The sequence below is a fragment of the Panthera onca genome, chromosome A3, assembly GCF_046562875.1.
Source record: "Panthera onca isolate mPanOnc1 chromosome A3, mPanOnc1 haplotype 2, whole genome shotgun sequence".
Classification (NCBI taxonomy): domain Eukaryota; kingdom Metazoa; phylum Chordata; class Mammalia; order Carnivora; family Felidae; genus Panthera; species Panthera onca.
The window spans coordinates 123,532,365-123,776,157 of record NC_138341.1 but is presented as its reverse complement, the minus strand read 5'-3'; the positions used below and the strand labels follow the sequence as shown (position 1 = coordinate 123,776,157).

General features: G+C 46.3%; 1 protein-coding gene and 1 long non-coding RNA gene across 6 annotated transcripts; both read right to left on the bottom strand.

Moving 5' to 3' along the window:
• Positions 1-319: 319 nt before the first annotated feature.
• Positions 320-135,163, bottom strand: TOX2 (TOX high mobility group box family member 2). Of its 5 annotated transcripts, none has more exons than XM_060618365.3 (9): positions 134,976-135,161; positions 83,842-83,907; positions 48,762-49,007; positions 8,203-8,442; positions 5,582-5,809; positions 5,055-5,135; positions 3,983-4,378; positions 3,158-3,288; positions 320-669 (listed from the first exon to the last, which is right to left on the bottom strand). In XM_060618365.3, the coding sequence occupies exons 1-9, from the start codon at positions 135,072-135,074 to the stop codon at positions 633-635; spliced, it is 1,524 nt and encodes a 507-aa protein (XP_060474348.1). In that variant the 5' UTR covers positions 135,075-135,161; the 3' UTR covers positions 320-632. The 5 variants fall into 5 exon arrangements, with proteins under 5 accessions (XP_060474348.1, XP_060474361.1, XP_060474334.1 ...); XM_060618378.3 differs by lacking the exon at positions 134,976-135,161 and adding an exon at positions 133,634-133,968; XM_060618351.3 differs by lacking the exon at positions 134,976-135,161 and adding an exon at positions 107,949-108,075.
• Positions 135,164-204,364: 69,201 nt separating this feature from the next.
• On the bottom strand, positions 204,365-216,896 carry LOC132669018 (uncharacterized). Its single transcript, XR_009605936.3, has 5 exons — positions 216,416-216,896; positions 211,067-211,114; positions 207,891-207,974; positions 207,566-207,776; positions 204,365-205,531 (listed from the first exon to the last, which is right to left on the bottom strand). It is a non-coding gene; the product is annotated as an uncharacterized LOC132669018 (long non-coding RNA).
• Between the last annotated feature and the right edge of the window lie 26,897 nt (positions 216,897-243,793).

The window sequence follows — 243,793 nt, the reverse complement described above, 5'->3', positions numbered from 1 at the left end:
GCCGGTTTGGCCGCTGCTTGGTGCACCTCTCCCATAAGAGAAGACTTAAACAAAAATGTGCTAAGGGTCATAGAAAATGGTTGTCACCTTAAAAGGAAACTACTCCCCTCCCCCACAAAATAATCTCACAGCTGTCTTCACGGTTCTAAAACACTTAGTCAACTACTTACGTGGAGGCAATAGTCTAGACGTTTCATAATCTTTGTTCACACTGTAAAACCGCATGTGCACGTCTGTGGCCGGGCGGCCCTGGGCCCGTGCATCTGGGGGTGGGTTTCTGTCAGAAGGCGACCCCTCCGGGGGCAGCCCACGCGAGCCTGGGCTGGGGCCAGACGTCCAGACGCAGAGTACAGCGTGCAGGGCGAGGAGCGGGGTCCACGGTAACCCTGGAGCAAGCAGGTCGGGGGCAGAAGGTTCCTGCAGGTTCTTTGGGCTGGCGGCGGGGCGGCGGGCTGCCTCTGCAGAGTCTGGTGTGAGGTGGAGGAAGAGACGAGGCCCCGGGGCGTCCGTGTGTCACTGCCGTCTCCTTCCGGTCACCCCGCTTCCTGCCAAGGCTCCCCTTCTGCTGTGGGCCCTTCAGGCTCGGAGCAGTACCCCTCCAGCAAGCCTCAGGGAGGAGAGGGGAGGCGGGATTAGGTGAGGTAGAGCGATTTATCCCTGGGGAGCAGGCTGGGGAGAGAGGAGGGGCTGTCAGAGCCGGGGGAGCCCAGCCAGGCGCCCTCCGGCTCCCAGGGACCTGAACGCACGCACGGCCTGGAGCGGACGGTGCCAGGCCACCTGTTCGCTAGCCTTCACCCTCACCCTGGATGCGCTGCCCCTCTGGAGACCACTGGTCCCTCCCTGATGGGCCACCAGGCAGAACCAAACTCCCCTCCTGGAACCCCGGCTGGGGACCACGAGGTCCTCAGCGCTGGGGAAAGGTGGCTGCGAGTGCCTGTCCTTCAGAGAAGGTGTTCCAACAACACCCCAGCTCTCAGGTCCGTGTGGAGTCGGTTTCCATTTGTAAATTCCACATGGAATCCGAGGAGGGCAGGAAGGTGCCTTCTGTGTTTTTAAAATAGGACGCTCAGGGCGCGTGGGTGTCTCAGTCAGTCAGGCATCCGACTTCGGCTCAGGTCATGATCTCACGGTTCATGGGTTCAAGCCCCGCATCGGGCTCCATGCTGACAGCTCGGAGCCTGGAGCCTGCTTTGGATTCTATGTCTCCCTCCCTCTCTGCCCCTCCCCTGCTCTGTCTCTTAAAAATCAATAAACATTAAAAAAATTTTTTTACAAATAGGATGCCCATCTGTGAGAGCGGGAGACCTTGAGGGCCTTGTGCCAAGTGACATAAGTCCGAGAAAGATGAGAAAGACCAGTATCAGATGATCTCACTTACATGTCGAGTCTAAACAAATCCCAAACCAAGCTGATAGACACAGAGAACAGACTGCTGGGTGCCAGAGACGGGGGGGGGGGGGGGGGGGGGGGCGGGGGGATGGGTAAAACGGGTGAAGGCTCCAAAGGTATAAATAAACTTCCAGCTCGAAGATGAATACGTCTTGGGGATACCATGTACAGCAGGGGACCTCGGTTACTAATACTGTATTTTTGTACATTTATACGCTTGAAGGCTGCTAAGAGAGTAATCTGAAAGGTTCTCAGGACAAGAAAAGAATCTGTAACTCTGAGTGGCAACAGATGTTACCTAGACTCTCTGTGGTGATCATCTCCCAGGAAGCGCGAGTCTGATTCGATCACTCTGTGGTACACCTGAAACTAATGTGCCAGTTCTACCTCCACTTAAAACATAAGTAAAATAGGGCACAGCTGTGGGCTGCCCTCCGTGTTGGGGGGAAGCTCGGACGCATTCCCTAATGTCCATCGTAGAGCTCCCAGCCCCACACTCTGACTCTTGGGAAGGGAGCCCGTGGAGGGAGGGTCTGCACCTGCCCAGGTAGGGGGACAGGAATTCCCGCTGAGCGCAGTCTGCCCACCCAGGCAGAGTCTGTGGCCGGGCACTGGCCCTCAGCAGCGGGGCACGAGCCCTGTCTGCTCGCTCCCTGGCGGGCTTGGCCGGGTGAGGAACAGAGAGGCCGACAGCCAGGCTTAGGCGGAGCTGGAGCCCGGCCACAGAGAGCACCTCCTGTCCACCAAACATGACCATCCAGACTTCCAGGGTGTGGGGTTGCTGCTGGGACCACATACCCAGGGTGTGGCCACAGGGTTAGTTCTTGCCAGGGGATGGCAGTCAGGGCTGGTGGGTAGAGGAATAAGGTGACATCCGTACCCCATTTCCCTCTTCTGAAATGAGGGGTCACTGTCTCTTGGGTCAGGAAGACCTTCTAGAGGAAGGAAAGTTAGTGTGGCATTGACAGGCTAAGAGGCTGAGAATGAAGGATGGGAGAGGAGGTTGGAGGACGAGGTCCACATGAGGACCAGGGACCAGCCAAGTCGGGGGGGGGGGTGGGTGTCAGAGGGGGTGCTGGGCTGCAGCGGGCGGTAGGGGTACCAGTAAGGTCTGAGGCTCCCCGTGTTGGCCACTTGGCCCTTCTTGCTCGTGCCTCCCCCAGACCCCCTCTCCTGCCCTCCCCAGAGAGCTGCCCGGGGGTGGACGAGACCTGCCTTGCCTGGGGGCCACACCCCTGGGGCAGCCCAGAGCCAATGGCTGACAGACATGGGTACAAAAAGCCCTAACCTCAGAGCAGGACCAAGTCTGCAGGGCCATCTGTGGCCGAGCTCCGAGCTCACGGTGGGATCAGGCTGAAGTGAGTCTGTGGCTGAGCTCTCTCAGCTCCCTCCGGGGGCCCTGTCCTGCCCCTCTCCCTTCCCTTCTCCCACAAGCTCTCCCTCGGCACCATCGAAAGCACCCGCATCAGCTCTGCTTCCAGGGAACCTGACTGAGGACAGAGGAGCCATCGGTGAGTGTCACATGGTGGCACCAGTGAGACAACCAGGACGGAAGGAGGAAAAGGAAGACTGAAGCTGGCCCCGTCTCCCAGGCCCTGGCGTCAGACCAGCGGAGTCCTTCTGGGGTCTTGCTTCGTCCTGTGTCTTCTCGCAAGACTGCGGGCACCCCCGGGGCACTCCCGCAGGGCTGACAGTGACCCGCAGAGCCTTGCCCCTCCCGTCCCCTGGCAGCCCCGGGGCTGCGGCGGAGGCCAGGGTGAGGACCCACCTGCACGTGCTGACGCCACACTCCGTGCTGGGGTAACTGCTGTCCCAGTCTCCGCTGCTGCTTGGGGGATTGGACGGGCCGGGTGAGCGGGATCCGGACCCACTGGGGAACTCGGAGATGTGAGGGAAGTCCTGCCCAGGGGAAAGGAGGCAGGTGAGCAAAGGGGAGAAAGTGGGGTGCACATCTCCAGCAGCAAGCAGGGGGTGGGAACTCTATGTGCCTGAGGGTGTTCACGGAGACACTTCCTCCGGCCTCTACAAAACTTCCACTCTGCCTCTCTGCCTGGAATGCTTCTTCCTTCTCCCTAGCGGAGCACCTTCTGGAAAATTCAACCCTTCTCCTGGCTGCATCAGCGGGGTGAAGGACTCTTGCTTTCGGGGCCTTTCCTTTTCTGGCCTTGGTTTCCCAGTCTATAAAATGGAGTTATCGTGCTGAGCCACACAAGTCTCGTAAGAGTATCTGTGGAACAATCAGTGGGGTCAGACTTTGAAGGCGCTGGGGAGAGTCAGGGGCTGGGGCTGGTCTGGCAGAAGCTGCATGGCTTTCAGCCCCTCGGGCCAGAGAGCAGAAATGGACAGAGGAGAAGAGGAGGGCCTGGGACATCCTAAGGATCCAAAGCATCTGTCTGGGAACTTGTCAACTGTTCACTGTAGCCGGTGTATCTCGGGGAAGGTATGCTAGAGCCAGTTCATAGATGTGACTGAGGTTCAGAGAGAGGTAAGGAGCCTAGGTTAGTGAGGGGCAGGGCCAGTATCTGAAATCCCAAGCCACCTCCCTTCCCCATGAGGGGTCCTGAAGGGCATGTTCCTACTGGGCCGTCCTTACCTGTGGCCCTGGAGGTGAGGGGCTCATAGCCAGCTGCACCTGCAGTGCCATGGGGGTGGGCAGGACAGGAGCCTGGGGGGCTGGAGACATGCTAACAGGCGGACTGAGGAGGGCACCCTGGGCATGGGGCGGCAGCGGCAGCTGCTGGTGCAGTGGAGGGCTGAGAGGGAAGGAGGGGGGCGGTGGCGGGGACGCGCTGAGGCCAGGCAGCAGTGACTTGGAGCCCAGCGTCCGGGCAAGGCTGGCGGGAGAGGCCCCGCTGCGGAAGGCCTGCAGGTCCGATGGCGTCAGGAAGGAGGCCAGGCCCGGCATGGCATAAAGGGGCTGCTTGGGTGGCAGCATTTTGGCCGGTGGGTTTGCCTGAGTGCCCTTGGTCTCACCCTGGTCTGGGGAGCTCTGCAAGGAGACAGACACCAATTATTCTGGGGAAGACGGATAAGCCAGAACTTGGGCCATGAGACCAGCAGGGTCTGCAAACCACTGCCATGGCCCCTGGCTGGCTCTCTGACCCCTTGGCAGGGAGCTATGAGCTAACCGGAGGTAATTCTGGGTCATCAGTGCACTTGGCTCTGACCATCCAACCACCTCCTGCACTAATCCCTGGGGTTTCCCTGCCCATGAGGCCCATACTCCTCAGCCTGGCCCGTGAGGCCAGCACCATCCAGCTGGGACATCCTCTATTTATGCTCCTCTACGGCCTCTATGCCTTTGCACGTGCTGTTCCCTCAACTTGGAACACCCCCCTCCCCCCACCCGACGCTTTAGGGCCTAACCCACCTGCCATGTCCTCTAGGATAGCTTTCAGACAATGCCCCTACGCTCATCATGTCAGGCAAGTTGCTTAACCTCACTGAACGCTGGGTTCTTGGAAGAATTAAATGAAACAAGATACATGTAAAGTGCTCAGCATGAGCGCAGCACATAGTAGGCACACCGGAGAAGTGACCACATTGGTCTTATCCACTCTCTCCACAAACTGTAGCTCTGACCGTTCCCATGGGCCTCAGTTCTTGCTCTATCCCTTGGGCGGTGCCACCCTCATCACGGCCGGGCCCACGGTCCAGGGTGTTACCTTGGATACGAGGCTGGCCCTGTAGGCTGCCAGAGCCTTCAGATACTCCTTTTTTGCTGCCTCGGTCTTCCTCTTGTAGGCCTGAAAGATTCAAGACATGGGCAACACTGGGGAGGGCTCCGGCGATCAGCCCGAGGTCCCACAGCTGGTAACTGGAATCTGCCTAGGGCTGGTTCTGCTCCCTATCCTCCCTGGACGCCCATGAGAGGAGCCATGGGCACACGGTAGGTGGGAGAGGAAGCTCTGGTCTGGACTCCAGACTCACACAGTTGGAGCGACAAGACGGACGGAGATGCTTATTCGTGTTTTACAGATGAGGAAGCCGAAATCCAGACTGGTTAAGTCACTAGAGAACACAGCTGGCAAACAGCAGAACTGGAATAGCTTCCCAGATTACAGATGGGCAAACTGAGTCCAGGAAAAGACCTCCGTAAGAGTGTCTTCCTGGTTTCAGACATTCCAAGTCTGTCACTGGCTCCAGGGCCTCAAAGCCTCGGGGGACGGTCCCAAAAGGGACAGAGACTCACCTGCTTCTGCTCCTCTCCCAAGCTGTCCCACATAGAGGCCACGATTTTGGACACATCTCCAAAGGTGGCGCTGGGGTTCTGTCCCTTGATGGCGGCCTGAGTGTCTCTGAAGAAGAGCGCATAGGCCGACACAGGCTTCTGAGGCTCGTTGGGGTCCTTCTTCTTCTTCTTCTTTGGGTTCTTGGTCTTTTTTCCTGGGTCAGCCGAGGGTCTCTTCTCTCCGGACATCTGCGCAGGTGAGAGGAGTCAGAAAAACAGAGAAGCTGGGGGCCTCCTGTCAAAGGTTACCCACCCCAGCCTGAGGCAGAGGGGACCTTCCTCAGCACCCCACCACCTCCCTGTCTGACTCCACGCATGCATGGGCGGTGGTGGGCTGGCCACCACCCTGGGCTTGAACACATGGTCATGCTCCTCACTCTCTAGGTGAGGGAGGCAACAGACATACGCACAGGCTGGGTAGGAGCTAGGAACTCTGGGGTTTGTGCTTAACTCATTAATGAAAATCAGCAAGGCAGCAAAGTTGATTCAAAGAAATATAAGCAAAACTGCCCTACAGAGTAATGAAACTATCGCTTTGGGGGCTTTTAATCTTTTCTACGGGGCAGAAGTCATTTGCATCTCTATAGGGAAAAATTCATTTGCCTTGTAATCAGACGAAAATTGTTTACATCTCTACCACTTCTTTCCCAAGTTAACATCTGACTTTACAGGGTGTAAAGTCCCCTAATCGATCATGAGTAATGAATCACAACAGCGGCACATTCTCCCAGAGGACCGGTAATTCTGGAGCAAGCCTGCTGGACAATGCTGTGGTACGCCACTGAAGGAGCGTGCAGCTGTTGTTCAGGGCCCGATTTCCAAGTTTTATATATATTTTTCTTAACAGCTCTCCTTTCTTGTGATCACAAATCATCCCCAAAGATGATCCTTAACCACAGAAGATCAGTGTCTCCCGCCAATTTTCAGGTGTGCAACTTGGGGCAGGGGGCATAGTCCCCAGGGGCCCCTGTGACATGGCTGGATGGGAAAGGGGTTATGTGACTCGCTGGGTGTGGCCTCACTCTGGACACCTGGCCTTCAGGAGCAATCAGACTCCAGGACTGCAATCCCGTGAGTGTCGGACTCAGGGCTTGCAGGATGGGTACAGTATAGGGATGCTCACCACAGACCTCAGCAGGTCCCCAAAAGGACCCTTCAGGCCACACAGGAGGGACCAGGAACTTTGGTCAAAGGCCCTGGATCCTGCAATGAGGACTGTCAGCCTGCACCAAGCAGATGAAAGTGACGCCGGGAACTGATAGGGAAACCGTGGGCCACTGGACAAGATTCAGGCCTCTGAGTCTGCGGGACAGTGAGGGGCAGTCTGCAGCAGAGCCCGTTCTGTTCCTGCCTCTATGTGCAGCTGGCCGCCCTCCGGGCCCGGTTGTGTCCACCCCAGGAGAGGCTCTAGCAGGAGGAGGGATGCAGATACACCGCTGGATGAGGAAGAGATGACAGGGCACTACAGGTGGCCAAGAGCACATCAGCTGGAGCCAGACTGTGACCACCTCAGTCTGAATCCTGTTTTGGTGATGCTGGAGAAGTTACACAATCTCTCTGGGCCTCAGTTTTCCCATCGGCCAACTGGAGATAGATGATGGCACCTACCGCCAGGACTGTGGTGAGGATTACATGGATGCATACTTGTTATGTGCTTAGAACAGCGTCTGGCCCCAAGTGTCCGTTAAATAAAAAATAAAATAAAAACGGCTCCTGTCTGGCCTATGGCAGAGACCAAATTATCCTGAGGATGAAGCTGAACCGGATCCAGATGCGCCTCCCCCTGCGCCCCGCCCCCCCCCCCCCCCCCAGGCCCAGGAGGTCAGGGTCTCTGCTAGAGGGGACAGGCGCCATGGCTCCTGCTCCCAGGCATCTGCAGGGCCACTGTGTGGAAAGGGGTGAGAGGCCCTTATGAAGAAGGAAGGGAGGCGGAAGTGGTGGGATCAAGTTTATTCTGCCACGGGCTCATTGGGAGGCTCCCAGTGACAGCTTCCATCCTGGGCCTTTCTGGGCCTCTGTTTTCGGCCCCAGTAAAACAAGATGCTTTCCAACAGCCAGGGGGATTTGTCAGTGCAAAGAAAGGACAAGCCTGGACAGCTGGTGACCTCTCCCCTCCGACCTGTTCTTAAGAGGCAGGACCACCCATGACTCCAGGGATGTTGGGGGGGTGTGTCCCCAGTGACTGGGGTGGTGGTGTTCATTTTTAGTGCCCCATCCTGCGGTCAGCGCAGTCCAGAGATGCCTTCTGCTGGGCCACCCATTTTTATCAGAACATTTTCTCCTAAAAGGCCAATGTGGCCCTAAGATGTGACCCTGAGGATCTTGTCAAAGATGCTCAGCAAATTTAGCAGCTGAACCCAGGTATCCCGAGTTCCAGTCACCACCATCCCCACTGCCCAGGCGTTCCAGCCAGTGGGCCCCGTTCTACCTGCTGATTTTCCTCCTCCGTGTCTTCCAGCAAAGGGTACAGTTAGACCCTTCTAGTCTTGTCTAGAGGTAGGTGATGCCAATTTCCACACAGGGCCCACCCACCTGCTGACAGGAGGGCATCAGTTAGGGCTCTGCATCTCCACCCTCCCTACCTTGAAATGCGCTTCTGATTCCTCCTCCTGAGTTGAACTGGAGGGAGACGGCGTCGCTGACTTGCTCCCTGGGGGTGACGGGGAGCTGTGGGCGATGCCACTCCGGATGCCCATCTGAGAGATGAGCTGGGATTGGCTGAGGGCACTCATGTGGCTGGCCAGCATCGCCGGGCGGCCCAGGAGGGGCCCAGGCCGGCCTGAGTCGTAGGCAGCAACCTCCGAGTGGACCATCTCCTGGATCTAAGAGAATAGGACAGGGCATTGTGAGCTAGGGAGGACCCGCCGGCCACCATCACCTCTGCACCGTGGGACTCAGAGCAGCGGCATGCAGATGAGAAGGCTGGGGGGCTCCACTCCCAGCTGGGCTTCCCCAGGCTCCAGCGGTGGGGTCGGGGGGTGGGCAGGGGTGAGATTCGGTGCACCCGGGGGCAGCCTAGAGCTCCCTGACAGTTTGCCTTCTGTTGACATTCACCCTGGACAGATGGTTAGCAGTTCAGCCCTCGCCAGAGAGCTCAGGCCAGCAGTGAATTGATCATTTTACTGATCATTTTCCATTTACTGATACTGAGTCCTCCCTCCTAGAACACGGTGTGTCTGTTCATTTACTTGCTATGCAGCGCTACAGCAAAGAGCACAGGTGCTGGAGGCTGGCTGTGATTTGGATCCCGGTTCAGCCACTTATAAGCTGTGTGACCTTGGCCCAGTTATGTATCCTCTCTGTGCCTCAGTTTCTTCATGCAAAAAAATGCAGATAATAATTAAAACTACCTTTTAGGTTTGGGTAGGACAAAATGTGCCTGGCCCCTAGTAAGCCATATATTGTGTATAAGTGTTTGTTAAACACATAGAAGAAATAAATCCCTTAATAAAGCTTTGTACTTTTCTTCCTCTAAGTCAGTAATTTCCTCATCAAATCTTCCTTATGATATTTCTAACTTATTATTTTTGGAATATAAGAAAGCTCCTGATTTTTACATACAGGCATTTCTCATACTAAATACATCTGTAGAACGGTGTGTTCTTTTCACCTAAATATTTTATATATACACGCACACACTGTTGAGTGAGGCATAACAATTTGCATACTCATAATTATTTTTATTTCATTTTTTTTAAAAGATTTTATTTTTAAGTAATCTTGACACCCAATGTGGGGCTCGAACCTACAACCCCGAGATCAAGAATCACATGCTCCACCGACCGAGCCAGCCAGGTGCCCCTATTTTTATTTCCATTGCATCTGTGGTTATTTTTCCTTTTGTTAATTTCTCATGTCCAGGAGCTGTTTTCCTCCCATGTTCTCTTCATTAGGCAAGTTCATGGATTTCCCATTTTATTATGTGGGAGTTTTTTTTCTCCTCAAAAGAATCCAATTTCTTTTTTTTCTAATTAAAAAAAAATTTTTTTAATGTTTATTCCTGAGATAGAGAGACAGAGCACGAGCAGGGGAGGGGCAGAGAGAGACACACACACAATCTGAGGCAGGCTCCAGGCTCTGAGCTGTCATCACAGGGCTTAATGTTGGTTTTTGTTGGAAAAAGAAAACTGTCTTCATTATGGATTGAATGTTTTTATGAAATTTTTAAAAGTTTATTTATTTATTTTTAGAGAGAGAGAGAGGCAGAGCGAGAGGCAGAGGGAGAGGGAGAGAGAATCCCAAGAGAGCTCTGCACTGTCAGCAGAGAGCCCAATGTGGGGCTCGAACTCACAAACTATGAGATTGTGACCTCAGCCGAAACCAAGAGTTGGACACTTAACTGACTGAGCCACCCAGGTGCCCCATGAATGTTATTATTATTATTATAAAGTGCCTCCTTTTGCCTTGAATTCAGTGGAATCTGATCGGAACATCGCCGTCTTTGCCTGGATGTGTGTTTGTTTCATTTTGTCTGGTATGTCCTCAGTTCTAAGGAACTTTCTTTTTTAGGTTTGTCCTCGTTTCCATTTTCTGGGGGGTTATCTTTAGCCAATGTTGGCATTTGTGTTATGTGCTTTTCGAAAGACTGATTTTCACAGTATTTTCCGTGGTTATTTTAGTTTCCATATTCTCTTTAGTTAATTCTGGTAAGTTACATACATATATACTTCAACTGTCTACTTTGTCCACATTTTAACATTAATAGCATATAACTGGGATAATGTTATCATATTTTTAACCTACTCTATAGTTTTTGTAGTTAAATCCTCATTCCCAATTATAATACTGTGAATGCATGTTGCTTTTTTAAAATTTCCTTCTCAAAAAGTTTATATGTTTTAATTATCTACCAAGGAACCAGTTCTTATATTAAAAAAAATAAATTTGACAAGTTTTCTGATTATTAATTTTGCTTTCCTCTCTATTACTGTTGACCTCGGGTATCATAAGTTGCTTTTTATGTAGCTTTTCAAATTAAATAATTTATTTACTTTCACATTTTATTTTCTTAAGTTATTTATTTTGAAAGAGAAAGCGAGCACAAGCAGGGGAGAGGCAGAGACAGAGAGAGGAGAGAGAGAAAGAGAGGGAGAGTGAATCCTGAGCAAGCCCCATGCTGTCAGCACAGAGCCTGATGCAGGGCTCAAACTCATGAACCATGAGATCATGATCTGAGTTGAAATCCAAAGTCAGATGCTTAACCGACTGAGCCACCCAGATGCCCCTCAGATTTTCTTTTCTAATAATATTACTATCTAGGGCAGAGGTTCAGACAGGGACCATTTGCAGAGAAATCTGGAAATATGTAGAGCCATTTCTGGCTGTCACAACTGGTCTGTGTGTGTGTGTGTGTGTGTGTGTGTGTGTGTGTAGTTGGTGCTACCAGCATCTAGCAGGTAGAGGTCAGGGATGATGCTAAATGTCCTACAATGTGTAGAATGCCCCCTCCACACACACACACACCCAAAGAGTTACGTACCCCAAAATGTCAGTAGTGCTGAAGTTGAGAACCCCTGCTCCATAACTATGATTTTTCCCTCATTGTATACCACACAAATATTTTAAAAAATATTCTACAGTGTTAGGCAAGGGGGAGGGGGTTGCCTGGATGGCTCAGTTGGTTAAGTGTCCAGCTTTGGCTCAGGTCATGATCTCACAGTTCATGGGTTTGGGCCTCACATCGGGCTCAGAGCCTGGAGCCTGCTCTGGATTCTGTGTCTCCCTCTCTCTCTGCCCCTCCCCCACCTGTGCTCACTCTCGCTCTCGTTCTCATTCTCTCTCAAAAATAAACATTAATTTTTTTTTTAATTCTATGGGGCACCTGGGTGGCTCAGTCGGTTGGACATCTGACTCCTGGTTTTGGCTCAGGTCATGATCCTGGGATGGTGGGATCCTGTCCCACGTTGGGCTCCACACTGAGCATAGAGGCTGCTTGAGACTCTCTCTCTCTCTCTCTCTCTCTCTCTCTCTCTCTGCCCCTACTCATCCCCCCCAAATAAAAATATATATTCTACAACTGAAGGGTTGTTTGTTGGTTTTTCGTTTTGTTTTGTTTTTTACCTTAAGTTATTTGGAGAGGAGTCTTCATTTAATATATTCTTTTGTTATTATGGTCAGAAAACATGACTCCTAGAATTTTATCTTTTTGGTATTGGGGTTTTCATTATGGCTTAGGGTATGATGAGTTTTTGTAAAATGTTCATGTGTATCTGAAATCGTGTTTATGCTCCAATATACACATTTCTCTATATGTCTATTCAATCAACTGTTTTGACTACTCTAGCTGTGAGATTTCAAGAAAAATGAGTTAAAGCAGCTCCCACTGCTATTGTGTTCCCTTCAGTTTCTCTACGGAATTTAAACAGGTTTCTTCACATATACTGATGTGACGCTATTCATTCCCATAAATGTTCCAGAATGCTATACTTTCATGATGGCTTCTTCTTCTTAATAAAAAAAACCCAGTATCTTTGCCTCAATTAATGTTTTTATTTTAGATCCAACTTCACCTGTGATCAGTACCTCTATTTTCCCACTGTTTATTACTGTCCTTCATCATTTTAAGTGTGCATCTTGTGAACAGCACGTAAGTAGATTTTGGTTCTGAGTTCTTAATATAATATATTGTGAAATCTATATTTTATTATTATATTAATCATAAAGAAGCCCAGGAAACAGACTTCAAGTGAACTATTTCAAAGAGTAGAAACTTTTACAAAGAATTCAATTTAAAAATGGGCAAAGAACTTGAATAGATACTTTGAAGACTTACAAACGGCCAACAGGTACATGAAAAGGTCCATAACATCACTCATCATCAGGGAAATGCAAATCAAACCCACAATGTGGCACCACCTCATATCTGTTACAATGGCTATCATCAAAAATATACGAGATAAAAGTGTCGGTGAGGCTGTGAAAAAAAAAAGGGAACCCTTGTGCACTGTTGGTGGGAGTGTAGATTAGAGCAGACACTCTGGAAAACAGTCTGGAGGTTCCTTGAAAAATTAAAAACAGAACTACCATGTGATCTGGCAATCCCACTTCTGGGTATCGATCCAAAAGAAATGAAATCACTACCTTGAAGAGAGATCTGCATCCCCGTTGTTCACTGCGGCATTATTTACCATAGCCAAGGCATGGAAACAACCTAAGTTTCTCTGAACAGATGAACAGACAGAAAGTGTGGAATGTATGTACAATGTTATTTGGCAACAAGCAAGAAGGAGATCTGCCTTTTGCAACAATGTGGATGGCCCTTATACCAAGTGACATAAGGCAGACAGAGAAAGACAGACTGTGCTCTCCCTCATGTGGGGTCTAAAAAAGCCAAACTCAAAGAAATAGAGAGTAGGATGGTGGCTTCCAGGGCCAGGGGCTGGGAAATGGGTGAAGGCGGTCAAAGGGAATAAACTTCCAACTACAGCATAAATAAGTTCTGGGTACCTAATATACAGCACGGGGATTATAACTAACAATACTATATTGTATACTTGAAAGTCGTTAAGAACAGAGATCTTAAATCATCACACACACGAAGGTAATTATGTGAGGGGATGCAGGTATTAACTAACCTGACTGTAATAATAATTTCACAAAATATTTGCATGCATTAAATCATCATGTTGTATACCTTAAAATAATATACGTTAAATGTTAGTACTATCTCAATAAAGCTGGGAAAAAAATTTAACTCTCAAGAAATAAGAGTCGAAGGATTTAAAATCTCTAAACATCCCTCTTTCCACTTCCATGCGTAAATACCCTTCCTTCCCTGAATCTTAAACAGAGTCTGACATTATTTCCTGAAGGGCAAAATGGCCTTGGGGTTCTGTGTTTAGGACTTGTTTTTTCATTTTTCTTCCCAGCAGCGTGCTTAGAATTCTTTAGCCAGAGATTCCTGACTCTGTTATTTCATATTTTGCCAACATTTGATAATGGCAGACTTCTGAATTTTTGCAAATCTGCAAAGTGCGAAATGCTCTCAAACTTGTTCTAATTTGCATTGTCCTGACTACTAGAGAGGTTGAACACCTTTGCATAAGTTTACTGGCCATTTGGGTGTCTATTTATACTGCTCTTAGAGTGTAAGCTAGTAAGGTAAACATTTCAAGAGGCAATGATAATACCCAGGTACACTGAAGACATGTAATTCGGTAATTTAGCAATTCTATTCTAAGATATTTATTATAAAGAACTTTCCCAGATGCACAAGAAGAAATAAATACTGCAGGATAAATCTCAAAGACATTAGAATGGGCAAATGATTGTCCTTTCGACGGAATGCTGAGCATGGCTCTTGGGCCTCTGGGGTTATCTGTGTCTACAGGAATGTGTGCCTTTGTCTTTGACTAGGCTATTTTACAACTTTGTAAAAAAATGAAATTAGTGCATCTTTTTCATTGTTACATTTTTTCCAGTGTGGTAAAATACACACAACATACAATTTACCACCTTAACCAATTTTAAGAGTACAGTTCACTTTCCCATTGTTGTGCGGCCATCCCCACCGTCCATCTCCAGGGCTCTTTCCATCTTGCAAAACTGCAACTCTACCTATAAAACAATAACTTCCTATTCCTCCCTCCCTGCTGCCCCTGGCAACCACCATTTTACTACTGTGACATTTGGCTACTATTCTATGAATCTGACTACCTTAGGTGCCTCCTGTAAGTGGAATCATACAGAATTTGTTCTTCTGTGACTGGCTTATTTCACCAAGCAAAATGTCCTCAAGGTTCATCCACGTTGTAGCCTATACCAGACTTCCCTTCCCTGCATTATTATTTAATTTTTTTTCTTCTTTTCTTTTTTTAAATATAATTTATTATCAAATTGGCTAACATATAGTGTATCCAGTGTGCTCTTGGTTTTGGCGGAAGATTCCTGCGGTTCATCACTTACATACAATACCCAGTGCTCATCCCAACAAGTGCCCTCCTCAATGCCCATCACCATTTTCCCCTCTCCCCCATTCCCCCACCAACCTTCAGTTTGCTCTCTGTTTTTAAGAGTCTCTTATGACTTCCCTTCCTTTTAAAGGCTGAATAAAATTCCATCGTATGTGGATGCTGCATTCATCCATTCATCTATTAATGGACACTTGGGTTGCTTCCACATTTTGGCTGTTGTGGATAATGTTGCTGTGAACGTGGGTGTTTAAATATCTCTTCAAGACTCTGCTTTCAATTCTTTGGGTTATAAACACAGAAATAGAGTTGCTGGATCATACAGTAATTCTACTTTTTTTTTTTAATGTTTATTTTTATTTTTGAGAGAGAGAGCACAAGCGGGAGAGGGCAAAGAGAGAGGGAGACACAGGATCCAAAGCAGACTCCAGGCTCCAAGCCATCAGCACAGAGCCCAATGTAGGACTCAAAGCCATGGACTGTGAGATCACCACCTGAGCTGAAGTCAGATGCTTGACCGACTGAGCCACCCAGGCACCCCACAGTAATTCTATTTTTGAGGAACTGCCCCGTTGTTTTCTCTAGTGGCTGCACCATTTTACATTCCCACCAATAGTACACAAGGTTTCAATTTCTCCACTTCTTGACCACCACTTGTAACTTTTCTTTTATAGGAGCCATCTTAGTGGGCATCAGGTAGAATGCAACTGACTCTTGTCCATAAAAACGCAAATAAGTGTTGTCTGGCAGAGGTACAATTGATTCTACCTTGTAGAAAGAAGATTTCAAACACGGTATTCTGTTGCCCCAGTTTTATCTTTATTACAAAATTTATTTTATCATTCTGGGTTGCTGGTATATATGTCTATTCATCAGATTCTCCTTTGAGCCAATTGTAATGTATTATTGGCTTTCTCATTAATTAATGAGCTAAATAAATTGACATGTCTTCATTTCGTATTTGTGTAAGAGTCATGAAGTTACCTTTCAAAAATTATATATTATAATAAAGATGATCATTACTATGGCATTTTCTAAGTTCCAGAAAAACTGGAAATAATGTGAATGTTCACCAATTAGGAAATGGTGAAAATCCGTGATATATTCACATAACGGAATTCTGTACAGAGTTCAAGGGAATGACCTGTAGCTACACCTGTCAGTGAGGTGGATGAACTCAGGAACAATAACGAATAAAAAGAGTTTCAAAAGGATCCATGCAGTAAAATACCTTAATGTACATGTTTATAACATAAAACATTACAATAAGGTGTTTAAGGACATATAAAAATGCAGTAAAAACATTAAAAACAGGAAAAGCAGGAAAAGAAAGACAGATACAAAGGCTGCTTAATTTGTATCTGTAGTATTTTATTTTTTCAAAAATAGACCCCAAACTAACAATAATAATAATAATAATAATAATAATAATAATAAACAGGGGCTCTTCAAAGCCTGGTGTTGAATGTACTAGGTTCTGGGAAGTCTGGGAAGGCAGCTGGCATCCACATCACTTAGTTGGTTATGTGATGCATCCTGAAATAAGATAGGATTGGTGCCCTGATCTCCAGCTTGGGCCCCAAACACCTTCATTCCATTGCCTCGCTGTGTCTTCACTGGATGCCCCACAAGCACGTCAAACTTTACATGTTGAAAATGGAACTCAATTCTCCTTCAGTCTGCTTCACCAAGCCCCACACCTGGGTCCCAACCTTGATTTCTCTGTGTTCCTTGCACCCCTCTCCTGCCCCAGACACACCTGTGTTGGCTCGGCCTCTGCAGCGAATCCGAAGTCCCACACACACCTTTCCCCACCCTACCCCCCAAAGCCACTGCCATCTCCCAGTTTTCCTGTTCCATTGCCTGTTCTCCCACCTCCCACCAGCCTATTCCCCCACAATCACTGGACGGATCTCTCAAATAAGCGAAGGGGACCATGCTATTCCCCTCCTCAAAAGTCTTCCTCAGCGTCCCCATTCCCTTAGGCTAAAATGTGCTCCACTTTCCACGGTTTTCAAGGCTGTGCATGATGGGCCCCAGTCTGACGCTCCAGCCCTTTGTATACACTGTCCCCACCGCACCTACTGCACCTCTAGCTTGCTTTGGCCTCCTCTCAGATCTTCAAATGCAGGAGGCCTACCCCGGCCTCAGGTTTCTGACCTGAGCTTTCCTCCCCTTGGTCTCTGCACGTGGCTCATCTTTCAGTTCTTTTTTTTTTTTTTTAATTTTTTTTTTTAACGTTTATTTATTTTTGAGACAGAGAGAGACAGAGCATGAACGGGGGAGGGTCAGAGAGAGAGGGAGACACAGAATCTGAAACAGGCTCCAGGCTCCGAGCCGTCAGCACAGAGCCCGACGCGGGGCTCGAGCTCACGGTCCGTGAGATCGTGACCTGAGCCGAAGTCGGACGCTTAACCGACTGAGCCACCCAGGTGCCCCTCATCTTTCAGTTCTTAACTGGAATGTTACCTCTTCCGAGAAGCCTTCCCTGACTACGTTGTCTAAAAACCTAACCCACGACCATTATTTTGTATCATCATATCGTCTCTTTCTTTCATAATGGTTATTTCAAGCTATAAATTATTTCGCTCATTTATTTGTTCATGGTCTCCTGAGAGCATCCTCTGCCCAGGGCAGAACAGAAGTGCTGGACAGGTGAGGGTCCAGGAGTGCCCTTCAACCATGAGGGACCAGGAGCGTGTGGGAAAGCCTGGGCTCCCTCTCTCCTCGGCGGGGCGGTTCCGAGTTGTGTTCCATGCTCTCCTCAGAGTGTCCAGCGGAACTGTGTTCCAGTGGCCACGGTGTCACAACTCACCAGCCCACCCTTTCCTGGTTTTCTTCTCTTCCAGTCTCAATTCCCTTCATCCTTTGCATGGCTTCCTGGGGTCACCCCCAAACAAAATACTTGCACCCAAACCTTTGCATCAGAGTCTGATTTAGGGAGGGGGTCCCAAAGTAAGATACCAGCCCCCTCTCTGGTGCTATGCTGGCCACTGGAGTGACCCCACTCAAGTAGAAAGGGTGTCCTCCCTGCTCAGAATCTTCAGAAGCTCCTTCAGGGTCTGCTAGCGTTGTCTTAGCCTGTGAAACAACGATTTGCATGCACCACCTCTGTCTTCCTGACCTTTCCAGATCCTTCCCAGAGCCCATGTGGGCTTCCCTCTAAATGGAGACTTTCCCCTGTGGCTCACTGCTCCCTCCCTCCATGTCAGCATCCTTTGAGGCTTACCTGAAACATCGCCTCCTCAGAGAGGCCTCCCCTGACCTCCCTTTCCAGCCACACTCCTTTCCTGAGCTTTCCCAGGGCTCAGCATGGTGGGCATCAAGCATCTGCTTCTGTGCAGACATGGCCCGGCATCCAGCTGGCACTTAGGAGATATCTGGTGGCCAGGGGCACCAAGCCTCCTGCTTCTCTCATGGAAACATATGGGCACACTTAGGAGCCGCTCCTGTGGCCTCTCCAGGAAGGATGAGCCAGAGGAAAGAGTAAGGAGGCATCGTTGTGAACTTAATTAGATTCGCCTGGCTTAATAGATTCTCGGAGGGGCAGGAACACAAAGGTGTTTTTCACAAATTCCCCATTTGCAGCCTCTGTGGAGAGGAGCCCCAGGTGCCAGGGTGCCCCCACCCAGACGGGAGAGGATAAGAAATCACACCTACTCCTTCCTGCCTTCTGATGATTCGCAGAACTAACACCCCGCCTGCTTCCTCTGAGGCAGGGACGTGTATCATTAAACACAGCCTCACACTCTGCCTGGAGAATTGGGACTTTTTTTCTGAAGGCGACAGCAGCTCAGCTCAGTTGTGTCCTTTCACTGAAGCTTTTGCCTCAGCTCTAGAGGGGCCAGAAACTTCTTAATTTCAAAGCACATTCAGACCCCAAAGGAAAACTAACGAACCACTGACCAGCATTTTACAATCCCTCCCACGGTCCAGAGTGGTTCTTTCCAACAGATACTAATCCCTCTCTTCTACAGAGGATGGTAACAATTGTGATAATGATTAAAAATACTTATTATTTCACTGGATGTGTGCTCACTATGTGCTGGGCACCATGCCATGAGCTGCATGAACACTGTTATCATCCCCATTTTACAATAAAGACCCTGAAACTCAGAGAGGTTGAGTGACTCTCCCAAGGTCACACAGCCAGGAAGTGAGAAAGTCAGAATTCTGGTTGTCTCCTGAGACTGAGATCTTTTCATGGCACCCACACAGATCTTAATGGCTCTATTGTGGGTGGAGGGTAATGAACCTGCTCTCATAGGGCAGCTGTGAGGATCCAATGAAAAGGTAACTTTGCACAGAGCCTGGCACTGGTATGTGTTCCTTTCCTTCATCCCCTCACAAACTTGCTGGAGGTATAAACTTGATGTTTGAACCAGATCTCAACCGGGCTAAGAGGTGAGAAACAATGGAAGTGTCTGGAAAGTGAGAGAAGTATGAGAGAAGCCAGAAAGGAGGCTCCAGTGAGAATAAAAATAACAGCATTAGGCTTGGCACTAGGGTAGTACTTCACAAATATTTATTTGTTATATCAGGAGTTGGCAGGCTTCTTCTATAAAGGGCCAGATATTAAATATGCTAGGCTTTGCGGGCCAGATGGCCTCTGTTACAACTATTCAATTCTACCATTGTAGTGCAAAAGCAGCCCTAGACAATATGTAAATGAATGATCGTGGCTGTATTCCAATAAAACTTTATTTACAAAAACAAGTGGAGAGCCAGAATTGGCCTATGGCCATAGGTTGCCAATCTCTGCATTTTTTTTTTTATTTTGTTTTTGTTTTGTTTTTGAGAAAGAGAGAGAGTGTGCGTGAGTATGCCGTTGGGGAGGGGCAGAGAGACAGAATCCCAAGCAGGCTCCGCACTGTCCACACAGAGACTGACTCAGGGCTCGATCTCACGAACTGTGATGTTGGCCTGAGCCAACGTCAAGAGTTGGATGCTTAACCAACTGAGCCACCCAGGCATCCCGCCAATCTCTGTTTTAGCTGAACGTGAAGTAAACAGAAATAGTGGTAGAGGCACTACCCTTCAGGTGGCAGTTACATCTGCCAGGCACTGACCTTCTGAGCGCATTTAATTCTCACCCAGCCATGGGAGGAGGTAGGTTTATCATCAGCATCCTACAGATGTGACAGCTGAGGCTCAAAAAGGGAAGGAACATGACCACGGTCATTTAGGGTAAGTGGTAGAGCTGGGATTCAAGTCAAGGTCTATCTGCTTGCCATGTCCTTGTCCTCAGGGACTACACCTCCAGCCCGCCGTCTTGTCCAGACCTGGCCCCAGGAAACAGGCACTTGCTGCCGTCTCTCAACTAAACCCTGCTCTGGGCATCATCTGGGCCCTTGCTCTGACTGCATTACAGCCTCTCTTTAAAATCAGAAGGCCTGGACTGGCCACAGAGACCTTATAGTTAGCCCCCGTTCTGACGCTGGCCTTCCTTTGCTGCCTGCAGCCTCCTTCTCGGGTCCTTGACAGGGCCTTTGCCTTGAACTGCCCTTAGCAGAACCGACCTCTGTGGTCATCTTACTTCTCTAGTCCTCTTGGGTCCCCAAGTCTGCTCCTGTCACTCATTCATTCAACAGACATTCCCTGAGGGTTGCTGTGTCTGGGACCCTAAGAGCAGACTAAAAGAACACCCCATCTGGAGTGCACAGTCTGCTGGGGGAGGCAGAGATGCACCCACACTGTTTTAACCAGTGCAGCAAAGGGACCTGGGTGGAGGGGGTCACAGAAGGGGCCCCTCCAGTGCCTGGTGAGCCAGAAAGCATTTCCATGGGGGAAGACTGAGCCAGCTCTTGAAGAGGAAGTTTGCAGAAATGAGGAGGGTGCAGAGGGCATGCCCAGGAGCAGGAACAGCCTCGGCAAGGGCACAGAGGCATGGAGTAATGTGATGGTTAATTTCTCTGTCAATTTGACGGGGCCACAGGGGGGCCAGACATTTGCTCCAACATTATTCTAGATATGTCTCTGAGAGTGTTTCTGGATGACACTAACATCTGAATCAGTCAACTGAGTACAGCTGATTGTCCTCTGTAAGGTGGGTGGGCCTCATCCGGTCCACTGAAACCTTAATGGAACGAAAAGGCTGAGTGATGGGGAACTTCACCAGCCTGAGTGCTGGGACATTCTCTTTCTCGGGAGAGCTCTAACATGAGCGGCACAACCAGCTTGGCAAGATGCCCACAAGCAAGCCGGAGTGTCGGAAACAGCGGGAGATAAGGATGAAGGGGCATCAGAAGCGAGCACTCGGGGGACTGAGGTGGAGGGCCCATGCCTGCAGGTGCTAAGTGGATGGCCACGGGCTTTAAGCAGAGGAGGGTCAGAGCCCAGATCTGTGTGCCACCAGCCTCCAGGGAGTCCTGGGGTCTGTGACAGAACTGCCTGCCTAGGGAAAGCGGCCTCGGGACTCTGAGAAGGGTCTCAGGACACTGGGAAGCAGCAGAGAGCCAGCGTGGCTGTTTCCTGTCGCTGCTGTAACAAATTACCTCAAACTTGGTGGCTTAGGGGCACCTGGGTGGCTTAGTCAGTTAAGCATCTGCCTTCGGCCCAGGTCACGACCTCACCATTCGTGAGTTCGAGCCCCTATTGGGTTCTGTGCTGACAGCTCAGAGCCTGGAGCCTGCTTCAGGTTCTGTGTTTCCCTCTCTCTCTGCCCTCCCCCCCTCCCCCACTTGACCTCTCTCTCTCTCTCTCTCTCTCAAAAATAAATAAAACATTTAAAAAAAATTTTTTAAAAACCTTGGTGGCTTAAAAGAACACAAACTTGGGGCGCCTGGCTGGCTCAGTCAGTGGAACATGTGACTTTTGATCTCGGGGTTGTGGGTTTGAGCCCCACGTTGGGTGTAGAGATTACTTAAAAATAAAATCTTAAGAAAAGAAAAAAGAACACAAACTCAACCCCTTATAGTTCTGGAGGCCAGAAGTCTGGAATCAGTGTCACCAGGCTACCGTCAAGGTGCAGGGATGGCCGGTTATTTCTGGAGACTCCAGGGGAGACTCTGTGTCTTCACTTTTTTTTTTTTTTTTTTTTTTTTTTTAGGATGGCTGCTGTCCTTATTCCTTGGCTTGTGGTCCCGCATCACAAGGGCTTTTCTCCCTCTGCTTCCATTGTCACACCACCTAGTCTAGGTGTTGGACCCTTCTGCCCCTGCCCACATAAGGACTCATGATTACATCCCCAGGCCCACCCAAATAATCCAGGATAATCTCTGCATCTCAAGACTTTTTTACTCAGTCACATCTGCAAAATCCCTTTTGCTATATAAGGTAATATATGCACAGGCTTCAGGGATTAGAACATGGTCATCTGGGCAGGGTAGCATTACTTAATCTACCACACCCTGGAATCAATGATGTGTGAGGTCACAGCCAGAGCCCCTCCTCAGCCAACCAAACCAGCTCTCTGAGGCTTCTTTGGGCTTTAAGGGTCAAAAATTTGAAAATTATTTTCTTTTAGGAAAAAAAATTTTTTTCAGCACAAAAGAGAGGAAAAGAAAGCCAATAGGAAGCCTTCCCCAGTGCCTGCCTCTCACTCCGAAGCCTTTTGTGAGTAAGTATTTCTAATAAACTTTCATGCTTGGTGGGAGATCCCTTGCACGCTGACAAATTTCTCCTGAAATTTGAGATGTCTTGTTCAGAGTAATAGCTATAGTGCACAGGTGCCCAGCTGCTATTGTAAAATCAGTAAGCATTTAATTGAAACAAACGACTATAATAATAGTACATTATCCCTGCAGGCCGAGCGCCATCACAGTTTTAATTATTGAGTTAAGAGTCAGACTAATTTATCCTTTTAAAGCAACAACCCCATTCCTGGTTACACTGATCATCCTGTTATGAATATGAAGGCACCAGCAGGGAAGGATGTAAATGGAAAGCAATTTGTCCCCTTCAGGGCTGATTTGGTCTCTGAAGAAAGGTTTGCAAACAGGGTCGCTGAAACACTGGGTCTGGGACTGCCCTGCTGGGGGAGTGACATTTCTGCCTGGGTTGGGGTGGGGGCTGTGGTCCTGGTGCCGCGCAGCTCTGGGATGCAGGCCCTTGTTCCTCTGCTCAGAGCCTGCACCAGCTCCCTCCCTCCCTTCCTCCCAGAAAAGCCCAAGTCCTTGCTAAGCCGCAAGCTCTGAGAACAACCCCAGCAGCAGCACCTGATACCTCTCTGCCCGCCTCCCCGCCCCCCCATTCACTCCACTCACACACATTCCCACGCAAGCATGCTCAAGGCGCAGGGCCCTTCTCTAGCTCAGTGTGACTTTGCACACACACCCCAGGGGACATTTGGCAATATTTGGGGACACTGCCAGTTACAGCTGGGAGATGCTACTTGTATCTTCTGGTTACCAGGCCAAGGGTACTGCTCAGCATCCTACTATGCACCAGACAGCCTCCCACCATGAAGAATGACCCAGCCCAAAATGTCAACAGTGGCAAGGGTGGGAAACCCTGTATATTAGCTGCTCCCTCTGTACTGGATGGTCTTCCCCAGCGAGGGGGTACCTACGCCAGCTCCCTCACCTCCTGCCGATCTTGTTCAGGTCTCCCCCTTCCTATGAGGTCTTCCCTGACCATCCTCCCAAAACCGCCCTCTGCCCACCCCCAGCCATCCCAATCACCTTCATGCCACTGTTTTCTTCCTTCCAATGCACCGAGCACCTGTGAACACACTATATGACTCATTTATTATTTTACTGTTTCTTATCTTGCTCCCCCTGCCAGTTCCACACAGGCTCACATCTTCATTGTTCCAGAATAGCACCTGACACATAGCAGGGATTCAGTGAATGTTTGTTGAAGGAATTATCTGTCCCTACTCCTTCCTCCTTCACTTCCTACAACCTCTTGGCCTCGAGGTTGGACAATACCACCTCTTCATGATGTCCCAAGTCCACCCCCTCTTGTCAAGGTTCAGAGCCAGCGATTGTTAATTTTATGTGTCAGCTTGGCTGGGTCAAGGGGTGCCCAGAGAGCCAGTATAATGTTATTTCTGGGGTGTTCCGAAGGTTGCTTCCAGAAGAGATAGGCATTTGAACTGGCCAATGATTGTAAAAGTCGCTCTCACCAATACAAGTGGGCATCAGCCAATCCACTGAAGACCCTCACATGGAACAAAACAGAACAAAAAGACAGAGAAAGGGCAAATTCTCTCTCTTCTTGAGCTGGGACATCCATCTTCTCCTGCCCTCAGACACTGGAGCTCCAGGCTCTCGGGCCTTTGGACTTGGACTAAGTCACATCCCACTAGGTTTCCTGGCTTATAGACAGCATATCATGGGACTTCTCCGTGTCCATAACCACAGGAGTCAAGTCCTATAATAAATTTCCTCTTATCTGGATGTCTATATACCCTGTTATTTTCCTCTGGAGAACCCTAACACAGACCCCATTTCTTTTTCCTGAACAATGAAACGTCTCTTAATGGGCTGTTTAGGGATCTGTCCAGTAAGAGTTTTGGGGTAACTCCCACATACCACATGGCACATTCTTGGTTCCTCAAGGGCAGAAATGGAGGCCTGTGATCTGTCACAACCCCAAAGCCCACACGATGACTGCCCCTGAGCCACAGACCCTGAGACACAAAGAAGGCAGGCACAGTCCCTGTCACTCAGGAAGGACCATCAAGTCCAGTGGAACAGGAAGACAAGTGAGCCAGCCATGTCATGCAGTGTGACACGTGTTATTAACGCACCCACCATTACTGCACTGCGGACACTCTCACCCACTCAACAAATGCGGTGTGTTCCCTATGGCCTGTGTTCCTGGGACACAGACTATCTCATGCCTGTCAACAGGGGACAGCTGCTCCACAGAGAGGTCCTGTTCAGGCCTACAAGATTCTTCCAGCACATTAATATTTTGTGCCACCAAGGCCCAGCCTCAATGCAGAGTATGCCAACCCAGCTGAGCCCAGCAGGCAATGGAGGGGTCAGCTCCTTCTACGTGTTTCTTTTTGTCCTTTTCTACATAACCCAGCAGTGAAAAGGCATCCTCCTACCTTCTCCCATGAAGCTACCTTCCCAGGTCTTATGAGAGTTTCTTTTTTCTTTTTTTTAAACGTTTATTTATTTTTGAGAGAGAGAGAGAGAGAGGCAGAGAGAGAGGGAGACACAGAATCCGAAGCAGGCTCCAGGCTCTGAGCTGTCAGCATAGAGTCCAACGCGGGCCTTGAACACATGAATTGCCGAGATCATGACCTGAGCCAAAGTTGGATGCTTTGCTGACTGAGCCACACAGGTGCCCCCTGAGAGTTTCTTTAGTAAGAATTTAACACGTGTTTTTTAATTGTACAGGTATCTGAATTAGTATCACTATGATTTTCTGTTAATGCTGTGGTTACAAAGTTACATAGACCTTGAGAGGTTTGCCCTAACCCTGTTTTCCCCACAAGCTCTGTTGATTTTAGGAATTTGCAGGCTTTGTAGAACTGTGTCTCTCATAGAATAGCAGAAACATCTGTATTTACTAAGTATCTGCTATGTGCCTGCCAGGCACTGCAGAACACAGATTTCATGGTGAGTAATACAGGCGCGGTCCCTGCCCTATGCAGCTGACGGTCTTGTGGCGGAGACAGGCATCAATCAATTCCACACCCAAATCAGTATGCAGTCACAATGGTGATGAGCACTGAAAGGGAAGCCACGGACCACTGTGAGCTTGTGCAATGCAGGCTGGGGCTATGTAGTGGCCCCAGTTAGAAGGTTAGTCGGGAGGGGGGAGGAGGGCTGGAAAGATGAGCTTAGAAAGCCAGGAAGGGGCCAGGCTGGGTAGGACCTTGAATGCCAGGTGAAGATATTTGGACTTCATCCTGAGGGTCACAAGGAACCCAGAAATATTTTAGGAAGATCAGTGACTTCAATTTTAGAAAGGCCAGCTTGCTTGCTATGTGGCAGGTGGCAGGTGAGAAGTCACATAATCACTACTCAGATTCGGATAATGGAACGTAAGAGATGGCTGTGAGAGACGCCAAGGGCAGATCTGGGATTTGGGACTGGTCATGGTGGGTGGTCCAGGATGACACCAGATCACTAATGATATTCATGGGCTGGTCACATGAGAGAAGAGACGTGTCCAACCAGGTAGGAAGGAGTGGTCAGCTGTGGGCAGGCTGAGCTTGGGCCCAGCATCCAAGTGGGGTTCCCCAGGTGGGGATGGTCGACTACATGGTCTGGTATTTAGAGGTGGGGACCAACAGGTACCCAGAGAGAGGTACCCACTCACCATGGGGGAGAATCAGGCCAAGAGGGAGGGGTGTGAGAAGGGGTGTCTGAACAGGAGTTCTAGTCACACTGAGGAAGCAGAACAGGAAGGCATCTCAGGAAGAAAGGAGTGGCCCCTAAATGTCAGGGGCGATAGAAGCAGCACGTACCTGATGGATTTGGCAATTTGGAGGCCACCAGGGTCCCGAAGCGGAGCAGTTTTGTAGTTGGGGGGAGGCAGAAGCCATAGTGAATGGCAGGGGAGGAAATACGACCACGGTTGATGACCCCTCCTGGGAGCTTCACTGGGACCATCAGGAGAGAAACCAGACAGTGGCAGGGTCCAAGGATGACCTTCTACTTAGATGCTAAGGGGAAGCACAGAAATGCCCCCTTGGAGACCTGAACCGCAGAACTGAGGGGCCACAGCACCACTATGCATGCCTCTTGCTGGCCACATGCTCATCTTTGGTCTCAAGTGAGCCTCTTAACAAGCCCTGTGAGGTAGATGCTGCTGTGCCCACTTTACAGATGAGCACGTGGAGCCCCAGAGCAGTAACATCAATTGCTCCCTGATCCCCACCCGAGTCTGGGGGTCTGAGCTCTTTTCACTACTGAGGGCAGAGGGGTGCAGCCCAGGCTGGGCCGGGCCGCAGCAACAGAGCATCTGAGAGGGAACGGCTCTGTTATCACCACACGGGGAGTCGGCACAGCAGGTCTGTCTTATTTTGACTACAACTGAGCTCTCCTCTGTCTTTGTGAAGAACTGGGGCAGGGGCTGAGTGTCAGGGAGCTACTAGGACTGGGGGTACACTGGGGCCCAGGCAGTGACGAAGCTGGGGGCAGATCACACACACGGTGAGGGCTTGGTCCTACAGGCTCTGGAGAGCCTGGGTGGCCATGAGCAGCGGATGGCCCAGCAGGTTTCCTGTTCTCAGGGCAAGAGGCCAGAGATAGGGTCAGGAGGCACCTGGGGCAGACGTCATGGACAGGAGAGAGCTGAGGAGGTGGAGCCAGCGCCCACGGTCAAAGGGAGCTGATAACCACAATGACCTGCCCAGACCAGGAACCCCCGCTCTTCCCGAATTTGATCTTTGGTTCCTATTTCGAAGGGGGCCTGATGCCTGTGCCAGCAGCACTAGGGCTGAGCCACATTCTGCAAGGATGCACTTGGTTATCTGACAGCCAGCCTTTGCCTCTCCATCTGAGCGGCGGGAAGGGTGTATTTTATTTCCTTATCTTGTTGTCTGCCTACCACACTGGAATGGAAGCTCCATTGATCAGGACTGTCATCTGCTCGGGGCTTGAGAGAGTGCCTGGTACACAGTAAGAGCTCAATAAAAGGTTCTAGAATGAATGAACAAGTGCATGAGTGAACCCAATGAAATGAAGCTGAGAAATTCCACTGGTCTTGCTCAAAGTCTCACAACTTTAAGGACAGGAGCCAGGGTTTGGGACCAGAAAGGGGGCTTGTTTCCTTTCCAGCAATAGCTTCCTGTGGACAGATGCCCCTTTCGAATGACCAGTCCAGCCCCCACCCCCACCCCAGGCCACTGCCAGGGACTCTGCCCTTCCCCCATCCTCAGCACCTCTCTCCAGGGCAGCTGTGACACCCTGCTGGCCCAGTGCCATGTGCCTGGCAACCCAGTTTGTCTCTCTAGCCCCTACTCATTCTTCAGGATTTAGCTCAAATGTCACCACCTCCAGGAGGGCTTCAACTGGCTCTCTCACCTAAACCAGGGCCCCCCCGTGGACTGCCTCTCACGGCACCTTGTTAGTTTTTTCATTGGCCTTGTCATGGTTGGGATAATACTTTCGCTGCCGGTGTGCATGATTCTGGCTCTGTGCTCCAGCCATGAAGGTGGGGACCGGGTTGCTTTGCTCAGGGTGGTTCCCCCGACGTCTAGCCCCAGGCCTGACACACAGCAGGTACTAAGGAAATGTGGAGGGAATGAGCCAGGGTGCTTCCCAAGCTCCAGGCCAGCCCAGTAGACACCCGGCCCCTGAGTGGGAACTGCTTCCGCCCCTCCCCCTCTAACACCAGAGACTCCACGCCTTTGCCTTCCGGGGCTCCTGTTCCTTCAAGCCTTGTCTGCTCCCCAGTGGCAGATCTGCCTCTTTGCCTTTGCTTATGCTGTTCCTCTGTTTCTCCAAGTCTGGAGACTGGCTGAAGTCAGATGGTCCTGGTGTGCTCAGGGTGAGAAGACCTTAACCTAAATGACCTGAATGACCCTGACCAGCCACTTCACCTTCTGGGCTTCCTCAATGGGAGGACTCTAAATGCAGTAGAAGAATCACATCTGCATTTCAGAAAGCTACGCTAGCTGCCCCTGTGGGAGTGAACCGGCTCATGAATGAACCAGATGGGGAGAGACAGAGGCAGGGGGCAGAGGAGAGCTCAGAGGCTGCTGAGCCAGCCCAGGCCATGACAGGGGAGGTCTGAGCTGGGATGGGGCAGTAGGCCCGAGGCAGGGGCGGTGGAGGTGGGAGTGACTCAGGAGGTAGGCTCTGCGTGGCTCAGAGATTCCTGGCAGGTGGCTGGGACCCACAGGAGAGGGAAGCACAAGGAGAGTGAAGGGTTACTCACCCCTCCTGAACACTGAACATTCTACATTCTGAATTAGCACATGTGCTAATTAAAACCATCTTTCCAAAGAATTTATTATAGGATATTCCAAGCTAATTATAAATTCTCTGTAGCTGATCCTGAGCAGTTTGCTAATGCGGTGTTGAAATCTCTTTGGCCACCCTCGTTTAAATTATTCATCAGGCCCTGCAACAGTTGTGAACTGTAATTTAAACAGTCAGCTCATGAATATTCAATTAACACAACAAACACTGGCGTGTTTTACTGCCTTGCCGCTCAATATTTTGTATCCTCATCCGTGTTTACATGTTTTTATGAACTCTCGAGAAACGCGTTGCCTGTTGAAAGTCCCTGGTTAAGCCAAGATTGAAATGCCTGGGAGGGGCTGGAGGCAGGAGGCAAAGCTTCTGATACCCCTTCTCAGAAGAGCTGCAGGTGGTCAAGCTGGAAGGGTCCAAGGAGGGGAGGCCCAGCGAGGGCAAGGACTGGTCCTCAGGTAACAGTGCATCCAAGGCACAGACAGGACTGAGAGTTCTGGTGCAATTCCCACTGCCACGGCTGCTACAAAGTAATTGGGAAAGGGGGGTAGGGGCATCTGGCTGTGACTCAATGTTAGGAACAGAGGAAGCCTGGCATTCTTTGGTGCCCAGCCTCTTAAAGGCAACAGCCAACTGTTGCCAAAGCGGTTCAGGGACACAGGCTGTTTTAGAATCCAGGCTGGCTCCACCCTTAAAGATCAGAGTTCCTGCCCTTCCAGGACCCGGTCACAGGACTATGTGCCCTTCACTCTGGCATGAGTTTTAGGGCCCCCACAGCCTGTATATAGTTTTGAAGTCGCCACAAATGGCTCCTCATTTATTCCCACATCTCTCCCGTGAGGCAGGCACCATGATGACTCCCATTTTTACAGATAAGACTGAGGCTCAGAGGACGAAGCAGTCTGCCTGGGGTAAAGCTCTCTTCTCCTCCCTCTCTGAGACCACACCTTCAGAAAAACACTTCCACGATGCAGGAGGAACACATCCCAAGACAGTGTTACAGTACAGAAATGTCAGAAAAAGCCCAGATGCCAACAGAACATTGTTTACGTTCACAATGAAACATCCACACAACGGACTGTTATGCAGGCACTAAAAATACGGGCACGACCTAGAATTACAGACATGGAAACACATCCATTAGCTACTCCTACAGAAAATCGTCAGGCCACACAACAGCTCTAACAGAACAGGCTAAAAAGTACAGGAAAAGGCCCCATACTATATCTTGTTTATGTAAATGATATTCATATGATGTTCAAAGATATGACTGAAAAGATACCCAACCAGCAAATAGTTAGGTTAATAATAGTTACTTGCGGATAGTACAGTTTAATGACCTTTTATTTCTTCTTTGTATTTGTGTTTAATTTTTCTTTTACAGTGAACATGTGCCATTTTATAAAAATCAACACAGCTCTGTTTTTGGAAGATGTAGAGGATGTAAGAAGGCCTCACTTCAAAATTTATAGGATACAGCCAAAGCCATACTCAGAAAAAATGCACAGCCATAAACTTTTTTATCATTACACAATAAACAAAAGTAAATGAACTAAAGAATCTAAAATGACAAATTTAAACATCTAAAGAAAGGAAGAAGAAGGAAATAATAGATAAAAAAGGGGAGGGGCGTCCAGGTAGCTCAGTCGGTTAAGTGTCTGACTTTGGCTCAGGTCATGATCTCATGGTTTGTGGGTTCAAGCCCCGCGTCTGGCTCTGTACTGACAGCTTGGAGCCTGCTTTGGATTCTGTGTCTCCCTCTCTCTCTGCCCCTCCCCCACTCACACTGTGTCTCTCTGTCAAAAATCAGTAAACATTAAAAAAAATTTTTTAAGGGAGAAATGGATATGTTAAGAAAAAAGATAAGTAACAGAATTGAAATGTAACTCTGATGGTTGGTTCTCTAAATAAAATGAGTGAAATTGGATAAACTAGTGACACAGATGAACCTCCCATAAAGAAGAACATGAAAAAAGAGCAAAACTACAATATACAACTTTAGGAATATGAATGGGACATAATTACAGGTACAAAGACTATAAAAATTATAAGACTACTACTAAATGTAATTCAGCGGTAATAGCTGTGTAGATCTTAGTGTAATGAACTATTCATTTTAAGAAGATGGTATAGCCTTGATAATGGTTATATAGATTATAGTTATAACCTGTGTTTCAATACAGGAATATGAGAAAGCTATCTTGTATAAAGAAAACTACAGATCTATTCACTATAAAAAATGTTAAATAAAAACCTTAAGTAAAATAATAGTGCTTTAAATTTAGCCTCATATGAAAAAAATATATGTGTATGTATGTTTATTTTTTTTTTAATTTTTTTTTTAACGTTTATTTATTTTTGAGACAAGAGAGAGACAGAGCATGAACGGGGGAGGGTCAGAGAGAGAGGGAGACACAGAATCTGAAACAGGCTCCAGGCTCCGAGCGGTCAGCACAGAGCCTGACGCGGGGCTCGAACTCATGGACCGCGAGATCATGACCTGAGCCGAAGTCGGATGCTTAACCGACTGAGCCACCCAGGCGCCCCTGTGTATGTATGTTTAAATATATATGTATACATGAATATCACAACCAAGTAGAATATATTAATACTGGGGAATCTATGAATAAAATGCATCACCCCAGTATACTAAGGAAGAAAAACCACATGATCATCTCAATTCATACTTAACAGGCATTTGATACATGGAGCGGTCTTGTACAACCAGCTGAAACAAGAAGAAAAGGCCCAAGGACAATTTACACATGGGTCAGTATACCCACATGGGTACCAGCCAAAAAGTGGGCGGGGAACCCCATTTGAGCAATGTACACAGTGGGCCTTGAAAGAGAACAGAGCCGAAAGATGTTCCCCACAGCTGGGGCTGTGAGCCCTGAATCCTATCACCTACTTTGTGTGGAAGGAGGAGCCCCCCACCGTGACACTAAGTCGATTCTCATTATTCACGGTAGTTAGTTTCTGAATTAGCGAATGTTGAACAATTGTCTTTCTAGAGGAAAGACAGGGATAGGTTCCTGCAAGCCTCTGGTCACACTGTTTTCATCTGCTGACCCATATATAACCTTATGCGTGTTCCCGTTTTAAAACACCGTATTTGATATTGTTGACTCATTAGGAATTCAAGGCACCATAAGTCATACCTGAACACACCTATTTTCTCCGTGAGGCCTATCTTGAGTTGAGAAGCACCAGACAGCACTTCAGCACTGTGCTTGGGGACCACTTTAAACAGTGAAATAAGCCACAAAATGCAAAAAATGTGGCACCGCACAGACTGCAGAACAGATTCTTGTGTAGAGTATGAGGGCTGAGACTAGAAGGCAGAGCATCCGTTGCCTTGTTCGACCTCAGCTGGGAATGTGCACATGGGGATGACATGAATTTTTTGCTGTTTTGTGCATGTCCACAGATGACTACGAACACCCCGTGAATATTGATTTTGGGGTTATAAAAAATTTTGAGCTAGTAGATGAAGTGGCAAATGGAGAAATCTGCCAATAATGGGGATGGATTATATACAGATTCATAGCAGCAGCTAAGGGCCTGGCTGTCTGGTCAGGGGTCTAGAAGGAAGAGAAATGTGACCTTGGAGGCAAGCTGGTCTCGGGGAGAGGTATATGGATGGAGATACAAGAGTGAGCACGAAGTGTGATCTTTGAATCACGTTTTGCCAACCAGAAGGCATTCATCATAGAAGAAGCACTGAATAATCAAGTGGATGAAATGGCTCAGCCCATTGCCACTAGCCAGCCATTATTATCAACCACCCCCCAATGGCACCGAGCACATCAATCTAATAGCCCACGTGGCAAAGATGGAGGCTGTTTATGAGCCCAATGACATGAACTCCCCCTTCAGGGTCAATTTAGCTGCTGCTGCCTCTGAATATCCACCCGGTCAACAATAGAGACCAATGCTGAGACCCAACATGGCACCACTCCTTGAGGAGAATGACCAGCCCTTGGATGCAAAGTTTACCACTCTGGGCCCCCTCTATCATGCAAGAGCCAGCAGTTAGTCCTCTCAAGGATAGATATTCTGGGCATGGTTTGCCTCTATCGGCAGAACTCCAGCCAGCACTGCTCTCTGAAGACTGACAGAAAGACAGGCCCACAGGCATGGAATCCCGCATGGCGTACTATACAACCAGGGGGTCCACTTCACAGTGACATGTGTGGGAATGGACCCCCGTCATGGGGGGGTCTACTGGCCATATCACATGTCCCACCAGCCCGAAGCTGGATCACAGAATGCCTCACAGAATTCTGGAATAGCCTTCTAAAGGTGCAAAGTGCTAGCCTGAAAACACTGAAGGGATGGGGTCCTGTCTTTCTTGATGTGGTATGTGCATCAGATCTGGGACCTCCATATGGTTCCATGAAGAATACATGGGTTCAGGAACCAAGGGGAAGAAGCAGAAGTGGCCCTACTCATTATCACTCCAAGAGACTCACCGGGGCAGCTTGTGCTTCCTGACTGCAGTTCTGGGTTCTGCTGGGTTGGAGGACCTGGTCTCCCAATGGGGCGTGTTCTTGCCAGAGGACACAGCAGCTATATCTGCTGTCATAGAAGCCTTTGGGCTTCTTATGTCTAAGGACTGGCAGGTGAGAAGAGGGCTCACCATAAGGGCAGGGGAATCAGTCCTGATGGGCAGGAGGAACAAGGGTGGCTGTGACCCAGTGGGGGCAGAGAGTGTAATACACATGTAACCCAGGGGACCCACCTGGATGCGTCCTGCCACCCCCTTTCCCATTGTAACTGTGAAGGGGACAGGTGTGGCAAACTTGAACAAGTGCCAAAGACTCGGACTTTTCCAGAGCCCGTAAGACACATAAGCCACCAGCTCCATCAAGGTGATAGCTGAGGGAGAGGGAAACTGTCATTTGTTCCACTAAGTGTCCTTCGGGAAAAGGGGCCCAGGGAACCATGGATCAGATCTGTGTGGCACAAGGGGTGGACTGTGGCGGGCCATGGAAATGCACTGGTCAGCCCTTCTGCTTTGGGAATCGCAGTGCTGAGAGCCCCAGCCACTGCTCCTCTGGCTCCACGAACGTGCTCTCACCAGGGCCACCCCCAGTCAATGACTAAGCACACTGGGGATACCAAGGCAGGACCCTCTGGTGAGACAAGAAGCTCCTCCAGTGAGCGACTTTGGTTTGGGGACCCCCCCACTGGCCTGGCCAAACCTTTCTGGGAACTGCACACTGTCCAATACTCTTTATACTGAAGCCTCCTCCTTCCTCTCCTCTTTCTTCAGGCATCAGGCCTGCATTGTGGTCTGAAATTCCCCCCACCTCCCACCATCTCTTTCTCCCTCTCAATAAATCTCTTACCTGCCTAATCCTGTCTAGTGCTGCTTCTTGGTGGATTCAAACAAATGCAACCAGAATCTCTCTTTGAGAGAAAACTGTACTTAACTTGTATTGAGAAACACACCATGACCTGCTCAGGGTAGAGGGTGTCCCCAAAGATGCTCATTTCAAATGAAAGGGGCCCTAAACTAACTTCTAAGGAAGTCAGGTGCTAGTAATGGAGGAGCCTTCATTCAGCTGACCTCAGAGGATCTGTAGACCTTGGGAGAGATGCAGAGGCTAAGGGGAACACAGCGGGAGACAGAACAGAGGGGAGCCTGACACTGAACTTGCCATGTGGGCAGGGATAAGAGAGAGAGGTCATCACAGTGTCAGTGTGGCCAAAAAGGGGACTTGGCAGCATAGACATGTGCAGCTGTCTGTGGTGGGTGCCCCCCCCCCCCCGTAACACCCCCAGGAAGCCGACTTTGTCCACCAATACTTGGGCAGGTGGATTTCTTGGGTTCCAGAAAGGATACAGAGTTCTCCGTGTGGGTTGGCGGGGAAGAAAAACAGAGGCAGCTCATCACAAAGTGCTTAGAGACTAATATCATTGTTATGGCTACCATGCTGAGCATTTTATAAGCATTATAGCATTTAATTATCAAAACAGCTCCATACAGTAAGAATTATTAACATATCCACTTTACATATTAGAAAACTAAAGTTCAGAGGGGGTGGGTAGCTTGCTCAACACAGCAAGCAGCTGGAAGAACTCAGGTTTAAATCCATTTCCCTTGAGGTCTAAAGCCAGTGATATCAATTCTGGCAAAGTGCTGATCCCCTTCCAGCATGGCAGTGGGCACAGAGACATGATGTGAGTGTCTAGGTCAAGGGGCCACAGCAGAGGCTAAGCCCCTATTCCCAGAAGATAGTTTTGTCTCCAATATCATTGACTGGCCACTGGTCACCTGCACCGTGAACACCTTCTTGGGTGGCAGGCTTCCACCATATGCTGGGGACACAGTGAGCCTGTTCCCTACTCCTTTTAGGGTTATGGGAAGATACAGTTCCAATTTAGTATGACCAAAGTCACAATGGTTAGGACATGCAGAGAAGGGTACAGCCAATTTGCTGGCTGGAATTCTGCTTCTCCTTAGCAGGCACACAGCAAGTAAGAATATGTCAAGTTCACAAGGCAGGTGAAAGGGAACAAGGAGGAGGGGTCTTATGTGCAAAGGCATAGGGGCCCAAGGACTGGGGTTCCCAAGGGAGAGGAAGAGTCCTGCGGGATGGGGGAGTGACCATTTTGGCTGACCCACTGGGCCCTGGATGTCTGGTGGGGGCCCTACACTTTGCTGTCACCTTTGGTCAAAGCCCCATTCTTCTTGTCCAGCTGCTGCCAGTGCTGCAGGTGTCTAGCTTGAGTCTGTTTGTCTGACTGCCCACACTCCATCCTTTCATGGTCTCCAAGAACAGGTTCCACTGATTGCCCCACACCTGGTACACAGGCACAGTCCCCCATAAGCAGCTGGCAGAACCCTCCCTCCCGGTCATACAGAGGTCCCGGTGACCTCCCCTGCCCTAAGTTTCCCTTCTTTTCCCTACTGCCTTTTGTTTCTAATTCTGGGCCACTCCTGGTGCACAATTACCCATTAACCTCAAAAGGATAAGACAGTCTACAATCTAAGGAGAGCTGGCCTTCAGATCCTAAGCTGGGGATGGTCCTCATGCCCAAGGGTCTGTTTCAAGGCCTGTGCCAATGGGAGGCATAAGGTGATGAGAAGAGTCTGGAGCCACTGGCAGAGGTGTGGATTCTCTGGTTTCTCTGGGGGATAAGGTTTGCAACTGTCACCAGTGTGATAAAATCCTCAAGGCAAACTGACATATGAGTGACGGTTCTGTGTACCCTAAAAACATGCAGAACCTGGGCCCCCGCTGAGGATGGTGGCAATCCAGTGGTGCTCAGCAGGATCAGAATCCCCCGGAGGGCTGGTGAAACACAGGTTGAGGGTCTAGGGTGGGGCCTGAGAGTCTGCACCTGTAACACATTCCCAGGTGATGTTGATCCTACCAGGAACTCATTTTAGACACAGATGCTGCCCGAGCCCCCACCAGATGGATTCCTGGGTGTGCCGGCTGCCAAAGGTTCGCAGTTGCCGTCTTCTCTCAGAACTGTCCTTGATCAGCAGGAGTCGTCTTGCCTAGGAAGCTCTGCACAAGTCCCACCCCCATCCTAGCCTGTGACCAATGACTGACTCACACCTCACCCAAGGGCACCAATGCTGGCAACTCTGTGGTCTGATTCACGCTTGAGAGTTCCCTGTGGGACCAGGCGGACCTCCCTCTAATGCGGATCTGGACAGCACCTACCATTCACTCCTCACAACAACCCCGTCAGGAAACTGTGGCCCAGACAGGTCAAGTGGCCTGGCTGAGGTCACACAACTGGTTACACGTGCAGATGTCTGACCCCAGAGCACTCTCTCCCAAGCCCCTAGGCTCCTTGACCTGTGGCTCTGACCTGCAACTCCAGTGACAACAACCCCTTGCAGGGCCCATGCAGGACACATTTCAGAGATGCTCTCTATACCTACATCCTCTCTCCTCGACTCCCTGTGGCAATGTGGGGTTTGCCCACTCAACATATGAAGAATGTGAGGCCGGGAGGAAAGTGGCTGGCCTTACGTAATCCATTAGTGGTGGCAGAGGTAGGACGGGAACCCGGGTTTCCTCACCCCAGGTCTCTCGTCAGTTTCTGGGGTGACAGGGAAAACTCACAATGGCTTATTCGGGAGAGACTCCTCAAGGCTCCAGCATCCCAGGCCCATGGCTCCATGTGACAGGCTCAGCCCAATGACAGGCTCCAACTACTCACCCCAAAGTTCCTTTCCTTTGACCTTGCTACCAAGAGTTTGGAGAAAGAGCCCCGGGGGCCATTTTTGTCCCTCCTACTAGCTCTGTCTCAGGTGACAGCTCTGACCGCCCCTCACTGGCTGGACTGACAGGGGTGAGGGTCCTGCCCCCAGTTCAGAGGTGCAGGGCGGGGGCTGGGGGCTGGGGTCAGGAATGCTTCTGTACAATGTTGAGGGCACAAGATACTTGGGGTCAAGAGAACAAGGTTCCCATCATGCCTCCTCCACTTCCTGGCTGTGTGTCTTCAGACAAGCCACTTGCCTTCAGAGTCTCAGGTACACATCTGTAAAATGAGGATAATTCCATCTCCCGCCAAGGTTAGATGAGACAAGGTGGATTTTACTGTGAGACGGAATAAGCTATTGGGACCCCATCTGGCTTGCTCGCCACCTATGACGTAGGCAACGCCCTACAGTTTGTGACACCGTTTACACAGGCAGCATTTGCTGTTCATTCATTCATTCAGTCAGTCAGTCCACAAACCCATATGAGACACTGCTGCAACCCACACATAAAGCTAAGCACCAGAAGCATTTTATTAGCACATTTGACCCTAACCACCACCCTGGTGGGTAAATAGCATCAGCTCCACCCTACTTGAGGCTCAGAGAGGGAGAATAATGCCCCCAGACCACCCAGCAGGGCAGAACAGGGACCTTGGGACTCCAGGCTCCCATGATGCACTATTGCTTGGACACCAGGAGGCAGCACCGCAGCCGCGGCCACAGCCCATCCCCACCGGTGAGCGGAAATCTCCCACGGACACTCCTCGAGGTGCTCTTGGCCCCTCGGCTTCAATAGTGCACCGACGCTCTCCTCTGGAGCCTTAATATTTAGATGAGTTTTATTTGTCTTGCTGCCTTTTCTAAAGACTCTGAGTTCTAAATGGACAAAGCCACAAGACGAGAGAAAGAGCGGAGACTGACTTTTTATTATCCAGCCGGAGCAGGGGGAAAATGACTCCAATAGATCTCAAGTTTTATGTGCTCCAGACACTCTGCGGAGCCGGAGATGGCTTCTGAGCAATGCCGACGGTACATTAAAAGCTCATTTTCCCAAACATGGTACTGAATATGCACTCGGAGGAAAGGGCCATTATGCCGGGTAATGCTGCAGCTGCGGCTGACGGATGCTGCTGGGACTTTCCCTGAACTCTCCCTCATGACTTGGAGCAGGTCTCAGGGGGAGAGGTAGTCTGCCAAGCTTGGCATCTTGCCCAGAATGGAAGTTAAATGTCTGGCCCTTGCACTGTTTGCAGCCAGAGGGTCATGGCTCCAATTAGGAGCCCGGCAGGGGGTGGAGAGGGTGGGCACCAGAGGCTACCTGGGCAATCATAAGACATCACAAACTGTTTTGCGAATCCCAGCAGAAACGGTGGTGACGGGGTCTGAACAAGGAAGTTTGGACAGGTGTGAAATTTCCTTTTCTCAGGCTTCTGCTGCTTTTCTCCGGCCCCTGAGGCCCACCTCCAAGGCCACCTCTTCCAGGAAGCCTTCTCTGCTACTACTCTCCTCTGAACTCCTCGGGATTCATGTGTTCCTTGTCCCAAGCTAGCATTTCATGCTTCATGCTGTGCTTACTTATGAACATGAATGGCCTGACTCAGAGTCGAATAGATGAAGTTGGTCTCAGTCCTGACTGGCTCACTCCCTTGCTCATTCTTCATTCACTCACTCATCCGAAGGGTATTCAGGTTAGATACTACAATACCCAGGAGTCAGCCTGCCAGGGTTCAAATCTTGGGGCCACCATTGATAGTTGTGTGGCCAAGTGATTTGTCTCTCTAAGCCTCTGCTTTTTCATCTGTAAAGGAGCAACAATAAGAATACCTCCTTCTTGGGGTGAAGGACCAAATGAGATGACAAATATAAAGGGCTTAAGTGGGTGCCAGGCACATATAAGTGCTAAATAAATGTTAGCAGACTACAGTTAGAGGTAATTCAGCCACTCGTTTAGGAAAAGTTTGCCAAGAGGATATGGGGTCCAACAAGATGTGGTCCTCGCTCTCCAAAGGCCAAGATAAGGAATCTGTGACCACAGTGAACGTGGACAACAGTGCTCTGAGGGGCTGGCCACCAGGGTTCTGTTCTTGGAGATGCTCTGCCTCAGAAAGCTGCCAGCTGCTGCCTGGGAAGCGGGTTATAAGCCTAAAGTGAGCTGTAGAGAGAGCCAGGTGGACACCAACCTAAAATCATGGCTGCTGTTACCTGGCCCCTCCTCCACGTTATGAGCCCCCCAGGGCATCTTTGAGTCCTCCGTGGCTTAGGTACCAACAGCTCTGCAGGCAACCCCCATTCACCTGTACACAGCCAGAAGGGTGCAGAGAGCACTGAGTTTGGAGCCAGAGGCGCAGGTTCAAGTTCTCGCTCCCCCTTTCTTCTCACTCCATGACCTTGGACAAGCCATCTCTCTTCTCCCATTCATTCAGTCAATTAACAGATGTTGAGGGTTATCCGCTAAGGTAGGCCCTTTGCCAGATGCCGGTGCCAGAGGAAGGCCTAAGCACAGACCCAGCCTTCAGGCCGTCCCAGGCTGGTAGCACAGACAGCTGCCTGTATCCATGAACTCAGACTGATCTCACCTTTATTCAAACTTTTCATATACTGCTCATCATAGTTTTTTGTGGTAATTTTGATTAAAAAAAATACTGCAGTAAGATACTGTTTATCTTGATCACTGAGTTTTTTGGCCCTCTCTTAAATTTTTAGATGGAGGCAAATGCCCCACTCTCCTCGCCCTACTCCCAGCCCAGAGGGTCCAGACAGCCTCAGAGAGAAGATGACTTCTGAGCTGGGTCCTAACACAGGAAAAGGAGTTGAGCAGGTTGACAGGGGGGAAGAGCCTTCCAAACAGAAGAAACAGCATGCAGTGGTCCTCAACAAGGGTTGATTTTATGCCCCGGGGGACATTTGGCACCCACTGGAGGCATTTTTTATTGTGATTTTGACTGACAGAGAGCTCCCAGAGGCCAGGAATAGTGGGTGGAGGCCAGGGACACTGCTGGACGTCCTACAAGGCACAGGGCAGCCCCCACCACAGAGAGCCTTCCTGCCCCAGGTGTCAGTGGTGCTAGGTTGAGAAACCCAATGCTAATGAATGGACATGTGAGACATCATGGCATCATGCTACCTTGGGCTAGTTGCTTGGCCTCTCTACGTCTCAGTTTCTGCAGCTGAAAAATAGGGGTAATAACGGGTTGCTGGGAGGAAGCAATGGGACCAATCTATACACAGCAGGTATTCAATAAATGCTTAAGCCCCCACCTTTTCCCCTTTGAACACATCTCAAACTTTAGAGCAAACAGTTTTCAGAAGAGACAGCACCCCCAGGTTCCAAAGGAAACTGGGACACAGAAAAGAACACATTCTGTTCTTTTCCGACCTTTCTTTTAGTGAAAACCACAAGTCTTATCTCTCAACCAACGGGAGTCTGCTCGCAGAGAACTAGCCTGTGTGTTGGCTTATCACTGGCCTGAGTTTTCACAGGGAGTGAATTTTTATGACCGAGTTATAAACCTTTGCAAAAACCATTTTTAAACTAAAAAACGCTGACAGGTTCTTAACTACTATAGCTGCTAAATTAAGCATGAGGGATGGGGTGGGCGGGGGGAGAGAGCAAAAGGAAAACAAAAGTGCCCTAAAAGAGTTAGTGGAGGTAAAATAATGTTCATTAAAAATAGAAAAACAAACACACAAAAAAATCTTTTGTGTTCAACTTCACACTCGTACATCATAATGTTCCAGTAAAAGGCCATTTCCCCCTGAGATAATAAAAGAATTGAATTTTTCCTTATCGGTCATCTATTTTTCTAGCTGAAGCTATTACTCCCGCTCTGGGGTTGCTAGGCAACAAGAAATATTAATAGCAGCTTTTATTAGCTTAGCTTTTGCAGCCGAGTACCAGAATGAGAAAATGGGAAACATAAATGTGTTACATAAATCTTTCAACCTTTCAGAGCTGGTGTTAGTCTCTGTTTTCATAATGATTTATTGAAGTGATGGTTCATTTATGAGAAAAAGGAGTGCAGGATAAGAAAACGGAGCAGTCCCCTGCAGGAGTGTTTGAAAATAAATAATTATAGCAGGAGAGCAAAAGCTGTTTAAAGCCATTTTTCTGAGTTTTATAAAATGTAAAAAGACATATTTCTTTTGCTTACTGCCTCTGAAAAACAGGGGGCGGGAGTCTCATCCACACTCTGCTGAATATAAAGAAACCTCTGGGCGTCTGGTTACCCCCACTTATGGATCCTCAGAGGCCCATTTCAGAGACCAGCACCCCCATTCCCACCCCCCGAGGGGAATTAGACAAAAACATGGCACCCAGGAAAAACCCAAGCTGGGGTATCCCCGTGAGCCCCTTGTTTTTACTGAGATGGATCCTGCTCCCCGTCAAGCATCCCAGAAAAGTTGGGTTTAGGGTCCTCGCCTTCTTTTTTCTGTCTTTATTTTTATTTCTTTTAGAGATAGAGTGTGAGTGAGGGAGAGGGGAAGAGGGAGAGAGAGAATCCAAAGCAGGCTCCATGCTCAGTATGGAGCTGGTCGCAGGGCTTTGATCCCATGACCCTGGGATCATGACCTGAGCCAAAATCAAGAGTTAGACACCCAGCTGACTGAGCCATTCAGGCTAGGGGCCCTGCCTTCTTGGCAGGTAGTGGGACTGTCAATTTGCAGTTGCTTTTAAGCTCTGAGCCCCAACTGAGGTCCCAGTGGACGTAACATGCTTTCCTCCAGCCCGCTCTTGAGCTGGGGCCCTCTCCCTACCCACTCCACTTGAGCTTCTGACCTGCCTTTCCCAACACCCAACCCTGGGCCCGGGCCCCTGCAGGTGAGCCAGCCTGACTACTTACTGCCCCAACAAAGCCGACCCCCTAACAGTTCAGGCTGGACAGAGACGAGGCTGAAGCCACCCAAACTCCACCAGCAAAATTAATAGAGTAGCTCACATTTATTATGAATGCCCAATGTGTGCCAGGCACTGAGCTGAGCACTTTTCCTACATCTGATCATTAAATCTTCACAAGTTCCTACAAGGCAAGTAACATTCCCTCCATTTTACAGATGAGGAAACTGAGCCTCATAGAGGATTAACCTCTTGGTCTGAGTTTCAGGGTAAAAGGTAACAAATAGTGAAGCTGGGCTTTGAACTTGGGTCAACTTAACTCCAGAGCCCATGCTCCTAACTAGTAGGTGATACTAAACGTCAAGAAAACAAAAGCACATAAGCCAAACAAAACACTATCACGACAGATTTCAAAAACAGCCACAAATTCCTGCCCTTCCTGCATCCACACCTTTCTGCAGTGTGACACTGATATTTCTCCCTTCAAGAAGAGGGGCTGATTTCTTCACTCCTGGAATCTAGGCATGGCCATATGCCTTGCTGTGGCCAGTGGGACATCAGCAAATGTGATGCAAGCAGAGGTTTGAAAAGTGATTCAGGGCACCTGGGTGGCTCAGTTGGTTAAGAGTCCGACTTTGGCTCAGGTCATGATCTTGAGCTACGTGAGTTCGAGCCCTGCATCGGGTTCTGTGCTGACAGCTCAGAGCCTGGAGCCTGCTTTGGATTCCGTGTCTCCCTCTCTCTCTGCCCCTCCCCTACTCACACTCTGTATGTCTCTCTCTCAAAAATAAATAAACATTAAAAAAGAAAAAAAAAAGAAATGTAGTTGCACTTGGGGCCTGTCCTTCCTTGATGTTGTTGGGAACCCTGTGGCCATTGCCATGTAAACAGGCCCGGCCACTATGGGATGAGAGACCACTGGCCCCAGCCAGTATCAGGCCAACCGCCAGGATGTGAACAAGGCCGCCCTAGACCAGGCCGTCCCAGCCAAGGTGTACCCTGGCCCCAGGAATCAGACAAGCTAATCCAGATAAAAGACCTATCGACCCACAGAATCACAAGAAATAGTAAAAATTCATTGTTTGCTTCAAGCTTGTTACACAGCAAAAACTGCTACAATCATAAACCAAAACAAACAAAAAAATAAATTAAATGCATTAAGGGCAACAAAATGAATAGTCTGATTGGTGGTCTTTACTGCCCACTGTGGCTCAGTAATCCAGACAAGGGTGGGGGGCGGTGTCTTTGGTCCTTTTTTCTCAGACTGAGGAGGGGAATCCCCTGCATCTCAACTTGTGAGAATCAAATAGAGGTAGACCAAATCTCCTGGGGGAGGAGGAATAAGGCAGGGAAGGGAGGAGAGAGAGAGAGGAGATTGGAGGGGAAGAGCAGAGAACAGGAAGAGAAGGGTGTAGGTGTTAGGACATATATCAAGGACCTCCCAGAGTCAATACAGACTTTGCCCCAGTCCCCAGGCCCTAACCCAGAGCTGCAGGCTCTCTCATGGGAACCACCTCTAAACAAGGGGGAGAAGTGGAAACTAAGAATGCCCAGCTCCCTCCCCAGCAGCCTACCCCAGGATACTAGTCTGGAAAGACCTTTCACTTGGCATGGGGTCCCTGAACCATGGCCCCTAGCCCACTCTGTGTGGGAGAAGGACCAGTCCTACCAAGATGCTTTGGGACAGGGACATAGAACACAAAGTATCTAAAACTACCAGTCTAGCACCCAGGATTTTAATCCAAGTTGGTAAGATCTGAGGCTCCTGGGCCAGTGACATGTGTGGTGGTGGTAGTGGAGGGTCTATCCAACCTCAAACCCATATACTTGTTCAATGTGTCCTAGCGGACAGAGCAATTATTCCCATTTTCCCGTTGGTGAGTTCACCAGAGCTGGAATCTCAATCCCCATTCAATAGATGGGAAAACTGAGGTTGGGAGAGACAGCAATTGTCAAAGGCCCCAGAAACAGTAAACAACAGTCAACTCTGGAAGAGAACGCTTGAATGACACTTGTATGCCACGCCTGTGCTGAGGACTAAGACTGGACCACTCAGTTCCAGTGACTCCCAGGGCTCGGCTTAGGGAAACCCCACATTTCCCAAACCACCAGAACCCATGGCTGGGGCGGGGACAACTTTGCCAGAACTCATTTTCCATCACACCCATCTCCACCCACTCAAGACTCTCCCACAACTCTCTCTGGTCTCACAGAAGGTGCAGGTTCCCCGGGACTTGTCTGGCAGCATCCAGCATTGGCCCTTCCCAGGAGAATTCCTCTCCTGGGTGTGCCAGGACCGTAAGCTTGAACGTTTCCCAAGGACGACTCCAAAATAAATTATTTCAGACTTAACAGAGGCCGCTTAATAAATTCCACTCTTCCAGTTTCTTTGGGTATTTTAGAAACTGATTTATACATACAATATCTCTCTCAAAATGAGACAATCAACACAGGATAAAATTATTGAGTTATGAAAATAGGGGTCAGATGGAGGTGCAGTGCTTTAAATTAAACCAGCAAAATGTATCTTTCATACTAAATTGACTCTTTTTGTCTTGGAAATGAATGTTTAATCAGTTAAGACGCTGAAGTCGAGGGAGAAGCTTTAAGCATATTTAATTTTGTAAAAGGGGCCCAATTCCAATACTGCACAGGATTCCTGCCAGTAGCCATACCTTAAAAGCAGAAAAGCCGGCGGCCACGCACATCAGGAGGCCACCAGGCCAGGGTGGGGGACCAGAAGGAATCGGCGGCCTCTGGACCAGAGCCGAAAGGGCTGGGCATAAACGAGATGGCTGTCAAACGCTCTGGCCTCAACCACATCTCCAGGAACAACATCCTTGATGCATCTCAACCTGTCCAAATAGCATCTGTGACCTCCTGCCCATCGGAACACCTGTGCCGCCTGCGGCCCTGCAGCCCAGCTGCTCCATCTCTCAGGCACCTGGTGAAACTGAGAGGTGTATGGGAGCAGACAGAGCTGGGCTGGAATTCTGGGTTTGTTTCTCAACAACTGTGTGACATTCATTCATTCATTCATTCATTCATTTATTCATACAGTGTTTGTAGAAGCTGCTATGTGTCAGCTCATCACTTCCTAAAGGTGCCTCTTCTGGGCACACATAGCAGAAACAGAGTCTTCACCTGTCTCTCTGCCTGCTCCAGGAGTTCCTCAAGGGCATCTTGTAGGGGCGGCTGGGTGGCTCTGTCGCTTGAGCATCTGACTCTTGGTTTCTGCTGTCACGATCTCACGGTTCATGGGCTCGAGCCCTGTGTTGGGCTCTGTGCTGCCACCATGGAGCCTGTTTGAGATTCTCTCTCTCTCTCTCTCTCTCTCTCTGCTCCTCCCCTACTCATGCTCTCTCTCTCTCAAAATAAATAATAAACATATATTTACATATATGTTTATACATATGTTTATACATATATTTACATATATAAACATATATTTACATATATTATTACATATATACATATATATTACATATATACATATATACACATGTATACACATGTAATATGTAATATACATATACATATGTAATATACATATATATTACATATATTATTTACATATATTTACATACATTATATATGTGTGTGCATAAAGGGCGTCTTGTAGACCCAGGGCTCAGACAATGCCTGGTGCTTAGCAGGCTCTCAATAAAGGCTGCTGCATGGTCGATCACCATACCACAGGCTGAAAACAGCTCCCTAAAAATGTCAGGTCCTAATCCCTGGAAGGTGTATTTGGGAAAAAATCTGCAGGTGTGATTAAGGTAAAGCTCTTGAGATGGAGGGATTATCCTAGATTATTCCTAAATGCTATCACAAGTGTCCTTATGAGAAAGGCAGAGGAGACTATACTGACATAAGAGAAGGCCATGTGAAGACAGGCCAGAGGTTCGAGTGTTGTGGCCACAAGCCAAGGATGGCCAGCAACCTTCAGAAGCAAGAAGCAGCACGGGATGGAATCTCCCCAGAGCTTCCGGAGGAAACTCACCCCTCCAGACACCTTGAGGTTGGCCCAGTGACACTGATTTCAACCTGTAGCCTCCAGAGCTCTGAGAGAATCACTTTCTGGTTGTTTTAAGCCATCATGTTTGTGACAATTTGTTAGAGCAGCCACAGGAAACCAATACAATCACCTGCCTGCTCCAAGCCTCCGTTTCCTTATTATAATGTGGCACTCGGTTCTTGGGAGCAGTGTGTGAGCAGTTTGTAAAGCCCTCTGCACCAGGCTTGACACCTAGCAGGTGGTGAAGCAAATTCCAGCCCCACCCTCAGTGTGCACGTCCATATGCACACAGACACACACCTGCGTCCTACAGCTCAGACAAATTTTAAAAACTTGTCTCTAAGGGCGCCTTGTCTCTCTTCACCAGACAGTCCCGACAGATGGACCTGTGCTTACCCGGTTTCCCATTTGCTCCAGTAGCCCTCCCCTGGATAAGAAAGTTTAGCTTATCTTTCATTACATAACAAGGGAATATAAAACTCAGCAAACCCTTGAAAACTAATGAAAGAATTCAAGCTATCTGAATTTGTGAAGCATTAACATGAGCTAGTTTTAAAGAAATATGGAAAATGACTCAAAGTGCCTATTTGGACCGAGCCCAACCAAAACATATCCTAGGAGGAAGGATCAGAAGATCATTTTTGATTAACAGACAGCATTCTTTGTAATTATCAGAGCTACTGTAATCAGGTGGCCCTACAAAAGTACCTGAGAGTATCTGCAATCTGTTCCTTTAGGTAAGGGAGGTTCACGGAAAACATTGCCATTTGGTTCCGGTGGGAATTCATTGTTATTACTACTACTACTAATAATAAATATTCCCTGATCGCTTGCTCTCTGCCAGGCATTTGCTAAGACTGCACACATTATCTCAGATACACTTCACTGCAGTCTTGAGGTGGGTACTGTTATGATTCCAAGATAAAGGAATGAAGCTCGGGAGGTGGAGCCAGGATCTAAGGCAGGTCTGTGAGACTCTGGAGCCCACACGCTAGCCACTAACCCACTGTCTCCCCTGTCCACCACACCAGAGGCCCGCAGCACTGCCGCCCAGGACTACAGCCATACTCACCCCTGCATTCACAGCCCTTCCCAGGGCACATGCCAGAGGCGTCTGCGGGCCCTGCCCTTGCTTGTGTTACCATAATTCCCCAAAAGAGATGGTCTGGAGTAGTGATGCCTTGTGAGCAATTAGCCGTGCAGGCAGCTAAGGCACAGCATTCTAAAAAAGTGGAATTAAAAGCATATGGCTCTGGAATCCTGAGGTCTCTTAGAGAAGAGGAAACCAAGGACCTGCATTATTGATGGGCCCCAAAGAAAAGCATTCCTCAAAAAATGGAGGATCCATTTCCACTGAGCACTTGAGTCAGACCCTGAACGTTACAAGATGTGGAGCTTGAGTTGGCTGCCTCCCTCTCCCCTCTGCCTCTCCCTCCTTTTACTTCTCACCTGGATTCAAAGAAGAAAAAAATGTGATGTAGTTTACAACAATACATAGAGGATACCAGCTTTTTTTTTTTTAAGCAAGAAGATTTGGTGATAATAAGAGTAAGGAATAAATAAAACACAGTCAAGATTGTTAGAATACACACTGCATGCCCAAAGGTCCCGGGCATCAGCTAGAATTGGGCCAAACACGTGGCTGTGGCCTCTGAGTATCCCCTGCAGAGATGAAAGTGATCCACCCAATACCAAGTGATTCTGATAGGAAATCAACTATGAAGTCCCTTCTCCTCTGCCACTGGTGAGTTTGTGACCCAAGCTGACAATATCAAAGATTGTTCCTCCTGGACACAATGGTTGGTCCAGCCATGCTCCGTCGTGGTCCCTCCCACCTCCATCCAGAAGACCCAGACTGCCACTTGCCAGAGATGTCAGGGAAGATGTTGGTTACCAGCAGCCACCATGCCTGCTGCGTGTAAATGGGCATAGAATAGGGACCTAATGACACTACTGGGGTTTCTGGATCCAGCCATGCCTGAAACCCCGTGTCCGCCCCTGGATATTTCAGACTTTTTTGCGTAAGCTAGTTTGAGATTGGTCCCTGTCACTTAGAAATGAACTTAAGACTTGTGACTAGTATATAATATTAACTGTGAAGGAAAAAGCAGAAACTAAACAGGAATCATAGTTACTCAGGAGAAGTACTACAATTCCCTTAAGGGTCTTTTTCTATTATACAAGCAATGCTGTGCTAGTTTTCTATAGATCTTGATTGTTCAAATCCGCCATTATGCTAAGAAATCATACATTTCCTTTTCATGGGATTCAGGACCCTTGTGGTCCAGGCCCTGCTAGCTCTTTCACCTCCTCTTTTTCTCTTGCTCCAAGTCCTTTCTCTCCAGACCTATAAAGAAAATGAACCACATGCTGTCTCCAAGCATGACGCGAGCCCTCCCGCCTGTTACTTTTGTACATGCTGTTCTCCCAACCTGGAAAGTACTTTCCTGCCCTAGTCTGCCTGCCGCATTTCTACTTATCCTGAAAACTTTAACTCAGGAACCACCCTCCTCCCTGGTAGTTTAAACAAGATACAAAATACAATTTTTTTTTAAATTTTTGTTAACATTTATTCGTTTTTTGAGAGACAGAGAGAGACAGAGCGTGAGCGGGAAAGGGGCAGAGAGAGAGAGGGAGACACAGAATCTGAAGCAGGCTCCAGGCTCTCAACTGACAGCACAGAGGCAGATGCGGGGCTCGAACCCACAAACTGTGAGATCATGACCTGAGCCGAAGTCAGATGCTTAACCGAGCCACCCAGGCGCCCCCAAAATACAATTATTTTAAAACTATTATGATTCTATTTATATAAAATGTCCAGAATAGGCAGATATCTAGAAATAGAAAGTAGATCAGTGGTTACCTAGGGCTGGGGGTTGTAGGGCTGGGGGTGTTGAGAATGATGACTAAGGGGTACAGGGTTTCTTTTCAGGGTGATGAAAATGATCCAAAATGGACTGTGTTGATGTTCATACAACCCTGTGTATCACCTACTGAGTTGTATACTCTAACAGGGTGAGTTGTATGGTGTGTGAATTCTATCCCAATAAGGCCATTATAAAATAAAAATAAAGATGAGATTATACCATTAGAAATAATGACAAAACAAATAATACCAAGATATTATAAAGAGAGTTCCAGAAGCTACCTGTGTGAAGACACAGATTATTCTCCATGCCCAGCCCTCATATTCTTCAGACCCCCATGCAAACATCCAAGCCCACACCTTGCACACAAGCACACAAAACATTGGCATTCTGCTTTCTTAACCCATTTCCCTACTGTAACCAGCAGGAACAATGGTGGGGGAAAAGGACTCACCGTGGGCAGCTGGCCCGACAGCAGGTGGCTGTCCTGGGCCAGCATGTTGGACACCATGATGGCTGGGAGGTCCATGGCCTGGTAGGAGTAGGCAGGGAGGAGTCCGTTGGGCGTGAGGCCGTGGCACAGCGAGTGGTAGCCAGCTTCGTGGTCCCCCAGGTGCAGGAGGGATGGCTCAGGGAGGTTGGGAGGTGTTATCGGGGGGATCTCATAGTCTTCGTTGCTCTCGCTCTGGCTGTTGTAGGTCTAAAACATCAAAGGGGCATATTGTTAGGAGTCAGTGTCTTACAACCGCAGAACATGTTTAATAGCACCAATAAGAGCAGCAACAATGGTAACAACTTCTTGGCAAAGGAAAGAAGGGATGATCCCTCTGCAAGGCAGACAGTCAAAATGGCCCTATGACTTGGTCAGGTTCCTGCCCCATCTCTAAATGGGTGCTCCCTCTCACTAGAGGGTCTGTATACAAAAACCTGCCCTCTCGGAGAATGGGACCAGCTCTTGTTCCCTCCCCTCTCTTCTTCATTTTCCATTCAGATCTGGCCACTGCAGTCCACTTTGATCCCATCTTCCTATACCCACCCATTTTACAGATGGGAGAATTCAGGTCCAAGAAGAAAGTGGCAGAGGAAAGACACCAGAGGAAAGACACCAGAGGTACTGGCTCCGTTGGAAGAGCATGCGCCTCTTGATCTCAGGGTTAAGTTCAAGCTCCATGTTGGGTGTGAAGAGATTACTTAAAATCTTAAAAAGACCAACAAACAAACACCAAGAGGAAAGTGGCCCATCCAAGGTTGGTTGAAGAGTTGGGATGGAGCTGAAGTATCCTGATTTCCTGCCTGGTAGGCTTCCACAGCAGTTGGATGCCTTTCCCTTGTGTGCCCTGAACACCCAGTCCAACTGGGTCCTCTCTTGGTCTTTCGCATCTTGGTAAATGGCACAAACATCCCCCAGGAGCACAAGCTAGGAGCCATACTGGGCACCTTCCTCTCTAATCCTTGTTTGTTGTTTTCTCCACCTTACTGCACTGATAAGGAAGCTCCAGGACGATGCTGAATAGAAATGGTGAAAGTGGGGACCCTTGCTTTCTTCCTTATCTTAAAGAGCTCAGTGTTTTACCACTAAGGTCAATGTTTGCCATAGGCTCTTACAGGAATTCTGTAACAGAGTGAGGGCATTCCTAGTTTGTCAAGGTGTTTATTTTTCTTTCAACTGTGCATGGGTTTTTGTTGTTGCTGCTGCTGCTGCTGCTGTTGTTGTTGTTGTTGTTGTTTTTATTGGACTCCTGCTCCCTGCATCTACTGAAAGGCTCAAGTCACTTTTCTCCTTTAATACAGTTAATATGGTAAATTACTTCACTTGGTTTAACATTAGAAAATGTTCAAGCAACCTTGCATTTCTGGAATAAACTTGGTCATGATGTATTACTGTTTTTATGCATTGCTGGATCTTGATTGCTGACATTTTGTTCAGGATTTTTGCATCTAGTTCATGAGTGAGACTGGCCTGTAGTTTCCCTCTTTTCCTTCTGCCCTTATTGGGTTTTGGTACCGAGGTGATGTCAGCCTGGGGGATCACTCCCCTTTTCTATATTCTGAAATAGATCAGGGCTCAGAGAAAGGATGTGTGCAGACGGGAAGATGGATATGAGAAAACTTCTAGGAAAGAGCAGTTAGGGGACACTGAGGACAAAGGGAGGGTGTCCAAAGGACACCTGTTCAATCAGCATTCTGGAAGAGTGACAGAAGGGAAGAGGAATAACTGAAGAGATAATGGTTGGGAATATTTCAGAACTGAAGAAAGACACCAGAGGTACCGGCGAATATAATGGTAAATCTTAGAACAATCATAATACATAATGTGTAAAGGGGGGGAACCCCACAATACCAGAGTAGAACATGGGAAATAACATCTTTCCAACATCCTTGTTTTCTTTGATAAGTTAAATGTGTATGTTAGAATAACTAGGGTAGTTGAAGCCCAACACAATACCTGCTTCCTGGTAAGTAGGCTCCCAGTAAATACTTGTTGGATGAGGCCACTGAGTGCTAAGGGTGAGTAGGATTTGAGTAGAGGTGTGGCGAGAGCAAGGAGCACATGGTATCTAAACACCTCTTTGGTGTCAAAACTTTTCTCCTCAGGCACCATGTTTGAACCTCACCACAACTGCCCGGGGAAGAGCCCTGCTTATCTACAGAAACATGCTCCGAGAGGATAAGCGCCTTGCCACACTCACACCCATCCTTGGACCCAGAGCCCAAGCCATCTCTTGCTCACTGGCTCCCTCTGCAGGGCTGCTGCGGGCTTATTTCACAGATGGACAACGTGCAGTCTGGGAAGAAGTGATCGTGCTGGTGGCAAAGGACATTCACAACCATCAGGAACGGGACCTAGTCTTCTGCCCCCAAGATCTGGCTCCTTCCCATCACATGAAACTGCTTCCAAGATCTGGACCAGGACTCAGGATATGGGGCGGGAAAGGCTTGCATAGGTTTGGGGACTGACCCCTGCCTCACTGCTCTATATGTACGCTCCAATCTCTTTATTGCATGATCATTGTCCCTCTCTGGATTCAGTTTCTCCATTTGCATAAAGAGAGGGGAGGATGGACTCATCTCATCCATCTCAAGCTCCGTGGCTAAAAATATTAGCTACTCGATCAATATCTGTGGAATTGAACCTAATTCAATAAGGGACACACAGCTGGTACCTGAGGTTAACAGAATAGCCAGGGGAGGAGACCAAGGAATACTCAGTCCCTCTTGATGAAGCTCAACACATAGGTGGAAACCATGTCCTGGTAAGTCTCAGATCTTTTGTAAACAAATTCCTCAAGCTTTTTTTTTTTTTTAATCAAAAAATGTAAGTATCTAGCATTTATTGAGCATATAGTATATGCCAGGTGCAAGCACTTTACAAACATTTAATGAGTTAATTCTTACAACAACCCAATGAAGGAGGTTTCTGGTATTATATGCTCCTTTTATAGATAGAGAAACTAAGACACAGAGAGGGGAGTTTACTTGCCCAAAGTCACACAGTTAGAAAGAAGCCTAACTCCAGTCACCTTCCCCTTCCTCCAATTTATACTGTCTCCAAAGGAAGGTAATGTGTCCTTTCCTGTGACACAGATCCTAAGAATCTGGGTGCACATAATCCTTAGTTGCAGTGCCAAGTCATGGCCAAATTGAGGGCTTGGGGACCAAGAAACAGGCTTTGATCCAGCCTTGTTATTGAGGAACTTGGCAAAGCAACACCTCCTTCTAAATGGTGCAGATCAAAAGCACATTTCCTTACACAGGACCCCAACCCAGCCCTCTTTCTTACTGTCTCTTACCTAGAATAATAACCCTCCTGACCCTTGACCACCCATCATGCAGGGTGTTTTATATGCATGCCATCTCCAATTCTGTCTTTGCTCCATAATCTCCTAGGCATGTGACACAAAACCTGGAATGTGCTCATAATACCCCAGGCATGTCTATAATGACCTCCTATGTTTCCCTAATTACAAATGTGTGCCTAATATGACCTTGGATAGCTCTCTAAACTCCCCAGGTATATCTACCCTGGTGTGGGTTATCTCCCTAATTCTCCAGGTAAGTCTACCTTGACATGGATGTCTTCCAGGTTCTCCCGGGTTCCCCAGTTTTTCCAGCTTTATTAAGATGTAATTGACATGCAATTAATTCTCCAATTCTTAAAAGAATCCTGTATTTATCCCCATTTGACAAATCAGATAATCAAGATCTAGAGGCTTCACCCAGGTTACAACACTAGGAGGGAACAGGGTCTGATCTGTATCCTCTTCAAGGAGTCTCCCGGCACCATCCCCCACTGAGACTCTGTCCACTCTGCACCCAGTGCCCACCTCCCAAATAAATACATTCTGATCATTCCATGCTTAAAAACTAGTACACCTCTACTGGAGAGTGTCTGGGGGTGGGGGAGAGAGAGAGAGAGAAAGAGACAGAGAGAGAGAATCTTCCAAACATCTTAGCATGGTTCCCTGGGGGGATGAAAATCGTTTTTCAGGTTGCGTTTTGATGCACTTTGGTGGGTGTCAATGCAATTTTGCCTTTGAGCGCACCTCCTCCAAGACAAGGCGCCCACAGGTCAACTGGCATACTGTTATGGTTAAGGCTATGAGTGGTACAGGGCTTGGTGAAGGGAGATGGCTATAGAGGGGCAGAAAGGACAAGGGGCCAGAGTACCACCAAGTAATCAGAAATGGTAGAGGAGAGAAAGCTCTCTGTGACCCTCTTTGCTCTTCTATGCCTAGCACCTTGCTTATAAGACCCCCATCATGATATGAACCCAACTACCCACCCTTTCTCACCCTCACCAAGAGAACTGAGCAAGCTTCGATCAAATTTCACCAGAAATCATGGTCACCAGCTCTCTGTGGTGTTTCCATACTTCTGGGAAACACTCCCTCCCAGCTTGTTCATTTCCACGGCGGTTCTCCCTAGACTGTCTTCTTTCCTCATCCTCTAGCACCTTCTCTGCCCCTTCGCCCAGTGCAGATGACCAGATGACCTTCTACTTCCCAGGGAACACAGAAAATAACTCTAACAGCATCCTGATGCCAGAACCACAAACTTGCCCATTTGGTACCAACTTGCTTCCTGTTGTGATGCCAGAAGAGCCACCCCTCTTTCCTAAGGCCAAGCTCCTTGCTTCTATAGGCGATGATCCTTCCCCATCTGTCCAAGGACCTTGGGCATCCCATTAACCCTTCTTGCTCCTGGCTTTTTGGCCTCCCCCTCTGCTGGACCACTGTCATCAGCACTAAAACATGCCCATCTGTCTCTGGTCTTGCACACTCCCCCATCCCTCTCCAGCTGCTACCACCTCCTTCTGGTCCATACCTGTCTTCTTAAAAGGGCTGTCCTCACCTGTAGCCCCCTCTTCCTCATCTCCCAGTCACTTCACAGCCCACTGGGACCTGCCTCCTCTGCCATGTTTCCAGCTCCAATCTTGGCACCCATCTGAGCTCCAGATCTGAGCATCTAAACACCTCCCCTCACCCAATATTTTCACCTCTTGTCTCACAAACCACTCAGGGTCAACATGTGCAAAGCTGTAGGTAGTCATGTTGCCCTCCCCTACCCTGCACCTGTGTTTCCCTCATCCAGTCCTCCATCCAGTTAATAAAGCTACAGACTTGGGGCTTACCCTTGGTCATTCCTCAAATCTAGTGAAACTCCTCTAAACTATCTTTTCAACATACCCATTTTTCTCCATTCCCACCGCCACTGCCCTGGTCCAGGCCACACTGTCTCTTACCCGGACAAATGCAGCAGCCTCTGTCCTGGCCTCCCACAGCCCACTCCTTTCCCTGCCAGTGCATCCCCTCCATGTGGCCAGAGGGGTCTCTAGAAAGACGATCACCCCAGCATGCCACTCCCATGCTTACAATGCTTTTGATGGCTCCCCACTGTCCTGAGGATAAAGCCCCCCCAGTCCCAAACATGGCTCTGTCATCCTCACGTGGCTGCTCCCCACCACCCCTGTAGCCACAGTGACCTTGCCTGCCTCCAGGGCCTCACGTAGGCTGTTCCCTCTGCTGGAATGCTGTGCCCACCACACGCTGTCCCTTCATCTAATTTCTACTCACCTCTCCACAACAGGTTGGTTTAAATGGTTTCCCTGATACTCTCTAGAGTGGCTCACAGCCCCTTACATGCCTCCAGGTGGCTCTGCATTCTCTTTGGAAGCACTCATCAAACCTGCAGTTAACTAACTGCTTACATAATTATTTGGTTCAAGTTCAATGTGAGTTCTGCTAGGACAGCCCTTGTTGGTCCTGTTTCCCAGAACCTGACACAAAGTAAGAGCTCAAGAATAATTAGTTGAGCGCAGGTATGAGCCAGGCCCCAGGGCAGACGCCATGAGCATACACCTCACTCAACCTTTGTGACTGCCCTGGACACAGGTGATATTTGTCCCCACTGCACAGGAATACAGTGTGTGGTGAAGCTCAGGAGGGCCTGAGTTTGAATCCTGGCTCTGCCACACTCTAGGTATGTGACTTGAAGCACACTACTTAACCTCTCTCTGCCTCAGTTTCCTCATCTGTGAAAGGAAGGTAATAACAGCAGGTGCTACAGGGCTGTGTAAAAAGTAACTGTGTAAAAGTCCTGACTCACCCCTCTCAGTGCCGGCTGTAATTGTCGCCATTGTTGCCCTTGATCAGAGTTCTAGAGATGTTAAGGAACTACTCCAAGAACACACAGCTCATGTACTTGGTACCCTCACTGTGAATGGTCTGCACTCCTCCTCCGCATGCCCCAGGCTTGCACACCATGGGGTGATGTCTGTCTTTGGCCTGATGGGCTGAGGGATGACTGGTTTTAGGTGGGACTCAGCCATGGGCCTCATATCATCCCAGAAAGCAGGGTCCCAGGAAGCCTCCCCCTGCTCCCCTGCCCATCCCGCAACAAGACTCCCCTCTTCACATTCCCCCTCTTCGGCCCCTTGCTTGTGCTCCCCACAGTATCACACACATCTCCAATTATCTTTTATTCTTTACTTCCCTTTTACTTGTGACCCCCTCCAACCCCACCCCGACCCCCTGAAGACAGGGACCAGACTGTCTCGTCACCAGCACCTAGCATAGCACATGGTACACAGTAGGTGCTCAGTTAGAATGTGGTGAGTGAGCACATCAGATGGGGAGGGTACCAGGCTTCAGGTTGAGAGCTCACCTAGGTCCCTCCCGGCAGACTGGAAACCCTTCAGTTATCCATGGCTCATGTCTCTCTCCACCACCGCCTTCCTGCCTGCTCCCTGCCCCCACAGCTCCCAGAACAGGTGCTAGTACGGAGCATGTGCCCAATGAGATTTGAACGACTGCACGAGTCCATTCCTTTTTTTAAAACCCAAAACCTCAACACACTGGAACCAGCCCAACCAGCCAGAAGCCTTTTGCAAAAATAAGCATATGTTGTATCCAAATATTGGAATAACACAATTATGACAATTCATTTAAAAAGGCGATTAGCACACTTAAAAATAACTAAACATGCAAACACTACATGTCTCCCTCGGATGCAATCAAATCCTAAATGCGTGACACCTGAATACCAACCCGCTTGGCTACTGCTTCTTACTGAGCACCTAGCGTGTGCCAGCCATTGACCCCAGCTTTTCCACACGCGTTCTCCATTTAACCCGCATCTGTTCTGCAAAGAACTCACATGACTATTCTCTCCAGGTGAAGAAGGGGAAGCTCAGAAAGTGGGGGTGTCGTGTCCCTGGTACGTCCTGGATGGGATTCAAACCCAGGTCTTGTGACTCTGAATTCAGCACTGTCCCACACTGGATCAGAGGCTTCTTCAAGATTCATTTCTCACTCCTCCTAAGAAAGAGATGGGCTTCCCTGCCTCCACCCTTGCTATGGTCTTTTCTCCCTCGGGGGCCAGAATTATCCTGTTAAAATGTCAGATCGCAGCACTCCTCTGCTCACCACCCTCCAGTGGTCCCCTTGTCCCTCAGAGGAAGAACAGGGTCCTTACAATGGCCTCCTACCACATGCCATATGGTCTAATGCCCTCATGCACACCTCTGTCTCCCTCACCTCCCTGACATCCCCCACCATTCTCCTGGTTCATGCCACTCTGGCCACACGACGCATGATTCTGCCTCAGAGCCTTTGCACTGCTCTCTGGAACACTCTTCTCACAAATACTCACACAGCTCCTTCCTTTGCCACTCATGTTTACTGAAATATCCCCTTCTCAATGAGTTCGACCCTCACTGTTCGATTTAAAATCGCAAACCATGGCCATGATGCATTTTCTGTTTGTTTTGATCACTTTTGTGTGTTTATCAATTTCTAACACCTTACACATTTTATTGATTACCTGTCTCACCCCATTAGAATGTCAGCTCCATGATGGAGGAGATTTTCATCTGTTTTGGTCATTGCTGTATCCCCAGTTTCTTCAACAGTAATGAGTGCTCAAAAAGTAAATGAATGAGTGAACAAATGAACTTCTCACCAAATGCCAAGAAGCAAGAATAGTAAGAAAATGAATGGACTGGCAGACCATGAAGATTCTCCATGTGGGGGAAGGCTTATCTTGGCTGTGACCCAGGGGAAGGACAGGTGGTTTGAATCAGGCCAGCATTCCTCCTTCCCCAGAAGTGGTGCATGAAAAACCATAACTGATTGTCCTTTGTGGGGAGTGGTTGAGGAGAAGAACCATTGAGGCAAATGGCAGGGCCAGGTTGTGAAGTTTACAAACACGCAAGAAGTTAGAGCTCACCAACCACACAGAGGTGGGTTATGAGGCTGCGAGAATCACCTTGTTCCCCAATTTCCCCATTTGTGGTTCTCTTTCCAAATAACTAAGGAATGGGAATTCAGAGCAGAGCAATATTTCTCGGGTAGAAGGGGCATGCAGAAGGACAGACTGCCACAGGCTCTTCATGCACCAGGAAGGGAATTCCAGGAAGGGAAGAATGCTAGGCTGATTCCAGTATGTGGCTTTCCCTTTGGGTCAGGAAAGGGTAAGCCTTCCCCTGTAGTTTCTAGGAGGAAGAGTCTTCAGTAAACATCAAAGGCAATGACTCCTTGAGATGGGGCGGGGTAAACAGGGGCAAAGGGGAGGTCTCTGGGCCTTGAGGAGGGGCTAGAGAAGAACAAATCCAAGAATAGCCAATGGGCCAGAAGCCTGTTGTGGTGATAAGCTTATGTTCTATGAAATCATCAGAATATACTCTTTCACTTACTACAACAAAATGACAAATCAAAAATTCATCCATAGGGAGTAAAATATACATACTGTGTGCATGTGTGTGTGTGTGTGTGTGTGTGTGTGTGTGTGTGTGTATTCTTTCAAATTGTTCCTTTCTGAAGCAAATACTGTCAAAGCTCAAACCTAGAGAATGAAAAGTAAACCCAAAAAAGGAATTTTAGAAGGAGTGAGCTCAGAAACCACTACAGTTTATATTCATTCAAAATAGCTATTGTTAAGGTGACTGCAGGATTTAATGTGACTATTTTATAAGGATTCCTAAAATAGAAGAGATAGCATAGGATTAAGAAGTTAATAATGATCACCAACTAAAAATCTGGAGGATTTCAGCTAGAAGCTGTGTCTTCTTTCCTTAAAGAAGCAAATTACAGATACTGATTAATTATTTACAGTGTAAGGAAAAGTTGTTTAAATATATTTGTTACAATTTTTAAACTTTATTGAGGTGAAATTCCTGTCACATAAAGTTAACCATTTAAAAATTAAGACTTCAATGGCTTTTAGTATGTTCCCAGTGTTCTGCAACCATCCCTTCTATCTAGTTCCAGAACATTTTCATCACCCCAAAGGGAAACCTCATAGCCATTAAGCAGTTTCTATTCTTCCTGGCCCCTCCAACCCCTGGTAACCACCAATCTGCTTTCTCTTTCAGTGGATTTACCTATTCTGGATAGTTTTATATAAATGGAACCATATATGTGACCTTTTGTGTCTGGTTCCTTTCACTTAGCACAATGTTTTCGAGGTTCATCCAGACTGTAGTGTGTTATCACTTCATTCCATCTTCTGGCTCAATAATATTCCATTGTATGTAAATACCACAATTTGTTTCTCCATTCATCCACTGATGGACATGTGGGCTATTTCCATCTTTTGGCTGTTGTGACTAGTGCTTCTTTGTGTATATATATTTGTTAAGAGTCCCTCTTTTCAGTTCTTTTGTGTATATAGCAAGGAGTGGAATTGCTGGGTTTATGGTAATTCTACATCTAACTATGAGAAACCATCAAACCATTTTTCACCCAGCAACATCTGAGAGTTTCAATCTCTCCACATCCTCACCACCAACAACTTATGTTCCACTATTTTTTTTTACAGCTATCCTAGGGGGTATAAAATGGTATCTTCTCATAGTTTTGATATGTATTTCCCTAAAGACCAATGATGCTGAGCATCTTTTCATGTGTTTCCTGGCCACTTGCATATCTTCTTTGAAGAAATGTCTGTTCAAATCTTTTGCACATTTTAAAATTTGGTTGTCTTTGTGTTGTTGTATTATAAGAGTTCTTTATGTATTCTAGATACACACTCTTATAAGATATAGGATTTGCACAGGTTTTTCTCCCAATCTGTAGGCTGTCTGTGGATGCACAAAGTGTGTAATTGTCATGAAGTCCAATTCATCTAATTTTTCATCAATTCATCTTTTGTTGCTCATACTTTTGATGTCATACCTAAAAATCCACAGCTAAATCCAATATTATGAAGGGTTATCCCTATGTTTTCTTCCAAGATGTTTATGGCTTTAGCTCTGAGACTAAGGTAATGAGTCCATTTTGACTTAACTTTTGCATGTGGCAGGAGGCAAAGTCCAACTGCATTATTTTGCACATGGCCATTCAGTTGTCTCACAACTATTTGGTAAAGACTATTGTGTCCCCACCGAAGGGTGCTGGGATCTTTGCCAAAAAATTAATTGGCCATATATGTAGGTAGAGGTTTATTCCTGGACTATTTTGATTCTATTCTATTGATCTGTATGTCTATCCTTGGAACAGTACCACACTGTTATGACTATTGTGGCTTTGTAGAAATTAGGAAGTGTGTGTTATTCAACTTTTCTCTTCTTTTGCAAGATTTTTGTGGCTACTCAGGGTCCTTTGGAGCTTCATATGGACTTGAGGATCATCAATTACATTTCTGCCCCAAAAGCTTGGTAGAAATTTGATAGAGATTATACTCAATCTGTAGCTTGCTTGCATGGTATTGCAATCTCACCGAAATTATGATTTCCCATCCATGAATATGGGATGTCTTTCCCATTTTTTAGGTCTTCTTTAATTTCTCTCATGAATGTTTTGTAGTTTTCAGTGTTCTAAGTCTTTCACCTGCTTGGATAAATTTATTCCTCCATATTTTCTTCTTTTTAACACTATTATATATGGAGTTGTTTTCTTGGTTTCCTTTTAGGACTGCTCATTTCATTGTATATAGAAACATAACTGATTTTTGTGTGTTAGTCTTGCACCCTGAGACTTTGCTGAATTCACTGATTAGCTATTTTTGTTTATAATTTTAAGGGAAAGCAGAAACTCCACACCGTTGGAGGAACCAAAATAAAGGAAAAGAAAATGGAATCTGATCAACCTAACAAAAATCTGAAAAGAAAAAAAGAAAATAGGAATGAACTATGAAACATGATAATAAAGAACCTTCATAAAATGACAGCACTAAGGTTAAATATTACTAATCACAATAAATATGAATGATTTTAATCTGTTTGTTAAAAGATCAAAATTAATGTTTTAGTTAAAATAAATGAATCCAGCATATGTCATTTATAATAGACATGCCCAAAGTAAAATGACACAGAAGGTTAAAAATAAACAGATATGTCCGGTAAGTAAAAAGCAGACGTGGCAAAATTAGTAACAAATCAGGTACAATTCAGGGCAAAAGCACTGAGGGAACTAAGAGAAATACTTAAGTTGATAAATGATACATTCTACTAAGAAGAAATGACAGACATAAACTTTTATGTAGACTGATAAACCACAGGAATATAAAATGTAAAGGACTGTTAGAGGCACAAAGAAGATTCAACAAAATCGTAAACACAACAAGACACTAACACTCCTCTTCAAAAATTGATAAATCAATCAGATATAAATCAGTAAGGATACAAGAGCTGAAGAAGACGATTCACCCTCTTGATTTCTTCCACTATTTAAAGAACACATATTCTTTTCAAACGTCCCTAGAACACTTAAAACACATGACAATGTATTAGCTACATAGATAATCTCAAATTTTTCAAAAGGTAGAAATGATATAGACCTCACTCTACTATCTAAATGTACTAACCTAGTTTTTAACAAAAAACAAAGAAGGTAGAGAAAGAAGGAATAGAAAAAATTGGAGGGAGGCAGATGCTCTTAAATCCTTGGACCCTTTAGGAGCAATCTTTTTTTTTTATTTTTGAGAGAGAGAGTGAGCGTTAAGTGCGGGAGGGGCAGACAGAGAGGGAGACACAAAATCCGAAGCTGGGTCCAGGCTCTGAGCTGTCACCATAGAGCCCTATGCGGGGCCCAAACTCACAAACCATGAGATCATGACTGGAGCCGAAGTCGGACGCTCAGCAAACTAAGCCACCCAGGTGCCCCAAGAGCAATCTTCTAAATAACTTTTGGGTTAAAGAGGAAACCAAAACCGAAATTACAGACAATGAGAACACTATCTGACAAAACCTGTGAGAAGTGAACAATGAAAAATTTATAACTTTTTACCTAAGTAAACTTATCAGAAGGCAAGAAAAACAAACAAACAAACAAACAAACAAACAATAAACTCAATACTCAACTCAAGAAGCTAGACATGGAAACAAAATAAACCAAAAGCCAGAAGAAAGAGGAATAAAACAAAAATTTTGATAAATTTAAGGAACAGATGGGTGTTTTTAAAAGGCTAACAAAAGGGAAAACCACTGACAAAAAAAGAAAAGAGAGAATACCCAAAAGGGAATGAAAAATATACCGATCCTTTGAAAGTCAATAATTCCTTTGTAATATAGTATAAAGCTAATTTTCATAAATGTTTATTATCTCCAGCTTAATTCTGTTACTTAAATTGTCTAAATCACACTAGTTTTATTTTTCTGCTTGATCCTTGGTTTATGAGGTAAAAATGTCTGCTGTGATTGTGATTTGATCAATTTCTTCTTGTATTTCTGTTTCATTTCTGCTTCATCTGTTTCAGAGCTATGTCATTAAGTATTTACAGATTGCTGATATCTTTCTGGGGAAGTATGCCTTTCACAATGTGATGGTTTCCTACTTTATCCAGGTAATGCTTCCAGAAGGTTCTCAGACTGAAATTTGGACTCCACTTCCATCATCCACCCCCATGTTGTATAAGACAAAGGAGGAAGATTCACTGAGAGGGAATCTATAGCAGTAGGGGAGCCCCACCTTCGAGCCGAGCAAGAAAGGTCCCCAATGGCACAGCTCGCTGGGACTCAGGATACAGCACAAGACAGGAGGTGGTACCTCACTCCCTGGTGAAGCTTGGCAAAAAAGAGCTCTCAGGAGGACCCAGCTTGTGTCCCCAGAGTTGAGAGGCTCAGGAGGTTTTGGGGAGATGGGAGGATAGCTGGCACTGCCTGAAATGGCAGAGATTGAGAGAATAAAAGAGAGAGACAGGTTGAGGGAGACAGAGACAGACAACAATCTGCAGGTGCGTGGTTTGGCAAGGCAAGGCAAGGATGTGTGAGTGGTCCTAGAGAGCAAGTGAAAGCTGAGGAAGGCAGGGGCTGAAGGCCTCTGAAAGGGTCCCACCCAAGACAGCGGCCTGATACGATATGGAGGCCTCGGCAGTAGGTGTACCAGCCGCGGAGCAGGTCATGAGCTGCAGTGTGAACCCCAGCTCAGTGTGCCTCATGGAAAGAACCAGTGTGTGAAAATCGGCTAGAACAGCAGGCATGGATGGTAGGACACTAGTCGGCAAGATGTTCTGACCCTACTTCTTGAGCCCCACCTCGCCCTGCCCGATCCCAGGGTCTCCAGCAGCAGCAGAGGAAGTAGGCGTGGTAGGAAAGGGAACAGACCACCCTCATTATCACGGCAGGTTCCCAAGGCCATGAGCCCGGAGGAAAGAGTGAGGGATGGATCTCTGCCTTCTTGTACAGGTCCAGCCTGTTGAATAACCTGAGTGACAGCAACAATACCTTGCACTGACACAGGACTTTGGGGTTCCAAATGCTTTTATGTATTTCAAATATTTTTCCCCAAAAATGCTTGAAGTTTCTTGGAATACATAATCAGTGAGTACTGGGTTGTTGGCTTTCTTTCTCTTTCTTTCTTTCTTTCCTTTTCTTTTCTTCTCTTCTCTCTCTCTCTCTCTCTCTCTCTCTCTCTCTCCCCCTCTCTTTCCTTTCTTTCTCTTTTCTTTTCTTTCTTTCTTTCTCTCTTCCTTTCTTTCTTTCTCTCTTTCTTTCATCTGCAGACAGAATGTTGGCTTTGGGGTTAGTCTGACCTGGGGGAATTCCAGTCACTTACTTGCTGAGGGACCTCTGGCAACTTATCCAAAACTGTCTACTCCTGAGTGCCCTTATCTATGAAACTCCACCTAACTGCTGAGAGAACGGCACAAGGAAACAGATGTGAAAACACATGAACAGAAAATCAACATGATCCCCTCCCCCATACCCAAGGAGGGGGAGAAAAGACATCAGGTGGTAAGCACAAGTGCTAAATATCTTTTCCACTTTACAGATGAAGAAACTGAGGTTCAAAAGGGCAAAATGACTTATCCAAAGTCGCACGGGTAGCACTTATGGAAATAAAGACAGGAAGCCCTATCTGGAGCCAACACACGCTCTGCCGTTATTTGCACCCCTCCCAACACACACATTAATCCTGATTAGCCCGGGTCAGTCCTGTTTATGCCTCTTGTCTCAGGGTAATCTTTCATAGCGCCTTCTTTCACCCCCAAATCATCCTGGTTTGGTGGCGCCTGGGTGGCTCAGTCGGTTGAGCATCTGACTCTTGATTTTGCCTCAGGTCATGATCCCAGGGTCGTGGGATTGAGCCCGACACTGGGCTCTGCACTGCATGTGGAGCCTGCTGGAGATTCTCTCTTTCTCTTCCTCTGCTCCTCTCCCCTGCTCGCACTCTATCTAAAATAAAACTTAAAAGGGGTGCCTGGGTGGCTCAGTCGGTTGAGTGTCCGACTTCGGCTCAGGTCATGATCTCGCGGTCTGTGGGTTCGAGTCCCGCATCGGGTTCTGTGCTGACAGCTCCGAGCCTGGAGCCTGCTTCTGATTCTGTGTCTCCCTCTCTCTCTCTGCCTCTCCCCTACTTTCTCTCTGTCTCTGTCTCTCAAAAAAAATTTTTTTTTAAATTTTAAATAAAAACTAAAAAAATAAAATTGTCCTGGTTTGGACGATAAATTACACGGCTACCCTATCACCCTACTATTTTCACAAGTAAAATCCACACCCTGTAAGAACATCTCAGTGAAAAGACTGTCATTCAATTCAGTGTTTCCTGGCTCTGTTTTCAAAACAAGGAAACCTTATCCAAGGAAAACCTTATCCAAACCTGAAATCCCATCAACAGGAGCAGGGCACCCAGCGCTATAACTTATTATGTGTACAGCAATTTTATGAATTCAGTGGGGAATGAAACGCAATTTTGTCAGGCTTGTCTGTGTCCATAATGACCAAGCCAAATTAATCATCTTGGATAATACCCCTGTGTCGCCTGTCCCAGAGATGTGTAATAGAATCTTTCTGATTCATGTCTCGCAGTACATTGGAGCTGGAGTATTGCTGCACTTCTGAAAATCAGTACAATTATGCCTTCTTGTTGGGCTATCATTTTCCCGGACTCAAAATGCTTCTTAAAAATAAATAAATAAATAAAAGCTCATACCATATATAAACAAAATGGAAATGAAAAAGCCATATTGTTAAAATTACACATGGATTCTGGAGGAATGGGAGGGGGGGAGTAACATCGTTTTAAGCCTTTATTTACAGGCAGAACTCCCAAGCTGTGTCAAGGGAGTGAAGGAGGGAGTAGAACACTCCCCTGCTGGTGGTTCTGACCCTGAAAAGCTTAGATCAGAGGCATCACAATGTGACAATGGCCGCCGGTCACATTAGCCATGAGGGTTTAAAAAAATTTTTTTTAATTTTTATTTATTTTTGAGAGAGAGAGAGAGACAGATTGTGAGTGGGGAGTGGTCAAAGAGAGAGGGAGACACAGAATCTGAAGCGGGCTCCAGGCTCTGAGCTGTCAGCACAGAACCCGATGCAGGGCTTAAACTCACAAACAGTGAGATCAGACTGAGCTGAAGTTGGATGCTTAACCAACTGAGCCACCCAGGCGCCCCAGCCATGAGTTTTGTTTACTAAAACTCTATCTGGGAACAAACATGATCATCTCCATGTGTTTTTGCTTGAGAAATCATCTGACACTCTGAGCTTGAGGTAGCTTTCCGGACTGATATACCTGGGGGGAGGAGGGGGATGTTTCTGGAAAAATGATCCATGAGTGGTGGAGCTGCCTTCTTCTTTAGGAGGAAACAGTCCCAGCAAGTAGCAAAGCTGAGGATAACTTGGGACCACAGCATTCCAGTCAGGGGGGTGCCTGAGCACCAGGCATCACTCCATTTTATAGATAAGGAAGTTCATTTTTCCAGTAAGTGGCAGAGTTTCATTTATTTTAATAACATATTTTTAAAATATTTATTCACTTTTGAGAGAGTGAGCAGAGGGGGAGGGGCAGAGAGAGAGGAGGACTGAGGATCTGAAGTGGGCTCCATGTTGACAGCAGCGAACGAGCTCGACGTGGGGCTCAAACTCAGGAACCACGAGATCATGAACTGAGTGGAAGTTGGATGCTTGACTGACTGAGCCACCCAGGCTCCCCTTAATAACATATTTTTTATAACCACCTACCCAACTGCCTCTTTGACAGTTTCCCTTGGATGTCCTAGAGGACAAGTCAGCAAACTTTTTCTGCAAAGGTACAGACAATAAATCTTTTTTGGCTTGTAAGTCATGTAATCTCTGTCACTATTCATCTCTGTTGCTGTAGCATGGAAGTAGCCATAGACAATATTTAACCTAACAAATACAGCTGTGTTCCAATACAACTTTATTTACAAACAACAAGTAGAAGACCAGATTTGACCTATGGGGCCATTGGTTTGCTGAACCCTGTCCTAAAGGTGGTTTCTCTTTCCCATCAAACCTCTCCCATCTAACACACAAGAGTCTTGACTTTTAAAAAAATGCATATTCCCCATTCCCTTCACCAGAATGTATATTCTGCTGTAACGTCACTGATTAACCCAGGACCAAGAACAGCGGTTGCACATAGTATGGCCTCAATAAACATTTGCAGAATGAAACAATACACGAATAAATGAGAACCGGGGATTGGACTGCCGTGTTCACACTCGTATCTCTAGCACCTAGAACACTGCCTGACACAAGGTAGCTGCTCAGTAAATATTGTTTTGAATGAATGATTGCACGAATGAATGTACTGACAGCCTGCTGTTACACGGGGCTGGGCTCTTCACCACCTTCCCCGTAAGCTCTAAGAAGTCAGCAAACATCTGAAGTGGTCTTCCCCTTAGAAAGGCTTTTCAGAATGAAACAATGCTCACAAGGGCTTCCTGGTTCCATGTTCTCATCTTAGAAATCATCTTCCTATGAAGGCGCTTGAGTCCCAGCTCTGCCCCTGATGGGCTGTGTGGCCTTGGGAAAGTCACTGCCCCCCATTTTAGTGTTCAGTTACACCACACACGAAAGGAGAGAGTTGGACCAAGGGATTTTTAAACCCAAATTGAATTCATGTATGTGCCATTGGTTTGCAGGTCCACAGGCAGGCATGAGGCAGCACTAATTTTAAAAGCATTTAAAAATGATGAGTAGGCTCTCCAGTTATTTCCGTGTTAAAATAGCTTCTGGAAAAAAAAAATTATGTCTATTTGCAGCCTTTTTTTCTTTTCCATCTCTACCTTTTGAAAACTACAGAAGTGGCATCATCTAAAAATGTGCTAAGCCAGCTGCCTGAATACGAAGGCGCTGAAGTTTTCAGAGACTGGCCTTTGTGAGTGCTCTAGGCTCTGTGACACACGGCTAAGTAGGCAAGTCCCCCCATCCATGCTGCTCCAGGGACACTGCCCTGCTCAGACCCTTCCAAGGCTCACTGCCTTCAGAGCAGGGTCCCAGTATCTTTCTGGTATATGAGGCCTCCTGGACCAGATCCTGCAATATCACCTAACACCAATCGTAGTGAGCCCACTGCAGCCCCCAGACAATGCATACTCTGGTATCACCAGACTCCTGGAGATGCTGGACCCTCCACTTGGGCCACTGTCTACCCCCAGATGACACTTGCTCCTGCTCAGGATCACCACAACACCCTTGTGCCTTCCCAAGCGGCAGTACCAAGGACTATGCCCAGCACTCTAAGCCTACTCTGAGCAGAATGGAGCAAGGCCTCCTCCTATAGCCTGGACCCCCATGCTCCTGTTAATATGCCCCAAAGTCCCCACAGGAAACCCAGAGCTCATCCACTCCCCTAAGGCTTATTAAGTGGCCCTCTGTGAACGAAGCTTGTGTAGTCCTGCTTCTCTGCACTTTTGTTCAAATAATAACAGCAAGCATTTATATAGATAGTGCTTGTGAGGTGCTAAGTGTATCCCTGTTCTACAGACTTTTCATACATCAATTTATTAGTCTTCACCATAACTCTATGAGGCAGGTGCTATTACTCCATTTCACAGAGAAAGAAACAGAGGCACTGAGAGTGAAACTCAATGGAAGTGACACCACTGGGAAGGGACAGAGCCAAGTCCCAACTCAAAAGTTACACTCCAGGGATCTGAATCCCGCTAACAACCACCAATGAGCTCAGGAGCAAACCTCCCTTCAGTCGAGCCTTCCGATGAGGCTGCAGCCCTGATCACCACACGAACCGCAGCCTAGTGAGAGGTCTGGAGCCAGAGGCACCCCGTTAATGCAAACCTGGGTTTCTCACCTATGGGAACTACAAGATGATTAACATGTGTTGTTTTTAAATGTAAAAGTTTAGCTCATGAATTGGTACCCTTAATGACTGTGATTCTGCACCTTTCTAAACAGCAGGGACTAGGCCCCCACATGTGCAATGCAGAGCCTCCGTGTTGATTCTGTCTCCACAGGTAGCTCCTGGCTGCATCCTCTCTCGTTCTCTGATTGCTCCTCTCTGGTGGTCCTCAGGGTGTGCCTACACCTGTGCTCTACCCGCCTTGTGAACCCTACTTCTTCTTAATGCTTGAGGGAAACAGTGTACCTTAGGCCCTGCTTCTCAACCCATAATGTGCACACAGATCACCTGTGGAACTTGGTAAATGCAGGTTGTGATTTAGGAGGTTGGGGTGTGACTTGACATGCTGCATTTCCAACAAGCTCCAGGGGACGCTGCTGGTCTGTGGGTCACACTGTGGACAGCAATGCCATAGGCATTAAAAGCATATGCTTTGACCTGGACAGACCATGGTTCAAATTCCAATTCTGTCATATCCTGGCTAGGAGTCCTCAACCTCTGAGAGGTGGAGAAACGGGAACCCTCTTGCACTGTTGGTGGGAATACAAACTGGTGCAGCCACTCTGGAAAACAGTATGGAGATTCCTCAAAAAATTAAAAATAGAACTACCCTATGATCCAGCGAAAGCACTGCTAGGAATTTACCCAAGAGATACAGGAGTGCTGATGCATAGGGGCATATGTACCCCAATGTTTACAGCAGCACTTTCAACAATAGCCAATTTATGGAAGAGCCTAAATGTCCATCAACTGACAAATGGATAAAGAAGATGTGGTTTATATATACAATGGAATACTACTTGGCAATGAGAAAGAATGAAATCTGGCCATTTGCAGCAACATGGATGGAACTAGACGGTATTATGCTAAGTGAAATCAGTCAGAGAAAGACAGATACCATATGTTTTCACTCATATGTGGACCTTGAGAAATTTAACAGAAGACCATGAGGGAGGGGAAGGGGGAAAAAAAGTTACAGAGAGGGAGGGAGGCAAACCATAAGAGACTCTCAAATACTGAGAACAAACTGAGGGTTGATGAGGGGTGGGGGAGAGGGGAAAGTGGGTGATGGGCATTGAGGAGGGCACCTGTTGGGATGAGCCCTGGGTGTGGTATAGAAACCAATTTGCCAATAAATTATATTTATAAAAATAAAACAAGGAAAACAATACAAATAAATAAAATAAAATAATTTTTTTAAAAAGACCTACCCAAAGTCACATAATAAATGACAGTTATGTGGAACCCCAAACAGAACCCTGTGTTCTGACTTCCAGGGCAGAGTCTTGAAACTGCAGCTAACCCCACCCTCCTGAGCTCTGGGCCTGGACATGTCTGGGTGTGTGCATGCATAACCCTTGGGTGCTTGCATACAAGTCTACACATGTGATCACATGCACAAATGTGTACGTCAATGTGTCTAAACATCAGCACGTGTGCCAGTGGATTTGTGAGAGTTGTCCATTCATTCCCTCCCTCCCTCCCTCCCCATTTTTTAACTCAGCTCCTACTACGTGTCAGGTCTCTGCTGCCACAATACCAACAGTCTAGGAGGGAGGCAGCCAGTAAACAAATAAACACAAATAAAAATGTAATTTGTGTGTGCATCTGTGTATAACAGCCCCAAGGGCTGGGTGCTATTATTCTTGCCATTTCATTGGGGAAACCGAGGCACCAAGAGGTTAAGTAACTTGCTCAGAGTCACAAAGCGATGCTTAATACGTGAAAAGGTATGTATCAGCAAGCGTGCCCATATGAGTGCGACATGCACATATGCTCGCATTTGTGTGTGGATTCTTTTCCGCAGACATCCTCACATATTCCATAAATAAGATTTCCTGGTACCACAACACAGCATCCCAAAAACACACACATGCACACACACTTTCTTTTATTAGATGTTTATATTTTCAGTCATTTCCTAAAATTCTGTAGAGAAATAGGAGTGAAGGTCAGGGCCCACAGAGCTGAGTCGATCCAGATAAGCCCATACCACCTGTTTCCCTAGAGCAAGCCATGGCAGGAGCACTTTCACAGTTCATCATCCGTTATGAGGCTAAAATAGTCCTTCCCCTCCCAGCAAGTTAAATAAATTTCCCAAGCTATGAAGGATCAGTCCGTCCACACCCCTACTGGGAACACACTATACAAGATATCTGGCTAGGTCGCCTTCCCCATCTTACCATGTCTCTAAAAATGGAGACACTGGTGCAAATACCTTGAAATTTTTTTACTCTTTTTTTAAGCACAAGATACCAACAGAAAGGATACAAGTCATAAGTATATAGCTCAAGGACGAATCCTCACGAAGTGAACAGACTTACGTAAACAGCACCACACCAGACCTCTGAAGCCCCTTAAGACTCCTCACTACCCACCCTCAAGCGGGGTAACCACAATTCAGAGTTTTTACCACCACAGATTGGTTTTGCCTGTTTATGTGCTTTAAGTCAATGGAATCATCTAGAATGTTCTGGCTTCTGGATGTGTCTGGCTTCTTCTCTCAACCTGGGGTTTGTGAGATTCACCCATATTATTGCATGCGGTTATAAACTGCTGGGTCTTCTATGCTGCATAATACTGCACCGTGTAAGAATACTCTGCGATCATTCACGTAGTCTACTGTGGACGGACATTTGAACTGTTTCCAGTTTTGTGCTCTTATGAAAAGTGCCACTATGGACATTCTTCTACGTGTCTTTGGGTGAACAGATGAACGTGTTCCTCTTGAGTGAGCACCTGGGAGCTGCATTCCTGGGTCACAGAGCTTCAGACACTGAGAAATGGTTTTCCAAAGTGGCTGTGCTAATTCACACAACAACGTGTGAGGGCACCGTTCCTCCACATTCTTGCCACCTTGGTACTTTCTGTCTTTTCCGTTTTCTACCTTTGGTGGTGGTGGGGAGTAGTTAATACATTTCAAAATGCTTCCTCACCCCTTCTCCTGCCGTCCGGCTCACATTGCCATCCCTGGCAATTGTTAATGAGGCCAGCAGGACGCTTAGAACTAGCACTGCCCCGCATTTATGTACCGCACAGATATAGCCTCTAGCCACGACCCCCGTGCCCCTGAGGGCCACTCCAGCATAGGACACAGCCAGAAGCAGCCCAGATCAACCTCCAAGGCCTGTGCTGTTACAGAACACTCTATTTAAGGGTTTCTCAAGGGGGCTTCCAAGAAACGATCCCTCACAAAGCAAAGCCAGACTTCCTCAAGGCGCTCCTTCCCCATCTCCAAAGCCAACAGTCGTTCACACGGCCCACCTCCCCATCCTCGCCCCGCCTGACACACCTCCCCCTCAAGCACCCCAGCTCCCCCAGGTTCCTGGGAGCCACCCTCCCAATGGCTCAGTGCCCCTGGGTGCTTGTACAGACTGTGCCACGAGGCGCACAGGTGCATCTGAGCTGAGGGCTCCTGGGCTGGATTTGTGTTTACCTGAACCACCAACCTCGTCTTGTTCATTCCACCCCGGTCCTACGTAACACACATTCACAGAAAATTAGAGCTACTCAACATGTTCCCAGCTCCTTCACTAGTTCACTTTTCTTCTCTAAACTGTAAATTCTAAAAACAACAACAAAAACTTTACCAAGCTCCTATATAATCAGCACTGGCCGGGCTGGTTACCTTCTACCCACTTAACCAGTCCGCTCAACCAGCCTACACTTAACTAGTCTAACTAAACTAAACTAGTTAACTAAGCTACACCTATTTCTGGCTTTCTTAACCTGCAAGGAAGGGAGTCATACTCCCATTTTACAGAGATAGAAAGCAAGCCCAAGAGAGGCTAAGTAGTTTGGTCAAGACCACACAGCAAGAACAAGGCAGAAGGAGGAGTCACGCACAGACCACAGGCCTGCCACTCACTCTCACCTGAGCCCCTTGCGCTCCACACTGTCCAAGGAGGATGCCAGGCCCAGCATGGGCAACCACCTCACTCACACCTGGACTTTTGTTCCTCATCAGAGCCAGGGGCTTTGGGTATTTGAGACACAGAGAAATCGGCTGTCTGGACCACATGAAGGCCTTTTAATGTTAATGAGATGTGAATCAAGGAGGCTTAAATGGCCCAGCTGTTCCCTGGCACACTGGGCTGGAGGTCTAATGGAGGGGGCTGGGAAGGGATCACACACCTTCGGTGAGCTGGTAATTGCCAGGAAGCATCTACTGTTTTTGTTATTTGAGGGGGAACATTTCTTGGCACATTTTAAAAACAAGATAGTTCCAATATCATCTTTTCAATTTCAACCCTTAACATAATTTGATTTGTATTAGATAAAATAGCTGACAGGCTCCTTGCTGATATCTCTGATGCCGCATTGACTCCTGGGTTCACCACACACCCTAGGTGGATGACCTTGGGCAGGCTGTTTTATCTTCCTGAAAATCAGTTTTCTTCATCTGTAAGATGGATACTTTTTTTTTTTTAACATTTTATTTATTTTTGAGACTCAGAGAGACAGAGCATGAACGGGGGAGGGGCAGAGAGAGAGGGAGACACAGAACCGGAAGCAGGCTCCAGGCTCTGAGCCGTCAGCCCAGAGCCCGACGCGGGGCTCGAACTCACGGACCGCGAGATCGTGACCTGAGCTGAAGTCGGACGCTTAACCGACTGAGCCACCCAGGCGCCCCTGTAAGATGGATACTTTAATAGCACCTCATGCAACTGTCATTTGCCATGGACCAAACACTGTAATAAAAAGTCAGGGTATAAATACATTTTATTTACTTATTTCTCCCTGCATCACTCTGAGGAACTTCTAAAGACAAAATTGAGGTTCAGGAAAGCTGGATGATTTGTCCAAGGTCATCCAGTCATGAAACTTGAAGACCATAATTTGAGCCCAGGTCTGTCTGTCTTCTCATGTCATTACCCTTATAACCCATCCGACTACCAGCATCTGTTTACTGTCACCAGTGGTGGGCTGGAACCCTGCTCAGAACCACTGAGCACCATCTCCGAGGGTCCCTTAGCATTGGTGCTATGTGGGGGAGGGGAGCTCTGGCTTGTTGGACAGACCAGTGTCCTTCCTAGAGACTCAAACAGGAGGTGGAGGAAACCAATCCGTTGGCTACAGATATAACCTAAGAGGTCTCTCAGAGACACCCATTCAGACTCTCATTCACAGACACAAAAAACAGGGCTCAGAGAGGACAAATGACCTACCCAAGAGCACACAGTGAAAGAGGCTGAAGGGGGCCAGAACCAGGCTCCTGACCCTCCAGAAGCTAAGAACCCTGCACCATTTTGGAAAGGTCTCACATCTGGCTCTCTGGCTCTCACATCTTGATGACAGGGTTAGCTTTCTTGTTTTTGTTTTTGTTTTTTTTTAATGTTTATTTATTTTTGAAGAAGAGAGAGACAGCGTGTGAGTGGAGGGCGGGGGGGGGGGGGAGGGCAGAGAGAGAGGGAGACACAGAATCGGAAGCAGGCTCCAGGCTCTGAGCTGTCAGCACAGAGCCCGACGCGGGGCTCGAACCCACAAACCGCGAGATCATGACCTGAGCTGAAGTCGGACGCTCAACCGACTGAGCCACCCAGACGCCCCCAGGGTTAGCTTTCATTTAGCAACAAACAAATGTGTTAAACCAGAGGGCTCTCCCACACTCCCCAGCAAAGACCCAGGCCCTATAGAACACATGCTGAGTTCAAGGTGGCTGAGAGTGGGAGAGGGGTGCTGTTTTAAAGAAAATCCTTACATTTCCAACCCACTGCTGTTCCCTCCCCCAACCCATAAACTTCCTGCACCATCTTCATTGTTTCCATCCCATTTAGAGAGAGGGAACGTTTCCAGGGATTCAATTTCTCTCATAATAGTTGGAAGGAAACAAAACTATATGCTGTAAACATTCACCGCATTGTATGAAAAATATCTTTACTACAGGGGAGGTGTGGTAAACGCAGACCAAGATACCCCACCCCCAAGCCCGTTCCCTAACGCCTCTATGCCTGCGCCCTCAAATATTTAAACATCTCACAGCCAGGAATGCAGAGCTTTAAAGTGAATATATTTTTAGCCACTGGAATGCAAAATGAAGATCTGTGAGGTGTAAGTACCAACTCCTTCTCAGCGGTTTTCTCTCAATGAAAACAAGAGAGGCTCGTCCATTTTTCTAAGCACGTGTGTAGGACTGATGAGGGAAGGCTCATTAGTTCAGTCTGACATATACTCAATTCTCTCCATACACATAGGATGGGTTTTTTTTCCCCTCCTTGCATTTTATTCTCCAGCTGCGAAATGATATTAAATTTCATCAGATTTGAACAAAATCTATGGTCTTGAAACAGTTTCCTTCAAGGCCCCCTCATATTTATTCAGAATTCATGAATCATGTTCCGATAACACAACCATAATTATTTTTAAAGTGTGATGTTTGTGGCTTTAATAGGAAATGCTTGCAAAAGGCCTTTTCTCTTTGATTGTTTGTAATCTTAGCAGTAATCACTGCCGGTCCCTTCTCGGCACCTCGGCCAGCGAAACACAATTTCATTTTAATATGAATCGCGAGCTCTTCACCCAGGTTTTAATTAAAGCAATAAAAGCCGTGTCTTCTCTGCCCTTTACCATGTACACAGATTCAGAGGCCAGAATCTTAGATTTGAACAGTGACAGGAGGGAGGCCTGCCTCAGGTGCATTTACTATCCGTGCATTTATTCCCAGCACATTGTTTGTTTGGTTGGTTCAAAAACACTCAACCACCTCCCTGTCTCTCTGCTCTGCAGTTTTCTCATCTGTAACATGGCATAGCAACAGTAGCTACCTGATAGAGTTCATGGAAAACATTTAGCTCCAGTGCCTGAGCCCACAGAAATGCACTACGAAAGCAGCAGCAGCAGCAGCAGCAGCAGCAGCAGCAGCAGCATGGGCTGGGAAAATCCCACAGACCATCTACCCTCATCATTCACGTGAGGAATAGGCTGGGAGAGATAACAACAGAGGTGAAGGAAACGGAGCAGACAGAACCCGGAACTCAGAGCTCTGGGCTTTCCCCCCATTCTGGGCATCCTACACCATCCCTTGCTGGAAGGAGGCTGTAGGCGTGACTGTGACCAGCTCTGGTCTTCTGGGTTCCTGGTTATACCATCGGCCCCCTCTAGGCCTATGCTTGATGTAAGTGGTAAGCAAAACAGACCAGGCATCCCTGGGGATCTACGAAGGAAGCTGGCCGCACACACACACACTGGTGTGCAGACCCAACGGCAAGAATCTGCTTCACTCAAAGTCCTTGCGTGTCTGTTGTGTGCCGGGTGTGGTGCGAGGCACCGCAAGGCCTCATTTGGTAGCGTGGGAATCTTGGCCTTTAAGACAGAATTCCACTACCGCACTCGCTCTGCTGGAACGTTAGGAAGGGGTGCAAAAGAAGCAGCGGCAGGCAGGGCCCACCCTGGACACTGCTCACACCTGGCAGTGCTGATGGTTGGTGGTGCTGACCGTGTTCCATGGGTCCTAGAGTTCCCCAGGGAGCACCTCAAACGTGAGCCCCCTGAACCTCTCGCCTCGCAAATTGTCCCTGGACCCACTGGGATTCCTACTCTAAGAATAAAAAATTCCCTACTTCCCCAGAGCTTCTTAGAACATGCCTTCTGCTCACTTCCTGTCTCCTCTGTGGATGAGCTGTCCATCCCCCACTGCTCACACATGTCAGGCTGGAAGGCAGGCTTGACATCCTCCTCCCTCTCCACTGCCCCACCTGGACCACCATCCATGTTCCCCACAAATCCCACCCCACCCCACTCAGCTCCATCAGCATCCGGCCCCACGTGCTGCTCACACACCTCTGCTTGTCCCCCTACCCGACAGGCTCCCAGCCTTTGGCTCCGGGTGCCAGAGGCCTTCCCATCAACCCCACCTCGGCTTCATCCTGGGTCCCTCCAGCTCAGACACCATGCTGATGCTGGGCTTGCTCCACTCAGTGTCAGCTGCCCACTCTCCAGACACACCCAGGACCCCAGCAATGCCCACAGCTGCTTCTCTCAGAATCATCACCCACTTTGCACTCCATGACTAAGATGTCCTCACTGCCCAGGTCCCCCTTACCGAGCTTAGATTCCCCGGTCCTTCATTTCAGTCTCTCTTTTGCAAAAAAAAGCTTGAGTGTCCTTCTGGTACACCTGCCTGACAAATCCCCACTGTGGATCCACCCAACTGTCTGCACCCATAGCACCCGTGCCAAGAGCTCAGCCTCCCACAGGCCACACAGATGTCCCAGACCTTCTCTACCCCCGCACACCTCTGGCACCCTGACTCAGCGGGTGACCTGCCCACCAATCTCTTGGAGAAGACAGATGCTTTCAGGTGCAGCATCCTCTCTTCTGGGCAACCCTCTACAGAGACACACATTCTTTCCCACTTTGTCCCCACTCTTGGCTAAGGCCACAGCTTCCACCTCTTGGCAGGACCCGGCCCCTCCCACCTTCTCCCAAAACTTAAACCATCAATTAACTCTTCCCTCTCCTGAACGCCAAACTTTACCCTCTCTCTTGGATGCCTTCCATTGGCAATGAAACATTCTAAAGACTCTCTTGTCTTCAAAAAAAACAAAAAGTCCCTCCTTGGGAATGCAAGCTGGTACAGCCACTCTGGGAAATCGTATGGAGGGTCCTCAAAAAGCTAAAAATAGAACTACCCTACGACCCAGCAATTGCACTACTAGGCATTTATCCACAGGATACAGGTGTGCTGTTTCGAAGGGACATATGCACCCCCATGTTTACAGCAGCACTATCAACAATAGCCAAAGTATGGAAAGAGCCCAAATGCCCATCGATGGATGAATGGATAAAGAAGATGTGGTCTATATATACAATGCAATATTACTCAGCAATCAAAAAGAATGAAATCTTGCCATTTGCAACTACGTGGATGGAACCGGAGGGTATTATGCTAAGTGAAATTAGTCACTCAGAGAAAGACAAAAATCATATGACTTCACTCGTATGGGGACTTTAAGAGACTTCACTCATATGAGGACTTTAAGAGACAAAACAGAGGAACATAAGGGAAGGGAAACAAAAATAACATAAAAACAAGGAGGGGGACAAAACAGAAGAGACTCATAAATATGGAGAACTGAGGGTTGCTGGAGGGGTGGTGGGAGTGGGGGGATGGGCTAAATGGGTAAGGGGCACTGGGGAATCTACTCCTGAAATCACTGTTGCACTATATGCTAACTAATTTGGATGTAAATTTTAAAAAATAAAAAATAAAACAAGTTTAAAAAAAAAGTCCCTCCTTTGGAGTCCTCATCCCATCGCCCTACGGCCCTTGCCCTGGTCCTGCACAGCCAGACTTCACATAAAAGCTGTCTACACACACTGTTTACATCCTTAATGCAGGCTCCCTTCTTCATCTACCCTGGGACCTGCATGAAGCCCACTACACATCAAGGCTGCCTTTTCTGAGATCCAGGATGACTTCTTGTTCTTAAAACTATTGGACGCATTTCAACTTTTATCCCAACCAATCCCTCAGAATCATTTGACCCTCTCCTTCTTGTTTACATTTTATTCAACTTTTTGAAATAATCATCCCTACAGTTAAAAACCCCTAAAATCTAAAAAGGTACAATGAAAAGTCTTTCCATCCCTGTCCACCCGCCCAATTTGCATCACTCATACACACACACACACACACACACACACACACACAAACATACACACAAATGTGAACACACACATATAGGTACACACACAATGTACAAAGCCACTGTTATTAGCTTCCAGAGTTACTTTAATTATATACAAGCACCTAGAAACACATTCTCAGTACCCTTTCTCACAAATGGTAACATACTGTACTTACTATTGGCCACCTTGCTTTTTTCAGTAAATAATGTATCTAAAGAACTTCTATATCTATTCACTTTCTTCTTTCTTTATAGCCATACAGTATTCCACTTGATAGATGTATGTAATTTATGGAACTACTCTCACATTGTTGCATATTTGGGTTGTTGCCAATATTTTGCCATTATGCCAATACCAAAAATGAGTAATCTTGAGGCCATCACTTCTCATATAAGCAAATATATCTGTGGGAAATACTTGCAAAAGGGAAATTGCCGGGTTAAAGGTCGGTGCATTTGTAATCTTGATAGATGTTGCCAATTTGCTCTCCACAGGGTTACACCAATTTACTCTGCCTTCAAGCAATGTACAAAGTGCCTCTTTCCCCACAGGGCTACAACAGAGTATATTACCAAATCTTTGGATTTTTGTCAAAGAGGTGGAAAATGGTAGTTTTGTTTCTCTTACGAATTTTAGCATCTTTTCATAAATGTAAGGTCCATTTGCATTTCCTGTTCTGTAAACTATTGGTTCATATCTCCCATTTGTTTTTCTACCAGGGTTTTGAATTGATTCCTGGGAACTCTATATATTTATATTGTGAGTTGAAAATAATTTTGCCCAATTTTTCATTTGTCTTTTGACTTTTTTAGCCATACAAAAGTTGTTTCACATTTTTATTTGTGGTCAAATATTTAAGTCTTTTCTTCTAAGACGTTGAGTCATAGAAATGTCTTTCCCACTCCAAAGCTGTAAAGTATACCTTAAAGGCTTTTTTTCTGGTGCCTTTATGGTTTCCATGAGTACATATAAATCTTTGATTTATTTAAAAGTTATCCTTTGACAGGGAAGAAGCTGTGGATCCAACATCGTTTTTCCCCAGATTCCTGACCTCCATCTCAGAACACTGTGTGTGCCCTAGGCTTCTAAGCCTCCATGTTCTCCTCCTGTTTCTCTGGTCTACTTCTCAACCTATTTCACAGTCTTCTCCTCCACTTTGCTTTCAAATATTGGAGCTCAACATTTAAGACTCATTGGTCCTCTGCTCTTCTCTGTGGTTCTCACTATTCTCTTTCTGTCTTTGCAAATTTGATCCTCACCATGGGCTAAGAACTTCCAAGTTCACTTCCCTAGAAGTTCCAGACTTGCACAGCCTTGGACATCTCCCCTCGGAGGAGCGTCTCAAAAGTAACATGTCCAAGTCTGACCTTGTGAAACCTGCATCTCCCCAGGCCTTCTCCCACTCACAAAAATGCTACCACCATCTGGAAAGTGCACTATGCTTTACTCCTTCATTTCTCTCTCCCTCTAGATCCATCCATTGTCAAGATGTACCAACTTTATTTCCAAAACAGATCCCAGATCCATCCACTTATTTCCATCTCCTCTGCTTCTACCACCATAGAGGACAACACCATCCTTCATTTACCCTCCCATGTGGTCTCTCTGTATCCACTCTTGCCATTGAGAGCTGTTAAAACCACTATTTGATCATGTTATTCAATATCAATCTCTCTTTCTCACTAACAAAGCCCAGTGACTTGCTTTGACTAATAGAATGTGATGAATGTAGTCATGTGCCAATTCTCTCCTCTCTCCTTTCCCTCCCTCTCTCTCTGTGTCACACACACACACACACACACACACACAATGTCCTTTCAATAATTCTTAGCATGAAGTCAGAAATCTTCAGCAGAAGTCATATTTACAGCCATGAGAGTGGAAAATTCTACCTACAGCCAGGAAGGGTGGACTGAAGAGGTGACATTTTCAGCACCCCTGGAAGAACAAATAGGCATTTGTTGGGTGAAAATGGCTAGGAGATTCCTATCAGAATCCATGCATACAAAGGCATAGAGCTATAAATGAGCATGAGAGGTGACCAGAGATTCATCTGTGTAACCAAAGCATTATTTATGATAAGAAAACCATGGAAATAAGTCCCAGCTAGTTTTATGAAACACTGGTAGTTTATATACTATCTTAGGTTAGATTCCCTTGAAGTAGAGACTGAGATGGGGATTCCTATGACACTGGCATTCCTTTTGAGAAGTGACTCAGAGGGGACGGGAGGGAAGCAGGACAGAGCAGGGGAAGGAGCTAGGCAAGGAGGCCATGCCAGCTGAAGGTCCGTGGGGAGTTGTAGAAACTGCTCCCTGCTTGAGATGAGGACCTTCCTGGTCTTCTAGGCCATCCCCCACACCCCTCCCCGTTCACAGTTCCCATCTGGCAGAGGCCAATTCTCCAGAGAAGGGGCAGCTGTGAATAGTTACCAGCCAGCATTCACAACAGCTGGGTGAGGGGTGCCCCAGCCTGGTGACGGGAATCCACAACGCTCACACTGGGTACTTATAACACCCTCGGAGGCAGAAGTTACTTCTCCCATTTGACAGAAAGCTGACACAGCTTGCATAGGGTTAGAGTGGGCATCTGGCTGGGATGTCCAAGAGCTGGCTTTGAATCTAGGTCTGCTGAGCCCACGGCCCAGTTCTTTTCCTCTTCACCCTCATCCCAGGAAGAGGGAGACTCTTCCCAGCATCACATAACCAGGAAACATTATCCTTGTAACTCCTGACCAGGGTCTGCTCTCAACAGGGAGAAAAGCTGATCTCTACCAGGCCTTCCCCTCCCAGAAGCTGCTGATGAGCCAGAGCCAGGCCTGAGAAGTGCATCTCGATCTCAGACCACCCAGGCAGGTCTGGTGCAAAAGAAACACAGGGTCCAGGGAGGGGGAAAGGGGATACTGCATGAAAGCTAAGGCAGCCAGGCAGGAGTTTTGTGGAAACTTGCAAAAACCAAACAACAAAGGATCCATTTGCAAAAGAAACTTCGAGCCCCTAAGAGCTGGTTTGAAAATTTTTAAAGGGGGCACAGCTGGCTGATATATACCCCATAGGAACCTGTGTCTCCAATCAAGTTTCTAAATAAAGAAGATGGTGTTTCAGGAAAAGGTTACATTAAAGAGCAGGTTTTTTAACATGACGAAATTGTACGTTTGCTCAGAAAGCAAACGTCTCCCAGAAATGGCTTCCTGCCTATATCCAGAGCTTTGCACATAAGTGCCCAATAAACATTTGCTGAATAGGTGAAACTTACATTTAACTGTATTTATAAAATGCATTTTATGCCATTTAGAGTGTTGGTACTCTGAATCCGCTATTGGCGAGGAGACTCTCATTTTGCCCACATGTTTATGTCAGTCCCCCCATGACTAGGACCATATAATTCCTGCCGTTGGTGAGTACCACACCATGACAGGGTGTTCATGTATATATGAGAGTGTGTGGGTTCAGGAAAGCACTCCAGGGAAAAGACTGGATGAAAAAATTAAGAAGTAGGGGTCCTGGAGCCCCACCAAGACACTGCGGGCTGCATGTCCTGAAGGGGCCTGCTGTTCTCCAGTAAAATCAGCACGAACGACATACCATGTTCCTTGTAGGTGGTAGTTTGTTAAAAGACCATGATACTTTTCAGCGCCTCCCATCAAACAGATGGGATCTATTTCACCATTCCTTGAGTCTAGACTGGCTTTCTGACTTGCTTTGACCAATAGAATGCGCTAGATAGAAGTAGTCATGTGCCAGTTCCAAGCCTAGACCTCAAAAGGTCTGGCAGCTTCTGCTCTTGCTGCTCTGGGAACCCTTCTCCAACCACATGAACAACCTCAGGCTAGCCTGCCAGGGGGTGTGGAAGAGAAGTGAGTCTCCACACCAACCAGCCCACAGCTGACCTGGCAGCTTACAGCTGCCACTTACATGGGTCCTAGCCATGACCGGAAGAGCCATCCAGCTGAACCCAACCAACTGCCAACCCCTGGAACTATGAGCTAGACAAATGTTTGTTATTTTAAGATGCTGAGTTTTGACATGCTTTTTTTTTTTAATTTTTTTAATGTTTATTTATTTTTGAGAGAGAAAGAGAGAGACAGATAGAACATGAGCAGGGGAGGGGCAGAGAGAGAGGGAAACAGAATCTGAAGCAGACTCCAGGCTCTGAGCTGTCAGCACGGAGCCTGGCGTGGGGCTTGAATCCACGAACTGAGAGATCATGACCTGAGTCAAAGTCGGACGCTCAACTGGAGGCACCCCAATTTTGACATGTTTCTTATGCAGCAAAAGCCAACTGGCACAGTGTAAGAGTCTAGACTATAATTGCTAATCTGTTCACATCCAGGTTGGCTCATGGCACCAGGGGTACTTAGTTAATCACGGGGAATCCTGATGTTTTCTTTATAAAGTGCTAAGTTAAGGAGACTCTGAGTGACAGCACACGAGACTTAAAGGGATCCTTGGGGAATCCAACTACCTCATTTCACTGTCAGGGAAATTTAAGTCCAGAAAAGAGAAGGGGCCATATTTACCCATTACGCAAACCTTTCCTGAGTGCCTTCTACGTGCCAGGCTTTGTAACACATTGAGGGACACAACAGTGAATGACAGACTGGATCCTGCCCTCATGGAGGGCACAGTCTAATGTGGAAATCAGATATTTACCAAGTCGTCACACAGATAAGATAAGCAGGCCATCATAAACAATGACAAATGCTATGAATTAACAGCACATGGTGCCACGAGAGAGAATCAAGGGGATGGGACCTAATCTGGATTTCAGGGTCACCAACAGCTTTCCGAGAAAGTGACATTTAGGCTGAAGCAAGTTGGTGGCAGGCGTTGAGTGGGAACAGAGTGTTCCACAGACACAGCAAAGTGATGTGTGGAGCTTTGAGCCCCAGCTGTCCCACTCCCTGGATGAGCCAGTCAATATCCTGAGGCTCAGCTTCCTCATCTATAAAATGGGATTAATGGCAACCTAGTAGTTCTCAAGACTGTTGTGAAATAACTAAGGAAAAGGCTTTGCAACCATGAGATGCTGGGTAGGCAGGTGAGGGTGCAGCTGTTAACAGCTTGTTGGGGCATAATTTGCCCTGCGTCTCCTCTCCAAAGGACTGCACTCCCCTGCCCAAGCCTGGAGCAGACACGGAGCCCCACCTTCCGTTCTCACGGGGGTTATAGAGCCAACACTCTCCATCAGGGTTTGAGCCACACCGATCCCACCATGCTATGGCTCTGAGAGCCAGGGCTCAGCGTGTTAGCAAGATGCACCTGAAACACTGTGAAAGGGCTCAGATAAGATGTTCAGGAGGAAGCTCTGCTCTTTTGAGACAACCATGTTTCCAAGCTGATTATGGACAATTAAATGACTTCAGTGGTCTCTTCCAAAATGAGCATTTCCAGGACCTGGAGTCTTGCCCAGCAGAGTGTCTTTTAGGTTGGCACGAGTCAGTGCAATATAAAAGCTCTGCAGCAGCACTGTGATGCTCATGTGCTCACAGGCCAAAGAAGGGGCATGGCACGGTGGCCCCAGCACGCACACCTGCCATGGCAGGGGAGGGGGTTGCAGCACCCTGCAGCGGAGCTGAGAGTATCTTCCCTGACTGGCAGTGCGCCCCTAAGGGCAACAGGTCAATGCCTTACTCATCTGAGTCTGCCACTGGGCCTGTCACATAGGAGGGCACATAAATGTTTGTGAACTAATAGCATTCTGGCTCCCCAGCTAGAAAATGTGGGCCCAGCCACCCAATTTGGACTGCCACAACCATCACTGCTGCACAGAGGATGGAGGTCAGCTCCAGGGACAGGCTTGTCCTTCAGCTTGCCAAGTTCCTCTGCACCCTGAGCTGCTGCCACACTGCAGGCACCACTGCCTTAAGGAGCCATCCTCCAGGTTGCCACAGTCTGCAGTGAGGACCTCCCCAGCATCCCAGTCTGCAGTGAGGACCCTCCCCTGTATCCCAGTCTGCAGTGAGGACCCTCCCCAGCATCCCAGCCTGCAGTGAGGACCTCCCCAGCATCCAATCTTGCAGTGAATACCCTGCCTGGTGTCCCAGCCTGCAGTGAGGACCCTCCCCAACATCCCAGCCTCCAGTGAGAACCCTCCCTCGCATCCCAGTCTACAATGAGGACCACACCCCCAACATTCCAATCTGTAGTGAGGACCCTCCCTGTATCCCAGTGTGCAGTGAGGACCCTCCCCAGCATCTCAGCCTGCAGTTAGAACCTCCCCAGCATTCCAGGCTGCAGTGAGGATGCTCCCAGATGAAAGAAAATTTAACTTCTGGAGACCAGACTCAGTGGAAATTCATATTCTAGCTGGCATCTGGGACTCCCAGAGGGCTAGGGACCAGGACAGCCTTGCCTAAGGATGACTCCGTTTCCTTCAAGAGCAGGGAGGACTGCAGAGGAAGTCTCTGCTCTCCTCCCTGTGTACCACACCCCACGATCCGCCCCCCAGTGGCACTAGACAACTCTAGGTGGGCAGGAGAACTCTGTGTGCCTTTTCATGGGTGTGTGTGCCTATGTGCCAGTGTATGTCCCATGGGTGCTGCGTCGCAGCAAGAGGCCTCACTACAGCTGAAAATTTCTCCTCTGTGCACCGGGAATGTGGGTCACACCTTTTGAGTTTTACCAAGTTTTCAAAGGTGCTCACTTTAAGCCAACAGTAGCCAGGTCAGTGATCTATAGAAAATACTGTAGTCCCAGTTGGACTGTCCCTTTTAAGGGGACTCTTGATATTAATCATTGTGAGAGAGGACAGTAGTGGGCTATGCCCCGCTGCTCTGCACCATCCCAGCCCCACCCTGGAGCAGCTGAGCTCCAGCCAGCTCCAGGCTGGACCCCCACACAGGGAGGGTGGAGCACCCACCTGGCTGGTCGATAGCAGCTCTGGGTTCCCGTCACTCATCCCCACGTAGGCACTGTCACCATCAAACTGGAACAGAGAAAGAGAGAGAAGCGGGTCTGAGTAAAGTTTTCAAGAAGGCCCCTGGAGAAGCCCAAGTAGGTCAGGGGACTGAATACACTGAGGGGCAAGGTCTGTCTGTGGGGCCTAGAGAAGCAAAGTTCCAGCCCAAGATGCTCAAATCCCATTTCAGCAGGATTCCCTCTGGGGTGAAACGAGCAGCCCCTGTCCTGTGGCCCCTGTGGGCTTGGATTAGCACCATTAATCACAGTTAGGATGAAGAGAGGAAAACCCTTCTGCCCTGTCCATAGATGCAGCAGCTGTTCCTTGTCAGATACTGAGCTCCCCTTCCCTCGAAGTATGCAAATATCTCTCTTGGTCAAAATGACATCAGACTATCAGCTAGAGCTAGAATTCCACATGATGGAGAGAGGCTGAGGTCTTCAGAGCCCTTGGGGGTCATGACACTTCCCCCAGACATGCCCTCCAGGTCGTACCATCCTAAGAAGCTTTGCCCCCCCTCACATTTGCCCTTCAGGCCACCCGTGTTCACACGCAAGAGAGGACTGTGGTAGAGACCACACATAGAAACTGTAATCCTGTGTTCTGAGAAGCTGCCAACTCTGGATTCAGGAAGATCTCCCTGCAGTAGGAGGAAGATATAGTGGGAGAAGTGTGGGCTTTGGGGCCACTGGCTGTTTCCCCTGATGCGTGATCTTGAGTAGGGGTCTGAACTTCTGAGGTCCCTCATGTGTTTAATGAGGATAATGACAGTAGTCTCCTCTCCATGGGGTGCTTCACGGAAACATGTGGAGCACTTAGCTCATTTCCAGTAAGTTCTCTTCCATTGAGATAGGTGTCTTGGATCAGGTTCCCTAAATTTAGAGCCTAAGACCAGGATTCAAATGCATGTGATTTTTGAGAAGTGCTCTTTAGGAAACTATGAGGGAGGGAAGGAAGCAGGACAGGGCAGTGGAAGTAGCTAAGCAAAGATACAATCTCAGCTGGAGGCCTGCTGTAGCCTGATCCCAGGGGGGGCTGTGGGGCATGAATTGCACCACGGAGTTAAGTCAGTCACTGGCTGTGGGCTGCCCTTAGGGGATAGGGGAAGGCATAATCTTCTGAACAGGGCAGCCCCCATTTGGCCAAGGACAGTTCCCCAGAGAATTGTGCCAGCTGTGAGCCATTTGCAGCCAGTGTTCCTGGCAGATGGGAGATTGCTGTGCAGGCTAGTAAAGGGATCCTGTGTTCTGGGTGGGGCCCCAATGGCAGCTGGCCATTTTATTTTAATTGAAAATTTAATTGTTTTATTAGGTTATATTCACATGGTTCAAAATTTCCAAAGCACAAAAAGCAACAGAGTGAAAAGTCTGCTTCCCACCCCACCTCCCAGCCATCCAACGCTCCTCTCCAGAGGCTACCACTGTACCTACAAGCTTCCTTTATATCCTTTCAGAGATGGTCCACATATATACATGTTAGAGCAGTTTCTTTCACATAAATGGCAACATACTATACACACTGTTTTGCACCTCATTTTTATCCTAGCAACACATCTTGGGAACTCGTTTATATCAGAACATAATTCTGTCTTCCGGTACCTAGTATTCCATAGTAGGGATGTAACAGATATATTTAACTAGGTGAGCTCACGGGCAATTGAGCTGTTTCTAGTCTTTCCCTATTCCAGCAGTGCGCTCACGAATCATTTCGCATGGGTGTGAGTTTATCTGTAGGATTAGTTTGAATAATAATAACAGGTCCAACTGTGTGTGCATTTGTAATTTTGATAGGCATCGCCAAGCACCTTCATGGAGACTGTAAAAATCGACCCTCCCACAATCGCGCACAAGACGTCTGGACCCTTGTCACTCAGAGAGGCCTTCCTCAACAACTGGCTCTGATGCCAGTCTCCTACCTGTGTGGGTCCTGCGAGCGCACCAGCACTATCCTTCCCAATTCCCTTGCCCTGCTCTACCTCATTCTTTGCTCCATAGACCCTTTTACTTTCTAGCGTTCTATATCATTTACTTATTTACCATGCTCGTGGCTTATAGTAGATTCCCCCTATTAAAACTGAGGCTCTCAAAGGTCAGGGATCTTAGTCTTGCTACCTCCTAAGCACCTAGAATAGTGCCTGGCACAAAGCAGAAAGTCAATTATTGCTTGTTGAATGAATGAATGAATGAATGAAGCAACCACTGCACCATTCATATTGTCTTTTCCTAGTGCAGTCTCCCCATCGAGGCAGTAGGATTAATGACTATTCCCAAATGTCTTCCCGGCATAGGGATGGGCAGAGTCCCTCAGTGACTGCAGGATTAACAGAAGAAAAGGCTGCAGCATCCCTAGAGCCCCAAATGCAGGGCTCCATCCACCACATTGCACCTTGAGCTCACACTTCAAGGCCCTGCTCAGAAATCACCTCCTCAGGAGGCCTGCCATGCTCTCGCCTCCTCTGGCTGTCTCTCTTACAATACAGATTGTCTCCACATCTGTCTTCCGCCCCAGAGTGGGAGCAGCATGGAGGCTAGGACTGTGTCCGGTCATCTCCAAACCCCCAAGCACCTGGAACAGGCTGGCATCAGAAGGGACTAAGCTCTTGGGTACTTTCTGATGTGTCACCATGGCCATTTGTTACTTTGATAAAAGTAGAACGTTTTTAAAAACCACACGTAATTTGTAAGTATGTCCTAAAAGAAAGAATGACTAGAAATGGAGGGGGACTAGAGTTTAATCAGATATCTGAAACATTTATAAAGCAACAGTAATCAAACAGTATGGCAGAGGTTAAAAATACAGGAACATGTATCAAAGAAGCAAGGGAAAGCTGTCCCCCCAAAGCCCGAGAAACAGCCCAGTTATTAACTGCTGACTACAACGGAATCACCGCAAAAGGAGGAACCCGTCTGCTCTCCCCAATGCACACAACAGGCGCTCAACAAATATTTGGTTAATGAATGAATATGCTTGGCACTGAGCAAAATACTTTCCATAAAAGATCTTATTCCATCCTCAGAACAACCCAGTGAAAGCAGGTATTATTTTCCCTGTTTAAAACCAAGGAAACAGGTTGGAAGGATTAGCAGCTGCCTCAAAATTGCACACTTAGTGACAAGCTGGGCTTCACAGCTTCTTGACAGCTTCTTCACAGCTTCTTGTCTGCTTCTTTGGTTTGGTTTCTCCCACTAGGCTGGAAGCTCCTCAAGAGGGGGGATCAAGGCTTTGCTGCACCCTACTATGGAACCAATCATTAGCCTGGGCCTGGCACCTACTAGGTGGCACACAATAAGTATGTGTTAGTGGTTCAGGGAGGGAGGCATTATCTGCAGTGAGCCGTGGGGAATGGCTCTGGGGACATGAGGAGAGAAAACCCTGGGTTTTGATGTGTGTATGCTGGAGGATGCAAGGGGGTTGGCCCGTGGACCACATCAGGTCACCAGAGCCTGCCTCTAGGGGGTTATTCATTCACTCGTTTATTCACCCAAGAAAGAGCTGCCCCACACCAAAGTAAAGCTTGCTTCTTGCTTTCAAGGGACCTGAGAAGTTGGCAGAGGTTCCCAAGGCAGGGCCTGGGTCAGCCTCTGGTTACTGCCAGGTGTCTTGCAGGTGCACTGGGAGCACACTGCGCTTGGGACCTGGCTACTGAGCAGCCAAGAACCCGAGGTGGGGGTGGAAGGCCCCCCCCCCCCGGCCTTCCAGTGTTCTACCATGCCAGACTTCTTGCAAGGAGGAGGAAGGAGAGAGGATGATCCCGAGGGTCCCAGGCTTCCTCTGGCTTGACCCTCAAGGTCCTATGGCCTGGGGCTTACCTCCTCAGCCCTTTTGGGGAGGTTGCTTTCTGGGGGAAAGAAGCCAAGGGGAGAAGTCAAAGGGCAAAGCAGGGCTACTTCCTCCTCTGTGTGCACAAGATCATGAATGCCCATATCGACAGCCACCACACAGCAAATGCTGAGTGTGTATGTGGACACAAGTGAACACAATGGACGCAGCGTGCCCAAGCATGGTGACCACATACACACCACAAACCAGTGGGGGAACCATGTCACACACAACACAGCATTCAAGAATGCATTTGGTCACACACGTACCACATCCATGGATAACACAAACCAACACAAAGGCGTCTACGGCACAAGCATGAGACTCTTTACATGACTGAACCACAATGCCCACAGGATGCACACACGGACAAGAAACGTTGCCCAGATGTATATAAATATACATTCACCTGCAGCTGTATAAATAGAACTCCATAAATGTGCACACAAACATATAAGGCATAAGCATGTAGACACATACACAAAGCAAAGACACACAAGAACTTAAATTCTGTGCATATTTCACAGTCTATCAGTCCCTCAGCCAAAAATATTTTTTTCACACCACACAGCCTTCTGTATGCTTTAAAATCGGGGAGTGGGGGAATGCAGGGGAAACAAGGGCCTAAGAATTTCCACGAAACGCCAGGAGAACATCCTCTCACCACTGACTGGAATAGATTAATTTTCCCCATTTCATATTCTAATTATAATTCCTTTTCCCATCGCCATCTTCAGTCCTCATTACAGCTGGAAGATTGTTCTGTAAAAGCCAGACCTTCATCTTCTCTTCCCAAGAGTTTTGTCATGGAAATGAGTTTTGGAATCTGAAAGGACCCACATTTTTGCAAATATCGAATGTGTGGGGATAACCCTTTCATGACGGCCACCAGGGACTCTGCTCACAGAGGCTTCTAAAGAGTCTGTATCTCCCCCCACGCCATGTGGTCCCTGGGCAAGAGGGGTTCCTGGGCTCCTATTCAACAGCTCTCCCAACCTAGATCCCATTTTTATCTTTAAGGACACTTAGCAAATAGGCAGCCAAGGTGAAAGTTGGGAGCCCTGATCTTAGAGTCAGATGATGCCAGCTCCATCAGCACTACCCTGAGCAAGCGCCCTAGCTGCTCTGTGCCTCAGTTTCCTCATTCCTATGACCCACAGAGTCATTGATTCATATTAGCTGTAAATTAAATACCTGTGGGATGGACAAATGAGATAACTGGATGGATAAATGGATGGGAGAAGTGAGGGAGTGAAGGATAAGATGGATGGATGGATGGATGGATGGATGGATGGATGGATGGCTGGCTGGCTGATAGATAGTATAGGTCAGCACAGTCTAATAGGAATATAATGCAAGTCACAAATGCAAGTTACATTATATCATTTTAAATTTTCTAGCGGTCACAGTTAAAAAAGCAAATACAAGCAAGGGAAATTAATTTTAATGACATGTTTATTTAACCCAATATTTTTACCATACTATGATTACAACGTGTGATCAACATAAAAATTGTGAATGAGATGGTGTACAGTCTTTTTTTTTTTTTTTTTTTGGTACTGTCTTTGAAATCTGGTGTGTATTTTACATTATAGCACCTCTCAGTTTAGACTTAGTCACACTTCAAGTGTTCAAAAGTCACGTGTGGCTGGTGGTTGACATAGTGAAAAAAGAAGGAAATAGTTGTAATGGGTAAAATGAGTGGATGGATGGTGGGTAGGTATATAGGTGGGTCGGTGGGAGGGAGGGATTGATGGATGGGTGGATGACAGGTGCGTAGAGAAAATAAGTGGTTTGGAGGAATGAATGGAATCGATGGGCCAGTAGGTGGATAAACAGATGACTCAGTGACTGGATAGCAGATTTAGAAGACAGGACATGCGGGAGGGTAGGAAGGATGGATGGATGCATGGAATTTGTGATGAGATGGGATGCTGGGGTGAGAATGAAGAGGTAGGTGTATGAGAAGATGCTTGGAATGGTGGGTGAGACAGAGAGATGGGTGGGATGCCCGGTTTGATGGAATGGGTTGAATGGGTGAGTGAGATGGATACGTGGGTGGATAACTGTATCTGGTATTTCCTTCTCACTGGAGCCACACTTTCTCTGGACAATGTCATGGCTTCTTAGGGTTATAACACAGCACTGACTCTCAAATGCTTATCTTCAGCCAAGTTACCTCCAGATTCTGACATACAGTCTCCCTCTGGACATCTGGTCCATGAGCATCTCAAATTCCACACACCCCACACTGAACTCATGACATGGGCATGAACCTGCTCTTTCTCCAAGTGGTCTGCCACCATGAGAGAAGATGTCACCCTCTGCATAGGACACAGGCAGTACCTCCAGGATGACTCTGGACCCTGTCACTCCTATGTCCCCCTAATCCAAACACCCACAGTGTCTTTGTGCTCAGCTACCCCCACTCCCAATCCACCCTCCACCCTGGCTATCACTAGTGATCACTTCAGTGCTCAGATCAAAACCCTGCAGTGACACCACATCATTAGCTGTGCCATACAGGACCCTCCATGACAACTGCCCCTGAGCCTCAGCTCCCACAGTGTTCCCTAAAGCTTGCAGGAACCTCCAGAGCCTCTGACTTTACACATATTGTCCCATAGACAGTGTGGAGCATCCCCCTCCTCCCCTTCTCTACCCACTGAAATCCAACTCTCCCTAGGTCTTTTGTTTCTGGCTGTGCGCTCCACCCTTAGTGGTCTTGCTTGCTTCTGTAGACTTGCATTCTTGGGCCCAACCGTAAAGCCTCCATCTCAAGTTGCTCTGGTCTTAATTCAACTTCTACATGTAGTGTGGTACACTGGGCAACAGCATGGATTCCTGAATTGGAGTTTTACTTCCACCAGTAACCAGTTGTGTGTGACCTTGGATTTAAACTATCATTGCTATTATGTGCTAAACTCCTATCCCTATGTCAGCCACAACCCCCTCCATCTAGTACAGGACCATGTCTCCTATGTCACTGAGGCTGTTAGCTACCCCTTCAAATCTCTCCCCTCCCCGACACTGTTGACAGCTCACCCATCCTGACCTCCTTCCTTTCTGTCTGAAAAGGTGAAGTATCTCCATCTTGTTCAAGGTCAACTCATTCACCTCGACCCCACCCTCCCATGTCTTCCCCTCATTCACTCTTACTCTCTGTCCTGGGTCTAGGATCTAATTTAAATACGCAGAAGCAAAATGAAATCAGTTCATGCCCTTGTATATCATATATTAAGCACCCAGAATGTACCAAGTAATAAACTCCCAACCACTGAGTATTTACAATAAATAAAACTTGTCACAAGGCACAGAAATGTAAAAGCAAAGGGATTCTGAGGTTACAGAGGGGGCAACTGCTGTTTATTGAACAACGTCTAGAGAGTGTATACTATGTGCCCAACATAGTAGTGACACACAAGGCACCCGGTAATGATTCTGACACAGTCCCTGCCCTCAAGGAGTCCCCAGTTCTATGGAGAAGTTTCAAAGAATAAAATGTTCCCATTCTCCAAATGTGAGAAAGACACGCGGTTCTGGTCCTAAGATGGGAATAAGTAACTATACAAACTTGTTTGAAGCCTGTCCCAATTGGTCAGTGACAGCTTCTCATTCACCCAGCCTCTGAAAGTCTTTAATCCTCTGAAAGACTGGCAATCAATGCCAGTCTTACTCCAATAGCCACACGTCCACCTCTAGGGCTCAGCTAGTCCCAGAACCTCCTGCTTATGAAAGTCCCTCTACTCTAGGACTCTGTGCTTCCCCGGAGCCCTACAAAGCTCAGCTCATGCTTGATTTGGAGAGACTAACATTGCAAAGTACGGCAATGAGTTTTCAGCACTCCAGATATCAAGTAATGGCTTCTTCTTTGATGAATGTGACAATGGCAGGATAAGGTTATCACAGGGGAGCGGAAGCAAGGAAGAAGGCCTCTCAAGAGAGGCGTCCTGAAAAGGTAACTTGGAAGCTCCATGACAGATGACACACAGGAGCTGGCGAGGCAAAGAGCAGGGAACACGGCATCCGAGGCTGCTGCGAGCTCAGGCCCGTGAGCACCTACCAGACCTCATTTGAGAGCTGTGCCTGGTCATCGCTGGAACCCTCCCAGAAATGCCAGGGCTGCATGACCAGCCCTGTCGTAGAGATGACCAAGGCAGGGCTCAGGGTGGCTGGAGAGCTTGCCCAAACCCACCCAGCCAGTTATGAACCTGGCCTTGACTCCAGGTACCAAAGCAATAGTTGTTCTATAGAAGCTCTTCCCCCTGCTCCCCACTCCCACACAGAGACACAGATCAAAGACCAAGGATGCACAGCCCCCAGCACAGCCCGTAGCAGACAGGGAGAGATGCACCTCACAGAGATCTAAAGAGGAAACAATCAAAGCAGCTTATACTGCACCTGCCTGCCCCCACGTCGGGCCGTGAGAACATTCCTTCTACACAGATAAAACACGGCTCAAAAGCTAGAGGCAGCGAATGTGGCAGCTGCACCCTGGGCCTGCCGAGAGTGCGGTTTTACGTGGCAGAATCACAGAGAGATGCACATCAGGACCAGGGAGACAGGAGGGAGGGGCAGAGAGGCACAGGGCAGATGGAAGGGGGCCAGCGATAGAGCCTCGGGCGCAAATGCACTTAGAGAAGCATGATAGTGTTGTGGTTACAAACATGGGCCCTGGTGCCGGGCTGCCCAGGTCCAAATCTCAGCCTTGCTCTTCAAGCTGTGTGACTTTTTAACTAACTTACTGTGTCTCAGTTTCCTCATCTGGAAAATGGGTATGACTATCATTTTGATTGAATAAGTCAATATACAAAAGTACACAGAACATTGCCCGGTACACAGAAAGAACTCAATAATTGTCAGCTATTACTTATATTTAATCCTCAGAACAACCCTGGGAGGTCGTTGTAACTACCTCTATTCCATAGGTGAGGAAACAGTGGGGCTACATGCAAACCTCTGAGGTCTCAAACATGGGAAAGCCCCCTAATGCCTCTACCTGCCATACATAATTTGAAATAAAATTTGTAAACTAAAATCTCTAAGACAGTCTGAGAGCTGATTCTTTTCCATGATGATGACTTTCATGCTTTGTTTCTAAATATCAAGTATCATTTCTCTCCAAAAAAAGTTTTTCTCCTTACTGGTGTACCTACATTGCTGGGCATAGTGCACATTCCTATTCTGCCCAGAGAAATCCAGCACTATGACTGGCTGAGAGGTTAGGGGATCTGCCCAAGGCCACACGGCCAGGATATGGCAGAGCTGAGTCTGTAGTCCAGGCTGCTGATCCCCTAAAAGCCTATATTGGCTTCCCAGCCCCACCGTTTCCCAGCTGTGTGAACCAGAGCACAACTCTGGGCCTGGGGCCTCATCTACCAGTGAGGGGAAACAATGCCCAGTGGGGCTGGGAGCAGGCTTGTGAGCAAGCCCAGAGCTGTGGCTACTGCAGGCCCCTCCTCCCCACTGCTGACAAGAGTTGGTGTGGATGGTGCTTCCTGGTTCAGTCTTAATATACATTGAGAGGTAGCATAAAAAGACAGTGATCACTACAACTCCCGTGGTGGGGTTACCTGGCACCTGCCACCTCTGGGAGATAGAAGTCAGTGTCCCCATTTTACAGATGGAGAAGCAGACCCTTCTCAACTGGCTCTAGCCATTCTCCATCTAGACCTGTGCTGTCCAGTATGGTGGCCACCAGCCACATTTGGCCCCTGAGCACTTGGAACACGGCTAGTCCAAATTAAGATGTGTGTTAGTGTAAAACACACACCAGTCTCAAAGATTTAGAACAACAACAAAAGAATGTAAAATGCCTCATCAATATGTTTCTATTGATTACGTGCTGAAATGATAACACTCTGGATGTATGAAGCTACCTAAAATATATTGTTAAAATTGATTTTACCTGTTTCTCTTTACTTTTTTTATATGTTTATTTTTGAGAGAGAGAGAGAGAGGCAGAGAGAGGGGGACAGAGGATCTGAAGTAGGCTCCACACTGACAGTAGACAGTCTGATGCAGGGCTTGAACTCACAAACCATGAGATCGTAACCTGAGCTGAAGCCGGATACTTAACTGACTGAGCCACCCAGGCGTCCCCCGTTTTTCCTTTTTTCAATGTGGCTACTAGAGAATTAAAATTACAAATGTGGTTTGCATGACATTTCTGCGGGACGGCACTGCTTGAGATGCAGCCACTCTCTGCTGTAGACCCAGAACCTTGGGGATAGAAGAGTGCACATCACCAATAGCTGAGTTCTCTGTGATAGATATGGGGAAACTGAGGCGCACAGAGAGTGACTTAAGGCAAGAGTTTGGGACAGAGGCACACCACTCATATTTTACTTGAGTTCTAGGTACTGGGTTACAGCAGAGAATAAAACATGGGGCAACCCCCCGGCCCAGGGGTGATGTGGTGGGGGTGCAGCATTCCTTGCTCGGCCAAGCCCTCACAGGCCGGGGCAGCTGGACTCGGCACCAACCCTCCTCTCCGCACAGTCGGTTCTGATCACAGTGCTCAGAGACTGCAGGCAGGAAGACACACGGGAGCTCCCGCTCCAGCCCGGAGCAGAACCACCTCAAAGACCCCTGCTGAGTCCCACACAGGCCATCAGCCAGCTGTGGCTGCCAGGAGAGCCGGATGGACAGGGCAGCCCAGCGGGCACAGCATGGCTGCCTGGTGGGCCGGTGGTGGCTTCCACACCATCCGAGCTACCGCAGATTTATGGCAAAAATTATCCTCTCTCTCAGCTCCATTTAAAGCCATTTGGAGCTCGCTCCCATCCCCGATTATAAATCTAATTGCACATTCCAAACAGACAAGCGCTCATTAAGCTTTAATTATGCACATGTTGTTTTCAACAAACATTTTCATTTGGCCGCTGAGAGGGGGAATGTTTCCGAGGGGACTGCAGACGCTGCCTGTGGCTGGAGAGAGCAGGCTGGGAAGTGGGTCAGGGTGTGGTCACATAAGGCTGTCCAAGAGCAGGGCAAGGACCCCATCAGATCTGGCTCAGACTTGGAGGGCCTCCCACCGGGCTTCTGTGGCAGGAGATGCCGGTGTGCGTGTTCTCAGCTGGTCCCACCTGCACCCCTCGTGTGCCCACAGTCTCCTCTCAGCTGGCGCCAGTGGGCCTCTCTGGGGTGGGAGGAGGGAAGACAGGGACCTGAACTCCCAGCTCAGAGCCGCATACCCTCCCCAACCCAGAACTGGTGTCTTCAAAGCCTCCGCTCGGCCCTGCCCACGCTGCAGTGGAGCCATCTTTCTCCAGCACAATCTTCCCTTCCCTCATCCGCTCACTCATTTCTTCTATAACTATTCCCCGAGCAGCGACCTGAGCTGGCAGTGAGGGACAAGAGTAGGTCAGGAGAGATAAGGCCCCTGTCTGGTTCTGCCCAAGACCCTCTCCTTCAAGTCCCATCCTCCCCACTGGGGCAAAGTCTTTGAAAGCACTTGAAAACCTGCCCCCTGCCAACCCAACCTTGCTGGTGGCCTCCTGGCCCTCATTGGGGCTCCTCCCCTGCTCTGCCTTTCCAGGAGGTCTCTCACACACACACCCAGGCTCTGCACTCCCCCCACCCCAGCCCCAAACCTCTCTTCCCTTCCCTTTCTTTGCAGTTAACTCCCACTCACTCCATGCCGCCCTGTCCAGGAAGCCCCCAAAGAGACTGGCTGCCCTCTGCTTGGGGCACCATAAAAGCATTTATTGGACCATAACACCATACTCGACTATGTCATGTCTGACTCCTAAGACCAGCCTGTCCCACTTTTTCCCAAAGCACTATCTCCTCTGGGGGGAAAAGGAGAGGCACCTGTTCGCTGTGTGGCTTCCAACAATACCTTCCTCTCTCTGAGCCTCACTTTCCTTTTTTGTACATAAAGGGTTTGAATGGGTGAGGCTCTGTGGGTCCCTTAAACAGTTTGGTTGGTTTTAACTTTGGTGGTTTGTCCCAGAGTTAGACCTTCCTCTTCTGCCAGAAGAGGGTCCTGAAATCACCAACCTACCTTCAAACGTTCCACCAGGACCCTACAGAGCAGGGGAAGTTTGCCAAGGCAGGTCAATGGTGCACACAAAGATGTGGGGGGACAGGGATGGTGCAGAAACCCCAAAGCTGTTCCTCAAAGACCTTCTGGAAATGCAAGCAAGTGACATAAATGTGTTTTAAAATGGATGTCAAGATCCATTCAACATCTGGTGGTTACCTGTGGTTTTAGGGCAGGGTCCTGGGAATAGACCTTGAGAGTGAAGGTAGGAGTTTCACTGGGGGGCACCACAGGAAAGGCAGGGAGGCAGGACTGGGCAAAGGGACAAGTTGAACTGTGATAAAGTCACATCAGAGGCAGCAGCCTGTCCACAGGAGAGCTCTGGAGCTGGAGAAGCTCAACAGGAAAGCTATATTCCCAGGTGAGCCAGCCTCGGGACTCAGGCTGCCCCAGGGGAGGGGGAGAAGCTTGGGAAAGGCCCCCTCCTTCCACAAAGGCAGTACCCAGAGAGGCGACAGCAGCCACCACTCTCAACGGCCAGCAGAATGAGTGTCTCAGTTGAGGAGGGACATGGGTGACTTAGGATAATGTCTGCTACCACTAAGAGCGTTTATTTATTGGGGTACCTGGGTGGCTCAGTCGGTTGAGTGTCCCACTTTGGCTCATGTCATGATCTCGCGGTCCGTAAGTTCAAGCCCCACGTCAGGCTCTGTGCTGACAGCTCGGAGCCTGGAGCCTGCTTCAGATTCTGTCTCCCTCTCTCTCTGCAACCCCCCCACCCCCACCCACTCATGCTCTGTCTCTCTCTCTGTCAAAAATAAACATTAAAAACATTTTTTAAAAACAGAGCACTTATTTATTTTAACTAATTTGTGCAACATTTACACAGTGCTTGCAGAAGCCAGGCACTCCTTTAATTGATTTGTAAATTTTGACTCACACCATCTTCTCAAGGCTCCCATTTTACAGATGAGATGACTGAGGTTCAGTGAGGGTAAGTGGCTTGCCCTAGGCCATACAGCCGGTAGGTGGTAGAATCAGGACTCAAACCCAGAAAGTCCACCTCCAGGGCCGATGCTCTAACAGTTAGGCTGCTCCATTTTTGTGGTATTGCCCTGCTATGCTGCAAGGGCAGAGCTGGCCAATCCCAGTCTCCTCCCCAGAGGCTGGGTTGTGGTCAGCGGTCTAGAGCCTCAGGTTGCCAGTACTGCCAGTATTCGTGCTTGACAATTATCTTTCCTCCGAGCGGTTGGGAACAAGTCCCAAAACTGATCCTTGCCAAAGACAATTAACCAGAGGCCACATGAGCGTGTGTTGGGCGGGACTGGGGCATGGAGTGGGGGGTGGGGCGAGCAAGTGCCTGAGACAATGAGCAGCAGATGATTTGGGAGATATTTTCTCCCCGGCTCTACAAAACAAGCCCTCAATCATGCCACAAAGGGCTTGCATTGTTGGAGGGGAAATATGTCTCAACGACAGCATCGAATTGTGGGACGGTTAAAAAAAAAGGAAGAAAAGAAAAAAAAATCTTTTGAAATAGTAATTTGACCTAGAAAGGTTTTCTAGGTCACCTGAACTTGGCATTTATGCATCTAACCCCAAAACCTAACACAGACAAAGTACCAAGTTCACTTCCTTCTGTCAGTACCAGATAAAACAGGAAATGATATTTGTAAACACTGCTGCTTCATTTTTTAAGGGCCGTCTTAAAACCAGCCTTTGGACTTGGGAGCTGAGAACACTGGTGCGGTGCAGCTCTGGAAGCCTGCAGCCCTGAGTTCACTCACTCCCAGGCTCGCACTCAGCCAAGTGGCCCTGTGGCCAAGGGAAGGACCTCACCTGTCAGAGCCTCAGGCTTCTCCCCCATAAAACAGGACTAGAGCTGGCAGATTGGGAGGGCAGCCTGGCCGCGTGAGGGCACACCAAGGTGCCCTAGAAGGCTGCATTCCCACCCCCATCCCTCTGCTCTTGACAACTGAACCCTTATACACCAAGTCTGGGTTCTCCTGAGGTCCCTGAAGCACAGAGGCCAGGAGGGCAATGGAGGACCTGTGTCCTAACAGACCTTTTCTCCCCAGAAAAGAGAAAGAGAGGGCAACCCAAACTCCAAGGCACAGCATATGCCAGTGAGTTCTTCTAATTCATCATCACTTTATAGCCACCCAGTTTAAGATAAATCAGGGGCCTCAGAGACCTTCTCCTTATCTCATGGAGAAACCTGAGGCCAGAGCTAGTAGATGGCCTACAGTTATTGGCAACAGCGTGCTGAGGGTTACAACCACTACGTTACTAGGTCCCCTGAGCCTGTGCCTCCAAAAGAAGCCAGAGTTAGCCCGGTTGTCCTCAAAGCTGAAGGTCATGGGGATTATCCTGCCTTCCCCAATCCCTGATCTGAGTACCTATGATGTACCTGACCATGGGCCAGGCTCTGAGGACTAGACACAAAAATGATCCCTGGGGATGGTTGGGGTCCATAGGGAGTGCAGGCACCAGCACTGATGATGGGGGAGTGGGGGTGACAAGGCACTAGATTGAGACAGGCCAGGTAAGAGCAGTTGACACACACCTGTCAGACAGAGGGACCACAGTGAGCAAAGGCAAGGCAGCTGGGAGGGGTATACATGAATGATGGGAGGCGGGAGGGTGTCTATAAATCACTGAGGTGGGCTGCAGTGCGGGGGGGGGGGGGCAGGAGGAATCAGCATTCACTGAAAAAAACAGGGAGAGTTTGCAGCAATATTCCTAAATGAAGACTAATGGATAGGGGTCTCACTTGGCCAGAGACTAAAACTTTCTGTGAAGCCACAACCAAAGGAGAATGATAATGATGCCAAAGAAGAACTTTAAATCAGTGCAACAGAAGAGAAAGTGCAGAATCAGACCCAACTCTGTATGAAAATGTATGATGGGGATGCTTGGGTGGCTTAGTCAGTTAAGCATCTGACTTCAGCTCAGGTCATGATCTCATGGTTTGTGAGTTCGAGCCCCGCATCGGGCTCTGTGCTAACAGCTCAGAGCCTAGAGCCTGGTTCAGATTCTGTGTCCCCCTCTCTCTCTCTCTGTCCCTCCCCAGCTTGGGCTCTCTCTCTCTCTCTCTCAAAAATAAATAAATAAACATTAAAATAAAAAAGAAAATGTATGGTGAAAGAGGGCACTCACAATGTCAGGTGCCATGTGACATGCCTTGCCATACGATATTTCACTCAAGCTTATGAGGGAGATATTATCCCACTTTACAGAGGAGAAAATTAATGGTAAAATTGAAGCAACAAAGGTCACACAGCTAGAAAATGGCAAGACCAGCATCTTAACTCTGCCAAAGTTCACCCTCATAACAACTATTCTATTTTGTCTCTCCTTTTGGAGACAAAGAGACAAAGACCAATTATTTAAAAAACAGAATGGGGATAACAGGGCTATCCTGTTCCTATTTAGGAACACTTAACTAGATACCCACTGCAAGCCACCCACCAAAATGTACTCTAAACAGATTAAAGAGTTAAATATAAAAAGTCACGTTATAGGGAAATAATCAGAAAACAGAACAGAATGCTTATCAGATCTATGGCACCAAGATAACTTCCTCAGCCCTTGAAGCAATCACAGAGGAAGGGAGATTGACAGATTCAAATATATATGCATTAATATCTTCTGTAGAAGGAAGCATAATAAAACCAAAATGAAAAGGACATCAGACTAAGAAAATATCAGCACCAACTACGAGACAGTTAATACATAAGACGTAGAAACATATCAGTCAAATTAAAGAGACAGCAAGATGCTGATAAACAAAAGGACACAGGACACAAACAGGAAAGTCATGCAAGAAACAAATATATAGGGAAACCGTACACTTGATTCGATGATGACAGGAGAAAAATACACACGAAACACACCTACTATAATGAAAGGGATATTTCATGCCACTGCTGACATGGAAAACAGTTTCCAGCCTACTGGAAAGCAATATGGCACCCACCCCCAAGGCAGACAGCCAGCCAGAAGCAAGGTAGATGAAAACCCAAGACCCCCGTCTCCTGCCTTAGGAGTCACCCTGTCAATACACTGCCTATTTGTCTCAAGTACATCCAGTCTTGCTTAAAACAGTCTTCTGTCCTAAGGGCTGGAGATGGTACCAGCGATGGATGGGACCCAGTCTCTGTCCTCCTGAGCTTGTGGTGTACTGAGGGGAATGGGACCAGGTACTGTAACGTGGGTGGTGAGTGTATGGGGAGCCAGAGTTCACAGGAGCCTAGAGATGGGCCGTGTGAGAAGACTTCATGAAGGAGATGGCTTCTAAGTAGACCCACCTGCAGCATGAGCATAACTGACCAGGTGACGAGAGAAGGTACCAATGGAAGGGAGAGGGCATGGGAACAGCACTCACCAAGACCTGGGGGCTGGAGAGGGGGCCCATTCACTGAACAGAGAGGCAGTGAGAGCCGAGATGCAAGGCAAACAGGACCTTATCATGATAGGGCTTTCAGGGCTACACCAAGGAGTTGGACGCCCAGAATGAAGCTGCATTTTACTTTACTTTACCTTACTTTACTTTATTCTACTTTTGGCAGTGGCAGGGGGGTGGGGGCTGCATTTTAGAAGCTGGCCTCTGGCTTCAGGATGGAGAATGGGTTGGAAAAGGTAAGACTGGAACCTGTCCAGGAAGCCAAGCAGAAGCTGCTGCAGTGATTGGGCGAGGGTGGGGAGGACCAGGAAGTAGGACTCTGAACAGAGCCTGGGCAGAGAAGAAACATTCGATAAAGCAATAAGAAGTAAAACAGTGTGGCAGTGATTCAAAGAGAGACATTTATGTTGATGGCTAGAAAGGGAAGCGGGGCTGGAGCCAGAATAAAACCACGGCAGTCCCTGGTATGTTTTCCAAGCTACAGAACCGAGAGTCTCAGAGATGAATGAAAACTGCCAAGAGCAAGGGATCACCCAGGAGTCAGAAAGGGGGTGACTCACGCAGTTCGCAAACCCTAATTTCCTCTCTTTGGTCACACACTTCCTTCTGATTTCTTTTTCTGATGATTCATAAGAAAAAAAATTCTCCTTTTAAATTCAAACCAAAAAAGCTCGAGCACCTGAGCTCACCCTGCCCAAGCCATAACCTCTGCCCCTGAGCAAACAAAACCCAACATAACCCCAGACAGCTAAAAAGACACTGGCCACCAAGAAACCGAGAGGAAACAAGAGGTTTCTGGCTATGCAACAGCTGTCACAGGCCCCCCGACCCTTCCGGGCCCCAAGAGGGTCTTCAGTATCAGCTCGCACACACGGATCCAAGCCCCTGAGCCAGACTCATGGGATTCCAGAATTCAGAATGTGTTCTGATTTCCAAAAAGGAAGTGAAAATCCCACAAATTACATAGTAGCCAGAGTGGGGTCCGGGGCCACACCTGCAATAAAACACATTCATATCCTGTGAATATCCACACAAGGATTAAGTAAAAATTATGAAGAGTTTTGTGTCAGTTCAGATCAGGTTCTGGGGTCAAATGAGTTCACAGCATATTTACAAACCAGTATTTGTTGGTGGAGCTTTTTGGATTTCAGATAAGGGACTTTAGAGCTGAACCAAGCACTGGGCACACAGGTGATAGGACCTTGTTGACAGACCATCCCTCTGTGTTCCCATTTTACAGAAGAGATAAGTGAGGCTCAGAAAGGGTAAAGGAAAGTGCTCAAGATCTCACAGCTATTAGGTGGCTGAGCTGAGATTCGAGCCCAGACCTGACATCTTTCCACATATATTCATGGATTCTCCAGGCAGCTGAAATGCCAGGTAGAGCATCTTATGGGGAATATGGTGGCATTGGGAGTGAGTCAAGACCAGGTGCAGCAGGAATCATGGTGCTACCCACCCCCCTCCCAGGGGTCCCCGTAAGGCATTTGCCTTCTCGGGCAGGTCCAGAGGCACGCAGCCATCCAGGCCACACAGGCCTAGAGCTCCCCGCATCCTCCACAGACATGATCCCAGCCCCCACAGACCTTAGAGCCTACTGGGGAAGGCAGGCAACAAACAAGCAAACACACAAACATGGGCACAACTGTGATAAAATGCTGTGAAGCAACCCCTTGTTTGCAGAGATAGAAGACAACAAGGAACAACTTGAAAAGATCTCTCTCTAGAGATAACAGTTAAACTGGGGGAGCCCTAGGGGCTCAAAAAGTACTGTAGGCAGAGGGATTACCAAGGGCAAAGTCCTTGAGGTCAGCAAGCAGAAAGCTGTCACATGGGGGAGAAATAATGTGGCTAGAGCACAGGGGAGGGACAAGGTTGAGATCAGAGCGGTCGGCAGGAGCCAAAGCATATGAAAACCTGGGGCCATAGTAGGGATTTGGATTTTATCCCAAATGGGAAGACCCTGGAGAGTCCTTGCAAAGGAGTAGCATGCTCTGATTTACATTTTAGAAGATGACTCAGGCTGTCATATGGAGGATGGATTCTGTGAAACTCCCTTCCATGAGTCTCAATTTTTTCACCTACATAATGGGTTCATGAGAAACCTCATGAAAAGCACAGCCAAGAGTGTCTGGCATATAGTTGACTCTTAGAACAAAGACTGAATTTTCCCACCTAGTCACAAACCAGGAGAACCCCGTCTTAAATCATCAATAAGTCACTCCCTTGATTAAAGTCCTTCAAAGGCTCCCACCTCTTTTCTTTGGTCCCAATGTTCTGCTTGACCTGATTCCTGCCACTTTCTCTAGCCCCATCCCTTGCCATCTCCCACTGGACCTCTCCTCTCCTGCCGGCTGACCCACTCCTGGAAAGGCCCTTTCCCTAAAGCACGAGGTCTCCTTCACACTGGCCCAGCTGTCAATCTCCCTTTCCTTCCTACAAACATTTGATGAGCCATTTGATGAGCCATTTGATGACCTCAGACCAGCCCTGTCTCAAACATTGAGAGGCTCAAAAAGTGGCTAGAGATATCTATGCAAGCACACATGTGTGTTCATACATGTGAGTGTGCATGTGAAATAAGAATCCAAACAAATCCAGCCCGACCCCCTTCTGATGGCTGGGCTGGTTCTTATCCCCTCACTCATGCATCCATTTCCTGAAATAATACTTATTAAGTATCTACTTGGGGTCCAGGCACTATTCTAAGACCAAAGATCCCTGGAGCCTGCCTCTTGCATTGAAGACAAAAAGCAAACATTAAATATGGTAACTAAGTCACTTCCACAGTATGTTAGAAGGTTCAAGAATTAGGGAAGGAAGGAAAAGGTGAGCAGGTGAGATGAATCAGGAATGCCTGGATGGAGGCTATGTGAGTTTAAGGAGGGTGGCCATGGTGGGCCTCACTAAGAAAGGGGCAGTTGGGCAAACTGAAAGGAGGTAAGGGACTAAGTCAGGCGAGTAAATGGGGGAGAAACCACCTGTGCAAAAGCCCGAAGGTGGGACTGTATGGGTGAAGACCAGTAAGGTAAGCAAAGCGAGCAAGGAGGCAGCGGGGAGAGATGCCAGAGAGGCAACAGAGAGTGGAGTGCACCCCACAGATGGCACTGAGATTACTCCTCCCCAGAGAGAGGAAGCCAGCACTTTTTTCCTCGGCCTTATCTGATGGCTGTGGTCAGAGGAGCCAGTAAGGGCAGGCGTGAGGCCTGCAATAGCTCGGTACATCGGAGGAGCCTCGGTGGGGCCTCAGAGCAGCTGACATCCGCTTGGCCTGCGGCTTCTTCCTGTGGCTTCTGCATCTCAGGTTGCCTGAATGGGTGCTATTTTTGCTCCTGTTTGAGGTTCTGTGCAGGGCTCCTCTGTGCACGGTACTGGGGGCCGCTGGGCCTGGCCCCTCTTTGGGTTTGCTCTGTTCAGAGCAAAGTAGGGGAGCCATTTAAATGTTCTAAGTGCCTTTGGGGACATTTACAGTCCAGCAGGCGGGAAATAACAGGAAATTTGTTGTAAGTGTCATCGTGTCCATCCTCATGACCCTCCAAGATCAGAGAGGTTAGATGGTTTCTCCAAGGTAACAAAGCCAAATCAAACCACAGGCTGAGGATCTAATCCAGTCTGCCTAGGTCTGAAGGCCCTTAATTTGCAAGGAGTTCTTTGCATTTACACCTAAATTAATGTTTCCTAAGCAGATACTCTGTGTTGCATCACCTTCCAGAGGGTGTGAGGATAAAATGCATCATACCCAGCTTCAGTCCCCCAGAGCATCAGAGCACTGATGAGGAGGATTACAATGGGGTGGGGGCAGGGAAGGGTCCCTGGCCCAGACTGTTGGGGGTGGGAGAAATGAGCAATCAGAGCAGGCTTCTGGAAAGCAGTGATGCCACAACTCTGTCTGCAATAATGAGCAGAAGTTCAAGGGGTAGAGGAAACATTCTGGACAAAAAGGTCTGCATGTATAAATCCAGAAGCATGACAGCTTGGTTAGTGGGGGAGGGGGCTTCAGGAAGCTGTACAGCAGCAATGATTCTGCTTGGGAGGGAGGAGGCAGAAGCTAGCTTGCTGACTGCAAAAACTGAAATCAGACAGGTGCCCCAGCCCCCCAAGGGGCCACATTAATACACATTAAGGGTATCGGAACAGGCCCAACAGGCTACAAGCAACCATCCAACAAAAGGCTTTCAGCAGGGGAGTGGTTCACAGAGATCCTGCTACCTGTGTGAGGAGAGAGGACTCTACAAGGAAGGCGGAGGCAGGGAGGCCTGGGCAGAGGTTCCTGTATCACCCAGCAACAGGTAATAGTGAAGTAGGGAGGTGGGGTTGTACCCTGCAGGTACAGCCATCGGGTAGTGAGGCAGAGAGAAGGGCCAGGAGTGATGCAAGCCAAGGAGCAGACAGTCACAGTGTTTACCAAGATGGGCATGACAGGGGAGGGCATGTCGGAAGGTGGGGCGTGTGAATCAAGACAAGGACCATTTAGAGCCACTGTCTTCTTCAGATGAATCCTCTGGGGAGAGAAGATGTAAATCAAAGCGGCTTTTCTATACGATCCCCCCATTCATAACAGGCTGCTGCCCCCATGGCTGCACAGCAAGGCAGACCCAGAGATGGTGAGCGCATTGCCTAAAGTCTCAGCCAAAAATCAAGAAAGGGAAGACTGAAGATCCCAGCCTACCTGATTCCTCTATCAGTGCCCATCTGGACAGACACCCAAGAGCAGGAGGACCCCACACCCTCCCTGGAAAACAGCACCCCAGGGTCTGGGAGAAACTGGAGAAACCACTTCCCATCTATGATATTTCAGTGCTCCATTCGTGATTATCCATACACGTGAACACTTGCCAGGCCCCCGGACTGGACAGAGATGGTGACTCCTGGAGGCAATCACAGCAGGTACCACAGAGGGAGCCCCAGCCATGCCCGCGCGGCCTCCTCAGGAAACCTCGCATCTCTGCCTCTGCTCCCAATTTTGTTAATTACTGGTTTGCGAATGCAGGAGGCAGCAGGAGGGAGACAGTCATCACGGGTTCCACTAATCGCAGAAAGGAAATTAATTTCAAACATGAGTTTATGTTTGAATTTCCAACACGGAACAGAATAGTAGGAGTTTGCAGGACCAGCCTGAACTACTTTTTTCTAAGGGAATCAGAGACCAAAGGAAGGCAAAGAACTTACTCAAGATCGCAAAGCAATTGCATAGGAGGATATAAACATACAACTCTGACTTCCCACTCCCTGGGCACCTTCATCCGCTCCATAAATATTCATTAGGTATCTGCTGTGTGCCAAACCCTGTGTGCCAGCAGATACCCTGGGCCCCAGTCAAAGGCTCCAGGGTCCATCCCCAAGAGGGAAGAGTATTTTTATTTACTGAGCACCAACACAGTGCTTTATATACCTAGTCCCATTTAATTCTAATAATCTGTCATTTTATAGGTAAGGAAACTGGTTCAGAGAGGTAAGTGACCTGCCAGAGACCACACAGCAAACCCAAAGCAGAGCCAGGACTCAAAGCCAAGTCTTCAACCTGGCTTCAGGGGTGCCTGGATGGCTCATTTGCTTAAGTGTCCAACTCTTGATTTAGGCTCAGGTCATGATCTCACAGTTAGTGAGTTTAGAGCCCGCATCAGGTTCTGTGCTGACAATGTGGAAACTGCTTAGGATTCTCTCTTTTCTTCTCTCTCTGACCGTCTCCTGCTCGCTTGCTCTCTCTCTCTCTCTCTCTCAAAAATAAATAAACTTTAAAAAATAAAATAAACCTAAAACATTAAAAAAAAAAAAAACCAACCCTGGGTTCAGCTTCTGTTCTCCAGATCTGGGGGTATTCAGGAATGGTGATACTCCAGTCACACCCTCCCTTCTAGGACTACTCCCATCTCCCTTCCAAAGTCTTTCTTCCCACCCTGGGCTCTCAGCAAGCATTAAAAATAAGACTCAGCCTGTTTCAAGACAACCAGTAAGTCCCTGTAATTAACTCCTCCTCTCCCAGTCAAGAGCTATGGATGTGACCAGACACATAGAGAAATTCGTACCAGACAGGACTGTGAAGCAGAATGTGGCCCTGCATCCAAGCTCCCTAAGAAGAGAACCAGAACACAAAGTCTCTGGCTGTAAGCACAAGGGGGAGAGCTCCCCAGGTCATATGTGTGTGTGCACACGCGCACACACATACACACACACACACACACACACACACACACACACACACACACAGTGTTAGCCATGAAGTTCTCCTAAGCAGAGCTATGGGTTCTGGGTCATTTGCTCCTTCATTCACTCAACATTTATGGAGGTCCTACCACATACAAGGCAAAGTGTTAGGCAGCACATGTGTGTGCACAACACACAATCATCACAACACAAGGAGGGAGGTATCAGTGTCCCCATTTTATGGAAAGGCAGACAGAGACTTGCAAAGCTCCAAAAGCTGGCCCTATGTCACAGACTGTATGTGTGGCAGAGCTGAGATCTGAAACCAGTACCTAACCCAGACCCTGGTACACAGGAGGCACTCCGTGGCTATTTCCTCAGTGGCTGACTGGCTCCAAGGCCATCCCCCACAGACTAAGGGGCTGCGTCCTCTTGCCTTTAGAACCAGCATGCAGAAAGTGGAGATCACGCCAGGGGGCACAGAAGCTCCTCTTTCTTGGTCTCTCTTGGTTCCCTTGGGACATTCCAAGCAAGGGAAAGCAGGCTTGAGAGGGCGGTTTCCGTTTCTGGGACACACGTGCACAAAGCCAGCTTCTCCACAACGACTGTGATAAATCAGAGCACCAGAAGAGGTCAGGCCTCCTGCTCAGCTGGGTGCAGCCCTGTCACCTGCAACGAGCCCCACCTCCAGCTCAGCCAACTCCCTCCACAAAGACAATCTCCCCAGCGACAGCTGGAAAATGTCATTAGTAGTAGGTTTCTGCATTCAAAATCTCTGTCGCCTATTATGTGTGTATGTGTTTGCCTTTAAATCTGTAACAATGTCAGGGCACCTGGGTGGCTCAGTTGGTAAAGCCTCCGACTCTTGATTTCAACTCCGGACATGATCTCATGGTTCATGAGTTCAAGCCCCAGGTCAGGCTCCATGCTGATGGTGCAGAGCCTGCTTGGGATTCAATGTTGCCCTCTCTCTCTGCTCCTCCCCCACTTACACTCCATCTCTCTCTCTCAAAATAAATAAAAATAAACTTAAAAAAAAATCTGTGACAATGTCCTTCCTTATCTTTTGCTGTCCTTGCTTTTACAACAGGACAGCAACTGGAGATCCCAACTGCTTATTTTTCAATATCCTTAACAGGCAAAAGGAAAAGGTGGTACTTGCAAATCTGGGGAGGAAGTTTTATTGATTCTACAAACTCCAAAATCCAATGGAAGCAGCAGCTCAAACTTGGTTCCTAGTGACAGCCTCAGCTACTCCTCACCCCTCCTGCCTTGAAAAGCCCTTCCCACTCCTCACCCTAGGTATCTTCTGGGCCCCTGCCATACCATGTGTTATCCCCACCCTTGTTTCTGGTCTGAGTTGGCAGGCCCCCCACCCACACCTGGCCAGGCCCACTGCGGGGTGTGCTGAATGGATGAATGAATGAATGAGTGAATGAACAAATGCTTCCTGAGTACCCTGGGCAGCTATGATGCTCAGGGCACCAAGACCTGCCCCTCCAGGGGCCAATCCCAGCCACTTTTAGAATTCCCTTTCAAGAAGGAGCTGCCAAGTGCAGGCCTCCTGGAACCCTCCAAAGCATCTTCATTCCACAACGTGACAGGCACCAGTCCAGTTCGCTGCCTGCCCCCACCCAGGCACTGTCTGTCTTCACCCCGCAGCAACGGCCTGGCCGCCTCCACCTCAGGAGGTGGCAGGCACCCGCTGCTTACCTTCTGCTGAAACACACCTGCAATGCACCAGCGTCTCCCAAGTAGAAGGAGCCCGAGTCTCATTCCACAGAAGCCCTGGCAGCGAGAGAACGCGCCCGCGACAGCCTCTGTGCGATTCTGCTGCATAATCAGCAGAGAAAGAGAAAAAATGCCAGAAATAGCAAGCTTTATAAGCCCTCCTGACAAGTCTTGGTCCTCTATTGGCTGGAGGCCCGGCACCCCCACCCCCCCCCATCCCATTCCTATAAGGTGAAATGGAAAAACCTGTTATTTAATCTCTTTTATCAAAATCCATCTTCTATCCCAATCTGGGCCTGAGTGTTCGGAGCTCCTGGCAGCGGTCTCCACACCAGGTCTCAGGGAGCGGAAGGGGAGGCAGCCTGGCTCTGCATCGTTTGTGGCTTACGAGCCTTCCCCACTCACGCATGCTGCCTCGGGAGCAGGTATTGAGCTGGAAAAGCTTCTGGAAGGCAGCCTGGCAGCACCTGTCAACACGTGAAAGTTGCATGCCGTTTCACTTGGCAGTCAGACTTCTGAGCATCCGTCCTGCGGAAATACCTGCACTGGCGTGCACAGTGCACACCCACAGATGTTGTTTGTTACAGACAAGAATCGGGGGCACGCTGAATGTCTCAAAGCAGGGCTGCGTTGAACAGATTAAAATATATCCATTCTGTGGAATACGATGGGATGAGGAAGGTCTGCAGGTACTGACTTGGGACTGGTTGGGAGAAAGAATCAAGGACGTGATCCCATTTTTATAAAAACAACAACTGTGTGTGTGTTTGGATACACACTGTAAAAGATGCCAAACTGTGAATAGTGGTCACCCTGGGGAGTAGGATAAGGAGGTATTTTCAGTCGTTGCTTTTTCTTTCTTGTCTTGTTTCTTCTTCTTCTTCTTCTTCTTCTTCTTCTTCTTCTTCTTCTTCTTCTTCTTCTTTTCTCTTTTCCACAAGCATGTATGACATTTGTAATTTAAAACAAAAACATGAAAGCCTGCCCGGTTCCTTCTCACTCCTGAGGGGTAGCAGGCCAAGGCCCAAGGTCACCCACCATGAGGCTGGATCAGGCTTGGGACAGGGCTGGTCTGAAGCTCGTTAGCTTCCACACAAGTGCAGTTAACTCGGCTCCGTGAAGAATGTGGACTTAGGAATAAGACAGAACTGGGTTCAAACCCTGGCTCTGCCTACTGGAATAATTAGCGTCCCCACGCCTTAGTCTCTTCATCTGTAAAATGGGGATGACAGTGCCTATTAAGTGCCATGTACTGTGCCAGGCCCTGTTAAACCAATTTTCATTTTTGGACATTTTAGAAACACCAGAGGCTGCTGAGGAAGCCTCACAGAGCTGAGGATGCTCAGAACTCAGTGAGAGGAGTTCTGGGAATCACCCCAATATTGAACACTTGTAACAATAATAAACTAAGTGACAAGAAAGACCTGGGGAACACATGGTGATAAAAGAGACTGATGACCAGCATATCTGCATGAGGAGGGGGCAGGGGGACTAGAAGGGGCTCCAGAGAGGAAGAGTCTTGCACCCGTACCTCTACACCCTTCTCATGCCGTTCCCTTGCCCAGGCCTTCACACAACTGACTTCTCATCCTTCGCATTCTGCTCAAAGATCTCCTTCCTTCCCAGAAAGGGCTCCTCTGACTCACCCACCCTGAATTACACTGTTCACAGCACACCCCTCCAGCCAATGTTTTCTGGTTGTTTGTTTTGATGGCTGCTTTTATTTGTTTATTGTTCATCTTCTTCACTAGGCTGCGAGCTCCACGATGGCCAGGAGCCCTCTGCCTTGCTCATCTCTGGGTCTCATCTCCTAGCAGAGGGCCTGACACACAGCAGATGCTCAACAAATAGAAAGTACACACAATCTGTAGATCCAAGGCCTAGTTCCAAGCACACGGAACTTGTGTGAAGGAGAGGGAGATGCACATTTTGCACTACAATAGAGAGGTGGAAATTTCAGATATACTGAAGATCTGGAAACATACACACAAAGCTGGGGGAGTGCTAGAAAAGTCCATCCTTGAATGCTTATATGGGCTTAAGATGGAAAAGGACTTTCTAGGCTCAACTTTATTTGCACAGGGACATTTATTTCTTTATTACAACATTATTTATAAGAAAATGAAAATGAGAATAAAATCCATTGATAGGGTATAGGCTCAATAAGCCACAAGTCTCTGTACCATGGAATAGTATGCAGCCAGACAAATGACCTGCGTTCACTGATCTGGAAAGAAGCCCATAGTGCTTGCTGGATGTTAAACTTTCTAACTGGGAATCAGAGACTGAGAAGAAAAAGGTATAATTTATTGTGACTGAGAAAGTGTGAAGGTAAAAAGCCTTCAATTATCATTTATTAATTCATTCAGTCAATAGCATTTTCTGTTCCCTCCCTCTGCCTATTTCCTACTCTACGCAAGGGACGGTTCCAGACACAAGGGCAGTGTGTAATTAGGACACTGTCCTTGATCCCAAAGACATCTCAGCTCATGTATGTAGGTAAGAAAATATTATATAAGGGATACAGTGCTCACAGCTAAGAACCTCAGTGTCATTGGCTGAGTGTGGAAGGAGGGGCAGGGTTGGGTACACAGAGACAGGAGGAAGCATGTTAAGAGGCAGAGGTGGGGTGACACGGGGCAGGTGCAGAAAATCCCTGCATTCTCCATTAAACACTGAACTCCATTACGTGCAGGAATTCTGGGGTTGTGACCATGCTGTCCCCATGCATTCAGGCACAGAACAGCTTCCCGACCTGGACCCATTCACCCTGAGAGCGCCTGCCCCATTAAACACTTGGGCCAAGGTACCCAGTGCAGGGTGGCAGGGGTCCCAGCTCTTCGGACCCTCTACTCAGCTCCTCTTGGGAGAACTCAGCATTTTTTATTTTTATTTTTATTTGGGGCATTTTGAGGCAGCTTGATGGTTACGGTTCAAAACACAGAGAGATGACTCAGCTTCATGTGAAGGAGCCGAAGCCTTTTGGAAAGATATTTCTGTTTTAATGCTTCTCTCTTCTCAGCCACAGAAGCAGCTCATCCAGGCTGCCTTGTTTTCTTGACATTCAACTGCTCCCAGAGTTGGGGGCAGGGGCAAGGGCCAGACTCTGGGGGCCTGACTGCCTGAGTCTGAATCCTGGCACCACCCCTTACTAAGAAGACCTGGACAAAGTCATACCCTCTCTGAGCCTGCATTTACTTAAGACTGCCTTGTGCGGTCTTTGTGCGAAGCCACCGTCACTCATGGCACAAAGTGAGTGGACAATAAATATTAGTGTTAGTAACAAAAGCCACCTGTGCTGACCTTCTACTGTGCCTGAATTATCTCACTTAATCTTTACATGCTGCCGGGTACAAGTTCCCATTTTACAGATGAATTGACTGGGGCTCAAAGCAATGAGGTGGCTTGAGTTTCCATCTTCCCATTCGAGAGGGTCAGTGCACACACCCCAGGCCGACTCAGCAGCGAACCTGTGTTAGTTCTTTCCTTCTGTCTGCCTCTCTCAGCACCAGTAGCCAAGTGCACACCAGCTCCTCACTGCCTTTATCTGCAAAATGGGGACAGTATTCTGAGGTTGTTGAAATATTCTAGTTATGGCTTAATAAAAATAATTCCATGAGGGTGCTCAAAAACCTTCAATAATATCGCATGATTCCTTTCTCCGGTACCAAGAGTCAACAAAACGCTGAGCTCTTCATGTGCAATATCCCAAGGAGAGATACGAAGCTGTTTGGGAAAACAACTCCTCACAAGTCAGGAGAAACCCAAAAATGAGAAAGAGGTGCAAGCTCATGCCAAAAAAATTTAAACAAAAAAAAGGACTTTAAAATGATCCATAATGCAAATGGGAACACTGCACCTGCACCATGACATTAACACAGGGTCTGTCAATCTTCTGCCCCGGAACAAACAGAAAAAGCTGGTGCAGGCAAGCACATGGTAACCCGAGACAGTCAAAACCCAAGTTTCCATCCCTGTTCCCCTGCATTGCCCTGCAGTATATGCTGACAGGGCAACCTTAATAGTAACTGACTAATTGTAAACCCTGTGATTACCAGGGTTGATTTCCATGGAACTTCCTTTTACAGCACCGAGAACCTCTCACGAGCCTAATTGCCAAGTTCAATTTTAGCTCTGTCACATCCAGCCATCGCTGCTAACTAAGGCAGCTGCCTCCTTGCCAGGTAGGCTGTAATGAAGTCGGCTCCCTGCTTAATTTCACAATATTGTGATGCCCCCGTCAGCACCTGTAAATGCTGGAGGCTCTGAGCTGCTGTTGAATAAATCTCGCCCAAGGGAAGTGATTAAAGCCGCTTTGCGCCTCTGTGGTGCCTGTCTGGATCCTCACACCCACTGGAGCACCGTGGTTGGCTTCATCCCATGTGCCTCCTCGCCAAAACTGCCAGCCAATGTGGGGCCGCACTGGACACCTGACGGTGCACAGGACCCTGCCTCCCTTCATCCTCTGTAAATGCCTAACACTCTCTCCGCCACCCCGCAGCCCTCCCGGAATTCGAACTCATGTCTGACTGCACCAGGTGGCCTTCATGTAGTCCTCAGACACACTGCACATGCTCATTTGTGGGGCTTATGCCTCATTGTGTCACAGTGCCCACTGGCCTTGGCATCTGTCCTGTTATTAAACAGTCACCACCTCCCACACACGAGACTCCCCCTGACTGGGTCCCAACAGCAGAGCTGTGCTCTCCAGGCACTGCCGGGTATGTTTGGACTTCAGCTTTCGTCCAGAAATCGGCAGGAGTTAGCCATGACAGGGCACACGGGTGAGAAGTGTGCCCTCCGAGTGCCCACGACTTGCTGGGCATACACCAGGTACTTTATACCCACATAATCCCCACAATCAGCCGGAGTAGCAAGGAAGAATGGTCTCATCCCCATTTCCCCCATTTTACGGGAAACTAAAGCCTGAGAACTTCCATGAGGCTGGTGAGAGGAATTTCTTTCAGCTCCAAATGCCAGTTAAGACAGTATTTCTTGTGAGGACCTGTCAAGCCTCTTCCCCCTTATCAAAGAAATCCTGGGGTAAATCTATTTCCCTTTTCACTCATCTGCCAGGAAGCCCAGAGCTGGATTTTCTGATTTCTATAACTGCAGAGCCCCAGGACCAACATACCTGCTTTCATTTTTCCACCTAGAATTTTTTCTATTTTATATTTTCTTTGCCTCTAATTTTGAAATGTATTAAATATACCCTTATAGCTTCATATGTGTTCTTGTCACTGAATAACCAAAAATAAACAAGGAACCAGCAAAAGTGAGACTCTGAGAGGTTAGGTGGGTGTCCCCAGGTCCCACAGCAGGCTCGGGGGTATCACCTTCTTCCTCCCCTCCTCAGCCAAAAGCAGTTTCTGAGCATTGGCTTCCTGCCAAGCACAAGGACAGGTCCTGTGATAGCCACACTAACTTCCCAACACAAGGTAACGCTTACAGCAGCACATACTCTGTCCCAGGTACTGCTTCCTGCATTTACACATATTGGTTCTCAAGACAACCCTGTTAGGTAGATGCAATTATTATCCCCGTATCACAGAGGAGGAAACTAAGGCACAGAGAAGTTAAGTAACTTGCTGGATGCTCACAGCTAGTAAGTGTCACAGACAGGACTGGAAGGAAGGTTCTGGGCCTGCCGTCCACGCTCACTGTGGTGTTGTCAACTGAGTCACCAGATCCCTCATTTTACAGATGAGTCAAGGTTCCAAGAGACAAAGGGATCACCCTAGCCTGGACTTTGACTCTCCAGTCTGGATGGCTGCAGATGTAGAGAGAGAAGCCAGTGGCTCCAGGAAGCCCCACTCTCAACATCCAGCCAAGGCAAAGCCATGCTTCTGGAAGTAAAGGTCTAGGTCCACTCCTGCCAGAGGTGCATAAGGAGGCTGACAGGCTGAAGCACAAGGACTGAAAACCTTCTCAGTCTCCAAGGCCACCTTAGCCGCCCCTCCACCACCACCACCACTGCCCTGGACCCCTGTGTGGTGGGGCAGGCATCGCAAGCCAGCGGCCCCCACATGGGGAGCTGACAAACACACTCTTCCTAGCTCTACTGGTGCCTGAACCCCCAGTTCAACCAAAGACAGTATGGAAATGAGTTCCGAAGCATGAAGACCCAGGTTCAAATCCCAGCTCTGCTAGTAGCTGTGAACCTCTCAGGTAAGGGTGAGCCTCTCTGCAAAGTAGGGGATTAATGCCACCACCTTGCTGGATGTCTGTGGACACTGGCAGAGACCACTGGCCCTGTGCCCACACTCCCAGAATAGACGCGTTGCTATTTCGGTGCTGATCTCCAGCAGCATCCTGGCAACTCCGTCCAGGGCATCCAACAGGAGATGACAGAGGGAAGGAGAGGGCAGGGAGGTTTGCTCCAACTTATCTCATTTAGGACATGCTTTCTGGGACAAGACGGAAAAAATAAAATTCAATAATAAAATATGAGGTTGGAAAAAACCCAAAGTCAGGATTGATTTTGCTAGAACTACTAGGTCCTACCTCAGGCAGAGAGGAGGGCTAAGGGAGTTCCCAAGGGTCACCCCACCGGTGGTGGGCCTCTGTGACATCCCCTGGCCATCAGCAGCAAGATGGGCTGCTGGCCATGTGATGCATCTCAGTTGCCGTGGTTTCTGTTTATTCTGGGGCCCGGTACAGAGGAGTGTTTGCTATACTCCGACTTGGCAGTCACCTAGGCCCCTGCACTGTCCTTGGCTGCACACAGGAAGAGCCTGCATGCATAGACAGGCACTAAGATTAACTCCGCCCCACAGGGGCTCAGTCCAACCCAGGGTGGATGGGACCAGGCCCCCATTTTCAGATGAGAAAACCAAGGCTTGAGGCCGGTGGCACTTGCCTGGAGGTTCATGGTGATGTCACAAGGAGCAGGAATTCAAACTTGAATTTGTCTGACCTGTCCCATTTTTCCACTTCTGTGCTGGCTCATTTATGATCAGGCCTTTCTAAAACTGCACCGTCTGATATGCCTTGAGAGAGCCTGCTGAAGGCTCAGGGACATCGAAGGCAGCTCACGGGAGTAAGTAGGTGGTTCCCCAGGGGGCTGGGCACTCAGGTCCCCACCCCAGATCTGATACCATTCTCAGTTCATGGTTCAAAGATCACTGACCAACAGAACTAAATCCAAACCCTTACTTAACCCAGCACCCTAGACCTGCCCCTCAATCCTATACCTATGACTTCTCCCTCACTGCCTCCTTGTCGTTTCCGACGCCCAAATCCCTCCTCTTCCACAGGATTTCCTGGGTGCCTACATGAGCATTAATCTCTCCCTCTTCCCAAAGGCCACCAAGCCCAGCTGCACAATGTATAAGCTGCCCATGGAAAGGTCTCTCACCACCTCCCTACTGAAACTGTGTCACATGGGGGCTGCTCAAGGGACATCTATGAACCAAAGTTCCTTTCGCAGCCCAAGCATGCTGACACTTAGAGGGAACTGGCACATCAATGGGTGCTTAAATGTGCCAAGTCTCTCCTTCCACAGGACCTTTGCACATGCTGTTCTCGCTATCTAGAATGCCTACCCTGCCCCCACCACCTAGCAACGCGTCTTCCTGTAACTCCTGAAGTCCTTTCTGACCTTCCGTTACCTGGCCTCATAGCACTTGTGCAGCTCTCCTGACCAACCTTGTCATGCTCCCATTTTGTGTTCCATTATGTCATTATAGGTCTCTTGTTCACCCTGGAGTTCCTGCCACAGTTCCTGGCACACAGCAGGGGCTCCATAAATGTTTGCTGCCAGCCATGATAGATTATAAAGATGAATGCAGGTCCTCCCGTTTCTACACATGGGCCCTCTGCACAGTGACGTCACTGCTCCTCTTATCAAGAGATGGAGTCTTTCTTCACACCTTGAAGGCGGGCTTAGCCATGTGACTTTATGCGGTCACTGAGACAGCAGCAAGTGTTTCATAAGGAAAAACTTGAACAGCACTTGTGAACTAGAGCATCTTGTCTTGCTGCACCAGGAGCCCCGAAGCGCTAAGTGAAGGAGCCCGAGCTGGCCTGCTGGAGGAAGAGGTTTTGGGGAAAGCCCAGCCAACATTCAGCCAGCTCCCGGCCAGCAGCCTGCCAACCACCAAACAGGTGAGTGTGGCCATCCTAGATCATCCAGCTGCCAGATAAATGACCGACTGATCACAGATGCAGGAGGGAGCCCCGCGGAGACCAGCCAGCCCATGCCCAGAGAGTCTTCCAGCTAACCCACAGATTGTGAGCTAAATAAAACAGTTGCTTTGAAGCACTAATCTTAGGTGGCTTTGTATGCAGCAACAGACAACTGATACAGGAGCTAACAGAAGAGCATTGGCCATGATACGCTCACAGCCAAAGAACAAGTGTGTCTGGTCTATACAACATCAAGCTGAGAACAACAAATGCCTCTTGGGACGTAGAAAGCAGCTCAAACCCTGGGTTTGAGCCCTACTGACGTATGACCTTGGTTTGAGCCTGGACAAGGCAGGCACTCACCTCTGTCTGTGCAGTGGGAATAACACATCCTATGCCAAGTCTCCTAGGTTGAGATGGTTTGAGTCTAAGCAGGGAACACATGCAAAAGGGCCCCTCAAAGGAAGCTAAAGATACTTTGCATATGGTGCAGAATAAGCATCATGACTTCAGAGCTAGATAGATTCTGGTTCGTGATCCATTCTGCTACCTGCAGGCTGTGTGACCTTAGACAAGTTCTCTATCCGAGCTTCTGGTGTTACCTGACCAGGTGTCAGGTGTCTGTGACATGGTAAAAATAATATGTACCTTGCAGGACTATTGTGAGGGTTAAGTAAAACAGTATACATAAGACCCCTGGCACATAGTATGGATCCAGTAGATAGTAGCTCCTCCTCTGTCCCCACCCCCACTTAGCGGGTACCTCTCACACCACTCCCCTTGCCACCCAACTTGGCAGTAACAGTTTCCATGTTTGATATCAACATCTTGTGCCAGGTGCCAAGTTGTGACTGTAGCTTACATAACATCCAGAGAGAGAGAGAGAGGTTTACATGAAGAATGAGAAAGAGCTGGGTATTGCCAGATTCTACTGGGGGAGAAAAAACTCGGGCCACGGATAAGAGAGTAAAGAAGGCTGAAGATGTTTCAGACCTGAATCCTCAGCCTCAAAGTCTTGACACACCCAAGCCCACATCTACCTTCATCTGGGATAATTGTCTGTGGTCCTTCCTCCCTTTGCCTCCAAGGCACGGGGTGTGCGGCCTGGGGCTGGCCACGCAGGAAGGAGGGAGGCAGGAAGGGGGGCTTGTCACAGTGGCAACCAGCTCTTCCCTACACTGAGACTGCTGGGTAGCAGTGTTATTCCAGGCCTTCCGTCCCACAGAGCGCCTACAGCAAAAGCGGAAGCCCCTCTGCCCCAAGGACCCCAAATGCCCAGAAAATGGTCTACAGAAAGGGTCGAGGATGGACTCCATCCCACCCCACCCCAACCCACATGCACATGTACACACACACACACACACACAAACACACACGCACGCACACAAACACACTGATGAATAAGTTGAATCAGGGAAGATAGATGCACCAGTGTGGGGGCAGGAAGGGCCCCAGAGCAGAGGGGCACAACACTGGCTCACTCCCCTTGCACACACCACGCCTGCCCCAAAGCCCTCTGCAGCTCCCCCCATAGGACCCAAACTCCAGGGCCTGGCACTCAATGCCCTTCCCAAGTTGCAGGTTTTGCCTCTTCTTCCACACGAGCCTATACCCATCCAGACAGCTCTGCCATAGTTCCCTAAGCCACTGGTCCCCTTGGCCTTGGTCACACCCCCTCCCTGCTTGGTGCAGTCATGGAGGCCAAAAAATGGGGGTCCTAGCTCACAGGTTTGGGTTCCAGTCCCAGTGTGACCAGGGCCCAGTCACCACACTCCCGGTGCCTCAGCTTATCTGCACAGCGGGATCAGCTTCTACTCCAAGTGTGGTTGCAAAGAGTAAATAAATAATGTAAGTGAAATACCCATCCCATGATAGATACTAAATTAATGGCTCTTCTGCTCTCCCCTCCTCTATAGGTCCTCATCCTATCCTTCTTGGAGGTCCTGCCTAAATGCCTCCCTCTGCCAGGAAGTCCTCCCTGAACACTACGGGTCTCAGGGATTCTCTCTCTCTCTCTCTCTCTCCCTCTCCCCCTCCCTCCCTTTATCTTCCCTTCTCCCACCCTCTTCCCTCTCTTTTTCCTCTCTCCCTCCTCCCCCCACCTTCAGCTCTGAAGTAAGAGTTGTCTTATCCTGTACAGAGCCCCACCTATCTGCCCATCCCTACCTGCGGGCTCCATCACAACCTAAGGACAAAGACCAAGGACCAATCATGAGCAAAACCTTGTGAGGCTGCAGCACAGTGCCCAGAGAGCAGAAGTGGCTTACCCAAGGTCTCACAGCAGACTTCAAACAAGAGCAAACAGTCCTGCCTCCTTGTCCACACTCTCAAGGCTATCAGACAAGGATACAGTGTGTGGATACTGATGGGGTCTTACCCAGATCTCCCTTTTCAGCTCTGTACCCATCCCCCAGTAAATGGGTGCTAATATCCCTTCCTCTGCTGAAGAGCCCTTGGCTGATAGGAGAAAAGCATAGGAAGCATATCACTCCTCCCCCACCCCTCCCTGAGGAAGCCTATGGCCAGTAACCAACTGACAAGGGTGTGCAAAAGGCCACCCGCAGCCCTGACCTCAAGACGGGACCAGCTCTGTAGTGCCACTCTTGCTCCAGGGTTCCCCACAGGATCAGGCTGAAGCAGGTCTCCAGCTGAGACCACCTCCTTGCTCCCCTCCTCCTCCAGGCTTGTCCTGGGCCCCCATGACCCTTCTCAGGAGGGCACCCCACTGGATCTCTTTGACAAGCATCCTTGTCTCAGGCTCTGCTTCTTGGGAGCTCATCCTGACACAAAGGACTTGATTCTCAAATTGTGGTCCGCTGACCAGCAGCCCAGCATCTTCCAGACCTTGTTAAGAGCTGAAAAATCTCCGGCCCTACTCCAGGTCTCCCAAATCTGGATCTGCATTTTAACAAGACTCTATGTGATCTACATGCATGTTCAAGTTTTGAGAAGCTCTGGCTTAAGGTAGGTAGTCACCAGCCAACTGCGGGACCATCCAGCAAATATGGTATTAACAACACGCGCCCATCTGTTACAGCAATTATACAGCTAACGTGGGCATTATCCAACCCTGATTATTGACTGTGGAGGTGAGCCAGCTAGTGTGGACATAACCACCCCACACACCAGTGTGTTATCTCCATGGCCCACCTTCTGGTGAGTGTGAGTTACAACATTAGCAAGATGCAAGCTCCATGTCCTTCTGGCCTGAGCTCCAATCCCACACCCTACTTGGTCACCAGAATTCTGTTTCTCTTGGAACGAGTCCAGTGTCTGCATTAGTCAGTTAAAGCCTTTGCCTCTACCCCTTCTTGAGGAGACCGCACCCCTAACACCAGACAGCGAAGAAAAGTTCCCCAAGGGCACCCCTGCAGAAGATGCTAGAAAGAGGGGAGGTTAGGATTCTCCAAGATCCTGGTGGGTAGGGAGGGGGAACAAGGCCATAGATGTCTCTGCCCTGGAAGAAGCAAATTCCTGGCCTGCCCTGAGTCAGAAACCCCTCTTCAGAGGCCCCATCCAGCCACCCCAGGGTATGAGCCCCCTCATCCTGGTGTGAGTCCCTCAGAGACCCTCTAAGGGGTTGTCCATGACCTTTGCAAAACTAAAGGCAATAACCAAGTCCTATGTGCCGAGCAGACCCCAGGGCCAGCCCCGGAGACTGCAATAATCCAGACGTGTGTTTGGACAGGAACACCCTGCAAAGCTCCGTCAACTCTGCCTGTTGCCTGAGGAGGGAAGCGCTTCACCTTTTGCTAATCGTCCTAATTCATTTTTTATTACTAACTTTCCTGTTTTCTATTTGCCATCTGATTGAAGATATTACCAAAGGCATTTAAACAGCATCAGACCGTACCACAATGGCAAACATAACTCTTTTTATTGAAATCTGCATTAATATACATATAATTCCCTGATCACAAAGACCTCATGGTCCACATGTTACACCCTAAGTGAAGGCAGGTTTGACAAGAGGCATATACACAATTGAAGGTTCCTCAAAAGACAATAAGCCACGTCAGAAGGGTGGGACAAAATGGACGCTTTCTCGTGCTGCTAGGGAATGTGGATGACTCTTCTGGAAAATGACATGACAATCCAAATCAAGAGCCATAAAAATGTTCACTTTGGGTTCTACTTTGGCCCACAGCCAACAGCCTGGGTCTTTCTGCAATGGTGGGAATGTTCTGTATCTGCACAGCCCAGTGGCTATCGAGCACTAGTGAGACCTAGGAGTTCAATTTGATTTGATTTGATATTAAATTTAAATAGCCACATGTGGCCAGTGGCTATCATGTTGGACAGTGCAAGAAGCCATCATCGAGTCTCTCCTAAATAATAGTAATCACCTGCATCCACTCTCACCCTCATCCAAAGTTTTCCCCAGAAGACAGCTGCCAAGATTCTTCTAAAATGCAATACACCTCAGCTCCCACTGCCCTTTGAGACAAAGTCCAAGCTCCTAGACATGGCCTTCAAGGCCCTATCTCCTGGGGACAGAGAGCATCCCACCTCTCAGGGAGCCTAAGGTGTTCCAGATGTTGAAGGGGCAATGACAGCGGCACAGAGAACAGCAGTAAAGACCTGGCGGGGGTGGGGGGTGGGGGGGTGGCCCTTGAGAAGAAACCTAGAAGACACATGGGCAGGAGTTTGCCAGGCAGGTGGGAAATGCCCAAACCAGAGGCAGAGCAATCAGAGCTGCTCCCACAGACCCCCGTCCTTGTGAAGCTAATATTCTAGCAGTGTGGGTGGGACATAAACAAGAAATGCAAATTATGGTCCAAGAAAAGAGAAAAGATGAGACAGGTAAGGGGTTCCTGGAGGATCCAGGTGGGGCAGAACAGTCTGCACTGAATATTCAGAAAGGAAAGGACCCAAATCAACACTGTTCTTTAGTCTGCACGGTGGGGTCGTGGCAGGGGATCTCCCCCATTCCCTAAACGTTTGGGCAGGTAACATAATCTTTATAATTTACAGTTTAATAAAAAGAAGGGGGTCATCCCTTCTGGAGAGAAGTCACCCAAAACTCCTGCTTGCTCAACAGAAATGTTCCCACGAGCTGGAGATTGTGCTATCTCTGAAGGCCAGGCCCACCGTGCCCCAGATACCCCAACCCAGGCAACAGGGAGTGATACCCTCCCCTCGAAAGCGGCAAGGTCACCACCGGCCGGGAGATGGGAGGCGGACAAAACAGGGGGCTGAGGTCTACCAGCCCTTGCCCCAGAGAGCCAAGCATTGATTAAAATCCAGACGATTTTAAACGTCATCCCTCTTGACTTACACTTCAACTTTCTTTCTTGGGCTCAGCTGGAGGGGAGGGTGGCAGGTGGTAACGGTGGGAATTCACATTTATTAACAGTTGCAGGCTGGGGCGCCTGGCTGGCTGTCGAAAGAGCATGCGACTCTTGATGTCGGGGTCATGTGTTCGAGCCCCATGTTGTTGTGTAGGGATTACTTTAAATAAATAAATAAATAAATAAATAAATAAATAAATAAAAGCTAAAACAAAAAACAAACAAAACGCTTACAGACCCCAGACACTGCCTCTCACGTTTATATGTTTAACCCTCCTGACAACAATATACACATAAGACATGTAAAGGCCCAGAGACAGCGAGTGACTTATTCTTGGAAACACAGCCTAAGTTATGTTATAGTGGCCATCTCTAGAAAATATAACCTCCACACTGACTCATATATTCTTTCAACAATTTTTTATTGAGCACCTACTCTATAGCAGACACCATTCTGAGGTGCTGGGGACTCAGTGGTAAAGAAAACAAACATGACCCCCAGTGGTCTGAAAGGTGGAACAGACACTCAAGTAATCTCACAGACACATTGTGCGATGGGGAAAAAATACACTAGAGGCTGTGATGGAAAATGATGGGATAACCGCAGTGATTAGAAGGTCAGAGTCTTTGAAAAGGCGAAAAAAAATGAGTAAGAGCCAGTCATGTGAAGAGTGAAGGCAAGAACATTCCAGGCAAAGGGAATAGCATTTGCAAAGCCCCTCAAGCTAAAAAGAGGATGGTGGGGGAGACTGGAGGCATGAGGGGGCTGGAAGCAAGAAGGCCAGGACGGCTAGAATGAGGTCAGCCATGGGGAGGTTGTCTTTGCTCACCACCGTATCCCCAGCACAAAGTCTGGTGCCTTGGACAGAGCAGCTGGGAGTAAGGCTGGAAAAGCAGGCAGGGGCTAGATCACACCAGGATTTATGCCCCACCCCCCGCCCAAAAAAAAGGTATTTGATGTTATCTACACACCAGGGGGAGCCACTGGGAGGTTTTAAGCAGAGGTCTGATTTAGGTTGGTAAGAGTTCACCAAGCTGTAACAGAGAGCCGTTGAGTGGTTTCACCCAGAGAAATGACAGGACCCAATTTACACATCAGAAAGATCTTGATCATGGCCGGGATAACTCCTCAGCTCATCCTAATGTGACTTGTGGTCACTAGATAGTAAATGTCCCCCAAAGCTAAGCATCCCCAGCTGGCGTGTGGGAGGGGGCCGCCTTTCAGAAAAGCAAGACAAAGCAGCAAATGACAGGATGTGTTGACAGAGCATCAGACGGGCACAAGGCTGTTGGCAGATGGAAAATTGTCCCAAAGAACGCCTCAACAGGGTCGTGGCTTATTGTTAATGTCGAGCCATTAGGAAAACACAATTATGTGCTTCACTGATATTGTAAGACATAATCTGAGACAGAGCGCAAACATTTAGTGCTTCATCCAAAAAAGAGGTAAGACAACTAACAGAAGAGTCACTGGAGGAGAAGCTTGCATTGCACAGGTGGGTGGCCAAGCCCTCCAGGTTGTTTGTTTGTTTGTTTCTCCTTGTCTCATGTCTCTCATTCAAAGTCAAAGTTTGGCTCTTAGGCATCCATAGACAGATTTGGAAAGGGAATTAAAATTAACCTATCCCGGGTGCTTAAGCAGACATTATTATCTCATTTAATTTCATAAGCGGGAATTTAATCCCATCCCAAAATGGTAATCCCATTTTGTAGATGAGGAAACTGAGGCTCTGAGATATTAAGTAGCTTTCTAAATGCCCTCGTTTCCCTCTTGAGCTTTATCTCTTGACACTCTCAACCCCTTCTACGCCTTTGTAAATGTTGTTCTTTCTATCTGGAATACTTTTCTCAATGTTCTTCACCTGGCCAATTCACCTTCAAGCATAGACCAGGTGTCCCCCCTCCTCTGGGAAGCCTTCCCTGACCACCTCAGCCTGGCCTGGTAATCCCACACCCATTTGGAATTGCTTATTTTTGCCTATCTCTCTAATATGACTGTGGCTCCTCAAGGGTTAAGGACCAGGTCTTAATCACCTGTTCCTGCCTAGCATCTACCATAAAGCCCTGCAGACAGCAGTCAGTGAATGTTCTTTGCATGGCTGAATGAATGAATGCACTCTTAATAAGTTGCAAAGCCAGGATTTGATCCCAAGCCAATATGACTCCACAGGATATCTCTTGGCCAGAGTTTATGTCTGTGTCTTATATAGATCAATCAGAAAACAAACAAGCATGGAATATATCATAACCATACTAAGGACTTCATTCATGGCTCCAAAAGAGATGTCGAAAAGCACCACTTCTCTGGGGAAAACAGGATGATGTATGTGGGGTAGAGGGTTAAGCAAATCCTTTTCCCTTCTGCAAGAGAATTTCACCTTTGTTAATTGTCTAGCATAACTCCCTGGAAACCTGATTAAAGTAGGATGTTAACTATGTTACTAGGCAACTCTGCTTATGGTAAAAATGACCTCTGACTGGTAAACTGTACCTGGACTGGAAGTAACTGTACATAAATTATAAATATCTGATAAAGAAACCAAACTTTAGATTTTCCTGAGTGCAGTGACTCTTGTAACTGACATGCCCCCTTGCAAGAAACCCTCGAACTAAAGGCTATGGAATTGCTACAACAGATATGGGTCCTTTGAGGAATAAGGCTTGTGAGCCAGGGTGACTTCCAAACCTACCCGTTGTGGGTCTCATTCCCTTGCACCTAAACTAAAACCCCACAGGGTGGGGAGGCAGGTAACAGAGGAGCTGGTGGCTACCTCCATGGACTAAGGCAGAGACTGTGGCTAGAACTACTCCTGCAGAAGAGGAACAGATCCTCTTCTGCTGGCAGGTGGCTCCTTCAAGGAGACAGGAACCAAGTGTCGCCCATGTGTGTCTTGTGAGTCTGAATGTTTAATTGAACCTCATCAAGTCCCTGTGGGATATACAACCAGAAATAAGGGAACTGATACGGAGAGAAAGGAAACCATCCCAACCAAAACCACCACTACACCTATTCTGAACGGGAAAGCTCCTGAGACTCAGCCATTTATAAAAGACAAAAAAACCTGGGATGGAGCCTATGTTCGCTGTCCTACAGAGGGCCCAGATGACCTGAATGGTACTAGGCAGCAGGAATGAGGGAGGTCATGTAAATCATGGAGGCCTCACCACAAACCTGAGATGGAAGTGTGGTTATGTGAGAACACAGGAGATCAGAGAAGTTAAGTGACAGGTACAAAGTCACACAGCTTGTAAGCGGAAGGATAGGAAGCCAGGCACTTCCGCTGAGCTCAAAGTCACATTTGAGTCCACGGATTTTGCAAAACAATGAACTTACAGCTCAGGTGAATGAATAGAATAGAAAAAAGCATGGGGGTTGGGGTGAAGGGACCTCCTTAAATAATGTAGATACCACCCACTAGGCACTCAGTAAATATCTGCAAAATAAATGAGCAACGAAAGGCCCAGCGTCCATATTCCACATTATCAAGTTCAGTTCAAGTCAAAACACAGCAAAATGGAACAATAAAATTTATGCATGAGATTGACCCTGGGTTATACTACTGAGTTGGATTCATTTCCAACAAGTTTCTAAATCATTTCTGCAAATGAGGCCCAACTTCGAGATAAGCACGTTTTAATTAGCTGTAATATGAAGGCATTCTATTACCAAGGGATGTTTGAAGTTGAAAACCAAGGCAGAAGGCCCAGCTGGGAATCCCCTGGCCCCTAGAAGAGCCAAGGTGTCAACAGTAAAAGCAAGGGGCAAGCTGATCCACTCTTCCATCCCTGCAGAGGGCAGGAGCTCCACCCGGCACCATGGAAGCTGCAGGAGAGAGGAGGAGAGAGAACACACTCTGAACTCCAGCTCTGCCAACCAGTTCCTCTGCTGCCTTTTGTAACGTGATCTACTTGGATCTCAGTTTTGTCACCTACAAATGGGGACACATGTGCCTGGCATAGTTAGGAGGCTTAATGAGATGGTACGAGAATGAGCCTGAGATGGGTAAATGCTCAGCAAATAAATCTGCACTTATTTCTACCCTACTTTCCTTCATAAAATAGCACAAAATTTAAAAAATAAAAATCAGTGAGAGGGGACTTTTTGTTCAAGACGGCAGAAGGAGCACACACTTTCTGCCTCTTTTCTAAATAACACTAGAATAGAAAAAAAAAAGATATACACACATATAACACATATATTCATAATTCTTATATACACACATTAATATTCATAATTCAGACAGATAGATGGATTAAAGTGGAGTAACTCCAAAGAGCTCCCATAAGAACACAAGAAAGGGCTGGGGATCAGAAACACCAAGAGTGCCAGGCAGTAAGAAGTCAGACTGACAATGAAAGCCTATCAGCTCCGAGGCACCAGCACACCAACACAGTCCTTTGGGAAAACTATTATCCTAACTGAACCCCAGAAAATCCCCGAAGAGAAGCAGCAGGGACTGGAAGCCCTGGGCCAGGGATGTACCTGGACCTTTGTGTCAGCTTAACAGACCTCACAAAAGCTGACTGTAGGATCTGCCTCCAGCCAGGGAGGAGAATTCCAATTAAATGAGAGATCTGCCTCAGGGAATCCCCACTGTGGGTAGGCATGAGGCAGGAGAAACAAAGTGTACCAGTACCCGTGGGTAACTGCTGGTCTACATGGGAAACAGATGCCCCCAACCTCTAGTGAACTTGTCCCGTGTGCTAATAGAAGTCCCCAGCTTCAAGTATCCACACACAAACCACATCCAGGGCACCTAAAATCAACTTCACATTGCTTATCCACAAAACTATGGATTTCACAGGCATTGAGGAAACTTACAACTACAGAGCAGATCAGTCTAGACCTCTGTTTACAAGTAAATGTCCATCAAGAATCACCAGACATGTGTAGAAAATATCAGCATAAAAAGAGGCCTAAGGTGAAGAGAACTAACCACCAAGAAAACAGAGTTAATGCAGGAAACAGAAGATAAGTTAAAAAAAAAAACCAACTGTATTATAATCTTCAAAAAGACTCAAGATATTCACATAACCATTTTATAAAAGGAATGGGATACTCTGATACAAGATCAATCAAGAAATAATACAAAATTCTGTGAATGAAAAAGTGATTACAGAATAGAGACAATAAACTTATTAGAAGTAAACTGAAGAGTAGTGATGACTAGAAGTACCTCCACCCAATACCCTCAGGGGTTAGCCCTAGGGAGTAGGGCAGGGAAGGCAGTGGGGAGAGGGGATGAGAATGAGCAGGACCCCCATGTTTTCCTTTATATTCTACCATATTTCTGTGTATCTTACAAAGAACAAAAACAAATTAAAAAAAAAAAAAGGTGGGACTCAAGATCAAGTGGGAAAATGACAGAAAAGCAAAATGAAATTGGGAGTTAATAAGCAAGAGATGTGTGTGCTATTTATCCTATGTTATAGCTACAGATGATCTGCTCATTTACCTCTAGGCTTCCTGGGAGCTCAGAGAAGGTGAAGACAATGGGGATAGGACAGCCACGGACAAGGGCTGACACTGAGGCAGGGGCCAGGTGAAGAGCCTCTTATTGAAGCTGTGACAGGACTCCAGCCCAAGGAGAAAGCCACTGTCCCCTGCCCAGAGCTGACCCCCTGAGGCATGGCCCAGAAGTTTCTCAGAAATCAGTGTGGAGTCCTTCCCACCACACAGGAAAGTACGTGACATCTCAGTAATAGAATCTCTTTGGGCCCTAGAAAATCCCATTAATTATAATTTTTCTTCACTCAGACCTAAGAAGCAATTATCCTACAGTTCTCACCCACATCATGAGATAAGGAAGAATCTTCAGCAAGTGACTCAAAGTCTCTATAAATCATCAACATGCTGGCCCTTGATTTCCTGGGAACCAAGAGAAGGATGAGTTTTCTCCCTATGTTGCATCTCCCTGAAACAGGCACTATAGTGCTCCCCTTTCTATGCATTCATGCCCAGCTGATGGGGATGTCCCAGCTGTAGCCCCCACTGGGAACCTCTCTGCTATACGGAGCCACCTGGGCCAAGGAGATGCCCTGCAGCTAATGACTGGATGTTGCAAGAACCAAAGACACAGGTAGCCCTCCTTGCCCCAGTTTGAGACAACGAACGCTACAAAGCCACTCCAGATTAGTGACCATGCTCCAGACCAGCTTCTCCCTCCATACAATCATGCTTCCCTTACTTCCTTACAGGTACACTTCCTGGGAACTTCCCCCCAAAAAAACTTTCCACAGGCAACCCTCCATCTCAGAGTCTGTTTCCAAGAAGCCCAATGTAAGACTCTCCAAGGTGAAGAAGACTCTCCCCATAACTACAGAGGGCCTAAAGAAGGCAGGGGTCTCTGGGATACCTGACTGTGTCTGAGCCAAGGCCACATGGCCCAGTCCAACAATATGTTCCCAGCAACATCAGCATCACTTGTTATTAGCGCTGCACATTTTCAGCCTCTCCCCAAACTTCCTGAGTCAGAACTTCTGAGAGCGGCACCTAGCAATCTGTGTTTCAACTGCCCTCTGTCCAGGTGATTCTATTGCACTAAAGTTTGAGAAGCAGAGCCTCTATGGCTACCGGGTGAAATGAAACACAAGTCATTAAACTTTTCCATCAGCAGAAGACCAAGGGACAGCTGCTGATAACAGCCTGATTCAGCAACATGAAGCATTCCCTACTCTGCTCCACACCTCTGGCTCCAAGGCACTCCTTTACTTAAAACCCAACCAGCTGGGATGTGACACCCTTTATGACAATCTCTGCTGGTGTCTCAGCTCCCCTGTAGGCAGGCCTCCCTGCCTTAGGCTACAGTATCCCCAAATCACCCTCCAGGCCCCCTTGCAATAATTGCTCTCCCCTCTGCCCAGGACACCATTCCAAGAATTCTACATGCCCCCCACATAGCCTGCCTGGCGTATCCTGTAAGACTCTGCTGTGTGAGGCCTTCCCACAGCCCTGCCACATCCCCAGACAATTATATATTTAATTATGACTCTGCATTTTAAGCCATGTTACAGACCCACACAGCCTTTCATCTAGCAAATAAAAGTTTCCCGTTGAGTGGCTGAGCCTTCAAGACACGGCTGCATCCCCTGGCACACAGTAGGCACGCAATAAAAACCTGCTAAACATCTGAGAAGCCCAGCAGTAAATGGGTAATTACATAGTGAAAAACCACAGTCTTATTGCTCATTCTAGCAGGACCAGAAGTTTGTTGTTAGACAGTAGCAAGTTTAAGCATCAGGATAATTGATCAAAATTTATTATCCTGTGTTATACAGCATGTTTTCACTAAGAGATAGAATTACAATTTACCACGACTCATTAAGTTAATAATTATTTACCATATGTGTTTATTGCTGCTCCCAAACCACACTGAAAAATCACTACGCGGGTTTTTGGTCCATGTAAATAGGATGACTGCCAACCACGTGGGCACAGAATTTACTGACAGGGAGACACAGGACTAAAATACTGAACAGAAAGCACAAGCTCTAAAGCTCTGTCACTCTCATCGCCATCACTTTCTAGTTTACCTGTGTCACATTTTCCAGGCCAATGGTTCTCAAACAGGGGCACTTCTGCTCCTCAGGAGACACTTAGCGAAGTGTGAGGATATATTTGGCTCTCACGACTACGGAGGAGAGGCTGCAGCCCCCCAAACAAGGAGTTATCAGGTCCGAAGTGTCAACAGTGCCGAGGCTGGGAAACACCGTTCTAGATCAAAGGGAACTTCCATGTCTGCTTTTTTAATCTGAGCTTCATAGCAACAGTATGAGGAAGGCATTACTGCCCCCTTGTACAGATGAGAAAACTGAGACCTGCAGCAGTTAAAGAATGTGCACGAGGTCACCAGCCCACTCCAGAGAATGGTGAGGCTGTAATTAACCAGTCTTCTCTGCCTCATGAATCCAGCTCTGCTCCCACACAGATTCAAAAAGGAAACAGAACCCAAGGAAATGAGCAGCGCCTTGTCAATTCATTATGCTGAGCAGTCCGGTGAGAGACGGCTTCAAACCAGATGCAGGAAAAATCAGATCCAGAGACCCAGGTTATGGAAACACCTGATGTTAGGAAGACCCTTCCCCTGCAGCAGCTGGGATTGGTCAGTCCTCCAGCATCTAGTGCTGAAACAGGTTCCTCCAGCATTTTAACTTTCAACTGTGCAGCTCTTTATGAATAGAAATGAAAGCATTTCCTGCTGGGGCCACATGCTATATATGCATGATCTTCAACCTCAAGGCAACCCCATAGGGGAGGTGTTGCTGTGCGCATTTTGTAGATGAGGAGACTGAAGCACAGGGAAATAACGGGCCTATGCTGATGATGGTGAAGGCAGCATTCAAACCCAGTTCCTCTGGGTTCCAGAACTCACACTGCCTTCATATGTTGAGACTAGTTCTAGGAAATCAGAAGCAAGATAGCTGACCCTATGGAATCACAAGGGGCCGGCAGTCCTTAAGGGGGATTCTTGGGACAAGGGTGAGGTGTGGGGCCCTGTCCTGTATGCATAGTCTCAACTGCTCTTCAGGCTTTCTGACTGCTCTCTGTGCTGGGCTCTGTCCTCCAGGCCTACTTGGGTAAGCTCTTCTAGGAATGACCAGTCAGCCAAAAGAGTCTTGGCCCCTGCCCTGCCTTGGATTTGATGGCTCACTAAATCTTATAAGAGCCAAACAGATGCTAAGTGCCTCAAGCTACAGGGGACAACTGGTGAGCCCTGAATTTATTCATTCAGTCAGTCAGTCAGTCAGTCCGTCAGTCAGCAAATATTGATTGGGCACCTATGTGCCAGGCCAGCTCTAGGAATACAAAAGTGAAAGTAGGCACAGTGGTTCCTGCCCTCTGAAGCTTATGAGGGCCCATCTCCTCAAAAAGCATCGTTCTCATCCTTCTTAGGTAGACCACACTCTACAGTCACAAAGGCCATACCCAGCCTTCATTCATTATATCTCCACACCACAGCTCTCCTTCTCACTAGACCGATGTTCGCTGATTTGCTTGCCCTTTGCCAAGAGGGGAACAGAGGCCCAGAGAAGGGTACTGTTATGCTCAAGGTCACCCAGGAGACTGGAGGCAGCAGTGCCAAGCCTGGGCTGTGGCTCCTGACATTCATAAGGTACAGGAGTTTTGGTGTAAGGACCCTTCGAGACAGACTAGGGGAGGGGCTACAGAAAACACATCTAGGTGAAAAGTAGAAGAGCTTCCTAACAGCCTCCAGAGTCCCCGGGACCGGCCATCTCAGCTCAGAGCTCACCTGGCTCACAGCCACCCGTGCCCCTGCAGAGAGAAGCAGTGGGACCTCATCCACCAGAAACACAGAGCAGGACTAATAAACCTCAAGTACAGGTGAGGCGGAGACAGCAACCCCGCTTCGTGGATCTTCATCCCAAGGAGACTCCAGTGATTCACTGGCGGAGCTTGTGTTTATCCCCATCAAGATATAAGATGCTGTGCCCGGGGCTGTGTGGGTGGGAAGTTGCATCACTCACCCACCAGCACATACTTCCTGAGTAGTTATGGGTCAGGCACGGTGCCAGGTGCTGGGAGCCCCACAGAAACCTGTACACAAACAACCAAACCACTGCTACATGAAGTGTGGTCACTGGACCGCCTGGCGCATCACCCTGGAGTTCATCAGATGTGCAATTCTCACAAAAAGGCTTTTGTAAAAATGTCCACAGAGGCTTTATTTACCACAGCCTAACCAGGAAACAAAGCCAAACGTCCATTGGCAGGTAAACAGATAAACCAACTGAGCTGTAGGCATACAATGTAATATTTCTTAGCAATAAAACACAACTCTGGATATACACAACACAGATGAATCTTGACACTAAGTCAAGAAGCTAAAGGAAACCAGATGCAAAACTGTACATGCTGCCCATGAAATTCTAGAACTTAAACATACTTAGTACACTTAAACTGAACTTAAATAAAGCGCTGATAACAGAAATCAGATAAGTCATTTCCTATAAAGGTGGGGATGAAGAATGTAGGCTGGAAAGGAACATAAGGGAACTTTCTGGGGCATGGAAAATGGCTATATGGGGATTGGGATCATGGTTACATGGGTGTTTACATTTGTCAAAACTCTTGGAACTGTACACTTAAAATTTGCATTTAATTTTATATCAATCATATCTCAGTAAAAAAAAAAAAAAAAGAGCTATAAGTCATGTGCCCTAGGTCACAAAGCCACAACTGGAGATTTGAACCCAGGTTTGCCCAATTCCAAAGGCCTGTTTACACGAGTCTGCCATAGTTGAGTGGGAAGCCCTAAGCAGTGCCCTCAGCCCCGTAAAGTGCCTTGCCAAAATCCAAATGAAGGCACTTCGCAGATACCCTAGGAGGATGTCACAATGCACTCCCCACCCCTAAACCACGGCAGAGACTTGAGGGCCACAGAAGTGTCAAGCTGGGAGTCAAGAAACTTGGGCTCAGGCCTCAACTCTGCTCTTCACATGCTATGTAACCTGTGAGTACACTACTCTGTGACTCAGCTGCCCCTTCTGTGAAGCAGGGGAGAAGGAGAGGATCAGTGGTTCCTAACATGGGGCCACAGATCCTGGGAGCCACAGGGCCACAGGCCCCTATGCTCACCAGGCACTGTTATTACATGAAATGAGTAATGTGCCCGCCTCATGTCTGGTAAGCTATTTTTCAAATGCATGCTAATATTACTGTGATTAATAAAATAACATCTATTTCAAAGCAAAAATGAAACCATAGCAGCTTTTGCCATTATGTATTTTCTCAAACAAAAGATACCAAAAGAACAGCCACTGCTCATGACTTTGGTTTAAAGTGGCTGGAATCTCTGTGTAGAGGATCACTAAGGGGACAGTCACCAAGGGAACAGTCGCCAAGGGCCCTTCCAGGTCATCTGTCCCATGGTTATCAAGCATCACTTGGGCAAAAGCTTGCCCTTGTGTTTCGCAGGCCCAGCTCCCTGTGGAGGCAAGCCTCCTATGTGGACTGCCAGGGCCAAGCCCCCAGTGTGCAGGCTGTGTCCTAGCTCTGCAGCCCAATTCACAGGCTCCAAGTGTGGTCATGGCTGTGCCTTGGGCCTTAGTCTCCCCTCCAGTTCTGATAGTGATCAGCTGTACGAAGGGAGCCCGGGCAGTCCCTCACCATCAGGTCCTGGCCACAATGTGCTCCACCTCCAAACCACCAGCACTAAAGCTGACGGCCCACTTGACATCTGCTACCAACAGGCATCTGACCCACCCGAGCTGAGCCAAGTGACTTCCCCGGCCTCATCCTGACACAAGCCTGAAGCCTGAGAAGCAGGGCTCACATCGAAGTACAAGGTCAGACCTTTCTCTCACCTATCTTAGTGGCCCAGCTGCCACCCTCCTTCATCTGGACATGCACTTAGCTCTGGTCCAGGGGTCCTAGGTCACAGACTTTAGAAACCAGAATCACCTGGCTTCTCATTCCCTGAGCGGTTCTCTCCCTGGCCAGGTTTCACACTGGTTCTTGGTGCTGAGTCAGAGCTTTGTGGAGTTATCCGAATAAAGCTGGGGCCTCAACTAAGTGCCAAAAGGCCCCCCCTCAGAGGTCCCCCCAAAGGCCCACATATGGGACCACCCCACTCTGGAGGGATTTACAGAAACACCACCCCAGAAAGGAGCACTCCAGGCTAACGGTCATCCACCCATCCAGACTTTGAGGCACAAATCCTGCATCCCCAGCACACCCTGAAACCACGGACTGGAACCTTGCCAACTTGATATTCAAAAAAGTAACAAAGCCACGGGCAGAAGACAGACCAACTGCCCCCTCATCCAACGGTGTTCTTCTCCCTCAAGACTCCACTTGCTACTTGTAATCAATTTTCCCTCCATCCGACTGAAAATAGCCCCAGAACAGGCCTTCTCTTAAAGACACCATCCCCCTCTCCCGCTTCTAACTTTGCCAGTCACCGGACAGAAGATAATCACACCCACCTCCCGGGAGACCTCACTTCTCCCCGACCTCGTCCCCACGCCGCCCAGGTCCTGGCGGCCCAGGACCCCACTCCCCCACCCTGGGCGAACTGCGGAGGGCTTTGCCCTGCGACCCTAGAAACCGCTCCCCAGCGCCCGAGGACGCGCTCTGCGAGGCCCAGCCCACAGGCCCCGCGGTCCGCGCGGGGCCGCCCCCTTCCCGCAGCACCCACACAGCAAGGGGCTCGGTCAGGAGCTCCGGAGGTGTAGGCGGAGGCCGAGACCCCGGGAGGGCCGCCCAGCCGACCACCGACGCGCACTCACCACGCAGCGCCGCGGGGCCCGTGCGTCTGCGGCAGAGCCGCGGGGAGACCCACGCGCGCCGTTCAATCCGGGCTCCGAGTGACGAAAAGCCGCTCCCAGCTCCGGCCCCGGACCAACGCGCCGACCGCCGGACGCACCCACCGTCGGGCCTGCTAACTAAGTTTGAAAGTTCCCTCCCCGGCAAGGCGAGAGACGCGGACGGCGCCGCCGCACCTCAGCGTCCCGGGCCGGCCTCTGCCTGGGCAGCGGGGGTCGGACGCCCCTGGTTCGGGGAACCGGGCACGCGAGCTTCCATCGGGAGGAAGCGCCAGGACAGCACAGCGGGGACCCGGCCGCGGGCTGGGGCGGCCCTCTCGGAAAAGGCCGGGGGTGGGGGCGGCTGGCCGTCACCGCAGGCCCCAGCCTGGGGGCGGGGGGCCGGGGGAGGGGGGTGGTGAGGACTCCCGCTCACCGTCCCCGGGAAGCGACAGGCCTCGATTGGCCACTGTCAACTCGGAATCCCAGGCCCCGCCGGGCGAGTGACGGCCAATTAGTGAACGGCCAATTAGTGCGTCTGGGCGCCGGGAAGTTGAAGCCCCGACGCGCGAGTTGGTGACCGGGGTGAGGGCTGGGGCGGCGCGGAGGCCGGGTGTGACCGCTTGTGGCTGTGTGGTTCTCGTGTTCACCGTGCATGGGTGGCTGTGCGTGACAGTGCGCGCCCGTGTGAGTCGTGGGGAGTGTGAGCGTGTGACTGTCGGAGCAACTTCTTTGTGTGCCTGTCCCCAGTTGTGGCTGGGTGTGACAGGCGACCGGGGGCATGTAACGGCGTGTGTGGCATCGTGCTGTGTGGATGGGTGACTTGTGTCTATGTGACAGCGTGCGTGGGCGAGTGACTACATGTCATTGTGTATCAATGACTGTCAGGGTGACTTGCGCGGGACGGTAAGACAGCGTGCAAGTAGGTGCAGGGCTGTCTGTGTGTGCGACAGTAGGTCCCCGTGTGTCAGCCTGGGAATGAGCGTGAGGCTGTCAGGGGGCCGTGGGAGGGCGTGTCACTGTGTCATCGTGTGAGTGGCCGTCGAGGTGACTCCTGCCGGTGAACGGAATAACTCGGGGCCGGAGGGTAACGGCGAACGTATCGGTGTGACCGGCATGTGCCCGTCGGCGGGGCGGATGCGTGCGGGTCCCCCGCGCGCTGGCACCGCCGGCACCTCCCCCCGTGGGTCTCCGACAGTGCCCGGTCCCGAGCCGCCAGGTGTCTCCTGCCCCGCGCTCCAGCCCGGGACGCTCCAGCCGCGGCGCGGGGTCCGAAGGCGCGGGCAGGCCGCGCCCGCCTCGGCGCCCACCCCCGGCCCCCGCCTACCTTGCCGCAGTGGTAATAGTCCAGGTGCGCCAGGCCGGCCGGCTCGGCCCCAGGCCGCGCGCCCACCGCGGGCGCCGAGGGGTACAGGCGGACGTCCATGGCGGGCGCGGCGGCGGCGGCGGCGGCTCCCGCGGGCAGTGCCTGGGAGGGCGGCGGGTGGGAGCCAGTGTGCGAGCGGGTGTGCGAGCGCGGGGGGCGGGCCAGGGGCGGGGCCCGGCGGAGCGCCCCGCCCCCGCCCCGCCCGCGCGCGCTATTGTTCCGGCCTCGGGCGCCGCGGAGGGCCGGGGGCCCGGGCCCAGGGGAGGGGGGCCCCCTCCTTCGGGCCGGGCCGCCGCGGGGTCCCCCGCCTGGCCCTGCACCCCTGGGGGTCCGGGAGGGCTGCGCGCCTGTCCAGACGGCCCTTTCCCGTCCCGCCTTCCGCCACCAAGGGCGAAGGGAGGGAGAAGCCCGGTTGACACCCCTCCCCAGAAGTGGGACACTGCCCACCCTAAATAATTAGGGCGTGGGGGCGGGGGAGGAAGGTGGTGACAGGAACACTTTCGAAGATGGGTGCTGCCTTGCCTGGGGGACCAGGCCCAGCGCCTGCAACTGATCTTAGGATGGCTTCCCTCCTAGTCCCACTGATCCTGAGTCACTGCCATTGGAGGTCTGGGAGTTGCTGCTGTTAAACTCCCACTTTACCTATGAGGAAACTGAGGCAAGGACGGTGACTTCAGTAACGGAGCTCCAAGTGTGTGGGCCCACGGCCCCCAGAGGATCCAGGTCTGAGACAACTGGGAGAAGGCAGAGGACCCTGACCCCTTTAATGATAGTAGAGGGAGGGCCACAGAGATGGCCTAGAAACTGAAGTCCTGAGGAGGGGTCCAGAATTTACCCCTCCACCCCTACCCCAAGGTCTCCTGAGAACAGAAACGCGATGGCTCCCATGGTGGAACAGAAAGGTGAGGGAAGCGGGCTCCTCTCCCACAGAAGAAAAGCTCCCTAACTCTTCACATCACAGGCAGCTGGCCTGTTGCTCCTCCCCTTCTCAACCAAGAATTGTCTACACTAGCAGTCTCTACTCCCTCACCTCTACCGACTGGTGCACTGGTTCCTGGCTCTGACACACTGGGCTACCGGGAGCCAGAAGCGGGTCACAGTGACATTGTTGGATGGCAGCTGGACATTTGATGCTATTTGGAGAAAAGGGAGTGAGCCTGTTGCCTGCTCAGGAGACAACTTAGAACAGAGCTCCCAACAGCTTCTTGACCAACAGCTTTGTTGGTCCTGACCATGAGCTGTGACTACTATTTGTAACCACAAAGATCCACTAATACAAGACTGGTGTGGGAAACAGGCTTTCGCTAAAAGTCTGGGAACAACAGAGGGAAATTACTGCTCAGAAAGGAAAAAATTCCAAATAAATTTCAGCAGTCATTGTTTCTAGAAATGCACTGCCATATCTCATCAGAAGGAATTTCCCATTGGCCCCTCTATTTTTTTTTTTTTTTTTTCCAATCTGGACATCCAACCGACCCAGCACTCTTTATTGAAAAGATCACCTTTCCTCCCACTTCTCTACAGTGTTAATTTTGTTGTAAATCAAGTCGTCCATATGTGTATGTATTGTTTCCGAATTCTCGAGTCTGTTCCATTAGCCTATTTTTCTCTTCCTGTGCCATTATCACACTGTCTGAATTTCTGTAGCTTTATAATAAGTGCCCCATAGAATAAGTCTACACACTCTTATCTTCAGGACTGCCTTGGCTATTCCTGACATTTGCACTTCCACAGACATTTTAAAATCAGCCAGTCTGTTTACACACACACACACACACAGTCCTGCTGGGATTTTGATTACTATGTTGCTATCACATTGAATCTTTAGATCAATTTGAAAATCAACATTTTCAGTATTAAGTCTTGCTATCCATAAACATGGTATGTCCCTTCATTTGTTTAGTTTTCTTTTTAAGTTCTCTCAGCAATGTTTTGTAGTTTGTTTGGGTTTTTTTTTTTTTTGTAGTTTTCTATGTAAAGATCTTACACATCTTTTATTAGATTTAGTTCTGAGCGTTTTATACTTTTGATGCTATTATAAATGGTTTCTTTATATAGCTTTTTATTTTTCTGTTTGTTGCAAGTACAATGTGGCAATTTTAAGACAAGTCAACAAATTCCCTCACTCTTCCCATGGAGTGGGGGTCTAATAACTTTCCCCTATAAAAGGGATGGGTTTAGTGAATGGTTTTTAACAAATAGAATATGGCAGAAATGACACATGGCTTCTGAGTCTAGGTCATGAAAGTTGATACAACTTGTGCCTGGCTCCCTCTCTTGGGTTATTTGTTTTTGGAACCCTCAGCCACTAGGCAAGAAGTCCCAGGCTGTTGTGCTTTAAAGAAGCCTGAAGTACAATCAAAAAGAATGAAATCTTGCCATTTGCAACTGCATAGATGGAACTGGAGAGTATTATGCTAAGTGAAATTAGTCAGTCAGAGAAAGACAAAAATCATATGACTTCACTCATATGAGGACTTTAAGGGACAAAACAGATGAACATAAGGGAAGGGAAGCAAAAATAACATAAAAACAGGGAGGGGGACAAAACAGAAGAGACTCATAAATATGGAGAACAAACAGGGTTCCTGGAGGAGTGGTGGGAGGGGGGATGGGCTAAATGGATAAGGGGCACTAAGGAATCTACTCCTGAAATCACTGTTGCACCATATGCTAATTAATTTGGATGTAAGTTTAAAAAAAATAAAATTAAAATAATTTTTTTTAAAAATAAAGAAGCCTGAAGTAACTGACACAGAGAATCCATACACAGCAACCCCGAGACTAAAAAGGAGAGTAAGATGGCTTGCCAGTCTCCAGTTGGATCATCCCCCTGCGGTTCCAGTTCTAGCCACTGTTTGGCTACAGCCATATGAAAAACTCTGGACCATCCAGCTGAGCCCTTCCCAAATCCTAAATGTACAGAAACTATTAGAGATTATTAGTTGGCAATGTAGATCTGGAACATATATATATTTTTGTACACTGCCCTTGTATTCAGCAACATTGCTAGACTCACTTAGGCTACCAATTTATCTGTAGATTCTGTGGCTTTAAAAAATATATATACCACATTCTGTCTCATTTGTAACAATGAGAGTTCTTTCCTTTTCAATCCCTATACATTTATTTCTTTCTCTTGCTTTGCTGCACTGGCTAGTATTACCAGTAGTGTTGGAAAGAAGTAATAATAACAGACATCCTTATCTCATTCCTGATCTCAGAAGGAAAGCTATCAATATTTCACAATTGATTATAGAGCTTGCTATCATTTGTTGTTTAATTTCATTACGTTTTTTTGTTTTGTTTTGGGTTTTTTGTAGACACCTCTGCTGTGGGCTGGGGAAGTCAATCTTCACAGCAATCCTCTGGGTCAGCAAATAAGACTACTTTGGCCATTTTGCAGATGATAAGAATAAGGTCCAGGGAGGAATGCTCAACATCACAGTCTTAATAGCAGGACTAATTAGCAGTACGTAAACCTAGATATCTCACCTGGAGCACTTCCTGATGCCCATATTTCCACAGTCTTGGTCTCACTAACTCTGACCAGAGCTATAGAACTACATCCATGAGAGGCTGGAGGCCATGTGCAATGAATCAGCTACAGACAGCCATTGGCTTCTTTAAGGGTCTGCCAGGAGCAACACCACCAACACAGTCACTTTTGTCCACTCCCTTCCCTAAGGAGAGGGTCAGCACCAAGGAGGTCTCCGGGAAGGCCAGGAGGGAGCCCAGCAAGGAAGTCACGCAGACCCAAAGCTTGGACTTGCCCTTTCACGTTGGCAGTTGATCAGATAGGAAGTTGATGACTCAGTTCCCCCAAAGAAATAGCCAGCCTCATTTGTTGTCCTGAGGATGGGAGTCGGGCTTGAGCCTTCCTCTCTTCCTCTTGACCCCATACAGAATCTGAGAGAGGGGAATCTCAGGTGTCACCCAGTGACCAGCTGGCTCAGGACAGCTTGGTCATGCCCTGCCTGCAGCAAGCCAGTTAGGGGACCCAGAATATCTGCTTGTACATCTTCCAGTTCTCAGCTTCTAGTATCATAAATAGCTGAGATATCAGAATACATATATGTCTTAATATGTTTTATTATGTAGATATGGCAAGGCAAACAGATCAGGAGACAATGGTCATTGAAAAGACAGTTTTTTACAGCTCCCAAGAGGAGGAGGCACACCATGCCATGGAGGTGGGGTGGGGCAGGGCACACAGGAAAGCATATGCATTGTTCAGGAGGCAGAGGGAGAGAGGAGAAGTGTGGGCAAAAGCGTTTACTGTCTGGAAAAGAACTTCTGTGGAAAAGAACAGGCGAGGCAGGAAGATTTAGGATTGGCTAATTCGAATAATTTCAGTGGGCTCTGGGCCTAGGGACTATCCCTCGTTGTGTGGTACCTGGCCCTGGGTGATGAGGGCAGGTGGATAGCCAGCAGCATGGGGTGTGAGAGCTCAGTAAAGGAGGAGGTTGCTGGTACGGGCTCTGGATTGGCTGGTGTACATTTGAAAACTACATGCACAGCAGAGCTGTTGACTATCTCTAGGAACTGGCTAACCCTAGAAGGGGCAGTCCGTCCAGGGTGTGCAAGGCCCCAGATGTCAAAGCATCAAATACAGAAAAGACATGGTTAATACAAGGCACGTCCACTTAGCCATGGGATCCCAGAGAGAAATGAGTCCTACTCCAACTATGGCCCCTTTACCTGAGGAATGTCTTGGCTTTAAATCAAAACAGCCAACATTTCAGAAACAACTGTGGCAGAGAAGCTATGTAGCCAGCTGTGGGAGTCCTTAGGTCTCATCATTAATACTCTGTCTCATCCTTCTTATGGGCATTTGGAGGAATTATACTTCCCCCCCCCCGCCCCCCTTGCACTTAGGTATGACAGCATGACTCGCATTAGCCACGGGAACATAAGTGGAAATGCTATTTGTCCCTTCTGGGCAGGAGCTTTAAGGATCTGGGCATATTTGACCCTATTCTCTTTTCTGTCCACCATGGAAACACTAACAAATTCCAGCTCTGCCTCTAGGACCCAACTCAAGTGACACCTCTTAATGAAGACTTGGCTGCAAGACTCCAACTCAGTGTTTCAATCTGCTGCCCCAATAACGGCCTGCACACAGAAGTGTTACCAAACCATAATAATGCATTTGCTCCATGAGTATCTTCAGGGCAGGGACAAGGGCTCACTCATCTTGGTGCCTCCAGGGATTAGCACAGGAGCTAAGACAGCATGGATGCTTCATGCCCTCTTCCAGGGGAGACAGAGCTTTGAACGACCTTCCCATCTACACACACACACACACACACACACACACACACACACACGAAGAAGTAGCCTCTAAATGGTTCAGATTCCAGGATACACTTACCGGTGAGCAGGTGGGGGGAGGGGGTCACAATTTAGAAGCCCAGCTATGGCTGCTCCTTTGTCTCTGCATTCCTGGTGGCCACTAAGATCTGACTTGGGTTAAGATGTGGTGAGACGTGTTAAGCTGGATTGGGGTGTGGAAGACGGAGGAACCCAGGGGAAAGCTCACCTCTCTGAGTTTAGCAGATCCTGACACAAGGATCCTAGTGCAAGTAGCTGATTGGAGAGTGATCCCAGGACACACAGGCAGGGGGGTGGGAAAGTAAGAGGAGAAAAGGAAGACAGTCAATAAAAGGTAAATGACCACTGTGGAAAATTAACTCCACTGCACAATTCTGGAAAACAACGTGGAACACGTGCCCAGAGTTATCTCACTTGAGGGGCAAGGAGTTGGGTCTTTACCCACCAACTCCTAAAAGTTTTGGTTGCAGGCTTTTCCCAGAGGACCTTAATTCCCAGGCAGTTCAGCCTGGCAGGCAGAATGGGGCTCTGGCAACCAGAGAAAGCCATTAGACGAAGAGACACAGGTACCAGCACTCAGCAGCTGGTCGTGTGCTGGAGTGGTGAGGTTTGTGGGGATGTGGATAGAGCACCGAAAGTGTCTGCCACAGGGCTCCGGGCCATCCAGTCACAGGGCAGAACTCCCGCTCCCTCAGGCATGCTCACTCTATGTGTGTGCATGTTCTTTGGGCACCTGGTTGAGGTGGGTGACTACCATCCGGGGCAGTAGCCAGGCATTCCTAGGGCCCTGGCCATCGTGTCCCCAGCATTCCAGTCTGTCCTTTATCTCTGAGAAGCAGCCAGCATGGCACACAGCTCCCATTCCAAACGTCTGCTGGGCCAAAGAGCAAATGGACCAATGCCCACGCGGCAGAGGCTTTGGCACAAGACGATTCACTCGGGCCCCTACGCAGAAAAAAAGCGTGAGATGCCAAGGGCTCCGAATTCAAGTCCTGAGTTCTTTTCAACTCCCTGTTTGACCTTGGCCAAGTCACTACACCTCTTTGAGTCTCAGTTTCCACTTCTGCAAAATGGGGTGGTAATGCTGACTCCATGGGTTTGTTGTAAGAAGCAATGATGAAATAGCAAAGCACTTTAAATCTCTGAAGCACTATTAACTTGTGAGTCATTAAGTGATGTTTTCCTAGTCAAGGATTCTTTAGTCCCCACCCTTGAATTCCTCTCCATCTTTCCTGAAAGGCAATGCCAAGGCCCATCTGGGAGATTCCACGCTCCTCGGGGTTTCCCACAGAGAGGAAGTGAAGGCTGGTTGTAAGGAGTAAAAGTGGAGAGTCCATGGGAAGTTCATGGAGCACCTGCTGGGAACCAGCACCTGAGCTTTTGGGACGCTCTCGCCAGCCTTCAAAGTGAATGATATTTATAAAGCATTTTTTACAAATGAGGAAACTGAGGCTTAGAGAGAAGGCCTGGAGCCTCGGCCATACAGCCAGAGCCAAGACTTCTTCTTCCTTTTGAGTGCAGTTGATGCACAATGTTACATCAGTTTCAGGTGTGCAACATAGTGATTCCACAAGTTGACACATTACGGCGTGCTCACCACAAGTACAGCTATGGTCTGTCCCAATATATTGCTGTTGTAACAGCCAGGACTTCTTGGAGCTAGGATTCATAGTTGAAATCCATGCTCCTTCTACAACACACTACACTTGAGTTTAAATTACATGGTGCGTATTGTCTTACAATACAAGGAGCTTCTAACGGGTGAGTTATCTGAAACACACTCCCTGAGAATTGTCAAGGTCTGAACTTTGTCTGCCAAGTGCACACCTGTGTATTAGAGTGTGCTGGTTAAATACGGAGAGAAGCCAAGAAAGTTAAATGTGACTGAACCCCATTCAAAAAAGAAAAAAGAAATCACTGGGTGCAGCTATCTGCAGGGAAATCAAAAGAAGCATGCCTAACAGCTAAGAACTACTGAGTGCCAGACGTGTGCCAGACTCTGTGCTAAGTGCTGTACCTCTAGTCATCTTGATAAAACCCCATGAGGTAGGTACTACTATTATCCCTGTTTTCCAAGTAAGGAAAATTCGGCACAGAGAGGCCAAGTAACTTACGTACAGTTAGTACATACATCTTGTGGCCAGGATTGGCTCAAAGCCCACACTCCTGACTGCTGGACCTCACTACACCTCTGATCTTACATATAAATTTCAGCTTCAGCAAAAAAGAAAACCCTGTTCATGTTTTTATTGGAATTACATTTAATTGATAAACTGGGGAGAACCAAAATTTCTTAATAAAGCCTTTCAATCTATTGAGGCTGCATATATATTTATAAATTATATTTTAATATGTTTAATACAATGTATATTTAATTTATGTAATGTAAATTTAATGTAATGTATTTAAAATATTCCATAGTCAATATATATTTGACAGTGTAATATATATTGACAATAGTCAATACAATATATATTTTTATATAGATTTATATATGCACATGTACATATGTGTGTGTGTATATATGTACACATATATCAACATATAAGGATACTAGGAAAACTTTGAATGCTTCTCTTGTACCCAAGAAACTTACAAATTCTCTTACTTGTGCCAACGGTTTTTTTTCTTTCTGTAGATTAGCTTGGATTTTCTGTGTAAATGATCATGTAATCTGCAGAGAGAGAGATTCTTCCTTTCCAAGCATCTTACCACTTGTTTTTCCTTACTGCATTATCCATCACCTCTAGAATCAATGTTAAATAGAAGTGTTGATGTCAGGAATTTTTGTCTTATTATTTACTTCAATAAACACACTGTTTACATTTAAGCCATTAAGTAAGATACTTCTGTGAACTTTTGGTAATTCTTCTTATCAATTAATAGTATCTTTTTGTTTTTAGTCTGCTAAGAAATTTTTTTCTGGCATTAGTTAGGGTTTACAATGCTTTTTGAGCATCTATTGAAATAATCATTTGGATTTTATCTTCTAAGCTATTATTGAACCATCCTTGAATTCCTGGCAAAAACTGCTGGAACTTATATATGGTTGTAATTTGTTTTCTTAATTCTGCTAAATTCCACTTGATATTATTTCATTTAGAATTTTCATTTAGAAAATTATTTCAGTTTATAACTATGTTAATAATTAAAATTGGTTGTACTTTTTTTATGCTGTTGTTGCCAAATTTTGCATGTCAAGGTTATCATTATTTTTGCCTAGTGACTTGGGGAAGAAGAATTTTAGTAACTGGTTCAACTTCTTAAATTATAATTGGATCATTATGTCTTATATTTTTCTCCAGTAAGTGTTGGTAAACTATACTTTTTTAGAAAGTTGTTCATTTCCTCTAACTTTTCAAATGGATTGGTGCAAAGGTACCTTTAGTACTATTTTACAGTTTTATAAATCCTTCTGTATCACTTCCAGTTCTGGAGTGAATAAGTCACAGGGATGAAAGGCACAGCATAGGGAATATAGCCAATGGTAACTGTAACAGTGTTGTATGCTGACAGGTGGTGGCTACACTTGCCGTGAACACAAGCTGTAGAGACTTGTCAAATCACTAAGTTGTACACCTGAAACTAATGTAACACTGTGTGTCAACTATACTTCAATAAAAAAATTCTACTGTATCTATTATCAATGTTTTTTTTCCTTTTTTCTTTTTTTTAAAATGTTTTTTTAATGTTTTTTTTTTTTATTTATTTTTGAGACAGAGAGAGACAGAGTGCAAGTGGGAGAGGGGCAGAGAGAGAGGGAGACACAGAATCCGGAACAGGCTCCAGGCTCTGAGCTGTCAGCACAGAGCCCGACGCGGGGCTCGAACCCACGAACCATGAGATCATGACCTGAGCTGAAGTCAGACGCTTAACCGACTGAGCCACCCAGGTGCCCCTCCTTTTTTCTTAATCAATCATGCTCAAGGTTTGTCTATGTCACTAGACTACATTTTTTCTATATTCTATATGTCACTAGACTATATTTTTTCATATTCTATATTTTCTGTATTTTCCTTTACTCTAAATTTTCTACAGTTACTTGGGTTTTTTTATATTAACATTAAAAAAATTTTTAACATTTATTTATGCTGGAGAGAGAGAGACAGAGTGTGAGCAGGGGAGGGCAGAGAGAGACGGAGACACATAATCTGTAGCAGGCTCCAGGCTCTGAGCTGTCAGCACAGAGCCCCATGTGGGGCTTGAACTCAGACCACAAGATCATGACCTGAGCCGAAGTTGGGCGCTTAACTGACTGAGCCACCCAGGTGCCCCTAATAATATTTTTTAAAACACAGAAAATAGTTATAAAGTAACTGGAACTTAGCTTTTGGCAAATACTCATTAAGTTTATATAGGAAAATATTTTTGAGCACATGGCAGAGACTAGTCAATTATAACTGAGACATAGTTTATCCTCTCAAGGAGCTTACAGCTGAACTGGGGAGACAGACAAGCAAATAGTCACTTAAATACAATGTGATCAACATAAGAAAGGTGAGTACAAAGTGGAATGGGAACAGAAAGGAGGGCTTCCTGAAGGAAGTGATGTTGAGTGGGGCACGGCAGGATGAGTAGGAGTTAGGCAGATGAAAAAGATGGGTGTCTCTTAGCTCTACCCTTGGGCCCATTGTCAGTTGACCCACCTGGTATTTTCTATCACCTACAGTGGCCTCAGTCATGTACTGGCCTGGACAAAGGAGAATAAAGATAGAAATGGTTGCTACTTTTCACCTTAAGGAAGAATTTGGCAAAATTCCTTATAGTGACAGTTACTCCCAACTGCTGGTGGCTTTGTAGAGGCACAACCTTATGGGAAACATCAGTACATTAAAATAAAAGATGTACAACTTTCTGACCACTCCCTTCCAAGTCTCCTCCGGGAGGCGTCAGGAAATCATCCTGCAGAAGCCCTAATCTCCTAGCCCAGAGGAGTGAGACTTATGTCCTAAATAGGACAGAGACAGCAGTTTGGTTAATGGACATGAAAAGAAGGGTTTCACAGTCCCGCAGTGCTGACAGCAACCACTTAGCTGTGGACTCTCTCAAAGAAACCATTTATTGAGCACTTACTACATATTAAGCGTTTGACATGTATTACTCCCCTAATCCTCCCAGCCACCTATGGGAGGTTGCTCTTACCATCCATCTCTAGGCTAAGTCAGGAAAGCAAAGCTCAGAGAGGTTAGGTGAGGTTAGCCCTACACAACTCTGGCCCTGAGACTCAACCCAGACAACCTGGCTCTGGAACTCTGATCCACCAGCTCATATGGGTTCATGTCCCCAGCACATGGGAGGAGAGCAGACCCTGGGTGACCAAAGGGTGAAGTGAGTTACAGAAGAATGAATTACTATGAAGACCAGGAAGCAACATGGGAAGTAATTATACTGTAATAGTAAGTGTGAAGCAAATGACAAAATGGTATGTGTGTGTGAGAGAGCTTGTGTGTGGCAGGGCTTGACTTGGGAGGAGCACGGGGGAACTTTCTGGAGTGACCATAGTGTTCTATACCTTCATAAAGGTTTGGATTACATAGGCAGATGCGATTGTCAAATCTCAGTTAATGAACATTTAAGATTTGTCCATTTCATTGCATGTAAATTTCAAATCAAAAGAAAAAATGTAAACAAATTCTGGACTCTCGTTAATGATTTCATACTGATGTGTTTCAGGGTCAAAGGATGTGCTTGAATTGCGTCCAGGAAAAAAAAAATAAGATGGACGATGGATGGACAGAGAAATGGCTAGATGGATAAATGTATTATGATAAAGCCAGGAGAGTAAAATGCTAACGCTAACTAATCTAAGCAGTGCATAGTCAGGTGTTCACTTGTAACATTCTTTCAACAGTGTTTGTTAAACTGTCCAAAATAAAACGTTGGAGGGGGCGGGGATGTCTCCAGTGTTGCACCAGCTACTGTGAGAAGACATTTGTATTGGACACTTTCACCTGCCTGCTGCTGTTTACTATGCTTTCTCCTTTAAAACAACACAAAGATAGCCCTTCCTCCCTCATTTCATCCAGCAAATAGCAACAAAGTGCCAACAAAGTGCCCAGTTGGCAGCAAATCACTTCTCGGATTTCTCCTCCCCCATAAAGCTCTGCTCACCCCCTTTCCCCATACAGCATCGGTTAGTGCCTGTGATGGGCACTGTCTAGACCCCAAGGAAAGGCTGAGTAGAGTTGCATGGAGATCACACGCACACGGGCACCCCCACTATACCAACACCCTTGCAGACAAGAACCTCATTTATCTTTGCATCCCCCGCCCCAGCTCTTGGGCTGGCATGGAGTGGATCATCCACGACTGCTGAAGGAGTGCAGAGACAGAGACGAGGAAAAAGTGTCCTGGGTTCAGCAAGTGCAATTGCAGACGATTTTTTTTTCAAACTTTCTGTAATGGTGTCCAGTTGCCTTTTGGATAAGAAGAACCCACAGCTTGCTCCAACGATGGCTTTTTACCCATTGAGGGAGGATGAAGCAGCATGCTGACTGGCAGTGATGTTTGCTTGCTTGGTTATGTGTTTATCGCTGGCTTGTTTTCATTTCATTTGCCACATTGTTTCTTTAAAATATCCAGAGAGGGAAACCACTATACATAAAGAAATTTGAATTTTTGATACCCGCTTCCCATCTGAAATGTCACTTGCACGCTAAGTCTGTGTCCCTGAGTTGCTGTGGCAACCTCTGCAGCACTCTTTGCCCGGGGTGACAAAGGGGCCCTTTGTCAGCCGGGAGGCCAGGTCTGGGTGCAGGGACATCCTATTCAGCCCATCATGACAAAGGAGCACACGTCCCCCTCTCGGAGCAGGGCAGCGGCCGGCCTGATTATGCCTGTGCCGTTGACAACCCTCCATGGGGAGACTGAGAAAAGCAATCCCCTATTATTGGCATCTTTGAACCAAAGTTGTTTTTCTCTTTTCTCTCTCTGTGCCGTTTGCTGTACAAAAACCCCTGCAAAGGGCCCCACTCATGCTCCTGAAAAGAAAAACACCAATTGTAAGGCCTCCCTGGAAGAGGGATGAGGCTCCCAATCTTAATTGAATCTCCTAAACTTGGTTATTAAAATGGCAACTCTAGCAGCAGTAGGTGAGCAGATGGGCTCTTCAAATTTTAGCAAGCAGCCTGGCCCCGGCCCAGAAAGGGAGCCTGACTGCCCTCGGCTCTGGGGTAGCCTCTGTACTTGAGAGCAAGGGGCTTGCGTTAAGGGCAGCCCCCCACTCCGACCAGGTACTCCATCCGATCAGACCTGGGGCTCAAGTGCATTCAGCCTGGGACGCTCCTCCCTCCTCAAAGGTGCAGTGGGGAATTGGGGGGCGGGCGGTGGTAGATAGTGCCCGGCCCAGGCTGGCTGAGCTGGTCACCTGAGAGGAAGGCCTAGCTCTTAAAGGTCACGGGAGGGTAGGAAACAGCATCCAGCCCGGGCTGCTGCCCTCCTCCCGCTCCCAGAGCCGTGGGCTCCACGCCCTGTACCTGCCAGGTTAGGCCCATTTGAGGCTCTCAGAGCCCCTTTTCTTCCCCCTGTCGCTCCTCTGAGCAGAATCACCACTTCACACTTCTCTCTGTCCCAGTGATGTGTGTGGAAGCTGAGACCCCAGCAGAGCCGGAAACAGTATCTTGTTACTCAGTGTGCACCAGGGGCCAGCACAGGGCCTGGCACACGGCATGTACTCAGACAGCGTTTGTTGAACCAACGAATCATGACTGATTTTATCTACAGTGTGGACTCATTGCATCCTATCAACCACTTTTTCAGGCTGAAGCCATTTCCTCATCTGATTCCATTTCCTGCTCTCCTCTGTGGCCAGGTCCAGGGCTGAGGCAGGCTACCAAGATGGCAGAGGTGATCCTTGCCCTAGAGCAGCTGCGTTTAGACAGATGTGTGGGCAGACACAATAGTGGAAGGCAGTGAGTGCCAAAGGGGGTAACCCGGGGGCTGCAGGTATTGGGGATGGAGGCTGCAGGAGGTAAGAAGGGAGGATGGAAGGAATACAGATGGACTTGCAGGATAAAGACCTTCCCAAACAAAGTCTTGGGAATGACCGGGGCTGGCTGAGCTTCAGTCAGAAGAAACAGTAAAAGCAAGGGCAGAGTGGTATGAAGTAACTTGTTACACGCAGAGCACCCCATGAAGCCAGCTATTGGTAGAGAAGATAGAACCTGGAAGACAGGGTCTGGATATAGCTGGAGAGGCAAAGCCAGAGGGAGGAGCCCACAACTGGGGCTTAGGAGCTCAAAGCCAAGGTGACCATGCACAGTTGTATAGGTTGAGTACTGTACAAAGGAGGTGAGTGGAGTTGAAATCCAGCCTGCATTCTGCTAGGGAATAAAAGCCCCTCCTCCCAGTTGTCAGTGGGCAAGGCTTAGCCAGGCTCACCCTGCTGTGTCAGGAATTCTTCCATTATTGCTCAGCAACTCAGTTACAAAGTATAAGATCTTTGAACATGTTTTTAAACACTATCAACTCTGCCCTGTGTTCATTACATTTCCCTTTGTCCTGAAGTTGGACCCACACAAAAACATCTCCTCCATTAAAAATTCAATGGGACTCGTACAAAGTGACAGTGGATTAAATAGCTGCATTTGGTAAAAGTCTTTCTGTCTGTCCCCCACCCCTCACCCCCCCTCCCCCGCCACACACACACCTTTTTCTGGCCCAGCACCAAAAGTCAAATGCCAAAAAGGCAACTGATCTCAACTGCTTTGAAACAGACTGTGTCACAAAGGCTGTTTCACTTTGGATACTCTGTGACCCTGTTTTGGGACCTCATATTAAACTAAATAAGCCAGGGGCGCCTGGGTGGCTTAGTCGGTTGAGCATCCGACTTTGGCTCAGGTCATGATCTCACAGTTTGTGGGTTTGAGCCTTGCATCAGGCTCTGTGCTGACAACTTGCTCACAGCCCCCCCCTACCCCCCACCCCCACCTCACTCTGATGCCCAGCAAGGCCTCAAGTCCCCTAGGTTCATTCTCTGAGGGGAAGAGGACTCACAGGACTCCTCCTGGTCCCCATGATGACCACTTGGGGAAGGGGAAGGAGCCGTAGGGTCCGGGGTGGGCCCCCTGGATGGAGGATTGGTTTGGGGACAGGAGGGTTCAGCTTCTGGTATTTAGAAACATCCTGATGGCCCAGCCTGCCCACTTGCAAGCTACTAGTAGGGGTTCAAAGAGGCGAACACCTGTAAGAAGTGGGGGTGGACAGAGCCTAAGGCTCTTCCTTCCCCACCTAAGTATTTATTTGCCCCCCAACTTTATCCCTACTCCTAATTAATAGTAATGATATTAACCCTTTCCTTCATATATATTTTATTTTTTTTAATGTTTCTATTTATTTTTGAAGGAGAGAGAGAGAGACAGAGTATGAGCGGGGGAGGAGCAAAGAGAGAGGGAGACATAGAATTTGAAGCAGGCTCCAGGCTCCAAGCTGCCAGCACGGAACCCAGTGTGAGGCTCAAACTCACGAACTATGAGATAATGACCTGAGCCGAAGTCAGACGCTTAACCAACTGAGCCACCCAGGCGCCCCTCTTCGTACATATTTTAAAAGTTTTTCTTCCACATTGGTATTTATCTTTTAACTGTATAACTTCTTTTGTTCTGTAGAAATCTATCTTCAGGCAATTAAATGGTGCATCTTTTCCTTTAGTTTTTCTAAAGTTTTCTAAAATATTCTTTTTTTTTTTTAATACTGCATGGATTTACAGATCCATTTTTTTTTTTTTCTCTTTTCATCTTTGATCTAGTTCTGAAGTTTATTTTGGAGTAAAGACCTGAGAATAGTTTCTAGCTTAACTTTTTAATCCAAATGACTAGCCAATTTAGATACGAGTTACTGAATAATTCATCATTTCCTTCCCAAAGGTGAAACACCAACTTCCTTCTATGCCCAACAGCTAGGGGTCCTTGGGTCTATACCTACACTCTGGGCTCTGTTCTCAGCATCCATGTCTCTTTTGTGGTTTTCATTACTTTACAACATGGTTTGGGAAAAGGATAAGGTAAGTCCCACTGATTATGCTTCCTTTTCAGAAAATTTCATTCTATTTCTTCATACCCATTGTTCCAGATTTACAATAATCTCATTAAATGCCATCAATGTGAGGGTATGTGTATGTGTGTTTATTGGGATTACATTGAATTAAAGGCTAATATAAGAAGAACGAACATCCTTATAATACTAAATCTGCTTATCCAGATAGGAAGTCCTATTGTTTACTTACCATTATATTTATTAAGGTCCTATTTTACATCCTTCAGTGCAAATTCATCATTTTCTCCGTATAAGACCATTTCCTGATCTTGTTTCTAAGAATCCTCCTTGCTGCACTTTTTACTTGACTTTCAGGACACCACACTTCTCTGTTCTTCCTTCTACCTCTCAGGTCACTCCTTTTTGGTATCTGTTCTGGTTCCTTCTCTTCCCCCAGAACCTCTTAACATTGGACCCTGGAGCCCAGACTTAAAACTCTCAAGGATTCTACCAAGTGAGTAATTCCATGGTAAATATTGTGTAAATGGGTCTTCCCATGGTTTGTGTATTTTCCTCCTTATGATTCCTCACCAGTGCGAACAGTGGACATAAGAGCCACGGAGGGTACAACTCCTCATCATGTCCATACCAACAACAGCTGTGTGGTTTCCTTCAGGGTTAGCTGGGTCCAGAGCACAGAGTTTTGGGAGACTGGGGTAAGAAAGCCCCTTTGTCTTCAAGTTAAGCTTTCAGGTTGCTCTATAAGTACAGCAATCTCGATTTGAAATGCAAACGCAGGAGCAACATTTAGAAGGAAATTGTGGTAGACTGCAAAAATGGCCCCTCGTCCACATGTGGAAAAATGATCTCTGGAGTATGTCAGTCCTAATTTCAAAACTCAGCTTTTCTCTCAACTCATGGTGTGGTCTTGGAAAAAAATAACTCATCTTCTGAACTTTCATTTCCTGGTCAATAAAGTGAAGACAAGAACGCCTAGATGTTGCAGGCAATTCATTTATTCATTCAACAAATATATATTGAGTGTCTGGCATGGTTTTAAATACTGGGGATCCAGTAATGATAAAAGAGACAAAAATCTATGCCTTTGTGGAACTTATATTATCAGAGTTCAGACAACCACAAAATAAACAAAATAATGAGAGCTAGTAGTAAGTGCAAAAAAGAAAAATAAAGCAGGAACATGGAATGGAGGAAGGGGGCTGCACCTGAGGGGGACATTTGTGGAAGGACTCCCATTAAGGTGGCAATGAACAGGGAGATCGTGCAGATGTTAACAGCACTTATTCAGGAGACAGGTGACAGTGGCTTAGGATGCAGCGGGAACCATGAGGAAGGTAAAGCTATCTTACCATGAGTGTGGAGAGGACCAAAACGTTCAGCCCGAGAGACTGCAAGAATTGCCATGAAGTGAGTTGCCCCTGAGACTGACGGTGGAACAGCACTGGGGAGATCGGGAACTTTGCTGGGACAAATCCCGCCGGAGAGGAGTGTCCACTTCGAAGCGGAGAGAGCCGGCAGGTAGCTGGATACATGGGTCTGGAGCTCAGGGCAGCAGCCCAGACCAGCAATAGAAATTTGAGGTTAAATAAGGGAGTCAAGTAAAGTGTGGAAACCATTGTGAGCCTGAGAGAGACAGACAAGTCTATGCTGGGCACTTGGCTAGGCTCACTCTTCGCTAGTTTGCTCCAACAGAGCAGTGTGCACACTTGAAACTGATGCCTCTGCAAACTCACACATTTTTTTTTTTTTTTTTTTACATGTCACAGTCCTTGCAAGTCTCTCAGAGATGGGTTTCAACAAACGGTGTCCCTCAGGAGGGCCTGCAGCGCTTTCTTCCAGTACCCATTCTCCAAGTAGTTGGGTCCTCATGGATTTCCACTCAACGGATCTAGGTCTTTGTTTCATAAAAGTTCCCCAGGTGATTTTCGTGGACACCTCAGTGTGGCCAGAACCTTGAATGCTGAACTGCTCGTGCCAAGAAAAAAAGAAGAAAACAACTGGAAACAATCTAAATATGCAAATAAGAGAGGTGAGCATCCTTAGCCTCATTTTACAGATGAGGAATCTGCAGCTCGGAGATTAAACAACTTCCCTGAAATCGCATAGCTGATGACTGGCAGCCAGGAACTGACACAGGCTTTAGGATCAAATGCGTGTTCTTGTCACCACACCACTTTGCTGCTGGTCACTCATAATCCCGCTGAGATAGGGAAAGCTGTTCGTGCGGTCTGAGTGACAGAGACATGTCTCAGCCAACTCTTCGGCATGGAAGAGGTAGGGAATCGGTCAGTGTGTCTCAGATCCTGGTGCAGTCAAAATCCCCGGGAGCATCCCTGTGCCTCGGTCCCGAAAGTTGGCGTGTTGGGTCTGGGAAACACAGAGTTAGATGCAAAGTGCTCGCCGACCCAAATAGTCATTCTGTAAAATCTTTCTCCCACCTCCCTGGATGCCCAGCCCCAGATCATAAACCTCCCCCACCTCAGTGCTGGTCCTTGGGATCCTGGCAGGAGAGGGTTAAAGTCCCGAGAACCCAGGGGCTCTTCTCTCAGGAGAATGGAATGTGGAGGGGAGCGAGCTGAGCTGCTGGCTGTCCAGTGCTGAGCATGGCCATTGTTGCAGAACAATTGACCTCAGGGAACAGAACAGCAGACGCTAATTACGGGACACTTGTGTTATCCTGTCATTATGAGGCCTCTATGACCATTAACACAAGAAGCGAAGTTCACTGGCTTGCTTTGGTCATAACTTTCCCTAAACTGCTCTCTGCTCAGGGGTCTGAAGGAGTAAAACTATTAACTCAAAGCATCAGAAAAAACCCAGCTCAGAGATTCTCTAGTTCTGGTTATATTAAAATGTCCCCGATGCTTGACAGACATGCAGACTCTCAGCTCCACTTCTAGAAACGTGCATTTGGTGGATCTGAGTGGAAATGAAGGTAGTTTAGCCATTGACATTCATAGAAATCCAAATTCAGCCCTCCTTGGAAGCTGGCAGAGGTCCTGGAAACCACACTGGAGCTTTCTAGTATCTGCTCCCTGGCAAGGACTCTGAGGGCCTGCTGACGCTGTCTGAGCCTGTGAGTTAGTAAACTCATCCTCAACCACTGACATCCCCATCCTAGCTCACCAGGAACACCAAGTCAGATGACTATTTTTCTGCTCACACACAGCCTCGGGTCTGGTGGGAAGATAAGAATCAGACGGGACAACAAGACAAAACTGGCCTGATGAGGGCGCTGAGGAGGGGAGAGAATGGACGAGGAAAGTGACCTCATCTGGGAGTCCCTTGATCTCTGACCCCTGAGTTAGTCAGGTGACTTCACGCAAGAGTCAGAACCAAATAGCAATCTAGCTTGGGCAAAAAGAATCATCGATGGGTGAATTTGCTTACTGTGGAAAGAGCTGCAGCTGGCCTCAGAAATACCCAGATCCCAAAGTTAAATGCCTCCAGAACCCAGAGAGGCTTCACTCTGAGGTGGGCTTTCTGGGCCCACTAGAAACCCACCAACACCAACACCCTGCCTCGCACTGCCAGCTCTCCCACCTGAGAGATGCCGTTATCTCTTCCTTTAATTCGAATTTAAAATCTCCCAGGAAGGCTTCTGATTGGTCCAGGGAAGTAAGCTGCAATGACTGACATCCCACACAAGCCAAGGGCGGAAGCAGGACAAGAAGCCTCTCCTCCAAAAGAGAGGAATGCTGGGCTAAGCAAAATCTGTCCTCTGTGGCTCTTCACATACCCTATTGCATTTCAGCCTCACAACCACAGAGTGAGATAGGCAGACTGAGTCACCATTGTGACAGCTGACCAAACTAAAACTTGAAAAGTTGAAGCGACTTTCTCAAGGTCACACAGCTGGTCAGTGGCAGGTCTCCTGTATCTCAGCTCCATGGTCTCTGCTGCGTTGTGTGGAATGGCAGGTTCGATGCCCCGTCTGAAGGGTGAACCAAAGACGGATGGTAGACGCCGGGGGAGAACTGCACAGGAGGCCGAACAGGTAAGTTGGGACCGTATTCTGGAGAGATAGGAGTGTCAGACCAAAACTCAGGCTCTTGTTTAGAATGCAATGGAAAGCCAATCAAGATTTTTGAACAGTGCTTTAATATCAGATTTTTGGCGCAAACCCAGACCTCTCAAAAGAAATAGGCAATGATACAGCATACACAAAACCAGCAGAAACAACAGATAAAGAGATGGTCCCACAGCAACTCTGGATTTTGGAGTACTCAGATACAAATGTAAAATAAAAGGAAACATGAAGAATTTCATTATAGGACTGGACATTTTATTTATTTATTTATTTATTTATTTTTCATGTTTTTAATGTTTATTTTTGAGACAGAGGGAGAGAGACAATGTCAGCAGAGGAGGGGCAGAGAGAGAGGGAGACACAGAATCCAAAGCAGGTTCCAGGCTCTGAGCTGTCAGCACAGAACCAATACGGGGCTTGAACCCAGAAACAGGGAGATAATGACCTGAGGCCAAGTCTGACGCTCAACCGACTGAGCCACCCAGGCACCCCAGAACTGGACATATTTTTTAAATAAAAATAGCATAGTTGTAAAAGAACTCAATATTAATACTAGAGCCTTAAAAAGACAGTAACCAAAATGAGGAACCCTATGGATGGGGTTAAAGAACATAAGAGACCCACCAGAACACAGAATTACTAAACTGGAAGTCAGAACAAAAGAAAATACACAGAGGTATATTCACTCTGTAAGAGAAGAATGGAGGGAAGACGCAGGAAAGAGAACAGTGAGCATAGAGAATAAAGTGAGAATATCCAGCATATGTGTAATTGGAGTGTCAGGAGGAAAAGAAAGAATGGCCCTTAAATAATCCTTGAGGAGACAAGGGCTCAGAATTTTCCAAAACCGATGAAAGATATCAACCTATAGTTTCTGGAAGCATGGCAAAGACAAAGCAGAATAAATAAAAAGAATTCACACTTGGGCACAATAAACTGAAACTGCTGAAAACCAATAACAAAGAACATCTTTTGTAAACATCAAGGGAAGAAGACAGACTACCTTTGAAAGAGCAACACAGACTTACAACTGCCTTCTTAAAACCAGAAACATGAGCTGAAGAAAATTGAATGGCATCTTCAATATGCTGTAGGGGCCAAAAAACAAACAAACAACAACAAAAAAAAAACCCCTCCAACCTGGAGTTCTGTCTCAGAAGTCCTAACAAACACAAGATGTAGAAAATCTGTCATTAGTAGACTCACACAAAGAAAATTACCAGGGGTCTTGCAGAAGGAAAATGATCCGAGAGAAAAGCTCAGAGATGTAAGAAAGATGAAGAGCAATGGAAAGGATAAACATATGGATAGATTGAAATAAATTATTCTTTATAAAAAAAATAATAATGATAATGGCTTATGGGGCTCAAGATATATATTGAAATAAAATATGTGACAATAATAGCATATAGGCTGGGAGAAGGTAAGCAGTGCTGTGGGGTTCCCAGTTGCATTAACTGGGAAGAAGATAAAAGTACCCACTAACATTAGAGTTTGATAAATGAAAGATACATGCTATAATCTCTATGGTAGCCTTTAAAACAATAGTAAAAGAATGTATCATTACTAAGATAACAGAGGGGGAGAACACACACACACACACACACACACACACACACACACACACACACACCAAATCCAACAGAAAAAAATACATGACAGAAAAAAAGATAAATCACATAGTAAAATGGTAGATATAAACTCAAGTACACCCATAACTACATTAAATACACATGGGCTAAATGACCAAAATAAGAGACAAAGATAGACTATATAAAAAGTGTAACACTCATGCTATATGCTCTTTAACAAGAGATAGATCTAAAATAGGACACAGAAAAGTTGAAAGTGAGTGTGACCAAGCTATAGTTGGGAAGAGGAGATCTAAGCACAGACCTGAATGAAGTAAGAGTCCTGTGTGTATCTGGAGGGAAAGTATTTAAGGAAGAGGAGATAGCACAGGAAGAGGCATTTTCATGCAAGAGGAAGAAGCCAAGGATGGCTGGTACAAACTGAGGAAGAGCCAGCGTGGTAGGAATGAGCTCACAAAGACAGCAGCCAGGTTGTGAATGGTTTTAAAGACCACTGTCATTCTAAGTGCCATCTGTAGACCAAGAGCATGGGCGTCACCCGAAAGCTTAATGCAAAATCTCAGACTCTGCTCCAGAATTATGGCACCAGAATTTGTATTTTAACAAATCCCCTGATGATTTGAATGCCTGTTAAAGATGGAGAGGCACTGTTGTCAGCCACTTGAAGGCTTTGGATTTTATTCTACATGTGAAAAGAATCCACAGGAGGGATGTGAGCAAAGGACTCGTGTTTTAAAAAGGATCCCTCTGGCTGTTGTGTGGTGTGTAGGCTGTTTGGAGTCAAAAGTGAAAACAGGGAAGCCAGTGTTGACGCTTTTTACAAAAGTCAGAGAAGAGAGAGGAGCGCTGGAACCAGGGTGGGGGCGGTGGAGGAAGTCAGAAGTGGTCAGACTGGTGGTGAGTCTTGAAGATGGTTAATAGAACTGGGGAGGAATCCAGTGTGGGAGTTGATAAGGGAAAGAGAAGACTCAAGAATACCTTTTAGGTGTCTGAACGTGAGTAACAGGATGAATGATGTCATTGTTAATGGAAATGGGAAGGCAGAGGGGGAACAGTTCTGGAAGGGGCAAGAAGGTCCACAGCTACTTCTGTGTTCTGTTTTGGACATCATCAGTTGGAGATGCCTAATAGACATCAATCACATCAATCAGAGGTATTGAGTTGCCAGGTGAATATGTACCTGAAGATGAAGGGAATGGCAGGACTTGAGGTAGAAAATAGAGTGTATAAATGATATTTAGAACCCCTATCCTTAAAAGCTGCTGATTGATGGATCAAAATGTGCAACCAGAAAGGAGAAGATCATAAGAGGCAACTGAGAATAAGCAATAAAACTGATTTAGGATGAAATTCACTCCAAATATCATATATTTCTAAAAATTATCTCTCAGAAAAGAATTGCCCCAAATCTGAGTTCTTACAAAATCCCTCACATTATTGGGAATATATTCTCAATTTCCTTATTTTGAACAAAAATCCTGTTTGGGGAGGAAACATCAACCTGAAGTGACCTCAATTAATACTGGCTTGGGATGATTAGGGATGGCACCTGACAGAATCAGTAAATAAAGAAGGCAAAAGAAATTTGACACAGATTTAGTAATTATTGCTGGAGGTAGCACCTCACAATTACAAGTGTCACATGTCTTTGTAAACAAGCCTTTAACACTCACTTTAAAATCAATACAGGGAATGGTTGTCTGTGGAAGTCATGCACATATACCACTAGGACAAATTAAACAACCAAAACCCTGTCCTGACATGGATTATTGTGGCTTGGGATACAAATTTCAGTGATAGCAAAAATATAGATTCAAAGATTAATGTATGTCAAATGCCCCAAACGGAAGTAAAGACGATGTACTGTGGAGTTTCAAAACATGGCTTTACTGATGATGAAGACACGGATGTCCAAGATGCTGGTGAAGAGTCTGAATACAATTGTTTCTTAAAATGTAAGTGGAGGGGCGCCCGGGTGGCCCATTCGGTTAAGTGTCTGACTTCAGCTCAGGTCATGATCTCACAGCTCATGAATGCTGACAGCTCAGAGCCTGGAGCCTGCTTTGGATTCTATGTCTCCCTCTCTCTTTGCCCCTCCCCTGCTCATGCTCTGTCTCTATCCCTCTTTCTCAAAAATAAATAAACATTTTTTTAAAAGTTAAAAATATATACAAGAGGAAAAAAGCAGTACATTAAGTTGTGTGTATATGTAATGAAATTATCCCAATAAAATTTAGAAGTAAATATCTATTTCAATTACGTTGCAATGGTTTTTTATATGTAAGTTGGCCAAGAATTTGGAGACTATTCTAAATAGGAAAATGGATGGAGGTGCTTTACATTCTGATTGTCCTCAATTTAAGCATATGTGGTGTTGGATATTCCTATGGCTATAAAACTAAGTGAAAAGTTATGGCACTATCTCCAATTTGGAGGCATGAGGACAAAGACACAAATGGGCCATGAGAAAATCAGAGACCCATTTTCCTACACAGACAGCACTCTGAGGCCATGGTAATGGGGTGAATGATGAAGACCATGTTCAGATAATAAGGACTACCAGACATCTGAGGAAATCCTCTAATGTGAAAATCAGAGAAAAAAAGAGAGAGAGAGAGAGAGAAGGAGATTAGACAGATAGGATAGGGGTGCCTGGCTGGCTCAGTCAAAGGAGTGTGTGACTTATGATCTCAGGGTCATGAGTTCAAGCCCCACACTGAGCATAGAGATGACTCTAAAAAAAAAAAAAGGCTGGCAGGATAATGGCACCCACAAAATGTCCATGTCCTAATCCTAGAACCCATGAATATATTACATGACACGGCACTTTTGCAGTTTGAAGCCTACAAATGCAATTAAGGTTGTTCATCAGTGGATTCTAAGATGAAATTATCCTGGAGTATCTGGATGAGCCCAGTCTAATCACATGCCTCCTTAAAAACTAAGAACTCGTCCTGGCCGTGGTCAGAGAGAGAGATGACAACCAGCAAAGAGCCAGAGAGATGTGGGTTACTAGTTTTGAAGATGAGTCGAGGAAGGTGGGTGGTCTCTAAAATGCTGGGAAAAGCAAGAAAACAGATTCTTCCCTAGAGCCTCTAGAAGGAAACAGCCCTTCAGATGCCATGATGTTAGCCCAGTGAAATCCGTATTGAACTTCTACCTATGGAATAGTAAGACAATACATTACAGTTGTGCTAATTCATTGTAGCATCAATAAAAACCAAATACAGGGGGATTTCAAGAAACAGATGTTTCAGAAGAGGAGAATCTTTTTTTAAAAAGCATTCATTGCCTCAAAGAAATGAAGTATTGCAAGCATGATCTAGGAACAGGATTCTCTTTTAAGAAAAGCAACATTCGCACAACAAAAAAGTGCTCTTGAAGTTAAAAGATAGGAGAAATTTCAAAAAGTCAGCAGCAGAGTTGGAAGAAACAGGTGAGGAAATTTCCCAGAAAGTACATTAAAAAGATAGAGAAAATATGCAAGAAAAGATAAGAAACTCTCTAGAAGATGCCCCATTTAAATAAGAGGAGTTCCAGAGAAACAGAGGGCAATATGTAAATAGGTTAAAGCACCAGTTTGAACACCAACAAACAACTCTTGGGCACCAGGTGGCTGTCCTACAATTCAACTCTGTTCCAACACCACCTACCTAGAGACAGCATCAGATTCCACAAGATAAAATTTCAGTCCTACAAGACTGCTCCCTGCCCCACTTCAGACACCAATCACAGGCCCAAGTTATTACCTGTACTTCTCACCCACTGGCTGTAAATCAAAGGTTCTGATGACCCCTCCTTTGGCTGGATTAATTTGCTACAGTGGCTCACAGAACTCAGAGAAACAATTTACTTACCAGATCACTAGCTGATTATAAAAGGATATAACTCCGGAACAGCCAGATGGAAGAGTTGCATAGGGCAAGCTCTAGGGAAGGGGCACAGAGCTTCCATGCCCACTCTAGGAGCACCACTTTCCCCACATCTCCAGGTGTTCATCAACCCAGAAGCTCTCCAAACCCCTTCCTTCTGGGTCTTTATGGAGGCCATGGTCAAGATGGTTAAATCACTGGCCATTGTTAATAGATTCAACTTCCAGCCCTCATCTCATCCTCTGAGGGTGGGGTGGGGTGGGGTGGGGTGGGGTGGGGTGCTAAAAGTTCCAAACCTCTGGTTACATGATTAGTACCCTCCACCCCCCACCCCACAACGAGCCCCCATCCTTAAGTTACCTAAAGGGCTTTCTAAAAGTCACCTCATTAACATAATAAGACACTTTGATCATGGGTAATGTCAAAGATTTTGAGAGCTCAGTGCTAGGAATTGGTTGAAGACCGAATACATATTTCTTATTATAATTCACAATATCACAAAATGTCATTAACAAAACAATAACAATTTCCCCCACAGAGAAGGCCATCAATTGCCACATCGAAAAAAGCCTGTGAGGACCCAGCAAGATGGACAAAAATGGACTCATGCTATAGCACATCATCATGAAATTTCAAAACACCAGTAGCAGAGATTTTTTCAAGATAGCTCTGATTATTTTTAGACCACTAACTAATCTGTCCACTTCTGAGAGGAATATGATAATACATCCAATGACAAATAATGATTACCAGCATCTCCCTGGGATTCTGTGAATTGTTGATGTATTTGTACACTTTTAAGGGCATATAGTTTCCTGTTGGTAATGATTTTTTTTACTATTCCTTTTACTAGTATACAACCTCTTGCTATGTTTATTGTATTTTTATACTAAATGTTGTTTTGTCTCATATTAAAATTGCTACCCTAGATCTCTTAATATTTGCCTAGAATCCAGTCCTTGCTTTCTTTGCCTTTTCATGTTAAGTGTATTTCTTATTTTAAAAAATAATAATATTGACTGTTTCTTTAAAACATCTAATCTTAGGTATCTTTTAATAAGTAAGTTTAATTCATTTGCATTTATTGCAACTATTGTTAGATTAGAACATATGAATTTCACAACTTATAAGGATTTTTTTCTTTTTCTTTCTTTCTTGGTTTCTATTGGATAGGGAGAATTTCCTTTTGCTGATTTAAGAAGCTACATATTTTGCTTTTGGTCTTATTGTGGTCAGTAGTAACCACTACAGTAGTCTTTAAAACTCATACTCATGGGGCACGTGGGTGACTCAGATGGTTAAGCATCTGATTCTTGATGTATAGTCGTGAGATTGAGCCCTGAGTCAGGCTCCACGCTAGGCATGGAGCTTGCTTAAGATTCTCTCTCCCTCCGCCCCTTCCTCTCCCCTCCCCCGCAAAAAACAAAACAAAACAAAAAAACCTCCTACTCAAGTTTAATTTCCTTTATTTATTTCTTGAACTTGACAATATTTATACCTACTCCTCCTTGTTTTCCATATTACTTGTAGTGTCTTCTTGATGTCAGTCTGATTCTTGTTTGTTGACAATCTGCTTCATTTCCAGAAATATTTAGGATGTGTCTGTGCTGTTCTTATGTTTTACCCTAAAGCAGGTGAAGGTTTTTCTCTATCTCTTTTTGTATGGTGTTCTAGAAGCCTTTTCAAGCCAGGACCTCTTGTCTTTGATTCAGAAAGTTGAACTTTTACTATTTCTCCAAATATTTTATCCTCTCCATTTTCCTCTTCTCCTAGAGTTCTTATTTTTCTGAATGTTGGCAATTCTACTTCTATCTTCCCTATTTTAAAGAATTTTTTGAGAGAGAGAGATAAAGAGAGAAGGGGCGAAGGGCAGAGGGAGAAAGAGAGAGAGAATCTCAAGCAGGCTCCACGCTCAGCACAGAGCCCAACAAGGGGCTTGATCCCATGACCCTGGGATCATGACCTGGGGATGCTCAATTGACTGAGCCACCCAGGCGCCCCTCAAAGCATTTTTAATAGTATATATTTTCCCCCTTTATCATTTGCTACTGCTTCTTGGGCAAGTTCTTCAACCTGATCTTCCATTTCATTAACTTGTTCTTCAGCTGTTTCCATCCTGCTATCAATTCCAATTCCTGTATCCTTTTACCTCGACTACTATATTTTCCACGCTTAACATTTCCACTTGATTTTTAAACAATTTCTTAATTTTTCTACATATTCCTAACCTTTCCCTTTTATTTCCTTAATTCTTTTTATAATGTTTATTTTAAATTCTAGATCCATCTGTCTCAATAATTCTGCTTCAGCTGGGATACATTCAATTTCTCACCTTTCTTTCATAACAGATGTACTTCTCCAGTGTCTCGATGCTTTGGCCTGTGAGTTCAAGGTTCCACCTGGCCAGCAGAGCAGCTAGCTGTCCCTGTTATTCCATTGACACTGGAGGTCTGGGCTGCTGCTTCCAACTTCTGTGGTGAAATGGCTGTCAAAGACAGCAGGGCATTTCAGGAGGAGTAGCAAGAACAGAACTTTTAAAAGCTTTCCTCCAACCCAACAGGTTTTAACCCTGGTTCAACATTAAAATTGTATGTGAAGTTGAAAAAAAAAATGCCACCTCACCACACATTAATAAAATCAGAATGTCTGGGATTGGGTCAGGAGGTGAGCATACATTTTCTTGACATTGTATTCTGAAAAAAAATTTTCAAACCTATAAAACAGTTGAAAAAAATAATACAATGAACACGGGTATGGTCTTTACCTTGCTTCACCAAATGTTGCCACATTTGCTTCCTCTCTCTCTGATGGGAGTGAGGGTGTTGGTTTTGTTTTGCTGAACCAGTGAAAGTAGGTTGCAGATGTCATACCTTTTCATCCCTAATACTTCAATACAAAGGTCGTAGGAACGAGGACATTCTCCTACATATCACTGTTATCTGTGAATAGTTTTAAGAGCTTTCTCAGATGACAGTTAATGTGCAGCCAGGATTGAGAACCACTGCTCTATCTTCCCACCATTGCCTCTGTTTGCCCTGTCTCCTACCCCTCAAAATACATGAGCTTGCACACATTCACACAGAACCCCCCCACACACACACCAGAACACACATCACACATACACACATAGATTACATGCATCCACACATCACACAGCACATGTGCATGTGCACACACACACACACACACACACACACACTCCAGCTCAAGGCAGCCTTCAGGCTCCCCAGGAATTTCCATCAGTTCTTTGTTAATTCCTTGACTCCATGTTTTCTCCCATTTCTATCATTTCTCTGGGGTACAGTTTGAGGGCAAGAGCCATCAACCCCAGCTACAAGGTCACCTTAACAGGAATTTGAAGTCCTCAGACTCTGTATATATCTATTTTATAATGTTGATGTATTTGGCATTTGATAAAGCAGTGGAGAAATCACCATTTTAGGCAAAACATAATAGTTTAGAAAAACTGAAGGCAATCCTAATACAAAATAAAGTCTGATCTTGAATTTGTTCATAGTGTTCTTAAAAGGATATGAAATATTTCTTTAGTCAAAATACACAAAGACTAAATTAACCCACTCTGTCCATAGCCCCATTTCAGTCTGGGTTTTAAATGCCTGAAATAGTATTTTAAGTTACATGATACAGTCTCCAAGTTCCCTTTTTTAAAAAAAAAATTGGGGGGGGGGGTGGTGCCTGGGTGGCTCAGCTGGTTGAGTTTCCAACTCTTGATCTGGGCTCAGTTCATGACCCCAGGGCCATAGGATCAAGCCCCATGTCAAGGCCCACGCTGAGTGTGGAGCCTGCTTAAGATTCTCTACCTCTCTCTCCCTCTGTCTCTCTCCTCAGCTCATGCTCTCTCTCTCTAAAATAAAATAAATTATTTTTTGAAATAGTGCATCTTCCCCATATCTTTACCATATTAAATATTATAAAATTGTAATGCTTCCTTCCAATCTGATATGCAAGAGATGATGTTTCAGTGTTGCTTTAATTTGTATTTCATTGGATATCAGCAACGTCAAGCATTTTTTTACAGGGTAATTCAGTCATTTATAAATTTTATCTGATATTCATAATATTTGTCCATTTTTCAAAAAGAGATTTTTAAAGAAATAGTCTCTCCCTCCAAAATTACCTTTAAGTAACTAATATTTTCTGTTGGTTTTGTAGCCTTTCAACTCTTTCTCCAAATGCATCCAAAATATACACTTATATGGTTCTAGTAAGATGATGCCAAAGCTATTCAAATACCGAGGGGTAAAGTGTGAGGTATGGGGAATCACCACGGAAAATCTGTCCGTGCAAGTGTGAGGCAAATAAAAATCCTAAAAAGAATCTTATTCAAAGATGACAAAAGGGGACACAAGCAAAAACTTGGCAACAAAAGATAATGAAACAAATATAGCAGTCCAGAGAAATGAAGAATATGTTTCTGAAAATTGAACCCATAAAACGGATGAAAATTTGGGGCAAATCCACTTTCAATGGAATGGAAAAAAATCATCAAGGACTCCAAAGAAAAAAGGATGAAAAATAAGATCCTATAACAACAGATCAGGTTAACGAAAGAATGGGTGATGGATGCTAAGAAAAATCAGTAAGGAAATAAACCATGCTATTGCAACATTAAAAAAAAAAAAAAAAAGGTATACAAAGCAATGAAAAACAGACTCATCATTGAAGAAACCCAAACCAGTGAGGTGGAGAGTAGACTTGAGAAAAATAATATAGGATATAGGGGCAAAGGACAAAAGAATAAGAAAATCCATACAGGAAAGACAATGGAGATTCAACGTAGAATGACTGGTATTCCCAAAGGAGAGGCCAGAACAAATTGGTCAAACAAACAGTAACAAGGCCAATTCTGATAAAATTATTTCATTTTATGCATAAATAAAAATTTATGTAAATATCCATGTAGAAGAAGCAGGACCCTGACTTCTCTGCCATACAATTCGCTGGCTTGAAGAAATAATAAGAACATGGCCCCAGATCATTGTCAAGGCACCAATCACCTGGTAAGGAAATGGACAAGATGTTATGAAACACTGGAGAATCTGAGGAGGAGACCACAAACACTTTTCCTCGAGAACTAGCTGAATAAATACTTTTGAACATGGAAGTTGTGTCATGGGGGAGAGTCAAATCCACCCAATTCTAAGCATGGAATTAGGACTTAATAACTGTAAGAATTATACTTATAAAATAGAGTGGAAATATTCAATTCCTGGATGGAGAATGACACATAATATAATTACGAATAATAACTTCATTATAACGCCCCGGGGCAAAAATTCAGGATACACTAATCTGGTCCGGTAGATTTGGAGTTGAGATTGACAGAGGAGGGGACAAAAAGGAGTAAAAATGTTCCTCCCTTTCATAGAGAGAGACAAAAGACAAGATCTTTCTTCCAATATTGATGAACTAGAGAATCTAGGATTAATCATTCAATTATTAACAGATCTAGAAAACAGAAACTACAGTCACTATATTACTTTAAAAATTGTAAATGTTATAGTAGAAGATACAGGGCAAGTAATACTGCAGCGAATCACAACAAAAAACAAAATAATCAAAGAACATTCTTAATAGAAATTATTATGACAATAAATGAAAAAGGGATAAACAGATTTTTTTTTAAGCTTGCTTAGGTGAAAACACATAATACAGCTTGCACATGCCTGCAAAACACTTGAGTAAAACAAAATGATTCAGAAAGATTATGAGTAAGACAAAAAGCAAAGAGGTTCCCAGGAATGCAAACAGGAAGAAAGCATAGCTGCAACGTGGACATCAGACAAAGCAGAAATCTCTCAAACATTCAAATATCACAGAAGTCAATTGCCATTTAAATTATTCTGATGCATAATGAAAGAAAATTTCCAATTATTTTTACAAATTATGCACGATTCAATATAGAAAGAGCAGACAAAGCACAAAATGAAACACTACAAACCCAATTATGAATACACCTACAAAACACTAACTAAAATATTAGCAAATAAACTAAATAGTATGTTAAAAGAAGAAACGTGAGATCAAGCAACAATTGTTCAAAATTTTATAGACTATTAATGTAAAAAGGTAAATAATCATCACAATAAATGACAAAAAACCTGATTTTTAAAAACAACATCTATCCCTGATAACAATGTTTCGTAAAATAAGAAATAAGAATAGAAAGATATTTCCATAGCATAACAAAAAAAAAAAATTACACATGCACGTAGAATGACTGTTAGCATCATGTTCAATGGGAAGACACTCAGAAGCATTCCCCTGAAATCATGAAGAAAGACAAAGCGACAACTATTACCACTCATTTTGCCCTCTCTTCTGAAGTGAAGAGAATAAACAAGAGGTATAGATATTTGGGGGGAAAAGCAAAGTGATCAATATTTGCACATTATATAATTTTCTCCCTAGGGAAAAAAAACCAAGAAAATCGATTAAAAACTTATTAGAAATAATAATAGATTCAGTAAAGTAGATGGTTTAAAATAAACATACTAAAATCAATAGTTTTCTTACATTTCCAGCAATGACCAATTAGAAAATATAGCAGATTTTTAAAAAAATCACATTCATTCCAGCAATAAAAAACAAAAGATATACCTAAAATTAAACTTTTTAAAATGTGCATGATCTATACAGAAAAAAGAACAGCTACCTAATTCTACCCAACTAACTAAATGAAAAGAGAGAAAAACAGGCATGTTTTTGGATAAGAATATTCAATTGGTATAAATACATTTAAAAGAAGATTTGGCAGTGTTTATCAAAACACAGGAAACAAGCATAAATTTTTATTCAGCAAACCCATTTCTGGGGACCCTACAGAAATCTTGTACAATGTAAAAAATTACAACATGCAATACTCAAGAACGTCAGCCTCAGCTACTGGGCAAACAAACAGTTGTGCAAGTTCCCAGAGCTAACAAAGTTTATCACACTGGCAATATGTACTAACAGCCTTAAAAAGTGCTTACACTCTTAGCTAGCAATTCCATTCCTAGGAATTTTTTCTTAGGAAATAATCAAGGTCATACTCAGAGTTAGTCTCCAGGAAATTTATTACCATGGTGTTCATAATAATAATAAAAAAAGTGCAAACAATTTAAATGTTTAACAATGGAATATTGTGGAGCATTTAAGATTTATGTAGAATATTCAGTGATTTGGAAAGATATACATGATATACAGTAATGTGAAGACAAAATCATTTTATAGGCAGGTATGTTCTGCATGTATAATGTGATTGAAATTTTCCTGAAGAAAAACTATGTGGAAAAAATGATATGGAGATTACAGATATAGATATAGATATAGATATAGATATGTAGATATAGATTAGATATAGATATAGATATAGATACAGATATAGATATATGCCTAGAAAAAAAAGCCTAGAAAGATACAAACCAAGTTGTTGACAGCTACAGGTGTGATTTTTACTTTTCTGTCTATATTTTCTGAATTTTCTCCGATAATCATCTTTTACTTTTGTAAAATAAAAACTATTTTAAAAATTGTTTTATCTTCTGTGCAAGGGACACAGCCTGCTATCTTTACTGCACTGGGTCCTTTGTTGTTTTGGAAGAATCCTTTTCCTTGGGGGGCCCTAAGTTCCTCATCTGTAAGCCAAAGGGTTGGTGAGGGCTGAGATCCTTTGGGCACTTATGCTCTCTGGCTACCTTTAAACTACCACCATTATGGCTCAGTTGGTTGAGAGTCTGACTCTTGATTTCGGTTCAGGTCATGATCCCAGGATCGTGGGATAGAGCCCCTTGTTGGGCTCGGTGATAAGTATGGAGCCTGCTTAAGACTCTCTTTCTCTCTCTCTCTCTCTCTCTTTCTCTCTCTCTCTCTCTCTCTCAACAAACAAATAAATAAAACAAACTACCATTAGCCCTGAGGCAACCTTTATGGCATTGCCCAGCCAGCCCACTACCTGTTGCTGGTGAATTCACTCTCCTACCCATGAGCCCTGGACCCTGACCATTTCAGTGCTGACTCAACTCCTAATTGCCATCATCTGCATGTCTTTGCCTAAGGGCTTTCTTTGGTGGCCAGAGGTCTCTTCCTACCACTGTAGCCTATGTAAATGCTAGGGACCTATGGAATCCTCAATCAGGAGCAGCGCCCCCCCCCCCTCCGGAGGGGTGGCTCCCAGAATCCCCCAGTGGGATTGACCTTCAGTTGTCCACCATGGTAACAGACTTGACCATGAACCCTTTACCGGCTTCCTTCCCTTCCCTGCCCCACTTCCCCATCTCCCACCTGTGTGTCCTGGGATCCCCTTCCAAATTAACTATATATAATACACCCTTGTCTCAGGGTCTGCTTTTGAGCAACCCCAAGTGAGATAACCTACCCTCCCCATTTCCCCTCCCCTCAAATCTCCAACTCCCACCACCTTTCACTCACAGCTGTTGACCTTGCTTGTTATTTTGTAGAAGTAGAAGCAATGAGAAGACAAAAATATCAAGACATTCACAGAAAAAAACTTTTTTAAAGGCCAATAAATAAATGAAAACAGGCTCAGCTTCACTGGTGACCAGAGAAATGCAAATTAAAACAACTGACAAACCTTTCATAATTACTAGTAGACTAGCGGGTGTGGGGGGTCAGGGGGTATCTAACAATATAGAGAAGGTGGGAAAAATACGAGCTCTTGTACAGTCTGAGTATGGGTACTCTCCTTGGAGAGCAATTTGGCAATATTTAGTAAAGTTGGAGATGTGCATGCCCTACAACCCTATGACCCAGCAATTCCACTTTCGGGTAAATACCCTAGAGTAACTCCAATACACAGGCTCGAGAATATTCCCTGCAGCACTGATATTGTTAAGAAGAAAGAAAGAACAATCTAATTGCCTACCAACAGAGGACTGGATAAGGGAATTTTAAAACGTTCATATACCACAACACTATATAAAAGCAAATGGACCACACCTACTTGTAAAAAGGTGAATACATCTTTTTTTTTTTTTTTTTAATTTTTTTTATTTTTGGGACAGAGAGAGACAGAGCATGAACGGGGGAGGGGCAGAGAGAGAGGGAGACACAGAATCGGAAAGAGGCTCCAGGCTCCGAGCTGTCAGCCCAGAGCCTGACGCGGGGCTCGAACTCACGGACCGTGAGATCGTGACCTGGCTGAAGTCGGACGCTTAACCGACTGCGCCACCCAGGCGCCCCAAAGGTGAATACATCTTAAAAGCACATGTTGGGGCGCCTGGGTGGCTCAGTCGGTTGAGTGTCCGACTTTGGCTCAGGTCATGATCTTGCGGTCTGTGAGTTTGAGCCCCGCGTCAGGCTCTGTGCTGACAGCACACAGCCTGGAGCCTGCTTCGGATTCTGTCTCCCTCTCTCTCTGCCCCCCCCCCCCCCTCCCCGGCCATGCTCTGTTTCTCTCTCTCTCTGTCAAAAATAAATAAAGCATTAACAAAATAAAAAAAATAAGTAAAAAATAAAAGCACATGTTGAGCAAAAATAAGTTGCAAAAAGTGTCCTACACTCTGGCACTGTTTTATGTAAATATCAGAAGCCCCCCCCTCCCCCACAATGCTGTGTTTGTGATCATACACAATGCAGTAACAGTTTCAAAATGTAGGTAGGACATGTTACCTTTAAGACACAGGCAGTGACTGGTTACCTTTGGGGATTGAGATGAAGAATGCACCAAGTATATCTATAATGTTTTGTTTCTTCAAAAGAATTTTATTGCATTTCTTTAAAAGGGAAGGTGGATAAAAGGAGTGAGGAGAGAGGGAGAAGGAGAAATGAGGCTGGAGCAAAGCAAATATGGCAAAGCAGTAACATTTGCTAAATCTTGGTGGCAAGTCTGTAAATGTTACTTTGTAATATTAATCTCTGTTCTTTTCTGGGTGGTTGTAACATTTCTGAATTCAAAAGAAAAATTATCAGGGTGATGAAAATGTTCCATGTCTCGCCTGTGTCGGTAGTTAATGAATGGGGGCTTCTGACAAGGCTCCTTGAACTGGACACCTAGAACGGGTGCATTTTCTCACATGTAAATTATATTTCAATACAGCTGATTTTTAAAAGAGAGAACAATTAAATGAGACATTGATTGGCAGGTGCTCAGCCCCTCCCATGGGACCTGGTTCAACATAGAAGGGGAGGGAGGTGAGAGATGCTATGAACTCTGGGTCAGCCTTGAGGGTCTGGCCCCCAAACTTCAGGTCCTCAGAGCAAATGGGACACCCTCTGCTTTGGGGGCAAGAGAGAACTGAGCCCTCCTCACAGGGTTGGCTGAGTCTAATTTTAGAGCTTTGGCAGTTGGGGGAAGGGCTGACTCTGCTTCCACAGTGAGCTCATCATGTTCTTGGCACCTCAATGTTCTCTCCATTTAATTTTTTCAGAAGCACCAACATATCAGAAAAGAAGTTATGTCCTGAAATTGCTATTTGGACGAACGTGACATTTGTAGGCCAGCAACGGAAACTGGAGGAGGTGATGTGTTTGCAACTCACGGCCTCATCTCACAGCCCACACTCCAAACAATGCACACACTTATGGCGGAGAGCATTTGCCTGGATGGAAAAGTACAGCTCAACAGACAGATTCTCCACGAGGCAAGGAAGGAAGGAGGGAGAAACGACATGCAGGGCTGGCTAGAACACATCAACTGCTTACGTGTGCCAGGCCCACTGTGTCATTTCATCCTCAAAATGCACTTTATCGCCCCCACTTGAGAGATGAGGAAACAAGGATGTGTTATTTTGCTAAGGACACAGAGCTGAGAAGCAGCAGAGTTGGACCTGACCCCATCTGGTTGATGTCAAATTCTTTATACTGTGCCTACAGTTAAAAAGAAGGGGCTCGGTAGCTGTTTCCTTCATTTTATCTTGCCGTCCAGTCTTTTTCTTCCTTCCAGAGAAATCAGGGGAGATGTGAAAAGTTACTGGGCTGTTTTAAGGGCAGATCCAGGACAGGGGAACTAAGCGGATGGTGAAGCTGAGGATGATGGAAGAATCCAGGGTGAGCCACGGGTTTCTGTCTTGGGGTCAGGCACAGAGATGAGGAGCCTTTGCAAGAAAAGGTGCTGTTAGTGGGAAGCAGAGACAGAGTGTTGGATTTGAAGTATCCCTGACAACAACCAATAAATGAATCCGGAGACAACGGATTTGTGAAGACAGAGGTATGCTAGGGGGATGTGGATGCCCCTAAAAATGAGCCTCACTGTGGTCAGACTTTCTTGTCAGGGTCTAGAATGATCCCTCAGTGCAATAAGTAAGGACATCAGACAGCCCAATGGTCATGGGCAGGAGAGGAAATCATTAGAAAAACAGACATACAAACTAAAGAAGCACACTCACAAGGGCACAGTCCATGAAGGGGTGACAGCTGCTCACACCGTAACCAGGTCCTCAAGGTGTCACTGTGTCACGCTGATATTTGTAATGATAATCCTTAACATCAAGAAAATATTCATATTCAGCCTCTTACATTCAATAAGGCAAGACATCTAAATCCACTTGATATTCATTCCCATTCAATATCAAATCAAAATGATGCTTAAAGGAGCAAGTTTTAGTTTCTAAAAATGTTTACACCTTTCAGGGAAGACACTGTCCTGGAAGGAATAGCTGGTATCTGAGATCAACTTTTAAATTTGTAAATGATAGAATACTTGTTACAAATGTAGCCTTACCCAGTGCTCAACCATACAGAGAACCCAGGGCACCTGGGGGACTCAGTCGGGTGAGTGCCAACTCTTGGTTTTGGCTCAGGTTATGATCCCAGGGTCATAGGATCGAGCCCCACATCAGGCTCTGCACTGAACCTGGACTCTGCTTGAGATTCTCTCTCTCTCTCTCTCTCTCTCTCTCTCGCTCTCTCTCTCTCTCCCTTTCCCTCTACCTCTCCCACTCTCCCCCTCTCCCTCTCCCTCTCCCTCTCCCTCTCCGTTTCCCTCCACCCCAGCTCATGTTCTCCCTTTCTCTCTAAAATAAAATAAAAACCATATAGAGCACCAGCCACAGTTCCTGGGGCTCCTCGGAACACAGTTTGAAAAACACAGGGCCCATTTAACAAGGTTATTTTACTGATGGGTAAAATGAGGACCAAAGAAACTTCTCCAGGGCCACCCAGAAATGCAGCAAAGCCCAGGCTGTGATCTGGGGCCAATTTCCAGGTATGGATTTCATGAAATCTGAAAACTTAAAGGCAAAAAGAACATACAACAATATACTTTTCACTTTTACCAGGAGAGAGATGAAGCCCAGAACTATTATATAATGGGTTCTTGGTCACACAGCTGAGACAAGGAATACAGTGTTCTTTCCTCTGGGTAGGCCGAATGAGGTGATGTGTCCCATAGTAGATTGGGAAAGGGGTCTAGGTGGGAAATTCCAATCCAAGGTGAGCTAATACATCTGTTAGATTTCTTCCATTTCCAATAGGCAGAGGGGGAGAAACACATTCACATATAGCTGTACATATAATAACACCTGCTTTTTTTAATTTTTAAATTTTATTTAAATCCAAGTTAGTTAACACAGAGTATAATAATGATTTCAGGAGTAGAATTTAGTGATTCAACACTTACATGTAATACCCAGTACTCATCCCAACAAGTGCCCTCCTTAATGCCCATCATCCATTTAGCCTATTCCCCCCACCCCAACACTCCCCAGCACCCCCCAGAACCCTGTTCTCTGTATTTAAGAGTCTCTTATGATTTGCCTCCCTCTCTCTTTTTATCTTATTTTTCTTTCCCTTCCCCTATGTTCATCTGTTTTGTTTCTTAAATTCCATATATAAGTGAAATCATATGATATTTATCTTTCTCTGTCTTATTTTGCTTAGCATAATACACTCTAGTTCCGTCCACATTGTTGCAAATGGCAAGATTTCATTCTTTTTGATCACTGAGTAATATTCCACCATATATATATGTGTGTGTGTGTGTATGTGTATGTATACACACACACATATATTCCATCATACACACACACACACACACACACATACACACACACACACACATATACATACATACCACATCTTCTTTATCCATTCATCAGTCGATGGATGGGCTCCATCCATAAGAGCCCATATGGGCTCTTTCCATAATTTGGCTGTTGTTGATATAAATATTCGGGTGCATGTGCCCCTTCAAGTCAGCATTTAACATTTTTGCAGTTGCTTAGCAATGAGATAGAAAAGGTAATGTTGTGGGGCGCCTGGGTGGCTCAGTCGGTTGGGCGTCCGACTTTAGCTCAGGTCATGATCTCGCAGTCCGTGGGTTCGAGCCCCGCGTTGGGCTCTGTGCTGACAGCTCAGAGCCTGGAGCCTGTTTCGGATTCTGTGTCTCCCTCTCTCTCTGACCTTCCCCCATTCATGCTCTGTCTCAAAAATGAATAAACATTTAAAAAAAAATTTTTTTTAAAGAAAAGGTAATGTTGTAATTTTTAAAACCTGGGATAGGTATTCCAATTAAGTTCAATTAAATATGCCCTTAGGTAGAGCAGAGGTGGTGAGCAATGTCTTGAGAAAACACACTCACCAGAAGACAAGGAGGTCATTACTTCATTTGTTGAAAAGGAGTGCCACATGGTGGAAAAAAGACAAAAATCTGGAGTCGGACACATCTAATCCACATTAACTTACTAGCCACAGGTGATTGAAAGCCACTATAAAATGAGCATAATAATATTTACTTCAACAGGCTGCTAGAGGGTTAAATGAGATAATGCACAGGAAAGCGATTTGAAAATGTATGCCAAATGGTCCTTAAAGCTGCTTCTGGAATATGAAATCAAATGGCTAAATTATTTTGTGAGGTTTTCTTTAAAATTATCTGAAACATTCGAGAAAAGATGATACAATAAATGCAGACTTACTAAATGTCCCCTCTCTGAATAGAATGAACAAAAATTAATTGGGGGGAGGGGGTTCAAAATGGCTTTTATGGAAAAACTAATCTGTAACAAAATCTTGGCATTGAACACGAAGGCTCCACCAGTTTTGAGCAAATCCTGCCAACCAAAGGTGTCTCTAGATTTTACCAAGTGTCCCCTGGGGGTAGGAGGCCATATTGCCCCAATATGAGAACCAGTGGTCTAGAAGACTCTTCCTTACTCCACAAAACAGTAAGTTGGCCAAACTCAGACAAACCTGCGATACGTCTTCTAGCTGAAGGGGAAGCAGAACCCTTTCAAGGGGGTAACCACCAGGACAAAACACTGTGATGACAAACAAAAGCTTTACAGAACAGAGAGAGGCAACAGCATCTCCCGTGGGCTGAGGGAGCTCCAGGAAAGATGTGGAATGTGAAGAATGACTCACTTGGCCTCTCTCCCTCCCTGTGAATAGGCAGAGGAGCAGAATCCCTAGAACTCAGCCTTATGAGAAGGCAGAAGAACCTGGCTGGACTCGTGGCCTGAAACAGACTGCTCTTATGGCAAAGACTCAGCCTCAGAGGGAGACCTTCTCTGAAGCTGGGACCACCTGAAGGAGGTGAGGGAGAATCCAGCTGTTCTAAATTCGGGTAAATAATAGGCCTGATGAAACCACTCTGGTTCAAAAACAAATAAGCTTAAATAACAACATCAAACATCAAAACTATGGAAATTTTCAAAAGACAACAGGAAAGAAAGGAAGAAATAGATCATGCTAAAAACAGAGACTCCGTTTTGGAAAAAGATACAGCCAAAAAGACAGGAAACAGAAAAAAACATTAGACCACAAATGTATCACAGCTTCAAAGAAACAAGATAAGGTGATAACAGATAAGATTAATAGGATTGGTTGGAACCAAGGTAAGGAATTATGCACCAGAATAATCCCACTGTGCCACCATCAAATAGGTGAGAAACAGGGAGGACTATTAAGATAGCCCACAGGGGCACCTGGGTGGATCAGTGGGTTAAGCATCCGACTTCAGCTCAGATCATGATCTCATGGTTCATGGGTTTGAGCCCCAACATCGGGCTCTGTGCTGACAGCTCACAGCCTGGAGCCTGCTTCGGATTCTGTGTCTCCCTCTCTCTCTGCCCCTCCCCCACTTGCACTCTGTCTCTGTCTCTGTCTCTCAAAAATGAATAAACACGGAAGGAAGGAAGGAAGGAAGGAAGGAAGGAAGAAAAACATACAGAAAAACCACACGAAATGCAAAGGAAAAATTCAAAGATCTAGGAACAATTTCAAGAAGATGACTGCCATGGATGCCAGACAATGGTAGTAAACACACTGATGACTAGCCTTAAAGAACAGAACAGAACAAATAAATCATAAAAATAATCCATCATATAATAAAGGAGGGAAAGCTGAGTATGGAGATTGCAAAAACATAGAGAAGGGGCCAAATCTACATCAACTCTGATCAAGACGTTCAACATAAGGATTTAACAAGAAATTATCTGAGCATCCAGCCAGGAATACCAAGTTATCCACAAGGGGAAGAATATCAAATAACCCTCAATTTCTCCACACTAACTGATGTCAGAAGACCAAAGTAACATCTGCAAAGTTTTCAAAGCAAAAGTATGGCTTAAGAGTTTTACACCCAACAAATACTTCACTCATATTTACTGAGAGACTATAGGATCTATCAGCATTTCTATTAAAAAATGTTTTGATAGGGGCACCTGGGCATCTCAGTTGGTTGAGCATCCGACTCTTGATTTTGGCTCAGGTCATGATCCCAGGGTCATGGGATTGAGTCCCACATCAAGTTCTGAGCTGAGCATGGAGCCCACTTAAGATTCTCTCTCTGTCTCACTCTGCCCACCCCACCTTGCTCGTGCTCTCTCTAAAATATAAATAAATAAATAAATAAATAAATAAATAAATAAATAAATATTAAAATGTTTTGATTTAAAATTCTGATAATAAAATTTAGGCAGTCAAAAGATAATTCAAAATAAGAAATAGGAAAGCTAGGGGCGCCTGGGTGGCTCAGTCGGTTAAGCCTCCGACTTCAGCTCAGGTCACGGTCTCACGGTCCGTGAGTTCGAGCCCTGGGTCGGGCTCTGGGCTGATGGCTCAGAGCCTAGAGCCTGCTTCCGGTTCTGTGTCTCCCTCTCTCTCTGCCCCTCCCCCGTTCATGCTCTCTCTCTGTTTCAAAAATAAATAAACGTTAAAAAAAAATTTTTTTTAATAAAAAAAAAAAAAGAAATAGGAAAGCTATTGAAAGAAAGGATAAGATGGGGCGCCTGGGTGGCTCAGTCGGCTGAGCGTCCGACTTTGGCTCAGGTCATGATCTCATGGTATGTGAGTTCGAGCCCTGCGTCGGGCTCTGTGCTGACAGCTCAGAGCCTGGAGCCTGCTTCGCATTCTGTGTCTCCCCCTCTCTCTGCCCCTCCCCTGCTCATGCTCTGTCTCTCTCTGTCTCAAAAATAAATAAAACATTAAAAAAAAGAAACAAAGGATAAGAATTAAGCTTTGGGTCCTTTTATATATAAAACTAAGTCTCAACAACTGTGAAAAGTCATTTTAAATCAAAATGAAAACTCATAATTCCTAAATAAAACCTATGTTAGTGCCTGGGTGGCTCAGTTGGTTAAGCATCTGACCCTTGATTTCAGCTCAGGTCATGATCTCACAGTTGTGAGATCAATCCCCTAGCAGGACTCTGCTCTGGGTGTGGAGCCTGTTTGGGATTCTCTCTCTCCCTCTCCTTCTGCCTCCCTCCAAAATAAATAAATAAACATTTTTTTAAAAAAAAGAAAGAAAGGGGCGCCTGAGTGGCTCAGTCAAGCGTCCGACTTCAGCTCAGGTTATGATCTCACAGTTCAGGGGTTTGAGCCCCGTGTCAGGTTCTGTGCTGACAGCTCAGAGCCTGGAGCCTGCTTCGGGTTCTGTGTCTCCCTTTCCCTTTGCCCCTCCCTTGCTCATGCTCTGCCTCTGTCTCTCAAAAAATAAATAGAAATGTTAAAAAAAATTTTAAACAAAGAAACAATTCAAAACAAGAATATAAAAATAATAAAGCAGTAATTCAGAAAATGTATACATTATAATAGCTCAGGAAAATAGTTTATTACAAAAATTTTAAATAATAATAGCTACTGGTTATTAAGAACTTACTACGTACCAGGGGCACTGCTACCAAATAGGCACTATTTTTATCCTTATGTTAAAAATGAGGGAACTGAGGCTCAGAGAGGCAAAGTCACCAGCCCACAGTCAATACAGCTTGTGAATGACAGAATCAAGATGGAAATCCAGGTAGCCTCATTCCAAAGCCCATCTATCTAACCATCAGGGACTGCTTCCTCTCAGTATACTTTTGTATATATGAGTAATAGCTAACCAGAAAATACAATGGAATAGAAGACTCATTTCCTAACAGCAGCAAAAGTAAGAAAATACTTAGGAATGAACATAACAAGAAACGTGCAGAACCTATAGTGCAGAGAAATATAAAATGTTATGTAGGGACATAAAATTTAAGTAAAGACTTGCATGAATAGTAATAGATACCTTCTTCTATGAGGATTCTAATATCATAAAGATATAAATTCTTCCAAATTCTGCTAAAATTTAATGCAATCCAAATTAAAACCTCGAAAACATTTTTTGGGATCTTAGCAAAATAATTCTAAACTTTGCCAAGAAAAATGAATGTATAGAGCTGTAAAAATTCTTTTAAAAGAACAATGAAGGGGGATTTTTTTCTTTATCAGGTAATTAAAATATATTATAAAACTACAGCAATCAATGATGTGGCACGTTGCCTAAAGAGATAGACAAATCGGTAGAACAAAATGGAGAATCCAATTAAGTTCAAATATATATATTGAAGTTTAATCTGTAATAATAGCAACATTTTAAGTTAGTCAGAAAATTATGAATTATACAGTAAAAGATGTTGGGACAACTGTCTGGCCCTTTGGGGGAAAAATATTCCCAATTTTTATCCTAACACTAAAATATATTCCAGACATCAATGGCTTAATAATTTTTTAAATGATTATAATGCTAGGAAAAAAATATATTGGGGAATATGAAACCTTGAAAAAAAAAAGGCTGATTTTATCATGTAGAAATTTTTAAATGGTAATGAACACCATAAACAAAATCACAAGATAAACTGTAGCATATGACCAAAGCCAAGGTCTCTACTGTACAAAGAACTCTTTCATACCGGAAAGAACATAGCTGAACTTAGTAGAAAAATGGGCAAAATAAATAAGCAATTCAATAAGAAATCACATGAAGAGATGCTCAACCTCACTAATGATTAAAGACCTCAAATTACAACACCAACATTCCTGTTAAACTATAAGATTTGCAATATTTAGTAACTGAAAACACTGAGGGGGAGTAGGAGCATGGAGGTGCTAGTCAGTGGCCAAGGATTCAGGGCTGGCAGTGGGGAGGATCACACAGAAGTCTGGGGCCAATGTGCCTGATGGCTGAAGAGGCTGGGTGGTGAGGGAGGCTTCAGGAACTGCATGGAGTGTGGGCTGACAGAGTAGCCAAAGTCGCAAGATGGTGAGGCAGATGCTGGGCTAGTGGGCAGAGAAGACAGAAGGCAAGTTAGGAGATGGGTTACATCAACCAAATCAGTAAACTAATTGAGCAAATATAAATATTGAGGATAAGGAGAACCAAGATTTTAACTGCCTAAGAAGATATTTACAAATGTAAAAGGAAGGATAGAAAGAACCCTGAGGTGCTGGATTGGAAATGGAGGTATCTATATGAATTCATGGTTCTATAATATGCACACAAATAAGTATGGAAATAATTTAAAGATGAGTAAATGACTATATGTGTATATGTGTACATATATAGATAGGTAGACAGATACACATACGCATGGATTACATTGATTATACAGATAGATACACAGATAGGTAGACAGAAGCAATGAGCATATGAGTGTGTTCATATCTTGGTTTTAAATATCATCCTCCACTGAAATATACCAGGGCCAATCAAAGAAATGACGGATTCCATTTCCAAAGAAATGAGTCAAGGAAAATGCAACATGAGAGGATGAGCCTAGAATATCTCATTGTGCCAGAAGGTAAGGAAATGATTGATGAATGATGGAGTCAAGTCAAAAGGACACAGAAGATACTGTGTCCTTGAAGCAGCTCCCACTGAGCAAATCTGGGACAATCTGAGCATCAAAATAAGTGATGATAGAAATGGATTATAAAATAGGGATCCATGAGCTCCTGCTGATACAAATAAATGGGACAAAAGGAAAAGCTTTTCCTTACAACAGAAGGCCAACTAATTAGTATAGAAGGAATGATGGGAATAGAAAATTCCCACTTGGCAACCACCATGGAAGTGGTTGATCCAGACAGGAGCTGTCCATGGAGGAGGTTTGACAAGGAACAGAGTATTGGCATAATCTCAGACAATATACTGATCAGAGACAAGAAGGTAATGATAAGTTTAAGATAGAAAAACCTGTCAGGCACCAACAGGACCAGGGACCAAGATTAACATCTCCAGGATGGGATGGGTCACTGCCACGTGCCTCCTGACACAGTGCACTGAAATTGCACAGCATCATTTCTATGGTCTTTCTGCCCAAGAAGCATGACCTGAGTGCAACTGAGGACACATCAGGTAGATCTGGGTTGAGGGTCAACCTAGGGAATGTAAGGCCGATACCCCCTGGAACTATGGAGGCCTCAAAACACAGGGGGAAATGGAGGAGTTGTTCCAGACTAGAGGAGATTGGAGGCACATAAGAACTAAAGCAAAAAAAAAAAAAAAAAGAACTAAATGCAATACATATTCTTTGAGAAGATCCTGGACCAGAGGGAAAAGGCACATGGTTGGGACAATTGATTTGAATGCGGTCTGTGCATTGGATAGGGGTACTGGCACCAAAGTTGGTTTCTTGATTTGGAGAGTTGCATGGAGTTTACATAGCAGAACACACATGGTTTGGGGAAACACACACTGCAATGTTTAGAGATGATAGGATATTATGTCTGTGGTTTGCCCTCCACAGATGCAGAGAAAAAATAATGGTGAGATAGCACAGATGTGATAAAATGTTAACAATCTGGGAATCTGGGTGAGGGGTAAATGGGAGTCCTTTGTAGTCTAGCAACTTTTCCGTAAGCTTGAAATTTCAAAAATATGTATATTTTTTTAATATTCAGTGTTAGAGAACAGAAAAGCAGATTCTCTGGTGATAGATAGTATTGCAATTTGGTACAACCTATCAAAAGGGCAACCTGGCAATATCTATCAAAATAAGCCTTTCTCTGAGTCTAAAAAAATGCATAAAGAAGTATGCAAAGATACATATATATATGTACATATACATATATATATACATTTCTATATTTCTATAGATAGATAGATACATACATACATACTCAGTGCAGAACAGATAAAAACTTGAAAAATTGGAAATAATCCAAGTCCAAGTACCTATTAGTGATTATTGAAAGAGTTCATCACATCCGCACAGCTTAACTCGCAGCAACCCTGAAACAATGAAGCATTGTTCAATGGACAAACACAGAAAGGTGTTTATGATATCATTTTGGAAAAAAAATCATTTATTCATTAATTTGGTTGTTTGCCAAATATTTATTAAATCCTATTATTTACAAATTATTGGGCAAGGTATTAGCTTTATAGATTAATAAAAGTACAGGATTTCCCTCTGAACCTCAAATTCCTAGTTAAGGAGACAGATATATAGACAAATAATAATTGTGATATCTTAGGTGAAAGGTGTAAGCTGTAGAGCAATTTTCATAGGATGCTATTTGGAAAAACAAAAATCTACGTATGGTAATGTGCGTAAGTACACGCGTGGCAACAAAAGGCATGCATGGTATATTCTACTCCATTATCAGTGGTTCTCTCCGGGGAATGAGTTAAAATGGGGGAAATTTCACTTTCTGTAGTGTTTTGAAATTTTTACAATGAGTATGTATTGCTTGTATCATCTGGGGGGCGAGGGGGGAAGCAATACAAATATCTACGACTAAGAAGAGATAAGCAACATGATGTTACCTGAACACAAAACAAGGAAAAGATTGGTCTTCCTCTCTAAAATCAGGATGCAGCTTCACCCCAGGAGAGACTGACCTAAATTATTATTAATTGCAGTTGTAGGCCTGAGTGCTCTGCCATGTCTGCAATTTTAAAAAGTAAACAAACATCTTGTTCTCAAGATAATGCTGAACTGTTTATATTTGGTCTTCCTGAGAAAGGACGTTTTGTGACTCACCAGGGCTGCAGGGAGGAAGGGGCAGGGCCTGCACAGATATCGGGTTTGCCCGCTGCTGGGCTTGTCCCCTCAAATCCCACCCTCCTCCCCGCCCCCATTCTAGCCATGGAGGGCAAGCTCCTCAGGGGCACCTCTCTGTGTTGAAAAGTCCTGGGGTCCAAGCCCTTCCCGGCTCACCTCCAGCTCCAGCAGAGATGGGGGAATCTTAATGGAGGGGGGGTTGGCAACTTTGGAAGTAAAAAAAGATTACATCTTTCTCTTCACTCACCTCTAACTGAAATGTATCATTTCCTTCCCTTGTGAATGCTAACAGCAAACCACAGTATTTGCAGTGCCCATGACTGTTGCCAAGAGAAATCACAGATATTTTCATGCCACATTCCTATCACTGCTGCTATCTTGAAAGATTGTTTACACTCATCATGGCTTCTAAATTATGATACTAATTAGACCGTCCTTAGCCCTTGGTATTTAGTGTGTTAATAAAGAAGCACATTTATTATTATATCAAAAATGTTTTCCTAATATTTTGGTAACTGCATTTTTTTTTTTTAAATTTTTTTTTCAACGTTTTTTATTTATTTTTGGGACAGAGAGAGACAGAGCATGAACGGGGGAGGAGCAGAGAGAGAGGGAGACACAGAATCGGAAACAGGCTCCAGGCTCCGAGCCATCAGCCCAGAGCCTGACGCGGGGCTCGAACTCACGGACCGCGAGATTGTGACCTGGCTGAAGTCGGACGCTTAACCGACTGCGCCACCCAGGCGCCCCGTAACTGCATTTTAATATACTCAGAATCCTTTGTAATCTAATCCATTTTGTTTTATGCACTTAGAAGGCTTGTTCGGAGAAGAGGACCATGGCTCAGAAAAGTCAGGAATCTTTGGCCTTGAGGACTGCAAGGAATTGAGGGTCCCAGAAGGCGTTACAGATCACCTTGAAGCCATCCTGCTATGCACTGAATGTGTGTTTCCCCCCACCCCAACCAGTTCATATGTTGAAGTCTAATCCCCAGCCTGAAGGTATTTGGAGCTGGGGCCTTTTAGAGGTGATTCAACTTGGATGAGGTCAATGGGTTGGAGCCCCAGGATGGGATGTGCACCATATAAGGGGATGAGAGCCTCGAGCTCTCACCAGACATGGGACCTGCCTGCCAGCGCCTTGATCTTAGGCCTCTCAGACTCCAGAACTGTGAGAAATAAATGTTCATTATCTAAGCCACCCAGTCTAAATGCCCTACCCCTGTGGAATATAATCCTAATGGGCCAGGGTTGGGGGGGGGGGGGAGGAGGGCAACGGATAATGATCAAGTAAGTTAAATACATAGCTAGAGGTAAGTACCATGGAGAATAACAAGGTTGGGCGGGGAATCAGAAATGTGAGGGTGAACAGGAGATTGCACTTGGAAATCAGTCATCAGGGAAGGCCTTTGGGCAAAGACCTGAAGTCAATGGGGAGACAAGTCATGGAGATACCTGGGGATATCTGGTGAAGCGTGTTCCAGGTGGAGGGAACAGTAGGTGCAAAGGCTCAGAAGCTTGAGAGAACATGCTGATGTAACTGCAGCAGAAGTGGTGAAGGCAGTGGTGACGAAGGTGCATGGAGAGTAGGCGGGGGAGTGCCAGGAAAAGCCTTGCATTTGGGGCTAATAAATGTGGGCTCTGTGCTGAGGGAATTCGGGTGGGAAGTGACCCAGTCAGGCTGTGTGTGGAGGGCAGGGCTGGAGGCAGGCAGGAGTGGTAGTCTCGTGCGGAGGCTGGTACAGTACACTTGTTGGAAGCTGATGACTGAGATGAGGGCAAGGAAGGTATCTGATGCCAGAGGGAGTACATGCGTTTCCTGGGGCCCCTGTAACAAACTGTCACACCCTTGGTGGCTTAATGCAACAGAGGTTTATTCTCCAGTTTCAGAGGGCAGAAATCTGAAATCAAGGAGTCAGCAGGGCCACACTCAATCTATTCCTTGCCTCTTCCAGCTCCCAAGGGCCACCGGCATTAAATGACTTGTGCCCTCTCTCCAACCTCACCGTCACACTCACGCTGCCCTTCCTTTGGCCTGTGTCCGATCCCTGGGCCCCCCTCTCATAAGGACAGCTGTGATTCTATTTAGGGCCTACGCACACAACTTCCCATCTCAGAATCCATCACTTCATCACATCTGCAAAGACCACTTTTCCACGTTAGGTTTCAGGGATGAGGAGCTGACATCTTTGAGGGTCATTATTCAACCTACAATGGGGGTGAAGGTAGACCCGCCTAGACCTGGAGAACTGTGGTCGCTGATGACCTCCATGTTGGTTAAAGCTCGGTCTTCCTCTCATTGGACCCACAGCAGCCTGGTCCTCCTCCTGTTCCACTGGCCACTCCTTTTTGGTGCCCTCCTCCGACCCAGGGCCCTGGGACGCAGCCCTTGCCGACGGTTGCAGGTAGTGGCTTCACTCTGCCTCCATGCAAGCAACGGCGGCCCAGACCTCACTCTGCACACAAGCCCACGAACTCAGCTCAGCATCTCCACGTGGGTGTCTAGGAGGCATCTGAACCCCATACATGCAGCTTGGACTCCTGGTCTTCCCCCAACCCACTCCACCCACTGCCATACTCCTCACAGGGGGTAGCGACTCCATGTTTCGGTTGCTCAGGCCACAGTCAGGGGGAGTCACCCCAGACTCCTTCCCTCTCACACTTCACATCTAATCCATCAGCAAGCCTTGCTGGCTGGACCTACTCTGTTCCCACCCACCCCTGGCCCTAGCTGTCTTATCTCACCTGGATTTGGCAGCAGCCTCCTCACTGGCCTCCCTGCCTCCCCACTTGAGACTTTCAGAAGGCATGTGGGAGTACTTCGCTCCTCTGCCCATTTCACTGAGAGTAGAAACCAAGGTCCGATGAAGCCCTGCATGTTCTCCCTGCTCTCTGTTTCCTCTCTGACCTAATGACTAACCTCTCTCTTCCCTTCTCACTCCTCCATGCCCACACGCTGCTATTCCATGAACATGCAAGGCCCATCTCTTCCTCAGGGCCTTTGCACCTGCTCTTCCCCTTCCTGGAATGTTCTTCCCTCCAATATATCCATGAGTAGTTCTCTTGGTCCCTTAAAGTCCTTGCTCAGTGTCCGCTTTTTTAAAAGGCATACTCTGGGGGCGGCTGGGTGGCTCAGTCAGTTAAGCGTCCAACTTTGGTTCAGTCATGGTCTTGCAGTTTGTGAGTTCAAGCCCCGCACTGGGCTCTGTACTGACAGCTCAGAGCCTGGAGCCTGCTTCAGATTATGTGTGTGTCTCCCTCTCTGCCCCTCCCCCACTCATGCTCTGTCTCTCTCTCTCTCTCTCTCTCTCTAAAATAAACGTTAAAAAAATTTTAAGGCATACTTTGACTACCTATTAAAAACTGCAACCCACCCCCCGCCAAGATTCCCAATTTCTCTTACCCAGCTCAGTTTCTTCACAGCAATGGAGATATACATCTGACACACATCAATTGTTTTTTTTTATGCTTACTGTTTAGTCTGTCTCTGTGAGACATAATGTAGAACATTTTGTCCATTTTGTATAGGGACTTCTCCATTGAGATTAGAACAATGCCTAGGCATAGTAGGTGCTCAATATTTGTTGAATGAGTGAGAGAGTGAATCCCTGGGCATGGGGTTGAGGGAGGGGCAGGAGTTCAGAGTGATTTCTGGGAGTCTAACTCCAAGCTCTGAGAGCCTTCCGTCTCCAGAAAAGGGACAGAGTAGAGGCCAGTCGGAGCTGGGATTGGGTGTGTTGTGTTTGAGGTAACCCTGACCCACAAGGCCGTTGGCTCTCTGGGACAGGAGGCTGGCAAGAGATCTGAGCAAAGGAGCTTGTTTGGCTTAAATGACAAACTAAAGCACCCCTACCACAGGGTCAGAAATAAACCCAAGCTCCTCCCATTACCGATGGTGGGAATTAGGGCAGGCTCCCTTATCCTGCTGAGCCTCATTTCTTCATCTGTAAAATGGGGATGGTCACGGTACGATCTCCCCCATGGGCCACTGAGAGGATTAAACTTGATGGCACTTGGTACTGAGAGTGTGGCAGATGTCCTGTCTCCTTTCCAAGGGCCAGGAAACCTCCCGGGAACCTGCTCCTCTCCAACCCCTATGGCCTGCAGGCCCTCCATGGCCCAGCCTTTGAACCTTGCTCTCCAAGGACCCAACTCTAGCTGGGCCTCATCCTGGAGCCCCATGGGAGAGTTAATGCAGAGGCTTTCAGCAGCAGTTGAGCACAAGCTAAAAGGCTCTGACCCACTGTTCTAGGGGACCCCTTACCTCCTGTCTACCCTGAAGACACAGCCACCTTCATAGATGGGAGGGGCTGGGATCTGGGTCAGCCACCCACTGTCAGTGAACTCTAGCCTCAGCAGCTAACGGTGGAACCAGGGCAAGCAGAATGGATGTACTGACCCCAGGACCATACCTACTGTGTCCACCATGTTTACACCCATCTCAGCCTTGTATGCCTTCCATGTGGCTCCATTCCAGTCACCCCGTGTGGGGGTGTAAGTGAAGGGGCAGGCCCAAGCATTCCCTCCCTGTCTATGAACCCAGTGCTTCCAGCTGACACTCCCTCAGAGGAAGATCAAGGTCAGCAGGTTCGATAAGAGGTTGTGCAGGCACCACCTCTCCTGGGAGGCTGGCTGTGGGAGCTGTACTGGAGCCACTCTGCAAGCAGTGGGGCATCATGGAAACCTTCCACGGCAGGGGATAAAGCCAAGAGCCAGTCACTGGCCCTCTCTGAGCATCAGTTTCCCCATCTGTTGAATGGGCAGATGATCCAGAGATGCGCTATCCAGTATGGTAGCCACTAGCCACATGCGTCCTAAAAGTGTAAAATATACAACGGGTTTCTAAGACTTAGCACAAAAAAAAAAAAAAAAAAAAAAAAAAGGGACTTAAAATATCTCATTAATAAGTTTTTATTTTGATTACATATTATTATTTGATATTTTTGCTATATTGGGTTAAATAAAATATAGTATTAAAATTAGTTTCACTAAGGGGCGCCTGGATGGCTCAGTTGGTTAAGCATCTGACTTCAGCTCACGTTATGATCTCGCAATCTGTGAATCCAAGCCCCACGTCGGGCTCTGTGCTGACAGCTCAGAGCCTGAAGCCTGCTTCAGAGTATGTGTCTCCCTCTCTCTCTGCTCCTCCCCCACCTCAAAAATAGATAAATATTTAAAACATTTTAAAAAACTTTTTTTAACGTTTATTTATTTTTGAGAGAGAGAGAGAGACAGAGAGAGAGACAGAGAATGAGCGGGGGAAGGGCAGAGAGAGAGGGAGACACAGACTCCGAAGCAGGCTCCAGGCTCTGAGCTGTCAGCACAGAGCCCGACGCGGGGCTCGAACTCACAGACCGTGAAATCATGACCTGAGTGGAAGATGGACGCTCAACCGACTGAGCCACCCAGGCGCCCCTAAAAAAATTTTTTAAATAAAATAGAATCAGTTTCACCAGTTTCTTTTTATTTTTTAATGTGGCTACAAGAAATTTTAAAATTATACGTGTGACTTGCATTCTATTTCTGCTGGACTGCACAGCTTTGGAGGCCTTCTAGGTTAAAATCTTTTGAGGGATGTGTGGATGTGGGTACTATGAAGGGGTGTGCATGTGTCAAGAGGAATGTGTGGGCTCAAATGTGTGTCCACGCACACTGTGCACACATAAATGGATATGCTGGAGCATGCTGCAGAAGGGAGGGGGTGGGAAGAGGAAACGTCTCAGAGACCCAGACTTGCCTGCCCCTGACTGACCATGATCCATATGAGTATGGCCCTCCATGGGCAGAAAGCTCCTTCACCTCCATCATCCTTCAGGGGCTCATAGAAACCTGGAGCTGGGGGTTCTGGTCTCCACTTTATAGATGAGAAGTGAAGACCCAGAGACTTAAATGTGGGTGATAGGTAACTTTCCATCCTACCCACACCCATGATAGCTGAGGGGCAGGTCTCAGGTACTGAGTGTGGAGGAAGAAGACACGTTTTAGGGGATGTGCTGACTTTCATGTGTTCTCTTACTTAACAGTCCTCACAACAGGATGGAGGGTACAAATGAAACTGAGGCTCAGACAGGTAAAGCAACTCACCCCAACAACGTCATTCTCAGACACCATCGTCCACCCAATGGCTACATGAACTGAAAGAGGAAGTTGGCCTTGCCTCCATCCGCTTCCTCACCCTTCACATCTACCCCACTCATCACCAGCTCCTGTGGGGTCCACCTACCAGATACAGTCTTCTCGGCTCTCATCCATCCAGACTAGCCCCACCCACCACAGCCCTCATGGGTGCTTCCCGTTCATTCTCTCCAAAGCCACTAGAGGGAGCTTTTCAAATGGCAGATCAGATTTGGACTCTCCCCTGCTTAAAACCCTTGGTTGGCACTCGGTTCTGAGGATAAACACAAAAAAATAAATAAATAAAAATAAATAAATAAATAAAAATCCCTAGCAAAGCCTCCCAGCCTCTACATGCTCTGGTTCCAGCTTATCTCTCCAGCCTCATGTCCCACCACCCTCCCCCTTGATCACTTAACTACAGCCCCACTAGCTTTATTCAGCTAACCAAATGCACCACCATCCTTCCCACCATAGGGCATTTGTACAGGCTGTTCCTTCAGCCTGGGATGCTTGTCCCTCCCACTGTTGCCTAGCTACCACATTCATCTTTCATAGCTCAGCTCAAAGTCATTTCCTCTGCAAAGCCTCCCTTGACATGACAATACGATGATGACGATAAGTTTTTTAAAATAATATTTTTAGCACTTTGCATATATTAATTCATTTAAACCTCACACCAAATCTATGGAAAGCATCTTAATCATCTCCACGTTACAGATGAAAAAACTGAAGCACAGAAAGATTAATCAGTTTGCTCGTGGTCACACAGAAGTTTAGCTCCACAGCCCTCCCTCTGCACTAAATGCCATATTATACACACTGTGTGCCACGTCCCTCTCCTTCATGGCATTAGTCATCAGCATCACCATAGCTAACTTTTACTGGGCACCTAGTATATTCCAGGCACTGTAGTGAGCATGTTATGAGCATTGTCACTGCTGTAATTTCACATTTGTTTGTAGGATTTTGGCTGTATACAGCTCAAGTTCACATTCTTACTCATACACTGTTTCATTTATATCCACAACAGAATTTGGTTAAGGACAGGAAGCCTGACGACAGTGAATCTGAAATACAAGTTAGTGAACATCACTGAAATGATGATAATTCACTGTATGTGCCTCATGGTAACTAACATTCACTGGGGCCATCTGATCACAGTCCTTATGAAGCACATCCATATGCTTCCCTCACCTCAAAAACCAATTATAAAGAGAGAAAATTCAGGCATGAGTACAACCAATTCAGCTTTTCATTTAGTGGGAGGGAAAAAGAAACCCACAATGTGTTCCTTGACTAGGTCTTACCAGCACCAGCCTGAGACCTTCATTCCTATTTAGTCAATTTGAAACAAAACCTCAAAATTAACCAATAAGCCAACGGCTTTTATTTTAGCCACAAAATGTAAAAATCCCTAACATCAGGCCATGACAGCAGTTTTTCTGTTTTGATGATCAACATGATTAAATGTCAGTCTCCATTTTCACGTGGATTTGTTCCCCAAATCAAATAAGATCTGTCACTTAAAGATGTATTTGTCAGCAAACTGTACAGTTTGTTACATAATTAATTCAAAACAAATTAATTGTGTGCATTTATTTTTAAAGGAGCAAGATAAAAAATGTCTCTTTCTGTATAACAATGGCATTAAACATAAACTTTGTAATGCAATCTTTAATAGTATGCTGATCTAAATAATTAACTACTTTTTAACATATGAAATAGATCTGTCAATCTTCTGAGAGAGTTGGGGAGGTTACTTTTACCATAAACAGGGAGTGCTGAGGAGCACCCCTTAGAGGCTCAGCTGGTGGGGAGAACTCTACAGAAGGCATGTGACTAGACACTTCACACAGCTGATGACTCAGAACAGAACTGAGGCCACAAGCCAGGTCTCCTGTCTCCCAGCCCAGACAGATGAGGCTAACCCTAAATCCCAAAACAGTGCTCCCTGAAGCTCTCTCCTACCTACTACCCACCCACCACCACCTTCCACTCTCACTGGCATCTCTCACATCCCTGCTGTCTAGGTCTTTGGTCCTATGGTTCCCTCACTGCCTCCTCCAGAAAGGCCTCCTGCTGTCCACCATCAGAGCTCCTGCAGAGTGTAGTTCTTTAACTACATCCTACCTGGGCCTCTCCTCTCCCCACATTGGACAGTGACTTCCTCTCTGAGCCCAGGGGAGGGGCTCACTGTAAACAGAGGCTGTGTGCCTGCAGGGCAGGGATCTCTCATAAGCCAGATTCACCTACTTTCTGAGGGACTAGGTCCCCGGGTTCAGCCCAGCCACATGGGGGGACAGAGCCCTTGCCTAGAGCTGCACCCACTGGGGAGAACTTCACCCCTGGGGGCCTCTGGGTTGTCACCTGTCCAATGAAAGAAAAGTCTCCACCCTGGCTCAGAGGGAGCCTCCAACAGCCAGAAGTCAGCCTTGGTAGGTATCCTTTCCTCCACCAAATAGATCTGGGTGTGACCTTGGCTCGTGCTTTCACCACTGTGCCCCTAAACCAGGCCGCTAGGACCTCTCACCTGGGCTCCCTGAAGCCACCTGCCCCCACCTCTGTCTACTCTGGAGCCAAAGTTATCTCGTAGGACGTAGGTCAGCTCATGTCACTCTTCTGCTCTGACCCCTCCAGTGTCCCCTCCACCCACACACACCCGTTTCCTTACCCAGGACTAAACCGCCCTCGTGCTATGATCCTGCAGAACCAGCCCAGACCCACTTGCTCGCCCTCCCCATACCCTCACTGTCCCACCACACAGAAGAGCAGGGGGGAGTCTCCACTGGATTCCACAAGCGCATCAAACCTTTTCTCACCTCTGAGCCTCAGCACATGCCTGGGGCATCCTTGCAACCCATCCTCAAACAGCTGGACCCTCCCCATCCTTCAGTCTAAAATCTCCATCCCTCAGAGAGGCCTTCCCTGGCCATGCTACCTGACGTGGCCTGCCTCCTCAACGCCCTGAACCACAGCAACATTTGCGACCTTCATCACATGGGTCACAGTCAGTAATTAATTAATTAGCTTGCTGATTTATTGCTTGTGTCACCCGCAAGTTTCTTCCTCCTCACTGCTGTTTTCCCAGCATCTGAAACAGTGCTGGGCACATACCAGATGCTGAATAAATACTGGTTGAATAAATGAAAGAACAAACACCCAGAGGTGACTGTGCGTGGTACCTGGGAAGGCCATGATGGATGTGAGGGAAGGTCACTCACAAATAACCCAAAGACTTACAAATAACTAGTCACCTTGAGGAAGGTTCTCTGCAGTGTGGCCTCTGTCCAACCCCAGACCCCAACTCTGCAGACCTCTCTTCATCTCTGCTTCCTCCCAGGATGAACACCTTCCACTCCACTCAGCCACGCTGGTCAAGGACTAATCAAACAAGGAAAGCGTGTTTTAAAAACAGCATTGGACAAGTCAGAACCTTGACCTCGACAGGTGAGCATGTGACACAGATATACCACCCTCTCAAACGCCGCTGTGCCAAAGAGATCGCCCCATGGTCTGAGCCTCCGTGGCCTCAGTTTGTCAAATAATAATTCCCCTGTACCAGGTCATGAGGCTGACACGCCAGAGTGCTTGGAATGAACTCTGCCTGGTGCCTGGTGCGTGGTGGCCCTCGGGACCCACTACAGTCTCTCTCCAGTCCCACCTCCTCCTCATTCCCTTGGCAGTCTTTGAATTGGGAAAATTCTGGAATGGAGACTGTATCTCATGGTATTCAGAATGAATTACCAAGTTTCTGTGGGTGTCTGGCTACCTCTCGGGGCCATCAAGCATCTTAATTAATGATGATCTGAAAGAGTCTGATATTCCAGGAATAAAAAGGCATGAGGGAGCACAGGCTATTTTAAGGAATATTAATTATTTAATGGACATTATTCGTAGAAAATTGGGGCTAACTGTTAAATATAAATTTAAGGTTGGGAACACTATGATTATTTTAACCCTAATCCCATTCCCTCTTGCCCATTATCAGGAGGAAACTATAGGTCCTAGCAGGAGAAAGACAAGATTCCAGTCTGATCTCTGCCACGGATTTGCTGTGTGACCTCAGGTAGGTCACTGCCCGTCTCTGGGCCTGTTTCATCATCTGTTATGGTCTGTACTAGACAGCTTTCCAGGGTCCTAAGCACTGACATTCTCTGGAATCAGAGAGGATGTCACTACAGCCAAGATCATCTCAGGGTACTTCAGAAACTCCCCACAATGGGCTCTATTTCCAAGGTTCTCATTCAATAGGCCTGAGGTGAACCTATCTCCAGAGGTCTTTAGGCCACACTCTAAGAAAGCTGGGACATCCAGGACATCCTCTAGAGGAGATTTGGACATGAAAGATAGCCTTTTTTTTTTTTTTTTTTGGTTTATTTATTTATTTTGAGAGAGAAATAGAGGCACAGAGCAGGAGGGGCAAGGAGAAGGAAAGAGAGAGAATCCCAAGCAGGCTCCATGCTGTTAGTGAAGAGCCCGATGTGGGGCTCGAACCCATGAACTGTGAGATCATGACCTGAGCTGAAATCAAGGGTCAGATGCTTAACCAACTGAGCCACCCAGATGCCCTGAAAGATAGCCATTTTTTATTAGCGGCCTACATGCTGAAAAGGCATGTTAAACTATATGCAAGTGAATTTGCCCAATGTCTGATTTTCCTCTTCATCAAAGTTCATGTGTTAATTCTGGGGTCAAAAACATAAAAATTTTCTCTTGTAATTATCTCCTAATCAGCTCACTACAGTGACCCCTAAGGAGAAGTCATAAATCTTGTCCATGGGAACTGAAGATAAAACCACACACAGTGAAGCTCTCTACAGAGAATGTACACATACGGATGTCCTGAACACAGAGAAGCTTGAACCTGAAACCCTGGGAAGTAGTCCATCCATCCACCTTCCCATTCATCTATTCATCCACCCATCTATTCATTTATCCATCCATCCACCCACCCACCCACCTATATATACATCCACCTATCTATTTATCCATTCATCCATTAAAATATGCATGTTGAATACCTACTATGTTCTGGGCACTGGGGATACAGACAGTAAACAAAACAACTTGGTCTGTACCAGGGATGGAGATGTTAAACAAGCAAACACACTAAATAATTATAAACTGTGAAAAATGCTATGTAGGAATCAGTTCTCTGAAATAGAGAATGGCAGGGTGGGAGAAGAAGAAACCTACCCTGAGTGAGTCATAAAGGGAGACTTCCTAGAGGAGGGGCCATTAAAACTGAGATCTCAAAGACAAGAAGGCACACACAAAGACCTTCAGAAACAAAGAACGATAAATGCAACGACTGTGGGCATGAACTGCTTGTGAACCTGAAACTCTCCCCAGTGCGACTCGCTCCCAAATGGTCAAATGATCCTTTAGCCTCTGCTCACACACTTTAGGTGACAGGGAATTCACTGCCCCTAGGACCTGCCCACCCCATTGTTGAGGACTCTGATAGGTCAGAGTTCTTTCCCACATGAACCCTGCAAGATCCACTAACTGATCCAGGTACTGACCACTCAAGTTACTCCAAGCTGGCCCACAAAACAGCGTTGGACAGTTCCAGCAACAGTGACGCCCCCAGGCAAGCCCCCTGTTTGCCTGAGGTACCACCCTAGCTCCTCAGCTGTGAGTGTTGGGGGAGCTGCGCAGGTCTGGCGTTAGTCAGGCATGGACTCCTCGGCTCTGAACCCCCTGGCAGCTGAGTTAGGCTTCCTGAGCCCAAGATCTTTGCGTGCAAAGCAGAGGAAATGCTAGCAACCTCTCCTTCTCAGACAGATGATGTGACAAAATGTAGCAGTGTTCCAGGCAGATAATAGGAACTCAGTAATTATAGGGAGATTACTAGAGGTGAAGGGCAAGTTCCTGTGAGGTGAAAGAAACATCCACCAGGGTGGAAATGATGACAAGCGTGCAGGGGAAACCTGGGTCTGCTGTTACCTCTTGTCAGCACACCTCCCCCACCCAACCACCCCTTCCTGGTCCTTGTCCTCTGCTGCACCACACCCATGCCACACGACTGCTTAGAACCATCCCAGTCACACCATCTGTGCCGGGACTTGACTACCACACTAGCAGCCCCGCCAGGCTACAGTCACTCCCGGGTCTGCAGCGCCCCTGGACCGAGCTCCTGATTTCAGGAGTGTCCACATAGCCAAGATGCTCAAAGAATGCACTGAATGAATAAACCTCAAAATGAAGCATGTTCTCAAAAACCAAAACAGAATGACCAGGGGATCCAGCAATTCCACCTCTGGGTGTATAGGCAACAGAACTGAAAGCAGGGTCTCCAAGAGCTATTTGTGCACCCGTGTTGATAGCAGCGTTATCCACAATGGCCAAGAGGTGGAAGCCACCCAAGTGTCCATGGACAGATGAACGGAAAATGAAACGTGGTCTGTACACACAACGGAATATTATTCATTCTTAAAAAATGGGGCGCCTGGGTGGCTCAGTCAGTTAAGCAGCCAACTTCAGCTCGGGTCGTGATCTCGCAGTTTGTGGGATTGAGCCCCGCGTCGGGTTCTGTGCTGACAGCTCAGAGCCTGGAACCTGCTTCAGGTTGTTTCCCTCTCTCTCTGCCCCTCCCCCACTCACGCTCTGCCTCTTTCTCTTTCTCTCTCAAATATAAATAAACATTTTTTAAAAAATTTTAAGTTAGAAAAAAAAGAAACAAGAAAAGAGAAGCAAGCTCTGACACAGGTTATGACGTGGATGGGCCCTGAGGACGCTATGCTGAGTGAAACAAGCCGGTCACAAAAAGACAACTATTGTATGATTCCACCTACATGAGATACCTAGAGCAGTCAAACCCAGAGAGAATGAAGCAGAAGGCTGGTTGCCAGGGTCTGGGAGGGAGGGGGAATAGGGAGCCATTGTTTCACAGGGATTAAGCTTGAGTTTTGCAAGATAAAAATTTTTAGAGATTGGCTGTACAACAATGTGAACGTAGTTAGCACTTTTGAACTACATGCTAAAAAAATGTTAAGATGGTAAATCTTACGCTATGTGTATTTTATCACAATTTTTAAAAACTGAAGCATGACTCTACCTACAGGCAGGGGCATGGACTGTTTGACCTAGACTTTTTGCAGTCATGTGAAAATACAATAGCCCAGAGTCCCAGAGACAGACGTGACTTTTATTCATAATCAGCACCGAGAAGAGGGTTCATTAAGTATCTAATGATTGATTCTAAAATTCGTATTGAAAGACTTGATGTGTATATTCAGAATCAGCTTGCCCTGCAATTAACTAAAAACCACTTATGACAGGAATTCATACATAATCGCTATCAGTGGAGTCAACCTGTAAGAATATTCTAAGCATTTAATTGACTTTTAAAAGAATAGCTCCAGCAAGCTAATTAAATATCAAGTTAGGGAATGTGTTAATTGATATTTAATAAGGATGTCAATTGATGTCTAACTAGCCAATATGTCTCTTAAAATATGTCAATTAGATGCCTAAAGATCCTTTTCAAGGGGATTAGGAATTGAATGTATTGAGGACGTAATTGGTTAATTTTTTTTTTTAATTACAAACTGTAACCCTCCCTGCTGACTGTGCCTGGATTATAGAGCCATTTATGAGCAGCTCTTCCTGGTTTCCTGGCCGTCTGTACATATAGATCTACAGAGCCGGAGCAGGCTTTTGTTGGGCTCTTATCTAACATCTGTATAAAAATGGTGCCCGGGGAGGGCAAGTGAACCCTATCCAAGTTTTCCATCAGGTCAGGAATGGGCTTTGCCTCCACCCACCATGACCAATTTTCATTAATCAGATACAAAGGCTGATGTAGGGAACTTATGCATGGCATGTACACCCTGCCTGACCACCCCCCACACCCACCCTGCCCTGAGACTCTCCTCCCACCTGGATGAAACCCCACACAGCCCAGGTCCTCTCCTTCCTATCTGCTCCCTGTCATGGTAAGAAGTTTAATCAGGAGAGCCCGTGTCACTTGGAAGCAACAAAAGTTCTGCTGCCTCCCAAATATGGCCACCAAACAATATCAACAATATTACCTGTAGCCATTCTTTCATTCATCCAACATTCACTGTGCACTAATTGTATGTTGTGGAAGATCTGAACTTTGGTACAGTTATCTACTTCTTCAGAATAAACCACCCTAAGCAACTGCCATTTTATTATGGTCATCTCTCTGTGGGTCAGAAATTCAAACAGGAAACAACATGAATGGCTGGTCTCTGTTCTGCAATGTCTAGAGCCTCAGCTGAGAAGACATGAATGACCAGCGTGACTCAATGACTGAAGTAGGGGAATCCAGGATCATCTAGAGGCTTCTTCACTCACATAACTGGCTCCTAGTGTGAAATAACTCAAAGGCTGGGTTCAGCTGTGACTGTCAGCCAAAAAACACCAATATATGGACTCCCCATGACATGGGTTTGGTGGCATGGTGGCCTCGTGGTGATCAAACTATCTTACATGGTGACCTAGAGCTCTAAGGACTAATGTTCCACCAACAAGACAGAAGGTGCATGGCCTTTTAGGACTTACGATCAGAAGTCCCACATCATTTTAACCATGGTCTATTAGTTGAAACAATCACGACCTAGTTTCAAGGGAGAGAATGTATTCTGAAGCTGTGTCTTAAAACCACCACAGATCTTTGTCATGAGAGCAGGGGAAGTCTGTAATAGGAATATAGCAGGGGAGCAATATGATCTGATTTATATTTTAAGGTCATTCTAACTAGAGTACAGAACAGATAGTTGGGGGAGTATGGAAGCAAAGAGACTTGTAAGGAAGCAAGCCATAACAGTGAATGAAGGCAATGGTGGTAGAGATGGAAAGAACTGGACAGATTCTAGAGACTTTTTAGTATATAAGGACAAAAGGATGGATTAATTGAAGGAAGTACCTGTCAAAAATGATTCCCCAGTTCCTGTCTATTGACTATTGTGGAAAGAGTGGCACCATTTCCTATGATGGGAAACACTGGAATGGAGGGTGGGGTTGGTGAGGGTTAAGTGAGACAAGTTTTGGTAGGAAAGGGTCACATTTAGTTTTGGATGATCTGAATTTGCTGTGTCTTAGGGACATCCAGGAAGAGCTGCAAGGCCTTCCATGAGAAATGCAGGTTTAGAGCTCAAAAGAGAGGTGTGATCTGGGGACAGGAAGGAATTGAAACCATAGGCATGGTGGATGGTATCACCTAGGACCAAGTCTTGAACCACTCCAACATGAAGACATTAAGTAGAGGAGGAAGATCACAGGGATCCATGAAGCAGCAGCCGGAGAGACAAGAGGAAAACCAGGGAGAGGTGGGGTCACAGGAGCTCAGGACAGGGCAATGTTCATGATGGAGGGAGTGGTCAGCTCTGTAAGAAGCCAATGAAAGATCAGAAAGATGAGGGTCCTTCGTGAGAAGGGGCACTAGGATTTGAACACAGATGGTCAGACACCTAACACTGGGTTATTCCTCTCTTTCACAGGGCAGGGCCTTCATGAGTTGTGAGCTGTGTATAACTCCACTCAAAACCTCAGCAAGATCAGATCTAAGAACTAACAGAAGCAACTCCAAAGTCCACCCAGGAAAACCAATCAGTGGAAGTATGCCTGAAATGTTTTACAAAATTAAAGTACTCAGAGATGTGATAAAACATAATGCAAGGCCAAAGGGTCCTCCATGAAAGAGGCCTGAATTTCATCCCTGTGGCAGGTCTGCCCCACTGCATGCCCCTACAAGGTTGGAGGGAGAGTGGGACAGGGAGAGCAGGCAGTCTGAGACAGTGGCCTGGGTCAGCAAGTCCCTTCACCTTGTCAATACTCTACTTCTCTATTCTACCAAACATTTAAAGAAGAGTTAACACCTATTCTCTTGAAGCTGTTCCAAAAAAATAGACATGGAAGGAAAACTTCTAAACTCTTTCTATGAAGCCAGCATTACTTTGATTCCAAAACCAGACAGAGACCCCACTAAAAAGGAGAACTATAGACCAATTTCCCTGATGAACATGGATGCAAAAATCCTCAACAAGATACTAGGCAACCAGATCCAACAATACATTAAAAAAAATTATTAACCACAACCAAGTGGGATTTATACCTGGGATGCAGAACTAGTTCAGTATCTGCAAAACAATCAATGTGATACATCACATCAAAAAAAGAAAGAACAAGAACCCCATGATCCTCTCAATAGATGCAGAGAAAACATTTGACAAAATACAGCATCCTTTCTTGATAAAAACCCTCAAGAAAGTAGGGATAGAAGGATCATACCTCAAGATCATAAAAAGCCATATATGAAAGACCCACCACTAATATCATCCTCAATGGGGAAAAGCTGAGAGCTTCCCCCCTAAGGTCAGGAACAAGACAGGGATGACCTCTCACACCACTGTTATTCAACATAGTATTGCAAGTCTTAGCCTCAGCAATCAGACAACACGAAGGAATAAAAGGCATCCAAATCAGCCAGGAGGAGGTCAAACTTCCACTCTTCACAGATGACACGATACCCTATATGGAAAACCCAAAAGATTCCACCAAAAAACTGCTAGAACTGATCCATGAATTCAGCAAAGTCACAGGATATAAAATCAATGCACACAAATTGGTTGCATTCCTATATACCAATAATGAAGTAACAGAAAGAGAAATCAAGGAATCGATCCCATTTACAATTGCACCAAACACCATAAAATACCTAGGACTATATCTAACAAAAGAGGTGAAAAATCTATACACTGAAAACTACAGAAAGCTTATGAAAGAAATTGAAAAAGACACACAAAAAAAGGAAAAATATCCCATGCTCCTGGATAGGAAGAACAAATATTGTTAAAATGTCAATACTACCCAAAGGAATCTACATATTCAATGCAATACCTATCAAAATAACTCCAGCATCTTCACAGAGGTAAAACAAACAATCCTAAAATTTGTACGGAAGCAGAAAAGACCCCGAATAGCCCAAAGCAATCTTGAAAAAGAAAACCAAAGCTGGAGGCATCACAATCCTGAACTTCAAGCTGTATTACAAAGCTATAATCATCAAGACAGTATGGTACTGGCACAAAAACAGACATTCAGATCAATGTAACAGAACAGAGAACCCAGAAATGGACCCACAAACGTATGGCCAACTAATCTTTGATAAAGCAGGAAAGAATATCCAATGGAATAAAGACAGTCTTTTCAGCAAATGATGCTAGGAAAACTGGACAGCGACATGCAGAAAAATGAACCTGGACCACTTTCTTACACCATACACAAAACTAAACTCAAAATGGATGAAAGACCTAAACATAAGACAGGAAGCCATCAAAATCACAGAGGAGAAAGCAGGCAAAAACCTCTCTGACCTCAGCCACAACAACTTCTTACTCAACACGTCTCTGGAGGCAAGGGAAACAAAAGCAAAAATGAACTATTGGGACCTCATCAAAATAAAAATCTTCTGCACAGAAAAGGAAACAGTCAGCAAAACTAAAAGGCAATCAACAGAATGGGAGACAATATTTGCAAATGACATATCAGATAAAGGGTTAATATCCAAAATCTATAAAGAACTTATCAAACTCAACACCCAAAAACAAATAATCCAGTGAAGAAATGAGCAAAAGACATGAACAGACACTTCTCCAAAGAAGACATCCAGATGGCTAACGAACACATGAAATAATGCTCAACACCACTCATCATCAGGGAAATACAAATCAAAACCACAATGAGATACCACCTCACACCTGTCAAAATGGCTAACATTAACAACTCAGACAACAACAGATGTTGGCGAGGATGCGGAGAAAGAGGATCTCTTTTGCGCTGCTGGTGGGAATGCAAGCTGGTGCAGCCACTCTGGAAAATAGTATGGAGGTTCTCAAAAATTTAAAAATAGAACTACCTTATGACTCAGCAATTGCACTCCTAGGTATTTATCCAAGGGATACGGGTGTCCCGTTTTGAAGGGGTACGTGCACCCCAATGTTTATAGCAGTGCTATTGACAATAGCCCAAGTATGAAAAGAGCCCAAAATGTCCATCAACAGATGGATAAAGAAGATGTGGTGTATACATATACAAGGGAATATTACTCAGCAATCAAAAAGAATGAAATCTTGACATTTGCAACTACGTGGATGGAACTAGACGGTATTATGCCAAGCGAAATTAGTCAGAGAAAGACAAATATATGACTTCACTCATATGAGGAATTTAAGATGCAAAACAGATGAACATAAGGGAAGGGAAGCAAAAATAATACAAAAACAGGGAGGGGGACAAAACATAAGAGACTCTTAAATACAGAGAACAAACAGAGGATTGCTGGAGGGGTTGTTGGGGGGGATAGGCTGAACAGGTAAGGAATCTACTCCTGAAATCATTGTTGCACTATATGCTAACTAACTGGGATGTAAATTTAAAAATAAAAAAATAAATTAAATTAAATTAAATTAAATTAAATTAAATTAAATTAGAAAATCAAACCAACAAACAAAATTAGGGACCTTGGGGAGAATGGAAAGGATGCAAACCCTTTCCAAATGAACTCGGATAAATCCTGTTAATTAATAAAAAAGTAATTTTGAAAAAAAAATACTCTACTTCCCTAATAATTTCAGGTCTATAGTATCTTGAGGTCCCACTGACTCCACTACAGGACAATCAAGTGGGATGGCTTCACGGGGGCCCGTGAATCACTATGAAATGCCACTTGTCCTCACAATATTAGACAGAACAATGGTTTCACAAGGATGGCTGAGAAGGTTTCCACATGGTCTCAGAGGAAAAGGATGGAGACACCACAGCCATGTGGTCACAAGCATGCTTTCAGAATTAGATGGTCAAGCTTCAGCTTCTGGACCTTGCTAGCTAAATGTCCTTGAGTAGATTTCTCAGCCTCTCAGAAAGAATCTAGAAAGTACATGCTAAGTTAATTTGTCCCACTGCTTAAGTCACAGAAGTTGGAGGGGAATAGAAGGGTAGCCTCTGTTTGCTCAGTATCAACTGAAGATCCCCAAATGGGGGCAAAGAGCTCAGCATTTGGAATCAGTCAGCAAAGAGCCTGGTTCCTCTTACTTTCAACTAGAAGGGAAAACCATCAGCAGCCACTCCAGCCGCTGTTGTTGGAGATGGTTATTCAGTTACCAATAACAACAGTTGCCATGGAGATGGGAGGTCCAGCCTGCCAGCCTGGAAGGACTCTCAGGCCAGGACCAGATGAGTCACATCCACACCCTTTCCAAACCCAAAAGGCAGTCTGAGTCCCAGCTTTCTCTCAATTACCTGACTGTGGAATTCTTCTGCTTTATTTTTCTTTCTTCTTCTTGTCAGAAGGTCCCACTATTTGAAAATCAGTTGGGATATATGCCAAAGGTGTGGAAAGTCTCATGGATGGTGCAGTTACTAAGTCTTTATAAAGTCAGAGGACAGCTTACATTGGTGTTGGGGGAGGGAGTTGTCACGGAGGGTAGATGAAGGAGCTATGGGTGTTCGGGGCTGCAGCAGGTCTGTGGAATCCAGGACTGCTCCTGGAAACCCTAGAGGCCTGTGCTGGGATCAAACTCCACAGAAAGAGCCAGGGGAAGACAGGGGTGTTTCTTGAGATAGTTAGTGCCTGGATGGGCAGCTGAGAACGTGCCCCAAGAGGAAAGGTGATGCCCACACTTGAAGGGGACCACAGTTTCTCTCCAAGTTCCTGAAGACCACTTCTGGAGAAAAAGAAGCCAAATCAGAAAATAAACAAATGTGAGTGGTAAAAAGAATCAGAGATGAGTTCTCTTGACAACAAAGAAATCAAACTCTCAGAGGAAACAGGCTTTCCCACGGCGACCCTAATCGTATACCCAGCAATCTCTACTCCCAGTCTGGGTTCTTCCCATCACGACACAGATCTGGGTTGTTCCTGGAAGGTCGCCCAACGTGAGCTGAGCTTTCTCACAATGAGAGTACCATCCACAGACTGGCTGTCTGCTGAGGTAGGGAGTGAGTTCCCTGTCATTGAGGGTGAAACAGAGAAGTCTAGCACCCTTTGGGTAGGGCATTTCAGAGATGATTCCTGCCCTGGGAGGTGATCGGGACTACATGACTTTGGAGCCCCATCTTCTCTCAGCTCTGTGATTCTACCGTGACTGGAGGTGTCCTGGCTCAAACTGGAGCAGACCATACCAAACCCCACCAACCTGGGTTCTTCTGCTGTTTTTCCACCACTCCCAGTCCCCGGCCTCCAAATGGGGAAGGGAAATGCTTTCTCAGCTTATGCCCGAAGAAATGTCCAGAATTACTTCACACAGCAGCATCCAACCCAGCTCTGTGCCCAGCACCCCAGAGGAGGCCTGGCCCAGAAGGCTTCTTTAAAATCTATGAAAAGAGCATCCATATACCTCCGAGAGAGGGAGGCAGGGAATGCCTTCCCCAAAGTCCCAATGGGAAAAAGAAGCAAGCCAGTGGCAGCCCCAACGACTCTCATGGTCTGAAGTCAAAGACAAGAGAATGTGTAATAAAGATCTGACCTGGTCACCAGCCCGTGTGCCATCAGCTTCCAGAGGCATGAACTCGGGAACATTTCCTAGCATCCCTGGGGCCTGGTTCCCACAACTAAACAACCATACACTCACACATGCTAATAAAGCAGATCTGCAACAAGGATTAAGAAGCTGGGGCAGGAAAGTACCCAACACAATGCTGGTAAGAATTGACGGCTGCCAATTTGCTTCGAAGTGGTAAAGCGGGAGAGGCACCTGGCTGGCTCAGTTGGTAGAGCATGTGACTCTTAATCTCAGGGTTGTGGGTTGGGGTTGTGGGTTCCGGCTTGTGGGTTTGAGCCTCATGCTGGGTGCAGGGATTACTTAAAAATAAAAAGCTTTAAAAAGAAAATGACAAAGGGGAGGCACAAAAGGGAGAAGAGACGCAACAGGATAGACCCTGAGGTAATAATGAAAACAGGTCTGCCAAGTCAGAACTATTTGCCTAATAACACTACAATGTCGTTTGCCTTTCTCCCTCTCTTCCTCTCATGAAGGTACTGTGGAATTTTCCAGAGGCTACATGGCATGTGATTGGACAACCATGAAATAAATGCAGAAGCAGATCTGAGAAGCCAGCTGCCTAGTAAGCCAGACATTCAAAGGATTTGCAGAATGTAAAACAATGCCTCTCATCTTACTAATTTTTTGGTTTGGAAAAACATAGTTTAGTTTTTTTTATAAAAAGTTATTTAACAACCATTAGGATGGCTATTACTTAAAAAAAAAATTGTCACAGAAAACCACAGGTGTTGGCACGGATGTGGAGAAATTGACACCTTGTGCTTTGCTGGGGGGAATGTAAAATGGTAGAGCGGCTGTGGCAAACAGTGTGTCAATCGTTAAAAAATTAAGCATGGAATTACCATTTGATCCGGCAATGCCACTTCTGGGTATATGCACAACCAAACTGAAAGCAGGGTCTCAAAGAGGTATTTGTGCGCCCATGTGTGTAGCAGGACTGCTCCCAATAGCCAAATGGTGAAAACAACCCAATGTCTGTCGACGGATGAATGGATAAACAATATGTGGCCTATACACACAATGGCATATTATTCAGCCTTGAAAAGGAAGGAAACCCTGACACAGGCGACCACAGGGTGAACCTTGAAGACATTATGCTAAATGATGCAAGCTGGACAAAAAAAGACAAATATATGTGACTCCACTCATACGGAGTACCTAGAGCAGTCAAATCCATAGAGACAGAAGGACGGTAGTTCCCAGGGGCTGGGGACAGCGGGTATGGGGAGTTAGGGTTTAATGGGTACAGAGTTTTAGTATGGGAAGATGAAAACGTTCTGGAGACGGGTAGTGGCGGGAGTTGCACAACAATGTGAATATACTTAGTGCCGTTGAATGGTACATTTAAAAATGGTTAAAAGTGTAAACTTTGGATATATTTTACCACAATAACAACAAAATAAAATAAAGTAAAATCTAACGGATGATGTATAACTAGCATTTAAAAGCTTATAGCAGAGAGGGGCCTGGGCGGCTCAGTCGGTTAAGCGTCCAACTTCAGCTCAGGTCATGATTTCATGGTTCATGAGTTCAAGCCCCACATCAGATCCTTTGTCTCACTCTCTCTCTGCCCCTCCCCTGTTTGCGCACACTCTCCTCTCTCTCTGTCTGAAAAATAAACATTTAAATAAATAAATAAAAATAAATCCTATAGTAGAAATAAATTATCAAGGACAAAAGTATTTGTGTTGACATGTAATGGGAGTATTATCTTTAAGTGAATTAATATTTTTAAATGTCTGAGTTCTAATGTCTAATATAGCAAACGGCAATAGATGCAACCCACAGGTCCAAAAGCTCTTGGAGGTTCTCAAAAAATTTTAAGAGTGTAAGTGTAAAATGAGACGAAAAAGTTTGAGAATGTCTACATGATATTATTCTCTCTACTTTGCATAGGTTTTAAATTTCCTGTATTAAAAAAATTTATTTTAAGCGCCCGACTCTTGATTTTGGCTCAGGTCATGATCCCAGTTTGTGAAATCAAGCCCGGCATCGGGCTCTGTGCTGACAGTGTGGAGCCTGCTTGGGTTTCTCCCCCTCTCTCTGCCCCTCCTCCCCTGCTCACACTCACGTGCACACTCTCACTTTCTCACTCTCTCAAAATAAATAAGCAAACTTTTTTTAAAACCCAGTAATTGGCTATTTTTCTTTCCTTCTTTGCTGTTTGGGCAAATTGTTTAACCTTGAAGGTCCTCAGTATTCTCATCTGTCAAGGGGGTAGATAAGTCTAAAGTATGATTCCATGAATCAAATCTAACCCCACACAGACACAGGGGCTACTGCTCCCCGCTACCCGGCCCCTGAGCTTCTGTGGAGATCTGAGCCTCTCTGGCTTGAGGAAGAGGGAGTGTGCTCTTGTGTTAATCAGATCCCATTAATTTTTCAAAGTAGACAACAGCCCACTTACTCATCTCCCATCGAGCCTCATCCATAATTGATCCCGCACTGCACTTATCCAAATAGACAGAGGAGATGCCCGGGGCACGTGGGGCTCTGGGAGGGTTTTCTGCTGATGAGCCTATCCTCCGAATTAATGGCTGTAGTGAGAAGCACTCACAGCCATGACCTGTTGTAACTAAAGGGGGCTGACGCCTTTCCTTCGATCAAGAATGACAAGGAAGAGAGAAAGAAACTACTCCCTAAATGCTCTAAAGGACTGTTCTGAGATTACTCCTAGTAATCGAAGCAGTTTGAGGGGATTGGTCTAAGACAGCTTTGAACTCAGGTTCATAAAGACCTCAGCAAGTCTGGACCTCAAGCCCCTTTGATCACAGCCTCTACTTGAGGCCATATACCTCTGCCCCATCTCCCCTCCAGAATAAATGCCAAATGAATCGAAGGTTTAAATATTTTTTAGAAAGAATTAGTTACAATGCTTAAAGACAACATAAAGTGAACATTTATCAGATGAGTAAAGATTCTGTGATAAGGAAGAGAAAAGCGATCCCTGTCATTTGGGAGAGGTGGCCCAGCCCTCACAGCTAGGCGCTGGAGTTTTCCTGTCAAACATAAACAATTTCATACAATGTCAACGTCAGACAAGGTCACAGGCAAGACAAAAGCAAGACCACTCTGTAATCATCTCTGAACTGTACTCATTGGCCAGGAAGCCGTAACAAAGTACCACAAACTACATGGATTAGATAACACGTAAGGTCTGGCAGTTCTGGAGACTGGAAGCCTGTGATCAAGGTGTCTGCAAGACCACGCTTTCTCTGAAGGTGCAAGGGAAGGAGCAGTTCCGGGCCTCTCTCCTAACATCTGGTGGTTCCTGGGCTTATGGCAACAGAACTCCGATTTCCACATGGTGCTCCCCCTGTAGTGCATCTCTGTCTACGTTTCCCTTTTTTGTAAGGACACCAGTCATATTGGTTTAGGGGCCCGCACTACTGGCCATTTCTAAATAAGGTCATATTCTACAGTACTGGGGGTTAGAACTTTAACATATGAACTTGAGGAGTAGACAATTCAACCCATAACCCATGAACTTGGACAAAAACAAGGACATTGTCCAAACCATAAAAATGATCAAACATCCCCTGTATGTTTCTTAGGGCTGCTGTAACAAATTACTACACGTTTAGTGCCTTAAAACAACAGAAATGTATCATCTTACAGTTCTGGAGGACAAAAGTATGAAATCAGTCTCACTGGGCTGAAATCAAGGTACAGTCAGTGCAGTGTCTCCTCCAGAGGCTCTAGGAAAGAATCCATCCCTTGCCTCTTTCAGGTTCTGGTGGCTGTAGGCATTCCTTGGCTTGTGGACACATCCCTCCAGGCTTCAATGTCAGCATCCTCAAATCTCTCAGCTCTATCTTTACACTGTCTTCTCCTGAGAGAGAGAGAGAGACAGACAGACACAGAGAGCAGGTATGTGTGAACCTCTGCCTCTCCTTTTTTTTTTTTTTTAAGTTTATTTATTCATTTTTGAGAGAGAGCACACGTACACACAAGTGGCGGGGGGGAGAATCCCAAGCAGTTCTGCACTGTTGGTGCAGGGCCCAAACTCACAAACCACAAGATCATGACCTGAGCTGAAGTCAGACGCTCAACCAACTGAGCCACCCCGGCGCCCCTCTGCCTCCCTTTTACATAAACATTTGGGAATATATTTAGGGCTCACCTGAATAACGCAGGATAATCTCCCCATCTCAAGATCCTTAACCTAATCCCAGCTGAAAAGACAAGTTTTCCATCTAAGGAAATATTCGCAGCCTCCAGGGATTATGATCTGACGACTGTGGCAGCCATTATTCAGACTACTCTACCCCCGGCCCTAGCTAATGAGGGTGATGTTACTTCTTTGTCAATTATAGCTTTAATCTCATTTCATTCCTAGCACTTTCTAAATCAGATGTATTAGAATATGCAATCACAGACTTGCCTTCACTTCCAGAAAGTGTCCAGTTCAAAGAAAAGCTTTATTTCCTTAAAACCTTCTCAAAACTACTTGACCCAGGTGCAGATCCTGTAAGTCCTTTGTAATACTCCTGATGAGGTGCCTCACAGTTCTCCCAAAATGTATGGCTTCTGTGTTGCAAAGAGTCAATAAACCCAACTTTGTTCAACTACAGGTATACCCACGGTGGCATTTAGTTGGAGAAAATAACAGTAGCATAAAAGCCATAAGAAGTATCACAAAGAAAAGGCCTAAGTTTGTCTACATAAGAGTGACATTATCAAAAACTGGCAGAATAAGAATCTCCAAAAACCCTCTTGACCATAAAAGCAATGGGATCACTGGCAAAAACTGTCAGAATCAACTGCTTTAGAATGTTAGAAATTAACCAAAAGTTTGTAGCGATCAGGGATGGGGTGCTTTTTCAAGGAAAACAATGAATCTTGATAAGAACCTAGAGCTTTGTGACATTTTAACTTGCCCTAGTCCTGCCCCCTGCTCTCCAGCCCACTATAACCTTGAAAACTAACGACCCATAATCACTAGCAAATCACTGGGAAAACCGGCAGCCCAGCAGCCCAGCTGCCACTGATGAAGTCAGAACAGAGTGGAGCTTTTCAGAGCCCCAATGTCAGAGCATCATCATCACTTGATCTGTCTGGCAGTCCCCTGGAAAACCCCACTTGTAAGGCTCATCCTTAGTTGACCTGGCTCAGAGCTCAGCCAGTGTAAACAGTCTTTTATTTCCTCCCCCAGGAGCTTTTGTCAAAAACAGTAAGTAGCAATTATATAACATTTTAGCTGCCTGAAGGAGAAATAAGTTTGGGCAAACAACGAGCTAATAACCAAAAAACTTAAAAGGAAAAGCTGGAGAATGAGAATTCCATAGAAGGTTTGGAAAAGGAGGCCATGCACACACAGAAAGCTGTGCACATGCCTAGGGCTGTGTGCATGATCAGGAAAGGTAGGAGAAGGCAGTAAGCTATCACCGCTGGCTCATCTTGGGGCCCCCTGTGAGCAGGAAGTAGAGACCAAGCCAGCGCTGTAGATGCTAGGCTGCGTGGTGAAAGTGTGCCCCACATAAAGAACCCCTTGACAAAGCCTGGGAGACTTTCTGGTTCCAGGGACTTAAGGACATCTCTATCCAATCAATGGCTGACCACGAGGCTGAGAAGAGACTTCAGTGGCCACAAACAAAAAAAAATACAGAGACTTTATAGAGTTAGCACGGTAGAGTCACTAAGCAAATAAACAACAGCAGCAGTAACAGAAATAGCAAAACAACAAACCCTGGGAAGGAGGGACAATCTGATTTCCAGAGTTGTCACGTCATGTTATTTAGAATGCTCAATTTCCAACAATAAGACATAAGATATGCAAATAAAAAAGAAAGTGTGGCCCATACACACACACTCACAAAAATGCCCATGCAAACAGTCCGTGAGGAAGCACAGGTGTTGGACTTACCAGACAAAATCTTTAAATCAGCTCTTTTAAGTATGTTCAAAGAACCAAAGGAAACCATGTCTAAAGCAGCAAAGGGGGAGATGCCTGGAGTGCTGGCAGCAAGATGGAGGACCAGGAGAGCCCAGCCTCCACACCCCCACAAACACTGACTTCAGGACAGATGACTTCCCAAGTCTCCAGGAGAAGAGATGAACACCCAGATCCATAACATCTAAAGAACCAAGAGTAGGCTGAATATCAGAAAATCTTCTATTAGACATATTAAAATCAAATTGTTCAAAGTCAAAGACAGAATTTTGAAAGCGGTGAGAGAAAAGCTACTCACCACATACAAGGGAGCCCCCATGAGACTGTGAGAGGATTTCCCAGCAAACCCATGAAGGTCAGGACAGAGGATACACTCAAAGTGCTGAAAGGAAAAAAACAAAACAGAACTGTCAACAAAGAATACCTTACCCGACAAAGCTGTCCTTCAGAAATGGAGAGAAAAAGACTTTCCTAGGCAAACAAAAGCTGAGGGAGTTCCTCACAACCAGACCTGTCTTATGAGAAATGCTAGAAGGAGTTCCTCACGTTGAAAGGTAGGGATACCACGTGGAACATGAAAACATATAAAGTAGAAGACTGTCTGGTGAAGGTAAGCACACGGCAAAATTCAGAATACCCTAATTCTGTAATGGTGGGGCATAAATCACTCCTAATGCCAGCATAAAAGTTAAAAGACTCGGGGCACCTGGGTGGGTCAGTCAATTAAGCAGCCGACTTCTGCTCAGGTCATGATCCCAAGGTCCATGAGTTTGAGACCCACATCAGGCTCTGTGCTGACAGCTCAGAGCCTGGAGCCTGCTTCAGACTCTGTGTCTCCCTCTCTCTCTGTCCCTCCTCTGCTCACTCTCTGTCTCTCTCTCAAAAATAAATAAACATCAAAAATTTCAAAAAAGTTAAAAGACTCAAGTACTTAAAATAACTATAGCTAAATAACCTGCTCATTGGTACATATCATAAAAGGATGTAAATAGTGACATCGATAACATGGGGCAGAGGGGGTAAAAGTGTGGAGTTTTTGTATGTGATGGAAATTAAGTTATCAGCTTAAAATGAACTGTCATAACTAGAAGATGTTTTATGTGAGCTTCGTGGTAATCACAAAGAAGAAACCTGTAGTAGAAACACAAAAGATATGGAGAAAAGAATCAAAACATAACACTATAAAAAAGTCATCAAGTCACAAAGGAAAACAACCAGAGGAAGTAAGGAATTACAAAACAGGCAGAAAAGAGTTTTTTACAAGAAAACAGTCTATGTCTTTACCAACCAGCAATTATTTTTAAAGTAAGTGGATTAAATTACCCAGTTAAAAGACAGACTGGATGAATGGGTAGTCAGGGGAGGCCTCTCTGTGGAGGTGGTAGTGAAACAGTCCTAACTGAAGGAAGGGAAGGTGGCAGGCAGGTGTCCTTGGGAAGTGCGTTCCAGGCAGAGAGAAGAGCCACTGCAGAGACCATGGGCAAAGAGCTTGCTGGGGAGGGAGATGAGACAGAACTAGAGGCCACAGAGTCTGAAGTGCAGGAGAGGGAGGTGGAAGGGTCTCCTAAGACAAAGGGAAGCTTCTGGGGCCTTAATGGAGTGTAAAGGGTGGAGGATCGGTTGGCGGTGCTCTCGTGGACTGGAGGCTAGGGGCTACAGAATTGAGGAGGCCAGATCAGTGAGGACGGGAGAGACAGAGGTGGCTTCATCTCTGGTGGGAGCTGGAAAAACAGTGAAGTGGGCGTATTGAAGAAATATTTTAGGGCCAGAGCTGATGAGATTTGCTAACACACTGAACGTACACCTCCTGGCACAAATTTCTCTGTTCCTTTTAGAGGCTTCATTCTTCTCTAATCTATTTGTAGAGAGAACAAATGAGGGCATTTTCAGAAAGTCATCAAGAGTGAGAGATGAAGAGATGAGGTTAAAGCCTCCCCACCCCCAACCTGGACTCTCTCAATTGAAGCACAGCACATCCCCAAAGAGAACCACATGAGAATGTCCATGGCAGCTTTCCCATAATAGCCCCAAACTGGAAACAACCCACATGTGGCTCAATAGTCGAATGGGCAAATAGATTGTGTGTATTCCTACTATGGAATACTCAGCAACAGTGAAAAAGCAAAATGGAATGCATCTCAAAAACATTATGTTTTGCAAAAAAAAAAAAAAAAAAAAGTCAGACAAAGAAGAGAGGATTCTGATGATTCCACTAGTACAAATCTGAGCACTGGCACCCTTCATTTAATTGGTAGTGACAGAAATCCCAACAGTGGTATCCCAAGGTGACAGTGGTTACCTTTGGGGCAGGAGGCATAGATGGACTGGAAAGGGGCAGGAAGTGACATTCTGGAAAGCTGGAAATGCTCTAGATCTAGATCTGTAAAAAAGTCACTGGCACCAGGGATAAATCAATGAGAGGACATGTGCCCCTGATAGGAAGTCATGAGAAGGGCACTTCCCCCAAATTCCCAACTCCAGTGCAAGCGTGAGCAAATCATCACAGAAACTCAAACTAAAGATCCATCTACAAAACAGCAGTATTCCTCAAAACTGTCAAGCTTGTGAAAAACAAGGAAACCATCAGAGACCAGAGAGACCTGAAGAGACGTGGTATGCTGCATGGGATCCTAGAACAGAAAGAGGGCATTAATGAAGAAGGTGGGTGAAATCCATATGAAATCGGAGCTTTATTCATAGTAGCATACCAACCCTGGTTTCTTAGTTGCAACAACTGTATTGTGATAATATGGATGCTGACATTAGGGAAAACTCAGTGTAAAGTATTTAGGAATTCTGTACTATCTCCACAGTTTTTTTCTGATGATAAAATTATTCAAAAGTAAAAAGATTATTTTTTAGAAGTCATTGAGGGGCACCTGGGTGGCTCAGTCAGTCAGGTGTCCGACTGAATATTTAGACTTGTCATTTTACTGTGTAAATCAGCTCTTAATAAAATATTTGTGGGGGGGGAGACAGAAGCACATAACATGCTCCCTGACCCAGCCAGCACACCGCCCAGCTGCAGCCTTCGGGAGCCCAGCCAGCAACAGTAGTGACAGAACCGGGTCCCGGGAAAGGGCTGCTGACTTGCCCTCCGACACCTCCTGCCTCTCCCCAGCACAGGGCAGCAACACATCAGCCACAGTGGGCCACATATCATTCTCTCCAAGGGATCTGAACATATTTTCAAAAATCCATTTTCCTTCTTAAATGTTATTGTTGAAAATCCCAGTCCAGGGATGTGATACGGATCTCAGCATTCAGTGAGAGAGGTGGCCGCTGAGGCCTCTCCGTCTCCAGTCACCCCCAGGGGTCTGCCCTGGGCCAGGCGTGGGGCTGCTTGCAGGAGGTGAAAGAAAAACCAACAGCTCCGGTGAGAAGGTGGGTCAGGCCAAGTCTGCCCAAGAGAGCCATTAAAAGCACGGACTCCAAAGCCAGGCTGGGGGTTCAAATCCTAGCTCTACCACTTACCAGCTGAATGCCTGTGGACATGTTAGTTAACTCCTGAGCACTCCAAACCTACAGGTGAAATAGGAATAAAGATTCCTTACAGAGCCTTAAATTTTTTACATATTGATCTTTAAAGTGTAAGGACCCACCACCTCTCTATCTCTATAATCCTGGGGATTACATCCTGTTTCCTGACATTGGAGCTCCACTTCAATATCTTCTACCCCGCACTCCCACTAGCTCTCTAAACTAGGAGACCCAATCCTCTAGGATAAGGCCTTTCCTTTCACCCACAAATACCTAGTGAGCCCTCTTCCATTGGGGGGACACGCCAAACAGTGAACCAGGCCAGAATCCGGCCTCTGTTTACAGCTTAGATCTCACCTCTCAGGTCCGCCAGCACACTCTTTCCATATGGAAGGACTTTCTTTTCTTCCCCTACCCCTCACACCTTGTGACTTTTTTTTTTTAGTGTTTGTTTGTTTGTTTGTTTGTTTTGAGAGGCATAGAGAGACAGAGCACAAGTTGGGAAGGGGCAGAGAGAGAAGGGGACACAGAATCTGAAGCAGGCTCCAGGCTCCGAGCTGTCACCACAGAGCCCAACTCGGGGCTCTAACTCAAAAACCGTGAGATCATGACCTGAGCCAGTCAGACGCTTAACCGACTGAGCCACCCAGGCACCCCATAGTGTTTATTTACTTTTGAGGTTGGGGGGGGAGAGAGAGAGAGACAGACAGACAGACAATGATTGGGGGAGGGGCAGAGAGAGAGAGGGAGACACAGAATCCAAAGCAGGCTCCAGGCTCTGAGTTGTCAGCACAGAGCCCGATGCAGGGCTTGAACCCATGAACCACGAGATCATGACCTGAGCTGAAGTTGGATGCTTAACTGACTGAGCCACCCAGCTGCCCTTCCTTGTGACTAACTTCTAAACATCCTTCAGATCACCCTGAACTGTCACTTCCACCAGGAAGCCCTCACTGACCACCCCCCCTTGCCCAGCCCATGTCTCTCCTAACTTCCCCACTAGCCAGGGACTCCTTACTTCTGTTATATACACTGCTAAGTCATCTACAGAACCCAGCTCAAAGCCTGGCACCTGCAATCACTGAGCATCTGTTGAATGAATAAGTAAATGAATGAGTGAATGACCTGGGAGAATAAGGAAGGCTTCTTCATGAAGAAGGTGGCATTTCACTGGGTTTTGAAGGATGAGTGGAAGTTAACCAACGGAAGAGTGGGAGGAGGGAAGGTCTAAGGGTGTTCTGAAGGCTTACACTTTCTGGGGCCCAAAGGGGAGGTGTCAGTCCAGGCTAAGATATTAGGCTAATATTTTAGGGCTTGATCTTGTAAGCCAGGGGCTGTCAGCCCAACAGAACATTCAAACTGCCTGGGACCCAACTCTGTAGACTCTAGTCCAGGCAATCTAGATCCCTCAGATTCTGAAGACATCTAAGGTCAGGGGCCCCTGCTGGAGCATCAAGTGGAAAGTCAGAAAGATTTCCAACCACAAAGGGACACAATCCCATCTTCAGATCTAACACTGTATCAGAAGTGAGGCCAGACAGAAGCCAAGAGTGAACAGGATGGCAGAAAGGGGAAAAAGTCAAGAGACTGGGGTTTCCCATTGACTGCAGGACACAAGGGAAACAGTGTGGGTCAGTGATAAGAAAGGTGAGCTGTGATTCCACTACTAATGAAGCAGGTGGAAAATCTGAGAAGTAGGTGTGATCTGTGTATACTTGTGGCACAACTCATCCCCCCACCCAACACACATACACAAAAACACACATGCACACAAGCACATACACACACACTCAGCCCTTTCTTGCTGAAGCCAGTAGTCCATCACAGTAGATTGCATATAGACACCTGCATGCTAAGTCTGGCTAACAGATCTCCAACCTTATAAAAATTTGCTTGCACACAACACTGGCAAGATGAGGCCCGACACAGCACCAATTTCCACTGTATCCGTTTCCACAGAACGAGAAGACAAGTAGTGGCTTCTAGAAAGAGCTTCAGGCTCCAATGGTTTTGCCTTTTCTGAGAAGCAACTACTGCTTTCATCCACACTGGGTGGGGGCAGAGGGAGGCGGCACAGACAGACAGTGGCTACGCTCTTGCTCATTATAGCCAAGTCCTGATATAGAGAGAAGAAAAAAAATACAGTTTGCACTATCTTCAAATATCACAGTGTTGTGACTTATAACAGCACCCACTGTATCTTGTTGCATTCCAACGGCCAAAAGGGAAAAAAAAAATTGAATTACCATGCTAATGTCTTCTCTTTTGGTGAAATCTGTGATTCAGGTATGTGGATATAAAATACATCATTAGTTGCTTTTAAGCTTGTCTTTAATGATGAAAAAACATTGCAGGGCATGAGGGGGAGACATAACTAAACTCACTCACTGGCAGCACTGGGAGCCTCTTGTAAACCGTAATGTGACAGTGCAGTTTCTTTTTTCCTCTGAGATGACAGTTAATTCCAGACCAGGAAGGCTGTCAAAAATGCTTAGTTCTGCTCCACTTGAGTTAATTACCGGCCCTGGGGCAGGCTGCCCTCCACTCCTCTGCTAATGGGGCTGGGCTCCAGGTAAAAAATCCATTTGCAAGAATGTTTTCCTTGCTCCAGATCTAATTTATTGAATATCAAATATTTATGCCAATGCAATTAAAGTGACAACATTGCTCTCCCTTCTCCCCTGCCCCCTAGTCGCAGACAAGCCCAGGCTTGCTGGCAGAATGCTTTATCCCGTCAACACAGGGTAAAACTTCTGCTTGAGCTTCTAAAGCAAGAGCTTTGAAACCTCTTCAATCCATAAAGTCACTTGGGACTTTACCTTTATCTTCTTTTGTAGGCAGCTACGTGACAGGTTATGGAGCAATGGCTGAGACGCTAGGGCAGAAGGCAAAGCGAAGAGAGAAAAGCCTGACTGTGGCTTGAATTCTACCCAAATCCTCTGTGGTCCTCTGTGTTCCAGGCACCAGACTGGGCACTATAGTTGAGAGAAATGGAATAGACTCCATCCATATCTCTATCAGTCTCCCAGCTTGACAGAGGGACAGCTTGGGGTATGTATAGAAAAGGTTCCAGAAACAGATCCTTTAGGGTCTTTGGTTTGGGGTCCCCAAGGCTTGAAGACCATCCAAGGCTCCATCCCATCCAACCAGCCTAACTACAAAAAGTTTCAGGTCCAGCAAAGCATATTCCACCTTTCCCAAGACTCTATTCACCCAGCAAGAAGGCCTCAGATTATCCAGACTCTGGAGCTTTGGGGCATTCCCTGTGGGGACAGTGCCCAGCCCCCAACGTCACATCACCCCCATGAGTCTCTTGCACCACAAAACACATGGTTTGACATCTACCCCAAACAGAGGGGTGGCTGGTAAAGATAAGCCAGAGAACAGTCTAATGTGCAAAGGAAATGCATTTGACTAAAGGAGGAAGGATTTTTTCTTTTCTTTCCAGAAGTAAGGGAACTCAGCAAAACTCAGGCCAGCAGGTAATATTGTATCTGTGGGATATCTGACATTGTGCTGTGCCCCCTGGCTGGGATTTTTTTTTTTTAGGGACCTTGCTGTCTACACCCACCTCTACCTCTCCCTTCCTGCAATGAAACAAAGACCTTTCCTTGGGTCTGAACTGGGTTTTAAAGGAGAAACAGGTATGCACAGGGTAAACCACAAGGCTTAGTAAAGGGAACACAAGACTTTGTGTTCAAAGAACTGAAAACAGATTGATTTTTATTCGAGCCTGAATTGCAAGGGAGTGAGCCCTGGGACTATAAGCATCAAATGAGGTAATCTAAGCATGGTAGAAAATGTCAAGTCCTAGATAAATATGAATTACTCTCCACATCACAGAGGTATTGGGGAACCAAATGATGTTATATGCACACTTGTGTTACATAAATTGTAGTTGTTATAAGACATTTTGGAAGAAGATGGATTAAGCTTTAACCATGGAGATAAATCAGAAAAAAACATATCTGTTAATATCTTTTGATCCTACCTTCTTATAACTGTTCACAAACAGAATTTTTGTAAATTTCCTTTCTGTTCTCTTTTTCGGATGAACATACACTACCCAATTTTAATATTCACTACCCAGTTTAATACCCAATATTTTTGACTTCCTGTCAGTCTGACTACCATGCTTTAGTTTTGAGGCTTTGTGATCATTTCGTATGGCCAGACAATTCTTTGTGAGTGTTGGAGGAAGAGGCTTGGTATTGCTATCCTTTTCTTTCTATGTCTTCTGTTACCACCCTATTCAAAGACATGATCATACCACCCCTCAACTACTGCCATAATTTCTTAGCTGTTTACTATGCCTCTAGCTTCCTCTTGTCTCCAAATCATCTTCCCCTTGGCTGCTCAAATACTGATATCATTTTTCCTTTAAAAGTAACTATAGGGACGCTTGGGTGGTTCAGTCCATTAAGCATCCAACTCTTGATTTTGGCTCAAGTCATGATCTCGTGGTTTGTGGGATTGAGCCCCAAGGTGGGCTCTGGGCTGACAGAGCTTGGGATTCTCTCTCTGCCCCTCCCCCACTCTCTCTTTCCCCCCCACCTCTAATAAATAAACAAACATTTACAAAAATAAAGGTAACTATAGAAGAACTTCTGCTATAGCCATGGTGATAAGACAAGAAAAAAAAAGAGGTAAAAACCACTGGGAGAGAAGAAGCAGACTTACCATTATTTACAGACAATTTAATCATATATCAGAAAACAATAACAATAAAAAAAAACACAGAAAGGGGCACCTGGGTGGCTCTGTCAGTTAAGCATCTGACTCTTGGTTTTCTCTCAGGTCATGATTTCATGGTTTGTGAGATCGAGCCCAGCACTGAGCTCCATGCTGACAGCATGAAGCCTGCTTAAGATTCTCTCTCACCCTCTATCTTTGCCCCTCCCCCCACTCACATGCACATTCTCTCAAAACAATCATTTTTTTTTAAATCACAGAAAATCGACTCAAACTAATGAAAAAGGTCAGTAAACTGGTCAAATACAAAATAAATTTGCATGAAACAATTGTTTTATATACTAACAATAGCCAGTTAGAAATAGAATTTTAAAAATATGGTTCACAATATATACCCATCTTCATGAGAATGTATCACAGAAACTGCCATGCAAAAGTAAATTTTGGATCTTCCATTCAAATATGTTCCTCCTCCAATGCTCAGCCTCGATAGGGGCTCTTCCATCTACCTATCTGCACAAGGCAGAAACCTAGGATTCGTCCTTGCCCCCTCCCTCTCTCATACCCCAATATATAAATCTGTCACCAAACCCTGACAATATTACCTTCTGTCTGCTTCTCTCCAACCAAACTGCCTTCATCACTTCTCACCTGAAGGACTGTAGTAGCTCCTCACTGTTCTCTTTTGGCTTCCTCGTTCTCTCCAATCTGTTTCCACAAAGCAGATTAAGGATCTTTTGAGATTTGAAGCTAAATCATACACCACCCTGCCGACAACTCTTCACTAGTTTATAAACCCCATATCTTCACCATGGTTTACATAGCTTGGCTTACCATGGTCCTTGCTAACCCTTCTACCCACTCACTTCTTCATTCCCTGTGCCCAAGGCACACCATCTTCCTTTTGGTTTCTCAAATGCCCCCAATCTCTATCCCACCTCAGAGCCTTCACTTTCCAAATTCCCTGCTGGGAATAAGGATTAGTGATCTTCCTTCAAGAAGGTTAGGCAGAGACAGGGGACCTTAGTCTTTGTCAGAGATCTCCCTGACTCCTTGGGCCTCAGTTTCTCCACCTACAACATGAGTTGGTTGAACTAGAGGTTCTCTCTGGAATTCTATGAGGTGAAGATTCAGTAAGAGGTAACAGCAGTTGAATTGATGGAGAAGAATGGGAAGTGGGGAGAGGGTAGAGAGGAAGTAGTCCTGGGAAAGACGGCAGAGAAAGGAAAGCTAGAAAATAAAAGGCAAGCACTTTCTGTGTATTTAAAATACTAAATGCTGGGGCGCCTGGGTGGCTCAGTCGGTTAAGCGTCCGACTTCAGCTCAGGTCACGATCTCGCGGTCCGTGAGTTCGAGCCCCGCGTCGGGCTCTGGGCTGATGGCTCAGACCCTGGAGCCTCCTTCCGATTCTGTGTTTCCCTCTCTCTCTGCCCCTCCCCCGTTCATGCTCTGTCTCTCTCTGTCTCAAAAATAAATAAACATTAAAAAAAATAATAAAATAAAATAAAATACTAAATGCTGTCACTTTATTTTTATTAGAACAACTCAACATTAAATCTTCACAGGATTTGGGATCATCATAATAATCTTGTCACGAAGAGAGAAAAAGCCAGCCAACTTGTATTTAAATATTAAATGTATGCACTACACTGAAAACTTGATTCCATTCCATGAAAATAATCCACATTATCCAAAGCCAAGAAAAAAAAACAAAAACAAAAACAAAACAAACAAAAAAAACCAACCTCATTCATCCATATAAACAATTTCTAGGTAGCCAAAGGAAGGAACATACTGGCTGCTTCTGCTCCTGGCTTCCACGAAACTCGTGGTTGCCTACTCAGTTCTCCTTCTCTCTTCCTAGCATAAGTGTGACTTCATTCAGAAAAGCAATGTACCCAGTTAAAATGCTACATTTCCCAGATTCCTTTGCCTACAAGGGTGGCCACATAGCATCATCTGGCAAATGATATGTAAGAATAAATTACAGAGAAATGTTAAAGGCAGGGTGGACTTAGCTGGCACATGTCCTTTTTCATCCTTTGTTTTTTTTATCCTTTCTTCTTCCTTCTTCAACCATCTTGTGTCCTTGAGGTGTCCATATGGGACAGGCCAAGGGAATTAGAGACCTCTATTTAAATCCCAGCTCTACTACCTGCAAATTCTATGAATTTAGACCGTTCATTTTAACCTCTCTGAGCCACACTCTGGTCTACCAAATGGGAGTCATGATGCCTCACTTGTGATACTATTAGGATTGACTGAAATATTTGATCAAACACAGGTGCAGTGCTTTTTAAATCATATAGCTCTTCAAAAGTACTAGATTATTTGTTTGTTTGCCTCCCTCCCTGTTTTATGACAGGTTTTCCTCCCCACTTAAATCTAAAATACTTCAGAAGTTAGAATGTCATATTTCTATAGGACATTCTTTCATAATAGGAATACCTATTTCCTTGACATGATATCAATCTATTATTTTTTTAAGTTTATTTATTTTGAGAGAAATACAGAGTGAGTGAGGGAGGGGCAAAGAAAGAGGGAGTGAGAGAATTCCAAGCAGGCTCTGCACCACCTGTTGTGGAAACTGACATGGGACTCAAAATCACCAACTGTGAGATCATGACCTGAGCCAAGACCAAGAGTCGGATACTTAACCGACTGAGCCATCCAGGCACCCTGTTACCAATCCATTATGTTATCAGATGCCAGAGGTCCTTTTGTATACACTCTGGCCACATGCAAATCCTAAGTTAATTTGCATTCCCCAAATATGACTTCAATTATCTTCTAAGTCAACCAAAAACTTAAGATGCACCATCCTTTTAAAATATGTATTTTTTCAAAGGTGTGAGTCTATTTTCTTGAGCATTTGAGGGGCCCTATCAATATCCTTCAATTTTAGCAATTTTTCTTGAATTATTTCTTTAATAATGTCTTCCCTTTCATTGTCTGTTTTCTCATTCTTGAACTCTTATTATTTGGATGTTGGATCTCTTGGTCTGTTTCTCTAATTTTCTTATCTTTGGGTAAGATCTCTTACCTTTCTTATCTATGTATCAGACAAAAAACCCTAAAGGCACAGAAACCATCCTACCTAGAAGGCAGTGGCAAATTAAAAATAACACGCTTCCCTAGTGCACAAACCAAAAAACCCAATCACTTAGACGTTTTTAAGTGTTCTCCTGGTTAACATTTGGGCTAAAGAAGAAAAATCAAAACTGTAAGTAGGCAATTCAAAAACAATGAAAAAGATAAAATCATATAGGAAATCTTATGGGATGAGGCAAAGCTGATTCACAGGCAAATTGATAACCTTAAATGCCCTTATGGTTAATCAGAAAAGGATGAAAGTGGGTAAAATAAACACCCATTTAAATAATTTGGTTTTTATAAAAGATTAAAAAAAACATGGAAAGAAATCTAGAAAATACAGTTAAAGCAAACACTATTGATTCATAAACTTAACAGAAAAACTGTAAAGTTGATAGAGAAGTTTTAGAGCTGGTTCATGATATAGCCTTGTTTCCACCACTGAAGGAGTCATAAATAAATATTATAAATGAAAAAAAGGGAAACCACAGATTTTAAAATTATAAGAGGATTCTATGAATAATTATATGCTAATACTTTCAAAACCTCAGTGAAATGGATTATTTTCTGGGAAAGCATAACATACCAAAATTGCCTCGAGAAAAATTAGACTACCTGAAAAGACTGATAATAAAGGAAAAAAATGTAAAGAAAGTTGCCAAGTACTGCCTTCTAAAATGGCTTCCCGCCTCAGAGGATTTCATGGGTGCGGTACTTCAGCCTTTCACAGAACAAATAATTTCCGTGTAACATAAACCCCTTCAGGGCATGAAAAAAGATGTAAATCATATCAGTTCATTTTACAAAGCTAAACCATTGACATAAGGTTTTGGATGAATCTCAAAAACATTATGGTGAATGAAAGAAGCCAGACACAGAGTACAAATTATATGATCCCAATTATATGAAGCTCAAGGCCAGACAATACTAATGTGTGATGACAGAAAGTACAGAAATGGTTGCTAGAGGTGGGGGTGGAGGACTGCCTGGAAGGAACCACAAGGGAACTTTCTGGGGCCATGAGAATGCTCCATATCTTGATCTGGTCGATGGCTACTGGGATATTTGTATTTGTCAAAATTCATCAAGTTGTACACTTAAGGTTTGCACATTGTACTGTGTGTAAATTATACCTTAAAAATGTACTCTTAGGAAAAAAACCTGGTGACCATGACTTAAAAGACAGCCAAAATAAATGAATGAATTAATGAATAAATAATGTAACAAAGCAGGCTAATCACACTTAATATGTTATATATGCAAAAGTAGTAAACAAAATGTTGGCAAACGTAATCCTGCAATAGATTAGAAGAATAATACATCAAAAAACTGCATGATTGTTTCAATATTATAAGTTTATTACTATACTAATCCAAATAAGAAAAAGCATTTCATAATAATATTGAAATTAGTCTACAAAATTCATTTATTCATGATTTTAATTCCTGATAAGCTCAGGTTAAAAAAAGATAATACCTCAGCATGATTGATAAATAATATCTATCTCAAACTGAAAGCCCAAATCATCCTTAACAGTGAAACTCAAGAGGCCACCTCATTAATGTCAAGAACAAAACAAGGATGGCCATTGTTCCCACTGATATTTACTATTGTTCTAAAGTTTCTAAGCAATGTAAAAGGACCAGAAATAGATATGAATCATAATTATGAGAGAAAGAAACAGAAGTATAATTTTTAGCCCATGATAATATTGTCTTTCTAGAGAACTCAAGAGGGCCAATTGAAAAACAATACTCTGACTGGTTACAAAATAAATACAAAGGCACGGTAGGGATGCTCACTGAAGCATTATAATAAAGAACAACTGGAAACCACCTAAATGTCCAACAGTAGGAAACTGGGTAAGTTTACTGGAAGTAAACTGGAAGTATACACACACGATAGAATGCTATGTAGCAGTTAAGATGAATTAAGTAGATATAAAAATATTAAGTGGAAAAGAAAATGCAGGATTATATATACAGTGTGATACTTTAATGCTTAAAAACAGACTGAAGCGCCTGGGTGGCTCAGTCCAGTTAAGTGTCTGAGTCCTGATCTCAGGGTTGTGAGTTCAAGACCTATACTGGGCTCTATGGTAGGTTCTGCACTGGGTGTGAAGCCTACTTAATAAAATAATAAGAAGAAAAAATAAAATAAAACAAAATAAAATAAAATAAAAACAGACTAAACTATACTGTTTGGAAAAATACAAAAAAATAGAAGTAAAAGATACCAACTTCCATACACTGGCCACCTCTGGGAAGAGAGGAAGGGGAATGAGAGTGGGAGGAATACAAAGGGGCTTCCACTATGGTTGTACCTCTTTTTTAAGGAATAAAAAGACCTGGAGAAAGCTCTCCATCTGACCACCGGACCCAGTATGCCAGAAATAATCCCCAGAGAGTTCACTTGTGGCCCTACCAGTCCTCCACCCTCACTCCTGGCAAACACTTCTGATTTATGCCATCTGAGGTGAGTTTTGCCAGTTACTGAAATTTAAATGCAACCATTGGTTTCCTTTCAGATCTTCCTTGGTCTCCTTCTGAAAAACTGGCCTTTAGGAAGGACACCAAGAGTCCAGAACAGACACTTGACAGACTAAGAGTTGAAGGATACGCAACTCAGTGCTCCCGGCCACCATGCAAGTCAGGGGTACAGCCTCTCACAGGAGGCTACTCACCTCAAGGCACGAAGCAGACACCCAGAGGACAGGTACCCCTTGTGACACTTAACAGACTCACCTCTGTCACCGATCAAAATACCACAATACCAGGAGGACAACCCACGGAGAAAGACTCCAGTCACCACACAGGTACATGAGGGTTTCTCAACCTCAGCACTACTGACTTTTGGGGCTAGACAATTCTTTGTTGTGGGGACTGTCCTGGGTGTAACAGGGTGTTTAGCAGCACCCCTGGCTTCTCCCCACTAGACGCCAGTACTGGGTCCCCAGCTGTGACAACTAAAAATATTTCCAGACGTTGCCAAATGTTCCCCAGGGAACAAAATCGCTCTTGTTCAGAATCACTGTGACAGAGAGGACAGATTAGGCAGAGGGGTGGAGGGGAGTTCGGGGTTTTTGTTGGTTTGGTTTGTTTTGTTTTACTTAGGAATAAAATCATCCAGATATGTGCATTAGTATATGAAGAAGCAACAAAGGAATACTGAGGACATGAAGGAAAGCCTGCATGGTTAGGGAGCACACCATATTCAAGGGTGAGAAAACAATATTATCAATCTATTGATCCTGTCAAACTAATGTGTAACTTCAGAGAACTGTAATTAAAAGTTGGCTAGAAACTTTCTAGAACTTGAAAATGTGAAGTCTAGGGGCGCTTGGGTGGCTCAGTCGGGATGATCATCTGACTCTTGATTTCGGCTCAAGTCACGATCCCAGGGTCATGGGATCAAGCCCCAAGTCGGGCACCACACTGAGTGGAGCCTCTCCTTCTCTGTCTGCCCCTCCATCATTCATGCATGTGGTCTCTCTCTCTCAAAACATTAAAAAAAAAAAAGATTCTCTCTCTCCCTCTGCCCCTTCCCCTGCTCACTTTCTCTCTTTCTCAAGTTAAGTCTAAAGTTGCAGAGGAAAAAAAGAGGTTGAATAATAAAGAAAATTTTCAAAAAAATAAATAATGGTTCTGATCTACCAGATATTAGGTGAGTTGTAAATTATAAAAATTAAAACAGTGTAGAAAAGTAGACATAGCTGAAAAAATTAAAAGCCTGGAAACAGGCCTGAGTCTATGCAGGAATTTAGTATCAATTAAAGTGATGCTTAAATTCATGAGAAATGTAGCAGAATGCCCAATAAATGATGCAAGAACAATTCATTAACCATTTGGGGCAGGAAAAAATTCAAGGCCTGGCATCATACATCAAAATAAATTTCATCAATCAGCAAGTTATTACTTTAATTAAAATATAAAAATCTAGAATAAAATATAGATTAATATTTTTCTGATATTAGAAGAAAGGCTTTCTAAACAAAACGAAGAACTCAAAAAGGAAAGATAATATACTTGACTACACGAATATGCCAACGTTCCCATACATCAGCAAGCACTATAAACAAAATAAAATTCAGAAAAACTGTCACCTAACAAGTTATATTGACTTCTACTAAATACAATATGAAAAGGACAATATGTCATTCCCACTTTTTTCTGAGAGAGAGAGAGAGAGAGAGAGAGAGAGAGAATCTTAAGCAGGCTCTATGCTCATTATGGAGCCCGACGTGGGGCTTGATCCCATGACCCTGGGAGCATGGCCTGAGCTGCAATCAAGAGTTGGACACCAGGGCACCTGGGTGGCTCAGTCAGTTAAGCATCTGACTTTGGCTCAAGTCATGATCTTGTGCTTTGTGAGTTCAAGCCCTGCGTCAGGCTCTGTGCTGACAGCTCAGAGCCTGGAGCCTACTTAGGATTCTGTGTCTCCTTCTCTCTCTGTCCCTCCCCCGCTTGTGATCTGTTTCTGTCTCTTAAAAATAAATCAACATTAAAAAAATTTTTCTAAAAAGAGTTGGACACCCAATCGACCAGGTGCCCCCACCCCCACTTTTTAAATGGACAAAAGGACACAACCATGCAATTCACAAGAGATAAAGGAGAAATGGCCAAAAAACATTAAGAAAAGTTAATCTCACTGGAAATTCACATCATGAAAATTAAAATATTGAGACATCATCTTTCTCCTATTAAATTGGCATGAATTTTTTAAAGTAATAGCCAGCATTTGGGAATTTCCATATCCTCTAGAGATAGTATTAATTTATGAACATTTCTGAAAAGGAATTTGACAACTATTTTCAAAGGCATTAAAAAGGTTCATATATACCTGAGAGTTACCGTTTATACCTCCAGCCCAGAACTTGCCCTTGAATTCTACAGGTGTATTTCCAACAGCCTCCCACCCAACATTGCCCCCCAGGGGCCTCTAACTGGTGCCTCAAAAAAACACGTCCAACACCAAGCTCCTGATTCCTACTGCCTTTCTGTGCCTCAAAGCTGTTCCTCCTATTGTCGCCTCCATCTCAGGAAAAGGTAACTCACCCTTACTAGTGTTCAGACCCAAAACCTTCATGTCATCCCTGACATCTGTCTTTTACTGACATCAAATCCTAGGTCATTACACTTTAAAGTAGTTGCAGAATGCAACTCTTTGTCACCACCCCTATCACCAACACTCTTGTCTAAGCCACCATCATTCCTTACACAGACCACTGCAATAGCCTCTTTCCTCGCTCTGCCTCTGCCTGTGCTGTCTTCCACATTATCCTCATACAGCTGCCAGAAGGATCCTTTTCGTAGCCTGAGTCAAATCAGACCGCTCCTCGTTCAAAACCCTCCCCTGGTTCCCTTCTCAGAGAAGAGCAAAGCCATGTAAGAGTAAGACTATGAAATTGTGGCTTATAAGAAAAATAAATATTCAGTCATTCAGATAACTGTCTCCGTAAAAACCCAAGAAGACGGGGCTGAGAGAGTTTCCAGGCTGGTGAAGACGTGCAGATTGGAGGAGAGAGGCACACTCAGAGGGAGCAGGGAAGCTCTGCTCTCTCCCCGCATGCTTCGCCCTGTGTGCCTCTTCCATCTGACTATTCCTGAGTTACATCCCTCTATAGCAAACTGGTGATCTAGTAAGTACAATGTTTATCTGAATTGTGAGTGCTGTAGCAAATTAATCAAACAAGAAGAGGGGGTCGTAGGAACCACTAACTTATTTCCAGTTGACCAGAAGTAAAGGTAACAACGTGCACTTGCAGCTGGCATCTGAAGTCCAAGGAGGAGGTCATGGAAACCTCCATCTACAGCTGGTCAGTCAGAAGGACAGGTAACAGCCTGGGCTTGTGCCTTGTATCTGAAGGGAGGGTAGGACAGTCTTATAAGACTAAACCCTTAACCTGTGGAATCTGATGGTGTTTCCAAGTAGACAGTGTTAGAATTGAGTTGAATTCTTGAAGACCTTTCTGGTGTCTAAGAACTGCTTATTGGAGGAGTAGGAGAACCCCACCCCTTCCAAACACATTGGAATTGGTCCAGGACCCCAAAAGAAAGACCATATAGGATCTGGCTACTTTTCTCACCTAAACCTAAGTGAGGCTCCATAATCATAAAACCCAATATTGCAGAATGCCAGCGCCAGAAGGATTAGCTTCTACTTTAGCAAGGGTGTGCTGAAATATAGAAGATACTGCCCTAGTGCCTCTGACAATTTATAACCACTGAGATTCTAGTGGTTGTACTCTCTCGCTCTCCCACTCTCAAAAAAAAAAAAAAAAGTGGGAATGACATATTGTCCTCTTCATATTGATTTATTAGAAGAAATCAACACTTCTACAAAAGAACAAACTGAGGCTTAGAAAGTGAATTCCTGAAGATGTGCAGAATCAGCAATACAACTCTCTCAAGATGTCCCCTTGATCCAGCCCTCCCTGTATCCCATATAGCTTAGAGTCTTAGTGACCAGATATAAGAGGTTATCTGTCTGGCAGCTCTGCACTACCCAATCAGAACATACATTTAGAATAAATGTTCAGAATAAATGTTTATAAATAAATTTGAATTACCCAAGCAACAAAAATTCTTTACTTTTTCATATAAATGTATAACATTTGCATGGCCATTTCTATTGAGGGCTACAATTTCTCAAGATGAAAATTCCAGGGCACCTGGGTGGTTCAGTTGGTTAAGCTTCTGACTCTTGATTTTGGCTCAGATCATGAGTCCAGGGTCATGAGATTGAGCCCTGCATTGGGCTCAGCATGGAGCCTGCTTAAGATTCTCTCTCCCCCTCTCTCTCTCCACCTTTCCCCAGCTTGTGCATGCTCATGCTCTCTTTCTCTCAATAAACAAATTGATTGATTGATTGATTGATTGATTAAAAGATGAAAATTCCAAGATAGATGGAATGATGGATCTCCCAAAGGGCTTTTGTCCATTTCTGTGGAGCCCACATATCTCCTTCCAGCTTATTTCCATGAAGGCAGTCTATTTACCAGCACTCATTTCTTCATGAGTTTGTTAATCTGGTTTACATCATCAGCAACGGCTCTGAGACGGGCCCTGTGCTGGGCACTAGCAGAGCTGAGATGGAAGTGCCATGAACACCATGTAGAGTAGGGAAATGAGCCCGAAGGGAGGCGGGGAGGAGGCTGGGCAGGCAAACACTGACCAAAGTAGCAACACCATAGGCTCTAACAGTTTCACTGTCCTGATAGCAGATGAGGACACCAAGGCAAAGACTGAGAGACCTCCTGGGGTTACATGGTGAATAGGTGCAGAGCACAACCATGGTCCAGGAAGCAGATGCTTAAAGCAGAACTCACTCCAGTGTCCCTCACCCCACGGTGATCCCCACCCCTGCTGCTCTCATGTCTCCTACAAGCCAAGTCAGGACTGAAGGTCATGTCTCATCCCTGGATAGTGCATCTTTGTTGGTTTTTGACTCCCCTCCATCCAAACATCTTTCCAGTTTGAGAGAAATCTCCCAAGGTGTGACCAACAACACTACCCGATGCACCTGTGCCCACTCCCTGAGTGGCCAGTCTGCTCCTCTCTTTACGCCAGATCCTGTCACACATCTATGAATCTCAGCTTCCCACTGTCAAGGTGTGTGAGAGGGTCATCCAGGGCATTGCGGGGCCATGTGGGTACCTCCTCTCTCAGAACTCGAGTACAAGTCCCCCAACGTTGCAAATGCTGCTAGTAAAGACCCAGCAGAAGCCAGCAAAGAGGCGCCTTAATAACATGCCTTGGAAGCAAGTCTTTTTATAACTTCATTCTTCCCTCTCAATGGCCCCAAATGAAGATGAAATACAGAGAGGAGCCCTTGGCAACAGTAAAGGAGAAAACTCATGCTTCCAAGGGCCTTCTCCTTGTGCCTAACTTCTTTCAATAGGAGGCAGATTTGGCCTCCCTGGCACCCACTGTGTTCCCAATTTTCTGGATCATGGGGAACAACAAAACTCACCCTTTGGAGAAACTGTGGACCAATCACAGATGCTCTAGGCTGCAGCTGTCATGATAATTAGCTATTTCTTTCCCTTGAGTTTCTCTACCTCTCCCCTCCCCATGTTCCAGCCAAAGGTAGGTGGTGTGCAGGGGCCTGTGAAGAAGGGCCATCTGGAGAGTCCATTGGGCGCGGTCACTTAAAGTCAAGAATAGAATCTGCAGTCAGCTGCCTGGGTTGAGAAACCAGATCCACCACCCATTAGCTGTGTGTCACAGAGAAAGGGATTTCTCATCTTTGAGCCTCAGTGTCCTCATCTGAAAGTGGACATGACAGCAGTGCCTGCCTTGTAGGCATAAATGAGAGCCACACGTGAGTCACCTAGCAGAGGGCCACAAGCAATCGCCACTCTTGCCAATGAATGTGTGTGCACGAACACGGACGCTTCAAAAGCCCTTCCACACACACCTTATCTGGACACCACGCCAGGCCAGGGTCCCACGCAGCAAGGGCCCCAGGAAGACCTGCATGAGCGCTGAAGTCATGCAGTTGAAGTCTTAGCAGTGCTTGGCATCCAGTAAGTGTACGAGACCGGCTCACCATCAAAGGCGCGTTTGAATAAATAATGGAGGCCCAGAGAGACTTTGGGATGGAGCCAAAGTCACGTTGGTATGTAGTAGACTATGGCTTTGACTAGATTGTCTGGTTTCAAATCTTTCCCTGCAGTATGTTTAGGATCTGGCAAGGTTCTTCTGAGGCAGATCCAGTTCTCAGTCTTGAAATGAAGAAGCCAGGGACACAACAGTGCTGATCCACCACTACCTCAGGGCACAGGCTGGGGAGGAAGACTACCTGGGTTCAAACCGGGGCTCTACCACTTTTCAGCCGTGCGTCCTTGGCAAATTACCCAAACTCACAGAGCCTCAGTTTCCCCATCTGTAAAATGAGGATGATAGTAAGATCATTAATATCACCCAACAAGGTCGTCATGAGGATTTTTGTTATTGTTATGATCACTACCTTGATCTCAGGCACCAGAGTCAGCCTGCCATATCCCTCTCCCTCAATGCATTGGTACAAGTGCCCTAAGGGCGTGGTCACTTCACGCCTAACTGCTCAGACAAGGCTGCTGCACTGCACAATTCCCAGGGCATCACTCGCATCCTATTCCATCTGAATGGTGCCCTCTGGGCTTGTGCAGCACACAACCTATACTCCTATACATAGCAACCCTGTGCTGAGGGCAAACTGTGGGACCATAGAGGATCTGGATGTTAGTTTTCTAGTTGGAGAGCATGAGCACCATGAAGCTAGCAAAATGTCATGGTTCTGGGGTCCTCCAGTTTAGAACTAGAATCTAGGCTGCTCCCAAAAGTCTGTGGGCCAACCCCGGCTGCAAGAGGAAGATGGTGAAAAATCGAAGATGCCAACACAGGGACACAGGGTAAGGGGCTGGACTGCTGGGTAGGGAAGTGACTTGGGCAAGTTTCAGCTCCAACTCCAGGTCTCTGCATAAAATGACTCCAGAGTCTGGGTACCTGGGTGGCTCTGTTGGTTAAGTGTTCACGAGTTCGAGCCCCGCATTAGGCTCTCTGCTGTCATTGCAGAGCCCACTTGGGATTGTCTGTCCCCCTCTCTCTCTGCCCCTTCCCTGCTTGTGTGTGCATGCTCTCTCTCTCTCTTGAAGAAAAAAAAAAAAAAAACATTAAAAAAATGATTCCAGGGCCAAGGGGAAGAACTTGCATATTCTGGTCAAGGAAGACAAAACAATAGATACCAGTTGCTACTTCATAGCATATACCGTGTCCTGCAGAACAGCAGCCCAGCCTTCAAGTTGGCAGAGCTAAGTCTTCAACAGGCCACTTCCCTTTCCACTAGGCTGGCTGCTTCTGCATCTACACGGTAAAAATAGCAAATCCCATGAGCACCTCACTCCTCTTACTGTGGCCAGAGGGAATACTGTGGCTATGGCTGCATTTAACAAGTTTGTGGATGGGGATGCTGCCAGGACCTGATGGAAAGGAAATCCAGAGTAAGTGTCTATTCCATTAAGACCAGTTGCTTCCCCTCCAATGCAAATGAGGGCCTATTAACCATTCTGCCACTAGGTCCCCTCAATGAGGTCTGATACCCCATCGAGGGCTAGGATTGGACATCTGCTGCTGAAGCACTGAGCACTGAGCAGTGGAGCCAGTCCAGGAAGTCTGGGTGTGGGGTACATGCAGCCTTTTGTGACCACTTGGCCATGATCTCCCTGAGCAATGGCAGTTTGCCCAGGAAGGAAGAAGGCCCACAGCCAGGGGGCAAGTTATCTCACCCACTGGTAAATGGCACATAGTAGATACTTAATAAATATGTTCTGAATGAATATATCAACGTGACAACTGAGAGGCATGGGGTACTTGTCCTGGGCACAAAACTGAAGGGAAGTGCCCAAAATCTCAACAAGTGAGACAAAAAATACTTTGTTGAAATGATTCAACAAATGAATAAAATTCGTATAAAACAACAAATGAATAAAAATTCGTATAAAATACTCTATGATAAATCAAATGTCAGAACATTAAATAAAGACAAGATCTGACAGGGCCAAGGTAAGGGAGAGGCAAATGAGGCCAAGTCACGCGAGCACAGGGTCAAACCCTGTCTTTACTTACAGTTCTGACATTCTGATGAGGATATTTCTACCTTCATTTTTCTTTTCCTAAAACACAGAGTTAAAAATATTATCCATCTTGACTACTGAGTTTTGGGGGACATCCCCTTAAATTTTGTGCCCAAGGCAAGTGTCCTACCTGCCATGCCCCAGTCCCTCCCTGACCCTGAGGGAACTCTCAAAACTTTCCACCAGCTGCGAACAGCATCCTGATGTGCCGCCAGACTGTCAAGAGGCAGGGTCGTTCACACAGCTGTCTGGTCCCACTGCGGGGCCTCCTCTTGCCTGCGGTGCCAGGCACGGCTGGTAGCAGGACAGCACGCTCACTGACTGAAACAGGCCACCCAGATGTGAAGAGCCACATTGGGCATGGGTGCCTCTTGCTTCACAGAAGAAATTGCAAGAGGCCCCACACCTGTAGCCCCAGGAGCTTCCCGAAAGTGAATGGCCACAAGATTTGTTTTTTAATTAACAAACATTATTTTTTAGAGCAGTTGTAGGTTTACAGGAAAACTGGGCAGAAAGTACACACGCTCCATAAACCCCCTTCGCTCCTCCACACAGGGCCCCTACTATTAACACCCTGCACAGAGTAGCATATTTATTAAAATTGACAAACCAATACTGATGCATTATTAATGACTAAACTCCATGGTTTAATTAGGGTTCACTCTTTGTGTTGAAGATTCTATGCGTTTTGACGAACACATGATGCCACATACCCACCATTACAGTGTTATACAAAATAGTTTCACTGCCCTAAAAATGCCCCCTTTCCTCCACTCCTCCCAATCCCTGGCAATCACTGATCTTTTCCTGTCTCCATAGTTTTGTCCTTTCCAGACTGTCGTGTAGCTGGAATCACACAATATGTAGCCTTTCCAGACTGACTCCTTTAACTTACCAACATGCCTTAGGTTTCTTCATGTCTTTTTATGGCTTGATAACTCTCTTTTTTAATCACTGAATTAATTGCTGAATAACGTTTCATTGAGCAGATATATGTACCACAGGTTGTCTATCTACTCAGCCACGAAAGAGCATTTTGGTTGCTTCTGAGTTTTGGCAATTAAGAATAAAACTGCCATAACCATTTGTGTACATTTTTTATGTGGACATAACTTTTCAAGTCATTGGGTACAATACTAAGGAGCACAACTGGCCCATGAATTTTTGAGGCTCAACAAGAGCCCTAGGATATGGGCCTCTTATCACTCTCCATGGTCAATAACATGACCTTGTCAATGGAGTGGACCAGTAGGGTGCTGTACGGGCCGTGAGGACACCAGAGCCTCCCACAGTCAAAGGTGGTTTTTCCCTGAAGCAGGATGGCAAAGGCGAATGGCTGCCTCTACAGGAGAAGGCGAATGATGTCTAGTGGTCCAGTTTAACAGGGGCGAGAAGAAAGACAAGTCCCCCCCCAACCCTGCCCCCGGCCCTGCTCCCATGCTAGACAGAATGTGACAGAACAGAGGGCAGAAAAAGTTTGCCTTTTCCAATTAAGCACAAACATTTTCTTCCCAGGGGTAGCAGGGCCTAGCACTTGCCTTTCTGTTTGTTCTCTCAATAAAAGGCCCTTTTACCTGCAATGATTACCTGCCACAAGGAGACCATAATTAACAGAGAGAACGTGTATTTCTAGCCATCAGAAAACTGTTTTCTAACAAGTAAAAATATAATTAACATTCCCCAGCTTTCTCCTCCATGGAGATTTTTTTCCTCCTCACTTTCTACAAATTCAGAGGAAATTCTACAAAGACTAGGAATGTATTATGGGGTTGAAACGTATCCCACCAAAAAGATACGGTGAAGTCCTAACCCCAGTAATTGAAAATGTGATGTTGTTCAGAAACAGGGTTACTGTAGATATAGTTAGTTAACATGAAGGCATACTGGAGTAGGGCGGCTGGTGTCCTTATAAGAAGAGACACAGAGATACACACAGAGGAGAAGGCCGCTGTGGGGACAGAGGCAGAGATCAGAGTCATGCAGCCACAAGCCAGGGACACCAAGGACCGGGAGCTAAAAAGACGCAAGGAAAGAGTTTACACAGAGTATCAGAGGATCATGGCCCTGCTGACACCTTGATTTTAGACTTCCAGCCCCCAGAACTGTGAGCAGATATCAGTCATTTGAAGCCACCTGGTTTGTGGCACTTCGTTACAGCAGCCCTAGCAAACTAACACAGAGCAGGATCACCTAACTCCTCACCATGCAGATGAAGTGCCTGATGCTCTGGAAGGCGCAAGGACTTACCTGAGGCCTCAAGAAAGTGGGAGGCAGAGATGACACTTGAATCAAGTCCCACCAGCTCAGAGGCCAGTGTTCATGTCACAGCAGGATTCACTCTGTGCATGTGTGACGGTCTCCGCTGGTCCACGATGCTCCCATCTGGACACTAACCACTCTGGGCTCAGCCCTTGGGCAGCAGGTACAAGCAGGCCAGCAGTGTGCCCTGGGCACAGGCTGCTTCAGAAGCCAAGGTGGGAAAAGAATGTGTGTGATGAGGGAGGAGGGGGGCTAGACCGAGAGAAGGGATTAATAATGATTGAGCTGAGTGCTAGGTGTCTCATACATTATCCCATTTGCATCCCACACAACTCTTTGGTGCAGGTATCATCAGCCTCACTTTTCAGAGCTGACACTGGGTCTCAGAGATGCTAAGTAACTCTCCCTAAACCATACAGCTGCTGGAGATTTGAATCTAAACTCTTCAAACGCTACATGCTCTTTCTGAGTACTTCCATCTCTTCCCGGTGGTTTAACTGCCATCCATATGTTAACGGCTCCCAAATAGTTTCTGCAGCCCCAGCATCTGGTCTCCTTGTTCAAGATCTCCATCTTCATGTCTCATGGGCATCTCAGACTCAGCATGTCCAAAATTTAACTCATCGGCTTCCAGTAAAAGCCTGGCACTCCCACCCACCAACTCCCATCCCACTTAGCACCCTGGCAGCCATCCCTGACTCCTATCCCAGCCACCTCAGCCCTCCCTGCACACAGTCCTCAAGTCACCAATTCCTAGTCATGCGTCCTCTGTCTCCATTGCTTCCAGCCTGGTCGAGATAGCCATCATCTCACTCCTGGGTGACACAGTCTTCTCACTGGCCCTCTGCTTTCAGCCTTTCCCCTCTGCAGCCTAGTTTTCCCTCATGCAGTAGCGAGGGATTTCTTGAAGCACAAACCTCATCACATGACTCTCCTGATTAAAACTCTTCAACGGTAATTGCAAATTCTTATCTGCCATTCACTGTATAAGCCCTTTACATATATTGACTCATTTAATCCTAAAAAGCACCCTCTGATATGAAATAGGCACTGTGTTGTTCTCCTTTTACAGATGAGAAAATTGGAGTGCTGGGGGTTCAGTAACTTGCCCACCATCTCACAGCTAGTAAGTGGCTGAGCCAGGATTTAAATTCCCTTGTGCTTTTGGGGTGCCTGGGTGGCTCAGTTGGCTAAACATCCAACTCCTGATCTCAGCTCAGGTCTTGATCTCAGGGTCATGAGTTAAAGCTCCACATTGGGCTCTATACTGGGTATGGAGCCTACTTTTACAAATATTTTTTTTTAATTTTTTTTAACGTTTATTTATTTTTGAGACAGAGAGAGACAGAGCATGAACAGGGGAGGGGCAGAGAGAGAGGGAGAAACAGAATCCGAAACAGGCTCCAGGCTCTGAGCTGTCAGCACAGAGCCCGATGCGGGGCTCGAACTCACGGACCATGAGATCATGACCTGAGCCGAAGTTAGATGCTTAACCGACCGAGCCAACCAGGCGCCCCTGGAGCCTACTTTTAAATGAATGAATGAATGAATGAATGAATGAATGAATAAATAAATTCCCTTGTGTTCTTAGGATAAAGTCCAAAATCCTTCTCCTGGCCTACAAGGCCTAAAGGGTCTCCCCCCTACCTCTACCTTTCCATCCCATCTCGCCCTCTTCTCTCTCACTCAAGTTCAAAACAAGGACTGGGTTGTCGCTGTTATTTTTAACTATTCAAGATCTCTAAGGTTCTTCCTATCTCAGGGCCTTTGTGCATACTGTTTCTTCTGCCTAGAACACGGCTGACCCCATTCTTCACCTGGTTGACTTCTCCTTCAGATCTCTTTAATTGTTGCTTTGTCAGAAGCTTTCTCTGAGCCCCCAGACCAAGTCAGGAAGCATGTCACTTTATGCTTTGTCACCTGAACATTTTCTTTGTACTACTTCTCATAGTCATATTTACTCATATAATATGATGTTTAATGTCTGTCCCGTCCCTACTTCCCAACAGACAAGCTCCTAGAGGGTAGAGTCTGTATCTGCCTTGATTCTCCAGGAAATTGCCTGGAAAATAGTAGATGTTCAATAAATAGTAACAGATTGAAAGAACAAACTAATAAATATAAGAATAAATGAATGAATACCCTGTCTGCTCTTCAGCTGTCTGTCCAGCCAAGAGGCACATTTTCAGACGTAATACCTTTCTCTGAGGAGAGGTTCTCAAGCTTGTAATGTGCACGCAAATCACCTGGGGGTCTTTTTAAAATGCAGATTCTGATTCAGGAGGCCCAAGTAGGACCTGAAAGTCTGCATTTCTGATATGTTCCAGTGATGCTGACACTGCTTGTCCAGGGACACCACTCTGAGCAGCAAATATTTAACCAATCTCTCACCTCAGTTTCCTCTCTTTTTAAAATTTTTACTTATTTTTGAGAGAGACGCAGAGCACGAGTGGGGGAGGGGCAAAAAGAGGGAGACACAGAATCCCAACAAGGCTCCAGGCTCTGAGCTGTCAGCACAGAGCCCAACATGGGGCTCAAACTCATGAATTGCGAGGTCATGACCTGAGCCGAAGTTGGACACCTAACTGACTGAGCCACCCAGGCACCCCTCAGTTTCTCTTTAATGAGTAAGTCTTTCTGATCTCTTCCCTCACCTCCTCCTTTCCAAGCTGGCACTTGAGTATTGAAAGGGAGCTCTATGTGAACTTTTGCCCCTGGAGAGTGGCAGTGGAGGGTGCAAGTGAGTGAGGAGCCGCTCCTGCGCCAGTGCTGACATAGGCATTATGTGGTCTGCTGCAGATGCCTGGTCAGGCCTGTCATGGTCAGGACAACCCTAGTTTCTGTAACAAATAAGCCCCCAAATTTCAATGGCTTCAACTCTCCCCATATTGCTCACAGAGTAGTCCAACGAGGCAATTCCTAGTCTATGGGGACCTTTCCTCCATGTAATGATTCAAGGACCCAGGCTCCTCCCGGTTTTGGCTCTGCCAGCCTCTTGGACCACCAGAGTCTTCTTCTAGCCACTGGAAGAATAGAGAGAAGTTCCCATCCACTTCTTAAAATCTACCACTCAGGAGTGACACACATGACTTCCACTCACATTCTGTTGGTGAGGACTTGTCACCAACCAGACACAGACGCAAGGTTAACTGGGAAATATAGTCCCTATGTGGGCAGCCACCTCCTGGCAGTAACTCCACACAGTGGGAGGGGGGAGCGTGAATGACTGGTAGGTGGAACACCAGCGGTGGCTATCACACAGCCTGGTCCCAGACACTCTGCTAGCAGTTACTAAGCCTGTCATCTGGCCTCCATCAGACATCGGAGCTGGTGTCTTCTCAGAGTATCTCTAGCCCCTCCTTAACTGGTATCAGCATTGCAGCACCATATGGCCCCAGACATCCCCTGGCAGAAGCCTTTGCTACAGACCCCCAACCTCTCACCACAGCTGTCTTGTGACAGGCTTTTGGCTTGAACCCTCGGCCTGACCTCACCTTGCTGCTCTCTTCACCCTTCAAGGGCCTTTCTACACAGCTATGTCCTCCTGGCACCCCAGACAGGAAGCTGAGCAGAGGCCTCCTACAGGAGGGCTCAGTGCCTCTCCAGCCTACCTCCAGGCCAAGGAAGGCAGGTCCTCCTGCATGATGCATGGGCCTCCATATTTGCTTGTCCTCTGTTTCTCATCTCCATCCCACAAGCTACTGGGCCAGGAAGTACAACAGTCCCTCCCTTCCTTTTCCTGTCTTGTTGGGCTCTCCCTCTGATAGAAGCCGAGGGTTCCCAAGCTGCATCTCCTTTGCTGGACCAGGATCCCCAATCCCCAGATCTTGTGAGTGTTGGCTGCTAAGGCTAACAGCGTCCCCTTTCTTGGAGACTTGCCTCTGGCAGGATCTACCTCACCTTCGAGATTACTTCTCCTCCCCAGTCAGTGACATCCAGTGGCCACTGACTAAATGGCATGGGGTACAAATGCCAGCCCCCTTGTCTCAAGTGGGGACCAACTCAGTGATACAATTCATGTTCCAGAGCCCCTCGTGGGGTTAGGCTGAGGCTGGCCTCACTCCTTCCCTCCCAAGAACACCCTGCCATAAATCGCTCTTACTAGAGGCCCCATCTCAGGTTCTGATTCTAGAACACCTGGCCTAACACACTGCCTTGCACCAGATCCACCTCTTCTTTCTCAAGATGGCACCCTCCACCTTCTTTTGCCAGAGCCATAATGGCAAACAGGAGGCAGGAAAAGAGAAATCAGTGTACAGCTAACAGAACATGCTTTGGGAAGTGCAATGAAAATATTACACAAAGACCCTTCAGGGTCTTGAGCACCATGTTGTCTGTCAAAACTGTTGCCAGCAACCCTAGCATGGCCCTGGAGCTCTGCTTCTTGGAGGGAGGCCACCCACCAAACCAGGGAGATTTCGTGGACAGGTGCTCTGAGTTCAGCAGCAAGGCCTTGACCCAGACCCCATCTGGCCTCATCCTGGCCTTCCCAAAGCAAAGCCCACTCCTTGTTACTACATTAACCATGTGGGGGAACAGACATGCAATGCGAACAGTTAAGAACCAGAGAGAAAGAGAGAGCATCACCTTCTGACAGGTCCGAACACCTCTTTCTCTGGCCCATCAGGAAATCCACACCCTCTCCCCAGGCCTACTGGCTGGCCCTGTTCTGGGACCTGCCATCCACAAAGGAAGTGCTTTCAGGGCTTGTGCCTGTGGATCCGAGTGGAAGGCGAGAGGGGGACAGCGACAGGAGCGCCCACCGGCCTGCAGCAATGGGGAGAGGGTGGGGAAGGTAAAAGGAGAGGGTTAAGAGCCTGGCAGTCCACACAAACACCTTCCACGCTGCACCCCTTTCAATTTCTTTTCCGTGAATTTAAATGCATTCTGTCACAGTGAGTTATGTCACCCGGAGAAAATGCCCAACTCGGCGACGTTTTTAAAGATTATTTTTTAGATCACCTATCACTATCCATTTGAGGAACGATTGTTCAATCTGAAAAAATAAATTCAAAACTGTCCCCATCTAAGCAAGATGGAAAAATAACTTTCCCTATTCTTTCCTTTTCTTTCTATTTTTTTTAAAGAAGGCTTATTTCTGAAGGACAGGTTTGAAAATCTGTTTTCACCTTGACTTTCTGGCTGGATCTGAGTTGGTAAGGGGAATATCATGCCCTGTCATAGGAATAAACAAATGAATGTACAGCCAGCTGTGTGACCTCAAGCAATTCACTTAACCTCTCTGAGCCTTAATCTCCTCAACTGTTACACTGAGATAACAATACCAACCCCATGGTCATCAAATGAAATGATGTCCAGGACAATCCTTGAATGTGAGACAGATGTAAAGTGTCTGTTCCACTAAAATGTCAATTCTTCAAGGGAAGGGAAGAGGCTCTGACCAATTCTGCCCTCCCAGTGGATCTTGTGCAGGGCCTGGCCCACAAGAAGTGTAATACTTGCTGGATGGTTGGATGGTTGGATGGGCAATGGCTTGGTGGGTCCATGTCTGAACATACAAAGAGATGGATGAACGAAAGAGGGATGGATGGATGCAATGGTGTGCTGGAAAATAGCTATCAAAAAAACCAAAAAAGCAAAAAAAGCCCTCACTTGTACTGTCCTCCAATTTCCATACTGTAAATACTCCCATCATGGCTGATTTCAAGCTACCAAGATGACATCACTGAACACAGAGTTGGAAAGACATGGGCCAAATTGGTGCATACAAGTCTATGAGCAGCTCCTGTGCTCCACTGGATGGATGAATGGATGGATGGATGGATGAATGGATGGATGGATGGATGGAAGGAAGGAGGGAGGGAGGGAAGGAGGGAGGGAGGGAGGGAAAGAAGATGGAGAGAAATAAAAGGGGAGGAAAGAAGGAAAGAAGGAGGGAAGGAGAACCATAAATAAATGTTCACCTAGAGAAGAAAATAAAAATACTCAGGAACCAGGCAATGCCAGAGAGAGCAAAGCCTGAGGAGCAGGAGACCTGGGTTCACCACCAGTCATCAGTCATCATGGACTAGGGCTGAATCCACCCATTTGCTGGAGTAAATTATTTCTTTTTAAGGATGGGGGTGTGGGGTGGAGGGTGGGGTTCACATAATGCAGAACAGTAGTCCTCAATTATTTTTAAGAATTAGAAAACTTTTGGGGCGCCTGGGTGGCTCAGTCGGTTAAGCGTCCGACTTTGGCTCAGGTCATGATCTCGCAGTCTGTGGGTTCGAGCCCTGCATCGGGCTCTGTGCTGACAGCTCAGAGCCTGGAGCCTGCTTCCGATTCTGTGTCTCCCTCTCTCTCTGACCCTCCCCCATTCATGCTCTGTCTCTCTCTGTCTCAAAAATAAATAAACATTAAAAAAAAAATTTAAGAATTAGAAAACTTTTTCTTTCCACACGAAATCTTACCTGGAAAACACAATAATTAAGGCTAATATTTATTAAGCATTTACTGTGTAATGAATACAGTCTAAGCACCTTGCATGGAATGCCCCATTGAATCCTCCCAACAAACCAGTGAGACAGATAATCTTATTATCATCAATTTATCAGAAGGGAGGAGGCAAGGTCACCTAGTAAGCAGGAGGTCCAGGTGATCTCAGTCCTAACCACTCTGCTCTTTTGCCTTGATAGAGCAGAAGGAAAAGAAGTGACCAGCTGAACTGTCCCCTGTGGGCCTTAAGCCCCGCCTTAAGCCCAGCAATCTGGCCCTACAGAAAGCCAGATGGTTGGAAAAACAGCAAGAGGAACAGGTCCTCATCTTGGTTCTGCCCCTGGCTGCCTCTGCGTCCTTAGAAAAACCTTTGCATTCTCTGAGCCTTGGTTTTCTCATTTATAATACAATGTGATCACTCCCTACAACTATTATAAATTACACATTGGGCAATTCTCAGGAGCAGGAGCAGGAGGACTTTGGGAAAAACCGCTTGCATGAGTCACATCACATATGATTTATTCACTTCTAGGACAGCAAGACCCATTTGATTTAGAATGCATCCATTTTGGGGGGCCTTTCTGACATTCTGAAAACAACTGGTAGTAATCATTTCTCTAACTAAATTAAATCTTATAGGGATGACTTTATTCTTAACAATACTTATTTTGAAAGTCATTTACTACTTAGTAATATTTAGTTTCTAGAACTGCCTTCATGTACCATTTTACAAATGTGGGTGAAATAAAACCTGGTTTGTGGGGGGAAGCAGCAAAGAACAAAAGGTTGTCAACCTATTGGGTGTTACTTTCTTTGGGACTCATATCCCTTTGAAAATCTAAGAGAAATATGCATACTTCTCCTCAGAGAAATGCAGACCCTTCCCAAACTCTGAATGTAACTTTGGGACAGGAAGGATGAGGGGACTGTCAGCCCCAGCAGCCAGGCTCAGAGGGTCTTAGACACAAAAATGTTTCTGAGGCCCCAGGTAATTCTTCAGGTCCACATTTTCGTGTCCTCAATCAATGCAGAAAAATAGCCAGAAGCCACTCAGACAGTGCCTGAGATTTTAACATGAAGAATTCTCTTGATAAATAAATCTCTTAATGAAATACAAGCAATTAAGCTAAAAGTCCTATCAAATGCAACCTGTCACTCAGCAGCCTGACACTTAATTGAATTTCTTTTTCCATCCCCTGGCTCCTTTTCCCTGATAAACAAATTCATTCACTGCAGATCAAGTTTCCCTAACCTAGAAACCAGTGATAGTCAATCAACTAATTGACACAACAAAGACTTCTATTAAAAAAAAAAAAAGTTCCCCTAATTAAAGTGGGAATGGAATTGTAGAATACTCTGGTGCCTGATATTAATTACTCTGTGGTTAACCCTCTCTCTCTCCTCCCCAGGGACCTGGCAGCAGCCTGGGGGCATGAGGGAGCCCAGACCCAGATACAAGTCCAAGTTCCAGCTTCATCCTAGTACGCTGTGTGACCTCCGGAGGTTGCTTCCCCTCTCTGTTTTTCATGAGGTGCAACAGAAGGGATAGAACAAGGTGACTTCCAAAGCTGTTTCCAGCTCTCTCCCATTTTATGATCCAGAAGACAGTCTGATGGCAGAGTCTTCTCTCTGTGGTTGCAGGTTAGCCAGAAGCCTTGAACTGAAAATACAACCCATCTTCTGTGGGCTCCTTCTGCCTCTGCCTGGTAAATGCAGCAGCCCCTGAATGCATACACCCCTCTCCCCATGCATCCACCCATACATCCCCAGCCACATGCCTTACACACATTATTTATACCACGTCTACCTGCAGCACACTCCTTCATATCACACACGCACGCACACACACATCCTACATCAAAACCAGGAGTGCACACACTGACGCACAGTCTCACACATGCATATGAAACACACACACACATCTAGACACATGCCCCTCTAGAGAAGAGATACCCTCAAAGCCTTGTGCACATCCCCTTCTCCCTCAGCCCAGTGCATAAGCACACACACATGTAGCCCCAGACCCTTTTAGAGCAAATCCCCCTCAAAGAGGCCACGCACACATGCATTTGCAGATGAATGCGCGCGCACACACACACACACACACACACACACACACACACACACAAATGTGAGCTGGGGTGGATGGGAGCAGGATTCAGCTTTGGCCAGGGGAGCTCCCAGGATCTCAGAAACCTGGCAACTGACCCAACAGGATTTCCAGGACTATCTGGGTTCTAAAGTTTCTTTTATTCAACTAAAGGTTGCCAAATACCTTCCCTACGCCAGGCATTGTGGGGAGAGTGGTGAACAGACAGACACCGAGCCCAGAAGCAGCTCTGCCCAGACTCAACAGCAAGTTGTGAGGGTCCTATCTTTGGGCTTTGACACACCCAAGGATCTAGTTTAGAGGTGGCTTTCTCAAAACATCACGGTCAAGGTGGCCTTTGAGCTAGGCCTTGCAGGACACAAGAAGGGGTTACCAGGCAGAAACACAACATGAACAAAGACAGGGAGGCTGATAAGTGGGGGGTACTGAGAGATAGTGCCATGCAGGAGTGTGGGCGGCCCAGCTCCTCTGCTCACGGTCTTCAGGGCTTGGGCAAGTCACTTAACATCTCTGAGCTTCAATTCCTCATCTGTAGAATGGGGACAATAGCTGTAGCACCAGAGAAGGACCATCCATTCCTCAACAACAGAGACTGAGCAGCCTCTCTGTGCCAGGCACTGTTCTAGGCACTGGGGCTTGCCGTGAAGACAGAAGAGACGATGAATACCAGCTCTCGGCATCATGTCTGCACACACTGGGCACTGGGTTGGCAGGGGCCCCAGGGACGCAAAGGGAGTAGAGTGAGTGGGAGGTCCCTTCAACTGAGTGTCAGTGGGAAGACTGAGCTCTGGAATAAATGGGGGCCTTTGGTACCCTGGAGCATGGAGGCCAGGAGGGAGCTGACAGAAGGGTGGCAGGGGCTGAGGCTGAGGCTGGGAGGCCGGCTTGGAGGGGATCGTGGAGAGCAGTTGGTCACGCAGCCCCCAGACTGAGGCTGCATCTCCAGGTAAGAGACGACGCCTCAGCCCCAAACCCTGTCTCCCACCCCCATTCCTCATGGGGACCCCTTCCAGGGCAGGGGCCTGGCTTCCCCTGCAGTTTGCAAAGCCAGGCCAGGGTGGTGATGAGGGGAGCACTTCCCTCCCCCTCAGGCACAGAATGCAGCTCTTGGCATCTCATGCTTTCTGTTGAGCTCATCTCCCTGTCTCTGTTTTCATGTTTTCCTCTCTCACGCTGGCTGTGTGGAGCACATCTCTCAGAAAATACTTGCTTTTGAAAGTTGTTGCCATAACAACCACTTCATTACACGCCAGGCCCAGTATCTCAGAAATGCAGAATCTTTCCTTAAAAGCGTGCGCTGCACATCAAAGGGGAATAGGAGCTCATTATTTTTACATTATTTTGCAGGCAAATAGATATTTTCCAATACACATTTCTTTTCTAAGTTGATTTTCTTGTTCAGTGGAAATGCACATTTCTTTCTTAACGCTTTCCTGCCTGCAGGGTTCAGGGCCTAGAAACCTAAGTTCCTCAAAGCAGAAAGGAGAAGGCATTTCTTTACCGGGATAGCCTTCCCTCAGCCCCCAACACTGTAGGTTCATGAAGGATGGTTTTCTCTAATTCACAATTCAACTGTACCCAGAAATTCCAGAAAAGGCAGAAATTCTCAGTGTAGCATATATACACCTTCGTTGGTGGGGCTTGGTTCAAACCAAGATTTCATAACAAGTGAAGCTAATTAAAAGATCCAAATCAAAACCAAACAAACCAAACCAACAAAAAATCTCAACCATTTGGGATGGAGAGGTGTTCCAGGATTTGGTTTTCTAAACCAGAGGGCACTATCAGAATGTAATAGGTCCTTTCAAGTGAATGCCTAGCATGTGTCTCCCCCGTCACTAACACATAAGCCCCATGATTATTGTCTGTTTGGCTCACAGCTTATCACCGGCCCCCAGAGCAGTCCTGGGCCCACAGGCACTCAGTAAATGTGTTTTGAATGGACTAATGAATGAACGTGCTGTGAACACTACATCTTATAACAATTCTGCAAAGAAGGGATTATTATCCCCATTGTACAGATGAGGAGCGTGAGGTCCAAAGAAGTTAGTACAATAATAATATGAAGAGTCATAATTACAGCTGGCACTTTACAATTTCTATGGAAGCATAATATGCATACAGAAAAGGGCATCCATCTTGAGCACACATCTCCCGGTTTCATAAACTGAACACCCCTGAGGAACCAACATCTAGATCGAGAAGCAAAACATCTGGCAGGAGGAATGAGACTTTGACAGTAGCTTCTCAGGTGGCCTCATCACAATCCACTAAGCTGCTGCATGTTTGTTTTATGGGAATTTCTGCATCTACTTTACAACAGAAAAGGCACTACGCCTCATGGCCACTATCGTGACGTCTAATATCATTGATTAGTTTTGCCTGTTTTTGTGACTTCTGCAGATGGAGCCATATAGCGGGTCCTCTTTTGTGCCTGGCTTCTTTCCTTCATCACGAGGTTTTTGAGATTCGCCCATGTTGTGGCCTATATGTGACCATCATTCACCACTCTGCTAATAGCAGCTCATTTGTTTTTTTTAATATACGCATTTTTAATGTTTATTTATTTTTGAGAGAGCGAGCACACACGAGTGGGGGATGGGCAGAGAGAGAAGGAGATGGAGAACTGAAGCGCCTCCAGGCCGACCGCAGAGAGCCCGATGCAGGGCTCAAACTCACACACCGGGAGATCATGACCTGAGCTGAAGTCAGACACTTAACCAACTGAGCCACCCAGGTGCCCCTACTACCAGTTAATTTTTAATGAGCATTTATTATGTACCTCACAAGGTCCTGTGATCGTCCCAACATTCTAAGATGAAGGCTTTATTTTGAGTGATTTGCCCGGAGGCCCACAAACAGTGAGTGGAGTATCGAACCCAGAACTTTACGGCCCCAAACTCCTGCTGTTGGCAAGAACCTCTTTCCTGGATGACTCAAGGCTATTGCTAAGAGAAGCACGGTCAATAGTGGGCTCGGCCAGGAGTGAGCAGGGAGCTTTTTGCTCCCACACCGAATGGCCCAGCATGCTATGTCCCAGCCTCTCGTGACTTTTATGTGTCTCCAGTTCCTGACCTGTCCAGCTCTCAGCCGTTCCGACTTGCTGGTACGAATGTGCTTGCCAACAGGTCGCACCAATGGCTCTTCTGTTATTTCTAATCCACCATGACCAGGAAGCCAAAAATATTAGGGCTACTAGAATTGTGTGCAAAACAAGAGATAATGGCTATGAACGTGGACTTGCCAGTGAGTGAGTTTACAGATGTATCTGTATTGTGATACAATATCTGTGATAACTGCACTTGTTTGCTCCCTAGGCCCACAGACGTAAAGTTTCTAGATCTCTAAGTGGCACTCTAATAGTTTTTCCCCCTTTTGACTGCTTCAGTAAAAAGTCTTTGGTTGGGGCCTGAGGGCTTCATTCTCATCGTGTTCCTGTAGCTTGTGCTGATGGTCAGTACCTGAAAAGCTAGCTCAGGTTTATTGTAGTCCTGAAACCCCACAAGACAAAGGA

What these genes read in the sequence shown, in the direction of transcription:
- TOX2 (XM_060618351.3), bottom strand. Translation starts at nt 108,074, where the DNA reads ATGCAGCAGAATCGCACAGAGGCTGTCGCGGGCGCGTTCTCTCGCTGC. An exon ending in CAGGTGTGTTTCAGCAGAAG is followed by an intron (nt 83,908 to 107,948) that starts GTAAGCAGCGGG and finishes TCTCTGTTCCAG; the next exon opens with TTTGATGGTGACAGTGCCTA. An exon ending in AATCAGAAGCGCATTTCAAG is followed by an intron (nt 5,810 to 8,202) that starts GTAGGGAGGGTG and finishes TCACCTGCGCAG; the next exon opens with ATGTCCGGAGAGAAGAGACC.